The sequence below is a fragment of the Ixodes scapularis genome, unplaced genomic scaffold (genome assembly GCF_016920785.2).
Source record: "Ixodes scapularis isolate PalLabHiFi unplaced genomic scaffold, ASM1692078v2 PGA_scaffold1__304_contigs__length_218370807, whole genome shotgun sequence".
Lineage (NCBI taxonomy): Eukaryota > Metazoa > Arthropoda > Arachnida > Ixodida > Ixodidae > Ixodes > Ixodes scapularis.
Genome location: NW_024609846.1, coordinates 93024443 through 93312800, shown reverse-complemented (window position 1 = coordinate 93312800; position 288358 = coordinate 93024443). Strand labels below are relative to the sequence as shown.

The following is a 288358-nucleotide window of genomic DNA, read 5'->3' as shown; positions in this document are numbered from 1 at the left end:
GGAAGAGTGGATTTCAAGACAGTAGAGATTACCAAGCAAAGATTAAGTGAATGGTGGCAGAAAGCGAGAGAAAACTAGGTATTGTCTTATTAATTGATGGCAAGGGGGTTTTATAGCCTCACTTTCTTTTCAGTGCGGAGTGAATATAGTTTTTACATTTAAATATTCAAAGCTTAAAGTAAAACAAAATAACTAGGTAGCGTAAGCTACCGCCCGATTCAAAGGGCTCAGCCGGATTCATCCCTCCATCCATCAACGTGGCTTTGTATTTCCAAGCGGATTCTTCCCATCTACCTTCTTTATCTCCGTTCCCTTTCCCTCCTCAAAAGACTTGCTACTCTTATCAGGAGGGGAGGGCGAGCAGGCAGAGAAGGAGGCCCACTATGCTTAACCTCTCAATGTTAACTTTTTTTTTTGTTTTTGTTTTTTTTGTGGGGGAGGGCGTGGGGGGGGGGGGAGGGATGTTGTTTTTCTAGCTCATCCTCTTCGGATGTTCGTTCCCCCATTTTGCTAACGCCCTGTCTAAATGGTCTTGCTTTGTATGTTTAGAGAGCCTTGATGTTGGTACGCCTCAACGGGTGACCTGTCGCCTAGCAGTAGATGAGAAACTTAGCCAGTGCAGTACAACCGCTAACGTGGGTGTTTTAACGTGCAGCACTCAGTGGTGATTGCACGAACGCGTGCCGGTACGAAACTCATCCAGATCGAAACGGGTGGGGGCGGTAGGGATCGCCCTGTCTGCTCTGTCAACCTTGGCAGCAGCCACCGAAACTAGAATTTATATATACCGCGTACGCTTGTTGTCTCAATTACTAATTGTCTATTGCAATAATGTAATCTTAATTTAAAATTTCACGTATTGAAGTAAGTTTGTTCGAACAGGACTAGCTTCTTGATTTTCCCCCGCCGTGGATCATTTGACTAAGACAAAAAGTTTTCGTTACCTACGGACACTGGCGAAATTTGAAGAACGACAAAACATCTCAACAAAATACCTGGACTAATCTAAATTTAGTCTTTATTAAGAACTTTCGATTGGATAATCACAAGCATATTGTCCCCCACATGCGATATGGCTTCTTCACAAGTAATATAACATTTGACGGCTCGTGACGTTGGAACTGGGCATGTAAGAGGTCTGGCAGGGCTTTCTGATGTCGGCCTCTGGATAAGCCTGGTTAGAGCCCGCAAACTATTCTTCCGCCGAAATAACTCCCATGCAGCTACACGAACCCTACGTTGTTCTGATGGTTCAGAAGAGTAAGCAAGGCATGGGGAGTTGTGAATCGGCGTTCGATGAAAAGTCCGCTTATTCGATGAAACGGCGTTCGCTGAAGTGTTCGGTACCGGATTCATCGAAGGGAAGGAAACCGAAAACTACAGAGCGTCGCGGCTGTCGAAGTCGGCGTGGCAGCAGGATCGAACGCTGGGGAGAGACTGACTCCGGCCCGCCACGCGGAGGTCCTTTTGTACACGCGTGGGTTTCTGGAACAGTCGGCGTAGAAGGTTCAGCGTATGGAGCATTATAACCTCGAATCAGACAACACGGTTCTCGAATTTACCAGAACATCAAATTAGACTCAGTCAACAAAATGCGCCCCGCGCCCATAGACAACGGGGGGAGGGGGGGCATCGGGACAGGTGCCCTCTCTAATTAAATCCGAAAAAGGGGGGGGGGGGGGGCTCTGTTTCCCGGCCATTATTCTTACCGAGACGCTGTTTACGTGCCATGTAACAAGGTTCTAGTGGTGGCATGCAAACAAAATACCGCCCACGTTGCCTTTATTGACAAAATACATGGCAAATGGGATCCCAGCGTGCTTTCGTTAGCTTCGATCTCCAGTTCTGGCAAGAAGGTAACGCGGCATCAATCACTTTTACGTCCGCTTCGTCTGCTTCCACAGCATCCTGCCATTTTGCGATGTCCCACTGTTTAGTCCATTTAGTAGCAACACTAACGGAGTTACCCGAACTGGAGTCATGGAGTCACAACTTAACACGCCCAATGAAGCGATAGATGATGCAGTCGTTTGCGAAGAGCCGCATGCGTGAGAAAATATTAGTTGGCAAGTCGTTAATAAAAATTAGAAAAAGTAATGGACCAAGAGCACTGCTGTTACAATGATAGCTGAAGTGCAGCGCCCCCACATGGCGCTGATAGTTGTATTTTTGCTGCACCACGCCTAGCAGCAGCGGCAAGTGGTCGCGTGAGAAGATGTGTGCTCGCCGGCGCATGCGCCGTGGTACCGGCGATGAACACACGGCTACGCTTGCACGGTGATTGACATACGCTGTAAAATGTACCCCCTGCAATAAACTACTGGTAATTGCCGGTGTAAAAAAGAATTGCGCAGAATAATATTCCGCGCAATTTTTGATGGGACAAAAAAGTGTCAACAAAGAATGACACTTTTTTTTTCTTTTCTCGTGTTTTAGTTTTTTTTTTTCAAAATTGAACTTTTTTTTACATGGAAATTAGGTTAGGTTACATTTTAGTAAATGTATATTTTCCCACGTATCTGAAAATGGCAAACCTCAAATGTGACGCTATTAAAATGCGTTCAATTAAAAGCACAAGGCAAAATCGCATCTAATTGATTTGAGCAATGCTGACACTCCCGACCGAGTGTCAAGAACTCTGCCAGGAGTGGAAGAATTCTTTGAAAATAGCAAACATTCAGAAAACGCAATTATATATATATAAAAAAAAAAAAGCTGTGGTGTATTTTGTTCTCTATTTTTAAGTGAGGAATACGTGACTAAAACATTTCGAGGTTAGGTTCTATTTCTTTCGTGCTTCTTTAAGCATGGGACTAATTTCATTCTTCTTTGAAAGGTTTGTTGTTATTTTTGTCTGATAACAAAACAGCATGTGCGCAACATTTTTTTTCTTTATATGCACTTTGTTTACTGCGTAAGCGATCCGTACTTACCTATAACCTGGGTCCTCAGATGAAAGAGTACATTGCAACGGTTTAATGTTTGCTTCCCTCGACGTGTCTTCCTCTGGTTCGTCGCTATTTTGCGCTGTTTTCACTTTTCGATGTCAAATCAAGGCCTCCAGACCACTTCAAGGGTTTCTCAAGTGCGCGTGCTGGTGACAATGGCTACTGCTGAAGCACTTCTTTGATTACCGAGGAAGCGTTACTCATTTAAATTCTCACTTTACTCGACGGCACTCCATTTTCGCAATTCGCGATATAATATATTAAAAAATATCCTATAGCCTTAATACTTTCTTCCAGGCTTTTTCTGACTCAAGAGTTGCGCCAACAAATTTTTCTCAGAAGGGAAAGAGTGCAGGCGAGCTTGTTTCTTTTTCTGTGTGCTTGGTTTTCCTAGAAGTACTACCATGCTAGCACTCATAAAACCTCGCACACACTCACGCACGGAAATACACACACACACGCATACGCACGCACGCACGTACGCACGTACGTGCGCACGCACACACACACACAAACACACACACAAACACAAACAGGTATCCAGCTAAATCAACGCCACGCAGCGGCAACGCCGAGAAGCCCCGAGAGGAGAACGTTTTTCCAGCGTCGTCCGCTTTCGCTGATTGGCTTTCGTAGGCGAAATTGCTTCACGAGCTTTTTTATTAGGATTAACTAAACAATGACGGTTGAGCGGTGCCGCAACATAATAAGGTACGCAATGACCTTCATCCGCGAAATCGAAAACAATACCATCATGGAAAACATATTCCCGTGCGAAACTTCCAGTGGATCCCAATGACTGGAGTAGATTTATTACATGAAGATTGCCATAAAAGTTTCCTCAGCAAATAATAAACATAAATTAGCGCATAGAACCTGTTTATGTTTATTTATTTGTTAGAAAAAAAAACAGTATTAAAATCCGATGCATTTAAAATTTCATCCAATATGAAGGCCGTCGCAGATTATCGAAAGGCATTACGACGTGTCGACGCTCTTAAAAGTCCATTTTCACGCCTACCAGAGACTAATTTACGCGATGACCTAATTTTTGCGAATCTCCTACCATTCTAAAAAGAATATTGGCCGTGCTAACTAGTCAGGCGAAACGTCATTATTGCACAAACAATATCTTGGCTTGGTTCAGCCTCAGTTTAAATTCGCATTACCACACATCCGTAAAATCACGCGGAATTTTTTTTTTTTTTGTAGGTAGCATTTCTTAAAATATAAGTCGTCAGTAAGAACGCACGGCTACCTGAGCAACTCTACTCCACGCCATCGTTGACATAGCTTGTCGAAGTGTAATTGTGTCTTATTTTTCCGTCACGCTCTCGACACTTCTTAACATAACTGTGACACATTCGCTTCTCGCTAACACAAACGAACTTTCTCTGTTCACGCGTAATCCTGCGGATTCGGTACAACCGAGGCACGGCGGCGGGATCGTGACCGGCCGCAACGCCTCGATTCGCTTCATTTTTGGGCTTGTGACGGCGGTCCTATGCGCTTTGTACCCTAAAATTACTCGTACTTGGCTGGAAAAGTTTACCAACCTATCGAGGTCATTTATCGTTTTCTTCAAGCGTGAACCCGGGGACGACGCCGGAAGCGCATCGGATAAAGCCTAAAGCCAACGCGAACCCCTATCTGCCCTTTGACTGCGGGGGGCGGTGGTTAGTTGTTTCAGTTTGTCACCCTACGAAGGGGCCTGGGGACTTTCTGTATCTTCCACCCCGCGAAATTGAGTACCGCCCCAAAACAGATCCAAACTCCAGCTTCGGCCAAATACGCCAATCAAACTGACAAAAGAAAAAAAATACATTGTTTAAAGTAATTTTTATGCTGCCACCGTGTCACTGTGGCTGCGGCCTGAGTTGTTTCGCGTGCTGAACTATGAAAGCAACGTCCTTCCGTCCGCCATTTCGGCCGACCGGCGCGCCCTCTTTAGGTCGCCGCAGTCGTCAATACATGCAGGCGGGATCATCAACCGACGCAAACAACGCCACCCTCACTGCTGCGGTCAAACCTCATAGCTTTCAGACCAGAAGGCGCCCATTAAACGTGCCTCAGCAAACCACGACTGACGGGGCCTGAACCCTCGGCTATAACCCGCCGTGCTATGAGCCCTGTCTACACGTGCTGCCCGCGTAAACAGGCCCTACCTGTAAATCACACAATGTTCTCTCGAGCCGTTCGCTAGCGGTATATACGGCCTATAGATACGGGCCCTGGGCAGTCCCCAATTAGGTGCCGCCGCGGGCCATCGCCGACGAAACCATGGGAGACCGCCGTTGACAACTTCCGACAAAGCGGTCGGGAACGAAATACAAGTACAGCGCGTCTTGGTGACGCGTATGACAGCGAAGTCCGCACGCAAGCTATCTGCGCTCGGCGGGTATATCGATCGCGCACTCGACGCAACCCCAAGAAGAACTGCATGCTTGTTCCTGGTCGGAGCGCGCCCTATATGCTCCGCTGCACCTAACGATGGATCGCAGGGGACGCTACGAGCCATCGAAGCCAATCCCGTCGAAGGTCACGACTAGACGTGAATGCATCACGCCTAGTCGCGTGATGCATTCACAGCGCTGGATTGGCTGGGATGTCTCGCAGCGTCCGCTGCGGTCCATCGTGAGGCAAAACGGAGCATGGCCTTTTCCCATGGGGAACGTTCCGACGGCGTGACTCTTCGCGCCTTCGGGAATCAGACCGCTCGTCCTGACGCTCGTCCCAACTTTCGTTGGCTTTTGGATTGTGTCTGTTTGTTGTTCGTGCATTTATGTATATGGCTAACCATTCCACCTTTCCCACGTGGTTCTCTTCTTGATTTTGCCTCGCCTATTTGCGTTGTTCGCATCATGTCGATCAATCACCAACTAACCCAGCAATCCACTATTTCACGCGACCAAGCAACTTAAGGTTGGTTCACGCACTCGCGTGAGATGGACCAAGTGCGACTGCAATGGCTTTCGAAGCAGCTGTTGCTATAGCAACCCACACGTCGCAAGCCGTTGCAGTTTCACTCGGCCAGACTCAACGCAAGTGTGTGAGTCGCCCATTACGCGAAGCGTACAGTATACGTTACACATGCGGTTGGCCGCGAACGCGACATCGACGCGTTAACCTGGGTTAGCCGCCGAACACCGAACCTTACAACACAAGTTGTATACCGCGTTCACATGAGTTTCTTCCGCCGTAATGGTACAGATTTGATTGCAGCATCATAATCGTGTGAAAACGTGAGGAGAGCGATATATGAATCGCACTGTACACCCTCCCTCCTGTACAAGTTGGAGATAATAGGGACTTTTAGGAAACCGTCACCATGTTCCAGAAACTACACTGCTGGAGCATTTGAAGCATGCTTTTAAGCGTACGCTTGGATGATACTGTGACAGCGGGGCGCGCGCTTAAAGGCATGCTTCAAAGGCTCCGGTAGTGCGGTACGCGGAACACGGTAACGGTTTTCTTAAAGTCCCTAATGATGTTTTTCGATGACATCGTACGCGAAAAGATTACAAGAAACGTTCAATGCCTACATTTCAGCAACTCCGTATTTCTCGCGCATTTACATTTCGTATCATATTATCTTAAATAAAAATAATTCAGATGTCAAAGCGGTTCAGAAATTGTATCTCCTGGATGTCATGAACGCGAAAAATTACCACAAATATATTAGAATGTGGAACTCCGCGGGAGTTCCACAAATGAGGTAATCTAGTAACGTTGCACCAGACGAGCGCCATTCGTCATAATTGCTTCCCGTCAAGTAGACGGCGACAACCGCTAGGTTGCAGCAAACAATCAGGGCCTGTATTACAGAGAGTTTCAAGCTACTCGGTCGGGGTCACGTGGTGTATGGGCCGCATTCGCAATATAAGCTACAGGTGACGAACGCGTTGGTCGTCCGCGAGTGTCTCCGCCTTTCCGCCTGCTTTCCTAAGCCACTCCATAACGCAGCGCATGCGCACTTGCGACCGATCTCCGATGGAGTCGTCCGCCATTAAACTGCAGAAGCTCCCCATGATTGGACTTGGACCCTCCCCACAATCTATGTGGAGAGCAAGTTCGTCTGCTTCTTAGGCAGGAGTTGCGGTGACGTCAAAAAGACGCCGAGTTCTGATTGGCTCTTATTGAAGGATTGTGGGTAGACCTCAAAGCAAGCTGCCTTGAGGTGTACTCACTATCCTTCATTCAGAACCAATCAGAGCTTAGCGTCTTTCTGACGTCACCGCAACCCCTGCCTAAGAAGCAGACGAACTTGCGCCCCGCATAGGCTCTCTACGAACGATAGGCGACAGAGGCGACGCCCTCGGCCTGCTCCTTTCCCATTTTGTACTGCAGCGAAAACTAAGCGCGAGCTCATAGCGTTGGCAGCTACCACCTTAATGCTCGACAGCTTGTGCCACCGAGATGTACCTTAGAGCAAGGAGCTTGCGCTTGTAGCCTTTCCTGCGGTACATCATAAGGCAAAATAGAGTGTAGTACGGTAAAAGGTAAAGTGCTATTTGAGCCACCAGATGGCACTGCATTTCGAAAAGGGCCTATTGATGTTTTAACGTGCTAGTATTCGTCACGTCTTCGTCTTTTGAAGTCGTCGTCTGTCCTTCAAGCTAAGTATTGTTTATTATCCGTCGTCGTTTGTGCACCACAGCTGAAAAAGTATTGGCCTGCTAGTCGCGACTCCGGACGAGTAGTCTTCAGCGTGTGCATAAGCAGCAGTCATATGATACGAACACAGACAGGTCCAGCCCCAGTTAACACTGCAATCGGGAGAAGTGTCCAGCGAAATTGCGATCCCTATGTCTCGCTTAAGCTCGTGCAAATTATAGCACTTGACGTCACAGAACCCGATTTTCTGTCTCAAGTAATGCGCGTTATTAGACAACTCGAAGTTAGACAAAGAATGGTTACGTAAGGACGATTTTTCCAGGAATGCCTTACTGATTAAAGGCCTGTTTGAAACATGCGCCGCAATGCTGACTTTGCGCAATATCAGCGCTGTATCAGCGCTCACATGCACGTGACCCCGCCTTTTCAAGCTTACACACACAACGCATCGCTCAGAGCTCAGTCAGCGCTGACAGCAAGGAAGCTTTCGTTTTGTTTTTGCGCTCCGATAACGATACCATGTAACGATATAATCCATGCGCAGGGGCGCCGACAAAATACAGGGTATCGTTACCGGGGTTATCGGAACAATCTGCTACACCACCCTACTAAATCACTATAGGGAGTTTTAGTAGACCGTTCCGATAACAGCACTAACGATACCCGATACTCTGTTTGCGCGTGTACCATGTTAACAAGTTTTCGTAAACCGTTCCCCTCCCCCTACGCTGTCCGGAACGAAGACGCCACTACTGCACATGCGCGACCCTAGCCTTGCCAGGAGAGCCCCTGATCTCGTATCGGGTTGCTCAGAACGTTGCGTGACAGTGGAAACGATCTAACGAAAAATCGGGTTTCGTTATCGGTATCGTTATCGGAGGTATCCGAGCGATCTACTGAAACTTTCTACCAGGGACTCAAACCGAAAAATATAACGTTTCGGTTACGGTTACGGTTACCGCTTCCTGTTGATAACGGTTTCGTTTCGGTTTTTTACGGTTTTAATTTTTACGGTTTCGGTTACCGGTTACACGTTCATAAAAACCGGTTTATTTCGGTTTTTCCAATAATTTGTCTAATTAAAATGCTAGACAGCCATTTTAGAAAAAACTGTTTAAAGTAGTCTCAGATATCCAATAACGTGAAATACAAGGAACCTAGAAACGTCTTAATACTTCTAATTGGTCAGAAGTTGCACACGTTCCTAGCTCCAACTCTTGTTCACTACATCTACTTACATTATTTAGTTTGATGCCCGAGCATACATGTTACTTCTAGTACTCGGGGATCATCGCGTTCTATATAATAAAAATTAAAACAAACACCGCTACTCTGTTGTTTGGCACCATTTATAAACAATTACCCTAAGAAAGTACCCACTTGATGCTGGAAGAACCATTCGCACTTTCTTGTCGCTACAGTTGATTTCAACCTCATACATGCAGGCGAGTCTTCGCTTCACTGAAGGAAGGAACAGAACTACAGCCCTCCACTAGTAAAATACTGCTAAGTGGAATGAAGTAATAAAATTGAGAGCTGGGCTGGGCGGGCCGTGAGGCAAGAAGCCTTCGTGCAGCGTATGGAAAGTCCGCCGTGGTCGGGCGGCCCGTGAAAACTACTTGCCTCACTAAACACTGCCCAGTCGACCTCAGGTGCCTGCTGGGTCGAGTGGACTGGCGGTGTAGGTCCCGTCGCTTTTGACTTCTAGGCAGTGCTACCCAGGTCCGACTGAGAGTCTTCGACGACGCTTTGTTTGTCTGTAGTGTGTTCCTTTGTGTTGGTGTGGTTTTCCTCCTTGCCATCGTACGTGTCGAAGGAGCCGTCATCGGCGTGGGGCTCAATGACTGTCGGTCCTGCTGAGCCACTCCAGGATTCGCTCGGTGGCGGTGGTTGTCGAGTCGGGATCCATTGGGTCGTTTTCTTCGATCCAAGATCCAGCTCGGGCACGGTCTGCCGAGACGCCAGCCTCGCAAAGAGCATGGGCGAGAATGTCCTCTACAGGAGGAACGCACAGGAGCGTCGAGGAAACGACTGTGCCGTCGATGACGGCACTGGTGGGTTCCGAAGACTCAGCGTAGCTGCCGGACTCACGATTAGGGGGTCTCTTCGACTTGGTGTCTGGGCGGTAGCTGGTGTGCGCGGGAGCACGAGGCGTGTGGCGTCCGCGTCGAGGCTGGTTGGGTAGCTGGTCGGGGAGCTCTCTGAAAACCTCAGACTCGAATCCTCGACGTCTGGGATAGGACTGCCGTCCTACAGTTCCCTCTCGCGACGACGTGGAAGAGTTCCAGTCTATCGAAAATGAGGTGCTGGTGTTCGGGGAGCATGTCATCTCAGTAGAACCGATGGCGGGGGAGATGCCTGATCTCATGGACATCTCTCGTGGAGAAACTTATGGTGTCCTGGGCGAGGTCGCTCAGAATGTCGTAGGCATGACGGACCTTTGCTCCGGCATGGGTGGTGGGGGCTCTATCAGAGGTAGTTGGATTGCGCTGGTGGCTCTGGTAGAAATGATTCTCGTAGAAGCCATACCTCCGGCGGTGGCAGGGGGAGGCCTCCGGCGATGCTGGAAGCGATCCCTCGGCGCGTCTGTGGATGTTCGAGCTCACCGTGCCGACGTTCGAATAGCTCACGTTCACAGTTTTGCGAGAGAGACTGTTGAGACTGCTGGCCGTGTGGGGCGAGATTGGCCAGGCCATCGACGATTGGAAGCAGGGCAGCTCCCAAGGTTCAGGCGAAGGAGGCAGAAATTGCATCCCATGTCTGTTGGACGAGGGTGGCGGGTTGGCGCGTTTGACGAGGAGGCATCCTTCTCCTTGGCTTTTTCTTTTGTCATGTTGAGAAGCTGAGAGGCGTGGCAGTGCCGGCGACGGTAAAGCCCCTCTATCGTGGGAAAAGTGGCGCCGTTCATTGTTGTTAAATGCTCGAGGCACGTGCGACGCGCTACTTCTGGGAAATTCATGCCGTCTGAAATAGCTAAGTCTTGCGCTGTGCCGCCATGATCTTCCCAAGGGCTGCCTGCACGTTGCACGTGCCTTGTGCATCGACGAACATTGCGCTACTTTTAAAACATGAAGGGGCTTTAGGCGGAGGGTGCCACTCGGTTTGAAGAAGGGTCTCGGCGCGGGAAGGAAAAGAAAAAAACTCGGACACCCTTCTGACGTTTCCTCGCTCCTTCCACCACTCTCAGCCCGAGCATATATATATATATATATTGTATATATAATACAAAACGCCAATGTCGAACCCCTGACTTTTTTTTTCTTTCTGTGTTGTTTCAAAATCGTCACTCGCGACATGTTTCACACTAAATGAATAAAGCCCCTTCATGTTTCAAAAGTAGCGCAAAGTGCGTCGATGCACGAGGCACGTGCAACGTGCATCCCTTGGGAAGGTCATGGCGGCACAGCGCAGCACTGAGCTAGATTTCAGACGCCATGTTCTTTCCAGAAGTGGCGCGCTGAACGTGTCTCGCGCGTTTCCACAACAATGAAGGCGCCACTTTTCCCAGGATACAGGGGCTTTAGGGCCCGTTTGCTCGAAGCGCTAACCGCGGCTAAAGTTAGCCGCAGTACCTAGGAGAGGGATTCTGAGATCATGTGACAGGGATCGGTAGGGATGCGGGAAAACATGGCGGTGCCCCGCAAAGTGAGCGCCGCTCGCTTCGGAACTAATATGTCGTTGTAGCTGCAATATTGCGCGCGTTAGTCAGTAACTAATGGTGCAGGAGGCTTTCGCTTTGCCTTACCTCACTTAAATCGCAAAGCATGAGCAATGACCTCGCCGCATTTTTTAGATAGTATTTCGATTCTGGCCATTCTTAAGCCTAAATGAACACGATAATTGTCGGCATGCATGGAAACGTCTTTGGAAAGTGGATTGCCTTGACTCAATCGGCCTTGTATTGATAGCACACAAATTTCCCAAGCACCGAGGTGCATGCTACGAGTGTAGTTGCAGGCATTGCGCGTGCTGGCGTATGCAGTAGTAATATACCCGTTGCTCTGGGCAGGGGGCGCGAGCGCGTCCGGAAGACTTACGCAAGACGCGACCAAGTTTTGCTGGCTGCATCATCCGTGTGGCGCTGTAACGTTCGATTTTGCACGTGCCACGTTCGAACACAAGCCGCTGTCAGCATCTGTAGATGTGCGGTAACAAAACGTCTAAAAAAAGTTTAAAAAAAAGAACAGAATTATGCTGCTTGCGGCCGCAGCGTTCCATTAAACATTCCTTTCATATTTGCTTTCTTTCACAGCTTCCGCGAGCACGTATATTTCACTTTACGTGATAGTGAAGCCGAAGCTACTCGGAAAAGCGCGTCATCCTGAACGATGCTCGCACTGGACGAGCGCGCGTGCTTGGCAGGGACGCGGAAAGCTCGCAGCTCGCTCTTGTAGCCTCTGCTACGCTGGAACTTAGAATGGAACTGAGTAGAAAAAACTCTAGTGGGGAAGCGTATTGATGCATGTTCGAAACGCGAGCCAAATATTCTATTTTGCTCGCCTGCAGCGCTGCTCAAAACTTGTGAGCTACGGGCCTATCGTTCTAAAGGAAAAAGTCTAAAACAAATTTTGCCTTGCACGCGCGTTCGTCCAAGTCTTATAATGATTATTTACTTCGAATCTTTTATAAGAGGAAGGACAGCGAGCGCGGACCATAGAATTACACTTCCAGCGTTCTTCTCGATGCTTGGGTAATTTAGAAAAAGGTCTGTCGGGGCGGGACGCTGGTCTTCTTTTGTGTACTATTAATATCCGGTCGATTGAGTCAAGGCAATCCGCTTTCCAAAGACGTTGCCATGCCGACACTTATCGCGTTCATTTAGGCTTAGAAAGGCCAGAATCGAAAGACTATGCAACAAATGCCGCGAAGTCATTGCTCGTGCTTTGCGATTTAAGCGAGGTAAGGCAAAGCGAAAGCCTCCTGCGCCATTCGTTGCTGACTAACGCGCCCGATAGTGCAGCTACAACGACACATTAGTTACAAAGCGAGCGGCGCTCACGCACCGGGGCGCCGCCATGCTTCCCGGCATCCCAGCCCCCAGTCACGTGATTTCAAACTCCTTCTCCTAGGTACTGCTGCTAACTTTAGCCGCGGTTAGCGCTTCGAGCAAACGGGCCCAGGTTTTCTTTTCCGCCAGCTCTGCATGATGGCCAATTTACCTCGTTTCTTTATACTGGCTACTGCATGTCAGGAACATCGGTGGTTTTGATAGAACCGAGTTGGATGGACATCTGAGAATTCGAACTTATTAGTTAATACACTGAAAGCGACACGTATTGAATACATGTAGCGATGTAGGAGTGTGGCAGATTTAGAAATATAGAATTTTTTTTAATTATAAGCTCGACCAGTAATTCAATCTGAGTATTCTTAATCCTAAAGTCAGATTGAATGGAAATATGTAACCAGATGCACCACTCGCAGACAGTAACTCTGCAAATGGCCACAACAATTTAAGATCCCTCCTCCAGGTCATACTTCAGAAAAACTAATAGCTTATTTTTCGGTTAATATTGGTTAAAACCGGTTACCGGTGAATAATTTACGGTTCCGGTTACGGTTACGGTTTTTATAAATATCAAATAACGGTTTCGTTCCGGTTACGGTTATAGAAAAAATTTCGTTCCTAAACGGTTTTCGGTTTCAGTTACGGTTACGGTTTGAGTCCCTGCTTTCTACTGACGTAGCGCTGACCGTTACGCTCTCTCGGCGCTAGGATGCACGTATGAACCGGCTTTAACGTGATAGTGATAGCGACCGCGTTCCTTGCGTTCGAGACAGAAGTTTTCTTTTTCTTTTTTTACTGTCACGTTTTGCAATGTTCGGTGTGCTCGAGGAGATATACTCTTACCCCATTTCCGTCCCAACGACTTGAGCGGTTTCCATGGTAGAGTAACTCTTGTTCAATTCAGCATCGAAGAGACGAGCTGTCGGCTGGTTGGCTCGGCGGATCGTCGGACCTGTTATCTCGCGGTAGACTTGATCGGAGTTCATTAAAGCGCACTGCGACAGCTAATACCGTAAAGCGCGATCCAAACCAACGCTTCTTTTTGCGCCTGTAGGTCGTGCGGCTGCGGATGTGACGTATTTTCGTGACGTCGCGCCGCTTCTTCGCTCCTTCCGGGCGCGCACAAAAAAGTTGGATAATTTCAACTTCTTTCTCAACGCGCACAAAAACGCGCGGTGACGTATAGGGCGCTCCTGTGTCCCGGCCAATCGGTGGAGGGCAAACTAGTTCCGGCTCCGCGTTTCTCGCCGTCTGGCTGCCCTCTCCTCCCCCCCTTTTATTCTCTTCCAACATGACAACGCGATCTCTCTCTCTCTCTCTTTCTCTCGCCGTCTGGCCGGCCAGTCTGTCGCAGTTGCACTTTGCTTGTGCGCTCGTGCCTGCGTGCGCGCTCGGCCGAAGTTTCGCCCGTCCAAACCAAAGCGCACGGTTCTGACTCAGAAAGCGCGCCCGGCAACAGCAAAAACGCCACGAAATGCGTCACATCTGCAGCCGCACGACCTACAGGCGCAAAAAGAAGCGTTGGTTTGGATCGCGCTTAAAGGCAGCAGTTCACAACTGCTTTAGGCGGGAGAAGCTTATGCTAACTGCACGCAGTCCGCGCTGTCTGGACGCGCTTCAGTATAACACTTCGTATACAAACGTCGCAATTTTTGAACAACAGTGTTTCGCAGACGCAGACGAGGTTAGGCCACTCCAGCTAAAATTCCAGTGACATGGAAAGCGTTCTACAGGTGTCGAGTAACGCGGCATCGGTAGTGCTAGCAGGATTATGACGTGCACCATTCGTCCGGTGCTGTTTTCCAAACACAGCTGGAAGCAGGCCATGGTCTGGTAGAGCTGCTCGTGTATACCGGTATGTAGTCAAAACAAAACGAAACAATTTTCTGACTAACAGTTACTTTTTTTTTTTTTTCGGTGATTTTTTTCGGTTTTCGGTTTCTGGGACGTGAACGTAGACCGTGATGTGAAAACGCACTAATGGGCCCGAATTACGAGGTACGTCTCTCTCAACTATTAGCGGCGAGATGTTTTGGTGGTGCCCTCCCATGGCTCCCTCTCGTGACGTCATTACCTCGCGAACAACTTCTGTTTGCAATTAGCATGGTGGAAGCTTGAAATCAGTGCGCTCTCAAAGCGACACTGCCAACACCGTCAAAATTCAAGCTCTTAGATTCCTCTCATTTTCGTCGATGAGAAATCCGTTCCTGACTTCGTAGTCAGCATTCGGCCAATCATGGCCGACCGACCACAGCGACGCTTTCGATCGCGCACGTCGCCAATAGTATACGGCCAGCAAGTCTTTCAAAATACGTCTTTGTCGCATCGGAACGCGAGGAGGGGCACGCCAATCAAAAGGCAACATAACGAAGCCATATGGAACACGCGATGACGAAGCAGCCAAGAGCACGCCGTCAATGTTTGAGGTGGTAGGAAACAAACGCACGAGGGCACATCTTGAGGGGTAAGCAACCGCGCGAGGTGCGCGAGGAGCGGACGTATATTTGCACGCCGTATACATATATCATTAGTGAGTTTTAGTATTCAGTATACGAGCACACGGCAAGCGCTGTGCGTTTGCATTACCTTTGCGCTCTCCACGATGCGCATGCGCTAAGTCAACGCCAATTCAAGGCCGCAGTTTGGGCTTCGCGCACGCGCAGCGTGGAACACTCAACGCTAACGCACAGGGCTTGCGTTCGCTCGTATACGCAATAATCAAAATCACTGTCAGCCACGCGTGGCCGCTTACGGTTCACGCTTCTTGCTTTGTAATTCCTTCTTCGGAGTGCTTATCGGCTCACAACCTCGTTTCCTGTAGAGCGTTTCTTACAGAAGCACTAAACCTCTTTCTGCGATAGCCTATTACGGTCATAGACTTTTACGTAACGCGTTACAACTAATGGAGCGCTTGTAATCGATTACATTTTACTGCAATTTTGTAGCACTTCAATTACTTCCTTTAATGAGTAACGATCCTCGTAACTGATTTACTTTTTTTGCTGTAATCGATAACAAAATTAACCATTACAATTCTCTCCATTTTTCTTCCTCTTCTTTCTTTTTTTTTTTTTTTTTTGTTGGGGGGGGGGGGGGGGGGGAGAGTCATTGAGCTTTGGGCAACAGGCAATTTTTTTTTTTGGAACAACTGAGGGCGAGATTTTAAGGATTATGCTACCGTAATCAAAAAAGTTGAATGAAAAGTAACGTGGGAAGTAATCAATTACTTTAGAGTAATTTTTCGATTACGTTTTGAGGCTGTAATTGTAATTGTAATCGGTTACTTTTTACAGGGAAGTAATTGTAATTGTATTCCGTTACTTTTTTTCAGTAACGTGTACAAGTCTGGTCATAACCCAATCCCTATGAGCTCCAAGCATACTAAAAATAACCATACGTTATATTCATGCGTTCACGATTTCTCTATTAAAATCGGTATCAAAGATCGATTAAGCCGGAACTATCGCTCACACCAGAGGGCGCCACCGGACGAGGAGCTTTACTTGGATAGGTGGATAGATCGTGCTTTTTTTTTTTTTGTAAAATTTGCAAAGAGCGAACTTACCTGAGGAAAAAGTAAAGAAAGAAAAAGGCTTAGCTCCTATGGAAACGCAGCGAAGCCACCGGTCTTCAAACAACACGGCGCCGTTTCGCACGGGAGACAGGAGATGGCGCAAGTGTTCGCGACGCCAACTGCCGCCAACGAACGAACATACGACGCCGAGAGCCGACGTCTTTAGCAGACAAGGAACTGCAGTTGCTTGTTGTTACCGCGCCTGTCTTTGTTTCTGCAACTGTGGCCGTTTGCGGAACGCGCGCCGCTTTTGAGTCGAAAAGATCGTCTGCTAAAAACGCCGGCTCTCGGTGCCGTATGCTCGTTCGTCGGCGGCGTTCGTTGCGCCATCTCTTGCCTCCCGTGCGAAACGGCGCCGTGTTGTTTGGAGACCGGTGGCGTCGCTGCGTTTCCATAGGAGCTAAGCCTTTTTCTTTCTTTACTTTTTCCTCGGGTAAGTTCGCTCTTTGCAAATTTTACAAAAAAAAAAAAAAATGCACCATCTGTGGGCAACGCTGCACAAAGTCGTAGCGCGATAGGTTAAGAAATCGAATTTTGCGGTCAATTTAAAGAGCCTGGCGTCTCCTTGTATCACCCTGTACTTCCTGGTATCTAGCCCTGTATACCTTCCGCGACACTCCCGTCCTCCTCTAACAGCAAGGAGCTCCCCCTTAGAACTGTCGAAGATGAGCTCCTTAGTAATGCCCTTAATTAAACGATGTGTACATTTCCAATGCCGATTGAGCGTGCCGTGCCTGCTTTTCATATTTACCTCTCAGTTTCTTTAACTCACTTCTTAACCTTTATTTTCTCATCCGCCTTTCTGCCATTGCCCGTATATTTAGATCGAAGTTTTCAAGTCCACATTCTCCATTTTGTATCGACGCTTCTTATGTGTCAATAGCTAAGAATTCTTCGTGCCCATCGTTCTGTATCTAATTCTCTTAACCTAGCCTCGAATTCTTACTGCTAGCTTACATGCCCTCGAATGAGGAACATCCTATATCACCCTGTACACGTTGGTTCGGTGTTCTACCATGTGCTCCCATAGCCAATCTACCTACTCCACGTTGCTTTATTTATAGCCTTGTCTTGACCTTCCAGTTTTTTGCACAGAACTGCATTTGCAAAAACCAGGCTCTGAACCATAACTCCTTTCCAGATCTCCCTCACCACCTCATACATGTTATAGTTCCACAGTACTCTATTTTTCAGTACAGCTGCTTTTTTGTTGCCCTTACCAGTTACACATTTTGCGGGTTCGTTGAGGTATTCTATACACTCGGTAATTCATACTCCTAGATACTTGTATCTATAAACATGCTCAACCTCTAATCTTTAACTCTTTAGCTCTGCGATTCTGTTATCATTGAACACCATGACCGGATTTGTCACTACTGAATTCTAAGCCTAACGTGTGGCCCTCTGCGCCACATATATTCATTAGGGACTGAAGCTTTATGTTGCTATCGGCCATTAGCACTATGTCATCAGCATACATCAGACCTGGCAATGACTGTTTCATCTTTTGACCTCGCCTGTCGTATGAAAGGTCAAAGCCAAGATTGCTTTTTTCTAACTTTTCCTCTAATCCTCGGAGATACAACATGAACAATGGCGACAAGGGGCATCTCTGTCTAAGACCTTTATTGGCTTTGTTCTCTTTCCCTCCCGTGGCACCATGTTGTCTTTGTAAACATCCCTTAAAAATTTCAGTAGTCCGTCGTGCACAACTAAGCGCCTCATTATGTTCCACAAGTTGCATTGAGTAACATTATCATAAGCCCCATTTATACCTAAGCATGCTGACCAGAGTGGTCTACATTCTTTTTCTGCTACCTCGATACACTGTGTTAATGAAAATAAATTGTTCTCCAATCTCCTTTCTTCTCTGAACCCAATTTGTAGCTCTCTAAGTACATTTTCGTTTTCTACCCATGCCAGTAATTTCTCCTTGATAGTCTGCATTGCCAACGTGTAAACTACTGACGTTACTGTTATGGGATACAAATTACTTATGTCAACTTTGTCCCCCTTTCCCTTATATATTAAACTCATTCTGCTTAGCCTCCAATGTTCCGGGGTAGTTCCCTTCGTGATAATGCTACTTGCTGCTCTCCTTAACGCTTCCTTAGATTTGGGTCCTAACTGTTTTATCAACTTTATTGGTATAGAATCTCCCCTGTTGATGTACCCGTCGGAACTCTCCGTTCTGTTCTTTCCCATTATTTTTGTCCGATAGCCTCAACATCAGTGCTTGAACTATCCTCCCCTGGTGAGGTGTTTTCTATGCATTCTTTCTGTTTAAACTTATCTCTCATTGCTGTTCGTATATATTCCATTGCCTTATCCCCTCCAAGCTGATTACCCTCAGGCATGACAATATACTTCTGCTCTTACTTTGTTTTATGACTTAGTGGATTCAAGTGGTTCCAAACCTTCCTGGCTGCCTTTCTGTATTTTTTATTTGTGACCCCTCCCTTTGATTCTTTGCATTAATCAAGCGGTATGCCTTCCGTCTATTTATAATGAATCTATCTCTTTTTTTTTTTTTATAGCTCACTTTCTAGTTCACCATTGTACTTAGAATATCTGTGCTCTCTGGAAGCTTCTTGACATTTACGTCATCATCCCAGCAGCTCTTAGGGTTGCGCCTTCGTTTCCCCCTTCTTTTATTGAATACTTTAAACAGCTCTTGTCCGAATAGCTTAGTTAGCCTTGGGCAACTCAAATCCGCTTGAGTATCCCAAGAAATAATCTCGTGCATTTGCTTCTCTCTATAAAATGTTTGGTCTTGTTCTGTCCCTGCGTTTACTTCCCTAGAAAATCTCAGCTTAATTCGTTTGTGATCACTACCGAGGCTTTTTGAACCCTCTTCATATATTTTCATTGTCTCTACAGCCTATTATACATTCTATTGGATATCAGTGCGTAATCTATTGTAGAATGTAGACTACACGTTTCCCGTCGCACTTCTCACCGGTATTGCATTAATATAAGTCACGTCTTTCACAGATCTCCACTAGCATGTTTCCTGTTGAATCTGTGTACCCATCCAGGTCCTCTAAACGGGCATTCATGTCCCCTAGGATAATTACCTGGTAATGTTCTTCTAGTTCAATAATGTCTTTTGAAATATATTTTACCATTTATACTGTTCTCCTCTTTAGCATTTGCACCTGTCGAGAGGTACATAAATAAAAAAAATACCTGTTCCCCTGCTAAAGCCCCTTTTAGCCATAAATGTTCCGTGTATTCTTCTCTAAGCAAATTTGCATATTTTCCTAAAAAACGCTTTAATTCCACCTCCTTTTCTGCTGCCCTCCGTTCTATTGCATTGTTCCCATACGTAATCGGGATTGCAAGGGGGTTGCTTCGCGTCTCTAAGATGCGTTTCGATTTACCCATATACCATCCAATCCTCATGTCTTAGTTGCTCTTCTATATCCTCCAATTTTAACCTGTTCCTACCTCCCCGAGTGTTTATGTATCCTACATCTGCTCTACATTTGCACATAAGTCTCTTGCTCTTACAGTTTCTATGTCAGTTACTATTTGACACTTTTCCTAGTTCAACCTCATCTACACCAGAGCCCGCGGGGCTCCGGGATCCCCCCAAAAATCTACGACATGACGTCCAATCCTATCTCCTATCGTGCTGCCTGTGGCTCCACTGTAGAGAATGCCCCATGCAAAAGGGTCGGAGCGAGCCTCATACACCAGCCTCTTTACTTCCAATACGCCGTACTGAAGTCGTTGGCTTCTCCCTTTAATCACCCGGTTAGCTTCCACCCCCCCGCTGCTCTGTCTGAAGACTGTCCCCAGACCTTTAGGATAGTGCATATTTCCATAGGCACTATTTCAGAGGCCTCCCTCAGCTTACGTACCTCAAGATCCATGTGTCTGCCGAGGATCTGGCTTCTTCTCTTCAACACATCACTGAGTCCGAGAGTTGGGACGCCGCGGCGACAGCGACAGCGAAATACAACGACTCCTAATATCAGCTATTGAAGAGATTTATGACTTTAGTAGAACTGAACTTCACGGTGGATTTTGTTTACCTGAAACAAGCTCAGTATTAGATAACGGGGGCTAGTCAAAGATGAATATCCGCTTAAGTTCTTTTGTTTGCTTAAAAAAAAAAAAAAAAAAGGTTTGCTCAAAGACGGTGTTTTGAGGTCTCGATCGAGGGTTTTTTTACTACAATATGAATAACACTGCACTCTATCATCACGAGTCCTGGAATATATTTGTGAAGCTAACATAAGCTGCGTTTCAAAGGCGAAGAGGAGATGAGAGATAATATTGGATCACCTGACTCGTTATACCTCTTGACTTGTTCAACATGAGTCAAGATATCAAATGTGGGCCGAAAGATCCAATTAAGAGATTGAACGAGTTGAAAGAACCACGATGGGAGCCAAGATGTCCAACAGGTAAAAAAAAAATCACATCATCAAATTAGTGCTAAAATTAAAAAAAAAAATGGTTTAATATTTTTAAAAATTTATTACGCACTTTTTTTTCACTTAAAGTTGCTCGGTGCGTGATTGGCCTCTAAAGACGGCTTTATTAGATGTATGCAATCAATGCAAAGAGTTATCTTCCTTCACTCGAAAAAAAAAAAAAAAAAAAAAGCACGTGCGTTTACTTTTCCACACAACACCTCGGAGAGCCAATCGCCGAAACTTACGGAGGCAGCTGAACGAATGGGCGATGCCGAAACATATATGTTTAGACCAAAAAAAAAAAAACGCAGTCTGAATTGTGACATTAGGCTATGCAAAACGTCACGCTTGCATTGTTCAATGTCACAACTCAAACTGCGCTTTTTTTTTTTTCTTTTTTTTTTTTTTTTTTTTTTGTTTAAACATATATTTTGCCATTGTCATTCACTCAGCTGCCTCCGTAAATTGCCGTGATTGGCCGTCCGAGTGTTGTGCGGCAAAGTAGACGCAAGGGCCTTTTTTAAAGTGCGTTTGCCACCAGCTTGCCTGGTACGAGCATCTTCGGAATACAAAACACTGCCTTTTCCAGATTCACATCGCCTCTGCTGTGAGAGCGCTTAGGGAACACGGAGTAAAATACACTCCTTCTGCGTCGGAGAGCGTCCAATGCTTGTTACGCCGAGTGATCTAGCTCAACGCGGCGACGCTTGCGACTTCTCACCCACAGTCTACATCAGGTTTTTCCGCAGTCAACAATAATACCTTCCTTGTTAGAGTGACAGTTTCGTTCTTCTTTTTTTTTTCCCCTCGATTTTTACAAAAGGACACGTGTTTAAATGAGCAGAGATGTTCGGTAAATTTGACAGACACCGTCCAGGTTAAACTTTGGCATTCATTAACTTGTTCAGCGTTGATTCGGTGTGCAGAGCAGTCTAACTGCAAGATCAGACTCCTTCGCAATTTCGCTTCAGGTCAGGCGTTTCTTGGAATCCGCTGACGCGAAGTCGCGTTCATGCAAAGATTCAAATCCCACTGGTCCACGCAACGGGGCCCCAAACCCGAACTAGACACGAGACCGGAATGCACTGCCCAACCACACCCTCAGCGGACGCGTCGAAGACTATAGATGCAAACAACTTGGTCGCTTCTTCCGCCGCTGGTGGCGACAGCTCTCATACGCGCGCTCCGCTTCCTCTACTGCCCTTACTCCTGCACGCTGTTCCAGTAATGAACGACGTGGGACAAATCGCCAATAACGCAGAACATCGCCATTTTAAAATCTGAAAGGAAAGGAAGCATTCGAGGTAGCTACGTCGCTTCCTTCAATTTCTAAGGGAAAACTTCAGACACCTTTTCAGGTACAATCATGTTTTTACCCTCGTCGTTCGCCGAGAGAGAAAAAGAAAACTTGATTCGGCCCAGAACTCTCTCTCCTTACATTGCGGCCTTTGACTGCGTATCGAAGGACTCTGGTTTGGCCCTCCGAGGTACCTTGCGTGAAAGGATACCGCTCCAGATTTCTTAAACTGTAGAAAACCTGACGGAGATTCCGTGTACTGCTATTGCTGTTGCCTCTTGAAAAGAATCGCGTCGAGCCTCTCGCAGCATTATACGACGCAAAAGTGGAAACAGCTGCATCAAAAGGGCGACTACGAAAGTTGAACGGTCAAGTGGTTTGGGGGACAATAGGTACCGTAAAGTCGCCCGCTATTACATACTTCCGTTCACTTCCTCCAGGTGCGATCCTAGAGCAACGCCTACTATTTTTTTTCGTTAAATTTATTATTATTTTTATTTACGCGACTCTTATGATTTCTTTTTTAATCTGTTCAGTCGAGCCAATTTACTAATTTAGTAAAAAATCTTACTCACATTCCTCGAGCGTTGCCTACCATTTCTTTTTCTGTTTCTTATTTTTCAAAAATATCGTACGCTGAAGCAAAAAGCGTGAACATAATAAGCCATGATGCGCACGTTTCTTTCATAGATGAAATAATATAATCAGTTGTAATCGCTACCGTCTACTATCAGTCCCCCAGCGGGGACTATGATAGGAGTACAAAAACCAATAGACAATGTAATAGACATGCAGAATACAGTGAAGAAAATGAAGGACTGTACGACACCTATTACTCATATCAAAGAGCACAGAAGTGCAACAAAAATCATAAAATGAAGTCTATTGGTTACATGGGAGACACTTCACAAAAAACCAAAACCGTTTTGGATTTAACAACGCTTTCGGGCAGTTTATTCCACTCCCTTATCGACCGAGGGAAATGCGAATTCTTGAAACATTCTTTGGTAAATCTGTACTCTTCGATTGTCCTAGTGTGCTTATTGCGTGTGATTCTAGATAAATGGGATTTGATGAATCTGTGTTTATCAATCTGCAGTGTACCATCTAAAATCACGAAAAGCATTTTACTACACATAATATAATATAGTATCAATATTGTATGGTATAGTACAATACAGTACAAATGTTGTGGGAGATATCATCATCATTATTTAATTTCCTAAGTAATAATATAGTATATTAAATAATAGTATTGTATATTATAGTATATTATAATTATAATACAGCAGAATATCATTACTGCGTAGTGCAGTATAATATAGTAATATACAGCTGCTAATGTCATGAGCAACGCTTACGGTTCTACTTTCCCGCGGAACACGCGGATAGCTCCAATCATCGCGATCGATAGGAGATGCCAAGTAACTTACGGTGGAGAGATAACGAAGTCACGCAAAAATACAATCAGCGAGATCGCATCTTCGCGGGAAATGGTTTTCCAAACATCGTTATGGGCGTTCGTCCGTGGCCACACGAACAAACATCGTTATGTCCAATCTCGAACGTCAGCGTTCGTCCGTGGCCACACGTAACGTGCACCGATGAGGCGTTGTGTAGCTGGAACGCCCAGGTGGCTGATTCCATGGCGTTGTTCGAAAATTTGTCGACGTAATTTGGGAGGGATGTACGGTCGGTTCGTCGCCATGGATATGTCGCAGATGACTTTTGACGGATATTGTGGGAAGAGCACCTCTTTCAGGTGCAAAGACGTGGAAGTGTCTCGGAGATGTTGAAGTTCAGAGTCTTCCCTTAGCGCTGCAGCCAGTGTCTCGAGGTTGAGATCTACTCAGGGCGAGGACATAGCCCGGGCACGTGACAGGGCATCAGCCGCTCCGTTATCTTGTCCTTTCATATGACGGAGGTCGACGGTATATTCTGAGATGGAAGCTAGGTGTCGAATTTCCCGTGCAGAATAGGCGTTGTGGTTACCTTTAAGGGAGATTCAGCCGCTCGTCACTCAATGGGCAAATTTCGCTACACAAACCTGAGTTTCAGGAATGCACGAGGGTATTCATTATTTTGGATGTTAATTATGACCACGTAATGAAGGTTGTGCAACCCTTGGTTTTTTTCTTGAACGCGCTGGAGATTTTTAATAAAATCCAGAAATATGACCATTTCGACTGTATTGAGCGCGTTTTGAGGCATTTTTGAAAATACAAGTATTTAGAGGACAAACGTGGCAAAACGCTTGGCCGTACGTACTAGGGTTGCCTCTAATCTTAATTTTAAGACCAGGACGAAAAAACTAAATATTGTCGATTTTGCGTATTTGCGGAAATAAAATCACCCTATGAATTTTATTTCCAACATGTTGAACGAGATGGCGACACTATAGTACTAAATGTTTCAAACCGGATATTTTCTTGTTGTTGCAGTTTTTCTCCCGGGCTCGAATTCGACCGCGATGTCTGGTTGCTCGAGGATCGGTAGCACGTGTAGCAAATGTTCGCGCTGTAAAGCCCACTGATCGTGGATTCAATCCCCCGCCCCTGCCCGTTTCAATCTGAATGAGCATCGTACCGGCGTGCTGTCATGTATCACTATTGCGCGACGCACGTTTAAAGGGGTCATGAAACGATTTTCCTACTTTTTTCTCCTTAGCTTTAATCCTCAACTCAAATGCGAATTGTGAAATCACGTGGTCGTGACATTCCTTCGGCACCGGTGCGATGACTCCTAGCTTCCACCGTGCTTTTTATGCACACCATCGAACTTGCCATTCCCCAGTGACGATAAGTTTCGTCTGGGCACTCATTGGCCACGAACGCGAATCCAAATATTCGTCGACGGATTGATTGTTGACGAGCGCATACGTCCAAGTGACGCAGTTCTCGTGTCCAATGCGTGAGCTGGGCTCTGCTGACGTCAGTTTGGCGCCGGTGACGCACTTTTGGAACCGCGGATGTATCATAGTGAAAAGGCAGAGAGCTTTCCAAGGAAAGAAGGTACAAAATAGTCCACTATATTTTCAAATGTTCGTGCCGAAAAGCTGGCTTTTGACTTCCTAGCCTCTTTCTTTTGGCCAACTAAACGATATGCGATTAGTAAAGTCCCAATTTAAAATCATTCATCCAACCCAAAATTCGTTTCATGGGCCCTTTAAAACGTCAGACAAGCAGCGGTATACTGCACTGGCTTTCATCTCCAACGAAGACACCAGACGCCCTCGGGCTGACTAACTTCCCGCTGTCTAAACACACAAGAGAATTACAATTGATGGCTCCGTTAATCGGCACTTTTTTTAACGTTGCAAAAAAGGATACCTAACGTGCCCATTAGTGACTGACCAGAAATTCTCAACTTTGTCGCGAAGCTGCCACACACCTGCGATCAACTTGGACCCCTCCTTCATGATGCCTCACAGTACATCAGTGCCCCACATTATATCGCACTCTATTATCATTATCACCCCCTTTACGGGCCTCTGAGGCATTCGTTGTACGGGCTGCATGCCTCTTTGTGGCGCCTGTGCTTACGAGCGCCCAAATGGATACATACCTACAAACGAATAGTTTCGTTTTATGCGTTACATCAGTGAGGGTGGTCGTGTTTCTTGATGACACGGGTAAAATATCGATGCTTGCCTTGCGGAATCCATCCGCGAGACGTGGGCCGGACGGGCCGTCCGGACCAGGACGTAGGCCCTTACAGAAAATAAAGTTTTGCTTGCTTGCTTGCTTGCAACTGCTGCCAAAACCAGATTCTCACGAACAGTAAGAATTAATGCCATGCATAATAGGGTGTTTAATTGCCCATACACACAGTTGCTTTTTAGTGCGTTTGACTGCGCTACGCCAAGAAACGGAAGCGAGTAACCGGCACATCTATGCTTCGTATGAAGCGTGAAATTCAATTCAAAGAATAGCTTGGCACGCGAAATACCAAGCAGGGATGTCCAGGCTTTTCGCAGCCGCAACGCAGTCAAACACACACAAATACTCTCAAACGCAACTGGTTATGGGTCTTTAGAATAGCGTTACCGCTGCCTACCGCGGCCATAGTGTACTGCTCCTGGTACAGGTTGTGCCAACGTGTACCACTCCATCTGGGTATGCCTCAGCCCCCCGGTGAGGGTATCGCCCCCCTTTCTTTCCCCCACCTCACCATCCTAGGAGACGGCCCTATCCGGCACAGAGCTCGGTGACTAGCAGCGACTGGTTGAGCGAGCACGCCGAATCTGGGCGGAAAATGGAGCCCTGGACTAAGGGCACCGACCAGGGACCTCAAGGTTACCATTGCAAGGTCCTTTCACTTTCCGAATATTAAAGTTTACGATAATCGCTCTGGGCAGTTGCGGGATCGCTATACTCAGGCCCAAGTCCAACGAGAGTGACTAATATAAACAACCAACACCGACATTAAGCAAAATGAATCACGCACGCGAATGTATCTTTTGGCAGGCTTACGATTGCTCGTGCTTACTTCAAAAGCACCGAGAGACAGCAAGCTTGTTAAAGATACCTTTGCGTGCGCGCTTCATTTGTGTTTGTGTGTGTGTTCGTACTCCCAGAAGGCAGTCTGCTTCAACTGGCGACTTGTCTCTCAGCTGTAGACGAGCAATACAGTTAGTGCAGTACAACCGCTAGCTTGGTCTTTCACGTGCACCACGGAGTAGAAATCCACGACCGCACGCCCGTAAAGGGGTATCCACACGAAGGAGAACTCCGCGGATGGATGTCGTGACGTCAACATCCCGGGAAACTCCGTCCCCGGCTCCGCCACGTGCACTCGCGGAGCTTTCGTGCTGTCAGCACAAAGCCTCCGCGCCTCCGCCACGGAGGAGAACGCGCCGTGAGGCGTCAAAAAGGGATGACGTATGTCTCACGTGATGCACAATCCGCGGAGGAACGTGGCAGATTTCTCCTTCGTGTGGATACGCCTTAAAGGGGTATCCACACGAAGGAGAAATCCGCCACTTTCCTCCGCGGATCGCGCATCACGTGAGACATACGTCATCCCTTTTTGACGCCTCGCGGCTCACGACATCCGTCCGCGGAGTTCTCCTTCGTGTGGATACGCCTTAAGGGGTATTCACACGAAGGAGAACTCCGCGAACGGATGTCGTGACGTCAACATCCCGGGAAACTCCGTCCCCGGCTCCGCCGCGTGCACTTGCGGAGCTTTCGTGCTGTCAGCACAAAGCCTCCGCGCCTCCGCCACGGAGGAGAACGGCGCCACGAGGCGTCAAAAAGGAATGACGTATGTCTCACGTGATGCGCGCTCCGCGGAGCAAAGGGGCGGATTTCTCCTTCGTGTGGATACCCCTTTAAGGGGTATCCATACGAAGGAGAACTCCGCGGACGGATGTCGTGACGTCACAACCCGGGAAACTCCGTCCTCGGCTCCGCCACGTGCATCTGAGAGCTTTCGTGCCGACAGCACGAAGCCTCCGCGGCTCCGCCATGGAGGAGAGCGGCGACGCGAGGCGTCAAAAAGGGATGACGTATGTCTCACGTGATGCGCGCTCCGCGGAGGAAAGGGGCGGATTTCTCCTTCATGTGGATACCCCATTATGGGGTATCCACACGAAGGAGAAATCCGCCACTTTCCTCCGCGGAACGCGCATCACGTGAGACATACGTCATCCCTTTTTAACGCCTCGCGGCGCCGTTCTCCTCCGTGGCGGAGGCGCGGAGGCTTCGTATTTTAGCACGAAAGCTCCGCAAGTGCACGTGGCGGAGCCGGGGACGGAGTTTCCCGGGTTGTTGACGTCACAACATCCGTCCGCGGAGTTCTCCTTCGTGTGGATACCCCATTAGACGCTTATCCAGATCGAAACGGGCAGGGGCGGAGATCGATTGCGTGCTTTGTTTAAGGCTTATTGGTGTTGGTTGTTTCTATTTGTCACTCAATAGAACCAGGGCATGATAAGGAACAACTGTTTGTGTCTTCTTTCCCTCTTCCACTAAGAGTAATCTTTGGGCTTCTCCTTATTCGATCATGTCATCTTATTCGGTAGCGGAAGTGTACGTCCGGAGGAAATATTCCTTCTGTGTATGGGAGTGCAAAACATAAAACCGGAGTCGCATGTAACGTTCCAGCTACGAACAGTGCTTGTGGCAAGCTCAATCGACCCATTCGAACGTTTGGCCTCTGTTGCAAGCTGTGGAACCCCTGCACAATAAGGCCGGTTCTCACATGCAGCGGAGCGCTGATGTAGCGCTCCTCACGTGCCATCAGCTACCTATCGTATGCCATGAGCAACAGTTTTGACGGTGCGATACAAAGCTGGTGAACGCTGCCCTCAGCACGCGCTTAGCGCGAGGTTAGCGCTATGCTTGTAGCGCTCCGCTGCATGTGTGAACGGGCCTTTAGGGTTACAAGCGTCAGCTCTTTGTGTTTGATTGCACGTTAGCTGTAACAGTACTCGTGCAGCGGTAGCTCAAGTCAAAGGTACAAACAAGCTTGCCCGCTCGCAGCCTTTCTGATTATCACCCAAATTTTCAGGTTCCCACGTTCCGCTATGTCGGTTGTTTCGCCATGTTTCGCCATTGTGCAGTGGATCAGACGACGTCCACCTAAGTCTAACATCGTCAAAACAAATAGAACTAACGTTGTGGACGTATGTGACATCTATATAAACAAAATACACTTGGGCGAAACAAAAAGAAACTTATGTTTAATTTTTTGCTGACAACGTTTTTTCAATTAAATAAATCCTAAAGGTGTCCACAACGTAATTTCTTTTTTTGACAATATTAGGTTCAGGTGGACGTCGTTCATAGAGAAATATCTTACCTCGTTTTTATCTATCGATCCAGTGTTATCGCGCTCTATTGCAACTGCTGGCGTCACATTCTCAAAAACTCCTATTCCCACGATGCCTAATTCATTTAAATAGGCCAAAAAACAAGATTTTCTAAAAAAAATAAGAAAAAAAACATTACTAAGGGCATGCACTGCAGGTGCTCATCTCTTCACTTTAAATAAAGAAGTAAAAGTAGAAGAAGAACTTGAAGTAAATAATCAACATAAGATAATGCTTGCTGAAAGCGAAATTGATTTCTGCGTTCAAGCAGTTACATGACTGCAGACGCCAGCACGTGTTGCACGTGTAACTAGACTTCAGCAGACCCCTAGCGAAAGGCCTGATAAAGGCTCTGAAGGCGAGATTTTTGTTGATTATATTTTTGTTGTATGCTATGGTTAGCGCGCGTAAACGCTTGCACACGCTACAAGCGTGGCTCGTAAGCACCCTTACCGCTCATTCACACTGGAAGCGGATTCGCGTTCGCAAAGCGGTTGTAAACGCGGTTGAATGAACATCCAGTACAATTGCACGCGCACTCGATGACCTCAAGTGCGCGTGCAATTGTACTGGATCTTTATACAACAGCGTTCGCAACCGCTTTGCGAACGGGGATCCGCTTCCAGTGTGAATAAGCGGCAAGATCGTGAAGGGTTGAACAGAGAGGGGGGATCGGTGGCCGATTTGGCTAGCGCACACTAGTGCCACTAAATAAGCTACGCTTCAGAGTACCGAAGCTTGGCCATATTGTGGCTTAAACTCATGGTCGCCAGCTACCTGAAGCTTTATCTGAAATCACAGGAAACGCTTTTCCGTCCTCCACAAATGTATAAACAGTTCGCGACAGAGCAAAGCAATATTACACGAGCTTCTTAACACAGAATCTAATACTGAGGAAGTCGCACTTTTGAATCATGAGGATCGGCAGTTGCGTCTGCTCCGCAGAAGCACCCAAACTGCGGCGCCCACAACAATAGAGAGTTTTAGTAGACCGTTCCGATACCTCCGATACTGCCGATAATAGAGAGTTTTAGTAGATCGTTCCGATACCTCCGATAGCCCCGATAACGATACTTGGCATGCGCAAGGGAGGCGGTGGCGAAGTATCGGGATATCGTTATCGGAGTCATGAAAACGATCTACTAAAACTCTCTAATGATACCCGATAACGATAGGATGCACGAGCAAACGCTGCGGCGTAGTATCAGGTGTCATTATCGGGGTCATCGGAACGATCTGGTAAAACTCGCTAATGTCGGGGAACGGAATGCCGATACTCTAAGCGCAGCTCATTTGGTGGCTCGGATTTAGTGGCTCTAGCGTACACCAGCTCGGAGCACGTGGAGGGAAAGCTCGTGCTGCAGAATCGAAAATCCTGGGTTCAATCCCCACGCCTGCCCGTTTCGATCTGGATGAGCATCGTACCGGCGTGCGGCCCTGTATGGAAAATTGGGGTTGTGTGTATGTTTATACAGCCTAGAACTTGGTCTGCCTGAACGGGCAACGAGTCTTCAGCTGTAGATGAGAGATTTGGCCAGTGCAGTACAACCGCTAGCCTGCAGGAGTCTTTAACTTGCACCACGCAGTAGTGATACGCGACCGCACACCAGTACGATGCTCATCCAGATCGAAACGGGCAGGGGATGGGATTGAGCCCAGGACCCTGGGTTCTGCAGCGCGAGCTTTCGTTCCGCGTGCTCCGAGCTGGTGTGCGCTAGCCCACTCGGCCACCGAACCCCCTGCAGCACTGAAAGGGGGGGGGGGGGGGGGTGCCCTGGAAGCGAATAGCCGGGGAACATGCACCCGCTTCATGGCGCGTGTCTTGTGCGTTTCCACAACAATGGTTGGCGGTACTTGTAAGCGTGAATTTTATTCAACTTTTAGAATCTACGAGGATAGTAGACCTACTCGAGTGCAACATGGCTTTGTGTATCTAAGTGGTTCTTTTCCCCTTACAGGCATGCAGACGGACGTAAGGTGATCTTTCTTGCCATATGCCGTTTCCAATGCCACGGCCGCTCGAATCCCCTCGCTCGATCCCAAGGGGGGATCGAGCGGCCGTGCCAATGCTGTCAGCTGCTGGGTACTTGGCGCGCGATTGTGGATGAGTAATAGAGCCGCGCCACTTGCATGGACAGAGAAATCCTTGGTACACTTGCCAGATGAGAAACGGTTGCTTCTTGTTGCTTTTGACTCGCCACGCAGAAATGAGGACTTCGCCGACGGCCGTGTTTGACTGCGCTAGTGGTCGTAGTTTCTTCAGCTGCTGTTTCACTGTCTCTATATTGCGCGCCGTGGAGACGGCGGTTTCGAATGTCAGGTCTAGGTTGAGCTGGAGTTTTTCACTCAACATGACATTGTTGAGTCCCACAACGAGTTTATTTCTTATTAGCTGTTATTTTAAGTTCCTGTAGTCGCACGTTTCTGTCATCTTGTACTAGATCTCGACAAAGTCGTCGGCAGTTTCGTTCGCCTCTTGTATACGCCTTTGGAACTTGGCCCGTTCGTAGATAACGTTCGTACGCAGCAGGAACGTTTTTGCAAACGCTCGCGTCAGGGAATGGTTAACTTTTTCAACGTCCGTCAGTTTGAGAGAGGTCAGCACGCCTTCCGCCTCAGTGTAAGGTTAAAAAGATACAAGTGCTGTAAAATAGTTATGCAGATTTATGTCACTCTATTGATGACACAAAGGTAGAAGAGGTCCTGTCGTGTATTTTACTGTTGTGTGAAGTGTTAGTTTAGTACGTATATTGTGCAAATAGAGCGACGTCGTTCACACAAAGGGGAAAAAAATACCAGAGATACGAGTGAACAAAAAGGGTACAAACAACTCGGTCTGAAGTTTGACCCTTCTTTTCCGATTGTCTCTATGGTTTTAATGCAACCTTATGTATGTCATATTCATTGTATGCATAATTCAAAGTGCATTATTAGTCTCACGAGGGGTTGTCTCATAATGACCTTGTTTTTTCGCTGCCGATACCGGCAACTTAGAGATAGGTAGATATGACCACTTTCTCGATGTATTCCTCCTGTAGCCGAATGCACTTGCACCATCGGTGCTGCAGTTTATTAGCGGCCTGCCGGAACCACCTTTTAGTAGTGCGTCTACCCACGCCTGTGCAGCTGCTTCCAACTTATCAATGACTGCAAAATGGCGCGTCGGAAAAAAAGTCGAATTCAATCAGGCATCGGCTCATTTCGGTGTTGCGTGCGTTCACGTGAAGTCATGATTTGCCGGGGGCCGATGGGGTGATGCCATTTTTTCGACGCGTCGTGCAACCCACCAGACGTTTGGTCCTGCTTGGGTGCGACCCGACGTGCCCCCCCCCCCCCCCCCCTCTTTTCCGTATCATTGAAGAGCCGGAAGAAGCTGTTCAGGCGTGGGTGTGACGCACAACTTAAAAGTGGCACGAGCAGGACACCGGAAAGCTGCAAACCTGTAGTGCAAGCGCATTCGGCTTCGAGGGGAATATATCGAGAAGGTTTACATATCCACCCACCTCTTGATTGCAGGTATCGGCACCAAAAAAAAAAAATGAGTGGACATTATTATAGGCCCCGTGTACGTACGTAACCTTTTTAATTAAGGATGCATAGTGCAGTATAACGGATGATATCTGTGTAATGCGCATAATAAAACAACGCTTTCTCCAGCGATGGTCGATGACCAGTGTATTTTCATATAATCATTGAGATTTTTATTTGTTTTATGGAGGCATGTCACCGCCGTGTAGCATCTGTAAAATTGTTCTTTTTTTTTTATGGTCTGTCTTATTACTGAAGCGCATCGGATCTTTTATTTGTATTGTTAATAAGACAAAACAAAAAGTTCTATATGTTTTCACTTTACTCGGATATGTCTAAATAATAATAATGCTAATAATAATAACAATAATAAAGACTTGTATGACTACACCAAAGTCCCGTGGAATCAATAGCAGTAGGTGTCATAAAAAAAGGTCAGGTGTCAAAAGAGTTGAGTAGATAAGGTTTTTAGTCCAAGTTCTAGTCTAGTTGATGGACCGATAATAAAAAGGCCAGAAATAAACAAAATCACTGTTAAAAAACACAGACACAAATAAGCTGGCCAGTGACAGGCCACGACGCGTAGCAGAAAAAAAAAAAGAGTCGAGTAAACACTGCACTGTCGAGATTGGACAGAGTTGAGATGTCCAAGCCGGGTAGGAAACAATCCAAAAAGAAAACCGTAAGCACTCATGCGGGAAAAAGGACTCATGCTCATAGAGTCATGCAGCAGTTCGTACTAATTTGTGGGACTCATAGAAGTACTCATTTTGAGTACAGAATACTAAGAAGAAGGAAGAAAATCCAGATCACGAGAAAGTCATTGCTAACCTCCAAGGCAAAAAACAACAACAACAAAAACAATCACGCACAGAAAAAAAAAAATAGAGGTTTCATGTTTCACTGGAGTACGTAAAAAAATAATGATGATAATAATAATAATAATAATAATAATAATAATTATAATAAATAAGAACAATAATTCCGTTTCTAGCGAGACATTTCCTTTCAATTACAACGTCGTTTTTTGTTGTTTTGTTTTTTTGTTTTTTTTTGCCGGTTCGTGTCGTGACGATTACTGATCCAAATCGGTTCGCTAATGAGTTGGGGCTGCATGGGCTATTTTCTCGAAATCGTGGCCGGAAAGATTAATAAAACTTGTTGTTTTTACTTTATTCCTCGCGCAGGAGCGCTTGAAAAAGCGTGTCCCTGCATGAGCTCTTAGCACTGACTCTTCTACGACGGCAGCTAGTTTGTTTTTTGTTTTCGTGAGCGCGTGCTGTCAGCCGCCGCCATGCGTCTGCTCGTGCAGGCATGCCCGTGCAATAGCAAGCTTGTTAAAGCTACTACAAGTACGTGCACACGCATGCTTCACGTGTTTGCACGCATGGGGCACCAGTGGGGCTCTACGTTTGACCTTTCCATAAAAGGGCTCCGAGCCGGTTCCATTTTCGCCGTTCGTGCGTATGGAGCGTGATTTGCCCGCTTTGCGAAGCGACGGACATGCACATGCTGGGCTGAGGAGATCGCACGCTGGGCTGACGACTTGTAAATTTTGGAATTGTGTATTGGGCGGGAGATCGAAATAATAATAATACTAATAATTGGGGTATGTGCATGCTTGTACAGTCTAGAACTAATACCCGTGCCACACGGGCAACTCGAATGCCATTTACAACGAATGATATTTGAACAATCGGACAATCAGCGCGCGACACTCCGAACGTGGGGCGTTCCACGCGCGACAGATCGCGAGCCGATTCGTTGATCACACGAATGTCCTTCGTTGTAAACGGCATTCGAGTTGCCCGTGTGGCACGGGGGCGACTGCATGGTCTGCCAGCTGTAGATGAGAAATTTAGCCAGTGCAGTACAACCGCTAGCCTGGGGTCTTTAACGTGCACCACGCAGTAGCCATACACGACCGCACGCCGGTACGATTCTCATCCAGTTCGAAACGGCCAGGGGTGGGGATTGAGCCCAGGATCCTAGTTTCTGCAGCGCGAGCTTTCGCTCCACATGCTCCGAGCTATGGGTCCTAATTTGAACACTTGGCGAAAACGTCGGCCAGAAATCCGTCGGCTCTGATTGGCCGGCGCCGAGGTCAAGTGCGGCGTTGTTCAATCACGGCCGCCAGGTTTCTCGCCGACTTTCTCGCCAACTGTCCAGTTTAAGGTGTGTGCTCACCCACTCGGCCACCGATCCCCCGTGTGTTTGACTGCTTGGTCTACAGTCATTTTCCCGATTAAAATTTCAGAAATTCACTCATAACGTTTTATAGAGATAAGGGTTAGTGCTGAAACTTAGGCACCTGGTTCGAACCTCTAGCACTAGATTTGGGTGAAGAATCAGCGTTCGGCGATGCATAATTTATTTTTACATTACATTTTTTTTTTACTTCTTTTTTTGTTACACTCACGGGGGGGGGGGGGGGGGGGGGGCACTCCGTATGGCACTATTTGTATAACATTTTTAGGTCCTCCCTGCGCGTCTTCCGTGCTTAGCGGAGATACGTGAACGGAGAGCAGACGACAAAATAAAACAAACATTTGTCTGTATTATAATACTTTTTTAGCGAACCAAAAAGTTTGTTTGTTTCTAAATCGTAACTGAAACGGCATTATCGTTCATATATTTTCTTAAAATCATTATATATCCCGGTTATCCTGCTCGCCGCCAGTCTCTCTCTGAGCGTTATGCGCTCTTCACACTAAAGCCCCTTCACGTCTTAAAAGTGGCGCAAGGTGCGTCAATGCACGAGGTACGTGCGACGTGCAGCCCTTGGTAAAATCATGGCGTAACAGCGCAGCACTGAGCCACTGTAACCGCTCACACTGAACGCGGATCCGCGTTCGCAAAGCGGTTGCGAACGCGGTTGTATAAAGATCCAGTGCAATTGCACGCGCACTTGATGTCATCGAGTGCGTGTGCAATTGTACTGGATATTTATACAACGCGTTCGCAACCGCTTTGCGGACGCGGATCCGCTTCCAGAGTGAATGAGCTATAAACTGAGCTAGATTTCAGACGCCATGTTCTTCCCAGAAGTGGCGCGCGGCACGCGTCTCGAGCGTTTCCACAACAATGAATGGCGCCACTTTTCCCAGGATTGAAGGGCCTTACTCCACACCTCCTGGGAGCGGGTTTGCAAACCAGTATTCTGACGAAGAGCAGGCCGATATAGGAATTAGGAAGAGCAAAACTGCCTCTAAATTTCTTTTTCTTTTTTTTTTAATATGTTGCTTTAAAGGGCAACTCCATTCGAAAAGTTGACCTTATCGAAATGGCTAATATCGCTTTAGGGGGTCAAAATACGGTCATACCCAAAATATCACGCCAAACCGACGGGGCATTATCGATTAAAACCAATATTAAAAATGTTCTCCCGTCTCGGTTAGCGGCCCGAAAGCGGGTGAGCAATACGCTAACAACGGGTGAGCTAGTGAAGCAATACTGGGCAATGACGTAGGTCTAGTCCTATGCTCTCGTATAGACGCCGCGGACGCTTCGTTTCCCGTGGCATTCTGCGATTCTGCTGACGGCAAGAGTGCTTACCACGTTATCCTGTGTTCTCCTATTTTTATTACCGTCCAGGCAGTTCATTTAACTCCAGCATTGCTTCCGTGACAGCGCGGAAGACAGCGAAGCAGTGCTGCTCGCTCACGCGAGTGTCGTGGAGCCGGAGAGACTCGCCGGACTCGCGTTGGGCAATGTCGAGCACGACTTGTAGTGCTGTGGGTTGCACCAACAATCCGATGCGCAACCCGGAGCTGCGGTTCCACCAGTTCCCAAGAGACCGGAAGAGGCACAAGGTGCGCGTCGGTGCCTCTCGCCGGATAGACTTCGGAAGACCGTCGACTCCAAGCTTCAACGCGAAGCTCTGCTCCCAGCACTTAACGTCAGACACCTACCTACACACGGGATCTGCGGCTGCTGACTGTTGCGGGTTTCTCCACGAAACAGGCGTCTTTGAAGAACGATGCGGTGCCGTCGCGGTTCGCGTACCGTCCGCCGGCTGCTCCAGCACGATCGGCCGGACGCACCAGGTCACGGCTGATTTAACTAGCGTGCACATAAAGGCACCTTAGCTTTAACAACTTAGACCGCTTGTGGATACATCTGTCCATATATCTCCCATTATTTCTTTTTCTCTCGGTCCGCGAGCAAGAAACAAATACAGTCACGCTGCGCCGGCACTGACCGCGTCATATTTATAGCAGTCGGATTCGCTTTTCGACCGGCAAATTTATAAATACACACTAAAACGTACTACATTTGGTGCATATTAACAAAGTGAAGCGGTAAAAAAGAAAATGTGCAACTTACCTTCTTTTTTGAAACTCTACGTGCGACTGAGCCGACATTGTCGGTGCGTCGGCTCAGAAGCGCGGGAAGAGAACTAGGTCATGCCGACGACGCGCCACTAATATCAGTGTTGCCAAGCTGCTTCAGCCCGTAGTTTCGGTAAAGTGGAGATTTGGGCCAATTGGTTCATTGCAAGCAAAAAGCGCCGAAAAAAAAAAAAAATACAGGGACACAGACGAATAGAAACAGGACAAGGCGCACTCTCAACTGAAGTTTATTGAAAATTCACACGTTATATAACCACAAAAACCCTGTTTACCCTATCTACTCAGCCCACGTTTCAAAAATTCAAACTCATTTGTAGATAGGGATAGGGACATGTCACTTATACATTTCTTCTCCCTGGTCCGAATTTCAAACGCCTCGTGTAATTTCCGCGACACTTTAATTTTGTACCTAGTCAAAATCTTAGTGTCATTGAAGGCCTCTACAAGAACGGCGAAGGCACCGAATTGTTGTAGAGGCAGCGTGCCCTCGCGGGTGCGATCATTAACACGCCTACCCGTCTGGGCCACGTATGTCATCCCACACGTCATGGGGATTTCATAGACGACGCATGGGGATTTCATAGACGACGATGTGGGGATTTCATAGATGACGGGATTTACACGAGGCGTTTGAAATTAGGACCGGGGAGAAGAAATGTATAAGTGACACGTCCCTATCCTTATCTACAAATAAGTTTGAATTTTTGAAACGCGGGCTGAGTAGATAGGGTAAACAGGGTTTTTGTGGCTATATAACGTGTGAATTTTCAATAAACTTCAGTTGAGAGTGCGCCTTGTTTTGTTTTCCCTTCGTCTGTGTCCCTGTAGTTTTTTTCGGCGCTTTTCGCTTGGTAGTTTCGGTTTCGCCGTGCCGCCGGAACGATGCTTGGATTCGTGATATTTACAAAACTATACACACTACCGAAAGACAAATTATATTTTGTGATTCAGGGTCGCCGACTTCGACTAAACAGATCATAACCCAAAAATTGTAAAAATGGAGTGGAGTGGCCCTTTAAATTAAGGCCACGGTCCCACTGAATGTGGCAGTTTAGGTACTTTTTGGCAGGTCATTACTCATCTTCTTTTGAATACTGTTTTGTGGAATTGATGTCGTTCGAAAGGCAAAGTAATCCTCTTTCATTTGATATCATGTATGTATTGGTTTATATTGCTCATGCATATGTGTCGTTGCGAATATGATTGCGCGGAACCTCACTTGCTCCGCTGGTTCATGTTTCATGAAGAATCTATTAAAGATAACACGGTTCCAATAGAGCAGTTTTGTTAAGATGATGTCGGAGCAGAATGTAACGATATACTTTTTAGGTATTTGCACTACTTTGTTTTGTTAATTTCTCCAAATATTGCCCTAAAACTGTAATTTTCCAGCACAAATATGTTTTTAATGACATGCGCTAGGGCAATGAAATTCGCTACAGATGTAGTGCTTAGAATTGGTAATATGCAGAAAAAAATTTTATGTTGTGTCATTTTTTTAATTTTTTTATTTAGGTATTTTATATCAAACGTAGCATTTTTTGTGCTTCGGGTCACGGTGCTTCAAATGCCGCTGAGGAAATAATTAAACTATGATAAAATTTTGATAATTAACATTTAGAACTGCAATGGTCTTCCAAGAAATGGACGATGGCTTTTTCTTTTTTTTTCGTTTTCAAAGTTATAACGCTCCAGGAGCCTTTCAAGCTTACCTGTTTTTGACGCATATCTTTTATGGACATCAAACAGATTTATTGGCATCTAATAACATTTATTGTATGGAAACGATATACATTGCGATGTATTAGATTTTCTCAATGATCTTGCTTTGGTTTCTTGATAGGTGTAGAGCTTAGTTAATTTTAAAAACAATTAAAAACTCTTTGGCTGTTTTGTTGCACTACCTGCCGGATGGCAGACGAACTGCTGATTTTTAATGTTCAAGAAATTTTTGAGGGCGGCGTTGGCGTCTGTATCGTCATCAATGTTCGTGTCTTTTTACCTTCACATTTAGAAAATATGTTGGAAGATTTACTATCGACAAATGAATGGTTTAAGTACTCTGTCAGGTTAATAAATCTAAGATAAATAATTACACAAGCATAGTGTGATATAATGTGTTCATTATTCGATATGATTGAAATCGATAAACAATAAAGACGAAAAGGAAAAGAATACGCCCGAGTTCACTTCATGCCTAGAGCCACTAAATAAGCTGCGCTTGGTGTATCGGCACTCCGTTCCCCAACATTGTTCTGGGCGCCGCCATTTTGGGTCTTGTGCAAAGCAAACGCAACTGCCGATCGCCATGATTCAAAAGTGCGACTTTCTCAGCATTAGATCCGGTGTCAGGAACCTGATGCAATATTGATTTGCTCTGTCGCGGACTGTTTAAACATTTGTGGAGGACGGAAAAGCGTTTCGTGTGATTTTAGATAAAGCTTCAGATAACTGGCAACCATGATTTTATGCCACAATATGCCCAAGTGTCGTTACTCTGAAGCGTAGCTTATTTAATGACACTATCCATGCCCTTGTTCAAGGAGCTTGTAATACCTGAAGGGGCCATGACGTAAGCCCAGTGGGTTCCACAAGCCACTACCTTTTGACGCCTGCCTCTTCCTCATTGTTCCCGCTAGTGCCACACTAAATTAGCTACGCTTCAGAGTTGCGACACTTGGCCATATTATGGCTTAAAATCATGGTTGCCAGTTATCTGAAGCTTTATCTGAAATCACAGGAAACGCTTTTTCGTCCTCCACAAATGTTTAAACGGTTCGCGACGAAGCAAAGCAATACTACATGAGCCTCCTAACACCGAATCTAATGCTGAGGAAGTCACACTTTTGAATCGTGACGATCGGCAGTTGTGTCTGCTCTGCACAAGCACCAAACTGGCGGCGCCCACAACAATGTAAGGGAACGGAGTGCCGATACTCTAAGCGCAGCTCACTTTTTGGCTCTGGTTCCCGCGAACCTCCTTTCCCCTGACTGCAACTGAAACTAAATACGAATAATACACCAATATTATAGCTTATTTAGTTATAACCAACTACACATGATGAGAGGAGGAAGCGGCCGGGTAGGAGAAACGCGGGTTGTATGAGTGACCGTTCTAACCGTCTCAGAAGAGAGAACGCCTGCTTGCGCTGGTCTCAAAAAGACCCAAAGAAAAGAGGCAGCACGCTGTGTTCTTTGTGATTGTGCGTCTAATTCATATACACGTATATTTGAAGATCGACGATGGACGTCAATCGTCTCGAGGTAATGTAACGCAATAACATTATATAAATAATAAACATAATGAATGACCGAACGACTCAATTTTTAATTTCATGGATTGTGATAGGGCGGTAGCGTATTGTACTTACTGTTGATGAAGAGCAATATGAGGTGACGAGGTAATGATTAAATGATGAGGCACTATTAGTCGGTATCGAACCACAACGTAAAGTGCCAGACTTGTTTCAAGTGTCGTGTTCCCAAAGACTTTTCTTCACCCGCAACAGCATATGGTAGAATCAATGAGGATGTTGCTTTACAACTGTACGTGGAACAGGAAAACTGCAGTGCGCGAAAGTGTGGCTTATTCGTTATTATGAAGGACACATTTCTAGCAGCATCCCCTTATGAGCTGCTTGGAACAAATGGCCTCGTTGAGGTAAAGTGTCCCCGTTCCAAAAGATTCTTATAGCCTACCGAAACCAAAAAAAATTATGAGGAGAAAAAAAAACAAAAAAAAAAAAACACAGGAGTCTGGTGTAAAAGGTCCGAATCACGACCATAGCTTCTGCAACCAATACAAGGGCAGTTACACAATACGCCTCGCAAGTGGGCTTATTTTCGTCTTCTGCGCATGAGAAAGGAAGTAGCGGTGACGTCAGAACGCCGAGCCCTGATTGGCTGATCCCGACCCCCTATCTAAGCGTCGTCTGCTCCTTTGCAACGTCGTCTGCTCGCAACGTCGTCTGCGTCTGTCTTACCTTTCCTGCGACTTTCGGAAGTGCAGGTCTTTACGAGCGAGCTCGACTTGGCCTTTCAGAGAGGGCAGACGAAATAACTCGAGCGGTACGTTGTTTTTGTCTAACAACTAGCAGACGCGCATCAAGGAGGGAAGTCAAAGGACTCACTGGCAAGGTGTCCCGAGGCGCCGAGGTTTGTTTGCTAAAAACCGAGAGTGAGCGTAGTTCCCTCCCAAATACTTTCCCCTCCTTTCGTGTGCGGCGAGACCCCTCATTCTTTAACGGCGTCGGCGGGTTGGCGCTGTTAACGTCGTCTGCTTTACGTCTGCTAGGCAAAGCGATGGCTGCTTTACCTTTCCTGTGTCTGTCGGAGATTCACTGCTTTTTCACCGGCGAGAGTCACCGTTGCCTCGGAAAACAAGGAGATGACAAGAGGAAGAGATTGACCTCTTAATCTAAAATTGAGGTCAGCGATCAAAGTATAATACGGGAAGGGTTCACAAGGGTCGCGCGGGCATATTCCATTCAGCACGCCAGCCGGTCGTGGGCAGACGGTCGCCGAGTCGCGGAGTGCCTGCTAGGCCTAACTGCCGAGCTCGCTTGGTCGCGTTTGGTGGAATCGTGGCCGTTGGAGCTTTTCCCGGGTGTTTGTGGATCCAGCGTTCTTGTTCGTCGTGGTCTGTTTCAAGTACTTTTTACTTTTTTCTTGCTGCTTGAAGTCGGGACGCGTGAGAAGCGCACGTAGAAAAATAAACGTCCGTGGGTCGTCGCGACCGCGACGCTGTCGGCCATGCTGATTTGATCGTAAGAAGTGCGTAAGACAGCTTCGGAGCTGTCGTAGGATTTTTTCGTAACCTGCGCAAAACTTACGAAAATTCCGTTTCGTCAATACGAATTTATTTTTAAGTTTTGTCTTACGCACGTTTTTGGCGTAAGGTCGTTTTGTGAATCTGGCCTCTGCGCTTCCGAAAGTCGCGGGAAAGGTAAGACAGACGCAGACGACGTTGCGAGCAGACGACGTTGCAGAGGAGCAGACGACGCTCAGATAGGGGGTCGCGATCAGCCAATCAGGGCTCGGCGTTCTGACGTTACCGCTACCCCATGCGCAAGAAGCAGACGAACTTGCCCTCCGCATACACAGAGAGCTTTGTGATTTCGTTATATTTACACTGAAGGGCATTGATATCCAATGTATTCAGAGGGATGACACCTTCTGGTCAAACAACGTAGATCTTTTTCTACTCAAGTTTTACATGAAAGGCCGGACTTCCGCTGAAATTCCTCACGTAGATAAGTTGTCCGATCGAATAAACTGCCATTACTCCCGATTTGGGAATCTCTCGATCTTCGTTTTTAGGCCATAGTGTCTTGAGATCGAGGGGTGTGGCTCTTCCTCCGCCGAACATTGCTTCGGCGGGTGTTTTTCTCGTGGAAGATGAGACCGTCGCGTGCTGCCGGGACGAGAACCTGGCGATTCCACTGAACTGCTTCTTCCGTAAGCTTCAAGAGGGCTTTCTTCGTCTCACACACCATCTGTTATGCTTGCCTGCTAGTTGCAAGATGGTAAGGTGCACTAATATGGTGCCTCATGCCGTTTTTAATTTTCTCAAAAACTTGTTTATTTTATTTGAAAAAAGATTCGGAGCGTTATCAGAGAAAAGTATTTTCGGTAGGCCAAAAGTAGCGAAACGAGAGCGTAGAACGTCAAAGACGCATTTGGAGGTCGTGGCATGCATTGTGCAAACTTCCAATCACTTACAGTACGCATCGATCATGACTCCGCAGATGCGGATACGTTTCACCACCCACCGACTGAATAGTGGATCTTTTTTAGTTACTTCATGATGGCGCTGGAGTCGAGGAAGACTTCGAGTCTTTCCTCAAAGTTAGCCCAGGTGCCAACACTTTTGTCGAAAGCGGTAAGTGCTCGAAACGTCCACAACGTCGGTAGCGACGTGCTGTGCTTGACACCTGACGCTTACCATTCACTGAGAAAAAACTTGCTTGTTCGTCTGCCACGAGTCGTCCGATATCAGGTCATCACCGCAACTCCATCTCCCGACAAATCAGGTCATCATTGTGCGTATATTCATAGTTAGCAATCATGTGAAGTTATAAACTCCCGGACGCTCATCACTTGCCGTCGCTAAACGCCGCTCAATCATAGCGTTTTCATTGCAAACAAACGTCTTCCTATTTATACTGATAATTTTCATCATATTCCTCCCAAGCTGTGCTTACAACATAATGTGTGTATGTACTTCCGAAAATATTGCAACGGCCCCGTTTGTTTTCTGGGAATTATAATGTAACAACCTTTACAACATCTTCCGGATCCCGTGAAACACAATATTTTGTGACGTCACTTTTTAGTCGTCATTATAAATGGCCAGGTAAATACCGTAAATCGCGAAGCAGTTTACTAGACGTCCGCTTCCACTGGTGTCTTGGAAGATCGAGTCTACTGAACGTGCATTCCTGCAGAAGAATTTTTATCAACAATTGATTTTTTTCTTGATAAGATTTATTGCGAAAGCCCGTGGCAACCGCCGAGCCTGACATTCTCACATACATGAGTTTGCTGGGCCGCGCTACTAAGCCAGCTGAGCACAGCAAGGCCACGATGGGAACGTGATGGTGCTCGAGCCATCCCACCGTGAACGAATATTTCGGCCACCCACGGGTGCGTTTCGCGATCCAGTGGTTGAACTGACGCCTTGTTCAAGATGGCTGCCGTGGGACCGCAGCCTTAAGCTCTGAAATAGAATGTTTTTTTTTTGTTTTTTGTTTTTTTTGTTTTTGTTTTTGCAAAACAACGTTTGTGTGTTAGATGTGGTGGTCCAAACTGCCGCAACGCCGGACCCTGTGCTTTCGATGATTTCGAACGCGGTTGGAATTTTGAATTCATTCGGAAACCAGAGCATGTTCAACGTTATGTAAGCCACTATAATCTACGTATGTAGTGGCTCGCCCGTTGGCGGGTTCCGGCAACGATGAACGCACAGCGAAGAAGATCTCGCTCGAGATGGGCGGCGAAGAGCCCGTGGCCCGAGCCCACCTCGAGCGCTCGACCTGCATGCGCAGCTGCGAGCATGCAACCCGTTTGTTCCGGAAAAATTCTGCGCCATCTATGAGGAAAAGGGTACAAATAAATAGCGGTTGAATCCCCCTTAAAGGCAAACGTCAGCGGCTTGTGGTTAGTGAGGACATAGAACAGTCTTCCTTCGAGAGAGTATCCGTAATGCCTCCTAGTCTGGTATACAACTAACAACTCTCGCCTTTTTTTTTTTTTCGCAATTGTGTTTGGTCGGGTTAAGACTCGTTCGCACTAGGGCCGAAGGGCACATGGTACGTTCTAAGCCCTGGATGGGCTCCGACGGCTCGTAGCATCCGCTGCAGTTCATTCGAAGAGAAAAATAGAGTATATATAGACGCTTTGCAGCAGCTGTGCATGGGCGCCGCCAGAACCGACATTCAGCTCTTGTTCCCTCTTATTACATTTACTTCACTTCATCGTTACCATTGCGGGACAGGTTATTGCCATTTTAGTTTCTACAGTGCCTACAGCGCGTGTATAAAGCGTCAAACTATCCCCAGTGCCCCCCCACCGCGCGGCCCGGGCAAGATTGGGGCATAGAACAAACCGCTCTCTGACACAAAGGCGTAGTTCGGTGTTTTATTTACTGCAGCTCCCGCGACCACTTTCGGACAAGCCAACGAGCAGGTCCTGAGCATCGCTGCATGTTTCAAGGGCAGACCGGAAAGACCCGAAGACTCGAAAGAGACAGGACGTGTTCACCATTAGCCCAACCGCGGGACCGAAGCGTGTGGGCATGTGAGTCTCATGCGCGCGAGTTTCAAGTCGGGGTCACGCTGCTCATGAACAATAGAAAAGACAGTGTGCAAACACGAGTCATCGCAATATTTGCGGCTCAAATGCCGCGTGCCCAAGTGTTCTTCTTGAACTCGTTGCCATGCGGCATTCGAAGCCTCGCGGTGACTCGCGTTTGAACCTGTTTGCAGACTGCCTTTTGTACGATGTATAAGCAGTTGTGACCCCTGCTCAATAAGGGACGGGGGACGGGGAGTTGAAGATATGCGGTGAGCAAGCCACAAGCACCGACCCCTCAAAATGTCCCACTTAACTTCTTTTTTTTTTCTTGGGGGGGGGGGGGGGGGGGGGAGGGGGGGAGGGGGGGAGGGGGGAGGGGAGGAGGGGAGAACGAAACTCAAAGGATGTGACGAGAATTGGCCAAGTGCGGTGAGTCCAACCGAGAAGGACGTTCTGAGAATAGCCCTTTTCAGATGGTTAATTCATATGAAAAGGTCGGAAGGAGAACGGGCGAAAATTGTAAAAACCCCGTCAAACACTACGGCCGTTGTAAGCCGTTTACGTCGCGATGATTTTGGGTCGTTTCTGCCCGTTTGCGCGTGCTGTTCGCTGTCAAACGTAGTTTGCTTTTCTTCTTTTTTTATATAACTTTTTTTTTTTTAAACATATGAAACACGTACCTCAACACATGATAAGAAAACAAAAATAATCTTAAGTCGATTTCCAACTCCTAAAAGCGATCTGCCGAGGGCGTTGTTCCCAATCGCAGATGTGTTTTTAACTTTATTTTAGTCGTTCAGACGGCAGGTGCAATCGACATCAACCTCTCTCTCTGTACGATTTGTGCTTGTTTTTGTAAACTTTATTCCGGGTTAAAACCTTCCGTCTTTCAGTCTGTCCACCGCTATTTGCTGTATTCCTTTACTTCCGGCACATTTGCGAGACAATTAAGCAGCTCGTTTTTGGGGCATTGAGTTTCCGAAGTCAGGTTAATGGATTCCCGCTTCCCGTTTGGCATTTAGGAATAACTAAAAAAATAATAAGGAGAATTTCTCGGTGACACGGATTTCCGCATTAACCGGAGGACGTTTGCTGCTATACGTCGTGGATCCCGGCTATGATCACTGCGACCATGCTTGGCCACTAATACCGAACCGAAACTGTAGACATTAGATAGCTTGAGAATAGGGGGCGCCAACGCCTTGGATCCAACGAGGAGCTTAGAACGTGGCACTGCTCATGGGCAGTGCGACATTCCAAACTGTTTGGATGGTCCAAAGCTTCGAAACCGCCTATCCTAAAACTCTACTGACTTACTCAAACTCGCAAAAGAGAACGTGAAACGTATCACACACGGGTGAACTCAGTCCGGGGCAAGTTGCGCTGTGAGAAACAAACGCCGAGAATACTATGAACGAAACCCACCGAGAAATCTTACTAAAATGTATGGTAAACATTTCTGAAAACGTGATATTTGCGCAACTTGCAATGTTTTGTGTGTCCCTGTTCTTTTATCGAACCTCATTTCCGTTACGAGAAAAAAAATAAGGAAGGCCAGCGGAGCTGTACGCTCGATACACTGTGTGCTCCTTCTTCGTCGTCGTCTGTTTTTCGCGCTGTTTAACCCGGCGCTTGCTTCACCGGCAGACTGTGCGTAGGTGTGTTGGTGAAGGGGTGACGGAGGGGTAGGGGTTTTCGCAGGACCAATAAAGAGGTTTTCCACCACCACCACCACCTATGATGAATTCCCACCAACGCGCCCAACTATCCATTCTTCTCTAGACCCTTTCCGGAATTCAGTCTGCCCACTTTGATCACTATCATCATCTGAGAAATGGCATATGTGCTATACTGATGGCGGCCTTTTGTTTACTGATGAAGGAAGAAGTTGAAGATGCTTCTAAGCAGATTATTCGAGGCCTATACATTCTTGACGTTAGCGCGACGCGAATCAGGAATTGGATGCAAGAGCTGCGTAAGCGTTCATTTCTAACTCGGGCCCAGTCCATCTGTTAGAGCACACACTCGGCTTCCAAGCCCTTTGATGGATAGAACTTTATCAAGGCATCTATGTGGGTTGGCGCTTCGTTCTGACTGGTTGCATCTTTTTCGCCATCGAGACTGAAAGAGATTTAAAAAGAATTGCACTGTGAAGCGTACATTCTCGTTTACCGTTAACTTGCGAAAGTGACGGTGCCCGATAAAATACTGCAGACCACAGGTTTATTGTTGCCATCAGTACGGTAAAAGTTAAACTGCCATTTGAGTCACCAGATGGCACTGAATTCCGGAAAGGGTCTATTATAGCTGGAAAGGTTGCCGCCATCTACGAGCGACGGCGGAAACCATACTGGCTGTGTGCTTGCCGCCGTCGCTTATAGATGGCGGTAGGTGTCCAGGCAGGTTTGTGTCGACATACACGGACACGATTCTGGGGAACCTATCACTAAACCGCTCCGCTGTAAAAATCAATATCAATAAGGCGAAGACAGCAACAAAAACCCGTCTACAGAGTACAGACAGGTACGCACGCGAGACGTAGTTTCCGATCTGAAAGGTGTCTTTGTAGTGGCATTACAGTCGAGTGCAGGTAGGTGTATCCAAGGGTTCAAATGAGTCCTTTTAAAGTGCCCGGTCGTTTATCTGAGCGAGCATCGTACAGGCGTCCGGTCGTGTATCACTACAGCGTGATGCACGTAAAAGACCCTGGGCTGGCAGTGGTATACTGCACTGGCTAACTTTCTCACCTACAGCGGAAACCAGCGATCTTACGCTTTCTAAACACCAACGTCAAATTGCTTAGTTAGTCGGTCGAGACAAGGTTCACCGATCAAAGGCACCGATTAACGGTCTAAACGTGGGTTTAAAAAATTCTGGCGCTTCTATTTTCCCGCAAAAGCATTTAGGAGAGCCCATCGCTGCAACCTACAGAGGTTGCCGCGAATGACAAGGCCGAAAACAGACCAATGTAGCATTGAGCATGGCAAACCGCCATGCTCAATACCAGAACGTTACGCTCGTTTTTAATGTCTTGCGGACAGGTGTACGTAAGGCAGACGGGGCGGTGCGTCAGTCAGAGGTACGGAGCAAACTTCTTCGTCACGGTCATCACCATCGGGGTATCTCGCGATCAATACTGAGACAGGCGCGGGTGGACACCTCTGTTTAATTACATAAAACATTAACGTCACTGTTATAAAATGGCGAGGGAGATAAATGAAGCTTTCCTTGCCTATACGCACAAGGACCTGCGTCTCAGAACTGCATCTTTAACGATCTTAGGTGACGACGAGAGCTTTATAAGGAAGTGTGGCGTGTAAATACAAGGCCGGTCTTTTTTCTTAAGCTTTGATGAGCTGGGTGTAGAAAATAAAACAGAAGGCGATGAAAAATCGTCGACAATACATAGTGTCACGAATGACAAATGATGAGGCGAAGAATAACTAAAGAGACTAAACGTTTAATGAGGCGAACTTGTGCCCAAATAACAGAACAGAAAAAAGGATAGCGTCGCAGGCGGCGAAGGCGGCGAAAAAGCAGGATCGAACGCTAAAGCGAGACTGACTCCGGCTTGGCACGCAAAGCAGCTTTTGTACACGCGTTGGCTTCCGGAGCATTCGGCGTAGAAGGTTCGGCGCGTAAAACATTCTAACCTCGAATCAACAAGACGATTCTCGAATTTACCAGAACATCACATTCTAATGTCAACAAATATCTGTAGCCGCGGCCAGGAATCGAACCCTGGCCTTCTGCGTGAAAGGCAAGCGCGATAACCGTTAGGCCACGGGCGCGCTGCCTATTAGGTCAGCTGCGCTCGCGGCAATAGAATGTAGATAGTCACTTCAGCTACTTCTCCTTGTATTCACCACACAGATCTAGGCGGTAACTATGATGTAGTACAAGCTTTTGGGGGCCCTTCCCAACGAAGGTTTCCCCCAGGACAAAACGGCGGCTTGGGCGAGTTGGTTATCCATGTCTCAAAATAACAGCGCAAGTATCGAGTTACACACAAACACAAGTCACCACAGGCCACAAAAACAATCACACATAGTGACAATCACAGCAGACAAAACACTCAAACAGCGCTCGCTCACAACTTAATCTATATTTGCACTTCTTTTTCTTCTACGCCTTTTCGACACATTCTTCAAAATTGGCTTCTTTTTCTTTAACGTCCCGTGAAATGACGATCATGTGCGTTTATCCTGTAGTAGAAAGCTAAGTTCATTATTTTCCTGATAAAGTGAGCGATGGAGCGCTAACACATTTATCGTCATACCTGGCAATATGTTCCGTTTCCACTACCTCTCTAGTCAGATGGCTACCGCGTCTCAGTCCTTTGGATAAACTGGGTAAAAATAAACAAAAAGAGCAATACATTTTCTTTGTAATATAAATGAAATTTTTATTTATACTTCAGCTGCAATGATCACTGCACAAATTTAGGCAGTTATTATGACGTGGCGCAAGCTTTTGAATGCTTTCCCCAAAAAAGGTTGCTGCTACACTCCCAATCATTCCATCTCGAGTTCAACAAGACTTACAGTCGCCACAGACATTCTTTCCTGGCCGAATCATCAAGGACGTCTTTCCGACCTTCCCGAGGCTTCATGCGGCTTCCTTTTATGAACATTACACGTATGTGGCGAGCGATGGTCTGGCTGACGCATAATGGGATGACTGAGAACTATGGCGGCACCCTCTTCGAGAAACGCTTTCAAAAGCCTGTGCTACGTCGTTACTGACTCGTTCGATTTATCTGCACCAGCCTGCATCTATGCAGAAAAGTGTAGCGCGGTGAAAAAACGTGTGCGGCAATGTACTTCAGGTTGTGTCTTGAGATATGCTGCTGCACTCGTAGATCTAATACGGCGGTGGGCATCGAGTGCAGCTGGTGCAGGAGGTGCAGGTAAATCGAACGCAGCAACTAACCGCCTTAGTCTGTGCGGCAGTATTGATGTGAAGAAGTATAGCTAGGGTGAGTATTTACATTTCTGCGTATATTAAAATATTTTTATCACTTTTCCCGAACCCATACATTCATCGGAACCTGTAAAAAAAAAAAGAAAGAAAAAAAAAATGTTTTGTGTGACGATGTTTTTTTGTTTTTTTTTTATGCATATGGCGGGTGTGGTTTGTGTGTGTTTTAATCTATTTAATTTCCTTCTCTTTCTATTTCCATCTCCCTATCATAGGTAAAATATTCAGTCGCTAGTCAGCTCCTTGTGTGTACTACACTTAGTTCCCGCGTGTTCTTGGTTTATGTTACCGCGGTATTAATTGGCCAGGCTTAGCGTCTGGCTACACCCTCTATCGACAGGAGCTGCCAGCCGTAAACGTGATCTGCAGTCATCCCGCCAGCCAAACTCTCCAATGTCGTCGACCCCTGCCTCGGGCTACTACCACCCCTATTCGCGTTACAATGAGCGTGTCGAAATCCTCCAGCGGCTTACTGCAGCGGTCAATACGCAAACGCCGCCCTCCACCGCTCTAGGTGTCCCCGCTGCCGACACGAGCTAGGGTAAGCTTGTCTTACCCCGGGACCAAACCGAGTTGGCTCTACTGCATATGCAAGCGCCCAATTAGTCGCGTGGCAACGTCGGGGAGCGTTTACATTAGGCCCGATAATTAGAGTTGTAACTCGAGCCGCCGCGGCTTCGTCTGGGGCGCGCCCATACCAAACGAACTCGGAGAACGACGTATACACGACGCAGCGATGTTGGAAGGGACCGCCGCAACGTCCAGTCATATCCTTATCGTCGGTTGTGTCCAAATTACACGACGTAAGAGTGTTTCTGAAACGCGTCTTTGTCGCATGCCCGAACGCGAAAAGGGGCGCGCCAATCAAAGGACATCATAGAGAAGGCGCGATGACGAGGCGGCCGATTGCTCGCTCCGTCATTGGTTGAATGCACGTGGGCGCATTTAGGGGGCAAACAAACGCACGGGGCGCGCAAGGAGCAGGTGAACTTCCACGCCGTACAGTCGCTGACAGCTTCAGAAACACAGAGCGCGTGGCCAGTCCCTTAGCATATCTCATTATCGCTTTTCAGTCAATGGGATTGTAGCATTACCCAATAAGAGTGGCGAAAAATGTCTCCCGAAGCAAAACGCGCGAACGTAAACAAGGCACGGCCCGAATTTCTTCGGCTGTCAATGATGGCGAGTCTCAAATTCGCTATTCGGAGCACTTTACATTATTTGTTGCTTACGCAGCATTGCAGCGGGCGATGTTCGCCATTAGAGAGATTTAAGCCGGAGTCGCACTGCTCGTGCATCTTGCAAAAGAAAGTCTGCATACAAATTTGAACGCGAGCCCCCGCAAGATCCGTGCTTCGAATGCCGCATTTAAATGAGTCAAGGAGAAAACTTGGCACGCGGCATTCGAGCCACGGATATTGTGGTGACTCGTCCTTGCACACTGTCTTTCGTATGATGTATGAGCAGTGTGACTCCGGCTTTGGAGTATAGAAGCCCCAACGCTGTGGGTCCCCTCAAGAAGCTTGAAGCGTTCCACAGAGCATGCGCAAAACTTTCCGCGCATGCGCAGTGCGACGCACCAAGCCGCTCGGGAGACCGAAAGTGTCGGGGCCCCAATTCTAAAACGCTCTATTGTTCTTGCAGTCGGATGTTACCATCTACCTCTGAGGATACAAACAGTCCGAAATATATGACTGCCTTTGTCGAAGAAAGTTGAGCGAGGGTCGCGTCAGAAGAGGTCGGGTACACTTTTTCATCCAACACCGCCTTTGGGTGCCAATGTCATCACTCTTTAAAGTACAATATATGCTCAGCCTCCAGCGCGAGCTTTCGGTTTTTAATAACACTCTGTCGCACGCGCGGTCAGAGCCCGCGGGAAAGCACCAGACGGCGTGCTACTGATTTCTTAGCCGGTCACAGACTATGAAATAATCAAAGCCCGTGAAGAACCCCTTCAACCTCCCCTTTACGTCATCAGATTTGAGTCACGTCATCGCACATTTGTTGCTACTTCGAGACCACTTTGGATGAATGGGCGGGATAGGACGCTAAAGAACACTCCAGTCGAGGACGCATTCCTGCAGGCACCGTAATGTAGATATTGGAGACGATGCTGAGACGTTATGAAGACGAGGTGAACGGTTTGGTCTACGCGGAACGAGTCGGTGGCCTGCTCGAGCCGGCTAAAGTCTTTCTCGCGCGATACAAAACACATCAGCGCGCTGTTCGTATGTGTTTTCTTTCGTATGTTTTAGAAAAGCACACAAGCCCTTTCGTCGTTTTCTCGAAAATCGCATCTATCCCTTCATTCTCGGTTCCTTTTTTCTTTTCTTTTTTTTGTCTTTTTGTAGCGGTTATTGACTTTCCGCGTGGAAATTGAAAAGAAGACGAGACGAACGTGCATTTTCAAAATGCCAAAAAGGCTAGTGGTTGACAAAAAACAAAAAGAAACAAGATTGAATTTTATGAAACACCCATCTAGCGATAAAGAACCGCGTAAATAGAATCTCGTGCAAAAAGGTAGAAAAACGAAACTCCAACCCTGTGGGAGACGAGTTACGACACGAGGGGCAGTGACCTCGCCAAACGTCCTACGCAGCACAGTCAGCGTTTCACAAGCAACGGTGAACCTATACTCGTATTCAACCTAAACCCGAAGTAAGAAAAAAAGTCCGCCTTCTCGCGGAACGCTACTTAATTCCCATTTCGTGAGTTGAATTAAGATATACGTGGATGGGCAACTAAGTTTCGCTTTTCGCAATATTATCAAGACGCACACGTTTCAAGCGTCAAAAGCATCGTTATTTTTTTTTTTTTTCACAATAAAACATTGCAAGAAGTACGTCGCGTAGCGCACAAATATTGCGCAGATTTTTCTTTTTTCTCGATGTGACAACTAGTACAGAACCACGCAGTTTGCTATACGTTTCAAATTAAGGACACGTGAGCCATCTTATCGCTTCATATCGGGGTCGCCAGTTATCTGAATGTTTCTCCTGGGATCGCAGGATACGGTTTTCAAGTTGTTAAAAGACGCCCCGCGAGACAGAGCTAAACGATATTGCCCCGGTTCCCTGATACGCAATCTGTAGCACGAGAGGTCGCATTGTTTTTACGCATCGTGACAATCGGCAGTTGCGCCCGCTGTGCACAAAGCACCGAAATGGCGGCGGCGCCCCACACAATTTAGTGGCTCTAGGTGCACAAATGGACGAAGCACGCTCACCACTGAATTTATACAATATTTAAATGTCATCCCAAAACACGCGTTGAACTCGGTAGTTCAGTCTCAATCAGTCTTCTAAACGTTACAAGAATGTATTAAATTGCAATTAAAGTTACGCTAAAAAAAGATCCAAAAAGAAAGCAAACAACGTTATCGGTTAAGTTATTTCATCACCCAACATCAGAAGTGACTGAAATATGATTTTTTGTAGCAATCGTTAATATGATGCTTGTTTCACAATATTAGGTTTCACTACGCAGCCGACTCTACGAGCTGATAGGACCAATCAGACAGCATCAAAAGCGCATCGTCATGGCGTTCGTCATGCTTATGTACGTGTTCTATCATCGCTGAACCTATATCATAAACAGAAAAGGCCTAGTGGCATCCGGAGTTAAACTGAAACGAAATATAGTCCACGCATTTATTTCAACGCTCAGCTAGCTTTGATCTTTGTGCATATCTTTTGGCAAATGTAACGCTTGCCGCCCGGGCTTTATTTGCTCGATTTTTGGCGCCTTGCAAAATACTTTCCTCTTTAGTATTGTCTCAGTCAACGTGTGGTCAAATTAACAACCTAATTGCTTTGAGTAATCATTAACAACGCAATGGGGTCGCACGCCCAGATTACTAAAAGTATCCGATAGCACGAAACGCGTTGCCTCGAGATATGCAAACTTTTCTGTAAGCTGGCTTTTCTGGATTACATCGCTGCTCGACAGGGAAGTCATTCGCTATGAATGAAGGAAGAATGAATTGCTCATTCCGAAAAGCTCATTATTCCATGCCGCCCTCACCATTAATCATTAGCTGCTTCTCATCAACCATACCGGAAAAATGTTTTTATTTGTTTTTGGTGCGTGCGTGCGTGCGTGCGTGCGTGCGTGCGTGCACGCGTGCGTGCGTGCGTTTGTTTGGGTAAAACACATTCTCTGTTCGTAGGAGGACGCCGTTTCAAATTGCCACTGGAAACAAGCCGACTTCGCTAAATACCAGATTTCAGTGTTTACCAAGAAGTGATCACTATACTTCGTTTCAGCTTCGGTCCAGATGCAGCCGATGCTACAAGCGCGAGCATGTGGCCCAGAACAGTGCTTACACTGCACGAGCGCGCGCGCTTGGCAGGGATGCTGAAAGCTCGGAGCTCGCGCTTGTAGCTTTGGCTGCGTCTGGATCGAAGCTGAAACGAAGTATAATGAACGTTGAAAATATATCGATACAAGGAAGAAAGAACAGTACGAGCTTAAAGCAAAACTAGATCAAAGCGAAAAAAAAAAAAAAAAAAAGAAGCAGAGAGCTTGGGACCTTTGCAAAAACTGCCATGTTTAATATCTCTCTCTCTTTCTTTTTTCTCTCCCTGTTTCTCTTTCTTCTTTCTTTTTTTTCGTCTCTGTCTTTAGGAAAATAAGTCACTCTATAACTACCGTAACCGTTTGGTGGAGGTGCGGTGTGTCTATTCGTATGAATCAAACTTTTGAGACCGGAAGTTTCTTGTACTTTCTTCGAGCTTGTTTTCTCAGTTACGTAGATGAGGATGATAGGCCGCTCCGCTCCCCTCCAGGAAGCCAATTTTTGTTTTTCAGATTCGCCGACTCGGTACAACTCCAGAAGAAGAAATATAAAAAGGGAAGATGCGTTCAGTTCTTGCATTGACGTTCCTCAACACATTTCATATGAGGCAGGAAAACGATTATTGTGGCGCTTCTCTTCTGCAGCGACGGCGATAGGCAATTTAAAAAAAAAGGAGCTGGAGTTTTGCTTAAGAAATAATCTGTGTGCTTTGCGGTTGAGGTTTTGGTGAAAACATGTTTATTAATATCGAGGCCTCTGACCCCGCGTGTTAGCACTGCGATATTGCCCGATTCCTTCCGCATCTTCAAGGATGTTGCTCATGGAGGACGTTAAGCACCTTTATCCCCATCTCGTGCCGATGACGACACACGCATACCTATTTTTATTATTTCCTCCGTACGTCCGTGCCCCTCGTTACATTGCCCTGCCTTATCTTCCCAAGGCAAGGACAAGTGTCCACAACGGGCGTGGCAATGACTGCCGCTTTTGCACTATTTATAAATCGAGCATCGAGACAGCACGAAATATAGACTACTCGTACCCGGCATTGAACGTTTATAGAGGCTTTACACACGCGCCAGAATGCAGCCGCCATTGCTGACCTGCTCTTGTCTTACGTAAAGTCTTACGGAGATACCGAGCCACTGGAACGGGTGTTGACGAGCCTCCACAAAGGCCAATGCTGGGAAGAAGGGCACAATGGAATCTAAGATGGCAAAAACCGGGACTGCTATGGTAATGACGAAGTGAAGAAAATAGAATAAGCGCCGGGAAACAAAAACTGAAGGTTAGTTATGGCGGCGCCCATGCACAACTGCTGTAAAGCGTCTATAGTCATTGACAGGGCGTAACCTTCGTATGCCCGGACTCCAGCACGCGCTTCGTGCCTACCCTGATGCTTTGACTGGGCGTGCACGCTCGAGGCTAGCGAGACGCCGAAGCGTTAACGAAGGTAGGGAGCTTGCGCTGGAGGCAGGACAGCGGAAATGCCTCCCTGCCGTTCTAATCCTGTCAGTGACCAGTGTTCCTATTTTGCCCCTCGTGCACCAATCACGTGTTCCAGGCTGCCCAAAGGTCGCTTTTGCCGCTCGAATGCTCGCTGGAAGGGAAAACTCGTACGCGCATAGTTCTCCAATCACGCAACATTACGGTGCTCTCACGCGACGTATACAACGTCAAGAAGGCAGGACTAACGACACAACGCTTATACAACTTGCAGCGCAGCCGACAACGCCTCCGCGCAGAAAAACGACAACCGCGAAGCGAGACCGACAGTTCCGCGTTCCCCTGCCCTGCAGACGCTCCAATTTACAGGATAACCGCAGCTGGCAGCGCAAACACCGCGTCTGTGGGGCACGGGACGAATGTGCCGCCGACGAGATAACCACTTTCGAAGCTCCACTTGACGCCCCTAGCAACGCAAACAAGTGCATCGAGAAGGGCATGCAAAATACGGGCATCCATCTGTCGAGGCGACGGCCACTGGTTGCAGCTGTCAAGAGCGTCTCCTAAAAGCTGTCGCCTGCAAACCCCGTCCGACAAGCGCCCAACCGGTCGTCTAACCTGGAGGCCCTCCAACGCGATGTCTCTTAAATCCCCGAGCTTCTAGAGCGCAGCGAAGTACGTATTTGCAGTCAGTGTCCTCCTTAGAAGAGCCCTCATATAGAACCGCAGTCTCATCGTTAAGAGGGCCCCGTGTCGACGTTTAAAGAGTCGACAAACGGGCACCGTAGCAAAGAGCGAGGGAAAATCTTCTCCCGGAACACCACCCGTTCTCAAAAAACGGAGTTCCCACCGCCGAAAGATCCAAGCAAACCCGTATAGAAACCGGTAACGTTAATATCGGCCGCTGCACGCGGAGATTCCAGTAACAATCAATAGCTCCCGGCTGCCCGGAAGAAACACCAAACAAACAAACAGAAAGAAGCTCAGGCGGTTCCTATATTTGCTCGCCGCGTCCGAGCCCTGTCCAAGCGTTGACTCGAGCTAACCTGCATCACACGGTGACGTTCGCGCGAGCACCGTCCACCCCCGACATTTTGACGAAGATGCGACGCTCCCGCGTTCCGCGAGCTTTCCACTTCACCGGTTGGTGCCCCTCACGGCAACACACGATCAACATCGGTCGCGACGCCGCGCTGCAAGAGGCTGCTTCGCTCTCTCGACGCTTATGCATCTCAGAAACCCCACCGAGAAGTGCGTGTCTGTGCGCACGCTTCGTACGCTACTGCGCGTGTCTGGTTGGGAAGATGAACTTACGGCGTGCGGCGTAGGGAAAACAGGGTAGAGGGGTGCATAAAACCAAAAAGGAAACGCACAGGAGCTGGCTTACCTTCGTCAGACGCTACGACGCCCTTTGGTCGGTGTCGCGCTTTCGTCGCGTAGTCGTACCGCTCGGTGTTTCTGCCGTTCGTTACCTCTGAGTGTTTTGGAGGGAGGGCGAGCGAGGCGAGCGAGCCACGAGTCAGTCAGGCCCAGGGGGCGGCATCGCGAGCGGTTTGAGAGCCCGCCATGTCTGGTGGAGAAACGGGCCGCGCGCTGAACCCCGGGCTCTTTCCCCGGGCTCCGGCAGCTGGCGACATCTGGGGTTGGCTGGCGGAGGCTCCGGATCGGCGCAGGTGGCTCCGCCGATCCGGAGTCCAGGGCTCGCTGTAGATACTTTGGCGCCGGCTTCGGTTCGTAGACATCGAGATGCGCGAGTTTGGCAGGTGTAGAACATTGAGAGAAATTCCATTTATTATATGCAGACGTTTCGGGAAGGAACTACTTCCTTTTGTCAAATGTGAAAACATTACAGTTGATATTTGCAGAGCGTTTTTGTGTCCTCTGATGCCCTTACACGAAAACGTTCTGTAACTTTAATGTTTTTACATTCGAAGGTGGGAAGCCTATTCGAGAAACGTCCGTGTCTAAGAAAGTCCCTGTTTCTGTTCGAACATCTCTTAAAGTTTAAAACATTTCGATGAACTACCCTTTTTAAGTTGATTCAGGCTTAGAACCTATAAAACCGCTGATCGCGACGGTGCGGTGACGCTCTCTTTGGTGAACGTCTACGAGGCAAGCATTAATGGATATTTGCAAGCGTCTAGAACATTGAAGGACCATTGTGTCACGTTTGAAATGTAGCGGTTAGGTCTCGCAAATAATGAAGTCAATAACATTTTTAGTGACTTATTTTGTCCTAATCCGACCAAGTCTGGCTATGGTTAAGCAAACTTTTCTTGCTATTCACCTTTCCCACGATCCACAAACTTCCCCGACGAGGCCGGGTGAGTCCCTGTTGTGTTGCCATGTTGGCGTCTGTTTTGTCAATTTACAAACAAGGCCCTTGCGTCTGCTTTCCCGCAGAACACACACACAACCAATCATCGCATTGCGCATTAATAACATAGCGAATAACTAGATCGAGAACACGAGTCTCCATCCAAATGCAAGCTTCAGAGATAGTATCTTCGCGCGAAGACGTCATCCCTGTCCTGTAAACCGCTGGAATCATGCTGCCGATCGCGGTGATTGGCAAGCCGCATGCTCCGCAAAAAAGCGAACCCTCAGGTTTTCTTCATAAACAGTTGTTGTTGTTGTTGATACCTTTTATTTAAGACATAACAATACAGAGATGTCTCAGGGGACATGGCAAACGGGGCCATGCCACCCTTTTGGCAGCAACGGTATCAAAAACAAAAATATGAGGAATGATACAATTTCACTCCCAACTAAAAATCTAAACAAAACAAAACAAAAACATCACAAAACATGACGTGAAAGGACAATTGCTAGTTATCATTCAAAGCATTTTGCTTAAAACACATCCGGTTTTATTCCCCTGTGAGTAAATGTTCTTTTACAATATTTTTATATTGATAGAGTGATCGTACGCACCCCAATGAAACTAAAATATATGGGTATTTTATTTTAATAGTGCGGCTATTACTCGAGTAAATACCGTAGTTTTTCCCTTCTGCTTGCTTGGAGCAATAATTTAGTGTTATTCCACTTCTTCACTCGGGAAGAATGACAGATGGGGGAAAAAAATGATGCCGAAATCGTTGCTCTCGCCACGCTGATTCTTGACGAAGTGCGTTAGCATTTAGAGCAAGAGTTCCGACTCAGCGAAGGATGAGAATTCCAACCTAACAGCGGTCCGCATACTGTAGTGTTAGCCAGTTAGTTCTCCGGGGCGTCGGCGGTTTCGGGTTCAGCTACCCGAGCTTCCCTCGATCGCCGCCTACGGTCCGTATAGATGCTTTACAGCAGCTGTGCATGGGCGCCGCCGTAACCGCCCTTCAGTTTTTGTTTCCTCCTACTGCATTTACTTCGCTTCATCGTTACCACAGCGGGGCAGGTTATTGCCACTTTAGGTTCTACTGTGTCCTTCTCCACAGCATTAACCTTTCGGGAGGCTTGTCAACGCCCGCTTTAGTGGTTCGGCATCTGGGAAAGACAAGAGAAGGTCAGCAATGGCGGCTGTAATTTGGCGCGTGTGTAAAGCGTCTATACTGTTGTCTTCGAAGAGCCAATATTTTCTCCCGGGGATCGGCGGTTTCGAGCGAACGGCGTCGTCGCTGCACCTCGGCTTCACGTTGTCGCGTACGTTGTGCCGCCGCCACGGCCGTTCCTCCTCACCCGCTCCCGTGGCGCGTCATTGGTGGCGTGCCATAAGACTCTTTCCCTCTTTTAAGAGGGAAAACGGTCGTAACGAGCGAGCGAACGGAGCGAAAGAGCACGGCGAGAACTGCGCATAAGCCTCACGGAACCATGCAGTTCAGTCCAGTCCAAACCAAACCACGATCGTCCAAACAAAAGACGGCCGCATGCACTAGGGCAATAAATACTAACGCCTTTAAAGGTTCACCACCGCAAACGAGGGAGGCGGAGTGAGCGGCAGAGAAGAATTAGTGTGCCTAAGTTTAAGAGCGTTTCTGATTGCTCAATCTAGTTAACGTGGCTGAAGAGGTGTCGAAAACCTTTCCAAGATATGCTCAGCCCCTGCGCTCGCTATCCTTCACGTCACGCGACAACGCACGCACCCGCATGAGCAACCAATGTGCGCAAAAAGGTGTCCGCCATTAAACTGCAAACGCTAGTCATGATTTCAGTTGCTTCCACTCTTAAATGTAGGCCCTCCCACGAGAATCAGGGTATTGAAATGAACCCGAACCGTAGACCAAAAAACAACGTTATTTTCGTGCGAACCGGAGTTGACCCGGAACGAAAGAATTGTTCTCGCTCCGGAGCGGAACCGATATGTTTTCCATGCGGTTTTCGGTTCATACGGGAAGGCAGGTTGCGTGAAAAGTGCGTGGCGAAAAGCACAGTAACCTGAAAAGTTAACCGAAAAATTTAAAAAAAAAAAAATATTTTTGCGCGAACCGGAGTGGAACCGGACCGTAACAATTATTTTTTCGTTCCTGAGCAAAACTGATCAATTCTTTTTGCGGTGTTTCGTTCTTCTGGGAAGTCAAAAAGCGAAAAAAAAAAAAAAATATATATATATATATAAGTAGCGGAAACATCTGTAACGTTCCATTATCAGGTTTTTTTAGAAAACGGTCGTCTTTATATTTTGTAAAGTTTGTCTCGATAACTCAAACGAAAAAAGCACAGTAACTATAAATTCTCCGGGATTTCTGGTCTTATGTATATCTTTAACAAATGCCCACGTTCGTCCCAACCTTTTCTTGGGGACCGGAAGTGGCTCATCAAAGAAAATTTAACATTAGAACATACCCAATTCGTACGTCAGCAAAAGTGACCAATAAATCAGCCTGTTTGATGGCAAAACGGTGAGTTGGGCTAGTTGGTTTTTAATCTCGGACTAAACGCAAAAAAAAAAAAAGGACAAAGAGAGGTATAGACAACACCTTTAGTGATGTTTATACCACCTCTCTTTGTCCTTGTTTTTTTTTTTTTGCGTGTAGTTAAAGCTTTATTTGGTGTTTCTTGTCTTCAATTTTGTAGTGTTATGTGCAATTTACTTTAAACGCCTTGATTTCATTGTACAACTGATCGGATAAGAAAGCGATACAAAGGCCAATGGATATCTTAAAATCTACACTAGTTATGATTGGGAGAAGAGCTTGGTAATTTAAGTCATAAATGAAGAAAGAACAAAACAATTAAAAAAGGAACAACACAACCACATCTTTCATTGAAATATGTGGTTCGTGTTGTCCCTGTTTTAATAGCTTTATCCTTTCTTCATCCATGACTACACTCGTTGCCATACTGTGGCGCATCTAATCTGCTTTCAGAATAACTCAGCGGATTTCATATTCTGCACATGGTTGAAAAAACCCCGAGACTGCGGGTAAACGACACAACACTAAAAAGTCTCTAACACAGCTGAAATTTTTATTTGCCGAAATCTGGTTAGATAGGCACTTCGATACAAAAGAAAAAAAGGGGGAGAGGATGAGAACCCCAAAGAATGCCACTTTCCACCAATGTAACCTTTGACTAAATACAAGGACGACGGACTCTGCGTCATGCACCTCTCTTATCTTTGACCCCTCACTACCCGACCGCCCAACACACTGGAAAGCCCAAGCCCATTAACACACACACACACGCACAAAAAACCAACGACTTAACGTTTTTTCTACCCGAAAACATACATTACCCCATTAGCACAAAAAAAAACAAAAAAAAAAAAACGACAACGTTTTATTTACTCGAAAACGTACAAAGATAAACCTTGAAGGTCAGAACTTCTCACAGCCTAAGAAAACGCCGATGTTCGTTGTCCAACCCAAACGACGGCTTATTCACTGCGTTCCCGTGACCTAGTATTGTTAATGACTCTTTTATCAATCGCTTAGGGTCATCTTTTTCCTGCAACACTACTGAAGTTAAATGCCACAACGGTGCACAGTTCCTACATTCGGTAACATCAGGGATGGGCAGTATTTCAAATACAAGTATTTGAAATACGTATTTAAAATACTTTGTGTATTTTGCATTTGTATTTAATTACAAATTAGGTAATGTATTTGAAGTGTGTATTTAAATACTAAAACGTGGGTATTTCAAATACAATTGTAATTAAATACAATTTTGTGGGCGAAAATACATCCCTCAAATTTATTGTCACTGTCCAGAGCAGGAAAAAAACTACGTTCTGCACTGAATGCAGTGTCTCTCAGTCAAGCACAAGCATTGAGTAACTTTGTGATTAGGGTGCTAGTCCAAAGCAAGAATAGTGACGAAATCGACGTTCACAGGCAGACTGCCTAAATAATTAAGTGCCTGTGACAACTTGTGGTGCTTTACAGCCTGATTTCCCTCCATATTTTTGCCTGGAACACTCTAAATGCGCGGCTCGTCCAGATTTTTGTAACTGGTGCGAGTTGCAACAATAAAATATTCTCTAGCTAGTGCTGCGCGTCTTGGTCGTCTCGGTTCTCTATACCAAAATGTAATCGACAAAAAAAAAGCTGCTTGCAGCTCTGTACGTTTTTCACCTATTACGTCCAAGCTGATTACATTTTTTTGTGATTATATTTCTATTATGTTACTAGAGCCTCGCACACTAACTCGCGAGTGTGCGATGCAAAATTAAAATGAGATATCCAGAAACCCGTTGCAGGTGCCCTGAAGTCGCTGACGCAAATTTTGAGGAATGTATTTGGAAAAGTATTTGGAGGAGACCAAATACATTTGGTTGTATTTGCATCTTGTATTTAAATGCTTTTTTGGAAATGTAATTAGATTTGTAACTAAATACATTTTTGACGAAGTATTTTTTATTTGTATTTCGATACATATCTGCATGTATTTTGCCCATCCCTGGATAACATGTTTTGACACTTCGGAGTACGGGTCTTTTTTCATTATACGACGATTGTGATCCATCAAGCGCTCATTTATACAGCGTTTAGTCTGTCCAATATAACAGAGGCTTATATTGGACAGACTAAAGGTTTATCTTTGTAGGTTTTCGGGTAAATAAAACGTTAAGTCATTTTTTTTTTGTGTGTGTGGCAATGGGTTAATGTATGTTTTAGGGTAGAAAAAACGTTAAGTCGTTTGTTTTTTGTGCGTGTGTATGTGTGTTAATGGGCTTAGGCTTTCAAGTCTGTTTGGCGGTCGGGTAGTGAGGGGTCAAAGATAAGGAAGGTGCATGACGCAGAGTCCGTTGTCCCTGTATTTAGTCAAAGGTTACATTGGTGGAAAGTGGCATTCTTTGGGGTTCTCACCCTCTCCCCCTTTTTTTTCTTTTGTATCGAAGTGCCTATATAACCAGATTTCAGAAAATAAAAATTTCAGCTGTGTTAGAGACTTTTTAGTGTTGTGTCGTTTACCCGCAGTCTCGGTTTTTTTTCAACCATGTGCAATGTACACCAGCTCGTTTGCGCCCTTACTTTTTGTTCATTAATATTCTGTCCGAAATTAAAGTCTAGCACCGGGAAGGGGAGGGGGGATTCAATAAACAGTTGCAGCTAAAGAAAACGGCAAAACAGCTTCGGTCTCTGGTAGCAGAGACTGCAAGGACCAAAACGCTTTCTCCTCAGAATCACAAACATCAAGGCGCACAGCTCTTCTGAGCATTGCCAGACAAGGAGCCGCGGCTTTCAAGGGACGCTAACGTGTTGTAGTTTCGGGAGGAGAGAGGGGAACGCCTTCCAGAACTCTACCGACTGGCGCAAGTAGCCATGAGAGTGCCTGTGACCCAGGTCAGCGTGAAGCGAACCTTTTCTGCACTGAAGTTCATTCTATCGTCTCAGAGGTGCAGTCTTTCCCCGGATATGCTTGACGACGTCCTCCTTGTTCGGTCAGCTGCCTTGCATTGAACTGCGCTTTCACCCACGCCCCGAGGTGCCCCAGCACCAGCTCGTTCGTTCCACACTGTAATGTGAGCCCTTCCTTTCTGTATGTAACACTTTTATAAAATATGCATAGCTTATATTTTGTTGTCGTCAATTGTTTTTGTAGCATATGAGTACGAACCGGTTCGAACCGGTCTTAACCTTTATTTTTTCACTCCGGAGTTGAACCGGAGCTGAACCGTTTTCCCTGAACGGGAACGAAAACCGGAACGAAGAACATTTCGGTTCGACACTCTGACGAGAATCCCCGACGATAGTGCCGTGGGCGACAGCAACGGTCACTTTCAGATTCAAATGTTGAGGCTAGGAAGTGTGTTCCGGAGAATGGTCCCTGCCGGGACTAATATTTAGGATGCTCGTAAAAGGGCCTAGGTTCAAGTGATAAAGCAACTCAAATTACGGAGAGCGTTTGCAACTGAATGGCACATCCGCTGGACGTGCGCATGAGTGCGTTTTTGATTGGCAAGAATGATAGCGGACGGAGAGGACGAACAAAGGTTGGAGACGCTCGCAGACGACCAATGCTTTCGCCCCCTCCTCTTAGCTTGGATTGCAAACGCTTTCCACAAACCACGTGACCCCGACAGAGCAGTTGGAAACACCCTCCAAAGCTGTACCCGCTTTCACCTCAAGAACCGAAGTAGAAAAAGTCCACTCCTCGCGGAGCATTACTATACTTTCCCTCTTTGTGCGGAGAAATAAGATATTTGCATGTGCATTTTAGATTAGATATATGGTATCTTATTAGACAGTTTTAATGAACCGTACGCTATAGCTTTGCGTACGCAAGGAGATTGCGGGTCGTGAGTGCGCATGCGCAGAACGCAATAGAAGGGCTAGCATATTGCGTACGCACGCAACGCTGGGGATTTTGCGTTGCTGGCTAGCGGGCATTGCGGGACGCTCTCGAGAGATTTCGGACCCAACGAGAGTGCCAGTTTCAAGATGGCGGTTGCCTCGACTGGCGCAGCAAGGGCGACGTGGTGTTTTCGAAGTTCTGTGTCACGTGAAATTGCGTGGTGTTCAGCTCGGCGATTCTTTCTGGGACCTACCGCGGTCGAATGAGATCGCCCTGCAGCTGAAGGAGTGCACAGTGGAAATGTTCGGTGCTCGCAGTGTGCGTCGACGCTGCGATCTGCTCAACGCTAAGCCTATTCCCACAGTTCATCGCTGACGGACGAACGACTCTAAAAGAAGTCGTCGAAGTTCTCGTTATGCACTGGACATCAGGGTCATGAATTTCATTCCGCGATAGCATTGATAAAAGGTGCCGTTTCCACGGGACGACTGACGGAGGCTCGTGATCGAATTTGGCTACGCACTCGTACTCGTAGCCTCTGTACCCCGCAGAAAAGCGCGCTTGACGAGGCAGCTGTGGCATGGTTATCTGAAATAAAATGATTGGACACTTTTTCCTTTTCAATATTTCTTTCCAGGAGCATGGTTGCGCTATAAGGCATGCGGAATTCTACGGCTCTAGCAAATTTAACCAAGATCATGCGCGGTGTTCACTCAAAAACGTAACGCACAACTAAATTCGGTCCGAGCAGGTCATTTTTAGCGTACGCTACGCTATTGCGTATTGCGTACGTAAGATCCAGCAACGCTATACTAAAACTGTCTATTAAGACGTACACGTTCGAAACGCCAAAAGCATGGCTTCTTCCTTCGGCAAGCAAATCTTGTGAGAACTACTTCGCGCCGCGTATATATAAACAATGCGCAAGATTTGCTTTTCTCTTGAGGTGAAAACGGGTATAGGCACATTATTCTGACAGTGATGTGATTGCTGCGTCATTTGCGCCAAACTGCGCCAAAATGCTTACCCTGCTACATCCTGCTACATTTCACCAAAATGTGAGAAATTCACGGCAGCGTTGCGCCCAATTTAGTTTTGGCTCAATGTTGCACTTGAATGACACAGAAAATATTATAGCTCAGGCCTCGCTGCTCGGCCGGGCCGTTACGATATGCTTATGCGAATTCCCGGAACTTTTGGCTATCGTCTGAAATAAAGTACTATTCGATCGCATTTCGTGTGAAAGGCTGACAGTACTCGGAAATTTCGCAATACTTCTCATGTTCGTCATCTGTTCTGCTGGAGGGTTAGAGTCTGGTCGAGTGCACTTCTCTTCGCGCACTGGTGTACTGCAGAGAAGCGAAAACCGCAATGTAAGCAATGCGATTTTGAGTGTCTTGCTTCGCCGCAGCGCACCACCGTGCTAATGGGAAAGCAGTCCTCCAGAGCGAGACGCGGCACAATTCCCGAATACAACTTTGGCTCCTATGTCTGATAGACTATGATAGCCTGGGGGCATCTTTTCCATATCGAGATTTAGCGAGGGTATACTTCGGTGGTGCAAGAAAATTTATGTGCGCTCTTTTGTGTGTGTGTATTTATTTATTTATGCCAACTGATTTGTTTAGCTATCACTTTATATAAGTGTGATTAAGTTAAAAGTAAGTTGGCCGGAACAGTGGATGGAAGCTCGGGAACAACCTTAATGAGTTCGGCGGGATTTTTTTTTAAAGTTTTGTTCACAAGCCGTTTCTGTTATGAAGTTCTACGCAAGAAATGTAATTGATGGTTATAATCAAATGACAAGTGCTTTGTTTTTTATCTGTATTAAAAGTTGATGTTTTGTTACAACCTTAAAAACTCGAAGTAGCCACACACTTATGGCCTCTATATTACTGTATTATTTCAGTGAGGTTGAGTACCTAAAATAACCATTCACAGCAGTTTGTGCTGTCCTTCTTCACTCACCTTCTTACCCTGTCTGGTGCTTCTTCACGCAACTAAACGCTAGTTTTGTGATTGAGAGACTTGCTCCTGCTGTGCAATTGATGCGATCTAAAGGTTGCACGTGAGTGAGAAGGTAATGTGGACATTGCCTTTTAGTTGGACGCGCCGACACATTAATCTTCACAATGTCTCGATTGGTATGAATAAGAACGATGCTACAAATGTTATTTTTGCTGCTCCAAATTTGACTTTTGGCTGCTCCAAGAGCTGCTCCAAAATGACTCGGACATATCACATCACTGTATTCATCGTCTGGCCCATCGCTTCTTCTCTTTTTTACGGCGTCCAAGCACTCTGCTGTGTGGATCTATCTCTTATATCAATTATACTAATCTGAAAACACCGTAATTGCTCTTGATCACGAAGCAAAGCCTGCCGTAAGAATTAGTGATGGCCATCATCGGTATGTGCAATGTCGGATGTTTGGTCCGATTTATTTTTGGAGTAGCCTTCACAGCGGCCAAAAATGAATTTTTTTACCAACGAAACAACTTTGGATACAAGCCTACACTTTGTTCTCGTTGGTTTCGCTGTGAATACTGCATTGGGTGCATGTGCTCCCCTTAAAAGACAATGCCTTCTTGGCTCTCCACTTCCATGGAAGCACTGATTAGCGTTTTTTGTAGAGCAGTTTAATTGCCCCCAAACCTTTAAAAAGCTGTTTAGTAGTGGTTAAGTGTTCTAGACGTGGCACGAGAATGTAGTGACAAAGCCATTCATTGTTTAAAACTATTATATTGCATCTGCCGTAAATAATCTTCGACTGAAATGCTAGAAAATAATAACTTTGATAACTACATTCCACGTTTGTGAAATTAGAGAGCACTAAATCTGATACTCTGAATTCAGTATTACACATTTTTATTATTTAATTATGCGTACCAACAGCGTTTTAGGCGTACACCCGTGAGCGATATGAAGGTGAATGCCGTCTTCTTGCTTTTGACGCTCTTGCAAGTTTTGGAACAAACTCTGTTCCAGAAGAGGGCTAGAACGCAAAGTTTAGACTCCAAGCCACGTACCATTTGAGACGTTGAGAGTTAATATAGCTTTAGGGAGCCGTAACACAGGCAAGGAACCAGGTAAGGTGTTCACCTTCATTTTGCTGGCGTGTGTACACATAGCTTCATGGCAATACAACGTTAGTATGTGGCCAATAAATATTTCTTATATACAATCACCAGCGAAACAGGTAAAGTTATGCCCAAGCTTTTATTCGGCAACTGATAAAGTTCATTCAAACTTAAACTATGTATTTGTTGACCGTGCCGTTCAACGGTTAAAGGCATTGTCAGGGTGACAAATGGATCGAGTATTTTACATAATAATCAAACTTGCAGTAATGCACAGTTTTCATTAGTCGATACTTATAAATTCTCGATCAATGATGCAAGCAGCTCATTAGGGAATATCACAATCAATCACATAAGCCTATATAATATTAGCAGTTCCCTTTTTAAAGCATCACCTCAGATAAACTTTCACAGTACTTTCGTTTTAATACCCGACACGGCCGTGCGTCCAATCCCTGTCAGAAGGACGGCCTCCTGACACCCCCAAAATTTTATTTTTATTTTTTGGCCAGGCGACTTACTATGTATCAGAAAACTACCCAGTTTATATTTTGCTACAAAGTCACGTATATTTTTAATAGAGCCAAAAAAAACGTAACCGCTCGAAACCGAAATCGAAACACGAGGACGGAGTAATGGTGGGACATGTCGACTAGAAAGGAGAAATATACAGGAGAAAGTTGCCGGAAGTCGCCAAGCAGGCGACAGTTTTCACATTGTAAGGGTTAAGTACATTACTGCTAACTCCTCGTTTGCAGTAATGCAGCCAGTCGACTGTAGATCAGAACATTTGCTGCCAGTTCCCTGCTGCAAAGGCACACCCTAGCCTCGAAGTTGGGCAGCACCACACATTGGCCACATTCGTACCCAGTAAAGAAATCGTACGCATGCATATTCAACACTAAGTACGCACTTCACGCTTAACGTTTTTCTTATTTTTTTTTAAGCTCTTACCATTGCGTGTTCGTCAGACGAGCGATGTCTTCAGCTAGGAGAAGGGACGACGACTCGGTGACGTCTTCGTGCGAATCAGCTTGGTGGTCGGGCGTGTCGTACGGAATAAACCATAATTGCATTGATCGATAAAGATTTTCTCTTACGAAACTAGACAGATTCGCCGGTATACCGCGAACGACACTGCTCAGTAGCTGCCCCACACCCGTCGTCCGCCGCCATCGCTTTGTCCGCCTCGTCCAGCCGTCCAGCTGCTCCCGCGATCCCGCGACACGACGCCATGTTGAGAATTACGCAGTGCATGTGCTTCTGGTACTCTGCAACTTCTCTTTCTTTCAATAAACGTATTAGCAGTTTTTTTTTGTAATTTTTTAACCCCAAAAACGGGGTTTCTTTTTTTTTTTTTTTTTAATGTTGAGTGTGTCTTCGATGAGCCACGACAATGCTTACCGTATTTACTCTAGTAATAGCCGCATCGTTTATGAAGAAACCCTGAGGGTTCGCTTTTCTGCGGAGCACGCAGATTGCCAATCACAGCAATCGACAGCATGATTCCAGCTGTTGACAGGACAGAGATAACGTTTCGTGTGAAGATACCATGTGTGAAGATTGAATTTGTATGGAGAATCGTGTTCTCGATCTGGTTATTCGCTATGTTATATGTGCGCAACGCAGTGATTGGCTGTATATGTGTTATGTGCGAAAGTAGACGCAAGGGTCTTGTTCATAAATAGTGCGGCTATTACTCGAGCAAGTACGGTACATTCAGGGGTTGAGTCTGAACGGCACGTGACCACGAAGAAGTTTGTGAGCAAGACTCAAACCGGTCAGTTCTCGATCAACGATTTGAGGGAGGGAAAAAAAAAACAAATTTTGAGCTGCAAATTGTGTTTATTGTAGCTGGCTTTTCATATGTCATGTATAAATAAAAACTTCGGTGAGCATAAATACCCTGTCAGTGTCCCTTTAAGCACAAAGTTGTACTGCAGCGAAGCGAGATTCGTAAGACCGCGGTGTCCATTCCGCAGGTGTCGCTTCTACACAGTGCACCGGTGCCCGCTGAGAAGCGCACTCCACGAAGCCAACTAACCTGCTAAAAAAGACGTCGATCAAATAAGAATATTGCGAAACTTACGAGTGGTGTCAATGTTTAATACGAAGGTTGAATGAATAGAACGCTATTCGAAATAATGGTCGAAACCAGGGTGGTCGAAACTTTCCTAAATATTCACTAGATTGCCATAGCAATCTGGCGGTGAACCGAAACCCGCATTTCGGCCTTAAAAAGGAGAAAGTGACTTCCCGAGCAATTTCGGCGCCGTTTCCACATATTTTGAGAAAAAAGTACTCTAATGTAGCAGGGTCAGCACATTTTCACAGTATATGGCATTCCAATCCCAAAACTGGGAGCACTTTCTCTCGACCCCGCATGGGTGCAGTGGAAACTCATAACAATTTAAGTCATTTATTTTCACTCCATAAACTCCCGGCCTTCCAGACGTATCCTACGGTGTCATTTTTCTGACTTGTAATCTATCCTATCGTAGTCTACAGGTAGGCCGCAGGATTTTTTGGTTTTAAACGGAAAACACCATTAAACATCCGTCGGTGTCAAAAATGCAAAATCGGTTAAAACCGAAGAAACAACTGGTGCCAAAAAAAAAAAAAATTGTTAAAACCGTAAAACACGGATTTCTGGAAATCGCTGCTCCAGCTAGGACTGTTTTTTGTCGAAAACCTACCTCTAAGTTTTTCATGCTATTTTTGTACCGATAATCACAATTTTAAGCGTCCGTTCCCTACAGATCACCGAAATACGCCGATAATTGAAAAGTAAATAGACACCGAAAAACATTCGCCAATTTTCCGTTTAAGAAAACACCGGAAAGTATACGGCCTATTTATATAACGCCGAGCTCCGAAGGGCTCTGCGATGGAGGGATGGTGGGTACATAGACCTCCATTTTAACTGCCTTGGGGTCTACCCACTATCCTTCCAATCGGAGCCGATCAGAGCTCGACGTTGTGAAGTCACCGCAACCCCTGGTCAAGAAGCAGACGAGCTTGCGCTCCGCGTAGCGAGGCATCCCATGTTGATAGCGTCTCCACTGGTATGTTTACCGCTTCCTAAATACTGGCCCCTCGGATTTCGTCTGATGACGTCATAGAAGTGTCATGCTGTAGCCGGTGGCGATCCTGGCGGTATAACAGCAGAGGTGGTGGATGTGGCGGACTCCTGTTCCGCTGCAGGTTTCTATTCTTTAGCTTGACTATGGGGCCTGGAGCGCGTCTTCGACTGGTGTGTTGTTTAGCGTCCCATGCTGCCCATACATCAAAAATGGTCCTGAAGGAGCAACAAACGGCGTCACAGAAGCCGGAGTATCATATGTTGTTGCATGTCGCGATCTTTGCGGTTGGTCGTAGAAATGCTGGCGAAAAGCACGAGCGAACGTGGGTGTCGCTGTCGTCACGACGTCCCAACTTATAACTGCTGAAGTTTCCGTGGACTGTCGTATTCGAGAGCGACCTGCAGCAGAACAGGCGACTGCCACGTACACCGCAGCTACTGGGACGCCGCCAGGATCGCGACCGACGAGAGCATGACACTTCTATGACGTCATCAAGCGGAAATCGAGGGACCACTCTTTTGGACGCGGTAAACACACCAGTCGGAGACGCGTTCCAGGCACCACAGTTTGACAGTTCGCGGAGTTGGGACACCGCGACGACAGCGACACCCGTGTTCACTCAGGCCTTTTTTTTTTTTTTTTTTTTTTTCAGAACTTTTACGTTTAGCCGTTAAGATCGCAACATCTTAGAGCGTGACACTCCGGTATTTTAGATGTCATTTGTTTTAATTTCGGGGCGACTTTCTTCGTAAGGGGGAATAGGACGCTAAACACACCAGTCGGAGGCGCGTCCTAGGCAGAGTAGAGACACCCCTGAACAGCTTTTTAATTTTCTGCCTCAGCAGTTCTCAAACCTATTATGATGTACGCTAGCGGCTCAACTGGCGCAAGTATCTATGCAACTTCCGGGATGCAAATCGAAGCAGACAGCAACTAGCCTACTTTTGCGGTGCCCCTGTGCATTTCCATGGGAAAACGAGCGTCCATTTTCTTTCTTCGCCGGAAAATATCGTGAATAACTTTTTGTTATTTCGGTCCTACCGAATAGTATGTACCTTTATTATCATTCTAAAAGTGTAATTGCTTTAGTTACAGTATTTTTATTCACCAGTGAATGATGTTAAACTTGGCTATATTCCAGGCCCAAACGTCTGTTCCATACCAGGTGTGTAAAAAGGAGCGACGATTCAAATAACAATCAAAAATAATGTACAGGGTGTCACACAAAAAAATTACAGTTTTTTTTTTTATTGCAAAAATAAACTAGGTATTGCCGAACGCTCATTCTCCGCCCAAAGATAGCGCCCGAGGTCACAACCAGATGCCAAAGTTTCAGCCCGATCCGATACCTTAATCAAAAGTTATAAGTGATTTTCCGAACATTTCAATGTGAAAATGGCGGCCGATGGAGTTTTCGAATACATGGGGCACTATGGCACCAGAAACCAAAAACGGGCAAAAATGGGCTCCATTTTCACAATGAAAGTTTCAGAAAATCACTTATAACTTTTGAATAAGGTATCGGATCGGGCTGAAACTTTGGCATCTGGTTGTGACCTCGGGCGCTACCTTCGGGCGGAGAATGAGCGTTCGGCGATGCCAAGTTTATGTTTGCGGTAGAAAAAAACCTGTGATTTTTTTTTTTTTGTTACACCCTGTAGAATGTGTTTTAGGTTCGCCAGAATTCCGATGACGCTTATATATGCCTAATATTCCCGTCCTGTCGCTTTATGAAAACGACCCCGTCGTGCATTTCAACGAGCGGTTAAGAAGATTCGACACGTAAAGAATAAAGTGCGTGGGCTATGAAAGGTGTCTCTTTTTTATCATTTCCTATGCCGGGCGCTTTTATTGGGCAATTTTTCTGCAGGTGTCTCCCTATTTTGAAAGAATTCAAGCGTGCAGGTGACTCACATAGGGTACTCCCTAATTTATTTCTGTATATGTAATTCTTCTCTATACTCGTTGTTACCCGAAGAAAAAAATGTAGGTTTGTGCATCATTCCTGCGCTGCACAATGTAGTTCTTACACGATTTTATTGTCGAAGGGAGAAACGACGGTGTCTGTATTGATAAAATAACATAAAGATAATCTAGGATCCTGACAGACTTGCACCCATTACTCTAAAAAAAGTAAACAATTACAATAATTTGGCCTAAAAAGTAAAGAATTACAATTACATATTACTCCCCGTAATAACCAATTGATTAATTACTTAGTTACTTTACTCGATTACGTTTGCGTTACCCTAAAGAAACACGCAAAAGACATGCAATATCTACTGCATGTCTGAGGAAAGGCGTTTTGGGTCCATCAAATTCCAGGCTTCCTTCCCTTCAACACTTCTCTCTCTCTCTGGGTCCATCAAATATAAAACGCGAATAAAATAGATAAATTACTATCTACTCATTATTAAAATTTTCAAGGACCTAAACATATGTTCAAGATAAACGAGTCTTGCGCTGTCCAACCGGGACAGAACTCAATCCCATGAACATGCGACGAATGCAGTGGGGCGGTGGAGGCGTGCACATATTTGAAATAATCCGAGTTTAGCCGCGGCGAACTTCAAAACACGAATCCCCTGGAGGTGCGGTTTTCTAAGGTTGCTGCATGTTTCTTAATATAGGGGTGGTTTACAAACTAAAACTGACTTGCTGTGAAACCAAGATGCGGCACTTGCGTTTATGTCCATTTCAGAGACTCCTACTTGATGAAGCTTGTTATCCGACCGAATGACCCACTGGATCTTCTTTCTTGATCACCAAACCTATCAGAACCAAAACTTCGCACGAAATATAAATGCACAATCATTCAGCTGAACTAATTTTGCCGTTTAGAAATTGAAGAAAAAGAAGAAAACGTCAGTGAACCGAAGGTTTTTTATGTCTTTCAAGCATTCACAGCCGGCTTCCGCTGTCTTGTTTTGGAACTCTTTTCTAAATGTCGAACTCCTCGTTTGATGATGTTTCGGAAAAGTTTGACAAGTTCTTGCGTGTGACCTATATTTAAGATCATTTTAATGACCTCGGCATCACCAGAAAGCTCAAATGTCGCTCCTTGTACTGAATAATTCAATATTATTTGTAGAAAATAAAACCCGTTGCATGCATTTGAATGTACGAATTTTTCGAAAATCTGGCACATTCGGGAGCGATTTTCTTAAAAACCTGATTCTTTATTTGCTTCACATTTTATTAATAGCAAGGCATGATAGTGGTTTATCAGAAAATAGAAATATAATATGTATCGTAATATCCCGAGAAATGCCCCACCCACCAAAGATAACCCAACTGTACATTTGACTTAATTTTTTTTTTTTTTTTTTGACACCGATTTACCGAAAGACAGCTTACTCTTTGTAGTCGTAGCGTTCGAATCAATGATGATCTCGGCGTAAATTCGGCAAGTTACATATGGCGGGATATAAGCGAACATTGCTGACTGGGAAGTACAGTGGCCGAAGTTTTTAATATTATCACACGAGCCTCGACCTTTGGGCCGGCCAGCGCCGTGCCTAGAGGGGTGCGGTGATACGGGAGAGATTATGCGCGTGCGCACAAAGATCTTTCCGGTGCGAGCGTCGTCTGCTATGCTACTCCGTTTACCGTACACAACCCCTGCTCCTTATCCGCTGGCAAAGCTAACCGCCTTTAAAGGCCGACGACCAGACTCGGGATTCTGCAAGGCAGAAGATCCTCCTCACCATAGGGTAGGAGGAAACAGGCCACAGTGGACAGGGTACAAGGGGAGAGAGGAGGAAGCGGGGGAAAAGTGGAAAGCGCGAACTGGTCGTCGGTCTTTAAAGGGACACTGACACCCCCCCCCCCCCCCCTCCCCAATTTTTTTTTTTTTTTTCATTTTTTGCCATGCAATTTATTATGGTGTCGAAATACTACCCAATTAATATTTTGCTACAGTGTCACGTATTTTTTTTTAATAAAGCCAAAAAACGTAACTGCTTGAAACCGAAATCCCCGCACCGCACGGAGAAGTGGAGAGGAGAGAGTGAATGGCGGAAGGCGCGTAACTACACCCGACCGTGCGACTGTTTTTTGTTTTTTTTTTTCGCACGCAGCAGCAGACGAAATGCGTTGCGGGATCCGTTCGCCGCGCGATTCCTTTGCAGTTAAGTTTGTTCCGCTCGCTGTTCTATATTTCAAGATGAGTTGTTTTGTACATATAAGTGTTGGCAATTAGTAGTGAGTGCCCGAGGTGAATTCCCGTAATCGGCTCCGAAAAGAATACTCCCAAGATGTTGCGTGAAGAGCTGCCTCACATGTCCAGCATCTGAAAGTGGCATTGCGCGGTAGAGTGCACCAGTTTCCGAAAGATCAACGGGTAGGGATCAATGGCTGGCTGCAATTCCTGTAAAACAGTTACGGGAACCTCGAAAAGCGGACGTTACCCGATTCATATGTTCCTTGCATTTTGAGGAAAGTGACCACATTGAGTTCGCAGGTGTCAAAAATAGAACCCCATATCATTTAGTTCAGTGACGTATCGTCCACAACAATTGTTTTTTCAGTGATAATTGTAAAAAAAGAAGAAAAAAAGAAATGTAAACATCGCAAAATGATTGACATAAGAAAAAAAGTACGCCCACACTAGGGACCGATCCCGCGCTCGCTGCGTTTGAAGCGGACGTCTTTCCGCTGAGCTACTGAAGAAACTGAAGCCGGTCGTGGAAGGAACTCTCGTTCGTAGTAAAGGAGCCGGTCGACTCTATGTCGGAAAGTTTGCTGCCGATTTCCCTCCAATACATGCACTCCCGGCTTGAAGTCGGGCAGCACCACGCATCAGCCACGTTCGCACCTAGTAAAGAAGCCGTACGCGTGCGTATTCAACTCGAAGTACGCACTTCGTGCAAGACGTTTGAGCGAGCGATGTCTTCAGCCACGAGAAGGGCGACGGCTCGGCGACGTCTTCGTGCAAATCGGCTTGGTGGCCGGGCGTGTCGTACGGGATGAATACCAATTCTTTCGATCGGTCCAAAATTTTTCTTTCGAAGGAAGACAGAATTCGCCGGTACCGTGAATGACAGTACTGAAGTAGAGGTCCCACGCCCGGTCGTCCACTGCCATCCGCTAGTACCACGATACGCGAAACGACGCCATGTGTAGTCTTATCCAGTGAACGCACAGAATGCTATCGGTTGTCTGTGCAACCTTTTTTTTTTTTTCAATCGACATATTTGCAGCTTTTTTGGAAGCCACAAAAAATGGGTTTCATATTTTCTTTTTTTAATACTGACTGTGTGCCTTCAATGACCCACGACTTTGATTCAATTTAGTGGTCGCGTCTAAACCTTAGAAAACGGCCCGTGACCACGGAAAAGAGGGTCAGCGCGACTCAAACCGGGCAGTTCTCAATCGGCGGTTTTCGGGCGGAAAGAAACCGAATTTCGAGTCGCAAATTCTGTTCTGGGTAGTTGGGCTCTCATATGTCACGTACAACTAAAAACCTCGGCGAGCAAAAATACCCTGTCAGTGTCCCTTTAAGCAAAGATCTGAACAACGCTCGCTTATCACTCGCTTTTTTTTCGGGCACACAAAATAGCGACCCGGCGCAAATTAAAACGCAAAACTATATAACGAGACCGCAGAGAGTACAGCTATCGTCATTGCGCCACTGTTTATGCCGCGCAAGACGAGTATCACGCCAGCGCTCGCTCTTCAGACACTTGTCTCTACAAACAGATAAGAGAAGCGGAGAGAAAGAGAGAGAGAGAGACAAAGAGAGAGAGAGAGAGGAGGGGGAAGTGGGCGTTGGATAAACAATTATGCCAATCAGCACCGTGCGCTTCTTTGCAACGGAGCAGGGGCTGTGTGCGGTCAACGGAATAGCCTAGCAGACGACGCTCGCACCGGGAAGATCTTTGTAGCACCCCCACCCCGCGGCACGGTGCTGCCCGGCACGGCGGTCGACGCTCGCGTGATATTATTAAAAACTTGGGCCACTGTACAGTCATCTTTGCTTCATTGTGCCTCGACGCGATAACAAGTTTGACAAATAAACATTATCTAAAAATAGATTTTTTTTTCAACTTTTCTTGATTGTACATTAACAGTTAGCCTACTCCTTATTTTCGCCCGATTTTCTCTAGATATTAGGTGGGCTATCTCCCGGATCGATATTACAGCAGTATTTTGTTCATAGGACCGCATTTTAGAGCGCAGCTCTTAGGCGCCCGTTTCCGGGTTGAGCGGCGTCGACGTAACCGAGCGCGTTCCATTATGGGACGTCACAGTTTTCCCGCTAAATTTAGCGGGGAAACTAATTTGGTGTTGATGCCACGCGGCGTCAATTTTTAGCAGGGAAACTTAACTCGCTAAGTTTAGCGTGGAAATTTTCCCGCTAAATTTAGCGGGAAATTTCTCAGTTAAATTTAGCGGTTAAAGTTTCCCCGCTCAATTTAGCGGGAAAATTTTCGCTAAATTTAGCGAAACACTTGTCAATAAATTTTCCGCTAAATTTAGCGGGAAAGTTTTGTTAAATGTTCTGCTAAATTTAGCGAAAATTTCCCGCTAAATAGGAGGCGAACAGGAGAGGAAGAGGGGACGGTAGGAAGGTACGGAGGCAGAGGAGAGGCATACCCTCCCCTCTGTATCCTCTCCTCCTCCTCCTCCTCAAGAGCTGCGTTCTAATTTCGCATTACAGAGAACTGTAAACGTCTTTCATTTTTGCTTAATTATTCAGTTACCTACACCGCCCTTACTAGAACATTACTGTAGGGGGAAGACGATACAAACAAACATATATAAAGTGTACACCGAAAATATGTGTGATCCGGAAAAATTCAAATGACATCAGGTATGAAAATATTAACATAATAGAAAATGTTTAACAAAATTTAAAAAAAAATCGGCAAGCACACCAGCATTCAAATTCACAAATTGACACTTAGCTAAATAACAAGCTCTGCAGGACAGAAAAAGAAGACGAAGAGGAGACAATTTGATTAGACTATTCCATTCGTTTACTGTTCTCGGAGAAAATGCTTATTTAAATACATTTATTCTGGTCCTGTACTCGCGAACTTTTAGATGATGATCGGTACGGAGCGACACATAAGTTAATTATCTTATGTATTGTTCTTTATGACTGTCATTTCGGCCACTGATTATGTTGTAAACCCAAGGACAATCGCAGATACTTCCGCCGGTCAGCAAGCGATGGCCACCCTCACTTTTCACAAATAGCAGATGAGCTTTTAGAAAAATCATAGTTACCCGACACAAACCGCGCTGCTCGTTTTTGTATGTGCTCTAGCTCATCCCTACTTGACCTCGTGTGAGGCTCCCACGCGGTGCAACCATATTCTAAAATCGGGCGTACGTTTGTCATATACAACGTTTCTCTAAGTTTTACGGGTGCTTACCTAAGGCTGCATTTAAGAAAGTTTAACGTGCTGCAGCCTTAGAAGATATATAATTTACATGTGCGTTCCGAGATAACGAGCTGGAAAAGAAAACCCCTAAATATTTATATTCTGTTACAACAGACAGACGTGTACTACCTAGGAAATATTTTATGTTGAGAGGTCGCCTTTTGTCCGTAAACCTTACTAGATTGCACTTGTTGAAGTTGAGAGACATTTTTCATGTTTGACACCAAAATAAAATCCGATCAATGTGATACCGTAAAAGCTCAAAATCCGCTTCACACGAGACATCCATGTAAACACAGAAATCATCGGCACACAGTCTTACATGGCTAGAAGCATTCGAAGCGAGATCATTTATAAAGATTAATAAAAAAAAGGGGACCCAAAATGGACCCTTGCGGCACACCCGATAACACGGTAATATCTGACCGAACCGACACAATCCAGATTGACGAAAGTAATTCCTGGAGAAGGGGAACAAGAGGGACAAAGGACAACTATAAATCTCCAAACACAGCTAGGTGACTGGTGAGCGACCGAAAAAATCCGCCTGGTCCGGGTATCGATTACATTCCATTACATGTGGAGCGCTCTACCAACTGAGCTAACCAGGGGTTAGACGTCAGTAGAGCAAACAGGTTTTATCAAGAAAAGAGTCAAAGTACAGGCTAGCTGGTGGAAGTCAACCATTTCTGTTCTGCTCTTCAAATAACCCCCCAGTCTCAGGGTAAACGACGAAAAGGTTTTATCAGCTGTCACCAGTCGAACACCAACAAGGGTGAAGCTTGCAATTTGAGGTTAAAATCAAAAGCTCTAGGGAGGTAAAAAAAAATCAACCCGATGCCCACTGTTTATCGAAGTAGCATTGCCATGAGTGAATTCTATCAATTGTGTATCGCACGAAAATCCCGTCCTGAATCTATGTCGCGTTGGGTAAAAAAATGGTCTACTTGTAATGGCTGATTAGCTTAGAGTAAATAACGCGCTCTAACATTTTACAGGAAACACTTGTCAATGTGATGGGCCCATAGTTAGATGTTTTGGTTTTTTCGCCACTTGTGTATAGGGATTACATATGCATTTTTCCAGTCAAGAGGTAACTAAGCCAGTTCAAGGAAATTTCTAAACAACACGGTCAAGCATGGAGCACCGGAAGCGGCACCGTTTTTCATTATGTAGTTTAAGATACGATCTGGTGCATGCGCTGAATTTATCTTGACTTTCTGTAACAACAATGTGATGGCTTGTTCTGAAATATCTACGTTTTTCATGCGCGAAACCCCATTCTTATTTTGGAAACCACTAACTCTACTGGCCGGCTTTGTGAATACCGTTTGGAAATATAAATTGAAGCTTTTAGGTTTGCCTTCTGAGTTTGAGCAATACCTAATACTGTCTACTACGTCAAAAGTAGTGACACAAGGTTTTTTTTGCTTTTTACATATTTCCACACTTCCTTAGGGTTCTTTCAGTTTTCTCAGATAACGCTCCTTCATACATACATTGTGACTTCTTCTACGGTCTTTTCTGGCTTTTTATTTTGCCGTCGTTACATTGAAATTGAGTTTTTCGGATAAACCCGAATAGTCGAAAAATTTTCCCGCGAGTGTTTTTTTCAGATTTATCCTTATACACGGAACCCTACTTACGGGGGGGGGGGGGGCGCACTTGCGGGAGCGGCTGACGTTTTCGAAAGTGCCCACTGGGTCCCTAAAATAGACACTCGGCGAGAAAGTCGGCGATCTCGCCGACTTTCTCGCCGAGTGCCCAACTTAAGAGCTGCTGTAATTGTGATATTTATTTATTTATATATGCGATGGCGTACGAACATTTCTATAAATAAACTAATGAACAGAGTGCGATGAAACTTTTCATTAAGTGGCCTTTAGGTGGTGCACTTATCATACTAAAATTTTATGAATGTGGGTTTCAGGAAAAAAAATGAAAGACGTTTAAATCTGCAATGCGAAACTAGAACGCAGCTCTTGAGGAGGAGGAGGGGAGGGTATGCCCCTCCTCCTTCTCCGCAGACTCCTCTCCTCCTACCGCTGAATTTCTTTATGAATGACGTGACACGAAGTCATATGACGTCATTTTCCTCGCTAAATTTAGCGGGGTAACTGAATTGGTGTTGGGGTCACGTGACATCATTTTCCCCGTTAAATTTAGTGGGAAGTTTACGTCACGTGACCTCCACATCAATTCAGTTTCCGCGCTAAATTTAGCGGGAAAATGCAGTCACCTGACCTCAACACCAATTCAGTTTCCCCGCTGAATTTAGCGGGAAAAATGACGTCCTATGACTTCGTACCACGTCACCCATGAGCTGATTCAGTTTCTCCGCTATATTTAGCGGAAAAATTGACGTCACGTGACCTCAACACCAGTTCAATTTCCCGCTAAATTTAGAGGGGTGGAAACATCGACGTCGCGAAACACGGGAACGGGCGCCTAAGAGCTGCACTCTAAAATGGGCCGAAATCGCTGCTGCAGTCACACTGGTTCTCGATTCTCAAAAAAATGCATTTTGTGAAGCGGAGGAGGAAGCCAGCAGGGCATAATTCGTGTCTTTTCCATCGTCAGAGAGCCAGCCGGACAAGTGGCACCCAGTCCACCATGTCTTCGATCGACAGGGTGATCACGCTGCTCGTTTATAAGCTCGGCCGTAAGCTGGGAGACTTCAGAGTCCGCTTTCGTGAAGACTGCCTCCCGACCAACACCGGCGCCCTCCCCTGTAGCCCCACCATGGGGGTGCTGAAGTCCCTGCTTCGCCGAAATTTCGGGCGGCTCGTCTGCAAGCCGGATATACAGGGAGCCCTCGCCAGGCGCTCAAAACCGGCCTGGTAGAGGTCAGTAGCCTAAGGCGGCCCCACGAAGGCCACCGTCGGGAAAACCGCTGCAAGCCTAACGCTCTTCGCCATATTAAACCGCAACATCACCCCTCGCACTCGTCTACAAGCTCCAATTAAACCATCATCACCATTTCCTTAAAAAAATGCTATGCAATACCATATCATCAGTGTTGGATGCGACGCCGCGGGCCTTCACGGTTTGGGCGACTTGCCTTTCTGTGGCACCGCGGCTCTCCTGAGCTAAAATAAATATATCATATATTATATCATATAACAAAGCATGGTGAATGCAGCTTCTCAGCATTTTTCCGCGAGGTGAACATTCCCAAAGCCCCTCTTCTCCTTGGTGCAAGCAGATCATGTCACTCCGGGTGCATGAAAAACAGCGGCCGCACAGGATTGGCCGGTTATAGAGAGCGACGGCAAAACGTGACACCTAGCAACCGAGGTGCAGTGGGGGACAGCGGGGCTATACTCCGTCTCACTAAAACCGTGCAGTACAGCCAAAGCTAAAGGGGAGAGAGCGTATTCCAACCTGTTCAAGAGGAGGGTAAATAAGGAACGGGAGAGAAGGAATGCGATTCCTTCGTTCTTCCTTTCCCTCTTCTTGAACAGGTGGGATAACCTCTCTCCCCTGCAGCTTTGGCTGTACCGCACGGTTTTAGGGAGACGTACTTGGGTCGCCGGCGGGACGCCGCGATGCGGTGTGTACGGTTAGCCCAAAGTGGGCTAATATTTTGTAATGAGTCAGTTGCAGTAGCGAAGTATCGTGGACGGGGGTGCCAAGGTGGGTTGAACGCGCTCCAGTGATACACCCGCCGTCCCCCACGCCCCTACTGCGCGGCACCGAAATTGGCGAAGGGGGACGTCGCCGGCGACCTTCGGTTGCTAGGATTTACTCCACGGCGTCGCTCCCTATTGCCAGCCAATCCAGTGCAATCTCCGTTGCTATGCGTTCTATCGCCAAGCCTGTGAAAATATGCACACCGCCGCAATCTGTCGCTTGCAGGTGTTTCCCAGCCAGTTTCCACGGCCAACGGGGCTGTGATGCCATCCCGTGGCGACGTTGCGAACTTCATATACGTGTGCTCCAAACCAGTCCAAGGTCAGCGCATGTACCAAGGCACTAATGCTAACGCATTAAAATTAAAGCATATAAAATCCGGTCTTCTCCTTCATATGCACAGGCAGAAAAACAGATACCGTCTGCTTCACGCTCCTACTCTACATGCTCGAGTCTGCTGAAACAACTTCCGGGTGTTCATCTCAAAAAGTTTTCGCATTTTTTTTTTTTTAATGTTGTGACATCTGTTAGCAGCAGCGTAAACCAAGTGGTTTTTACTGTTTTTGTCCTTGTGCATAAGAAAAAAGTTTTTTAAGACTTAAAATTTTATTCCCGAAGCCTACGCTCGTTAAGTTTGAGTATGATAAGCACACCACCTACAGACACCTTTGTGAAATGTTTCATTGCACTCAGCTCATTGGTTTATAAATAGGAAATCTTTGCGCCCTAATAGAGCTCGAAAAAACTCTGTACACTGCTATAAACATGTCTAGGTGAAGACAATCAACTGTACCACCGCAGAGAATATGAGTTGAAACACCTGATCCGGCTTTTTCCTGTGTCTGCTGCGGATTCCACAAGCTCTAGTATCTCTCAATTTGTCAAATAGTTTTAAGTATGGGACCTCAACTTCGCATTGCATTCCTAGTTCTGACCACTGCTCTCTCAAAAACTGGCAGGTACGCCAAAGAAGAATGAAGGACTGTTTCAGCTTATATTGTTCACAATAATACCAGTAAATATGTATGTCGCTTTCCAAATTGCAATGTTCGCATATAATAATCCAATGAAAACACAAATTTCTGTAAAAAGATGTTTATTCGTCTAACAAAATATTGCTGGTTTTCTTTGCCTCTGCCGCAAAGTATTAATCATCAGATCATGCAAGGAAGATCACGCGGAGCTCAAAAAGAAGCTACGTTAAAAATCAACAATGGCAACAGATCAGGTGCAGACTCAAGAAAAACAATAATTTCAGTCTGCCCCTCCTTTAATACGATGACAGACATCGCCTATAGAAGAATGGCAGAAGTTATGTTCACAGTCTTTTTTCTAGACATTGAGCATGTAAAACTTGCAGCATACAATGTTATGAAACAAAACGCTCGTGTAAAATGATGTTGCTGCGCAATGCACAAGAGTTCCTTCTGGTTTGCAGGACTAGAGCGTTAACAGATAAAACATGGCATAAGTGCATAAGTATTGGCCAAGTATTTCCATGGTGGCAAAAAATCAATTTCCGTGGCTAAACAAAATCATTGCAAAAAGTGTAAAAGCATCTTTAAGCCAAGAAACTGGCACCATAGGTTCCAGTAAAGTAGACCTCCAACATGTAGAAAAAGTGGTATTGCATTCCTCAAACCATATGTATATTCCTCAAATTCCTCATTCTAAAAGGCACGTGTATTGTCGATACTGTATGCAAATGGCACTATGAAGCTTTCAGAAACTAGTGTACATAAAATGCAGAAATTTGGAAGTAAAACAGAATCCAACTAGAAGCATCAATGAGTTTTGCATACAGAGGCCTGAAATTCTCTACAAGAAGATAATAAGCCTAAAGCTGCCTTTGCTTTAAAAAAAGAAGGAAAACAATTGCTCCTATATTAGAAAACATATTTTGATGTTCCTATCTTAAAGAAACAAGCATAACGAAACTGCATCACCTAAGTTAAAAAAAGACCAGCAAGTTTTCAGAGACTAAAAACACAAGGCTGTATGTAGCAATGACAAAAAATAAATCTTAAGGTGTCTCCAAGAACTAGGAAAAGAACCCTGATACAATACTTTGCTTTTTACATTGAAATCTGCATGCAATAAAAACATGCATACACTGCACGGCAACCATTAACGTGATTGCGACATTCGTGCTTTTGCACATTTTACTCGGAGAAGGTATTGCCAGGCACCAAATTTTAACACCCAAGTTGGAACCCAAGGGCGGCACTTCCCACACTTGGGGTTTTGACGGCAGAATTTTGATTAAAAAGAAAAATGAGAAAAACCATTGATCACATGTTTGTGCTGTGTTGTGCAGTGTACGTACTGCAATAGGAGGTTGCAAATAACCCGTTAGCCCATTCCTGGAGATGTTTTTCAAACTAGGCCAAATGCAATGGAAGGTGAATTGGAGTACAATGATATTCAAATTAGTATAGAGTGAAGGTTTTCACAAAACACAACTGGCATTTGTATTAAAAATATTTGCATTAAAGGTTTAACATATAGTATGCTGTTACACACTTGCATGTTACTGAAGGGAAATAAGAAAAATAATCTTGGAGGACCAGAAAAATATTTTGCACACTGCCAGTTATCGGAACCTTGGCACTGTTAAAATGGCTAAAATAAATGCAGCAAAGAACATAACACGCGAAACAAAGATAATGGTGACTTGCGGCAACATCATGACATAGATTGGACGTATTAAACAGAGGATGTGTGCGTGGCGCAAGAAGCTTTCTTAGGGGTCCACAAAGGACACCATGATGTAGCGTGTACCCTTTGTGACGGGCAGACCCTCATGGTAGTGCGTTAGCCGCCCCGGATGCATTAGACTCCATCCCCGCTTGAGGTCCACTACACTGCAGTTGTACCTCAGGAAGTTGCAGCCACCACCCTTAGGAGAGCACAAACATCAATGGACAGCTGTTAGAACTAGAGAAATGGCAAATTGTCTACATTCTATGGGGAATGGTTTCATCTAGCACTGATATTTCACTATCTCAGCGGCAAGCACTGCTACAGGTTCTCGTGTTGGTTTTCAGTCTTGACTATTGAAGTTAAATACTCTGGATGGGTGTCTTCGCTTTTTTCGAGTTCAGCCACACCTTCTCAATGTGTCACATCTTGAGGTGTCGAGTTACTGCCGCATGCTGCTAGCAGGAGGCCAGTTGCATGGCAAATTTTGACTTTATTTTATGCTTTTAAAATGCACCCAAAAGAAACCACCAGCTGCATTCACTTTACTTCTTATTGAAGCTTAGATTTCAACTAATGACACTAGTATTATTCCTTTACAGTCTTCCTTCACGAGTAGTTCATGCAGCTGGTGATAGGCAGTCACCAGAAAGAGTACTCTTTCTCCAAGGCAGCAGTGCTATGTGGCAAAGCAACATCTGTGGTGGCACTTGAGGGGCGGGCATGCGTGCCCGTCCCTCGAGTGCAGCAAGGCACAAAGGGAAAGCACTACTTTTAACCAAGTTAAATTGTAGGCATTTAGAAAAAGAAGAGGCCAGGGGTTATGCATGTTGTAATTCTATTTTGTTCCCATATTAAAGATAGTACTGCAGCTAATATGAAAGTGCACCCAGAACTCAGTAATTAGAACCTGTTTTTGCAAAGTCTATGAGGTGTGGCTATTAAATAATGACACACGTAACAAAAGCGTTTTATTCTTGTTTAGTATTACAATCTTAATACTGTTCTCTTCTTTAACCTACTGTCCTCTCATCTGTACACCAGTACATAAAAATTTTCTATAGTTGAAAACCATGCTACCGGTCATCATGTTTGAACCCCTTCAGCAGCTCCGCCGTTTTCTCCTCTACCTCGTCCACAGTTCTTGCTATGCCATTTCCGTTCTCGGTGACGTGTAAGATTTTTAGAGCATCGAATTTCCCTTAGTTTTCAAACTGAACTGGAAAATCTGTCTCATTACATGTGATGACGTTTTCCCGCGTGTCAGGTTCTTTTGCAAGTCGTCCCATGAAGTCAATGCAAGTGTTTCCAGGCATCTTTCTGCTTTTAACTAAGGTTTCTGGGTGCCAGTTTGGCACAAACTTCGTGCATGTTCAACTGGTCATGCAAAATTTGCTCTACAGTCTCTTGATGAATGTGCTTTATGTCTGCTACAATCTAAATGCTTAATCGACGTGAAAAATTTAATCTCCACAACAATTTCTTTAGTCAGGAGCGGAAAGACGCCCAAAAACACATTTGTACTGACTTCATGAAACGACTCGCAGCGGAACCTGACTCACTGGAAAAGATCACCACATGCGACGAGCTGCAGATTTTGCAGTACAATCCAGAAACAAAAAAACAATAGATGCACAAAATGCCTACATCAGTGAGAATGAAAGTGACAGGGCAGAAACTGCGGAGAGGAGCTGCTGAAGGGGCTTGAAACATGATGACCTGCAGCATAGTTTCCAACGACGGAAAACGCATATGCAACGGTGTGTAGATAGACGAGGGTAGTATGTTGAAAATGGTAACAATTAAGTTGTAGGATAGTAATAAACTGTGCACACATTTGCCTCCAGACTCATTATTTAACAGCCACATCTCATAGATATAAAAAGAATAGAATGTAATGTATGCAATGATGACAACTTAATTATGTAATGTGACAACTTAATTTACTATAACGTGTGGCTCTATAAAACCAATTAGCTTTTTGATTGAACATGAGGGATGCTCTGTTTTTGATTACAATATGATTTTAATCAAAATCATGCTCTAACCCCAGGAATAACTTTCGTCGCTATGTCAGCATGGACCTTTTTTCAAGAAATATTAAAAGAATTTACCTCATATTTTATTTTACATAAAATACCGACCCAATTAGGTCATAAAAACTCAATTTTGATCCTAGTAAAGAAAATGTTCTGATTACGCTCTTTACTTCTATGTAAATTAATTATGAGATGTAAAATGAATATACAGTTAGATTTAAAGCTATTAGAATGGTATGACTATCTTGTTTGTATTCAGATCATTCTAAAAGTTACTATATTCACTAGTACCTAGATAAAAACCAATACCAGGGGCTTGTCTCTAGAATCAAGGATTATACCTCTACCAACTGCAAAAGGTGGGACCAAAATTTCCAAGAATGAGTACTGTATGATGTAAGCTTATTCATATTTTGAGCCACACTTTATCCCAAAAGTCAAAGATGGTTTTGTCAGAAGGTGAGACATACCTCATAGTCAATCTTTGGTCTGTTGAGTGCAATGTTGATGGTGTAAGTCGATGAGTCATGGTGTGGTCGCAGGAAGTACTGCTCATCAGGATGGTAGCGCACAACAAAGTTCATTATGGCCCTTGGAGGCTGGAAACGGAAACAAGATATAAAGGTACACTAAGCACTTTGCCCTCTTTTGTTAATCTATCTATAAAGCACAAGGTAGAGTTGGCAGCGATATGAAACACTTTGCCGTAGCAAGAAGTGGCAAGAACACAAGTGTCACATGGAGTGCCGTGCTCAGTCTAACACTATGGGACTCAGTGAGGCCACGAAGCCATTTAATGTACTTTGAGGGCTAAGGAATAGGGTATAAATACAAGTTTCTGTGACTTATGCGTGAGTTATAATATTAAAAGTCAAGAACAACTGAAATAGTGCCAGTAAGCTAAAGTTGCCCTCATATACACAATGCAGGGCAGTATGCACCTAGTGACATGCTGAAAGTAATGCAGGACCCATCTGTACACCATGTTTATTGGAGGCTTTTATGTCTATCCCAAGGCTGTGAAATGAACCAGGTGACATAACCTTCTCATGGGCACAGTGCCTCATGTTGCATTTCAGCTCACCTGAAGCCCATGCTATTAAAATGATTCACCCTGCCACCCACAGTACACTTGTGTATAAGGTTGGAAATATGACTGAGACAAGCAGAGCCACTGCAGACTACCGAGCAATCAAAATTTGAAGATAACATTGAAAAACTGAGGTCTGAGCGCTTGTCAGGAAAGCCTTAAAGTGCAAAAGAGGCATATAGTAGGCTGGGTTTCACCACTTTGCACCAGTGCACTAGGACAAGCGGCAGACACGGAGGATCACCACAGTTAGATAGGCGGGCTCAGAAATCGGGATGGGTGCTTGATAACTTCTTTGCTTCTTTTTCTTTTCTTTTATAAGTAGCAGACACACACTTATTGTGACCTGGGAGCACGCTCGGTATTTTACGGTACCTCCTCTCCGCACCAGTGGCTGCCGAATATAAAGTCATGCTGTTTTTGCCGGTAAATTACTGTAAGTAGGTACGCAGCAGAGCAACCAGTAGAGCTGATCAGCACCTACATGACCAGCTTTATAGCACTCCAAGTGCAGTACAGCTTTGGGCACAAAAACAGCAAACTTGTGTTCCAAAACCAAAGTCACCAACAGAGTGAGGACGGCAGGGGGTGTCTTTCGAACGCCTGGCTTTCAGCATGTGCTCTACACCTTTCGCTGTGCTTTGGCCACATATGCGCACTCAAGGTGTTTGAGACGCTAAACCCTTGTCAAAGATAGGAAGCTCGTGCTGGATGCGGGACAGCTTAAGCTCCACTCTGCCAGTTGTACTTTGTTTGTAATTATAGTAATCTGGCCAGGAAGGAAATTTTTCAGGTTGCAAAATAACTTATGCCTTCACACATTCAAAAAGATTTTAATATCATACTATTCAGCCAAGGCACAAGTTCCTGACCAAGCTTAGCAGTTTTTGCTCTAGCACTATCTTGAAGTGTAAATTAGGAACCATGGTTGGTCCCAGCTTTAGCAACATGATGGGCAGCATATAGTTAATCACTGCTTAAGTCACCCCTTCATATCATAAGCATTTTTCGTAAGGCCGACATAGCTGCAAGGGCTATATCATAGCTGAGGTTGTATTTGTTTTAATAAAACTTGATTCCACCTGATGAGTGCAGTCTACATAAAGATTGAAGAATTCAGATCAAGCTTAATTTCTTCACAAAAATTTAAGAATGCAACATTACATACACAAAACCTATAAATGTTATGTGGTCTAATCAGATAAAAGCAGCATTACTCAGCACAAGTCTAAGACAGGCGATGACCACTGAAAATTGGCACCAAATTAACAAGGAACGCTCACAACAATTTTAAAATGGTACAAAGTTGGATATAATTCTAACCATTTTCCCACAAACTTTCATTCTGGATACATCATTCTAAGTTCACTTTGATATCCTTAATTTAATCAAAACTTATGCACAGCTATAAGTGTGGTATCATTAGAAGTGGCTTTTTTCTTGCTAAGTTCCAAATGACCTTCACTAGCATCCCAACCCCCAAGTTACACAAAGTCACTACTTTTGTGTGATTAAAATCTCCAGAAATGCAAAAATGCACCAGGCTTAGTAATTTCTTTCAAACAGTTCATCACCTGCAAACTCTCCACTACCCTCATTTATTTTCTCTCTTTCTCTTTATTTCGGATCTACAGAAGGTTTCTGTTCTAACAAGCCTCGAGCCATCTCGTTGTCAAAGGAGCACAGTGAGAAAATGATGCCAGTCAACTAAACAATCAAGAATGAGGAAATTCTGGCAGCAAGCCTAGATTGAAAGAAAAATGGGACGAGAAAAAGGACTCACGTCATGGAAGTAGCCCAGGAAGACCTTCTCTTGCACGGGTTTGATGTACTCCCTCAAGAAGAAGAGCCAGTGTTGCTCAAAATTAACCTGGTTCATGTGGATGTCTCGCGTCGGGACATTCTCATAACCCCCTGCTAGTCGCTCGTCCTGAAAAGGCAATGTTCAACAAAACTAAGGTAATGAAAATACTAATGCACCTGCCCTACCTAACCTGTTTGTCCTTGTTGAATTTGCGCTATTTTATTTGTATCGAAATGCACCAACCAGCACCACCACATATTTTACTTTATAGTACAAATGATTTTCTCAAATAATCATATTCCACACCATGCACCCCCTCTCTTCTGTGATTGATGCCAACACAAAGCCATTTGAAAGCAAATTTTTTGAAGAAGAAATTGTACTGGCTATTAAAGGAAGTATAATAGCAGGTTAAAGGGGTCATGAAATGTTTTTAGAAAATTCTGCGCAATGGGATTATTTTGATTACAGGTCCTCTATTATCTAACCCAAGCGCATTTGTTTTATCGTCCGGATTCCTTTATTAACGTAAAACAAATACTTAGGTTTCCCAGAGAGTTTCCCACCCAGCTCTACGACTACGTCACATCAAGACAGCCAATCTGAAAGTTTTGCTTTCTGACGTCACGCGTACAAGTCAAAGGCGACCAGATACTTTCCTCAAATGCAAAATGTCCGATCGGTTGGTGCTTCACGAGCTTCAGTATCACTAAATCGAGCGCAGCCGACTTTACAGCTTCGTGCCCTATGCAGACACTCCCCTCCAACGAGTATGAGACCGGTCACCATTTGACAACGACACCGACAACAAAGTTGGGCGAGCTCTCTGCAGCGACATGCGAGCAGTTTTGACGAGACGTGCCCATTTCACGTCCAAGCCAAGGCTTCGCCGCTAGAAACTGATCGCCCGTTAGAAACTGATCGGAACACATGTAATCCTGGCTCCTGCCGATGTCGTTCGGGCCATTGCGGTCAATGGCTCGAGGCCAGGAAGCTCTTTGCCGTGGATCATCTGACAACTTATGAAACCGAATGTTATTCGCTCTATCGTACTGTCACGAATTCCAGTTCTCCCTGTTTATATTTTCTTTACTTTTCCGCCAATAGGTCAGTTTATCGCCTATGTGGCAGCGCCCGAAGGTCGCCGTGTTCTGGGGCGCGCCTTCTTCCCTTTCAAAGTGGACATCTGTGGAGTCCGCAGGAGAGAGGGACAGTCGCCTGTGGGACCGGGCGCTCAAGGTCGCTTGGCCGGCGAGTTTGTAGGGCACTCTGGGAACAATTATTGTTTTCCCGAATTGTCAGGATGACTGTTGGGGGAAGGAGGAGCGTGGGGAGCCCAGGAAGGCGCCGACATCCGCGCATGTGGCGAGGCAAACCGAAAGAATGTTGTTTGTGGCGGTCCATCGGCCTACCAAGCCGCAGATAAAAGACGACGATGTTACTCGTCGATACGAGCCCGGCGGCACGAGAAAATAAATAGAACGTTTTCACCTAAGCTCGGAGTCGGTTGCACCATCTATTCCGTCCTCAAGATCGAACGCACTACAAATTGGTGACCCGGACATGATGATCGACTCCGAGCACCTGCCATCCAGGGGAACGTTCTCCGCAGCACGGGACACGTCAACGGCTTGGGATTTCGGCAATTATGCGAGAACACATCTCCCTCGGCCTTAGCACCTGGAGCCTCCGACACTACCTCTGCCCTGTCGCGTCTGCCGCCAGGATCTCCCAGCAACGGGCTGCGACCACCTCGCTCACACTGCCGGCTCGGCAAGACAACATTCTTTGGGCTTTTTTTTTTCACCACTGCCACAGTCTCTCGTGTCGCCCCGGCAGTCATGCTTATCTGGGTGGTGTCGTGCTGGCCTGGCAAGGTCGTGTGCTACCACAACATGTGGGGCGTGCTGCACTGTGCCACGCTGGGGCATGGCAAGTCACGGCGGACCATACTGTTCTCGATAAGGCACTTCGCTAACCGACCAGGGCCTCATTATTGCTGGTCATGCTTTTCTCTCCTCTCGGTGCGTCACCTCCGGGGATGACGCTGTATCGGTCCCACAGCAGACCGCCATGTCCCCTAGAGCCCGAGCTGCGATGGAGCCCACTCCACATTAGATGCACAGCACGAACGCATCGTTGTGCCATTTCTCTGCTGCCGCATTGCTCCAATAAGCCTGCCTTTAGCGTCAACTCCTTGCAAGGTTTGCGCAGGCTGTCTTCTGCACCGCTCTCTGCCACGTCGTTCGGCTCGCATCAAACGCCAACGGCAACAGCCCAACTCAGTTGCTGTCGCCACAACCACTCAATCGCCCCGTCCCCTACAGGCTGCATACCTGCAGGCGACGGCTCTGGGGGGGGGGGGGGGCTTTGTGGCGGTCCATCGGCCTACCAAGCCGCAGATAAAAGACGACGACGTTACTCGTCGATACGAGCCCGGCGGCACGAGAAAATAAATAGAATGTTTTTATCTACGCTCGGAGTCGGTCGCACCATCTATTCCGTCCTCAAGATCGAACGCGCTACATTGTTGTTGTTGTATTGGACATCCTGATTTGCCAACTTATGGTCCCCAAATTGCTTATGTTCTGCATATATAGAGGGGGTTTCGGCGGGGTTGGTTGGTCGGGGTAGGGAGACCACTTTTTGGGTAGAAGTTGGAGACCCCAGAGCTGGCCGGGGCTCCGCTGGTAATCGTTTTGCTTTCCCGCGTCTGGATTTTCCGTATTTCGGAACGTTGGGTTGAGGCCTTAGTTAGCCTCCAAGAGTGTTTTTTTGCCTACAGGCGCATGTCTGCTTGCAATGCGGTGCATGTTTTTTCGCCTGTGGGCCTGGTTGTGGCACTCTGGTGCCAGTCTGTGCGTGGTGCAGTGTTTCGGGCGGATCATCTCTCTGATTGCCAGAACAGTCTTCATCTTCATCGTCCGGGAACCCAGGTCGACCTTCAGCGGCGTCTGGACTTGGATTCCGCATAGATAAGTCTTTTATGTTGTGTGTTCGCTTTCGAGTTTCTTGAGTCTTGTATTTGAGAATGTGTGGTATTGCTAACCAGGATGTTAGTCCCTGTGCCTCAAGACCTTTGCTAGACTGCTAACTGTGTTCGTTATTTTTTTTTTATCTCTCCTTCGTGGCCGTGCCCGGCCGATGCGTGTTTTGAAATATTAAATTTGTTTTTTTTCGTTTTATAACTCCGCGTGGTCGTCGCCTCTCCCCCGACCTCTACACCAGGCGTGGACCTATCGCCTGTCACCAGTCCAACCTAAATCTTCTGTTCTTTTCAAGTAATTTTTGTTAACCTCGGGGTGGATTATTATTACTCTTTTATTCCTCCCCACTTCGCGACACGCACCTTGTGCTGCACTGTCTCAAAATGCACACGGTCAGCATGGCGAGCGCTGGAGCGGGCACACAACACACACCAACGACGCCGAGCCCACACCACAACTTAAACTTTCTGCACACAAAAAATGCACAGCGACCAGCAGATGACAGGAGCCGACGCTGCTATGGTTGCCGGACGACGGAAATCTCAGATGGCTTTGAAAACAAAACTTACCAGCAATCACGTGCTATAGTGCTGCCGAATTTGTTTTAGAATGCCAGTGAATTCCTCTTTTTCTTTTTCTTATTATAACACAAAATAAAGTACAGTAGACCCTCAACCTTACGCAGATATTTTTGCAACGTTTTGTTGCTCAAGCTGGCCAACAGTGTCGCATGGTCGTTCCAGGGACCCCAGGAAACATGCTTTTCAAACATGGTTTATAAAATCTGGACACAATATTTCGCCGCAATATTTGGGATTTAGGATCTTTGAGGTCTCATCAATTTTATAAAATTAAGTCTGGGCATATCTATTTTCTTTGCACGACCCCTTTAATAAAAAAATGTATGAATTTGTTGGCTGAAGACTGTTGGTAAAGAACTGCGAATAAACATATGCTATATGTACTACAAAAATAGTACAAATAAGAAAGGATATTGCAGTAAAGTGGAGATTTGGGCCAGTTGGTTCATTGCAAGCAAAAAGCGCCTTGTCCTGTTTCCCTTCCTGTGTCCCTGTATTTTTTTCGGCGCTTTTTGCTTGAAAAGATATTGGTTGATTAATATTTGTACATGGTCCCCCAAAAAATTAACTGCCATTTATGCATTAGCAATACATTTTTATTAATTTATGGGATTTCCAACTGCTAATATCATGAAGTGCTGCCAAAACAATATTCTCTGTTGAATGCTAGAGATATAGTATGTAAATCGTGCAAATGATTTTAAATTCTTTGCTTACCCCCCATTGATGGCTAGCTATGAAAAGTTTTTGTCAATAACTTTCAATGAGGCCAGTAACCAATAAACAAGGAATTTTTCACAAACACCGACAATGAAGAACACAAAATGTTTTTTCCATAAATAGACAACACAGTAGGTATGTGCAAATATTAGATTGTTCTCTTCTCGCAAGAGGTTGCAGGCGGTCACAATGCACTCAGTCACACTCAGACCCTACCTAATGTGTAAATCAGACTTAAGCAGTCAACTGCGATCGGTTGTACTCAAAACACAAATGCTTTAAAGGGCAACTCCGCTCAATTCCGAAAAATTTAGGGTTACATGTGGTTCCATTTCAAAAAGCACTACTAAACAGCTCTACGTCCTCGGATTCGCAGAATGTGGAATATTATTTGTGTAATCTTAATTTAAACATCAGCTGATACCAAACTGTAACTTCGGCTGCGTCAGACAACATTGGTCTCGTGTCGTCAGAGTCATGGCCACGTCATGTCGAACCACGTGGCCTTGTGACGTTCGTGGGGGCGAGGGACAGGACACGTGACGCGGGCAGGTCGCTTCGCGTGACGTAGACGGTGATGGCCCGGGGGAGAGGGGGAAAAGCGCACAGGGCAGCGCAAACTAGCGCATCCGCGTTATGGTGATCACGTCGACGCCGTTCAGCCAAAACCGACAGGAGAAACTGATGACGTCATCGTTTAATTTCGCTCCGAGAAGTAAAAACAAACAAAACGTGAGAATGTCGTAGTCATGCCTCTGACGTAGTGGCTCAATGTTGGCCGCTCCAACTCCGTTGCATTGATTGCGCTGACGATTGCACCTCACGTCGCACGTTAGAGTTGGCAGATTTTGGCGACTTGGCGGATTTGAAAGTTTGCTGGCCAGTTTATTAAACATATAGACGGAATTAGATCGTAATATTTGACATGGGGTCTTCCTATATGATACTGAAGAAGGCTACATAGTTTTTTAAATACCAAAAATGAAGCAGAGTTGCCCTTTAACCAGCCTTTATTACTTTAATGCAAAGACGGGAGGAGGGGTATCGGTGGCTGAGTGTGTTTATGCACCACAGCGCATGGAACGAAAGCTCGCAATGGGTTCAATCCACCCCCCCCCCCCCCCCCCCCCCCCCCGCTTCCCGCTTCGATCTCGGCACGTTAAACACCCCGGCTAGCAGTGATACTGCACTGGCCAAATTCCTCATCTACAAAATAAACTAGCGTCGCCGTGCCTCAAAAGCAAGCCAACCTTATGCTGTCTAAATACAAACATCTTTTTTCTTTTTTTGCCAGGACAAAAAAGGAATTTTACCTCGTTCTTTCCGCTTGACCACTGGCCAAAGTTCTCCATGATCTCGATCATGTGGCGACAGAATATATCCGTCACCACGGGGAACCAGTACACGTCAGGACAGGGCTGCAAAAACACAAGGCTCGTGTTGAGGCTGCAAAACATCTGAAAATTCGTTCCTATGAGGAACAATTGACAAGTGGCTACTCACCATGTCCACTTTGAAGTCGGGTTCAAGGACCTTGCTGTAGTTTTCGTGAATGTAACGACGCTCCCAATCCTGAAAGACATATTTCATGTTCCACGGTGACTGCATGCAGAGCTTGCTTCAGGAAGAGTCAAGGTTTATGAAGTAGGAACAGTTTGGCAGTTCACCGATCTCAGAAACTCTCCCTGTGCCCCACAAGTTTGACACTTTACTGGAAGTCTGCCAAATAATAGACAGTTTTAGTATAGCATTGCTGGACCTTACGTACGCAATACGCAATAGTATAGCGTACGCTAAAAATGACCTGCTCGGACCGAATTTAGTTGTGCGTTACGTTTTCGAGTGAACACCGCGCATGATCTTGGTTAAATTTGCTAGAGCCGTAGAATTCCACGTGCTTATAGCGCAACCATGCTCCTGGAAAGAAATATTGAAAATGAAAACGTGTCCAATCATTTTATTTCAAATTAAACCAAGCCACAGCTGCCTCGTCAAGCGCGCTTTTCTGCGGGGTACAGAGGCTACGAGTACGAGTGCGTAGCCAAATTCGATCACGGAGCCTCCGCCACTCGTCCCGTGGAAACGGCACCTTTTATCAATGCTATCGCGGAATGAAATTCATGACCCTGATGCCCAGTGCATAGCGAGAACTTCGGCGATTTCTTTTAGAGTCGTTCGTGCGTCGCCGATGAACTGTGGGAATAGGCTTAGCATTGAGCAGATCGCAGCGTCAACGCACATTCCGAGCGGCGAACATTTTCAATGTGCACTCCTTCAGCTGCACGGCGATCTGATTTGACCGCGGTAGGTCCCAGAAAGAATCGCCGAGCTGAACACCACGCAATTTCACGTAACACAGAACTTCGAAAACACCACATTGCCCTTGCTGCGCCAGTCGAGGCAACCGCCATCTTGAAACTGGCGCTCTCGTTGGGTCCGAGATCTCTCGAGAGCGTCCCGCAAGGCCCGCTAGCCAGCAACGCAAAATCCTCAGCGTTGCGGGCGTACTCAATACGCTAGCGTTCTATGCATGCACACTCACGACCCGCAATTTCCTTGCATACGCAAAGCTATAGCGTACGGTCCACTAAAACTGTCTAATGAAGCTAGTAGTATTATTTATGTGTCATTATGCACATTACAACGGCAGCCAAAAATATTGAAGAAACTGTTTGCTACTATAGTCACGGACAGAATGAGAACAGCCAAGACGTGTCCTTCAAATATCCGGCCTCCAGCACGCTCTTTGTGCCTTCCACTGTGCTTTGGCTGCGTCAGCGCGCTCAAGGTGCATAAGACACTGAAGCGCTGCTAAACGTAAGGCGATCGCGCAGGAAGGAGGACAACTGAAGCTCCTTCTGCCATTTTCTCCTTGTCAGTGATCATACCAGAAAAGTAGGGAGGGAATGTGATGCAGACAATAACATGTCATAAAGCCGAGCATGTGACTTTTACCAGGTGGCATACAACTGCTCCAGAGGCCTGCGCCCTCTGGAGCAGTCGCAAGCCTGAGCTGATTTTATGATATTGATGTGCAACGACCATAACCGATGGCCTCAAATAGTTTGTAGCACGCAGGTAGCAGAGTCCACCCTGTGGGTCATGCATACTAATCGAGAAAACTTGGGCTATTTACTGAGCCTTAAGGCCCGTTCACACTCTTGCAACCGAGTACGACAGAGAAAGACCAGACCGGTTTTTAAGCCTCTTGCGACCTCTTAGAGCCGGATGCACTGCAGCGGAGCTGGTCCTAAGAGGTCGCAAGAGGCTTAAAAACCGGTCTGGTCTCTTTCGGTCGTACTCGGTTGCAAGAGTGTGAACGGACCTTTATGTCGATTTTGCTGAGCCCTCAAAAGTAGATGGATTAGAAAAAAAAATTCCGAGGACACCTAAGCACTTTTTATGAGTTCTGAATGTGAAAGCCTAAATGTACAATTGAACGCTGATAAGCACTCCTTGGAGCCCTTGGCAACGAGGGGCGGCCGGATTGCTGGCGGGAGTCTGGGGCGCGACATGGTTGAAAGCAGAGTGTAGAACATGTGATGCAGTGTTCACCCCCCCCTTCCTCCCCTTGGGCCTCCGGGGCGGCCACGCGAGCACCACCCTCCTCTTCTTACCGGCGCCAAGAGGATATCTTTGTGGGGTGAAATTCCTCGAAACTACGCGTCCCAGCCAATTTTATAAGCTTTTCCATGGAGGAAATTTCTCTGCCGTTTTTTCACGTTTATGGCGCGGAGGGAATTTCTCTGCTGTTTTCCACGGTTATGAACAAGGCCGGCTCTGCCCAATGGGACAGTTAATGCTTTTGCAACAAAAGAGTTGATGCTGCTAGGTTAGGGAGTGATCACATCCATAAATAAGACATGGGTCCACTCATGCACTGCTAAGAAATCAATGTCCTACATATCCTCAGGAAGTAGGTTTAAATCCCAGCCAAAATATCTGTAATATGACAGAGGCTTCTCGTGATGAGGGTCCCATGTGACTAAGGTTTTTGTTGCATGTTAAAGGTCCCCAGGTGGTTTAAACTACTCCTACCTATTCCTTTGCTGAGGCATGGCAAAAACCCTTTGCTGGTTTGGAATGTAAATTTCTTGAGCACAATGACACTAGGTCAAGAGAAAGCTACTAAGAAAAAAGAACACTTACCATTTGATTGCTGTATATCTCATAGAAATCAGGGTTCTTTAGCTTCAAATCAAACGTCTCGGGGTTGACAAGGTGTCCATAGGTATCCATGTTGGTGACATACATGAAGATCCCCTGCAAGGCAAAAAAAACTTTGAAACATTTCTGCATCCTTGATGCTGCATGCAAAGTAAGATGCAGAAACAGCAGTAATACCAAAGTGTCTATCAAATACACCTTCCATACTGTGATCCTTGTGGCTTGGCAATCAAGATTACTTGAACAGGCAGAGTTTCCTAGTGGGGATTTTCTCATAACACTAAGGTGTGTCATGATCACATCTTAACTAGGACAGCATACAATGAAGTTAAACATGAACTCGAACGGGTCATAAATAAGCTCCTGTCATGCCCATGTGGGTTGCACATAAACGTTAGAACCTTGAACGTTTAGACAAACGAAGATAGACTAAACATGCGCACAAGCACAATTTCGCGACACTTTATTTCTTTAATGAAATGTCAGACTAATTATAATTCCATTTCATAGCACTTCAACAGTAAAAATCTGTACAAATTGTGCTATACGTAATAAGAAGCAAACATAGAAATAAAACTATAGAATAGAAAATTTTGTAAAAATATGACAGCAGCAGTTACGAAACTATTTTGTGGGCTTATGTCATTACATTTATTTATTTTCACTGAATGCTATAAATTAGTAGAAATAAAATAAATAACTTCAGCGTTTGTCCAGAGAATGTTGAATAATATATATTAATATGCCTAGAAAGACAGTATCAAGTCAAAACAGTTACAAGATGATAAATTAATTTTGCAAAACAAAAAAGAAAAACGTAACCGTAACCCCCTCTTATGTGAATCGTCATAAGCAATATGTAAAATAAGCACAAAAAAAAACCCAGCAAAATAAGTACTTTTTTTTTTCTAGTTTCGGGTGTCTGCACAGGCTGCTATGACTTGTGATGTCCACATGTGCACGTATTTTCCAATTACTGGCTTATATAAAAAAAATTTAAAACTATTTCAGTTTTTATGAGTATACTTCTTAAAATCAACATCAAGAAAACAAGTAAATCGCGCGAAGATGTTAAAAACGAATTCCAGTTTACCTGCTAAACATCACTCCCCCTTCTTTCCCTTTTTTTCTTTACATACCCGCACAAAAAAAAAAAAAAAACGCACATTATTTTTTTTATTTTTTAAATATACATGTGTCTGCATCCTGACTTCATAGATGGCGCCAGCGTCGCGCGATAGGGCCGGGAAAAGAGAAAAGGAGAAAACTAGGGAGAAGGGAAACGCGCCATTCTTCTTTTGCGGCAGTCAAATTACTCTCTTTGCGAGGTTTCGGTTTTCCGCCGTTGCCGGCTACGTTTGCATCTGAAAGAAAACATTCTACAGCGGGCACAGCCTCGAGTATCAACCGTTCGACGAGCGCACTCCAATGGCGATTAAATGAATCGGGTTACAACAACACTCGGGACGCACCTCACTTCGCGATCTTACTGATTGGTAACCAGTTTGCAGAGCGAGGCAATGCAATTGCAATGATATGTATAGTCACTGACAGAATAAGAAAGGCAGGAGAGTACTCCTTTTTCCCGCCTCCAACGCGAGCCTTCTACTTTCGATCACGTTTCGGCGTCCCGTGAGCAGTGATATGTACAAACCCCCAACAAAGCCCCTCGGAATTTTCTACATAAGGTACAAAAACCTATGGTATACAACCCCCTTTTACCGGGAGCCCTCCCAAACATTTCTAACACCTACCCTCCCTTCCCCCCAGATTGACAGTCCCGGGAAAAACAAAACTGCTCCTGCGGTTCGAGTGTGCACGCGACGCCAAAGCACGAAAAACGGCAACGAGCGCGACTGCTGGTGGCCAGAAGTCCGGAAGAGACGCCCTGCCGTTCTCATTCTGCCAGTGAATAAAGCGGGCGGAAAACTCCGCAGTCCAGATGTGTTGCTTCCCACTTTACCCTCATATCCTCCTTCCCCCATTCTACCCGGTCTACCGTTGCCTGTTTCCTCTTCCCCCATGGCGAGGAGAATCTTCTGCCTTGCAGAATCTCGCGTCTGGTCGTCGGCCTTTAAGTGCAGCTTTGTGTGTCATTAGATTCCACGAGTTTGCGTGTAACCGAAGTAGCAGAAGGGTCGCTCCTTCTCGTTAAGTAATGTATCCACCTCTAACTAGGCCTGCGTTAAATGGCTACGTTAGATGTTCCACTTCGTTCCGCCACACCGATTTCGGAGACAGAACGTCGCTCACCTTCTCCCTCATGTTCTTGCAGAAAGCCATGTCCGGATCCAGGAGTCCGCTTATGAACGACGGAAACTTGTCCTTGGTGTGGAGCAGCGTGCCGTTGATCAGGTACACCGTATTAATGAAGGGAACGTTCCAAAGGCCCCTGGGAGCATAAGAACAAAATAAAGGCTTAGTACCACTCATCAAACACCAATAACTAAAACGGATTTTTTTTTTTTTATGGATATTGCGGATTTTACAAGGGCACAGGCAGGAGGGTTTTTCACGCGTGATAGGACAATGAAAAGCCAAAACACGAAAAATACACTAAAGTGCGTTAATAAAATTCCTGAGTGGAACACAACGCATGTCAATCGCGAGCCAACACATTATTATCTAACAGTGATCACACTTACCGTAGGGAGAAAAGCCCTAAACATCTCAGCTAAAAAGAAACAACCTTAAAAAAAAAAAAAAAGTAACAAACACCTGGATCACGCCACTAAACTTTAAAGTCCTGCAAACGTTTCTCGCGACCGGCTGCGCAGGGCGAAACCTCCAAACGACACAACTTGAAAAAAAGAGAGACAAAACTATAATAGTAGTACACAAAAAAGTGCAAAAGCCACGGTTCACGACTTCCAAGATCGGAACTATAAAATGTAAGAAACAATACCTCTACCCCTACACGGCGACATCCATATTTCAAGCTGACACTCTAATTACCTTTCTTATCCGGAGTATTCCACATCAGGCCGAGCTCTAAGAGGTCCGAAAAGGAACTCAGGGACCGTTTAAACTAGAGCCGCTCATTTGTACGAAACATCCTGCACCCGCAAGCATGGCTAAGCTTCAATTCCAGGAAATATAAAACAAAATTTGCAGTTTTTTTTTTTTTTTTTTCCAGGGAGCAATTATTTTTTGCAGCAACCTCAATCATAGTCGCGGTCCTTTGAAGTTACGTTCTTAACTAGAACATACATACGGGATTTGGGATAAAAAGAAAAAAAAAAGGAAGAAGAAATTTGAAGCCAGCGTACCGAGACGATCGCAGGATGTGCAGTTTAGCGAGCACCGCGAGCAAAGACGTAGTTTATGCTGTCGAGTTCCGAAATTGTCTCCAAACCGTTGCTAATGAACAAGATTGAAGACCAAAACAACAAACCACATACCGAAAAAGAAAAAAAAAAGAAATCTCTGAAGGAAATTAAGGCAAAGCCAAATTACGGCCTCTCAAAGCCTCGACACAATGATTAACGAGATGCCTACAGGTGTTAAGTATGCATCGAATCCTTGTTCTTCCTGCTGAAACGATCGAAGGTCCATCGTGACATTTTTCATCCGACGCTGCGTTTCTGAAGTTACTCAAAAATCGCCTTCCTATACTCGTTTTTTTTTTTTTTTTTTTTTTTTTGGGGGGGGGGGGGGGGGGGTAGACTGTCGCATAGTCCAGATACGAACCTCACTCGCTGGCATTAAGCCGCCGAGACACTGCTCGTACATCAAGCAAAAGACTCAATTATCACGCCGTCGGGCATCTTCGAAGGCTTCATACATATACTAAAGGCACGCTTGGAACATGCTTGCGGGCAACTTTTGCATGACCACCGTGTGTCATACGAGGAAGAAAGACGCCTGAGACGGTGCCTGCAGCATGTGCCGGCCGGCTCTCACACCGTGTCCAAAACTCAGGTGAGAGGCACGAACACAGTAAGGCACGCCCAGGCGTTTCTCAATCTGTTGGCGACTAGAGCATTTCTCGCCAACTCGCGTAAAGAAGGTTTACGGAAACGGTGAGCGGAACGGAAATAAACACACACACACTTTGTTTCCCTTCAGCTGGCCATTTCCATAAGCATCGTGAGCTCGGCTTCAGCCCGTTAAAAGAAGGTTCTTTCTTATTTATTTTTTTGCCAAGATAGCAGGCACGTGCACGTCTCCGCCCTCCCAAATGGGTACACCAACTGCAGATTATCAGAGCGTATTAGGGAACCGTTTCTGCACATGCCGTACGGCAGGATGGGCCCTCCGGTACGCACTGCGCATGGGCTACCGCATAAGGCTCGCGCATGCGCAGTTCACACCGGAGGGCCCACCGTACCGTACCGGATGTGCAAACCCGGTTCCCTAAAACGCTCGAGTGAGGCAGTTACGTTCGACAGTAACTAAAAACCCCGATTTTCATTTTTTTTTCTCCTAAAAGATTTTTTTTTTATTATCTGAGGTTTTTTTTTTTTCTTTTTCTTTCTCTTCCAGGTTTCTTCTTAACTTCCTTCTGTGCTTGCCTTTCGTTGACCGAAATAACTAGAACACGAGCAAAGAAACAGGCACAAAGACGAAGGAATGATGGAGCATAAATATAGGAAAAAAAAGAAAGTGCAGGTGTAAGTTGAACGTTATGGTAAACCTGAGACTGGGGGTTAGGAAAAGGAAAACGTTGCCTTTTCCTATCCCAGTCTCAGCTTTACCATCATGTTCGTCATAAATATAAAGCACGAGAAGTAAAAAAAAAAAATCATTACGCACAACTCGTCCGGCATGAAACGATACACGGCGAGAAAACCATAAACAAGATAGAAAAAAAAGGAAAAAAAAAAGAGCCGGAAAGAGGCAGATTGAAGAGGCAAATATTTGTCTAAGAACGTCACTCATGCGAAAACAAACACGAAAAACGAACAAACAAACAACAACAGTATTTCGCATCGACGAGCAAACAACAAAACAATATAAAAAAAAAAACATATAAAGAAAAAATCCCGAGTGCGTGAGCAGGCAAGAGCCATCAATCCGAGTGCGGAGAATGAAAGCCCATGGAGAAATCAAATAGATCCGGTGGCGGAATTACAAACGCGAGCAAGCATGGCGGGAGAGTGAAAGCCCCCGACACGGCGTTCGAACCTACGATGGACCCTAGCGAACGCTAGCAGGAATCGGAGCCTCCAATCCAATGACGCCTGAGTGTCACGTGACCGGAGGGAGGTGCACGGAGACGATATGTTCGCAGTGCAGGATTGGCTGGGATGGTTGGTGGCATCAACCGCACTCCATCTTAAGCTGAAACGGAGTAGACAACAACGAGAGCGAGGGAGACGCCTGCCCGTTTCTCTCGAACCGAAAAACCCGTCAATCTCGCGCGAAAACAGATCATTGTTTATTTTAAAAATACAGCAATTTATCCGATAAAAAAAAAAAAAATATATATATATATAAATAAGACGTCAGCAAATAACTGTTCATTTCCTCTATTCCAACGAAAACACTCAGAAAAAGAAAGAAAAAACACATATTTTAAGTTTTTTTTTTGTTTGTTTTTGTTTTTATTAGGGGCCGGGGGGGGGGGGGGGGTAGGTTTGCTTGTTGATATTGAGTGCGTACGTTCGTGAGCGTTGTACTACACGTGTTCAAAACACCGCGGTGCATTGTGCTTGGCGAAAGAAGAAATGCTACTTAAAAGCCCCTATCTAAAACATCATTTGTGTGTGTGTGTGTGTGTCCGTGTTGTTTTGTTTTTTTTTAAGGCGCATTTATCCAGTTTTTCTTTACGGGTCAATTTGTATAAACGTTTTACACTGCTGTCCCTCTCAACCATACAGCGTTACGATAGAAGATCCGCAGAAAAGGCTACACCCCCAAAAAAGCAAGGTTCTGCCCACACAGAAGAGGGCCGCTGGGCCAGTGGCCCCCTCCGGTAAAATACTGCTCAGTCACAGGTTGAAAACACCACCGAGCTAGGCAACACTGATTTCCAAGCACTCTTACGTGATCAAGGAAGAGCGTACGCATATTGCCAGAATTTTAAAGAAGACGTGGTCGGTCAGTAAAATGATTGAGATGGCACCACTCTATGCATGTACGAGTATACAAGATCCCTCTATAATCCCGCCCAAAAGCAGTACGCCAAAGGTAGAACAGTCGTGACGAGCCAAGAATTTCCTCGTATGAATGACCTAATCTAGAAAACTGGACGCAAGCAGAAGTCAAGAGGCAAAAGAAAAACATTCCAACTTATTTGCACACAAAAATATGTTTGCGCCGAGGCCAACCTCCCCTATCCTTCTCCCACCTCTAGGCCTTACCCACCAGAGGGCGGTTCAATAAAAGCGTATTCAGCATTAGAAAAAAAAAAAAAATCCTTCCAAACACTTTATTTTCTTTTCTTTTTTTTTTGCAGAAAGGCGTCAGTTTTAAACACAGTTTCACCGCAACGAACGCTAGGAGCCAGCGCAGTCAATCCAAAGGACAAAGGGTGTCACCTGCCCTTTAGGTTGGGCATACAGCAGGAGTTTAGTCTGCCATAGCATGGCGACATTGTTACCCCCTGTAGATGAGCAACTTAGCCAGTGCAGTACGACTGCTAGCCTGGGGTCTTTAATGTGCACCACGCAGTAGTGATACACGACCACACGCCGATACGATGCTCATCCAGATCGAAACGGGTGGGGATGGATTGAACTCAGGTTACGAGAGCTTAGCTAAGAAGTTCGTAAGTTAAGAACGTCGCAAGAAGAGGAGAGATCAGTATTCACGAACGCGTTTTGAGAGGAGGAAAGCGACGTTCTCGTGCGGAAAAACTATGACTTCCGATAAACTCCCGATTCCCGGGAGAGCGGGCTGTAGCCGTGGCGACGGCGCCTTCGGCAACACGGACAACCAATCAGAGAGCTCGGCATGGTTCGGAGCAGTTCGGGAGCACGTGGATTTTGAATAACAAACGCAGGCGGCCTTCCCGCTTACGCTTGTCTGGGATTTGTGTCCGTGCAGTGAAATGTCGACGCTACCACGATTTAAACGGGCCCGAATGCCGAGGCCGGGATAACCGCCTACGTCGACCGCTACGAACTCGATCGCTACGATGTCGACACAACTGTCATCGTTGCTAAAAGAAGACGGCCAGCGCCGTTCGTTTGCAAAGCGGCGTAGATAGAAACAAATCGCCGCGGCATTTTTCGCGGCCTCGGCAATGCAGGAGCGAGCCGACATCCAAGAAGATGTGTTTGAAATACGAGAGTCACCTAAATACCTGCTCACACTCGGAGCGGACGAGCGCGTTTGATCGAAGCGCTGAATTCAAGCTGTTGGACCGCGTCTTGGTAAGCGCTTCGGGACCAGTCTTTTACAATTGAAACCCTATGCTGACTTGACACTCGGCAAAGGAAGGTTGGACCGGCATCGCGTAGCTCCCACGAACTGTCCTATCTCGACAGCGTTGACGTTCCGTCACGTCGGAATAAAAATGGCATATTAATAACAAAGTGTACGTACCATATGTTGCGCAGGTAATTCATACGGCGTTTATTGGAGCTCCATATCGCAGAAAATAAGGAGATAGAATCGTTGAGAGTCCCTTTTCGACGACAGCGTTCGTCACCGCTGCCTCGAAAAACGAGTGGATGACAAGGAGAAAAGATTGACCACTTAATCTAAAATTGAGGTCAGCGATCAAACTATTCATACAGGAAAGGTCCAAAAGGGTCGCGCGGGCATATTCCATTCAGCAAGCCAGCAGGTCATGGGCAGGTGGTCTTGGCCAGGAACCGTCGGAGCAACCCTGCGTCGGAGCAGGTCGGAGTGCCTTGCTAGGCTTCTAATCTGCAGAGCTCGCCGAGCTAGCCTTCTATTCACCGAGCTAGCTATAGCGAGAAGAGCACGTAGAGAAGTAAATGGCCGTTGGTTGTCGCGACGAAGTAACTGAGCGACGCTGTCAGCCATGTTGATTTTATCGTAAAGAGAGTGCATAGGACAGCATCGGAGCAGTCGCAGGATTCCATTGTAAGGTACGCAAAAGTTACGATAACTTCGTTTCGTGAATACGAATTTGATCTTACGTTTTGTCCTAAGCACATTTTTGGCGTAAGGTTGTTTCGTGAACCCGGCCTCAGGTCCTTCTTGGCGTGAAAACAATTTTCTCCCCTTTTGGCACCTTTCTTCTAAAAGTAATTTTCTCCCGCAAAACATTCGGCGATGCACTACTTGCAGTTCATAGTATCACCCGCTTTTAACTCTACACACTGCGGTCGCCAGCGCTTATGGGTTGCCTTGACAAACATGTAGATTCGGACCTCCGATCCGCGTCCGCAGCCAATGGCATCCAATCCGCAATCCGCCCAATCTGATTCCTTTTTCTCCGTATCCGCCGGTTGACTGCAGATATCCGCGAGTATGCGGGGGTTTACTTGGTCTTCCACGAGGCTCTAATGGAACCCGCTCGCTCTCAGCAACTTACACCAACTCGGCCAACTTCCTATTCTTGAAAATACAATTAGTGCAAAGGCGAGCTGGTGGAAGCTTAGCATATAATGATATTAAGCCAGAAGACCGAGAAAAGTGTGCAATATGGTAGGAAAAAAACAAACAAATGGGGACAGACAACGTCTTGACCTTTTTCGCTTCGGCGTTTGCACACGTTCCTTGCTTACCTTCGCCCGATTGTTCCGACGCGGCGCTGAAAAGAAACAAGGGAAGCGCGCGCAGGGCTTTCGCAAGTTTAATCTCGCGATGCAAACCTACCCTTACGCAGACGGAGAGGAGGAAGCCTGCTCTACCCCCTTTCGAAAAAAAAAAAAAAAATAAAGGCATTCGGCAACCAAAAGCTTTACTAGGAGGGAGTAGGCAGTGCACATTTATATCATAGCTAAAAACAAAAAAATAAAGGGTAGGGTGAAGAAAGAAAAATGGGCAGTTTCTCTATAAGGCTAACCCAAACCAGCCCCGACGAAATTCCCTCTTCTGCTTAGTCTAAAAAAAAAACCATAGAGGACGGAACCGAGCATGCCCAAGGCGTAAAACAAAGGTCGAAGAGAGAACGCTCTGAGCAAAAAAGACAAATCGCTGACACATCGCGAACAAACTCTGGTCCCATTATTTTTCTTCAGAATAACATTTAAGAAGGGAAGAAAAATAGGGAAAGGAGAGGGGGGGGGGGCGGACAAGACGAGTAAACAATAAAGCCAACAGAGAGCAAAAGACAACGGCCTTATCGCCAACTTAACTAGAAAAAAAAAAAAAAAAAAAAAAAAAAAAAAAACACCACGGTAACAAGTGGGGCCTCTCAAACGCCCGAACTCTTCCGAAGTCGGAGGCGAGGAGAAGGAGGCCGAATATTAATGGCGAGAAAAGACAATTTCTTTCGCACCCAGAAAAAAAAAAATGGGAAAAAAAAATTGAACAGATCCTTCCTCAGCTTTGCACGGTTCTGTCCATTTCGCCTTTTGTTTTATTGTCTTCTTGCTCCTGTTTTTACCTTTTTTTTTCTTTTCCCTTTCGTCGGTCTCACCGGCACGTCTTCGGTGCTTAGTGAAATCGCTCGTAGCGTGATGCCCCAAAAGACAGGTATAGGAGAATACAAAGGAAAGAAAGAAAACAGCAGCTCCCCGTTCCTCACTCCTTTTAAGCCGAGAGAAGGAACTATTAGCTAGCGAGCGACTGAAAGTGAAGCGAGCGACGACACGACAGGCCTACACAGAAAGGCTTTCTAAGGGCTCCTCGCGTTCAAAAAGTCCGTTGTCCGACGGGAGAACGTGCCCCCGAATTAGCTTCGCGGAGGAGCAAGGTGGACACGTGCACCTGGCCCCGAAAAAAAAGGTTGAGAAAACTTCCCAAAGCAAGTTTTCGCGCACGGGCGGTTACCCTCGAAAAAGACTGACTCAGCGTCACGTCGGCTCAGCGACCAGTCCTGAAGAGCCCGAATGCATGCTTAGGACAGGCTGCACACGCGTCCCTCGTCGTGTATTTAGTTACGCGAAGGAACGCTGAGTTCTGACGTCGCCGCGCGTTTTGTCTTCTGCCTTTCTCTGTACTCGTTTACTGCGCGACATATTTGCCATTTGTAAGAAAGCACACACTCGCCCGCATCGCCACTTTGATTATGATCGGAGGGGTTAATGGGTAGACGCAAGGCTAGCTGATTTCGCCTCTATCTCCTGCCTCCCTTTAATCAAAGCGAACCAGTGTTTCGCGTTCCAACGCGATCAATTTGTGGGGGGACAGAGAGGCAGCTAGCCTGTACGTCTACCCACTAACCCTTCCAATCAGAGCACGGCGCTCTGACGCGCGCCCTCATGTCCTCCTCTCCCTCGGTTTCTCTCCGGAGTGCCGCTGGAACGCGCCGGGGTAAACGTATTTATTTCATCCTCAGGGCGTGAGCATTACAGAGGGGGAAGTGGTCGCATGAGATATTGAAAAAAACACAGACACACAGGAAATACAATCAGATTAGAAAAAAAAAAAACGTTCCAAGGCTTCTTTAAAAGGGTCGTGATCTATGATCGAGACTACGGGTGCAGCCAGGTGGTTCCAGTCAAAGGATGTATGAAGGAATGGTGAAAGACGTTGGTGCGAGCATATAAGATGCCAACTTTGTGTTGATGCATCAATATCATCTGTTGGGCTAGTTGGTTAGACATGATCAGATAAAATTAGCGCAAACGACAAGAGAAGAGAAAGGTAAGACAGGACAGGACAGAGCGCTCTGTCCTGTCCTGTCTTACCTTTCTCTTCTCTTGTCGTTTGCGCTAATTTTATCTGAATTTGTGTTGATGGTGAAGTCACCGGCTCAAAAAGATGGCTGCACGACAAAACGTCAGCGTGGTGTGCTCGCCACCGAACAGAGGGAACTCTATGTGCCGCCAAGTAAATCGGACCACGAACCGCCAGCCAACCTGCAATACTGCACACAGGAATAAGTACACCATGCGCCAGACCGGTGTGGTATACAAGATTCGTATGTCATGTGGGAGCTGCTACATTGGGCAGACGGGACGCTGCGTTAACGACAGAGTCAGGGAGCACGCGGCGTCGGTGCAAGGCACGGGAGCTGGGCACCTTGCTGCCCATTGCCGCACGTGCGGGTGCAGGCCACGGTTTAGTAGCGTCTCCATTATTAACAGACACAGGAATGCTTTCGCGCGCGAGATCCTCGAGGCCCTGGCCATTGAGCAAACCGGCGACGACTGCGTGAGCATGCCGTCCATCACGGTCAGCAAGAAAGAAAGGCAGTTTTTGCAGTGTGGCACGGCGCCGTGAAAGGGACTAGGAGGGATATGTTTCGGCGGTGGTCTGAGGGTTGGACCAAAATTAATAATTATTAATAATTTAATGTAAATAATTAGTTTCAATTTTAATTTAATATTATTTAATCAGTATTTTCATTTAGTAGTGTACTGTAAGGATTTAGGGTCATTCATTGGCATTACTTTAGGTGTGAATTTGTGGGTCACAGTGATGAAGAAGAAATATAAAGCCTTAGTTGATAGTCCGCGGTGTGTATGTCTCTGTTTCTCCCTGTCTGTGTTTGTCCCTCTCGTTCTAGCTGACCATTTACCTAAAGTATAATTAGCTTATTAAACAGCGTCTAATTCGTGAAATAAATTTTAGGAAACAAACTTAGACGGGCTACTTTTCTACGAGTCGATAATTCGGGGAGAGAAAGATTAGACTTCATAGTGCTTACGCTGGCTGTCCGATGGTAATTCGAAAATACAAATCTAACAGAACGATTTTGGATGGCTTCAATCTAATCAATTAGTACAGACTGACCATAGTCTTAAACAGAAGATGCATATTCAAGCTTTGATCGTACAAGGGTTTTATAAAGAATTAGCTTCAAAGACTGGGGTGCTAAAGAAAAATTACTTTTAAGAAAACATAGCATGCGATTAGCGTTGTTAATGGTGTAGTTAATGTGAGTCCTCCATGATAAATCAGATGTAATATGAACTCCTAAATACTTATAGGCCGTAACTAATTCAAGGGGATGGTTATTTAGAGTATAATGGGGCTGAGATGACGTACAACGGGACACTCACATAACCTTACATTTGCTAGAATTTAGTACCACGGACCACGAGTCGCACCAGTTGGAAACAGAGTTAATATCGTTTTGTGGTAGGTTAGAATCAGAATCATGAGTAATTTCTCGATAATTAACGCAGTCTTTAGCAAATAAAGACATTTTTGAGGATCCATGAGAGGGTAGATCGTTAATGTATATAAGGAATAATAACGGACCGAGCACAGAACCTTGAGGAACGCTTGATGTTACTGATACCATAGCAGAGCTTGTGTTATTCACGTTGACAAATTGTTTACGGTTCGTTATAAATGAATGTATCCACGTGAGTACCGCCGGATCAATATTTAGTTTACTAAGCTTGGACAAGAGTAAGGTATGGGGCAGTTTATCAAAGGCTTTTGAGAAGTCTAAAAATACGCAATCTACTTTGGAGCAAACGTCAACGATAGAATGAAGGTTATGCGTGAATGATACAAGTTGTGTTTCGCATGAGAGTGTCTTTCGAAAGCCGTGTTGAAAGGGAAGAAAAAAAAAACTTATTTGATTCTAGAAACTTGACTATGTTAGAGTAAATGATATGCTCTAAAATTTTGCTTCGGACACTGGTCAATGAAATTGGGCGAAAGTTTTGAGGGTTGAATTTATCACCTCCTTTGAGAACTGGGACCACCTTGGCTACCCTCCAGTCGTCTTGCAAAATACCTTGTTCTAAGGATTGAAAAAAATATACTCGCAAGAAAAATGAAGGAGTACATTCTGGTATTCTTCAAAAACTTGGAGTTTATACGGTCTATACCACATGATGAGGATAGTTTAAAGGGACCCTCCAACAACTTTTTGACTGGCTTTTAATTTGCACCGATCCTGAGCGCACTGAACGTAGTAACTTAAACTTTTCTTTTCTCAAATTTCCCTTTATTTTAAAAGTTATAGGCAAATTAGAATTACAAAAACAAGCAAAAAATAACGTCCTTCATGAAGTCGTAGGTCCTGGCTTGAGTGGCTGTGAACTAGAGGAAGGGTAGTGAGCTCATCGAGTGCTCACGGCTGCCGCACTCCGTGTCGACTGCTCGAGAGGGCGCCACTAAAGCACGTGTTGGATAGGCTGTATGAAGTGGGCGGCCAGGGCGGCTCGCACTGCATTTGCTGCACGATTAAGGACTAATTCAGCATAACACTTCATTAGCCATAAACGACAGCAAACACGAGGTAAATATCAGTTCAGAACGGGAGCCACTTCGCGCTGTCATACCGCCAAATTGCAAAATCGCCAGCCAAGCCCGCGCCTGAAGCCTTCGAAACGCTCGGAACCGGTCGGATCCTCGAGCCGGTATACGACCGCAGCGCCGCCGCGTACATCCGGGACCTTTCTACGCTCGCCGTTCTTTGGTGCCTCATCCCACTAGCCCTTTCTAGTATGCGCCGTTTTTTCCGCCGCTTGGTGGCGGCTATGTCGACGGGTCGTCTCTAGCTTGCTTACTTTTTAAACTGCATTTGTTTCTTTTCTGTTCTAAAATACTGAAAAAAAACTACTTTCACACATAATTGAAACGGTCCGCGATACTTATATTTTGTATCTCGACTAAAATAAAAGCTTTTAGCTGCTCTGACCAGTAGTAAGCCCAGGACCAAAGACGTCACATATTGCCGCGCGCAAGGCTGAGAAAGCAACGCTCGGTCACGGTCCTCCAGAAAGTTCTCGTTTATTCATGTACCGCACGTAACTTCTATCATTTGTCCCTGCTTTTGTTTTCTAGAAAGTGCGTGTTCATTCTCGCCCCGATCACGCGACGCTCGAACCGCTTTCGCCGAATCTTCGAGATAGCGACGCACTCTAGATAAGAGGCCGACCGCGACCTTGTCGAGTCAGTCTCGCCCTAGCGCTCGATTCTGCTGACACGCCGACTTCGACGCCCGCGACGCTCTGCTTTCTTCTGTTTCCTTCTTTATTTTCGGCACAAGTTCGCCACATTAAACGTTTATTTCTCCCTGTTTATTTCCTGTTTTCTTTTGGTCACCAACCGTGACATTTTGGTGGAGGTGCGGGGTACCGCATGCCCGTACAGCGTTCCCCTCCCGGGGCCCGCAGTGCAAGCCCGATTCCAAGCCCTGTGACAAGACCACTCAACGCGGAACCTGAAACTCGGACCAGTCGCCGAACCCAAGGTCTACACCCGGAATACGGACTTCTGCCACCCAGGACCAGGCAGCCTACGAGGCCGACGATGGACGACCAGCAATCGCAGTCCCCGACCGCCGCCGCCGTCGTCTACCTGCCTGTTGCCCAGCGAACCCCGACGACCTTCCATGGCGAGACCCACGAAGACGTAGAGGACTGGCTCCTGCACTACGAACGTGTAACACGCACTTTCTAGAAAACAAAAGCAGGGATAAATGATAGAAGTTACGTGCGGTACATGAATAAACGGGAACTTTCTGGAGGACCGTGACCGAGCGTTGCTTTCTCAGCCTTGCGCGCGGCATTACTCCTCTACCATCTGAGCTACACCCCCCCGCATCGACGACACTCTAGACCGGCTGCGCCACTCTCGATACTTTTCATCGATGGATCTGAAGAGCGGCTACTGGCAAATCGAGGTCGACGAACGGGACCGAGAGAAGACAGCCTTCGTCACGCCGGATGGACTGTACGAGTTCAAGGTGATGCCCTTCGGACTATGCACGGCGCCAGCAACTTTCCAGCGTGTCATGGACACCGTGCTGGCAGGGCTGAAGTGGCAGAGTTGTCTCGTCTACCTTGACGACGTCGTAGTATTTTCAGCTGACTTCGACGAGCACTTGAGACGACTCCGAGCTGTTCTTCAAGCCATTCAGACCGCCGGACTCACACTCAAGCCGTCAAAGTGCCGGTTCGCCTATGACGAACTGAAGTTCCTTGGCCACGTGGTTAGTAACGAAGGCGTCCGCCCAGACCCCGAGAAGACTCGCGCCGTCGCGGCATTTCCAGCGCCGACAGACAAGAAGGCCGTGCGAAGATTCCTTGGACTTTGTGCCTATTATCGACGCTTCGTTCGGGATTTCGCAAGGATTTCCGCACCACTTACGAATCTCACGAAGGACGCCGAGAAGTTCGAATGGGCCGAGGAGCAACAGCAGGCATTCGACGAACTGAAACAACGACTCCAGACTCCTCCTGTGCTTAGACATTTCGACCAGGATGCGGAAACAGAAATTCACACGGACGCAAGTACCGCGGGACTGGGCGCAGTACTAGTCCAAGTGCAAGAAGTTATCGAGCGAGTCATCGCCTACGCAAGTCGGACATTGTCCAAGGCGGAGAAAAATTACTCCACGACTGAGAAAGAATGCCTTGCGGTCGTCTGGGCAATAACGAAGTTTCGTCCGTACTTGTACGGGAGCCCGTTTCGTGTAGTCACGGACCACCACTCGCTCTGCTGGCTTGCGAACCTGAAGGACCCGTCAGGACGCCTCGCTCGATGGAGTCTTCGACTACAAGAGTTCAACATGACAGTGGTCTATAAGTCAGGCCGCAAGCACAGCGACGCCGACTGCCTGTCCAGAGCCCCCGTCGAAACCCCTTCCGGCTGCAGCGACGACAATGACGAGTGCTTCCTAGGAGCAGTGAACACCGACGATATGGCACGACGTCAACGGGACGATCCTGAGCTGCGCGCATTAATCGAGCACCTGGAAGGGGGCAGGAGTACCGTGCCACGTGTCTTCTCACGAGTACTGCCGACCTTCGCCATCCGACAAGGTGTACTCTACAAAGAGAACTTCGGGAACAACAACTCGCCGTGGCTGCTGGTAATCCCGACCGACCTTCGAGGGGAGATCTTTCAAGCATGTCACGACGACCCGACGTCCGGACACCTTGGATACAGCCGGACACTGGCCCGTATTCGTGAAAAGTATTACTGGCCCAAGCTCCCCAAGACCGTCCACCTGTACACACGATCATGCCACGAGTGCCAGCGACGCAAGAAACCTCCGACGAGGCCGGCCGGACTCCTGCAGCCTATTTCTCCTCCAACTGCACCCTTCCAGCAGATCGGAATGGATCTACTTGGTCCTTTTCCGCCTTCGACGTCGGGGAACCGCTGGATCATCGTCGCCACAGATTATCTCACGCGGTACGCCGAAACGAAAGCTCTTTCTTCGGGGACTGCTGTGGAAGTCGCCAAGTTTTTCATTGAGTCCATCGTCCTCCGGCACGGCGCTCCAGAAGTTCTGATTACAGATCGCGGATGATCGTTCATGGCACAACTGACCCAAGAAATCTTCCGACTCAGTCACACCAGCCATCGTCGTACAACTGCGTACCACCCGCAGACCAACGGGCTGACGGAGCGACTCAACAAGACAATCGCCGATATGATCTCTATGTACGTCGACGTAGAGCACAAGACATGGGACGAGGTGCTGCCCTACGTCACGTTCGCCTACAATACGGCGGTTCAAGAGACCACTGGATTCACCCCTTTCCAGCTGGTACATGGTCGGAAGGTAACGACCATGCTGGACGCCATGCTGCCCCATGAGCCATCTGACAACGAGAGCGACGACGCCCAGGCGGTTGCTCAACGCGCCGAAGAAGTTCGCCAGCTCGCCCGACTCCTGATTCAAGACCAGCAACGCGTCGACGCCGGCCGCTACAACCTTCGTCGCAGGGACGTTCACTTCCAGCCCGGAGATAGGGTGTGGGTATGGACGCCCATCCGTCGCCGCGGCCTCAGTGAGAGACTGCTGAAACGGTACTTTGGACCATACAAGGTACTTCGTCGCCTCGGCGAGCTGAACTACGAGGTGATGCCCGACGGAACACGAACATCGTCACGCCGCCCACCACGACCTCAGGTCGTCCACGTCGTGCGCCTGAAGCCGTACTACGCTCGATAGGACTGTGGACCTTTTGTGCTCCAAAAGACTCTTTAGTTTATCGTTCTTTTTTATTTTGATTTGCTTTACACTGCATCGGGGCGATGCACTTTTAAAGGGGGGAGTAATGCCGCGCGCAAGGCTGAGAAAGCAACGCTCGGTCACGGTCCTCCAGAAAGTTCCCGTTTATTCATGTACCGCACGTAACTTCTATCATTCATCCCTGCTTTTGTTTTCTAGAAAGTGCGTGTTCATTCTCGCCCCGATCACGCGACGCTCGAACCGCTTTCGCCGAATCTTCGAGATAACGACGCACTCTAGATAAGAGGCCGACCGCGACCTTGTCGAGTCAGTCTCGCCCCAGCGCTCGATTCTGCTGACACGCCGACTTCGACGCCCGCGACGCTCTGCTTTCTTCTGTTTCCTTCTTTATTTTCGGCACAAGTTCGCCACATTAAACGTTTATTTCTCCCTGTTTATTTCCTGTTTTCTTTTGGTCACCAACCGTGACACCGAAAGCCACGGTCACCAACCGTGACCGTGGCTTTCGGCAAAGCGGGTCGCCCTCGTAGGTGGCGGAGGTTTCCGCGTCGTCCGGTTAAAGGGTAACTGCAAAGAAAAAAAAGTTTTTTTTTAAATAGCCTAATTGGGACAAGCATGTCAAAAAACAATTTTTCCGCGAGAAAAAACATTTTTGACAGCAATATTTATTGCGTGAGACTCATTTTAGTTTGCGGCTATTTCGTCCGTTTTAAATCGCGCGCCACGAAGTTGTGATTATGTGACGTCAATCCCAAAAGGTTCTCATTGGCTAAGAGTTTGATTGACAGCTTAGATCTTGGTTGTTAAACCTTTGTTACATGTTGCAATTTCCTTTTGAGCAACATATTTTTACGTTTAAAGAATAACCCATGTGATGAGAGTTATTATTCTTTACAAAAGGTTTACAAGACGGGCACTTCCGTTTGGATTCATACAAACAGACGCTTCGCCATTCTTTCATGGCCGCCGAAGTCTCTGCTCCCGCCTGTCTCGCCTACCTGGACTAATCGTTTCGCCGAAGTGATCAGTGTTTCGTGCTGACCCAGGTGCTTGAGTGAGACTTCTTGAAGTGAAGTAGTGTGTGTTTAGCAGCTGTCGCAGGTGTTAGTGATAGGAAGCGACGCGGGGTTTTGGCTTTCATAACGCGGTTCTTTCGTCTTCCTCTTTGCTTGCTTAACGTGTTTTTTTTTTTTATTTTTTGCTTGTTTGCGCGTGCAAATGCTGACTTTTCGGAGATGTCAGATGCGTGATCCCGACAGTGAGCCTTCCAGCAGCCATGTCGCCCCGAAAGGAATGCTATTTGGCTGGAGGCAATCGGGCGTTCGCGTAGCGACCAACGTGTCTAGTTACGTTCTCGTCATATCGCTCTGGAGGCCGTCGAGATTCGCCCCATGTGCACCTAACGTCCGCGACTAGACAGAAAATAAAAAAGCACTATGTCCACTACGTAAAAATGGTCTCAGTTCATGCATCTGTAGGCAGGTACGAAATCGTGCCCAAATTTATTCACACCGCACGATGCAACACGTCGCTGTGCAAACGCAGTCCAACACGAAGCATAAAAACGGCAGATTTAGGACAACAATTCGGAGTCCATTATTCAATTAAAACGACGTAATTTTGTTGAAAACGGCCGCAGCTTTTTACTCACGGTATGCGTCGGGAAACTTCCACCTTTTGAAACAGAACGAGGCAGATTTACTTTTAAAAACGCTCCCAGCGTCCTCCCGGACCAGTTTGACTGGATCAGCTGACGACGACGGGACTTATCTGGTTGAACGTCAACCCCACAGCAACCAATTTGCGCTCCGTGTTAGCACCGCATTACACACACCACGAACGTTTCAGCTCTGTCGTATCGCCGTGTTGCACCAAACAGAACGAGATCGCCGAAACCAACGCAGCGCTGTCGTGAACCTTGGCTTGTGGTTGCGCACTCGTGGATTCTGTGACTCCCTTCGCTTTCAAAGCGCGCACGACGATTACGAACGATACTTTCCGTCTTCCGGGAACATCACAGGGGCACTTCTCCGGTCACGTCTTCGCTACATGTGCTCGCAAACCGCGTCAAACCAAAACAATACCGCGGCCTGGCGTAGTTGCCAGATCTTGCCGGAAGTCGAGACGCTGCGTCGCTCAACTCCGCAACGCAAGGAGAGTGAGGGGCGGGGCGTACTCCTCTTCCGCGGGGGTCGAAAGAGCGGGAGTTTCAAATGTGGAGAGGTTCTGACTCTAATAAATTACGTCCTGTGGCGTAAATATTGATTAAAAAAATCATTTTTTTCGCGGAACATTTGTTTTGTGACATGCTTGTCCCAATTAGGCTGTTTAAAAAAAAACTTTTTTTTCTTTGCAGTTACCCTTTAAAGTATGACGCACTGATATTTAGTTACTCTCTCCGTGCCCGCTGGCTTGCCCGAACGCCAAGAGACGTGGAAACCGCAAAACAGGTAGACGCTTAAATACGATTGCAGTGCCCCTTTGAGGGAATCGATATAACTTTGGGCAGTATAATATGGCGTCAAAGCGGTAGCATAGGCTAGAGCCACTATAGATAAGCAACGCTTAGAGAATTGGCACTCCGTTGTCATATTATTTCGTGGGCGTCGCCATTTTGTTTCTTAATGCAGTACGGGTGCAATTGTCGATGGCTACGATTAAAAAAATGGGACACAGTGTCGGGAAGCTCGGGTGATAGCGCTTTGCCCTGACGCCGACCGTTGGAACATTTTCAGAGGACCAGAAGTGTTTCCTGCGATTTCACACGAAGCTTCGGGCAACTGGCAACGGCGATTTCAAGCACAAGACGACCGAACGAATTGTGGTTACTCGGAAGCGTAACTGAAGTAGTGGCTCTACGTGTACGATTCCAATGTTTCCAAGTCCAGAACCCAGCACGCGCCTAACACTTGGTCGTGCGAGAGGCAGCTCGGGCGACTGAAAACGCTAGCTGCGACCAACGATTCCCCGTACACGGTACCGGTAACCGACGCTTACGGTGCCTGGAACGAGTCTCCGACTAGTCTGGTTACCGTCATCCAAAAAAGTGGCTCCTCGATTTCCGCCTGATGACGTCATAGAAGTGTCATGCTGTCGCCGGCCGCGATCCTGGCGGTGTCCCAGCATCGGTGATGTAAGTGGCAGACGCCCGTTCCGCTGCAGGTCGCCGTGCTGCTTAACAGTTCACGGAAGCTTCGGCAGCAAAAAGTTGGGACGCCGTGACGACAGCGACACTCGCGTTTGCTCCTTTCTGCCGGAACTTCCACGATTTACCACCAAAATCGCGACATCAGACAGCGTGACACGCCGGCATTTCTGACGTCGTTCGGGACCAGTTTCGACACACGGGAGGAATAGAACACTGAACACGCGAGTCGGAGAACCTGTTCCAGAGACCGTACCCCCATTGAAGTCCGCAGTGGGGCGCTGGCGCCGACGTGTTCCACTAGAAAGGCTCTAGTGCGGGTGGGCGCAACTCAAAACCTGGAGAGCGTTTGCAATTTAATGGCGGCGCCTGAGGGAGAAGATTCGAGAAAGGATATGCGCCAGTGTTGCCTGCACGAGAGCAGGCGCCCGCTCTGTTGCAACTCTGTTACTCTAGGGAGCCTTCATGTGCGCTATGCGCCCTTTCTCCTCTCGCCTCCCATTGCAAGCAACGAGCGCCTCGGCGCAGCCTCTCTCGCTTCCTTCTCGCTCCGAGAATTGCAAACGTCGAGCGGAGAAAGCAAAGTTGCCAGACAAGCAGCAACGTCCAAGATGGCGGAATTTACCATTTTTAGCGTTAAAAAAATACTTAACCTATCGCAACAAAACTGGAGGCTATGAAAAAGTAATTATCATTTATAGACGCTTTACACACGCGCCAAATTACAGCCGCCATTGCTGACCTTCTCTTGTCTTACCAAGATGCCGAGCAACTGAAACTGTAGTTGACGACCCTCTACAAAGGCCGATGCTTTAGAAAAGGACACAGTTGAATCTAATGTGGCAATAACCTAGCCTGCTCTGGTAAAGATGAAGTGAAATAAACGAAATAAGAGGAAACAAAAACTGAAGGTCAGTTATGGCGGCGTCCATGCATAACTGCTGCAAAGCGTGTATACCTTGTCTAAATTATTCAAGTATCTTAATGGGCTCTTATGACCCGAGTTAGGAAAGAAAACGACCCTTTGCCCCATAGAGTCCCAGCAAAATTTAGCAATTAAATGGCGTCCATGTCCCGTGATCGCCGATCTAGCAGTTGCACCCACCCTCACTTGAGCCTCCCTATGTTCCACTGTCAACGCTCACATGTGCGACATGCGCGCAGACAAGTGAACCGCTCCGGAACAGCGCAGAGAGGTTCGAGTCCCGGCGCTGGGCCCCAACTTCAGCGCGCGTACCCGGATTATTAGCGTCGAAAAATGATCGGCGCAATCGAAGCGGCGAGCCCGTTGCCTCTTCGAAGCCGTCATAACATTTCTGCAGGCAGTGCTTTGTATGGCCGATGTGACCGCCATACAGGGAAGAAACACGCCTCAGAGTCCGCAGACTCTTCTCTGTGCAATGCGACCGCGGCTTCATGCATCCTTATGCGGAGTGGCGTAACCTTTAAAAATCAGCCGATTCAGCGCGCGTGCCGTTGACAATGCATCTATACCTTCTGCATTTTATAAACGCGCGATCGGGATTCGCTGTTCGTCTCTTAAAGTGCCCGTGACCCCAGTATGCGACATCATCCCTAGATCCTGACGGCGTATTCAGAAAAGCTTGTCAAGTTAAGTCAATGAGCCTATTTCGGCACTCTGATTGGGGACGTCACATAGCCTGCTTTACGGCCAAGAGCACATAAACGAAAAGAGGACCAAGCCAAGCCAAAGATTGGTAAACACGCATCAGCGATTAACCAATCTTTAGTCAGCTCCCAGAATTTCTTACCCAATAAGCGTAAGCAAATTTGGAGCCGGCTTAAGGCTAGCGCGCGAATCGTTAAAGATAGGGCAGTTCTCCATTTGAAAAAAAAAAAAAAAACTTGTATTGCGTTCATTTGGCCTTTAGAATAACAGATATCCCAATTATGTTTCAATGCGACGCGCCGGAAAGCCATAAGAGAAATTTCAAAAGAGGGCTGAAGCCCCGCCTCCCTAGCCTTGGGCGGCCAAAAGATCCGTCGAAGAGGTCACGTACAGCGACTGTCTTTCGCGTTTTCTCGGGTTCAACAATACTTGCGCAGGAAATGGTTTGGGTGTTCGGGTTCACGGGGTGAAAATACACCAGAATTCACTTCTAACTCATTTTTTCCAAGAACCTCCGTAGCTTCCCTTTAAAGGGGCACTCCAGGGTATTTATGTTCGCCAATGTTTTTACTTGTACATGACATATGAGAGTCCAACTACGCAAAACACAATTTAAGGCTCGAAATTCGTCTTCTTTCCGCCCGAAGACACCCGATCGAGAACTGGCCGGTTTCAGTCGCGCTCACTCTCTTCTCCTTGGTCACGTGCCGTTTTCTATGGTTTAAACACAAACACCAAAGATAATGCAAGTCGTGGGTCATCGAAGGCAAACACTCAATACTAACGACAGACAGAAAATATGATACCCATTTTTTGTAGCCTCTTAAAAACTGCAAATACGTTAACTGAAAAAAAAGAAAAGTTGCATAGCCACGTGACTTCCGGTAACTTTCTCCTCCTTCACATTTCTTGTCCTCCTCCGTTCCTTTTCGGTTTGAATTTCGAGCAGTTTCCGTTTTTTTACTTTATTAAATATTAACGTTACGACCTAGCAAAACATTTATTGGGTAGCCTTCTGACACCATACTAAATTACCTGGCAAAAAAAGAAAAAGGAAAAAAACTCTTTGGGGGTTGTCAGTGTTTCCTTAAGGAGAGTTAAACCTAAGCCACGGACCACCGTCCTCCCCACCCATGAATAGGTGATATGACGTTCATTCAAGACGCGCCGACCAGAGGCTTTTCCGAATACGCATCCCACGCGTCCCAGCAATCGCAACCAAATCCACAAAGTAAAAAGGACGCTATAATAAATTATTTACCGCGATTCGACATCATTTACACCGCAGGATTTCTGTAATTACTCATGCCCCACACATTATGTAGAGTAAACAAAAATGCTACCGCAAAGTTTGTCTCTGAGCCTTTAAAAGTTCCAGCCGGGAAGATCAACGACGCCCCTGCGAAGAATGCTTTCCCACACGACACCTCGCAATGGTGTGGAAACCGCGCCGAAGAAAAACCAAGGTCACGTTCGTTTCAGTACCGTCGCATTATTTTCCGCCAACCACGCGCCCCACCCACCCACTCAAAAGCCTACAAAAAAAAAAAAAAAAAAGTGGGGACTAATCTTTTTTCCGATGTTCATTAATCCCCATTCTGCTAGCAAGACAGGGCATCTGCCCCGCGCCACCAGCGCAGAAACAACCGCAGGCGCATGAAGAATACGCCGTGCCGAAACGAGATTCGAATCTCATTTTTCCTCGCGAAATACCGACGTGCCAAAAAGCGGAGCTATGGAAAGCATACAAAATGAATGAAGCGAGATGCATAAATAAAATCGGCACGATTATTGCGAGCGTGAAATAAGCGCAATCTTATTTTTTTCCCCTCTCTCGCTCTCTTTCAATCTCTCCCCATAAGCTCGTAAATTTCAATAACTCTATTACACTTTAAGAAGAGTTTCCAAGTCTGTTCCAATTATTTCTCTTTTACTCCGTCGTTTTATTCGCGTCCTTTAGATATAAATGAGGCACGATTCGTTCCCCGTGTCACGTGTTACTAACTGCGCGTCGCGCTTTTTGAGAACCGGCTACACCCTGAGAAGATAAAAAATAAAATAAAGAAGAAGCTTGTAACATTAATAAGATTAATAAATGTTTCACATAAGACATCACCACAGGCAGCCTGCGCTTCAATACGTCACGGTCGTTTCAGTAATGGTTTTTCTGTTAGAAGTTCGGCTTTACCCGAACCACCATCAAATCCAAATGAAGCATTTGACAGATTTCAATAGAAGGCCTAGAAGGAACTGAGTGTCTGAAACTCGTTCTTCTCTTTTGGCATCAAGATAAATGAAGTCACGGGGGCTCTACCCGCAAAGAGAAAAAAAAAGCGCCTCTTTTTGGCAGACACCAAAATCTGTTCAGTGTTTCTTTTTAATGTGTTTAATTGTGATAATATATATATATAGAGAGGAAAAAAAGGGGGCTTTTCTACGTAAATATCCTTTACACTGTGTGTTTATCTTACTCTGCGGATATTACATGGGGGCATAACTATCCTGATGAATTATAATTAAAACATGTAAATAACTTTTTATATATATATCAGTGATGTGATTGGCGCAAGCCATTTTGGAGCACTTTTCGGAGCAGCCAAAACGGTGTTTTGGAGCAGCAAATGTGGACTTTGGAGCAACCAAAACAGTGTTTTGGAGCAGCAAATGTGGCTTTTGGAGCAGATATTCTTAGAAAAAAAAAATTGTTTCAAGTGCTGGACAAACTAAGGACACTTTGCTTGCCGGCATAAACAAATCATAGTCAAGTTAGACCACCTGGGAGTCTTTCAACACGTAATTGAAATGCCAATGACATGACACATTTTGCAATACCCGCTATAGGTAAATAAGAACCAAAGTGCACATATTGAAATTTATTTGAAAATGACACGCTCAGTATAAATAGCACAGCATTAGGTTGACTAGGGGTAAAATATATAAAAGCAGTCTCCAACCGATGAAACACGTGACGTAACTACTGCAGCGCAATGCGAAATTGTCGCACGAGCGGAGATGGCCGTTCGATGGAAACAATGCCAGTCCGCTCCGTCGCCAACTGCTTCCCAACACTGGATGCAAAACGTAACTGTTCAGCATACGACAAAAAACAGTCCAGCGGCACATGCTTGCCAGCCGGCAGGCGAAATACAAGCTAAACACAAAGAAAAAAAAAAGAGAGAAGAACCTGAGCACATCGATGCATGACACGAGCCAGGGTCAAAAAGTTCTGGGAGCACTTTGTGCAACGACTGAACTCGAGACAAACAAGCGCGCTGTGCTGGTTCAGCGTGCAGACATTGCCTTCTTTTCTTTGGCTCACTTCCCTTCACCAACTTTCCTTCGAGGCCGATTTTTCACGTATTGGGGTCCCACCCGAAAGAAAGCTCACCGAGAAAAACCTAGGTAATCAATACTTCGCCACAAAAGTCTTTGAGCTAAAGAGGGATTTTTGTAGTAGAGCATTAAACAAGAGCAGGAATGTTGATGAACATGCGGCGGTATTTAGTTTCATTTTAGAAAGCGCCATATCTGCAGCGACGTGGGGACGGCAACACCCGACGCCGCGCGACCACGATGACTGGCAGGCAGGGATCAAATATAGTTTTCCCACGGCCGTTGCTTTCAAGAGCGAGTGCTTCAGCTCACAAAGGAACTCCCGCCTCGCAAACACGTGGTTTCGTTTCATAGCATGACGACATGGCTGGTACCCCGGCACGTTCGCGTCGGAGCGCCGCACACGTCCGCGTATATCGTTAAAAAAAACGAATAAAAAATTTAAAAACGCGAGATGAGGACGCGGAACGAGACATGACGGGAAAACCATGCAAGACCGGATGAACTATTGACGCAAGGTACTTTCTGTCGGGCGGCCGCTTACGCCACCTAGCTCACCGCGTGCTCAATTATGGTACTTAGTTTAGTATCGGTTTAGAAAGGCGACCAAAATTGGTCCTTTGGCGCAGGCTTGGCGCAGATCACCCATATCTTGGCCAAATGTAGCAGGATGTAGCAGGGCCAGCCCCTTGGCGCAGTTTGGCGCAGCAATCACATCACTGATATATACGTATTGCTTTTATGAATTGTGTTGCAACCACGTGTCTTGAAGACATGCATCCACAAAGGCAATTTACAGAATTTACGAAGGGACAGTGGGCTTTGATATATGTTCGATAAAATATTCACTCTCGTTCTTGGAATTACACGTGGGAAATTAATCCCGTCGATTCTCACTCGTATGCGCTATGCTCCGTTAATAAATCCCGAATTCTCCAACTGTATCGGCCACGTCCGTTCCTAGTCGCTTCGTGCTCCCGCGGAGGTGCACTTCCATTGCCCACACACGGTCTCCGTGCGTTCTCATAATCGTCTTTCTGTTTTCCCCGACGCAAACGACAGACACCACCGAGACGACCAAGTTGTCCTCCGTCGGCGTAGCGATCCTCCGCCGGCGTAGCGATACGCCGTCGTTCATTCGTGGTAGCCCCGGCGCCCGTCCTGCTCAGAAAGGAGGGGCAGAAGGGGCGAAGAAGAGGCCTCGGGATCCGGATGATGAACGAGGCTTTCCCGCGTTTCGGAGCGGAACGCCGCCACAAAACTTGGAAGCGAACGAGATTTGGGGATGCGGAAGGGCTAATGCGATCGAACCCTCCGGGAACCACGTTCCGCTTCCAGCACGACTCGGCAAACATCGAACGCTACGAACCCCCCTCGAGCCAATCGGAGCAACGCATCGCGAGTCACGTGACAGCTCTCCGCCGGAGGAGTACACTCCGACGATGCGCCGTTCGACGCTCTGACTGGCCCGCTGGCAGTCTTAGCTTCAGCCACTCTCCGAGTCACGGTGAAATGGAGCACGTAGCGATGACTCCATACCAGCACGCCCCGCCGCGTCACGCTGCTCTTGCCGCTGGCTCGACTGATTGTGGTGCGAACAGCGGGAGGGCGGGAAGGCGCCGCAAACTTTGGTTTTGGAAACAATGGGTCGGTCCATTATGGATGGATGTGCTTTTGCTAGGGTAAGTATATGTTAGTATATGTGTGTTGCGCGCCGTCCGGGTGTGTGCGCTAGCGTTCACTCCCATCTTCTCTTTTGTTTGAGGCGTTATACAGATACCGACTCGGAGCGATGGCAAACACTCGTCCTGTGTTTGCCTTTGCTGCGTCGATGATTGGTGTCTGGGGACATCGTGACTGGAAGAAACAAAACAGGAAAGGGAAAAACGAGAACGTCCGCCGGCGGACGTGCGACCGGGGGACTTTGTTTGGATTTGGCTGTTACCACTTCCGCGTAGTGATTGGACAAATCGGAACGACTGCAGACGCGTAATGAAGTGCGGACTGCAAGCAGCGGCGAACCCGAATCGGACTATCGATTAACGTAAATTATTTTTCGGAAAATCTTCCCCCGTTTTAGTTTTTGGCGAACTATCCGGTCCCCGCGAATCCTCGCTGTCGGAAGTTGATAAATGGCGACACAAGGAACAAATAGCCTATCGTATGTCTTTGTGCAAACGACGGGGCGAAGCGGTGACGAAACAAAAAGTGACCGCTTCCACTAATGAACTGATTGATATTTATACGCGCCCTAGGAAAGAAAACAAAATAGCGACGGACGGGTAGCGGACGTGCAATCATTTTAGGCTTTGGAGGCTGAGGGGCTCCTCGTACTTGCATGAAAGACTGATAGTATAATGAAATAAAATAGATAATAATTTGAAACTTTAATATGGCGCATCTGAGTGGCCAATGTCTACTACAATATATATAAGCAATAAATAGCAAGTTTCTTTCTTTTTTTTGAACTTGTGAAGAGAGCGTGTTTATTCGACTTTTTTATGTGATGAGATGGTTCGCTTTAGCTTGTTTTGCGAAGCTGGCTGCAACAATGATGCACTCTGTAGCAAGCTTAATACGTCTTTATTTCGTGCTTAGACGTCAGCACAAGGTCATCAACCCCAACCCCACCACTTTTACAGATTATTCATAACACCTTACATCTTCAAACAAGACTTATTATTTTCTTCGGGCATTGATTTCTTCGTTGACAGGTTTATCGAAGAAGGCGCTGGACAGTTTATTGGTCTAATTGCATTATTTAATCACTTCGTTATTTTTTAAAGTTAAATTTCGCTACAACTAACCTCTAACCCCTTTGTGTATGTCCTACACCCTTCCTGTAATGTTGACTAAGGCAAACATGAAGAAAAAGTCCGTTACAACTAACCTAAATAATGTTTCAAGAGGTGTAGCTCCTGATTTATGCTTCCCCGTATGAACAGTGTACGCGTGAGGCAGCACGCTTTACAGGGGCGTACCCACAGAGGCCGGCCGCAGAGCCAACTCGATGTTCGTTTACCGTCTTTCTCGGAGAAGACATTTTAATGCGGAATTGCATTCTTATTGGAACTAACTTTCATATAACCTTGAAAAGTGAAGCTTGCCACGGCAAGCCACGGCCGAGGAGAGCTGGCCAATTGCCAAACACCTTCGCTGCGAGATGCACCAGCCCCAAAACGCAAATGTAAAAAAAAAAAAAAAAAAATTGTAGAAGAAGGGAAGACTTCGAGACGCTTCGAGAAGAATTCGCTAGCTGCGAAAACCTCAAAAACAAGATAAGCTAGAAAAGGAGAACGTGGCGGAGGCTGCGGCCCCCTCGACCCAATAAGAGCGCCGGAGGAAGGCACGTGATAACACTCCATGGTCGAGGCCACGGGGGCCTTGTTACCGCCACAGCAACTGCGCCGTCCGCGACAAAAAGTAGTTCCAGACTAACGAGAAGATATGAAGAATAAAGAATCACAAATTTATGAGTTTCAATTATATTTAAACCAAAAAAGTGACGCCACATCCGTATACGCTCCCGATTTGTTTCTCCATGTAGCGCCGCGGCCATTCGCGATCACCGGCGATCGCAGCCATGTAATCGACCGTTTCCGCTCAAAACATCGCACTGTGCCCTGGCATTAGCACCCGTCGCAGATTCGCGGCTAAATTGAGCACATGGTTGTCGCATGAACTGTTTCCGAAGTGCCCGCTATTCCAGCGGACGGAAATGTTGCTGAGGTGGACGTTCATCCGAAGTTTTTTGGATTCGGAGCATAAGACTCTTGGCTAGCAGACGACAGCCTGTTTCTCCGGGCCTTCCGCCGCGCATTTGGCGTGGTGGCATAAATGCTCCCTTGATGTCGGGTCACGTGCCTCGCTCCGACGCTCTGATTGGGTTGCGGGGCCCTAGCCTCCACAGTTCGCCAAGTTCTCGTGAAACGGAGTATACCCGGATGGCTGAGGAGACTGGAGTATAGCGTCCGCCGCGTTCCTAATAAAACGCAATTCTGTATATCTCGGTTTGATCGATAAATCAAAATACAATTACTACTTCTTTTTTCGTTACATCCAAGTGCGTGCTAAATCGAAAACGTTCGAAGATGACACGCACAAAGTTATTTGCAAAAGCTATAGAGATTCGCGTGGAGAATCTATCACGTCGTGCACATCATCACCCTAGAAAACACAAATACAAAAAAAAAAATTACCACTTTGCTAGGAGAAGGGCCAATCGATCATTTTCGAAGTACCGCAACGACCAAAACCAACTCCGGCCCGTCACGATTTATTCGAGCGAACAGTGATTGGTCCGATAGCTCGAAAACGCGACGGCACGCAACACCACCAAAGACAAGAGAAGCTTGCTCTAGAATCGTAGAAAAAGCAAAAAACTACTTTCTGTTTTTTTGCAATGCACGCACTACGTCTCCGTCAGCGAGGCATCGGGTGGACGGCTTGTCCGGAAAGAACGGGGAACGGAAAATTCAGTTGCACTCTCCGAATGATTCGGGAACTCCGGTAAACAGGCGACCAAACTAAAGCCCCTGGACGCGAAAAAGTAACGCCCTTCCCATTCTCACAGCCCCCCTCCCCTGGCTACACGACGCCATTATTGAGCGAATGGACCGGTCAATCACGACATCACGTGAGCTCTAATGACGCCGTGATTGGCCGGCGCGCTTCCCACTCCTTCTCCCAGTATCTCTTCTCTCTCTCTTTGGCTGCACGACGCCACTAAATACTATACTAGGGGATTACAGGACACTATACCCGAGAATGCATGGAAAAAGTCGACAACGAAGATGTGCGGAAACAGGCGTGACGACGGCGGCGGCACCGTCTCCGCGTCAGCGACCCCGTCAACCGCACCGCGTTCCGACGTCTGCGCTCAAAAAGGGAGAAGGCACGCCTGGCCGCACCTTTGACTACATTGCCAAGAAACGCACTCCCCGAGTATAGAAGCTAAGGCCGTAGCGCTCTTCTCGTGGCGTCGCAAACGAAGGCCATGGGGGCCGCGCGTCGAAGCGAAGGCAACGCGCGTGGATCGACCTTCGTAGCAACGCGGTTTAGTCACATAAGCCTGTCGTATTAGCTAAAATGAAAGCTGCACTTAGCAACGGGGCTAGAAAAAAATTGATTAGTTGTCACACATGTCACTCACACTATAGCAGGACTTGCTCCGCGAATCCACATAAATGCCGTATTAACAAGAGAACACAAAAGAACCGCATACGAGAACAGCGGCAAAGCGTGGGACGAAAATAACAAAAGGGTAAACATCGTCGACCCATCTCTTGCTTGTGTGAACTCCCTGCGGAGGTGACTGGATTTCTTTCGGTTCCCCTCTCTTCTTAAATGTCTCGGCACTCCCCCTGAGACAGTCAGCAGCTCACACAGAACGTAAATTTACCAGAATCGGAGCCCGTAATAGGGAAGAAAATGTCGCACCAGAGCCGGCTCATTCAAAACGTCTGGGGAGCTGCGGGACTGCACTGTGGTCCCGCGGTTACGGGATTATCATATATTTAAATTTGGTAGTTTCAACTTTGTACACGTGTTGTGTATTACATCTATATTATTTATATCTAATAAATTATACAAGACTGCGCACTTAAAGCGTATATTAACGTCGGATAAATGCGCACGAACAAACCACGTGATATAAGTGAGCAGACGACGGCCTTTTCTCGACGTGGCCTCCCTTCTCCGGCCATTGTGACGTCACGACCCGGAGCGCTACGGCTTTAGCTCCTTCACGCGCTCTGGCGGCGAGAGGTGGGGGAGAGAAGCGTCGCCAAATAAACCAGTCCACCAGGGGTGGTTTATGGCGCGGCCGTCGTTCCGCCTAATGCAAATGAGGAGAGTGACCTGTGTTCCCCTAAAGTATTTGACGCCATTTTTAAGCGCTTGCGCCGGCGAGGAGGAACGTTTTGAACGGTGTCCGATGTGCCGTCATATGCAGGTGTTCCAAACATGATAAAGTTAGCGTGGAAAACGTTGCCAATTGTACATCGGAGCTCAGCATTGAGGTCGGTTCATACATACCTTGAGCGTCAAGTTAACACTGGAAACAGGGCTGACTTGAACGTAACTTATACCCGTGCCACACGGGCAACTCGAATGCCATTTACAACGAATGACATTTAAACGATCAGCCAATCAGCGCGCGACACTCCGAGCGTGGGGCGTTGCACGCGCGACATATCGCGAGCCGATTCGTTCATCACGCGAATGTCATTCGTTGTAAATGGCATTCGAGTTGCCCGTGTGGCACGGGTATTAGTACTGATGCTGCACCGTATGATTAATCTATCACTAATAAGGAGCTGCATCAACGCTGCATCAGCAAAGTCGGCGCTATTTCCAAAGCTGAATAATAGCGTTGAGGTAGAGCTATGGTGTATATGTTGTTCAAACAGGGCTTTACACGAAAATTTAATTCCGAGAGTCAAACAGACTAACCCCCCCCCCCCCCCTCCTAACACACACACACACACACACACTCACACACAAAACACGAATGTCGATCGAAAATTACGTCAATCCGCAGGCTAACCATCGGAAGACACTTTTGTCACTCGCGTAGAGTGTAAGCTGATCTCTCCACTTCTTCCTAAAGTTTCCACACACGTCAATAAAAGCAAGCACGCCGTTACGACTTCCCTTTTTCTTCTTTCCATCATCCAAAGCGAGACATAAACGAACACAAAGGAAAAGCGATGGCGCGAGAAAAGATAATCAAACGGCAGGAGAACACAAAGGAGGAGGAGGAGGAGGAAAAGGGTTAGGGGGCGTGTCCGACAACGTCATCTATCGAAGTTTTCACTCCGCTCTTTTCAAAACATACCCTTTTCCTCGTCGGTCGTCTTCCCAAAAGGGTACCAGCAACTTTCTTTTTTTTTTTTTTCTTTTTTTAAGAAGAAAATTAACGTAGTTCTAAGTTTCTTTCATTTTTTTTCCCCGTTGTCGGCGGGGTTGGAACGATCCGAGGCCAAAAATCGAGGATAATCAAGCGCTAACATCGCTGACCCCGGGAACGTCATCATCTACCATCCCTTCCTTTGATGAGGAAAAAGAAACAAAGAAACAGAGACCGATCATACAGACACGCCGGGACAGACAGACGTACACGCAGAAACATTGATTCGGGACGCTTTTGTATAGTAGTCACGATGATCCTTTCGCGCTTAAACTACCGGCTGTCCTTCCCAATCCCGTGTTCGTATAAAAAGTCACGCGACTTTTTGTACGGTAAGTCCCTCGGTGACTTACCCGGTGACGGTAAACTGAGGTGACCGTAAGCTTAATTAGGAGCTATGAAACTAAATCAGCCTATAGGCTTCTTTTGGCCAGATTAAAAAAATACGGAAACGAAATTCTAGGGCTCCTTTTATTGCTTAGGTGTATACCACGTCGCATCAGCACCTGAGCAACGTCAGAATTTCGTTTGTAAACGCAAGAAAAGGTAATTTTAAAATGAATAAAAGGACTTCCCACTGGCCTCTAGGAATTTGGGGGGGGGGGGGGGGGGGGTGAAGCTTTGTTGGTGCATCATAACGTGTTGCTGGTCCCGCAGTGGCATTACTCTCGGCAGTACACACTACTCATTAAGACACTCTAGCCGTGAACGCAATCTTCGCACGACGCGCCATTGTTTTGGTACCGCCGAGTTGTTTCTGAGTTTATTCATCAGGTTTGCGTGCAGGATGCCGCGCTATTGCGCGGCAACAGCGTGCCGAACTGCGAGACGCCGACCCACGGGTTTCCGAACGATGAGACATTCCGAAGCATGTGGATCGTCCCGCTCGTCCGTCGTGTGTCGGGCGTCGCCGGTGAAAACCGATCGCCTGCACGGTGACCATTTTCGCGATGAGGACAATGAAAGGCGACCCACTGTCCGTGTAGGAGTCTGGCTCTTCCTCCAAGAACATTCGGTTGCTATCAGATGTTGTGCCAACTAAATTTTTCCAAGAAATGCAGAAAAGCTCAGCGAACCTCACGAAAAGCGAAGCAGACTGGTAAGTGAGCACGCCGTTAATAAAACACCTAATAGCGCCAACCTCCAAGTTGGCCAATCATTATTAAATGCGAGGCATTTCTCGGCGACCCCGACCCCCCCTTCAGATTTTGTCGAACGGACGGTCGGTCTGTCGGACGGTTCGTACGGTTCTAGCTGCAGAATCGCTTGTCCGTCACCATGTGCGAGCGTGTCAACTCGTCCTCGCTGACATCTTCCGAGTCACCTTGGTAGTCGAAATCCCCCTCCTGTCGAGTTCATAGATCATGAATGAACGCACCGAGGACTGCGAGGGCCGAAATGAATATACATTAAGACCAGTCTCGACGGTCGTCGTGCAGCTGTGCAGTTCTCCTGCGCCATTCCAGAACTCGAGATTGGAACATGCAAAAGCCACCGCCCTGGCAGAGCTCATAATCACACCACCATTTAGCTGTGATGAGGAGCCTGACGTCACAATCGCGACGGAGTTTTCATGACGCACCTCATTCCTCGATGGCTGATTTTTTCGAAGCGCTCGCTAGAATCGAACGCTTGAAACGAAAAAAAAAAATAACCATCCGCTCAAAATAAACGCGCGCGATTGTCATTTACGAGTATCATAGATAATATTTCACCCATTTCGGAAAGGTTTCCGTATATTTTGATTTTCGTTTCTGTAACACTTTGTAGGACAGCGTACGCACCACTTGCAAACCTGTCTTCAGGTAACCGTGTCGCGCGGCAATAGCACAATATTGTAGCGCTTTGAAGTCTGGTGCCGTCTCGTAGAAGTTGTGGCAAGCTTCCCAGAATATATATATATATATATATATATATATATATGAACGTTCATATATTCATATATATATATTCGTTCATATATATATATATATATATATATATATATGAACGAATATGTGCAGATGAATGAACCGTACTTAATCCAATGAATCAAAGAATCAAAGTTTCCAGGAACCCGCCGAAAGCCAAAAATTGGCGGAGCCAGGATTTGAACTCTGGGCCTCCCAATGTCCGGTCGGGTGTGCTAACCACTACACCACTCCACCTTAGCTTTCTGGCGTTTCCTACCTGTCTTATTAATGCACAAGAAACGAAATGTATCCAATCGGAGGTGTTCTGGAAACTCACGCCGCCGCGTGGAACGCGGTACGACGCTTAGTGTCACGTGGTACGGGCTCGTTTGTGCTCCAGAAATCCTCCCACTGTTTGTCTCGCCCCGTGTACATGTAGTATTCTTTGTTTATGAGCTTTTTAGAGACACGGTATCATCATCATCTGCGAGAATCAAGAGCCACGTTATTGAGTATACAACACGGGCACTTCACACCATCGTACGTGGTCTCCGAGAAGGATATGAACGAATATGTGCAGATGAATGAACCGTACTTAATCCAATGAATCAAAGAATCAAAGTTTCCAGGAACCCGCCGAAAGCCAAAAATTGGCGGAGCCAGGATTTTTGGCTTTCGGCGGGTTCCTGGAAACTTTGATTCTTTGATTCATTGGATTAAGTACGGTTCATTCATCTGCACATATTCGTTCATATCCTTCTCGGAGACCACGTACGATGGTGTGAAGTGCCCGTGTTATATATATGTATATATATATACGGTTTCGATGGGTGGTAGATTTATTGCAGGTTTTAGTTTTTGTTGCTTTTTCTGACATCCAGCCCGAACTTTTCTGCTTGGCAGGACGATTTATTTTGCCGTTCCGCAATGACATACAAGCTTCGGTTTTTACACGTTTGTGCATCCAACATTTATTGTTGGATCCACAAACGTTCATTTATGACACTGTTGAACTTGAAATATGTACCTTTTTCACGAATAAGGCCACGTTCATGAACCACATAAACGGTTAGTGGCACAAATATGTACCAATTTTTTTTTTCAATAAATATGTAACATAAAAATGAGCGAAATATGCCATTATGTTTCTTTTTTTATAACAGATACAAAGCAGCAATTAGTCTTGCCGGACAACTTTTAGTACCTCGTAGCGCCTCACAAAGGGCCGAGTTCCAAATGAATCCGAATCGGGCAAAGAGGCCCTAAATCCCCACAAGCTTAACTCACGTTCGAACACTCAAAGGACCGAGGCAGGAATCCGCGCGCGTGCTCATCGAATGGCCAATCGTATCCCGCTGCCGCCATGCGCGGTCCTTGGGCAAAGGGCGCAACAGGAACGCAGACCTCGAGCACGCACGGCCGCTGTTTGCCGGAACGACGCAGGTTTCAAAGAGAGCAGATCCGCTTCCCTTTTCTTCCTCTCCCCAACCCGAGGGCCCGCTCGTCGCGCGCAGTATAATTACGCTAATTCGGGGTCCGTATTTATCGCTCTCGGCACTCGTCTTCCAGTCGGAGGGAGATCAAACCTATCTGGCTCCCCCCCCCCCCCCCCCCCCCCCCCCTCTACGTGTGCTCCCTCATCTGCCGTTCGTTTTCAAAAAGGGCTTTTTTTTTGGGGGGGGGGGGGGGGGGAGGGGGGGCCGGGGGGGGGGGGGGGGGGAGGGGGGGCCGGGGGGGGGGGGGGGGGGTTGTCAAAGAACGAAATGAATCAGCTATAAAGGCGCTCGCTGACAGGTTGTGTACCCTGAGGATGCGTGCTCGAGGACCTTCGATGCTCTCCCGCACGAGGTGCCTCCCCCGTTCCGCGGTTCGGCGCTCAGACACAAAAGGGTGGGCCAAACGAGCGCTCCCTGTGCTTCGTCTCGTACTCAACGTACAACGCCGTCAAAGCGGCTGGCTCGAGCCCGGATCTGGATTTAGCGCCTGTTTTGCACGCGCTCTCGTGGAAATAAAACTGCGTACAGTCGTTCCCCCTCCAGCGCATGCGCACAGAAAAAGCACGGTGGAAGCCATGCATACAGAACGTGCCGGCGACCGGGCGTTCGAAAGACACGCCTCGCCGTTTTCACTTAGAGTGTAGATGAAGTCACGCGGTCAAAGTTAAATGGCCTTATTGTATCTATAGAGAGTATTCGTTGGCGGCCATAGCTGTGTGCGCGAATTCTGAGCGCGTGCTGGTGGCGAGCTTCCACAGTTCTTCTGCAACGTGCATTCCGCACCATGAAGAGTGCCGGTCTTAGCAGCCTATTGATGCGAGCTCGTTCCGAGCACGCGCTCTAAACAGCAACCACGAATATGGCGTCCAGAGAATACTCCCTATAGGGAGTATTCACTGGACGTCATATATGTGGGTGCTGTTTAGAATACTCCCTATAGGGAGTATTCACTGGACGTCATATTTGTGGGTGCTGTTTAGAGCGCATGCTCAGAACGAGCTTACATTAATAGCCTGTTAAGATCGGCAATCTTGATGGTGTAAAATGCACGTTGCAAAAGAACTGTGGAAGCTGGCCGCCAGCACGCGCTCAGCATTCGCGCACACAGCTATGGCCGCCAGTGAATACTCCCTATACTCCTACTCACCTAAAAAACCGTAAAAAAAAAAAAAAAGTCTTTTTTTTTTGTGGAAAGTCATTTATTTTTTATTTTTTTAGTTGAATTAAGTTATATGTAGGTGCGTCTTAGATAAGCTTATTGCTATCTTACCGAGACGTACACATTTCAGAAGCCAAAATCATCGCTTCTATCTCTGACAACCAAATACTGTGAAAATTATGCAAAAAAACGTCTTTTCCTTTCTTTTTTGTTTATGTGACAACGAGTACAGAATCACTAAATAAGTTACGCTTAGAGTATCGGCACTCCGATCCCCGATTATCTCGTGGGCGCCGCCATTTTGGTGCATAGTGCAGAGCGGGTTCAATAGACCATTTTCAAAGGTCTAGCGAGAAACACTGGCGGTCGCCGTTGCTTCGACAGGTAGTCGCAACACTCGTGTCTAATACATGCTATAAAAGCACGTGATCAAGCAATTCGGCGGACAGGCGATGGCGCGGACTTTTAAAAGCGGTCTATATGGCGATCCTTTCGATTCGGAAATGCACCTTTAGGTATACCGTGTTAGGAAGCTCTGGCAATAACAGTTTCCTCAATCGTGGACCGCTATAACACTTCTGGAGGACGAAACACCGTTTCCTGCGATTTCAGATACAGCTTCGGGTAACCGGTAACAATGAGTTTAAGCGCCAAGATGGCTGACTTGGGTGCCGTTTTTCGGATACCTAGCTTGCTTTGTGACCCTAATTGAATCGAGTCACCTGTGTAGCGAGCCTTTGTCGAAACCGAGGTTCGACCAAGTCGGCGAACCTTCGACCTTTTTGCAAAGTTCGACGAAGGTTGTGGGAGCCACTGGTTTCGCTCCCCCCAGAAGGCGTAAGCCGCGGACGTTCCGGGCGGAGTCGTCTGACTTCGAGCTTGGTCGCTCCGTGTCGCGTCGGAGAAAGTACACCACCATGCTGGTTTACTCTCCCAAACTCGTCCACGCGTCTCCCGTTTTCGAGGGACCAGCGAGATCGCGAGGCGGAGTCGGGCCTGCCTTCCTCCGAGTGGACGGCCGTCTGTCTGGTCGAGGGGTGCTGGACTGGACTCCGGGCGACGGGTCGAGTCGCGGCGTAGCAGCTCGTCCGACCGGCGATGACTCAACGCTAGCGTTTCCCCTGGCTCTGACGGTCGGCGTCCCCTCCTAGCGGACGCCCGTCTGCCGAGAGCCCTGGCCCGAACTCCAGCGACGACGGGTGGCGGCGTGAGATCGGCCCACCGGCGATGACTCCGCTCCCAAAACCCCTACGACTCCCAGGTCGGCGGGCGCTGCGGGCACTCTGTGTCCACGGCTCGATGGACCGCAGTACCTTGCTGGGGACCCCTGTTTCCCAATAAACGCTGTTGGATACCGGGATCATCGTTGTGGGCATGGCGTTGGCGGACCCGGCGCGGCGACCGCTCTCGCTGGTAGCCGTCGGCCGCGCTCCGGGACAAGCACCTGGTTCCCCTTGGAGCACCGGTTCCGGACGTAAAGGTACGTAATCCATCCCCAGAAGTTCGACTTATGGACAGTGATTCCCGGCTTCTACACAAATCGCATTTTCGGAAAACAAAGCAGTTTATTTCATATTTTATGAAACGATTACCAATATTCACGCGATAGAAAAGCAGAAATAGGTGCTTTTAATGCTTTCGTTAAGAATGCGAACTAGTGAAGCAATAGATCCAGCAAATAACGCACTTTTGCTCCGCCAGGTGGTGTCATCTCGGTTTCTCATTTTCGCGCATGAGCACGAAGGTCTAACCTCAGCGGAATGCTTGCCGCACTTGGCGTTGAAAGTTCGAGAAAGTCGAACTCGAACCTTGACAGGTTTGCGACATCCTTAATCCTGTGCCACTTCCGGCGGAAACCATAGTCCATCGACAAGAGATCGATCATGCTGCTCCTGTAGGTTTGGAAAGGATAGATAAATGGACACCCCTAGAACTTGAAAAGTCGGGCGGCGGTTAGCGCCACCTAGCAAGAAAATAAGGAAAAGAAGGCTCTTGCACCGCCACCTCGCGACCGGCGATCGCTGTAAAAAGAAGCCGTCGAGGACGCAAGAACCGTTTTCGTTTTATCCAATTCCCTTGTCCCGTAAAAGGCAAGGCTCGCTCCATTATTTAAAGACGTGGTTAAGCTATTCTGACCAACACTTAAGCAGAGCCGAAACAAATATATTTTTGTGGTCTTTTTAACAATGAGGGGGCCAAACCTGTGTAGCGACGAACATTGTAACACACCTAGAGCAAGAAAACCGTCACTTTCCCTCGGCCAAGTTTTCTTTCTCAAAGTCTCCCTCTCTTTTTCCGCATCTCCTCCTCTCCCCACTTGTTCCCCTCTCCTCGGTTCTTCGCTCCATCTCTGTCCCGAAAAGAAGGCACGCTCGGTGGGGACGACAAAGAAACGGCGTGTCCCAAAGGAAGTCGGGACCAAATTCGCCAGGGAATGATTAAGAAAGGGACGCGGCCGCGCCTCCCCCGCCTTCCCCCAAGAAGCCGGGAGAAGTTGGAAGACGAAAGAATGGCGAGTTACACAAGCGACGGCCCTGCAAATCTGAATTGCAGATTCCCCGCTGGCACAACGCGAGGCGCCTTTGTGCTGCGGACGCTCCAGTGCGGTGGCGCTGCTGTCGTCTCCGCGCATGCGCAGTCGACTGACCTCGCGCCAATTTGGGTTCTGCGCACGCACCGTGCCCATACCAGGTGTCGGGAACAAAATTGTTGCGTGTACCTTTATACAGCCGAAAGCTAGAAAGCTAGTCTGCCTCAGTGGGCGTCTGGTGTCTCAGCATGTATATAGATGAGCAATTTAGCCGGTGAGGTACAACCGTTAGCCCGGGTGCCTTTAACGTGCACCACGCACTATAGTGCTACACGACCGCACGCCGGTACGACGCTCGTCCAAATCGAAACGGGCAGGAGTGGGAATTGAATTGAATTAAGTTACGCAAGTTACGAACAAGAGACCGAGAGTCTTCCATACCTTCATCAAATATCCCGCAATCTAAAAAAGTGGCGCAGAGATACGACGTGCCTATGGTGCTTTCTGCACCTAGCAAACTCGCTCAGTTGCGCTCAAGAGTTGCCAACAAAAGTGGATCCAACCGCATATGCTGAGTCAAACATGGGAACAAATATGTGGAATGTACGATGGGGGTAGTGTATAAGATTCCGCTGGCGTGCGGCAAGGTATACGTTGGCCAAACGGGCCGATGTATAGACGAAGGATTGCGTGAGCATGCCTGGTGTCTGCGGTGGACAACGGAGGGGGAGGCATTTGCCACTTTATTGAGCAGGTTGTGGATGGCAGCCCGACTTCCACATTGCTGGAAGGGAGATCAGATGACTAAGGAAATTTTTTATGCCTACACGATCAAAAAAGAAGGGTCTGGGCAATGTGTAAGCTAAACATTGGTCATTCCACATAGCAAAGAGATATGTTATCTCGACACGTGCTGAATTGGGCATGATAGTGTGGAATGGTTTTGTTTACTTCGGTGTTTCTTTTTTTCAATAAAAAAAAACTTGAGAGTAAGCGCTTGTCCTGTGAACACCCGTCTAGGGTGCCTTCATGTGCGCTTTGCTTAGGGTGGTGGCATCTCGCCATTTTGTCACACACGTTTATTTTTATTTTTTGTTGAGAAGCGCGTGAAAGAGCGTGTCCCTGCACGCGCTTGTGGCGCTGACTGTGCTAAGGCGACATTTTGTTTTCGTCGATTTCTTTGTATTTTGACCGTGAGCGCGTGCTGTCGGCATCTGGTACTACAAAGGGTGGCATCACCCTAAACAGAAGGACATTGAGGCACCCTACACCCGTCTACTTACCTCGTTGCTTGTGCGCTGTGTCGAACCCACAAAGTTACCTATTCGCTCTTTCTCGCGTGAGTTGAAACGTGGTGGTGCCAGTGTGCAAATAGCCCTCAATCACTTCCGGTTCCCAACTAAACGGCGGGTTTCGCAGTAGTTACGAGATTAAATCTACGAGCTATTTCGGAACATTTTCGCCTATGCCACTCTTACACATAATTTACTGCCATGATGAAAGAATAATTCGTAAAAATTGCTAAAAATACACCGGGACCGTAAGTGTGCCAGGGCTACCGGATAGATGGCGCCACTGAGTTTGTTGCCAAACAAAAAAAGGGGCGAATAAGTGAACGAAACATTCGTGTCTCGAGTGTCGCGAGCCAGGCTACCTCCTCGAACTGCTAGGCACGCTTAACATGAAGCGCAAACGTCCCGATGACTGGCGGCGTAACCTTTCGTAACGTATGACATAACGTTCGAAAATCTGTGAGAGCCAGCACTGACGGCAGCCAACGCTACGATCCAGCGCAGCTAGGGAGTTTACGCAGATGATTTCCGCCGTCCCGCAACGCTCTTTGCAGCCCGCCATGACATCCGGGTTTCTTCAGTCAAGGCTGGCGGTGCGCAGGCGCACTAGCGGCCCCTTCGTTGCGGACAGCTTAGCGGAAGTGGGAAAACGGTCCACGAATCAAAAGGGGGGCGTCGTCCCAGCGCTCGCCGTCTTTGTTTTCCAAGCACCGGCGGCTAGACCAATTACGCGCAAAAGAAAAACCGTAGGATCACGCGCCATATTCTCTGCGTGATAGGTTCTGTCGGCGATAGCGAAAGACAACCAAGCGCAATGACGATGCACTTTTGGCGCTGTTTATTGATTGGCTCCATCGGATCACTGCGCTAACTATACGGTCGCACTTAACGAGAAACCGAGCACAAAACAATGGAGCGCCGCGAAGGTGAATATTACAATTTCTAACTGCTCGATCGGGGTCACGTGGTTCCTGGGCCGCGTTGGTCGTCTGCGGGCGCCTCCGCCTTCCCGCCTGCTTTCCTCTTTACAACGCGAAAATGCGGCACATGCACACTTGCGACCAATCTCCGCCGAAGGCGTCCGCCATTGAATTGCAAACACTCCCCGTGTTTTGAGATGGACCCTATCTCTACGATCTGTGGGCTCTCTAAATGTACCGCGTGACAGTGCGCCACCCCGCGGATCGCTCCTCCCGAAGGTCACGTGACACTCAAGCGGACACTGATTGGCTCCGATGACTCGCTGCGTCGGCTGCGGTCCGTCGAATACGCCGAAACGGAGTGTAGCCAAGGCACAAACATTAAGGGGGAAAAGGAAAAGGAGGCGGCTTGTTTGCATACCCTGAAAACTCTTCTCGAAAGCCGAGTGAAAAAAACAAAAACATTCTAGGCCCGGCGCGCATCCGTCTGTCGTCGAGACGTCCAACCGCGCGCGTATATAATTATCTCCCCGAAAACGAGAAAAGTCGAGACGCCGGAAAACAGCATTCTCTCTGCCTTTCAATATGTTTTTATTCCTCTTTTATCTCTTGTAGTTTACGTTTCGGAGAAAGGGGAGCACGAAAAAGAGAGAGAGAGGGGGAGTGAAGATAAGAAAACCGAGAAACCGAGAGACGTTCGCGAGGAGTGTAACGCCCCTTGAAGGAGAAAGAGAACATGTTCAACGAAGCTGGCTGAAAAAAGAAAAACAGGAAATTAATTTTTTTTTTCTTTGACTGCAATTCTTTAATCTCGATGACTAAAAAAAAAGGGATAAAGAAGCTGTACGTTTCTTTTTTTTTTTTTTCTTTTAGAACGCAGCCCGTACGACGGTGAAAAACCATATTGAACCCGGCTCGCACGCAGCGTATGCAAGTCATTTACCTTTACCTATACTTCAACTTAAACGGGCACACCAAGTGCGCCTATCATTTATTCACAAACTCTACCATAGCTCTTCAGCTTATACCTATGTTTTCTTACGGCCAGCTCACCATGCATCGCCTCGTTTAAATCTTTTTTTTTAATTACCCTTTTGTATGCACGAACTAACATGTTCAAAAATTCGCCTCTTCTCCTTGCCATTTCGGATTGGAATAGCCTTCCAAGGGAAATTGCCTCCATCAGTGATCATGAGTCTTTTGTTTCCGCCGTAAACATGATGTTGCTTGAGTAGACTAAGTTGAACTGAAATTTTCATCCTCTGTTTTATGCACCTATTCTTATAGTACCCCGTCTCACTCTCTCTCTCTAACCAGCATCATGTTTACGGCGGCAACAAATGATTTTGACCTGTCTGGGCCCCTTACAGATAAGATCATGCACGCGAGTCCGGACATATATATATATATATATATATATATATATATATATTACAAGATTATTTTTTATTACCTTAAACGATTAAAAACGATGTCTGGACATCACCCTGAAAAAATTCGAAACTTGGGAACTCAGTATTTGTGAAGTAAAAAAAAAAAAAATCGAATTCCAAAATTCGAATTTGAAGTACCCGCTTCATCCGCGCCAGCGCAGTGACGTCGGAGATTGAGTCGTCCTGCAACTCGAGTCTCTTTCATGCCTCCGTCCCGACCCGAAGTATCGTGTTCGCCCGCGTCCCGCGGTCAACTGCTCTCCTCCGTGTGCCGCCTATGGCTGTGAGCGGACGACGCTTCATTTTCGAGTTTGAAGTTATTTTCCCTGAATTCAAATTCTTTGAAACGGTGTGACGTCAAAGAGAACGTGCAGTGGACTTTTGTGAGCGACGTGACGGGCCACGTCGCGCCTGTTCTGCGTAAAAGGCTGCCCCGGCGGAGTCACAACCGAAACTACGATACACAGACACCAGACCCCAGACCCAGTTGTTTTGACCGTTTGACGATTTCCTTTTCGAAGTCTGAGAGGTTGTCGGGCACCTAAAAGAAAGACCCTCGTACGATTCCCCGACTCACCGATCACCCTCAGTGATACATGTGCGAGCGCCGCGGCGGAGCCATGTTTTCCGATGGAGGATAAAAAGCCAGGAGGCGACATCACTCCGGACTCCGATTTTCGGTATTTAAAAAAAAAGAAAAAGAGGGGGGGGGGGGGGGGGGGGGGGCGTAGTGCGTTCGCCATTGCGCTTAAAAATTATGAATGCTGTTATTAAATATTACAAAAATGACGCTTACAAAGCTTCTAGCTTTCATGATTTTTGACGTCACAAATAAAAAAAAGCGGGGAGGTGAGAAGTGGGAGAAAAACGCCAAAGATAAAAAAAAAAAAAAAACGCGCGCGCGAGTGGGTAATTTTTCTTTTTCTTGTGTTTCTTTGCGTGTTTACGACTATACTTCGTTTCACCTTATGTTGTACCGCAGCGAAGGCTAGAAGCGCCAGCTCATAGCGTTGGCAGCCGCTCTTAAGTCGCGAGAGCTTGTGCCGCCGAGATGTGCCCCAGAGCAAGGAGCTCGCGCTTGTAGCCTTTCCTGCGGTACATCACAAGGTGAAATGGAGTATACAATTTGCATGGTTTTAGACAACAAAGAATACGACCTTTGGGGTGTAAGTGCCCCTTGAACAAACTCAATAATAGTAACGTTCGGAACCTGCATGCAATAGGCCCTTGCCGAAATTCAGCCTGACCACTTTGATCGCTATCATCATCGGAGGAATGGCATATGTGCCGTACCACGTGTGCCGTACCACGTGTGCCGTACCACGGTGTTTTTTTCCATCGTGGCCGTACTAACAGCGGCTTTGTGGTTACTGATTATGGAAGAAGTTGAAGATGTTCCGAAGCGGATGATGCGAGGCCTATACATTCTAGACGTTAGCACGACCCGACGCAGGAACTGAATACAAGAGATGTGTCAGCGTTCACTCCTAACTAGGGTCCAGTCAGTCTGTTGGCGGCACACAATCGGCTCTAAAGCCCCTTGATAAATAAAATTTTATCACTGCGTCAATGTGGGTTTGTGTCCCGTTCTTTGTCACCACTAAAACATAGAGATCCAAAAGTAATTGTAAGGTAAAAAGAAAATTCTCGTATGCCGTTGACTAGAGAAATTAATGGTGCCCGGCAAAATACCAGACTGCAGGATTGGGTGTTTCAATTTATAGAAATAAAAATGACCCGACGCATGAATAAAGAGGACCCGACACATGCACTGTTAGCAAGTCCCGTGTATTTGGTGAATATTTGGGGTGAAAAACACGCTATTTACACAAATTACCATAAATTTACACGTTGAGTAACGGATAATTCGTTCAAAAATCATGCGAGGTTGTAAAAAACGTGTTTTCGTTCGGTCATACACGCATAACCGTGTAGCCGACCTCGAAAACACGCACCATCGCCGGCGACGACCGCAGCATTGCCGGCTACCGAAGCACCGGAACGCTTGGGGACACATCTAGAAAGGACCGTGGAGTCAAATTCCGCAGAAAGGAACATGTCTCGGAGACAGATAAGCACCAAAAGCAATTACGCCATGTCGCGAGACGGGGCGAACCCCGCGCTTACCGTGCGTGCTGGCTGCCATTGTTTGTGGTCGACAATGGCAATGCGGCTTCCCTTATGTCGCCCTTGTTTGTATTTATATTAGGGGTCTTGATAATTGTTTCTCACACACCAAAAATAAAGTTAGGCGTATAATTACTCGTTCTAAAGAGTTACAATGGCTATAAAAAGCGTGCCCTTGATCTGAACACGCGACATTGCAGTTGGTTTCGTTTTGGCTTCAACCCTTCCAACTGCAAGCGAAGGTGCCGCCGCTTCCCATGCATCCTCCTCAGAATTTACGGCGCTCCGTGGTGTCCAGTGTTGCTGCATCTGTAGGTCATCTTTAAGTTAGAGCTGACAGAGAAAATTTGGCCACGGCGTAACGCCGATGTAAGCTGGAAGCTAGAACCGGTTTGCTTTCGTTGTTTTTTATTTGGTCGGAGAAAATCTGGCAACAACGCACGTTTAACATGGCGCCGGTATTCTTTTGGTTGGGCAAGAAGGTTGGAAGGTGCTCGGTTTGCGAGCACATGTAGCGAAGACGTGACCGGAGACGTGCCCCTGTGATGTTCCCGGACGACGGAAAGCATCATTCGCAATCGTCGTGTGTGCTTGGAAAGCGAAGGGTGTCACCGGGTCCACGAGTGCGCAACCACAAGTCAAGGGTCACGACAGCGCTGCATTTACTTCGGCGATCTCGTTCTGTTTGGTGCAACGCGGCGATGCGACAAAGAGCTGAAGTGTCCGTGGTGTGTGGTGCGGTGCTTGGAGGTAGAAAGCCACACTAACACGGAGCGCGAATTGGTTGCTGTGGGTTTAGTCCGTCGTATAATCAGCTGATCCGGTCCAGCTGGTCCGGGAGGACACAGCGAGCGTTTTTAAAAGTAAATCTTCCCTCGTTCTGTTTCAAAATGTGGAAGTATACCGACGCATACCGTGAGTAAAAAGCTGTGGACGTTTTCAACAAAATTACGTCGTTTAAACTGAACAATGGACTCCGGATTGTTGTCCTAGATCTGCCGTTTTTATGCTTCGTGTTGGACTGCGTTTGCACAGCGACGCACACAGCTCGAGTAGATGACTCGGTCCTGCAAACGACCGGTAACAGAATTTCGTGGAAACTTAAGTCACCACTGATATTTTCCTTTAAATCTCGTGCGAGTTTGTTGCGCTCATCATGCGGTGTGAATAAATTGGGGCAAGATTTCCTACCTGCCCACAGATGCATGAACTGAGACCATTTTTTGCGTGGTGAACATAGTGCTTTTTCTTTGTTTTGGAAAGGCGCTGGTGCATTTACTATGGTACAATCACTTGAGAGTTGAGAAATTGGAGAGAGCGAGCAAGCTTTCCCAACTTTGTCTGTTTTCTATGGCACTGCCCTGTTTCAGTTTCAGTAGGCATATCTAAAAGCGGGTACAAACTGCTCTAAAGCAGGAAAAAACAGAAGAAGCTTAGGACGGTGCGGACTCCGTGTTTCGCGCTTTTCGTAAGGTGACTTGGTAAATGCTTTTGCGAGGTATGCGGAGTATGCAAGCGATTTTGTTATGCCTGTCGTTTGCGTCTCTCCAGTAAAACGAATAAGATGATCTACAAAGGCGCAATCACAAGCCAAGATTTACAATAGCAGTGCGTTTGCTTCGGTGGTCCGTGTAGTTGTATTTTACTCTGCTCTCTGCAACACCGTGCCATGACGTAGAGCTGGAATGGTCACGGTTTATGCTGGCCTCCCCGTTGACAGAAACCCGCATCGCCCGCGTCGGCACCGAGTGCGCTTGGGCTGTTGATGCTCACAAGCCACGAATGCTTTCATCCGTGGCTTGTCGCCAGCTGATCCTGCTGCTAAACGGTGAGGAAGCGGCGAGAGTGACCTCTGAAGTGAATGTAAATCCTCGTTCATTCAGTTATCCGGTGTCAAAGTGTGGAAGATGTTCAACGTGTACTGAGGGCGGGAACTACGAGCGTTTTGCCTTGCTTTTATAACCGAAACCAGAACAACGAGATAACTGCCTTGCGTACTCTGAAATGACGGAAGCAAAACGTTTCAACAGGTCGAATACGTCACCGGGGATGTAGGCGAGACGGTGTACACTGTTTAAACGCTTGCAGTATCACGAGTGGTACCAGGAAAGCGACGTCAGCAGAGAAGGATCGCCGTTCAGCATAATGCAGAGCTACGGGCCCGCGTATATTCAAAGTTCGGAATGGTAACAGCGTGGCAGTGTAAAAAAAAAAAAAAAAAAAAAAAAAAAAAAGACGCATTAGCCCCCTACACCAGTGATCACGAATAACACCGGTTACGAACTCCCGAGCCCCACCGCGCTCCACTCAACACCGACACGACAGACGACAACAAACTGCATCAACACGACCCAAAAGTGAAGGCGTCTGCTCCTGTACTGCAACTAGCGGAAGTGAAGTGTTGAGCACATGTCCTTCACAAGAATATATAAAAAAATGCTTTGCGCAAGCATCATTTCCGTTTATTATTAATTATATAATGATAAAATCTTAATAATTAAAAAAAAAATCTGATTCAAGCTAGTCGGACTGCTCATAACACTGGTCTAGCATAAAAATAACAAAAATTTGAATTTCTTCATGACCGGTTTAGGATTTATTGTCAATACATCGTTATCTTTCGCAACGGACTAACATTATAGATTTTGCCTCCATACTTTTTAAATGCAAAGAGTTCTTACATACGGCTGTCCATTGCGCCGTGTTTTGTGTCTTCTTCTATAAATCTGTAACGGTCAGCGACTAAATAGCTCACCCGCACATGCCAAGCTTATATACGCCGCGGAGAGAAAAGCATGTTAAGTAGGAAGTGTCGGGCGCAGTGTCGGGTGTTGTGTTTGTGTATATGTCGGTGATGTGTAATGCGTGGTATTGGTGCTGTGCGTGATGTATGTAGGGGTTGTGTCTACTTGTGATCGGTCGTAGGCTCGTAGCATATTAACAAACTTTTTTTATAGACTGCTAGAAATCCCGCTAGGTGGCGGAAGTTACCGCCCGATTTCAAATAGTTTGCTCGAGTTATTTGTCCATTTAAGTTCGCTTTTCTGTCTAGCGGCTCGATCGTAGCTACCGTAGCTACTGACGCCGCCGACCGCCGACGACGCACGTACGTATTTTTGCGCGTAGCTACGTCCGCCGCTTGGAGACTGTTTAGTGTGTATAAAAGACATCGAAGGAGAACAAACGCCGTCCTGTGTGCTTTCAATTCTGCCGAAAGGCGCGCGGCTTGCTGGGCTCGTCCCTCGCCTGTTCTCGGATGCTGGCCGCCATGTTTTATGAGCACGCTCAGCCAACACGCTGAACCGTGCTTAGCGCAAGAAAAACACGGTGTATCGTGTTAAGTTTACACAGCACCCCATGTGTAGACGAAAAACACAGATGGCTGCGTGTAAAACGAACACGTTTCGACGTGTCCGCTATGGGACAACGGTTTACACGTCTGGGCGTGTTATTTTTGCTAACAGTGTGGGGTGTTCATGGTGTTCTGCGTGTTCAGAACGTTTCCACAAACCTCCGGCAAAAGGCTGGAGGTAGGCCTAAGCGCTTCTTATGAACTGTGAATGCGAAAGCATGAATGCCGTTCTTGCGCGCGTCCTCGTACAGTTGCCGCGCCTCGCTGACATCGGTCGTGCCACCGCCCGAGCGCGCCAGCCGATTCTTTTTGCCTGCGCGCGGCTCTGTTGCGCGCGGGCACGCAGCGCCATGGGGTGTGAAAATGACGCGCGGCAGCCTCCTTCGGCTTCATTTACTTGCCGTTTTGCGTGGTTTTTTGCGCGGCTTCAACGCTGGGATGCCTCAGATTGTGGCTTCACGAATTTATCTGCCGTCTGGCGCGCCTGATGACGTCGGCTCGCTCCATGGGGCAGTCAATGGCTTCGCATTAAAAATAGGATCATTCGCTAAACTGCCATTTGATGAAGCAACCCTAGGTTTCGACGAAACGACTGCAGTCACGCCGTTCGAAGGAACACTGTAACCACTTCGTTAATATAGTATGAACGATTGTATGTTGTATACTGAAGAATTACACAATGAAATTGTCTTGCTTGCTTATACATCTGTTGTTGCTTTTTTTTTCTTTTTCTTTTTTTAGCAGTGTCCGGTGTGATATTACAGGCGCTTGAGTACTTTGAAATGGAATGAAGATGCTCCGTGAGTAGCAGGCAACATGAAATATCGTAGTTCGTTTTCCCCGCTGAATAAACATGTTGGTGCAGCGGAAGCACAATGTAAAGCGAAATCTTTGCCACATCATACGCCGCAAAGACAAAGCGCTGCATCTAGAATGACAGTCACATTCCGCAAGCAAATGCACGAACGAATAAACGCACCAACATTTCAATAAATGCGACAGTGACACTTTTTATACGCCATTTCGCCTCTCTAATCCACACTGCAAGCTACTGTAATGTCCTCAAATGATCGATGTCATCAACGTCATATAAAAAAAATTATTGCGGATTGACATTGCTTTTTTTGCAGTAACGTTGGTTCTTCGACTGCTTCAACGATGGAAAGCTGTTATTTTGGTCGTCTGCTGTTTACTGTCAGCTACTGTCAGCCGCAGACCGAGACGAAGTCAATCCAGAGAGAATCCAGACAATGATCCAGGCCATTTCAAAGTGAAGTCACGGATGCTTTATACGCATTGTCACATGGTATTACCCGCTGGCGTAGGGGACAGGTTACTCGGGTAAGTTTTGGAATGTAGCCTTTCTCTCGTTCCCCGGGAAAGAGATTGATTTTCCGGAGAAAAATAAATAATGCAGTCAGTCCTCTGCGAAATACTACGAGGAAGTTACCGCACCATTTTGCGCCAAGCGCCGGTTGCTCGTGTGCGCAGCGCGTGCAGTTACGAGCTTGCCAGGTATACACCTTTCCAAAAGAGGGCTCCTGGCCAGTTTCATTTTCAGTGCTCGTGCGTATGGCGCGTGATTTGCTCGCTTCGCGAAGCGACAAACATGCGCGTGCTGGGCTGAGCAGATCGCACGCTGGGCTCAGGACTTTTATAGACGCTTTGCAACAGCCGTGCATGGACGCCGCCATAACTGACCTTCAGTTTTTGTTTCCTCTTATCCCGTTTATTTCACTTCATCATTACCATAGCAGGCCACGTTATTGCCATATTAGATTCAACTGTGTCCCTTTCTAAAGCATCGGCCTTTGTAGAGGATCGTCAACTACCGTTTCAGTTGCTCGGCATCTCGATGAGACAAGAGAAGGTCAGCAATGGCGGCTGTAATTTGGCGCGTGTGTAAAGCGTCTATATATTGGAATAACGTATATCAGAGCCACTAAATGAGCTCCTTGCTCTAGCACTAAATAATAGGGATGCCGCGAACCACCCTAGGTTCGAATATGAAAGGTTTCAATATTTTCGAACCGAACTGATGTTCAAATTCGAAAGGTTTCGATATTTTCGACCGTACGGAGGTTCGAATTCGAAAAAAAAATCGTGGGGTTTCAAAATCGAAAAGGTCGAAGCTTTCACGGTTTCTAAAAGTTCGGGTTCGATTATTTCAAATATTTGTTTACTTGAAGTGCGATAAATTCGAAGATTTCGAAATTCCCTAATTTTAAATTCGAGAGATTCGAATGTTTCGAATTTATTTGAATCTAAAATTCGAACGTTTCGAATTCTTAAAGACACAAAGGTCGATAAATTCGAAGATTTCGAATTTTTTTCTACATAAAGTTCGAAGGTTTCGATTTTCTTTTAGGGCTAAATTCGAAAAAAAGAAAAAAAAAAACTTCGAAGGTTTCCAATTTCTTTGAAGTCCAAGTGCGCAAAGTTCGAAGTACGGTTTTCATGTTCCGCAACAGTTTCAGTTTCAAATAACGTTTTCACGCCTCACTGGTTTTCACGAAATCAGGTTTAGAAAAGTTCGGGTGTGATATTTAGACTGCGCTAAGTTGGTCGGGACATTAAATGAGACGACGAGTGTCCAGGATGTGCTGGAATATTTGCCAGTGCAGAGTGACGTGTGACAATAGATCAGTAATTGTGACCGCCAGCCCGGGGTGGTCATTAACGTGCATCACGAACATCCAGTTCGAAACGGCCAGGGCAGGCAGGTTGTTGAGGCTCAGAAAAACCTTGAAGTGATCTGGCAAACTGCCCCCCTACTCCCTTGCACGCTCGTAGTAATCCGATCGAACGCCGCCCGAGTGACGCTGGCATATAGTAAGTTTAGTTTGTACATGATGCAGAACCCTGAGACTGGTAATGAAATTTGAAAGAAAAAGTGTAAAACAGAAAAAAGGGGACAGGACAACGCCTCAAACTCAGCTCTGGGAATTAAATTAGAAAAAAAAAAAAAGTGTAAGAAGCCGGAAAAAGGGGACAGGACAACGTCTCAAACTCAACTCAGCTGAGTTTGAGCCTTTGTCCTGTCCCCTTTTTTCTTTCTTCTTACACTATTTCTTGCGAATATCATTTCCAGTCTCGGGATTTTGCATCATGATCAACATACACCAGCTCGCCTGCACCTAGACAATATTTTTGTTCGTAATTGCTTTGGAGGTTCATTTTCTGGGGCGGAAGAAACGCCGAGCAAAAAGCACAGAAGCTGACGCAACTTGAGGTCGAGGAGCGTTCTACCATACCAGTGGCGTCGGAAAAGGAAAAACGCGGGCTCGAGTATTTCTCCCCCCCCCCCCCCCCCCCCCCCCCCCCCCCAGATATTTCGGACTGTTAAAGAAAACAATACGGGGAAAGAGGGCATGGTCGAGCTTATTTTAATCTGAAATTATTTATGCATATGTATAGCTACTGTCGCTCTTCGTGCATAAAAGGTCGCGTAGATGGTCATTGTTAGAAACTCGTTGTCAGAAAGCACTACCCGTCACATGCTCGGTGGCTCGGAAGTTCAAAGCTACGTCTTTTCGACCTAAATAACCGTACCATTGGTAAAAAATAATCAATAAATAAACATAACAATAAATGCAAAAATAAAAATCTGGAGAAAAAAAAACTATCAAGAACCCGCCGGAAGTGTTGTATTCTTGTATATTCAGAGGCCCAGAACTATGAAACAAGTTTCTCCTACCATTATGTGTACATGCCAAAAGAAACACGTCCCAAAAACGTAAAATGAGAGAAAAAAAAAAGTTTTTTTATGACGTGCTAAATTTGAACAATTTTAGCAAACTTCCCCCATGAGCTAATTTATTCCTCACATGAAAAAAACGAATCCAATATTTTGTTTTCTGCAGATGATAATGGTAATTTAATTAAATGCGATACCTCAAACAATATAGGCAAAAAAAATTACCAAGTTTAGGGCATAATTGCCCGTAGGTACATGTTTGGATATTTCTTCGAAACTCTTCTTCTTCTTCGAAACAACAATAACATCTTAAGACGACATCTACCTAGGCTATACACAGATCATTCTTAAAAAGTTTAACATCTCTACCATAAATAGCTTCAGATATATCGCACTTCAAATATGGCACGAACGACAATTGTCAAAAACCCGTCGTTCTTCCTTGCTTGCTCCTTCGGGAATCTATTTCTTTAAAACCAAGCATGCCGGATGATTGAAATAAACGGTATTGTCTTTCGCAAGGAATGCGGCACCGCATGTAAAATTGCGAAAGAAAAAATTACGAATGTACCTCACTGCTTGAATTTAAATGAAACCGCCCGCCGGTCTTTCGAAGTTCGACGAACTTCGACCTTTTGCCCTAAAAGTTCGAAATTCGTCGAACTTTTGACTTTTCAGGAATCAAAAGTCGACAATTTTCGAATTCTTTAGATTAATAAGTTCGAAAGTTCGAAGATTATAGAATTTCTTAGCGTAGGAAGTTCGGAAGTTCGAAAAGCTTTGAACTTTTTAGTTCGAAAGTTCGAAAATCATCGATTTTTTAGTCTATCAAGGTCGAAAGTTCGACAAGCATCGAATTTTGCAGCGTAATAAGTTCGAAATTTCGAAAAGCGGCGAACTTCTTAGTTTAATAAGTTCGAAAATTCGACTTCCGTCGAATTTCTCGATATGGAAAGTTCGAAATCTTTCGAACCTTTCGAATCGCTTGCATCGATCATCAAAACTTTGGTGCGAAAAGAGTTCGCAGAATCCCCCCAAAATTAGCGTAGCTTATTTAGTGACATCGTCTCACCTTAGCATGGACTATTGTTAGCCGCGCGTGCCATAAGCACGAGCTAGTTGCTTGGGATGAAGCCTCGGCGACTGCACGAACGCTCGTGCAGCGAGTGCTCCAGTGAAGGATGTCGAAGCTAACCGCTCGCGCTTGCACAGCCTTCGCAGTTAGTCCGTGCTAAGGTGAGATGAAGTATATACTCCGTTTCACCTTATGTTGTACCGTAGACCAGGCTAGAAGCGCGAGCTCATAGCGTTGGGAGCTACTCTTAACGCACGAAAGCTTGTGCCGCCGAGATGTGCCCTAGAGCAAGGAGCTCGCGCTTTTAGCCTTTCCTGCGGTACATCATAAGGTGAAACAGAGTATAGTGTATACCCCCCCCCTCCCCCCCTCCCCCCCCCCCCCCCCCGCACTAACACCAGTCGTGACGTCTTTTTCTGACCTAACCGAAAACAGAAAGAGTGCGCGTGCATAACTTTGATGTACCACTATTTCAGCTTATGATGTACCGCAGGGAGGGCTACAAGCGCGAGCTCCTTGCTCTAGGGCACACCTCGGCGGCACAAGCTGTCGCGCATTAAGGGCAGCTGCCAATGATTTAAGCTCGCGCTTCTAACCATGCGGTATACAACGTAAGGTGAAACGGAGTACAGGCGCTGAAGATGCGCGAGAGCGGAGATTCCGAAAAGGCGGTACTTTGACAATCATTTTCTGGAGCCTGCGCGCACCACGTTGAAAAATAATCTCGATATTCGTGATCCAGGCCAAATGAAGACGATTTCAATGTTTGTACTCAAATCGAGAACCGCTTCAGCTTTAATTTAAGTTAGTGCTTAAAACGACGGTAAAGATGTGAGCAAGGGAGGCCGGCAGCATTGAATGACCAACATCTAAACAGAAGACCTTGTTCATATTACGAAAGTCGCGTCCTTCGATTTCAGTGGAAATGGATGTATGGTCTGCTTCTTTGTGCCACGAACGCCCGGACGATCAAACCAAGACGTCGAAAAGACTCGTGGGACGTCGCCATGTCAACGCTTACCGCATCCCTTTAGGCTTAGGAACGGCCACACACAGAAAGTGATATTAAAAAAAAATGGGCCGAGATCGTCGCGTACACTTTTTGATTTAAGCGAATCGAGACAAAGCAAGCCTGTTGCACCACTCATTGCAGGTGAATGGTCCTAACAATGCGGCGATAATGACGAATTCGTTCTATAAGCAAGTTACGCTCTAGGTGGGAAGGGCGCCGCGCCGCCACGTTAGCCGACGCTATTTCCTGCAACGGTGATTTCTTAAGATCTAGAGGTGAGCGCCCGTTTCTTAAAACGCAGTTTGGGTTCGGCGCATGCAAAATGGTGAGTCCCTATTTGTTAGGGGCCCCCTAACGTTCGACCCCTCTTCTAAAACTCCCTAATGTGTGGAACTCTGCGGGTGACCTGCGCTACGCCGACCATAGCGCGTGACTAGAAATAAACAATGGAGGCATATAATCGGCTCCTGATCACGCGGCCGCTTGTCCTCGCTGCGAGTTGAGGTAATAGACGCTGCTCAATTCTACTTTTTTTTTTTTCTGCGGCTGCTATTTGTTTGTAGCTTTTAAGTTTGGGTAGCGCCCCTGGCGAGCAAAATTAAATATCTTTCGGTCACGTTTTCCTCCTGTTCGCGCTAACAGTGCCGCGATATGAACCAAATCACGATCCGAAAATCTAAAGCAAAACTGATCCTGCAAAAAGTGTTCCTTTTTGCTTTTTTAACAATGAACTACACGTGGATATTTTAATTAAGGAAATCTCAAATATCCTTTTACAGAGATCATATCTGCGATTTCCGTGCGCTACATTCCCTGGTGCAGCTCGTTTTTTCTCAAAAATAACGTAAAACAAACGATGTCCGACTAGTCCTAGTTTTCAGGCGAGTGTTCGAGCTTTGATTGCGAAAAGTGCACCAGAAAACCGCACACTGAAACTATGTTTCACTTCCACTACCCTTCACGGCGGCGTCCTTAAGCCAGGCCGCCACGTTGCCAAAACAAAAAACAGAAAAAGATATTGTATATTGGCAGACACAAATTAACTAGCATCCTCGCGGAGGCCGATAAGGCGATAAGGCCGAACCCAGCCGGCGCTAATGAACGACTATTTCGAGCCGATCGATTAACGGTGTACTTACCGGAGAACGCTTTAAGATTAAAATGAAACTCAAAAGTCAAAATATACGCACGCGCGCACGTAGCCTGCTCTCAACTTCCAGAATTTAATGTTTCTTCTCTTTTCTTTTTTTTCTATCTTGAGACGCAACGTAACACGATAAAGACCTTCAAGGATGGAAAGCGCACGCACGCGGGAAAGCAAAACTGCGAATGCTCGCTTCAGTCGTCGGATACACGTTTTTGTCTATGTTGTAAGCGTACACGTAAAACAATCCGGCTAGCTTGTTTTTTTTTTTTTTTTTGTTAGTTACAACTTTAACACTCATTTTGATACACGGTTCGCGATATGCAGAATACCCTCCTACCGCCTCTTGTTTTTTCTTTCTCTCTCTCTCTCTCTCTCTCTATCGTGTGTGTGTGTGTGTGTGTGTGTGTGTGTGTGTGTGTGTGTGTGTGTGTGTGTGTGTGTGTGTGTGTGTGTGTGTGTGTGTGTGTGTGTGTGTGTGTGCGTGCGTGCGTGCGTGCGTGCGTGCGTGCGTGCGTGCGTGCGTTTTAGGTGCAGAGATTTTGTATTTGAGGGAAAGAACTTCACTGTTGTTCGCTTTGGGCAAAGAACCCGAACATTCTTATTTTGCGCGCAGCACAAATTGCGCCAGATAGTAAAATATTACTATGTGAGGGCGGCCAATGGGTTATTTCCTTGAGGCGAACCCTAAAAGTTATGATCCTGTCACCCTTTCCTGCGCGCCATTTTGAACTAACATATCGCTCTAGGTGGCCGGTATTGTCACACCAACTCATGTTTACAAACAAACCGGAGCGCCCCTAGCGAACGCCACCGGCGTCGCGCATGCGCGATGGGGGTGTGGGCAAGAAGCTCGCCGTCGCCCATAAACAAACCATTGAAATGCGATGTTGTCGGCGTCGGTGTCAGTCCCCCTGCCCTTTTTCGCGTTCGAATTGTTGGTTCTACGTCTTCCTGGCGATGTCCGACTATCTTGAGCGGCGTCAGCGAAATTACCGATGCTCGTTACACCGCAAAACTTTGCGTGAATAATGTGACATTCGGCGATTCATTCCGCGTGGACGCCGCAGATTGTACTGTACGCTAAAGCCTGATTCGCATGATGAGATTTCGCTCGGAATTTTCAGTCGCGACGCCGCTCGGGCTGCAAAAGCGTGAACCGTAGCTGAGATGGTCGACGACGATACTGAAAATCGCAAGCAGAATCGGACCAAGTGAATTAAGCATAACAAGTCGGTGTTGGTCACTGGTAACAATGACCAACATCTCCTTGTATCTACTGTATCTACCTCGAGCCTGCTTACTAACTTTCAAATGTAGGTCTTTTGAGGCCTGCACTGACTTCTTATCGCAAGTCTGCGGACCGGCGTCGTCCAGACGACAAGCAGAAACGTTTGAAAGAGCAGACGACAATTCGAACAATCAGGACGCCGTTTGAACTTGACGCACTGAACGTAGTCCACAGGTGGTCCGCACAACTTGACAGTTTTCTGGCGTTCATGTTGGAACACAACAAATAAATCTGATGACAAGTATCCGTGAATTCAACCCAAAGTGCTTCCCGCCCAAGCAATCGTTGTCCGATGGCGTCTGCTTTTCCCTTTTCACGGCACATATCCAGATTCTCGGACGAACCGAGCACGTGAAAATTGACGTTCAAACCTTTCTCGACACTTTTGGTATGGCCCCAGTCGCGGCGTTTTGACGAGAAGGCAGGTTTTTGTCTGGTTCCTTTCAAAACAACGCAGGAATACACGTCTGGCATGGGGACTTCTGCCAACAGCCCCAGACCGTAAGTGCGACCGACGCGCCACCACCGCGCCGTGACGTCACAGAGATGAGTTCGTGTATACCAAGAAAGCATACCCTTTGCATTGCAACTGGCCGCCAGTACCGCGTGTCCTTGCTATCAAGCAAGCGGCGTACAAGTACAACATTTGGTGATGCGAACGAGACTCAGCGTGAGTGCAAAAGCTCACTTATTAAAACGGGAATTTCAGTGCGAGAAGTATAATATATATTCGTCCCTAAAGAGAATCTATAGCAATGCAGAAGTCGCAGGAAAACTACGTGAAAGGACACCAACGAGGTATCATCAATTCCCGAGATTTTTACTCAACTTCAGTCTGCGAAAGCCCGAATAGCCTCCCCCCTCCCCCGCCCCCCCCCCCCCCCCCCAAAAAAAAAAAATATAATAAAAAAAAAAAAAAAATTGCGGCTCGATAATTTGATTGAATTTTGCACTTTCACTCTCCTGGTGTACTGTTCCAGCGCTGAACTGTAAGGGGATGAAAGTAATCATAAACTTTTACATAAAAAAAAAAGCCTAGCTTTCTTTTTTTTTTGCACGAAGGTCTCCGCTCTAGAAGGAGAAATGAAAAAAGGGGGTGTACATAAGATTTAGTAAGCACGGCGTTTTTCCCGCGCGGCTTTTATACGCCGACGAATGTTTTTCGTTGCCTCCGTCAATTGCTGCGACGGGAGCAGTTTATGAAAGCGCACGACTTAGGCACGGGAGCATGCGGGACCCCCTTTGCCTCGATCGTGCACCTCGGTACGAAAAAAACTTGTCAAAATGGATGACCCTAATAAGACCCGTTAGTCAGGCCACCAAAGACAGAAAAACACGGGCGAGAACAACTTTCCTTTTGTAGTGTCGCACTAGGCAAAATGGACCGCATCTTGTACGGTTTTTTTTACATTTTTTTTATTTTTTTGTTTATTGAAAAACGAAGCCAAACGGAGATTAGTCGTGTGGGTTCTTTTATGGAAGAAAAGAACACACAATAGTGTGTAGATGTCCGTATGTGTCTGTGCGTGTTCCTCTGCTTTGTAACTTGGGCGAACCATCGTCAATCCTGTGCGTGTGTGAGTTCCCTTTGTTTCTGTTCTTCGTGTATGGCTTCGGTTCTGCTCCGGCCGAACTTAGGGCGGCAGTCCCTAGTCACTAAAGAGACTCCACGCACGGTCCCGACTAACTCCGACTAAGAAGTCCTCGGTGGTTCCTACGCTCCTTCTTCTCGCTGGACGCCATATCACCTCATACGATGAACCGTATAGCGAACGCCACGAGCCGTCTCAGCCAATCCAGCGCTTCGAGCCTATCACGTGATCCCGCGGAACCGCACTTGGCTGCGATATTCCGGGAAATCACCACACGACACCCACAGACAGGCTCTGATGGCTCGTAGCTTCCGAGGCGGTCCATCGCGAGGTTGAAACGGAGCACAGATTGTTTCCTTCCGGACAAATCAGCGGTGAAACCCCGGGCCATTCATTGGCGCAGACAAAAAGCGGGAGGCCGCTAATGACGACGACCCACCTCGTACGTCTGCTTTCCTTTTGTGTGTCTGCGTTCGAAGTTTCCCGGTAGCGAAAGGCGAGCTCTTCTGCCCGGCTCAGCGCGAGACAGATCGGACAGCGCAAACTGTCAGCCATAAACTCGGCCGTAAATCCCTTCGCTGGCGACGTCCAAAGAGCCTGTCCCATCCGAGCTGGGTGGGACCGGCGCGAACGAGGCTGACAGAGAATATAGCACGTCGGGGACAGCCAGGCGCGGGAATCCTCGCTGTTATGCGCTTCGGATACATGTAAACAAAAGATATGCGCGAGCGCATGCAAGCTAACACGAACGGGGGAGGTCCCCTTCAAACCTTCACGCACAAACCTTTCCGCGCCCGTGTACAGGCAGACAGAAAACCATAACGAGAAAAAAAAAATGGACAGGAATGGATGCACGCACGCACACACACATACATGCATCCCGGCACCGCCAAGGATTTTGTCTTTCGGCGGCTTGGTAACAATTATTTCGTTTGATCAGTAAGCTTCATTCGCATATTTTCCATTATTTCCTCTTTAGAGACCACGTAAGATAATGAAAATGCCCCGTGTGATCCATACCTGTCAATATGCGTACAAGATACAAACACATACATGAACCTACATACATACATGCACGCGCACACAGATGCAAACACGAAGGACCCAAAGTCACTTTCACAAACGCACCAACTAGCTTCCTCGCCAGTAGAGACAAACATAAATTCAGACACACGCTCCAACTCGCGGTGCTCTTCTAAACAAAAATAAAGATAAAAAGCGCGGCGCAGTCACAGTTACCTGCTCGGATTCCCCACCGTCTGCGGAAACGACAACAACGGAGGCGCCGTCGGGAACCCAGAGCGCGCTTTCACGACGCCAGAGAAAACAGCGCAGAGGGAAACCCGAGGGCTCGGGAGGTCTAAAGAGAGAAAGGCGCCACCGGACACCCAAGGCGCCAATCCTTCCTGGCAGGTCTTGCCGCAAATCCAGATCAATGTCTCCCTCCGCCAACGTGGCCGACATGGATGGAACCGCTCGCTCTTCTGCCCAAGGCAAAGCGCACGGCACAGCAGACGAGTTCACGCACCGCGCGTTAACTCTCGAGGCATACGTTTGCGCTTGAGCATGATCGAATGCCTTCCAACCGCCCGTGACACTTAATGTGACACACTTACGACGAGGGAGCAGCCTGGCGCCATCTATCGGGTACACTTGCAATCTGCGTACATGCTACCTTGGGTTCGAAAGGGTTCTGACCATTGGAGGTAGGAAGCTTGGGGAGGCGACAGCAGGCCACCACTCCTTCCTTTTCGTCCGACAGCGTGTCTCGGTTTTGGTCATCGTGGAAGGCGTGCCCCTCCGCACTGCTGCCGTCACCTCTGGTGGAATCATGTCGCCTCCAGGAGCCTCCTGCCTCCATGATTCTGTCAGTGTCCACTTTTTCTCGTGCATAGCGTTTAGATTTGATCTCGCACGCAGTTGCAACGCAGTCGATTACACTCAAACGCAAATGCGAGAACCAGCCTTCACGTCGTATAGGTCACCGCTTCGTGTAGAGTCCTATATAACTGTCGGGTCCGGCACAGAAAACGAAACCCTGTTCTCCGACCGGATAAATGAACCGCGCTTCGCAGAAAGCTGTAATTCCGCGTGACTGTGACGAGCGGTGGTGAGAGAATGCGAAAGCTTGAAAACGCGGCGCGCCCGGATGAAAAGATTAAACAGAGAAACGAAATTCGTCTACAAGCCCATGTGCCCCAAGCCTTATATTCGACGAGCCAAGAAAGGACATTGTTGATATCTATGGGATTTATCTGCGTTATGATAACTTGTCGACCAGAAAAAAAACAAGATTGTGTTACTTTTACTAACTTTTTTTTATTGATTGAAATAAATCCCCAGACGCACACAATGAAATTTTTTTTTGTTGGTTTAACTAATATGAAACCTAAATGAACGTCTGCCCGAAAAAAAAGTTCGTTTTTATTTTTTTTAAATATTGTTTTATTGGCGTGACGTCATGCTCTCCAACTCTCGCATTTTATCACCACCGCTATCACGCCACATTCACGCGAAGATTTAATTCTCCGTGATGCATATTTTATATATGCGGGACAACTAACACTTTCTCGATCGGACCACGTACTACTGCGGAAAAAACAAAGCACGTCGGCTTCGTTGCGTACAGCCGGTAGCAAATTTGGGAGTAAAGCAAGGAAACAGGTGCAATATTCCAATCCATCTAGAGTTTGCTCAACAAGTATTCAAATTCTAGATTTCTTTGCTTCTTATTTACCATTCTCTTTTTTTTTCTTTTTTTTTTTTTTTACTATTGAAGTTTTATTGAATTACCCTAAAAAAAGAACTGAAGAGAAAAAAAAAATTTAAACAATCTAAAAGCACCCGCGTAAAAAAAAAAAAAAAATACGCGAAAAATTGTTTAGCAATATTGTCGGCGCGAGGTTCGAATATAGTCGGTAGTCATCTCCTTTCCGTTTGTTTTCTCTCTCGGTATTCCGGGCCCGTGGAAGAGAGGTGGATCGGCTTGGCCATCTCGTTGAGGTGGAGAGACTGTATGACCATTCCGTGATGTCATGAACTTCGCGCGCAAAATTAGAAATAAATCTCGCGCCGTCAATATTGCTCTAAAAAATTACTTTTGGCGTAAAATTCATTTCTCGACCCGCGTGTCCCAACCAAACTGTTAAAAAAAATATTTTCAGTGGCTTTTTAATTAAGCCACATTTGCTTTCTCACAGTTCCCTCCATTTTTCGTCGGAATCAGTACTGGTCCGCTTTGGTGGCAATTGGGTAAACGTAGTACCATTCGTGCAGTCGTTGCTGCTGTTGCCGGTTTTGTTTGTGTTGCTTGCGGTTCTCAACAACGCGGCTCCCGAAAAGCAGTTCGCAATGCCCCTTCCCCCCGTCGCACATACGATTTTTCCGGCCGCGTAAAAGATAGCGCCACATATAAAACCAAAAACAAAGCGTTCAAGAGTAAAACTAAACCCCCCAAAAAGGAAGTCAGAGAGGGCCTAAGGGAGGGAAGGGGGGAGTGAATACTTAGTAAAACCAACATAAACGAATCAGGAACGCGCGCTAGCACGAATCACAACAAAGAGCTTCGTCCTTCGATTCTTTTTCTTCTTTACATTTTTAGTTTTTATATATTGTCTTTCCCATACAACAGAGTTGTTGCAGACCAGCAGAGACAACAAAACGGCAAACTCTAAAGGAGCCCCGACAAAGACGATCGAAGAACCGGGATGGTTACAAAAGAAATCAACGATAAAAAAAATTTAAAAAAAGCGTAAGCCGCTGAAAAAGTCGTGCCGAACGAGGACCGAACAACACACACATTCTCCCAAACCCCGATCTCCTTTCATTTTCACTCTCTCTCTCTACATACATACACATACTCTCTCACGTGCGTTGCGTCCGTTGCATAGCTTTCGCTTCGCCAAGGGCAGCGGCGATCTCCAGAGATAACACCGAAGATATATATTCTTCCGTTCGTTTTCTAACCCTTTTTCTTTTGTGTGTGTGTGTGTGTCTGTGTGTGCGTGTGTCTTAGGCACGCGTGTGCCCGCACGTGTGCTCGCCTGCGCATCCCAGGCTTTTTCGCCTGCTGCGCTTCGGGACCGTCGGTGGTACTTTATTTACAACAACCGCAATTTTTCGCTCCCCGAACACTATATGAAAGACATGATCCTATCATTAAAAAAAAAACGCACAAAAAAAAAAAAAAAAAACAGAGACAGCGAGCTCATTATCAACAAAAAGAGATAAAGAGGAACAGAAGAACAATGCTGCAATGGATAGACTGAAAAGAACAGAAGCGCGGTAGTATAGTCAAAGACAAAGAGAAATATACTTCACGCGTTTCATGCTCTATTTGTAACAATAACTGCTCTAAAAAAATAGTTTTTTAGTAATTTTTTTTTTTTAATTTATTATTACCACTTTTTTCTTCGTTCCCCCTTTTTCCCTTCGCAATTGCATGACGTTCCGCGTAGTACAGGCTTCGTTCGCTTTCACACATTCTTTGGTTTGATAATAGAGAGTTCTACAATACTCGTTTTCACCTCACGAACCGTAGTACAAAAAGTCCGGCTCCTCGCGGAGCTTTAAAAATTTCCCCCTTTGCGTTAATAGTTAAGATATAAGTGGGTGAATTGGAGATTGGATATATGTTATCTTATTAAGACGTACATGTTCCAAAAGACAAACGCGACGCTTTTTCCTCCGACAACCAAATCTTGTAAGACCTACTTCGCTCCGCGCATGAACAATGTACAAAACTTGTCTTTTTCTTGAGGTATGGTGCCTGGATCGCGTCTTCGACTGGTGTGTTTAGCGTCCTATCCCGCCCATACATCAAAAGTGGTCCCCAAGCGGCAGCAAGTGACGTCACAGAAGCCAGAGTGTCATGCTGTTGCCTGTCGCGATCCTAGCGGTTGGCCGTAGAAATGCTGGCGAAAAGCACGAGTGAACGCAAGTGTCGCTGTCGTCATGGCATCCCACGCGTCCCAACTTCCGGCTGCACTAGCTTCCGTTACCTGTCACAGTAGAGAGCGACCTGCAGCAGATCAGGCGTCTGTCATTTATACCACAACTGTTGGGACGCCGCCAGGGTCGCGACCGGCGACAGCATGACACTTCTATGACGTCATCAGGCGGAAATCGAGGGACCACTTTTTTGGCCGCGGTAAACACACCAGTCGGAGACGCGTTCCAGGCACCATACTTGATATGAAAAGGGCTATAGATCGTTCAGATACCTCTGGTACTCCCGACAACAATAAGATGCATGCGCAAAGGAGGTGACGGATTATCGGGTGTCGTTATCGGCGTCAATGGAATGACCTAATAAAACTCTCTAACAGAGGGAGGTTAAGTGGACCGCTCCGATAACAATACCCGATAAGGGGGAGTTTTGGTAGATCGTGTCTTGTTTCCCGTCGACACTCTCCTTCACTGAGACACCGCTACTGCACATGCGCGCCACTAGCCCTGTCTGCTGAGCTCTATTCTCGTAGCCGGTTGCTGAGAGCATTGCGGGACGGCGGACACGATCTACGAAAAATCCCTAACGATACGATGCACGCGCTATGGCATCGGCGGAGTACAGGGCAGCGTTATCGGAGACTAAGGATTAATTTAGAGATAACTCCATGCGTAACCGAAAACTCAGATACCACCGATCTGGCCATCCTCCATGTCGTCGGTCTACGATTTTGACGAGCGAGACTTGAAATTGTTACGAACAATTGGCTGTTGCCTTAGTTGTCTGGGATTGTCCTTGCTGCTGTCCGCCTCAGAGTTTGCACAACTCTCTCGTTCAACAACACGTAGTCATTTCTTCAATGTTCACGCCGCGCGCTCCGACTCAAAAAGCCCCGCACATCTTCAGCGCCGTCCTATTATCAGCGACGGAACGCCGCTCGCGTGGCGTGGCCTGTGGCTCTGCTTGCAGAGCCAATGTATCGCGTTCCTTTTCCTTTCGCCGTTGGCGGCGACTGCAACTTTCCGTAACTGAATGGGAAACGTCTGTGATTGAATACTGAACTTCAAGTGGAATCTACCGATATGCAGTTTCTGGGAAATGTAATATCAAAAGATGAGTCGTACTTCAAATGTCTCGTTATTTTCGTTGGTTGACGTGATTCCGATTTTAGAGCTCGAGGAAATACCGCTATTTTAAACTTTATTTGTTTATTGAAAATTGTACATTCTCCGCACAGTTCACTGCCTACTTTTTTTAATTCATTATATCAACTGACCAGTCACGTAAATTATCGTGGACATTTAGGAATCGAGAAAAAATAGTTAAATATCGGAAACTGTGGTCTATTAAAAGTTCAACAATAAACTAACAACTAAGAATAAACGGAATATGGATACATTAACGTAAAGACCTTTTTTTCGTGTACTCTCGTCCCCAGCCACCTAATAGGCGTATCCGCTATGGGCGACGAAAAAATCTTAAAATCATTCAACCTTCAACAAAGTGAAAAAATAGAGGGGATGCAAAACGAGAATGTGTGACGGTTACGCTTTTATCCTAAGTGTCTTCTATTGGCATGGCGACGAAAAACAATGTTTTCGCCTATACTGGAAGTGACGACAATTCAAGATGGCCGCACCCTTGTGGAAAAGGTCTATAATTAAATAACAGTTATTTAATTCAACATTAGCTTTATGATTGTAGCATACATTAAAAGAAAGTTATAAACCGTAAAAATGAAGGAAAACGGCAGGCTGGTGGGGTTGTACCTAAAGGCCGACGTACCATGACGACCAATATGAGTGCGAACACTGCTCCGCGTGGCCCGCGGTACTTTCAGTGCCCCCTGGCGATTGCTCTTTGAAGCACCAGTGCACCTTGCGGTCGAGACATATCGTCTCTAGCGCTCGCCGCACCACTCTGCACTTCTGAATCGTCTGCTAGCGAAAAACGGTCGGCGAAACTGCGAAACTGTTCATTAGTGACGAAGCGCATTTGTCACTAGCAACGTGCGCCAGGAGAAATTACTTGTATAAATATTTTAAGCGTCATTTTTTTCTTTTTTATTAGGGAGTTTTAGTAGATTACTCTCGTGGCTCCGATAACAGTACCCGATACTTCGCAACGCCTTTAAGCATGAATCATATTGGTATCGGAGGTATCAAAAGAATCAACTAAGACTGCGTATTCTTTACTTCGCGTGAGTTTTGAGAGAGCAAAGAACCACCAATGCGCAAAGGCCAGAAGTTAGGGTGGTGCGAGTGTGGGTGATACCCTTCGTCATAGAAAACAGCGCGATAAAAACGACGAGGACGAAGACACACACGGGACGACCTCGTCGTTTTTTGTTTTTTTTTCGCGCTACTTTTTTCGCTAGCAGACGACCCGGAAGTGCAGAGTGGTGCGGCGATCGCTATAGTCGGTTACAAGTCACGAAGGTAGGAGAAGCTCCACCCACAAGCGTGATGCGCCCGTTTCAAATCTCTCCGCAGTCGAAAGAAGAGTTCACTGGAAACGCCCCTTGTTCCGCTTCAATGGATTCCCACTTGTCTCCGATCCCACTTTATAAGAAAGCGACCTTTGTATTCATCGGAGAGGAAACCGAGCCCCTGAAGGCAGCCTTTGTATCCATCGGGGGGGAAGCTAATCCCCGAAAGTCGTATCTGTTTCCGTCGGTGGGGGAGAACTCTAATCTCCCTCTCGTGGCTTCCACAATGCTAAGTCAAGGTCGAAAGATAAAGCAAATATGTACAGAAAGGCAAGACCCTCCTCGCGCGTTGGCCGCGACGTCACGGAAACGGTGGGACGCTATTGGATGCGGAGGTGGCGGAGGGATATCTGATTCCCTTTGAGGGGCATTTGCCGCTACCTTCTTAACCTGTAACTGACTATAGAGACGATATGTCTCGACCGCAAGGTGCAGTGATGCTTCAAAAGAGCAATCGCCAGGGGGCACTGATAGTACCACGGGTCACGCGGAGCGGTGTTCGCACTCATATTGATCGTGATAGTACATTTCGCGCTTTGCACTTTTGCCCGCTCCTTCCTTTCCTTTCCACAGAAGTTGGCTGGGTTGTGCGCCCGCATCTCTGATGAGGAGGCAAAAGCACCGTGTGACAAAAAACACGTCACCCCTTACGTGGACTGCACAGTGGGTGTGGTCTACGAAATCCCCCTGAGTTGTGGAAAGGTATTGGGGAGGAGGACAGACCGTTACGCCCCAAGCGGTTAACCTAACAACTACACGGATGGGGGCAACAAATACAATGACGCAGCGCTCGGCCGACATAACCGAACGCGGCGTCAGCGTTCGACTGGAGTTCGTGTTCTCCGGCGAGGGGGAGGAGGGGCTCTTTTGTTTCCACGACGGCCTGCATGAACAATGCAGCATGCACGATCCCAGCTTAGCACAAAAGCCGAAGTGGGTCAAGCTCGCATTCTCTGAGGATAGATCCGGCACTTAACGTCGCTTCGTCGATTGTTACTATTTTTTAGATTAAACTGTGCCCCGCGCTCTATTGTAGAAGATGACATGGCCATGCCCATAAGGCCTGTTGGCATGTGTACAGGCCTTGTGTTGAGTAAACACCGAGCGTGGGGAAAACAAACGGGTCAGAGCGCCCCCTATAGTTCGATCTCCTGCCCAATACATTGGCCAGACGGGGCGGTGCATCAATGACCGAGCACGGGAGCACGCATTATCAGTAAAAAATAAATATGGCTCTCATTTGCCTATACATTGCAACACGTGTGGCTGTGTTCCGCGACTTCAGCAGATCTCCGTTTCACCTTCCGTCCGAGCACAGCGGACGCTAGGAGCCATCGCAGCCAATGCGGCGTTGAGGGAGTGTCATGCGACCTTGAGCTCCCTGTGTCGCCCCGCCCCACCGACAGGTCACGCGACTTTCTCCCGGCGCTGGATCGGCTGGGATGGCTCGTGGCGTCCACTGCGCTCGGACTGAAGGTGAAACGGAGACTAGGAAGAAGCCGAGAGACGGTCGCTCGAGAGCTATTGGAAGCTTTCTTTATCAAGAAAAGTGGGACGGCATGTGTCAGCGACACTTCTATTGTTCTTCATTGTAATAAATTTCAGTTTTTGAATGATCGGGTGAAAAATTAATCAACTTTTACGTGGAGCTGCTTTGCCTGTCGTGTGTATATATGTGTTCGATTTTCCAGAATAAAACTAGTTGAAAGTTAGCGCCTGTCCTGTTTACTTCTAGTCCTTGTTTCTGTTGCGCAATTTTATATGTTTTACTTTCCTATTAGCGGCGAGATGTTTTGGTGGCGCCCTCCTATGGTTCCCCCCAGAGCCGTTTATACTGAGAGAGTTTGGCCGATGGGCGGAGCTTGTTGGCCGCTAGAACCAGCGGATTTCGCGATAACACAATATGGCGTTACTTCTTTGTCTTGTTCATTCCTGTGAAATCGCGTAGAGTTCCTATGAGGCAGATCCACAATATGGCGGACGGAAGTAGTCATCCCCCGGTTGTCAGACTACGCTGCTGTGGTTGTCAGACTGCCAAAATCTCCTTAAGAAGGCCAAACTCTCTCAGTATAAACGGCTCTGGTTCCCCCTTGTGGCGTCATTACCTTGCAAAGAACAAGTTCGATGGTGTTTGTAAATAGCATGGTGGAAGCTTGAAATCATTGAGCTCTTAGAGCAACACTGCCAACACCGTCAAAATTAAAGCTCTTTTATTCCTCTTATTTCCGTCAATGATAAATCCCCTTTCCGACGTCATAGTCAGCGTTCGGCCAATCGTAGAAGGCCGACCACAGCGACACTTTCGGTCGCGCACGGGGCTAATACACCCCACTAAAAAACACTCGACCCCAGGAGCAACAAACTGTTTTCGAGCCCAGTCACTGAATTTGAGGCTAGACTCTCACCGGCGTCCCTCCTAACCCTAACCGAGTGGACTGTGATTTCAATAGGCGCAGCCTGCGTAGGCGCAGTTTCAAACGCTGCTGGCGGCTAAATTCTCTTCTTTTCCCGCTATATTTTGTGTTTCATGGCATATGTATTTTCCCGAGGACATTGAGAAAGCATTGTGCCACATTTAAGAAAAAGAAAAAAAAAAAGCAAAAAACAAAAAAAAAAACTGTAAACTATTTTTGTTGAGTATGCGCGCGACAGAACGAATGAGACTGGAATGTATAGTTCTAGTTATTTGTTTTTTCTTTACGATAACTTTTGACGGCGCCGCGAGATTTGCCGCATGTGAAACGACAAAGCGCTTTGCTGACAAAAATAAATTGCCACAGAAAAGGGCCGAAAGGCATGCATTTTTCACGCTCCCAAATAACGTGTTTACCGATGAACAGGACACGGACATACAATTGAGGAAGTGTTAACATTCGAACAATATATCTTACGTACCACACGTTGCAGCGTTATCCGAAAATATTTAATTTGAGAAAGATCTCAAATAACACAGTGACAGTCGACGACAGTCACATCTTGACAATCGGACGGAATCCGAGATGACTTCATTTTGGGGCACGTTTGGGGAGAGCTTCCTTTTTTCACAACCGCACCAAGGCAAAGAAACAAACGCGACTGACCCGTTTTTCACCCCGACCCGGGCAACTATTTTTGGAGATGACTGAGGATTCTACGCGGATTATCTCCGGGAGGGGGCAGAACAATGTTCGCAAAATCGCGTCGAGGGTCGTTCGACGTCCGTCACCTCCTTCGTTTCCCGTGAACGTCGAGTCGAGCAGAACAGCTTGAATGGCAGGCAATTACCAGCCTTATTTCTCACAATGGAAGATAACACAAAAAGGGTACGCAGCACGCATAAAAAAAAATTAAGTGGAAACTTTCAAGACGGGCGAGAAAACATCGAATGCCAAACCGCTAAAATGTAGGTAGAGAACCGCGCTGAGCGGGTCTTCACAGTCCCAGAGAGCGGCAGAAAATTTCTAGCTGATAGAGGGCGCGAGAGTCGCGCCAGCCGCATCAGCATCAGCAACATGGCGGCGGCCTAGGAGCGTTTTTTGTAAAGGTGTATATCCTCTCCATCTTTTTAGAGCGCAGCTCTTAGGCGCCCGTTTCCAGCTTGAACGGCGTCGCCGTCGCCGTCGGCGTAACCGCGCGGTGCATTATGGGTAAATTTTCCCGCTAAATCTAGCGGAATAAATTTCCCCCCTAAATCTAGCGGAACAATTTCCCCGCTAAATCTAGCGGTAAAATTTCCCCGCTAAATCTAGCGGAAAAATTTACCCGCTAGATCTAGCGGGAAAATTCTTCCGCTAGATCTAGCCGGGAAATTGTTCCGCTAGATTTAGCGGGGAAATTTATTCCGCTAGATTTAGCGGTAAAATTTTTCAGCTAGATCTAGCCGGGAAATGTTTTCCGCTAAATTTAGCGGGGAAATTTTTCCGCTAGATTTAGCGGGGAAATTTACCCGTTAGGCGCCCGTTTCCGGCTTGAGCGGCGACGCCGCTCAAGCCGGAAACGGGCGCCTAAGAGCTGCGCTCTAAATTTTACCTTGGCCCAACTGTGCTCCCCTCGCAGGTTAAAGGGACCATGAAGGCAATTAATTTTTTTTTTTTTTAAAGAAGGTGTTTTCGGAAGCATTGAGGTCCTGGCATGCCACACAATTTTTTCTAGAACGTTGCGACTCTTATTTCTGTACCTGCAAATAAATTTACGAAACCGAAACAAACATTCAGATTTCTTCCCTTTTTCGCCTCTGGAAAGAGAAGTGACGTCAGGGAGCACTGTCGGTATCGGTAGGATTTAGTGCACACTCAGTGTGGTTCCCGTGGTTCGCTCTAGTGCACGGCGGTCTATGAAGAAAACCTGGAAGAAATGGACGACAACGCCGCGCTCGCAAACGAGTTTGAGCTAGCGTTCAGCGACCTCACGCCGACTGAACGGGAGATGCTGCTAAGGACGCAGAACTCTGGATTGGCGACCGATGCAACAATGCTGCGCATTGCTGCATCGGTCGGCAGTTTATGCAAACTAACGTCGCCCGATCGACCGCACGTCTTTAGCCGACCTTTCGCGCAACCTACTACTGCACATAAACGCGGCATGATTGGTGAGACACCAGTTCGCAAAGCGAACACGAGACGACGCACGAAACCGAAACCAAAAGTCCGCCGCCCCCGGCGCTCGTACCTCTTTTTCTTTTTTTGGTCCATGGCTGCTCGATGCTTGTTACGCGCCCGAGGTAGCAGTGCGGGATGCGTTCAACCAGTGACAAACTGAGGGATCGCTTCAGATTATGCTTTTATACACGGTATGAAGCCTATTAATTCCCAACTACAACTTCAAAAGATTATCCAACGTTCAAATAAGCTTTTTTCATCACATCTCACCACCGAAATCGAAACCAAGAGCGCGTCTATCGTTTGAACCAATCGCCAGACGAGGAGCCCGTTGTCGTCACGCTTCGACGGCGCACTTTAGTTCAGCTTTCTGCCGCCGCCTCGGTGGGGTCTCAGGCATCGTTCCCGGCACTATTATTACCGCGCCTGTTTGCTCGATTGGTGCGGCACCCAAACTTCTGTTCGGGCTAGAACTTGGTCAACAGTATCTGGGACTTGCCCTGACATCCATTTCAATCGTCGAATAAAACTTCGAAACTGCCTTCATGGTCCCTTTAAGAGGATTATCTTCCCTGCAGAAAACCGAGGTTGGTACGTCGGCCTTAAGGGCGATTCACTCACTTGAGTGAGTTTGGCCGAGGGCGGCTGCAACGGCTTGCGACGTTGGTCCTTTTACAAGATGCTATGGCGACGGTGTTTTAAGCCGCTTACAACCGCCCCCTTGCCATAGCAATCCGTAAAAAGATTAGCGTCGCATGCCGTTGCACTCGGTCGGACTCACGCAAGTGTGCTCCTCAAAGGCCGACTACCAGACTCGAGATTCTGCAAGGCAGAAGATTCTTCTCACCTTGAGGGAGGAGGAAACAGGCAACGGTGGACAGGGTAGAAGGGGGGAAAGGAGGAAGCGAGGGAAAAGTGGAAAGCGCGAACTGGTCGGTCGGCCTTTAAGGCGCACACCCACACCTACTACAATGAATAGCGAGATTGCCCGGGTGTATCTTAAAACGTCCCATTCGCATTTGAACCTTGGACATTTCGACCCATTCTCATTTGGTCCTTCTTGTTTGAATCTTCTGATAAGATCCGAATCGTTTTATTCGCAACTGGGCCCATTCTCATTTTGTCCGTTATCTGAAAACGTCCCATTCGCATTTTGACCGTGTGCATTTCGTCCCATTCTCATTTGGTCCGCCTTGTTTGAACCTCTCATAAGATCCAAATTGTATTTTTCGCAACTGGACCCATTCTCATTTCGCCCGTTCGCGCTACGACCGAATGGCACTAGTTCGGCATGCCTCTAACGTTGTTCTGCCTTCGCGGTTTTGTTGACGAGCCTTACCTTGCTTGGGCCCCCAACATATCATCAGATATACGTTATGTGTAGAGGTACGCACTGAGAATCGTACAATGGCACCTGCCTCCCTTCCTCTAAGCAAACGAGAAAAAGAAAGCGATGAACATTTAATCTGGAAACTTTGCTTAAACAGAAATAGCATACATTATAGAAGTGGTGGCATTGTCCCAAGTCGAGACACCTCAAACAACGTGACATTTCGGAATATGATCTGACTGCGACAAATAGTTGGTCCGTTTTATTGTCAGCTAGTAGCTTTTCATGACGACCTCGACGCACTGCTAAAATCCTTAGCAGAGAGAGTATGCCGATAGCGTGGCACACGCACGCACGCACAAAATATATCAATATATTTATTAATATTACCCGAAAAGAAAACGATTTTGGTATGGAAAGGGTCAAGTGCGACGGGTCAAAACGAGATATTTTTGAGAATGGCTGTTTTGAAAAGGGCCAGGTGAGAAGGGCGAAACGAGAACGGGCCCAGATGAGGAGGGTTGAAATGCGAAGGACAAAACGGGAAAGGGCCAAATGCGACGGGTCAAAGCGAGAAGATCTTATTGAGAGTGGCTGTTTTGAGAAGGGCCAAGTGAGAGGGACGAAACGCGAACGGACTCAAATGAGGAGGGTTGAAATGCAAAGGACGAAACGGGAAAGGACCAAATGCGACAGGTTCAAGAGAGAAGATCTTTTTGAGAATTGTTGTTTTTGAGAAGGGCCAAGTGAGAAGGGCGAAACGAAAACGGGCTCAAATGATAACCACCCAGATTGCCCAAGGGCGATGATCCAACTGACAACGCGTGTTCCCTCGGCATGCCATTCACGCACCTTCCGGTTTAGCCAACGCCTCCTAGATAATAAACAAAGCCCAAGTGTTTTCCTGCGTCACTAAAGAAGGCCAACGCAGTCCAAAGATTGGACCCGAGTGCTTCGTCAGCGTTCGGTTGGAGCTCGCGTCGAATTAGTGAGAGCACGACTCCTAGCCCAACGCTGAGGCCCAAGTCGCGTCCAATCTGTGGCCTACGGTGACCTTCTTTAGTGACGCAGGAAAGCACTTAGGCTTTTTGATATACACTCCGTGCGACGCGACTGGCGAGCCGCCGCGCGGCCGTTACCGAAGGTAGGCAGTGAGAACGCCAGAGAAAACGAAACCGAAACCACGCCGCGTACGTTGGTATGCATAAAAGTCGGAGCGGTGCGGTTGCGCTGGGTTCACAGCATGAAGTTCTGCCGGTGCTGCGTCGTTAAGTACTTCAATAGTTATGCGTCGTAGTTCGTGGGGCCAAAGATTCACAGTTTTTCACCTCGCCGATGTTTTGTGGAAAAGCGACAACGATGGGCCCGTGCCGTACAACTCGAGATATTTGGTCTCTCGATCATGTCTGCCACTGAGTCGACACGGCTGACATATTCTACACTGCCGCTTTGGGCTCTGCGTTTGTTTTCGTACCAGTAGCGCCTACATGTGTTAGCGCCGATGGGACGAACTGAAATGCTATCCCACACTCGCGGGTATGCAGTGCCAATTTCGTTGGAGGAATGGCCTCCAAAGACGTTTCGTCCCCATCGTACGTGATGATGATATTTCCGGACCAGTATTGCACGCTGACAGTACTTGATAAAGAAAGATTCGGACGGTAAAAAAATTACAAATATGAATCTAAGGAAAACTACAATGAAACTTGGAATTACTGAACAATCGACGTTTCAGTATGGAAGTTTATGTGGTGCGCTTTCTTTTTTTATCAGCATCCTTTTGGATGTGGAAACGTTGACACCCCGAGTCTTGTAGGCAACAATTTTTATACTTGGCTTTACAGCCACCTATCGCAAAGTTGTTCGATTTGGGAGTACCGTCCACTGGTCCCTTTCTACCTGTAAAGTGTGCACCTCCCGCGATGAGTGATATTCTCTTGACAGCCTTTGGCGTTCAAAACCGCTTCTCATTTAGTTACGCCGCCCAAACTAAATTTCCACCTGGTTTCGCTGTGCCACCTCTAGTTGGTATAACAAGTGTTATGTCAAGTTACGGTCATGTCAAAGTACCTGTGTTCCGAAAATCAGCACCTCACACAACAGGTTACTACACAACAGCTGACTGCAAAAGCCTTTGACGGCCGAACCATGTGTTGGCCGTCAACTTTGTTTTCTCGGCTTTGGAACCACCTTTCGTAAAGTTGCTTCAATGGTAAGTACAGTGCACTAGTCCCTTCCTACCGGTAAAGTCTCCGCCTCCCACGACGAGTGGTATTCTCTTGAAAGTCCTTTCATGGTCAAAACCGGCTCCCATTGAGTTACGCCGCCCAAACCAAATTTCCACCTGGTTTCCCCTGCCACCTATTTTTGGTATGATAAATGCCGTATCATGTTACTGTCAAGTCCAAGCACCTGTGTGCCCAAATCTGCACTTCGCACAGCCCGGTTACAACACAAATTTTGGGTCCAATATTGGATATCTCGTACAGCTTTATTCCTTTAAAACATAACTTTCACACCTGTTGTCTTAATGAAACTTAGCGCACTAAGTGCACAAGCTTAGTGAACATCTCACTCGCCTCCAAATATCATCATCCCAGCAGTCCTACGTTTACAGCGACGAGCGAAAGAAATTTCCCACTCAGAGCAAAATATGGTGGCGGCCGTCTTGCCTTTCGGAAAATTGCTCCAACTCCTTTTTTGGCCGCTACTAGAGAAATTACCCCTAACAACGACCCAAACTCAATATATAAGAAGCGGAGAACAGGTAGATGCCCTTCTTAGGTCAGCCCCAGCACTCATGGAACGTCACCCTCAACGTATCGGCTCAAAAAGCAAAAGTTCCGTCCGTGCGCGCTTCCGCCGCCACAGCTTGTCATGCGAAAAGGCGCCGCAGGCTGCCGAACGCGCCTCACTGTCGGACGCCAGCTCCTCCGCTAGCGGCGCTACGCGCGTTTTTAAAGCGCCCCCTATAGTTCCCGCACGGAGCGTATAGGAGGTGTTTGTATGGCAACTATACACGCTTTCGGAAGTAAGAAGCTCGCGCTGGAGGCGGAACGACTGAAGGACCTCCCAGCCGTTCTAATCCTGTCATTGATTATATGAGAACCTGTTTTGAACGTGAATGTCCGCAGAGGTCTCAGGCTTTAAACGAATCGCGCGTTTGAAAATAGTATAGCAGAGGAGGGTATATTTGACAGACGATGATTTATGAAACGTTCGATCGAGAAAACGCCGTTATACGAGTAATCAATAACAACGGCACTGCCATCACATAAAAAAAAAAAAAAAAAAAACGTCACCTTGTACGTGTCTTCGTTCATTGCCGATGCCACTTGTTTTTTGCTTCGTTTTTTTTTGTTTTTTTTCTGTTTATGTGAGAGTCGTTTTTCTTTTTTTGTTTTTCTTTTTTCACGTACCACGGACGTCGACAACGACGACGCTTTCCCTATTCACCTCCGCGTTCCAGGCTTTAAAGTTAATACTGCTCAGCGTGTGTACCAGTAATCACGACCAACTCGGGCAGACACAGCAGGCCATATTCACACGCTTTGAGAACCAGCGGAATAATCCGTCGAGCGACAAAAATTCGAAGTACCACACGAAACAAAGTTCAATCATCGAGCCTGGAGCTCATCCAGATAAGCACCCGAATTTATCCCGCACACCCGCCAAGTAAACCCATGCGATCATGCCGTCGCCCCGGCAGTGTCAATACAAACAGTTCTTGTTTGCTTGCAGAACATCGGTATTTTTTTAAATTTATTTATTTATTTATTTTTTTTTTTTTTTTTATACGAAGCTATAGCGAACACGACGGAATATCCACCGGTGCAGTACAATCTTCCTTCCTGAACTCTCGCCCTCATACTTGCTCCTACAGGGTGCCTGGAGCGCGTCTCCAACAGGTGTGTTTACCGCGTCCAAAAAAGTTATCCTCCGATTTCCGCCTGATGACGTCATAAAAGTGCTACGCTGCCGCCGGCCGCGATCCTGGCGGCTTCACAGCAGCGGTGGTGAATCTGGCAGTCGCCCGTTCCACTGAAGGTCGCTCTCCAGCTTGACAGTCCAGGAAAGCTTCGACAGCAAGGGGTTGGGACGCCTCCACGACAGCGGCACTCGCATTCGCTAGTACTTTTTTTGCCGGAGGTTCTGCGACCAACCACCAGGATGACGACATCCGACAGCAGAACAGTCCGCCTTTTTGCGACATCATTTGTTGCCGCTTCGGCCCACCATGTTTGATGCATGGACGGACGCTAAACACGCCAATCAGAGACGCGTTCCATGGCACCGTAATGGCTACGTCGTTCGATCTGAAAGGGGTATTCACTGGGGCTAGTTGGTGGTACATTTCAGGATTAAAAGCGCTAAAAAACGAGGACCAGTAAAGGAAGAAGCACACACAGTAGAGCGCACTTGCAACTGAGGTTTAATCTGACTTTAACCAAAGGAGAAACATATATACGTTATCAACAACCATCCACGTCATGTAAACACATTCTCTAATAATTTACATATTCTAGCTTGAGCTAACAAAGGACTGGAGATACGCTACCTCCGAATCGTACAATGCTATCGACCGGCGCTAATGCAAGTGTCGCTGTCGTACTTCCTTATGAAAAACGCCTCCGAAATTTTCCTAGTCATTCTGTTACGGTTTCTGCTCAGGAAAACAGTTTCCTGAAGCTTTGGGTCACAATCGCATCGGTTGCAGTGTACCGCTAGTTTACCCGAGGGCGAAGATCTTATTGCCAGTGCGTGTTCCCTTAGTCTGTCATTGACGCACTTTCCGGTTTGTCTTATGTAAACGCTCCCACACGTTAAAGGTATTCTATACACCGCCCCTTCCTCACTCTACATATTTAGTTCCATGCTTGTTCTTACATACACCCACCCTTAAAGCTCCCCTTTCTATTCTTGCACACAGTTTACCCAATTTCTGAGGCGCTGAGAGTAGTACCGATACTCCATGTTTTTCGCCCACTTTCTTGAGACTATGGCTAAATTTGTGCACATATGGCCTCACGATCGTTCTAACATTCCGCCTGACCTTCCCACCACCCTTTCCCCCTCCCCGAAGTTTTCGTAACAATCCTTCTGCCACATGTTTAATAAGCGTAAATGGGTACCCTCCATCCTCCAGTTTCTTCACCTGTATACCAAAGCCGTCGTCTATTCTGTGTGGGCACGACTTAGTCGGCGAGGCTTCCTAGCACGTAGTGGCAATTCCTCTCTTCATAATTTTAGGGTGTTTTTAGTCGTAGGGTAACACCGCTTTCCTTGCTCTTGGGGAGTACATCTTGCACTCATGGGACGGCAGACATATCAGTTTTAGGTCCGGAAATTGTAAAACCCACTGTACAGGATCTACCGTAGTGAAGCTTGTGGGGACCCTCTCCCTGGCTCCCCCGCGCTCCGTGACCTTGCCGGTCCCCGCCGCCTTTCTGTCGGGCGCTCCTTCGTTCCCCGTGACCTTCCCGTTTACCGTCGCCGTCCTGTCGCGGAACGTCCGAGCTCTCCGGGAGGAACGGGGCAAGCGCCCCCTCACCCAGCGCTGACGTCGGAGGATCGGCTCGCAGCAAGGTTCCCGATTGGACGGTCGGCGGGACAAGGACTTGGGAAGGTCTCAAAAGGGGGAACGGAGACAAAGGAAGAAGGCTTGGGCGGCCGACGACACAAGGGACCGGACATGGAGGCGAGCTCGGACGGCGCTGGACGCTGGCGCAGGGAGTGCGGGCACTACGTCGAGTGGCGGACTCGACAAGCGGACCGGACAGCGACCCTGGACGACGATGTTCCCATGACGCGGTGTGGATGACCACCGCTGGGACTTGGAGCAGCTGCAGTGACAGCGGGCTCTCCCCCGGCCTCGCTGATGACCGTCCCCCGATCCCGAAACACCCAAAGGCAATGAGTGAGTGAATAAACCCTTTTGCCGAGAGCGAAGTATTGCAGTGTCATATTCATCCGGAGACAGGGTCTGAGGGAATCGGAGTAGAAGATGCCCGCAAGCTCAGACCGGCAACACTTTTTAAAATAAATTCTGCTCTTCTACTTCCTCCCCCCGAGTGGAACAGTACCAGGTAGTCGTCTATATACCTCAATATCCGGATGATATTACTTTCTAGTTTAGCAATTCTATATCTCTGTCGCATTTTGCCACAAATAAATCACTCAGCACTGGAGCCACGTTCGTCCCAATACATGTACCTTTTTTCTGTATGAATGGCGAACCTCCAAACGCAATATAGGTAACTACATATGTCATCGTATCTTCAAGGACGCCTTTCACGTCTTCAGTGCCAGGACCCCTTCAGGTTGAGTAACTCAGACGGCATGGTTCAATTTTCTGAGACTCTAACCGAGGATCCCGTCACGCGGTTTCCTTTGATGTGGAAAACCTATTTTACTCGATACCTCATAGAAAACTCTTCGAAAGTGTAAGGGAAGCAGTCGATACGTATGGGGAAGTTAAGTTCCAAAAATGAATGTGGTATTCATGGGGGGAGTTTCTTGGAGATGTCGAGCTTCTACCTGGAATCTACCTATATTGCGTTTGAAGGTTCGCGATTCATACAGAAGGAAGGCACATGTATTTGGACGAACGTGGCTCCAGTGCTGAGTGATTTATGTTTGGCGGAATGCGACAGAGATATAGATGCTAAACTAGATAGTAATATCATCCGGATATTTAGGTTTGTAGATGACTACCTCGTACTGTTCCACTCGGAGCGAGGAAGTAAAAGAGCAGAAATTATTTTAAAGAATGCTGCCGGCCTGAGTTTCACTACGAAAGATCCTGTACAGTGCATTTTGCAATTTCTGGACCTAAAACTGATATTTCTGCCGTCCCATGTGTGTTGGGTGTACTCCCCCAGAGCAAGGTAAGCGGTGTTACCCTGCGACTCAAACCATTCTAAGATTATTAACAGTGGCAATTCCACTACGTGCTTGGGAGCTTCGCTGACTAAGTCGTGCTCACACGGAATAGAGGACGGCCCTGGTATACAGGTGAAGAAACTAGAAGATGGAGGGTCCCCATGCACTTACGCTTATTCAACATGTGGCAGAAGAATTGTTACGAAAACCTCGGGGAGGGGGAAAGGGTGGTGGGAAGGTCAGGCGGAATGTTAGAACGATCGTGATGTCCAGTAGCTCGCTTCCGCCAAGTACTCCGCGCATGCGTCCATGCCCAGGACCAGGTGACTCCTCGCCACTTTTCGCAAAGGGGACGGGAGTTGGAAAGGTTGACACCCCTCCACCTTTCACAAGTACGTGTCAATGCATTAGGTCCTAACCTTTCGGTTTCCACAATCCTTTAAGAGCTTGATCTCGTCTGTACACCCGATTAAAGGACTTGTTGGAACGATATTGGGTAGGAATGTGTCTCCATTTCAAATAAGTGGGACCTCGTAACTTCATCGCAGTTCGGTTTCAGGAAGAACTTTTCAACTGAAACTGCACTTCTTAATCAAAAAGAGTATATTTTGGAAAATTTTGAGAACAAAAAGTATGTTTTGGGGGTCTTTCTAGACTTTACAAAGGCGTTTGACTGCCTTAGTCATGTGGTTTTACTTAAAAAGCTTGAAGCGTATGGCATCCGCGGACAAGCTTTGCTACTTCTACAGTCCTACCTAGAATATCGCCAACAGTATGTAAATGTAAACGGTTATTCATCCACTGTAAGGTTCATCACGTCAGGGGTCCCGCAGGGGAGCATATTCGGACCTTTTCTATTTAATTTATACATTAATGATATCGTTAACGTAAATAAGCCCGCAAAATTCGTGATCTACGCGGATGATACGAGCGTATTTTTTTCTTCCGATACTTGCGACGATTTAATCGATACGGCAAATCTGACCTTATCAAAGATGAAAAGTTGGGAAGACAGCAACTCCTTGAAAATCAATATTCATAAAACAAAAGCTGTGATTTTTCGTCCAAAAAACAAGCCTGTGGTGCTGTCTAAAGTGCTCACTTTTAGCTCTACTCCAATCGAAATTGTTAGTTGTTTTAAAACTCTTGGAGTCATTTTTAGTGAGGGTATGTCTTGGGATAACCATATAAATTATCTTATCCCAAAGGTAGCTCGAGTAGTGGGTATTATAAATCGATACAGATCTGTGTTACCAACAAATGTTAAATTATTGCTTTATAAATCATTATTTTTCTCAAACTTAACGTATTGCCACCTTGTTTGAGGAACGTCAACATTTACCAATATTGATAAACTTTTTATGTTGCAAAAGAAAATATTGAGATGTATATATAACGTGCCACGCGACTTTCATACCGCTGATTTATTTAAGATCTTTCAAATAATCAATATTCACAAGTTATATCAGTATCGGCTTTCTATTAGTTATAAAAGTGAAAAAATAAGACGTACATGTGTTATGGAAAACCTTGCGTCGCTGAGGAAAACTTCTCCATATCCTACCCGTAACCCAGAGAAATGGAAGATGGTCACGCAGCGAACAAATTATGGCTCTCAAATGTTAAGCTCCACACTTCCGCATTTGTTAAACAACCTTAACAGCAATAACATTGATCTAGGAAATCTAACCTTTAGAGACTTGCGCTTATTATATGCTTGTACATGATCCCTTTCTCTCTTAACATTTGCAAAAGGTGCTTTTAGTTTTGTGTACTGATTTCTAACATCATTGCCTCTAGCACGCTATTATGTTGCTTTTTGTTTGTTTTCCCGCATGCTTCCTGCTGTCCATTGTAGGGGCCCAGGGACTCGTCAAGCTGCTTACTGAAGCTTTTTTTCTTGGGCCCCACCACCATAAAGGATGGAAATAAAGCATTATTATTATTATTATTATTATTTACGCAAGCTTCCCGACACTAGAGGGACCCGGGGGGGGGGGGGGGGGGGGGGTATGTTTCGATCTGGATGAGCATCGTAACGGCGTGTATCGCTGCGTGTTGCACGTTAGACCCCAGGCTAGCGGTTTGTGCTGCACTGGCTAAATTTCTCATTTACAGCTGGGAGACAAGTCGCCCGTGGAGGCAGACTAAGTTCTAGGCTGTATAAACATACGCACACTCCAATTCTTTTTTTTCTCGCAACGCCCCTCACCAGAAGTTTTTCACGCAACGCCCCTCACCAGAAGTTTTCTTTGTCGCCGCGTAACTTTAATTATAAAAGCGCATAAAAGTGGTTCCGCGATTTTGTCTGTCTCACCTGCGCAAAACTTGACGACAAAGTTGCGGGGATCGTATTGTTGGCGCTGTCAACAATGCGACCCCAGGATTGTCATCGAGTTTTGCGATCCGCGCGATGACGATATCAGTGATGTGATTGACCTAAGCCGTTTTGGAGCACATTTTGGAGCAGCCAAAACAGTGTTTTGGAGCAGCAAAAGTGGCCTTTGGAGCAGCCAAAACAGTGTTTTGGAGCAGTAAACGTGGCTTTTGGAGCAGTCAAAACAGTGTTTCAGAGCAGCAGAAGTGGCTTTTGAAGCAGTTATTCTTATAAAAATAAAAATATTCGTTTGAAGTGCTGGACAAATAAAGGGCACTTTGCTCGCCGCAACATACAAATTATAGTCAAGTTAGATCACGTGGGAGTCTTTCAACATGTAACTGAAATGCCAATGACATGACACATTTTGCAATGCTGTAGTGCAATCATGCTCGCATGTACGTGAGGGCAACTTCAGCAGCTTGCTTCGGCAGCGGCAGCTTGTAGCAGGGCGGAGACGGCTGTTTCATCGAAACCGAAACCGAAACCGAAACCATACCACTCCGCTCCGTCATTAACTGCTTCCCAAAATTATATAAAAAATGTAACTGTCCAGCATCCGACAAAAAAAAGTTCAGCAGAAACAACAACAAAAAAAAAAACAGAAAAAAAGCATCTGAGTGCACCGATGCAAGGCATCGCGAGCCAGGGTCAAAATGTTCTTGGAGCGCTTTGTGCAATGACTGAACACAAGATAAAGAAGCGCGCTGTGCGGCTTCAGTGTGCAGACATTCCCTTTTTTGCTTTCGCTCACTTCTCTTCACCAACTTTCTTTCGCGGCAGATTTTTTACAGGACTAGTCCACTTTGACAGATTCGACGAGACGACTGCGCCACCGCGCTCCTATAGCCCACCCGGTAACCAGAGTCTCGATCTCCTAAATACTACCGATACCGACTATTCACACTTGACGTCACTCCCTACGTCACCTCCGTTTTCGGAGGCCCAGAAATGAGAACGGAGATAGTTCAGTTTCGGTTTCTTCAATTCTTTTGTAGGCACAAAAATACGCGTCACAAATGTTTACAAAAAATTGGGCAGCATGCTATGTTCACAAGAAGCCTAAAAACACCGTTTAAAAAATTTAATAAAATCGTCTTCATTGTTCCTTTAATTTATATGTCATATAAAGTGGTTACCAATGTTTACACCATATAAAAACGAAAATATACGCTTCTAACGCTTTCATTAGTTATTAATGTGAACCAGTGATGCCAATAAACGCAACAAATATATAGCACTTTTCCTCTGCCAGACGGAGCGAACTATTTTTTTTTTTTTCACATGCGCACAAAAGTCGAACTTCAGTCGAACCTTTGTCGAACATCACTTTGAAAGGCCGAAAAAGTCGAACTTGGTCGAACTCGAACCTGGGCAGGTTCGCGACATCCCTAGTTTTAACTAGGGGTGTCGCGAACCGGCCGCGGTTCGAGTTCGACCAGGTTCGACTTTTTCGAACTTTTAGTGAAAAATTCGACGAACCTTGTATTGAGGTTCGACTCGTGTGCGCATGCGCGACAGGCTGGCCACTTGGCTTCGGAGTGGATGGTAATGGCTAAGAGATGAATTAAGTGCAGCGCTGATTGGTTATTTCAGTTAATACAGTACTAAAAATTAAGTTATTAACTTCTTCAGTGATTAGAATTAGTTTATTTTAATTGCAGCTATTGACAAAATAATATACCCCTTTGCATCAAAAAAAAAAATTCTCCAAACCTAGACATGCTTGTATCAAGGGCTGGCCACACTGTCCAGAAAGTTGAACCGGTCGAATCTGGTGAAAAGTTCGAAGGTTCCTCGAACCGGTTCGACCCAGTCGAACCCCGAAAGTTCGACCAAAAAATCTGGTTCGACAAAAGTTCGCGACACCCCTAGTCGCGACAGTGCCAGGAGTTGTTGTCAATGGCGATGCAATGTTCTGCTTGCACCTAGCTTCTTATTTTTTATTTTTTATTTTTTTTTTTTACTTTTCAAACATGTATATTAGGTAACACTCTCGAGATTTATTTTATATCTATATTTCACTCTCGAGGTTCATTTTATTATATCAATTTATAGAACGCGCAATTACATCACATACTGCTATGAAAGTGCCACACAACAAAGGGCTTGGTGAAAAAGAAATCGACACTGATCCTGTCTTGCTGCCATCGGACACATAGAAACAGAGCAGACCGATAACGCATGCATCATACGACTTTCTCAGTGAATAAACATATACAAAGCGGAATGCATGGCAGGCAGATTATTCGTTACTTGCTAGAATATTCGCAGTTTGTGCGATTGTTCGCCGTTGTTCCCGAATATTCGGTTTTGGTCGAATATTCGGGAACTTCCGAATATGCAATTTTCGAATCGAATACGTTTCGAACAAGGAAAATATTCGATTCGTATTCGAAGTTTCGAATATTCGCACACCCCTATAAATTAGCCAAGCATCGAGGAGAACGCTGAAAGTGTAAGTGTATGGTCCGCGCGCGGCTGGCCTTCCCCTTATAAGAGATACTAAGTAAATAATCATAATAAGGCTTTGACAAACGCGCGTGCAAGGCAAAATTTGTTTTAGGCTTTTTGCTTTAGAGCAGTTACTACTGCAGACGCCAGCAAGTGCAGCGCGTTAACTATACACTCGTAGCATGCACCGAATTCAGCAAAAGGTCTATGGGACGCTGTCTGCTTTTGTGTGCTATCAATATCCGGCCAATTGAGTCAAGGCAATTCACTTTCCAAAGACGTTGCCATGCCGACAATCATCACGTTCACACCGGGGCATCGCCATGTTTCCCCGCCGTCCTTACTCTCCCGGTCACGTGACCTAAAATTCCCCCTGGTAGGAAAATAATTTTAACTTCTAACCGCGGTTAGAGCTAACCAGCTTCGAGCAAACGGGCCCAGCCCAATCGCTGCGATTACGGGAATAACCGAACCTTGACAATGTGTGAAACTCAGCGCGTGCTCTAAGCTTTGCCCAACGCAGCGCGGGGTTAAGATAAACGTGCTGCGAGTTGAGGGGGCGAATTCTGCTCATTTTTCTTTTTCTGCGACTGACATTGCGTGCAGAAAAACAACTAACGAGTGTTTGATATGTTATAAAGATAGGGAATAGCTCTAACCGGTATTTACTGAAATAAAATAAAAAAACAAGTGCTGCATCGATTTCTTAATCTAGCGGCACGTTACCGAAGGTTCATTTCGTCGCAATACACTCGTGCTGTGAGGCGAAAACCAGCAAATGGCGGAGGCTAGAAGTTCATCTCTCGTAAATGGAAAGAGCAACACGTAACTGCACTACTCGAGGTTTTACGTGTTAAAAAGGAAGGTACGATTTGCTAAGGGATATCAGATATTGTAGCGCTTGTGAGATCCAGTTTTCGAAACCTATTAATCAGTTTTCTTTCTCTTGCTCTAACATCAATATTAAATCCACGTCTCCTCAAATGCATTACATTTTTTGTTTTACATTCTGAGCGACGTGTTGTTGTTTCTTTTTTTTTAATTCATTGAATAACGTTTTGTTGTTTTTAATTGTTTGTGGTCATTGCCGAAATCCCGGGAAAATAAGCAAATACATATCATCTTCCCTCGATACAAATTTAAAGGGATTGTCCCGTGATATCAGTAAGCTACTAAGTTTTTGCGCTGGTCACGTAGGGAGGGTGTAAATATAGTGATATGCAGTCAAGCAGTCAAGCGCTGAGGTGGCTTTTTCGCCTGATGTTACGTCAAAGCTTCCGCTGTTGCCAACGAAAACGATGTATGTTTTGCGGGTGCAATCTGAACAGTTGGGCTCTGTTTAAAATTGAATTACTAGTGCGGCGGAGGATTAAAAATTCAGATATTGTGCGGATGATACTCCTAAAATCAACGACATTATAATTTAATTGTTTTCTCAAAGAAAACATTTTGACGGACAATCCCTTTAAGCTAGCACTAGCCCAAGCAAAGTGAGACCAAACCATCAAAGGCTTCGTTGGGGTAACCGAGGCAACCGATACTAACAAGTCAATTAAATCGAAATGACGCTGAGCAAATAGAAAAACCTCCAAACAACTACGACCGCCGCAGGCAAGACTTCATCCGATATGTCGAGTAGGCATCATAACTCCCTCTTCCTTCCTTCTTCCCCCCATGTTTGGCAAAAACAAACGAATTTCGCCGACGCACTCGCAAACACGGCCCAAAAAGAATATTTCCATTCCCGAACTCACGCATAAAGAAAGAAAGAGAGAGAGATCAACTGTATGCTGTTTTTTGTGGGTTCCCCCGTATCGATAGCATGAGCCCCGAAGACTGGAGAGGCACTCGTTATATGCTTATGTATACGCGAGGAATCCCGGAACCACTCGTCTCAGGCTCCAATACACACGCACAGACACGCGCGCGCACACACAAACACACACGTGCGAGCACACAAACGCACGCACACTTTGATCTCCGATCCTTGGCGGCACCGGCCGCCACCGAGGGAGTGATCCCCTTCTTTTACTCTCTTCTCCCAGTTTTCCCTTTAGGTGAGATCCCTACGGGTGAACGAACCAGAAAAGAAAAATGGTTGGTGAGGGAAAGAAAGGCGACGAAAAGAAAATAGCAGGTGAGGGTTACAGTGGCTACGACGGAAGCGAAAAGAGGCCGAGAGCAAGGCGAGCGAAAAGTAATCGAACGAACGAAGGATACGAGGAAGGGAAAGAGAGTATAAGAGAAACCTGGGTAAATAGGGAAGAAATGAAATGAAAGCTAGGGGAAAAAAAAAGAAGGGCACGTGGTGGTGCGGGAAACAGAAAGTAAACGTCGGAACCAAACAGATCAGACAGCCCGAAGAAATAAAAGGAAAGAGGGAAATAGTGTGACAGTAGGTAAAAAAAATATGAAATACGTACACATCAGCTAGAAACAAAAGGTTATATATAGCGAAACGAAGGAAATATATATAAAAAAAAAAAGAAACGAAAAGAAGTCACGGGTTAGAAAAAAGGAAAGTAGGGAAACCGGTACCTAGAAGCAACAGAAGAGGAAGCGGTAAAAAGAGGGAAAGAGGAGGGAGGGAAGCCTGAGAAATAAATAAAAGATGGCGGCCAAGGAAGAATGAACAAACGAGAGATCGGGATGCAGGGAGCGACAAAGGAAAAAAAAAAAAAAAGACCACCACGCACATGCGCAGAGAGGAGAGGAGAGGACAGAGTGCGAGGAGGTTAGCGAAAGAGACGGGGGGAGGGGGGAGAGAGAGAGACGCGGCGTACGCTTGACGCTCCACTAGCCTCACCTCAAAGCGGCATCGGATCCGCGCCCGGCGTCAGAGAGTTATTCCTCGGCGTTTTAGTATCGCGGCTACGCAGTTGGCGGGACGTCGAGAAGAAGCGGTGTGCCGTCTCAGATCGAGAAATTCGGTTCTCGCGGTCAGCATTCTTGCACATTTATTGTATCCCACTCGCCGTTTCGAGCCCGTCGTCTCTTTTTCATCGAACGCTTTGCGGTTAGTGTGGAAAGCTATCGGCGCATGTGTGACCGCCCACCAATTCACATTTTCTCAGCGCTCTTCTTCAGCACCAGTAAGGGGCAGCGAAGACAGATAAAAGTTTCAGTTCTGTAAACTGCGTGTCTTAAACATAAGCTCAGTCCGTATAAAGAAAAAAAAAAGGAAAGGCTAGGGCCTGCTCGGGGAAAAGAATCCAAGAACTGTGGAGCACCACAAGAGACAGCTGGTGAGAAACGTAAAAGGCTAGAACGCTCCTCTCCCCAAGAGACATATCGCGTTCAACTTCGAAGGACCTGAGCAACGAGGAAGCGTCGAAAGTAGTAAGTATCCCTTTTGTTTCTTATTACCCGGTCAGCTAAACAAAAAAATCGTTTTTAAAATTTAAAAAAAAAAAAGTAAGAAAAAAAGGTCGCGCAAAAGATTTGTGCGAGGTCACTCGGACCCTTAATATTTCCTTCAACCCCTACCTCAAACGTGTGTGCGCTCATCTTGTAGAGAGATAACGGTTGTTCATTCACAGACACGAAGCAAAGGCCGCTCACTCAGGACACGACTCCCTCCTCGTTGTAGCGGGCACCACTTTGCGCCCCAGGATGCGCTTTGCCGCTAATACGCTTCGCGTGCGCGCCTGTGGGGAGTGGGTACGACTAGGGTGCCTACATGTTTTTGCTCCGCAGCGGAAACATGTAGGCACCCTAGGTACGACTTTTGTCGTGCCCGATCAAAGTCCTGTTTGAACTTTGGTGTAGGCAGCCCTGAAGTCAACTTTCAAAAGTGCAGCTGCATCGATGCGAATTTGCAAAGTCGCAAAGGAAAAAAAAAAATAAGAAGGAAAGGGGGAGTATAAATTCGAAGCCTGTCAAAGTCATTAAAAAAAAAAAAAGAACGACTCCCGCGTTTGTTTGTTTTTTTACCATTTTTTGTAGCAAATTATTTAAAAACCGTCGTATTCGCACAGCGTGCGAAACATTCCATCCTCGCTGAGCGCACATAAATCGTCCTATTCGCGATATTCTCACGAAAAACCCAACAGGTACAGTGATGTGATTGGTCCAAGTCGGTTTGGGGCACCTTTTGAAGCAGCCTAAAGTCCATTTTGGAGCGGGAAAAAGTACTTTGGAGGATAAACCCACACTTAATTGTCATTAATACAGTGCGAATACTACAAGATTTATGTTGTCTGCTTGGCCTTCCTGCTTCTGCGCAACCTTTTGATGGCATCAACAGCACGGCAGGTTTATTCCCTAGATAGCAGATAAATTGCGCGTAGAAGCACAAGGCACGGTACCAAGACGCTGATCGATAAAGGGCAGTACGTGGTCATTTTAGACAGGAAATCCAACGTAAACCAAATAGTATATTTCACTGAAATTGAATATACTAATTTCAAGTACCCGAATTCATGTTTAAGTTCCAAAGTTGTAACAAAATTGCAGTTCTTTTTGTTTGGACGGAAAACAAAGCTTTTGTCATTTGATTATGAACATCAATTACATTTTATAAGCAGAACTTTATGGTAACAAATATCTGCTTAAAAAACTATCCCGCCCAACTCGTTCAGACTAATCCCAGGCTTGCATTTACTGTTCCAGCTAATTTACTTCTAATTTAGTTTATTCACTGTGCCAACGAACGGATAGAACCTATATAAAGGTCATAACTAAATGAGAGTTGACATTAAAGTTAACATAAAGAGCAGTCTATAAAAAGTTTTTTTCGCAATACTCAACTATCCTTGACGAATCTTGGACGTGGAAAGGATATCGACACAATATCGGTCTAATATACGGGGGGGGGGGGGGGGGGGGGGTAGATTAGAGGCCAGGTCAATTTAAAGAATTGGCACGGAAGGCAATGGTTTTCGAGTTATTATTCGATTAAATTTCGCGTCTTCTCGCTCGCTTTAAAAATTGCGCAAAAAAAAAAAAAAAAAAACGTTTCAAGCTTTGTTTACAAAGACGGTGTGAAAAGAGAGGTCATCCTTTCATGTTGTCACTATATCTCGGCAGCGTGTTCTTGGTGAGTGCGCCAATGACACAACTGACGGCGTGACCTAAGAGACTACGTCACTATTCCCGCCGTCATTGTGAGCAGGGCTTGATGAGCTTTTTTTGCGCGCAATTTTCATATCGAGCGAAAAAGCGCGAGAATTGAATAATGAATATCTGAAAAACCATTACCGTCGCGAAAATTCTTTAGATTGGTCTGGCCTTCAGTAAGTGCCGTCTATACTGCAATTTTAAAGTCACCCTAAAACTAATCACTAAAAAGTTTATTAACACATTTTAGTTTTATTGGTCAACTTAGCATGCAGGTCATCCCTTCGTCTAATGTCCGCCGAGCCTGGTGCGTACATGGTTAGGACGCCACTCGTCTGACTCTTACCCTGTTCGTTAAAGGGATGCTGAACGGAAATTTGGATTTCGCAAAATAAAGCCGCAGAAACGTTGAACGGGACGCTACGAACTCCGAAACATCGCTCGGACATCGATATCTCAGACGGATGGCCGTATTTTGGAAAAAGTACGCGATCAAGCGAGGATTGTGACGTCACGATTGTCCTGGAACAGTTCAGAATGAGGGGAAGCGGCCCCGCTTTCACCTGCCGGGGACGAAGCGAAGAGGAGGCAGAATGAGAATCGTGACGGTCACATGTCTCGTTGGCCGTGTTCAATCGCGCACTTCTTTTCCAAAAAATACTGCCATCCGCTAGAGATATCGCTGTACGAGTGATGTTTTGGAGTTTTGCAACATCCCGCCTATCGCTCCAGTCTTGTTTTGTGAGCTCCAAATTTCAATTCAACATCCCTCTAAAAAAAAAGTGTTCGAATTATAATTTAACAGTTTCATTCAAAAACCGTGAATAACGTCCCGCTCTCGAGGGCCGCTTTCCACTTAGCACGCGGGTGCCTTGCGACGAAGCAAGGTATGCAAATATGCGACGCCTACTACGCGGTTGTCACTTCACTGCAGCACCCCAGTGTGCGGGGAAAAGCGCACTCAACGAAGCTACCTCATCCACCAGAACAGAAAACGACCATGAGGAATATTGCGGCGAGACTTCCGAGTACTGTTAAGGTTTGAGGGAGATGAAATCGAATATGACGTTGTTTGAGGCGATAATCGAAAGTTTTGGAAATCCGCACAAGCCTACCGTAACGATCCGGCCGTGCAGCCGGGCCTGATTTATTATATAATCAGTATTAATAAAAGTGAAAATAAGTTTTGGCGCAGTGTTATCGCAAATTCCTCACATTTCGGCAACATGTAGCAGGATCTAGCGGGTTAAGCGGATTGACGCAAATGGCGCGGTTATCACATCATTATTTATGGGTATTAAGCGGTATTACGCATAATTATTCCGGATCCGGGAGAGTTCAGCCAGACGTATCGACTGCCCCGATCGGAGCCGTGTCACGTGACAGGCGTCTATCGATCGATGTATCACGATACGCTTCCAAAGTGAAGTCCCGACGGACATCGTGCAGTAACGCAACATCGGCGCCGGTTGTGTTTATTGCGTGCTACGCAGTCTTTCAAATCACGCGCGGCAGAACTAACGTTACCGAGTCGCCACGCGAGACAAACATATAGCCAACACTGTTCACCAGCAAAACCCCCAAAAATGAGCCCTCGTTCGGTAAGTGGAGCGATCACCGGCGGTATCGCTCCCCCCAATGTGCCCTTTCCCTACATCTCTCTAGAGTCTACATACTGTTCTTTGTCTGACGTAGTAGCAGTGCGACCTCGGCTTGCAAGAAGCCGCAATTGCGCGCTGAGCTGTAATAGTGTTTGCCCCCCATTCTTGTTGTAATGTTTATTCAGACAGTATACTACAGGCCCAACAACAAAACCTAGAAAAATCGAGGAGCTCGCGTTGACCCACATTCGCCGTATCCGTAAGGCAAGCAATCAATGAGGATGTGCGCGAGGCTTCCAGGGGCTGCAGTTACAAGGCGCGATGGTGGACAGCGCCGACATTGGCGCGCGCTCTAGTTCTTCTGTATATAGCCGTCGAGGCTCCGGCGCCGTGACACACTTCACTTCGACGAAACTCAATCGGTGTCAATGTCTCGTTCCCGCGAACGGCTCGTGTGGGCGCACCCAATTGCAGCGATCAGACGAGCGGAAGATCGCCCAGCGACCACCGACAATTGGTGGCCGATATTTCAGGCAGTGCCGCAATCGTGGACAGTGCGTGCGATATGACTCTCGAGCAGACGTTATATCTTGTAGGTTGTAACTTACAAGGCGCAGTGGAAGCTTTCGTGCGAGCTCCGCAACAAGATTGCTATAACCAGCGGGCTCAGGTCCCAAGAAGAGACTTGTAAGAGTTCGTGCAGTGAGATGAGGGAGTTGCCAACGTCACCTTTTATTGCTCTTTACTTTTTAAAGTTAAACCGTGTACCAGTAGTTTAGAAGTTATTAACGTGGTGTACAACATATTTATGTTAGTGCAGGGACCCGTCGAGAAATCAGTGATATAGTCGATTTAGGCGCCTTTCCATAACTACCGCTGGTTGCGGACTGTCGCAAATTTTAAGTGATATTCGGCGGTAGATCTCGAAGACGATTCCACGCAATGATGTACCCGTATCGATTCCGGGAATGCTATTACATAGAAACATGCAAATGCACGTCTGTCCCAGCGTTCTAAAAAAAAAAAAAAGAAATGTACACCCCAGAGTTTGACATTTCGAACACAACGTTGCTTCAACGTTTGGACAACTATCAAATGACTAAAGAGTAAGTCGCATGTAAGCGATTCGGCGAGCGACGAGACAAGCGACGCAGCGACTTGCTTTGCTGTCGCTCTGTCGGTCGCGCGACGGGGCAAACCGCATGAAAGCGACGGGAGCAAGCGACCAAGCCGATGAACGACGTTCTCTAAAATCCGAAAACCGAGCGACGCGACGAGCGACAGTGGGAAGCTTCTGCCACTCGTCGCCGACTGTCGTTGCCGTCGCCGTCGCTCGTATCGTCGCTCGCTGAATCACTTACATGCGGTTCAGCTTTTAGACAAACCCATCCTGGCGCCTAGCGACAGCATTTTTATGACGCATTATAGTACGTTTCATACGATAAAAGTTCAAGACTTATCTCCGTTCCTAACAAGAACCAAAACCCTAGAGAAGTTCACTGCTTGGCTCAGACGTAGAGGCGGCTGACATTCGAAGAGTTTTTAAAGATACGGCCTTATTTTCTGCGAAATATTACGAAGCTACATTGACGTCGGCTATAAAATTCTTTGTGGTTACTGTCGTGCACGCTGCGATAACCCCACCTTTTCCGATATCCGCACTTTTTCGAACATTGCTCCAAGAGGCTTCCCAAATTCCAAATTTCACCACCCAAGCAATCGCTGCCAGGACAAAGAAATCCCCCCCCCCCCCCCCCCCTTTTTTTACTGGTTCTAACTGGAGCCTTACGGTTGCAAAATTTAAAAAAAAACAGTTGATTGCTTGTTTGTGGAGCGTCATATTCTATATTTCCAATCTAGACAGACATATTCAATCGAGATTAAATTTTAATCAAGAACCAGCTGGTATCTCGACTGGTCCCAGCGGTTGCAAAGGGCGATCCGTTGAAATCCCAACTAGACAAGACTTTCCTCACCTTGGGAACAAAACTGCTTCGAGCGGGGAGATGGATTTAAGCCTCGTCAAACAATTCGGCGATTACAACGTCCGCGCATCGTCTGCTCCCCGTTCGCCTGCGCACTCCAACAGCTGGAAATTGTAATATGGCAGAGAAACACCTCTGTGGACAGGCTACCTGAGCCCTCTGCAACCTTAACTTACAGCGTCCTTTTTTTTTTTTACACTTTTAATTGCGCGATTTAAAAGCGACGTTTCAACTGAGTACAACGCGTAAGCGCCAACTCAGTCGTCCTTTGCCGCGAGGAGTCGCCAGAAGAAGGAACCCGAATAAAGTCACTGAGGGGACAAGAAGCGCAAGGCGTCTCTCGGGGACGCCTGGCCTCCACTACGCGCTGGTTGCCTTCCGTCGTGCTCTGACTGCGCCTGCTCACTCCAAGCTCGCGAGACGCCAAAGCGCTATCGAAAGTAGGAAGCTCTAGGCGGAACAAGTGAAAGACCTCCTGGCCGTTCTCAGTTCGAAGAGAGGCGCACCCCGCCACTCTTCAAATGCACCACAGAAAAATACCCTATTGGGATTAACCCGAGACTGGAGCAGAAGGAAGAAAGAAATTTTACAGTGGTGGAAAGACAAAATAGCGACGGACAACGTCTCGATCTCAGCTCTAAGTTGCCAGAAGCTCAGTTTAAAACGACAGTCACTATTTTTTTTTTTTCAGCGTAAATTTTTCTCTTCTGCCCCATCCCGAGTTAATATCACCGTGGCAAACTTTCACCAGCTCGCTTATACTATTTTTATGTATTCTTTAGCTCAACTGGCGTAGACGCGCGGGAATTCTTTTGGGTCACGATATGTCGGCACGTAGACGTCAGGGAAGCTCTCCTCTGCCTCCCACGCGCGCAAACGTATAGGCACGCCGCACAGCACCAACTACAAAACTCCGTAGGAAAAGGTCCTTTGAAGAGAGGAGCGGCAGCAAACGAAGCGCGAAGTTCAAGGCGTCGCACGACCCACTGGCGACGCGGACAAAGACCGAATTCGACGCACGGAGGAACCTCCGAAACGAAATTCGAACGCCGGGAGAGGAGCGGGCTCTCGCGTCTTTGTGCGCGTCGTCTGCTTCTCAACCCGCGAAGGCCACGGGAAACGCAATTTCGTAGCAGACGACGCCGTCGACCCCGAACCGGAAATCAGACTCCGGGCTATAGCCTCGCATTCCCCGTCCCTCGGTCACAAAAAGAAGCCCGAACACTATTCCGCCGACTCCTGCCGCTGGGAAAACAGCTTATATTAGTGATGGGATTGCCTCGAATCAGTTTGGAGCACCTTTAGGAACAGCCACAACACATTTCAAAAAAGAAACGCTATGAGCACGTTTATTTCACTGCAAATAGTATACGTTAAAGGGGCAGTGCGACGATTTTAACGTTGAAAGAATTTGCAGCTTGTATTTGCCGCATGTTTATCTTGGGACAAATGAGAGGAAACGCGCCACCTTTCCCCAAAGTACTCCGATTCTGCTCCGTAATCGCAAAGGAGCTACGGCGTGTGGCGGTCATGGGAACCACGGTGTCACGTCAAGTGGTTACAAAAGCTTTCGTACTGCCATCTAACGGAAGTCAATAAAACGGTGAAACCCATCCGCAACCCCAGAACACCACTGGAAAACGAAGATATGTATATGGGACGACCTTCTCCGACCTCCCCATCTTCCAGCGACGTTTTGCCATTCTTGAAGTGAGAGCGCCACTGAAAACACCTCGCACGACTCGCTGCTTTTCACGCAATAAGCCTTCCGAACAATTTCAAAGGTCCCTGTTCCAGATGGGTCCAGTTTGAAGCAAAATTGATGTTCGCTTTCTACCTGGTTTGCAGTCCACGCTCGAATCGCCATTGTACGCGTGCACGTCGCCACAAAAACTCGTATAGAGCAGCTCCAAATGTACAAAGAACGGCACCTTTTGGCATAAAGACTACCGAAGACGCACAAGTTACGTGAAACGAGAACTCTGCGACTTCGAAGTTTGCTGTTATTTTCACCGCCACAATCTCAGGTATTAAACATCATAATTAACTACCACCGGCTCGCCTGCACACACACTGACTTTTCATTAATGATACCGATACCACAGATCGCAGACACGGCGAATTCGCGTTCCATGGTGCGATAAGTGTCAGCACAACTCGGACGCTGCGCATTCGCGCTCAACAGTGCGATATATACGCGAGAGCCCGCTACAAACTCGAGCGTCATTGAAATCAATATCGCAAACGCAAATCGCAAAAAAAAAAAAAATTGCGGGCACGAGTAAGGATTGATGTCGCAGACTGTGGACGTTGCAGATTCACATGCCACGGTGTGATAATATCCAGGGAACCCGCGGCGAACACGCTTGTCACACGCACAGATACCGCAGATCGCGCGGTTGATGGGATTCCCGTCGGCCATCGCGTGATCGATATCCGGCGGAAGGCTCTGTCTGGTACGGGGAACGGAAATAAGCTCGGGGCTTTTCTTGCGCGTTGTCATTCGTCCAAATACGCTATATTTCTGAACAACGACAAAAGCATTTACTTTTCCTCGCGTTCGAATCGGACAACTTGAACAACGAACTCCCGCGATGTTGTCCCTCGTGTTGCTGGTGCTTGACGGCTTTGACGGACTGGGTCTATTTAGCGCGTCCTGAATAAATCACGCTCATTCTCGTTAGATGAAAATAGGCACTTGGCACCTGTTTTCATCAAACGAGAATAACCCAATATTACTTTGACACGACCACGTTAATATGTAGCATAAAAAGAAATCATTTTTGGCTAGTTTTGGCGAAACATTTGTGCTTGGGAGAAGGGCGGCACAGCGAAAGTGGATTGGCGCACACTAGCGCAGCGCTTTCACCCCTACACTATGTTCCTTCTTGTTTGTTCCAACACCAGACACCAACCTCCCCGAGGGTGTCACATCTCACCAGCGCATGGTGAGAAGAGCACTCACCGCAGCTAACTACAACTTCCCTCAACAGACCACCAAAACGTACAAAATATTGCGGAACTTCCGTCGTTGTCAGAGTTCGACGAAAAAGGTTAAATAAAATAGTGCCCCATTCGAAGCGATAATCAAACATTGCGAAACTTCGCCCAAATCCTGCCGTAACAAGCCGGCGGCGTAGCGAAGTCTTTAAGCCGCGGTCAGATTGCTAACGTTCGAGTTCCGACTAGAGCGACAAACAGGAACAACCGACACCGACCGACCTCAAGTACCTATAACAGGCTCGCAGTCCCTCGGCGCTTGAGAAGCGAGCACGAGTGATTGCGAGCCCGCCAAAGATCCCTTATTCGCGGGCATATTGCACGTGCTCGAGGTCAGTCGGTGTCGGTTGCTCCTGTTTGTCGCTCAAGTGGGACTCGGACATAACGCATCGCACAAAAGATAAACTGCAGACCATTGTCTGGGGCGTGTTCCATCCTCGTACGACGGTCACATTGATCATTCAAAAACTGCCTGCCCACGTGTTCAAAGTATGCACGCGTATGGATCAAACGTAGTTCGAAGATGCTGGAGGCGCCTATAATTTATTCATCATGCCTGCAGCCAACACCGTCTATTTTGCACGATGTAACGAGCAGTGTGACTAGGGCTTTCATTTCAGTATTCACTAAGTGACATATTGGTCAAATGCAACGGAGTGTACCTGAGTTAACCCCTTTGCAGCCGTCTGGCGCAAATGGCGCGGCAATCGCGTCACTCTTCTACTTGTGAATGTAATCGGAGCGCGTACAAAGTATGGGAAAGAAAGAACACGGCCGTCAAAAAGGAAGACGACGACGAAAGGGGACACCACACCCGAACCAAAAACAGGCGCCGTTTCGCACCTGTCCTGTTATTTCTCGTACGCCTGTTCTAAAATATTCAGTCGCGAGTCAGCGCCCGTCCCATTTGGCGTCTTCTTTCCATTTTTCTCTTAATCCTCCGAGCTCCGCTTTGTTTCGCTTTGAAACATACTTCCGAATATCGATGCTTTTTTTGTGTGTTTTGTTTTTTCGTACGGTTATGTCTTACTTTTTCTTGCACTACAAACTGGCTATCTTCACTAATCCTTCGGTGAAGGATTCTGGAAAACCACGAGTGTGCCGTGTGTGCAACGCGTCCCAAAACCACCCAAAGTTGTCCGGAACGTGCGTCTTGGTAAGGCCATTGTTTGTCCTCTTCCTCCTGGCCTGTCTTTGTGCGTCAGCGATTGTGTGTCCTCTTTCTTCAGTCCTGTCTTTGTGCGTCAGCTATTGTGTGTCCTCTTTCTTCTGTCCTGTCTTTGTGCGTCAGCTATTGTGTGTCCTCTTTCTTCTGTCCTGTCTTTGTGCGTCAGCGATTGTGTCTTCTTTCTTCTGTCCCGTCTTTGTGCGCTGCATGTCTTAATCATAGCAAATCATACCGCGCGCGTAATGCACGCACGACACATGCAGTGCTCCCTTGGTTTATCAGAATGATAGAGACAAGTTCTCTTTTTACTTGCCCGTCTTTTTTTTTTAAGAATTTCGAGCATTGTTTGCTGGACATTAATTTTGTCTGGCGTATTTGAAATGTATGGGGACGTCCAACTTGCAGCCGAGAGAGTCATTGGCTGAAAACACTTTCAAAGAAAAAAAAAAGGTTGTGACATATTTGATACTAATCCACTCGGATACGATCCTCTTCTTTTTGAAATAAACCGAGGACATAAATAAATATACCTTTTCCTATCTGACTTCTACTTCTATCCAATCCATTCACTTGGCAGGGGATGGATCTTTGATAGCGCTGTTTAAAAAAACTCGGGACAAGCTGCTTCCATTCTTTTTTTTATTCATTCGTGAAGTATTGGATGACAAAACTGTGCCAAACACATTGATTCATAGCAGGAAAACTAAAATGCCACGTCCTATATGTTTTCAATTGGGTTTTTTTTTTTTTTTTTTGCTTCTTTTTTTCGCGCGATAAGTTAGTAGAAACGACGTTCTGACATTTATAATCTACGCCCTAAATCTTGACGGACCCCTGGCACTGCTTCTAATTAACATAACTTGTTCAAAGGCGAGATGGAGACTTTGTACACCTTTCTTAACTTGTAAACGTCAAATATTTCTGCAACACAGCTAACGTCTTTTTTCTTCCGTTTTAAACATGTTGCATTTATTGATCCGTGTATCTATATGTCTTTTTAACTCTACCGCAATACCATAAGGACATACGGGTGAAGCGCTGTAATACGAATAAATAAATAAATATAAAAAGTAAAACCCTAAAAAGACGAAGAAAAGAATTTGGATCTACAAATGAAGTTAAATTCAGGCTCCTAATAAATATACCCAAAATATATATATATATTCTTTTCTGTAACTGAAGAACTGTTATACGTTAAGGTCATTCTCACCAGTCTGCACCGAGTTTGGTTAATCAAACGAATCGGCCGAATTACCTTAAAGCTATCATCCTCGAAAAAGATGTCGTAATTATGACCAATTCCGGCCGTCTCTTCCATCGGGCTGGCAGCGGCTCAGAACGCCACACTTGGCGCCCGACGTGAAATGAAATGTAAGCCTCGCTTCTTGTCAAACTGAAAATCGACATCTCGCGCCAAATGTGACAAAAATTACCCCCTTCGTGGGAAAACACGGTTTCTTATTGAGCTCTTCCCTCGCGTAATCACCAGCCAACCAGAACGCGGCTGATTCCGAAATGTGATTGGCTGGGGGAGCGACAACGAGAAGCTCGGCATTCGCCACGCCCCCCCCCCCCCCCCCCCCCCCCGGGTTTCTTAGCAGGCTGTATGTTGTTATAACTGCATCTCTGTGGAGCAAATTATCACTCGCCCAGTAAAATAGCCAACTTAAGTGGTAGAAAAAAGAAAATCAACGCAACAATGTTTTGAATTGCCCGGTGAACGACGACACGTCGCAACACTCGAAAGCGCGAAACCGGCGCCCTGTTCACGCAGTCGTCGGTGTGTACGTCAAGTTGCGCGACAACGCCCAACTTTAGTCGGAGGAGACCAGCAGAGAAACGTCAACTTGACACCCGCGAACGAAATCTCGAAATAAGGGACGAGGGATGCGGCGCTTCCCTAGACGACGACCGACGATCATCCGAGTGCCATCGCTTTTAGATCGGGTCGACAGAGGGAATACCCAAATGTCCTGGCCGCATCGCACGCGCCTGCGTGTGTGTGCGCGCATGTCTCTGCGAATGTGTGCGTGTACAAGCGCGCGCGCACACACGCACACTCACACACACGCGCGTGCGCGCGTCAGTTTTATGCGCATGTACGTACACCGCGCGAAAGTGCAAATACAACATCGCCGCTTTATCACATTCTACTTCAAAAGGTGTTAACGAATAACAAACTTTTCTCCCTCAGGTTAGTGCCTCAAGTTAACACTTGCAATCGTACTAGTAGTTTTGATTACAGCCTTTTGATTGTAAGCGAGAAAAAGAAAACCGACGATTGGTCGTTCGCGCTAGCAGCGTCACGCAGTGTACGTATGTACGTAAGCAAGCACGCACGCACAACACACGCGCGCACACGTACGCACGCAGACACACGTACACGCACGGACGGCGTTACGGGAAGACGAGGCAGCGTCCCCGATCTCCACTTCCATCGGCAGCAGTAATCTCAAGTGGCAGCAGCCAGGGGCTTGAACGCCCTAACGAGCGCTTTCGCGCCCGCGGACTCAGTTTCGGTTTCTCCAAACAACCAAACAGACGGAGGGTGCAAAGCAAAAAAAAAAAAAGTTAGCGGACGAGACCGAAACCGGATCCGGAAATGAGCGATGATTCGCGCTCAACACCGCAGCTCGCTGTGGTGGAAGACGAAACTACATAAAACATAAATTAAACGTAAAAATAAAATATATATAAAAAAATGAAATTTAGAAGGAAAAATAAAAACACCATCGATTCTCTCGATACGGAAATAAATAAATATAAGGCAGCACGCCGGGAAAAGTGAGGCGAACGTCAGCGTAATCTCGTCGAAAACGATGGAAAAGACGTCGTCGAGAACAGCCACGAAAAGAAACAACAAAGTCCGCGTATAACGAGATAAATAAAAAAGCTAAGAGGATGTAGCAACTACAGCTCGGTCCGTGCACACACCGAGTATAGCGTAGGTAGTATAGCAAACCTCAAAGTGAAGAAATATAACTACAGGAACTAGAAAGCGGTGGGAGGACAGACGTGTTTTGTGGATGGACGTTTTTCTTCCACCGCGGCGGCAGGGAAAAATGGCTTTATAAAACTTTTAACAGCACTTTTCGCCCAAGGCACGGCGTACAGCCTCGGCGCTGAGGTAATAATATTGCCGAGGGAGCATAAAGCTATTACTCTCTTTTACCCCTTCTTTCCTTCTCCCCTCGCCAGAAATAAACACGCGTAGGTCATCGCTTTTACTTCATTTTTTAGTTGGGTAACACACGAACTCAAATGCTTCCGTTCGTAGATTCCCCTGCCTCGTGGGCGCATTTGTGCGCATGTCTTTTTTTCTTTTTTTTCTCTCCTAATCTTGAGAAAAACGATAGACGACAAATACTATCGCGGAGACGTGGGATAAAAGCAAACGCATTTTACCCCCCCCCCCCCCCTCCCCTCCCCCTTTGGGCGAAACACACAAGGATTACTTTAAAGAGCGTCTCATCGAGACGACTTGAGACACGTTCTCCGGCATTGGCTCAGCGTGCAGCGTTCCAGCTCACCAAGACGCCAGGCAATGACGTTCTACATTGCGTGACACGGAGAAGGGGACGAGTTTCACGAAGCATTTTCTTCGTCCGTCAACGTAAAGGTTGTTGGATCTCCGAAAACATCCGTGCGGCTGCACTACATGAAGATGGGGTAAAAACCTAACGAATGTTATACAAGGGCCACTGACCACGCACATTGATGCTTTTCTTACTCCAAGGGGGCATATATGTTTATATTATCTTTTTAACTCAAAACGATAAACAATTCTACCATGCTAAAAAGCCCCCTCCCTCCAAAATAAATAAATAAATAAGTAACAATAATTACCCGGGCTCCTGTGCCTGATCTCACCGTATACGATAAACTAAAGACCAAAGCAACGGGCTGCCAGGTCCAATCACAAGTCAGTTAGGAACCACGAGTTACTCCGGCGTGCGTATACCTCCGTGACTCGCGCACTGATACGCACGTCGGGGCAACACACCGCCTGGTTTCTAACTGGCTCGTGATTGGACCTGGCAGCCTGTAGCTGGAACTGTGCATCGTAAGGTAAAAGAAAATATAACTGTTCGCTTTTTTTTTCTTTTTTTGCGATGACGCAGATGGCAGCGGCGTTTTTCAAATATTATGAACTGCCAGAAGTTGCGTGTTCATAATAAGTGTTAATTTCATTCATAATTTTTTTTATGGTGATTCAAAAAAGCATTACACCGCTGGCTCGGAAATATAAAAGCTCAGGGCACGGGATTCTTATCGACAAAACATCAAATGACTCCCTTTTTCTTTCGTTTTTCTTTTTTTGCCTTTAATACGGCGGTTTTTAGCGGCTGCACAAAGGGCGCTGTGACAGATAGCGACAACTGGACAGTTGGCAACGACTCAAATAAATTGTTGATTTTTCTGCTGGACATTTTTTTGGACATCGAGAGAGCTATAAAGTAAATAATAATGTTGTGTGTATGTTTATACCGCCGGAAGTCAGCCCCAATAGGCGTCTGGTGCTTTAGCTGTACAAAGAAATTTAGCCAGTGCAGTACAACCGCTAGCCTGGGGTCTTTAACCTGCACCACGCAGTAGTGATACACGACCGCACGCCGGTACGATGCATGCTCATCCAAATCTAAACGGGCAGGGATGCTGAACGCAGGATCCCTGGGTTCCGCAGCGCGAGCTTTCGCTCCACGTGCTCCGAGATGGTGTGCACCAGAGCCGTATATGTAGAGAGTTTGGTCAATGGGAGGCGCGGGCAGAGCCAGGGCGTGCACCAGACTCGGAAAGAGGACTTGGCATGCTCTCTTGACCAACCAGAAGCCGAAAAGTATCCCCTAGCGGTGGTAGCGAGAAACAGTTCTGATCAAAGGTCTATGTTCGTAAATGGTTTTAATAAGCGCGTAAGAGTGAATCATAGTACCTCCTTGTAGTTGAAAATAGGGTACACGTGTTGTTTTGATCATGATCATGCAGAAAGATGTAAGAAACGAATGCATCATTCAACGTTTTGCTCGGACAGAGTGTGACCGCTCGGACGGCAGATTCCTGGCCCTCGGCGCACGGATTATGTCGATCGTTCCGCTAGTCGCACTCGTCCACCATCATTTTGGATGAGCGCAATTGAAACATCACGTGTACCATATTTTCAGTCATCGAGAGTTACTCTAATGCAGTTATCAGGTTTGTTTCTCGCGACCACCGCCAGGGTATTATTTCAGCTTCTGGTTGGTCACATTCGAATTTCTGAAGACGCCCTGGAACACGCCTAGCCCGCTTTCAGCCAATGGCGCCTCCTCATTTGTCTCCTATACTTCCCAACGAATGGCCAAACTCTCTACATATACGGCTCTGGTGTGCACTAGCCGACTGGGCCGCCGATCCCCCCGAGAGAGATATCAACTGTGGAGCGATCCACAAGTTTTCGCTATTCCTCGCATCGTTCAGTAAAATCTGCAACACGCCGTTTTCCTCTTTAGCTCTTGTGAAAGGCATTTTACTAAACCACGAAATAGAACACTGATAAAAAAAATTATAAGCGAAAAGTAGCATTTTATTTACACGAAGAAACGACCCATAGCAAACGCGGAGCGATATAGGCTCAATCGGCAGGTTGGCAGGGGTGGGCGCCCGTGATTGCCGTGATAAAATGAGAGGGAAAGGGAATTAAAGGGACAAGTATTTGGCGACACTTCAAGTATGAATCATTCAAAAAGGCAAGGAGTGCACCATTTCGCCATCTACGTCACTAATTCGGGCGAAGGTGTCAAATCTGACTTTTAGGATTTTTTTTTTTTTGCTCTAGAAATACGTTGCTTTATTTATTTATTTTTTTTTACGATATTGCTGAGGAATTATTATTAATAGTTTGCCACAATTAAAAAAAAATAAATGCTGTGGTTGTCAGTGGCCCTTTTAACGTACGCTTATACAATTAGATAAGTAATGCGCAGTAGATTACACGTAACTTAAGCTCAAAACGCAACTTCTGTTGTTGTTTTTTTTTTGTTTTTTTTTTTTTGGGGGGGGGGGGGTCAAACGTTGCAATAATAGTTATTTGTACTTGTCAAGTGACATCGGTATACGCGTGCGCGGCAACAATTTGTTTCTCAGAGCAGCACGTACCAAGTTGGCAACAACGATAATTGTGAAGCGGGACTTTTCTTTTAGGCACAATGTTCGAAGACTTTCGAGATATGGTTTTGCCCAGTCGCGAATTGTGTTAGCAAGCGGGAGGATGGAGAGCTCTTCTTGCGTCTTCCTTTACACGCGTCGATGAAAGCTGAACGAAAGTAGCAACACTGATTCTGCCCAACACTGATCCCACGCGACATTAGGGCTAAAGTGGCTTTTCTCCGAAGCGCAGCTCAACTAAAGGCTCTATCTAGTCAACCACGCACGCGGACACACACGACGAGCTGGTGGTAACAGCCTTTCGCCGCCAACGTAAATGCTTTCCTTTCTCTTGTTTTCCGTCCGCGAAAATTGGTCCTTCGAGAGCCAGCCGTGGATTAGCCGCCCCAGAGGTAGAAAACACGCGAAGTGCAACGACGTGCAGAAAAGTATCTTCCACGTCTAAACAGGATTAGCAAAAACCATACGAGCTCCACACTCCCACCGAAACTAAGTACGAAACAATGTGCTGCAGGATTACGTAAATGCGTAAACAAGCCCCCCCGACAGGAGTGCACGCAGGCTGACGAGGAGTAGACTAGGGAAGCTCATCCGGACCTTATTAGCGTCCGTTCGCAACATACGGCTGGCCCGAAGACCCGGCTGCATCGCGGGGTATAAGGCCCCGTCCTAATACACCCGCTTAATCAAGATTACCGAGGAGCCACTCGACCATAAATACGGTGGGGAGCGCAAATTCCGTATTCCACGTATACCCCGTTTCACCTTGCGTTGGACCGCCGCAGGATGCCGCGAGGCCATCCTCGTATCACGTGACGACGCGTCCCGTGCCCTTTCCGAAGATCACGTGACGCTCACGCGGTGTGGGGATTGATTTCCCGTAGCGTCCTACGCGGTCCATCAGAAGGTCGGATGCGCAAGAAAGGAACGGGGGGAAAGACTCTTCCTAACGACCGTTTTGCCTTCGGAAAGGGGGCGCTTTGGGGCGGATAATCGCCCCGGGGGTTGACTAATTATCCGCGCGGAAGATGTAGTTTCCGCGTGTTCCGGCAACCTTGAGAGGGACGGAGGAGGACCGTTTTGAGGAGGACGCACACGCGTCCATTGAGGGTGCGTTGGCATTCGTCGCGGGAAAGTATAATTCTCCGGAAGCATCGCAACGCGGCGCACTTCTCTAGCGGGCACCGACGCGTGCGTGCCGGCGTAGTTTTTGGGCGTCCGAAACGCCCGTAGTTGGCGCGCAACTATGTACGAGGGAACACCGCTATCCGCGAGCAAAAGCGGCAACCAACGGGACTTGCTGAAAGTTAGTTTGCGGACAGCGCAACAAATCGGCTATAGTACTCTGGATATCGTACCATAAACTGGAATGGTACGCACTGGCGCTGCAGACACCAGAATCTCCCGTTGGTTCATTTATTTGGACCATAGCGAATTACACGAGTGATGGGATTCTGAAAATTTTGACAGTAAAAAAGTAACTAATAAACTGAACGTTACACTCGGCGTTTGTTTTTCTTTTCTTTTCTGGACTTTTCAGATCTGTTCTAAAAAATGTCGGGAAAGCTACACTAAAGCAGTCTGTGCAAGTGATGATCGAGTTTCACGGCCATTGGGACATAATAAGGAGGGCTAATCGTCCCGAAAAGGCGGATAATGAACTTAAAAGTGTGTATTAACTTTTGAATTAGTGAAAATGAACGTATGGTTCCCATTAAAAGCCTCTTGAGCGTCATCGAAAACTACTAGACCAGTAAATTTGAGACCGGAGAACACGGACGAAGAAGAGATATACATACAAGTCCGTGTTGTGTGTCTCTCTCTTCGTCTGTTTTTTTTTTTTTTTTTTTTTTTTTAAAGAGGCATTGACGTTCTAAAGGTGGTAATTTTTGTTGTCAAAAACGATGAAAGTTGTTGTCACAGACACGCAAAAAAACAAAACAAAAAAACAGCGCGGAAAAAAAATCATTTCCCACACGCGCGCGCGCCTTTTAATTTTTGCCGTTTTTCTCTCCCGCTCTTCACCTCCTCGATTTTTTTTTTAATTTATGGCGAAATCGATTATGAAATTTAGAAGCTTTGTGAGCGACATTTTTTATAATATTTGATAACGGCATTCGTAAAACATGTCTTAACGAAACTGCGAACGCACTACGGCCCTTCTCTTCGAAATACCGAAAATCGGAGTCCCGAGTGATGTCGCCTCCTGGCGTTCTATCCTCCCTCGGAAAACATGTCGGCGTTCGACGCGTGTAGCACTGAGGATGATCGGTGAGTCGAAGAATCGGACGAAGTTGCCCCTTTTAAGTGCCCGACGACCTCTGCAGGCTTCGAAAAAGAAATCGTCAAACGGTCAGAACAACTGGGTTTGGTGTCTGTGTACCGTAGTTTCGGTTGCGACTCCGCCGGGGCCACCTTTTCTCTTTGACGTCACGCACTAGCGCGGATCGCGCGAAAATTTCAAAATCTGCCTTTAATAGTTTTTTTTTTTTTTTTTACAAGTATTGAGTTTTTAAATTCTGATTTTTTAGGGTAATGTCCAGGCATCGTTTTCAAACATTTCGGATAATAAAAAAATATATATATATTTTGGCCTGTTAGTGCCCCTTTAAGTCCTCCAGATCACAATGAACCAACTGGCCCAATCCCAAGTTTTAATTTAAGATGAAACTTGAAGATTAAGATTTAAGACTAATTTAAGATTAAGAGAAAACTGGATTATCATCCAGTTTTTCGCACTGCCAGCCTTGCTTCCGTTGCAGAAGTAGTAACCTTGCATTCCGTCCCGCTTTGGCCGCGCGTGTTCCCGAGACGTTGAAGAGTTATCGGAGGTAAGCAGCTCGCGACGGAGGCGGAGCTTTAACTGCATGCATGCATGGTCAACGCACAAAGCGCGGTTCTCCCGGTTACGCTGTCGCATCGAACGCTACCGAAGCAGATGTAAACCAGTCTCCGTGAACACAAACGCAATCGAATTCCGTACCAACCGTGCTTTCAATTCAATCCATCAATAGAAGCATCGTTGTTTCCTCGACGCATCGACCGTTGCATTTGCAACGCAGAAACGCACTGCGGGAGAGAAAGCAAAACGCACGCGACACTGGCCACATTCCGGCTGGACAAACCAGTCGAAACGTAAGCGCTACTGTCCTTCGACAGAAAGAACGCATTCGGTTGTCGACTGCTACCACGTTGTTTCCCTAAAACGAGATGCCATCTCATAGAGATACAGCGACGTGCGTAAAATATAAAAACAACGTGTCAAAAAAAAAAAAAAAAAAACGAACGAAGCCGGCAGGGGTTACTGCCCGCAACTCGGAAAGAAATGAAAATGTCGAGCCACATTTAATTAAACAAAAATACCTATATATCGAGATCCGTTTGACCCCCCCCCCCCCCCCCCCCCCCCCCCCCAAACACACACACGAAACTTTGGGAAAGTTGCGGACCGACCGCGACTGTTCGCGACACGCGCCAAGTGAATGGCCCTCATTGTAAATGGCGCACGACGCCCGCGGGGCACCCGCCGCGCTCTTAAATAAAAGCTGCATTCGTCAGCTGGAGGTGTATAGCGGAATGCCCGTGGAAGCATTTGTCACCCCGTTAATTTTTTTTTCGCGAGACCTCCCTTACAAACCTGGTTACGAAGGACGGAACCCTGAGTAAAAAAAAGAACACACTCAAAGTACGTTAATTGTGTACTCTTATTAAACACTTTGCATCCTTAAAAGTGTATACATATTAGCTCTTTACTCCGCTTTACTCTATGTCCGACCGTAGCAGACGACCCGAACCAGCCAATCAAGCAGCGCTAAAAGTGCACCGTCAGTGGATCGGGTTGGCTCGGCTCGCCAAGGAATCACGCTTTGTTAGCTTCCTTCGTAAACGCGAGCGATGAACGCTTTTAAACTGAGCCTATAAATAGTGAACGCATCTTCAGACGAGTTTTTTGATAGAACTCCTTTCCGCCGTGAAGATTCCAGGCTAGAGATGGCAACGTTATGACGTCACGAAATATCCCTCCTCTCATTGTTTAAAAACCTACAAACTAAAAAAGAAAAAAAAACATAAACTCGCTAAAAAACAAGAAGAAAAACTGCGAACGACCACACTACACGCGATTGACAGGCGTAGCTGGATTCCGAATCAGAACATCCAAAGCGTCAAAACATCCATCGAGTCGAAACATCCATTCGTGGATGTTTTGTCTCGATGGATGTTCTGACTCGATGGGTGTTTTGACTCGGATGGATGTTCTGACTCGATGGATGCTTTGACTTCATGGATGTTTAGACTCGGATGGATGTTCTGACTCGAGGGATGTGTTTACCCCATCGATGTCTAGACTCTGATGAATGTTCTGACTCGATGGATGTTTTGACTCAATGGATGTTATGACTCTGATGGCTGTCATGGATATTTTGACGAGTTGAATGTTCTATCGTTTTTTGCCTGAAAGGAGAAAGCTTTCTGTGCAAACGACTTTTGACGATATGGTAAGCAAGGACCGTATGCATACGCTCATAGATAAAATTTAATCGTGTATGAAGAACGAAATTGGGTTCGTTATTTGATGGAAGTAGATAGGAAATGTTGTTATTTCTTTACTATTATTCGAGCTGTGAACTGCCTTTACGATTTTATTATCTCATTGAGACCTTGTCAGTTATTTAGGCTATTCAGTAAACATGTGTTTTTATATGTATTCTGTGATTCCGATTTCTTCAATTTTCCTCTACCAGCTTTATTACTTTTTTTGTTCATTTTCTGTTTTGTAAGATCATTGCTGTTGTTTTCCTTGATCCCTGCTTGAACCGCTCGTGGTCTGTAGGTTGTATTAATATATAAACAAACATAATATTAAAGTTAATATCGGCAAACGCATGTAAACGGAGCGAAATATATTTTTTTCTTTTCTTTTACCACTGTATTATTGGGTGTACGCTCGTCAGTGTTCCTGTGTCTTAATTTCTTGCAGCTTAACGGAGCTTAAAATAAAAGTATTTTGGTGGTCCGCTCCGTATTAAAATCAGGTAGGACACGACGGCGCAGTGGCAATGGCTCTCGAAACCGGCGAGCGCTAATGTCACGTGATCACGCGACGTGGTTTTAAGATTAAAATTTACTTGCATTGCCGGTAAAATACGCTGCTTTGCCGTCTCGGAAGGCGTGTTTTTGGTAGTTGTACGTTTGACTCGCGCAGGTCGAGAGCACGCTACTCTGCGATTCGTGGAAGCTACGTGACCCGTAGACAATGGACAAGGCCATTCGAATCCATATAAAAGTGCTAGGTATTTAGGTCGCCTTTGGAAGAAACCAGTGTGACAGACTTTTTTTTTCTAATTTTAGCTTTGAGTTTGCGCGATTGCTCGAGGGACCAAAATACTGTTGTCGGTGAATTAGGCAACGTAAGCCGTTCAGAAAAAATTAATTTCACCTCGCCAGTCAATTACTTTAAATTTCGTGTTAAGCCTCTGAATTGTTTCAATTCACTCTTGTCCCAGACGTTCGTCGTGATCAATAACGTTATTCCGAGAGAATCGTACCTTTATCTCGTTTTTTTTTTTTTTTTTTTTTTTTTTTTAATTAGTGTCACTTTTCTACAAAGCACTCTACATAAATTTGCTCAGTTGTATATAAATAGCAGTTCTTAAATTACGGAAGCACTATTGGAACAAATCTTACAGTTTTGTTTTTCATGTATTATAACTTCATATGTATTTGTGCCCTGTCGTAGTGTCTATACACTCATTTTTGTACCGAATACTACTACCAGACGCAACGTAGTGCATATCGTTCCCATAAAGTCATTTGGTTGAATAAGACACCGAGACATCGTGAGGCATTCAAACAGTTTTAGTCGAGGAAACCGGCCCATGCGTGCTGTTCAGTTCATTTTACGGAAGAACTCCCAAGGAATGTAATTCTGTCCAGATAGTTAAGGACATCCTGAAATGTCGGAACTGCAGATGACAAATAGCCAAATATACTCAGAGACAAAAATAAAACACGAACACGGGGACCCTGCATCCAGGACACTGATTAAGGTGCTTCATCAAATGCATCCCCGAAACTGGCACTTGGCGAAATTCGCAGTCTCGAGCCGGCAAAAATTCATATAGTATATTGTTTTTGTTTTTATATTCAATTCAAATAATAATGTTTTGAATCAGATGGATGTTTTGACTCAGATGAATGTTTCGACTCTGATGGACGTTCTGGCTCGATGGATATTTTGACTCAATGGATGTTTAGACACGGATGGATGTTCTGACTCCATAAATGTTTTGACTAGGATGGATGTCTTGACTCGTTGGATGTTCTGACTCTGGTGTCACGTGACCTCTTCGATGTTTGGACTCGATGGATATGTTCTGACCCAATGGATATTCTGGCCATAAGCAGGGTAGCTGCTGCGCTGTGGAAAGGCGTGTTAAAGGAGATGTGACTTAAACCAGTGTGCTGCACAATGTTTGCGATCGGTTCCTTGTTTCCAGTGGAATTCGAGTAGGAGAGATGTGTGACGAGATGTGTTGTTTGGTGAAACGACTGTGCAAGATGTTACATGTGCTAGTTCAGTGGTTCTCAAATGGGGGTCCGCGAAGGCATTCTAATGGTTTGCGAAGCCCTGCTTCATCGGTCAAGCCCGCCAATAAAAGTTGTCTTCTTTCACACTGAGAATAAATGTTCCAATTTTCGGGTGTTTTCTCGAGTGTATGTCAATGAGAGAAGTCTACTTCACACTAGCCTTTAGTTATATCCAGTTATTAAATCATATCATACTTAACTATTTCCCTTCCCCTAACCACAAACGGGAGCAAACCCCTGGCCCTTCAAAACCTACGCCCCATCTCGCTCACGTCATGTATCGGCAAACCCCTCGAACGCATCGTACTCAACCGACTTCAACCCCACCTAGAATCGACCGGTTTCTTTTCGGAAACCATGTTTGGCTTCCGACAGAACCTTTCCACCCAAGACGTTCTCCACCAACTCAAAGACGACGTCATCAACCACGTTGGCAAGGCCCAAACTCGAGCCGTACTTACCCCAGAGTTGAAAGGAGACTTTGACGTGTCACACGACGCCGTTCTGGAAGGACTCGCCAATCCCACTGTGGTCAGAAGATATACCACTACGTACGGGCGTTTCTCTCGGATCGCACCACCACCCTGGACATACGAGACGTACCCTCCCGTCCGAATTCAACTCACGGGTCGGGGCACCCCACAGGTCTCGGTGCTGTCCCCCACGATCTTTAACGTGGCGATCGCCGACCTCCCCCCACTCCTAGCCGAGATACCCGACATTCACCAGGCGCTATACGCCGATAAAGTTGATTTGGACGACGAAAGGTTCGGACGGGACGGCCACATCTAGGACAACCTACAGGAAGCCATCGAGACGACTCAAAGCCACGCGATCGCAGCAGGCCTCACGTGCGCAGCGGAGAAATCTGATCTCCTCGTCATTCGAGAAACGCGCACAAGGGCCAAACAACAAGACGACACATCCGAAACAAGGCTACACCTCGAGGGCTCATCCATCCCTAACGTGGACCGCCTGCGCGTGCTGAGCCCTCAGCTCCAGTCCAACGGACGTGCGACCCACACGACACAACTCCTCAAAAAAACAATGCGCACATATTGTCCGCCTTATCCGCCGCGTTGCCAAGAGACGATGAGAATTTAAGAAACAGGACACTATGAGCACTGTACAGATTCTCCTGGTGACCCGTATCGTCTACCGCGTACCCTACAATCAATCGAACTGCACCGAACTAGACCGCTTAAACATCCTCCTACGCTCGGCAGTCAAAACGGCCCTGGAATTACCCCCGCACACGGCGACCCAACGTCTACTCCAACTAGGCCTACACAACACGCTGAAGGAGCTCATAGAAGCCCACACAGCAGGGCAACACACCCGTCTCGGTAACGTCTGAGGCTGAGCTACATAGAACACCAAGACCAACAACCACCAGTGTGACCGCGCCCTATTCCTCCAGGACTCGCACCAAGATTCAAACGCCTCCTGAACTACACGCCGGTCGAAGAGGAGCCAGAGTCCGTGCACTCATTCGCCACTACAAGAACGGCCCACACGTGCTGTTCGCCGACGCCGCCTGCTACCCACCCTACATCGACGCTATGTTCTTGGAAATCAGAGACTCGAAAGGATCGATTACGAAGACGGGTTCCATCCGAGTCACGAGATCGAGCGGGACCGCAGAAGATACCGCCATCGCGTTAGCACTGACACAGATATACCACACATGCAACGACGTCCAACAGCAATACACGATAATCACCGATTCGCAAGCCGCCTGCCGCGCATTCGCGAGAAATGCGCTGTCTCCACAGGTACTGGGCCTGTTAACCCCATTAGACTGCAACACCCCGCTGTCCTCATCGTATATGGACACCCGGTCATGCCTCCCTCCCAGGTAACGAGAGCGCACACTCACTTGCCCGAGCAATAACCTACAAGGCGTTACCTATGGGAAAGGAAGTCAAAAATATCACCCCCCCCCCCCCCTACTCAAGACAGATGGGGTAACATCACAAAATACTACCGTTCACAAAGGAAACTGTTACCACAACAGCACCGTTCACTCAGCAAACACGAAGCTGCCGCGCGGCGCCTTATACATACGCCCACATACCCCAACCTTTATCACCAAACACTTATTCTTCCCCACCCAATACCCGGACAAATGCCCAGATTCTGTTCTCGTAAGGGTTAAGATCGCTCGGCCGAAAAGTGAGGGATAATATTCTTTTCGAAATGCGGGTTTTAGGATGGGCTGTTTCTGCCGGCCACCCCCGCTTTGCAACATCATAGAGCGTGCCTGGCACTCTCGCTATCGGCGAGTTCGGGAACGATTGCGCCGCGTGTTGCGATTTTGCCGATCCGGTCATCACTGACTTGAGCCAATCTTTTTTTTTTCTTTTTTTTTTTTTTTCGTTGCAGTACGTCAGGGCACTTATAAAGCTATTTGAAATGCGATTCCACACTAGATATTCTTGTTAACTTTCGCGAATGCGTCAAGAAATTGACTAAATCGATGGGATGTTCCGGCTAAGCACTAATCGTAATAGAGCGTGCTCTTTAGAGATTACACGGAAGGCTCGCAAAATCCAAATACGACCAAGTTCGCTTGTCCGACATTCAATAAACGTAACCTATTAAAAAAAAAAAAAAAAAAAAAAAAAAAAAAAAACGAGTTTAGCGGGGTTTTTTTTTTTTTTTTTTTTTAATAACGAGAAATGTATTTCATTGCCCCAACCCGCTTGGCAAAACAAATATTCTTTCGATATACCGGACACAAAACCCCACAGAGTATTCACAGCAAAAAAAAAAGTAAAACTTCATTTTTATACATATTTCTTTTGTCCCAAAATAACTTTCGTGGGGCTTAAAAACCACGAGGACCCGTTTGGCGTGCCCCAATGACAAAACCTCGTTATTTTGCCTTTGTCGAAGAGAGATCGAAGCGAAATAATGAGATATCATTTCTTTATCATTGCTTTCGTTACGTTTTCGTAATAAAATAAAGCAACCGACCGGGGTTCTTTCTTTTTTTTTTTTTTTTTTTTTTGCTTTGAGCGCGAATAGAACAAAGGCGAAATTCCCGTTTATTCCAATTAGATTGCGGGATTTCCTTAGGCCCCCATCTGTCACGACTTTAATTGGATTGTCCCTTATCGCTACGGCCTATCCCGCTCCCTTGTTTTCTTTTTTTTGTCTCTCTCTCCCTGGACAACGTCTGCCCAAACATAAAGCAGCTATTCGAAAACGAAATTCAAACATACGCTCCCACTACATCAAGATGACAAAAAAGAACACGCTACTACATAGCCTGCAAGGGGAAACAAAAAAGCACACGCAGCAAACCAGATTATTATTTTCAACAGAGGCCTCTCGCGATGGACACTTTTCACACAGTTCTGATTTCTTTTCTTCGTTTACATAATTTTTTTTTTCTTCGTTACTTGTTCGCTTGCACGAAAACTGTACTGGGAGAGAATGCATCTCGCCGAGCTCATTTACATTAGACAGCACGCACGAATCGCCAAATCCTCCCCGAGTGGTACGGATATCTCGGCGTAGTGAGGTTACGTGCGCGCGGCGTTGCCTTCGGGCCTGCCAAGACACGATTCCGACGCTGCAGAAATCAAGCAAAACAACCCGACCTTCATTTCTTTTTTGTCACGCAGTTTTAGACGATAGCGCTAGCCGCTTCTCTTTATTCAATGGGAAAGCCTGGAAAACTTCAGTTGCGATGCATCCATTCATTCCAACTACGTCGAGGCCTTTGCATTCTCATGGAGCGAGTTACACTCGCACTAGTATAGTATTTCGCATGTTTTCTTTTTTTTTTATCATTTCCTTTACATTGACTCCCTTATTTCCCTATCCCGAGCTCCTTCTCTTTCCACTTATTAAAGTTTATTCCGCCTTAACGTACAACGCAACATAACAAAAATGACAGACATTTCGCCACGTATATTGTTGGTCACTACTCCTCGCGTATGTCATAATCAATAAGTAGGGACTGATACGGTTTCTCGCCTCATTTCTGTCAGTGCATACTCACGATGCTACCAGTACAAATAGCAAAATTTCCGTCTTTTTGTTTAGTTTAAGTGTTATGTTAAGTCGGAGTAATCTTTTTTTTTAATCATGAGTTCTCCCGGATTTTTGGACAAACTTCAGCCTCTCTCAGCCTACCCCCGTGTTCCTCTCGCCCAACAAACTTGCCTCGCTTACCTCTTGCAAGATACAATCTATGGCAGGCAATGTCGCTTATACTCGAGCAGTCCTATGATACTCAGTCATAATAATAATCGACTGATTTATTAGGATAGTCCGTTTTGTACCGAACCTATACTCCGTTCACTCCCGAGATGACAGTGCGGTGTAAGCTACGTGCTCACCCAACCTATCCACCGCCTCCTTTTCATCACCTGACCCCGCCCTCCGCGTGTGAGTGCGGGCCGGAGCGTGGTCACGTAGCGAAAGATAAGGTACGACTGATCCAACGAGCACATAGCCTCCACCCCACTGTCAGCTTCGGGATAAACAAAGTATAGAGTGCGGGTGATTGTTTTCTTTTTCTTCCTGCCCCGCTGGGAAGAGAAAAAAAAAAACATTAAATTTAAATTTGGACTACGGATTTTACATTTTTTTAATCAATTAAAAAAAACTGAGAACGATCACACAAAGTGTGCTGCTACTGAGAGCGGTAGCCGCTGCGTTGTGGAAAGGCATGTTGAAGGAGGTTTGCCTTCAGCCAGTGGCCGTACAAGGTTTGCAATTGATGTATTTCTTTCATTGGAATTGATATAGGAGACGTGTGTGACATGTGCACTTTGGTAGAACGGTTATGCGAGATGTTGCATCTGTTGGAGGACACAAAAACGTGTCTCTCCTCATTTTTCTTTTTTCTTTTAGAACGGGGGCGCCCGTGATCGCGTTTGCGATGGAAGATGCGAAAGTACGCACTCCAGTTGCTCTGTAGAGGCGCGGAGAGTACACGAGAACGGAACCTGGGTGGCGGCGGTCGGGAGGCGAGGGAGCGTGCCCGCATAGCGCGACCACATGGGTATCTCGAAACGGCGGCTCCCGGAGGGGTGGGAGAAGGGAGAGCGTCGCCGGAGCAACAACAGCGACGCCCTACAGCCCTACAGGGGAAGGGGGAAGCGAGAGCCTAGCCGTGTGTGAGGAACGACAAGGAGAGGGAGAGCAGTGCCTCTGCTGTACAGTGAAGCTTTGCACAATCTTTTTGTTTTCCTTTTTTTTTTTTTTTGCCTGGAAGGGGCATTAACAGTTACCGCTGTAAAAATTGTTCAGGTGTTGCTTCGTCAGCTTCATACAAGGTTTATTGTTTAGGCGAACATACCTAGGTATATTCTATGAGACCACCAGCTTCGACACCCCTCACAGAGCCGCGCAAAGAAAAGATGTAACGTCCAATGTAGCCAACCACCCTCTCCGAACGATCCCGCGGAGAATGAAAACCTTTATCGTGTTATTACTACTCCGCCGACGAAAAGTATACGCGGAGGCGGCGGCACCGGACCATCGACTTTCGATGGAGCAACGGGGCATCGGTGGCGGGGAAAGCCTCCATCATTCGCAACGCGTCGGTGTCGGCCTTCTTTGGCCCCCCAACCGGCCGCCTACCCTCAAATTGAATTTCAAGGCCCTGCGCGGTATCGATCAGCGAACCGCCAAAAAATAACCCAAAAAAAAAAAAACCCACAAGCGTTCGCAAAAGTTTAGGACGGCACGCGCGCTTGCATCGAAGCCGTGTGCTCGGCGCGGCGAGAAACGAAATCGACAGACGCGCTAGCGTAACAGGCCTTTTGCTATTAGGCACTGAGAGGGCGAAAACAGCGGAGAGTCTTGAGACTTTACTAGGTATTTGGGATTGTCTGACGAACATGTTACCGACGACGTCGGTAGCATGTTCAACCAACTTGCTCAAGCTGCAGTTTTGACGACACAATTGTCCCGACCTCTCCTTTCCCACCAATATTGCTTCCTCTCTCTCTCTCTCTCTCTCTCTAGTACGAGCTTGTTGCCTTTCGCCGTGCAGATTCGTGAGACGCCGAAGAGTTATATACAACAGAGGGCGGCCGTAAGAACCAGCACATTTGGCACGCCTTGCAAAATTCGAATTCCAAATGTACATACCTGAAACTGGGTACGCGAACGTAGTTGCACAAAGTTCTGCGTGTATTTTTTAAGCTTAACTCGGAGCAAGTGAAATAAAAAAAAAATAAAAAAATAGAGCAAAAACGGTGGCCGTACATTTCCTATGTCGTATACCGGCCTGCTCTTCGTCTGTATACTGGTTTGCAAGCTCGCTCCCAGGTGGCGTCACGAACGAAAAAACGCCAGTCATTTCGGGTAGCGCTCCCAAGCCATTAGGTTTTAGAGACAGCGAAAGAAAAGTGTATTTCAAGACAGTAGAGATTACGAAGCAAAGATTAAGTGAATGGTGGCAGAAAGCGAGAGAAAACTAGGTATTTTCTTATTAACTGATGGCAAGGAGGTTTTATAGCCTCACTTTCTTTTCAGTGCGGAGTGAATATAGTTTTTACATTTAAATATTCTAAGCTTAAATGGTAAAACAAAATGGCTATGTGGCATAAGCTACCGCCCGATCCAAACGGCTCAGCCGGAATCATCCATCCATCGCCGAGAACGTCATAGGAGAAGCTGGCGACGAGCAGGATAACCGCGATAAATACTGTTTTTGGCGAAATATATGACATGACGATGCAGTGTGAGTTACCCACTAGTCATTCGAATGATCAGTTACCACTAATCATTCGAACCAGAGATCGGCGTTCGGACGTCACCAAGCCCTCTCGTCTCCTCCTCGCCCTCAAGGCGGTAATGCAAGAGACGGCTCCCTCCGTCGAGACGGCAGGACGCGACCATATGATTGCAATCTTGGGCATAAAGCGGCGCTGTAATCACGCAACGAGTCACGGTCGCGAACAGGCGCCTGCCAAAGTCTGTCCACGAGCGCGAACAAGGCTTTTAAACAAACATAAAAAAACAAAACGAAAATACTATATAAAAATATTGCTTGTTACTTGCACCGAGCTGTCAAAGCTGTCAAAGCCACGCGCTCGCGTAAGTAGCTTTGAGAGCGCTGTGCTCTAGGCACGAAACAAACTTAAAGGTTTAAACTTCGTTGCTCTTAAGAGTTTTTTTTTTTTTTTTTTCGATATTTATTCTTTTAACTCTGAGCGATCTGGAGCAACGTGAACAAGCGGCATGACCCACAACTGTGAAGCGACCAAATAAGGCCCAAAGCGTTTCGCTTGCCAGTGGCAGTGTTCAAGACGTGAGAACTTCACGCCTATGAGCGCGAACAGTGCCTGTTAATTCGGATCGGTGACAATGGTAATCAGGAACAAGCCGCTTAGATTAAAACGATCTACGAAAGACAACAAAATATAACTAATCTTGAATTACGAATCACAACTGAGAAAAGCAAAAAAAAAAAAAAATGGTGGCTCCGGCTCATGCTTTATCTTTCAGAAAAAAAAACTCCAGCAATCCAGGTTATGAATTCTTCGTTGTTGTCTTTCTAAAACTTGTTTGCGTCGAGAGGAATCAGACCGATTAATTAATAAATTAAAGCGTGGCGATTAATAGGGTTAAATTTTTTAATCGACGCCCAGCCTTATACTTTATAGGTCTACCCGCTAATTATTCCAACCAGATTTCGGCGTTCTGGCCGCTAAACGCGCTCTCGTCTCTCTCCTTAGTTCCTCGGCTCAATGTACCGCGGATCCCGTGTGTGTTCATGTACAGTTGGCAGCCGAAGTTTGCGGGGCACGGGAGCGGCAGCCGAAACGACTGCCCGCGCCTTCTGAAGGCGCGAGCGGCCGCTCCCGAGACTCACGCTTCGAGAATGCGCTTCCTTTTGTTGTCGCACTCGTGTCTTCTTCACCCACTTCTGTCCGACGCGCACGAAATAACCGGAACCGGCGCATGGGTGCCCCTTTGTGAGTCGTCACCCATCACGGCGTCTGCCAAAACCACCGTGATGGGTGACGGAGCTCGCATGCTTCAGATAACATTTCACAGCATCTTGCGCCAGTCTCTTATCTCGTGCTTGTCAAAAGGAAACAAACAACAAAAAAATACAAAAATAAAATAACGCATGTCTGCGAACACGAAAAAAAGAAAAGCGCCTGCGGAAAGCGCGAGTCTTGAAAGCGGCAACGCGCCATGAGAAGGTGCAGCCAGTCATTTTGGGTGGCGCTCCAGTGCCCCGCAAACTTTTGTCGCCGATGTACGTGGTGGCCCGCTAAATTTGACGGGAAATTTTCTCCCCTAGATTTAGCGGGGAATCGCAGCAACGACGAATTTTATGCGTCAGGTGAGAGAAGGTGACGCGGGGCATAGACGGGGCACGAGCGCTGCGTCAGTTTTTGTCCGGGATTAAAGAAGGCCAACCCGCCGCGTTGGCCTTCTTCCAGAAACGCCGAACATTCGGCACTACGGCTTTCGTATCTAGGAAACGTAGCGACATACATGCAGCCTCTCTTGGGCAGGAGAGAGGGCTGTGGTTTCGCCGCTTCTGGTTCTACAGTGCCAGCTTCCGTTTCCCGCTCTCTATTCTAACCCCACCCCGCAACAAATTTATCCTCTTCAAGTCGTGAACCAGGGATCTTCGATCCCCACTCCTACCCGTTCCGATCTGGATGAGCATCGGTGCAGGCGTGCGATCGTGTAACATCGCGTAACACTCGCGACCGACTCCGACGCAATCTTTCCTTACTCGTCACTGTCTGATTTCAGGGCCCCCGCGGACCGACGCCGCCTCCGAGCCCCGGGCTGCCTCTCGGCGACGAGGTCCGAGCCCCGGGCTGCGGCGCACGTGCGAGGCGTCAGGCGGCGGCCCGTCCATGTCCTCGCGGCTCCTGGCGCTCTGGCTAGCCCTGGCCCTGGTGCTGGTGCTGCTGCTGGACGACGCGCAGGGCGCCAAAGGCCGCGGGGGCAAGAGGGGCCGGGGCCGCATGCGCTCTTCGGGCTCCGCCCGCTACATCTTCTACACGCACCCCAAGAGGAAGGAGTACTACGACAACCCCAACGTGAGCGGACACCACGGGGGCACAAGGGCCCCTAGAATAGCCATCCAGAGACAGGCTTAAGAGTGCCATGGCACTCGGTGCCCAGATGAATGCTCAGGTAGCGATTCGAAAACGAGGCTAATTTCGTGGTTTTCCGATGACGCTCGGAAAGTTTCAAACTAAAAACATAACGAAAAAAAAAATGGGCCATCAAATATGCGAGGGAAAGTGTGACAGCCGACATTATTCGGTATAACACGCGACGGTGCGCCCAGAAAACTAAAGATGAAAGACACGGCTCCACCGCATCCAGGCTTGAAAAACGGCCCACGTCAACTATCTCCACCTCCACGGGCACGAATGGCTCGACTCCAAATAAGACATCTTTTGATCGTAATGGGAATCTTTCGCCTCAGCGACCCTCGAGGAAATAGCAACAGCGTGCAAACAAAACAAAAAATAATGAAACCTCCCCCTGCCCCCTCTTCCCCGAGATTTGAGAAAAAGAATGTTAATCTAAAAAGAAGAAAAAAAGAAGAAACTCATCTGTTCCCCTTAACCGTGTTCGACCTCTCCTGGCCCGAATTATACGCAAAATCAAACTTTGAAAGAAGGAATCTGGGATAAGAAAAAGTAAATATTAAGTAAAAAAAAAAGCATGCAAAGGAAAAAAACAAGAAAACGCGAAGAACAGAAAGCGTAATGAAAACAAAGGACCTCCCCAGATGTCGCACCTAGGAGCCATCTTTCACGAGACACTCCCGTACCAATCGTGCGCAACCTCTCTCTCCCCCCCTCCCCCCACCCACCCACCGCCATCACTTCCTAATGAACTCCACGGCGAAATTACCCTAGCACCTCTATCCCGGTCCCCCCGCACCATTTCCCGTTATCGAGGGAGAAGCAGCAGCCCACGCGGCAAAGCAAAGGCAGCAGCAGCTCTAGCAAACGCTCAGCCGCAATCGCTTTTAAAAACAGCAAATAGAAGAAGAAAACGGATCAAATGAGGCCCAGCTGCCGAATGCTTCCCTTCCGAGTGTTCGCCGTTCCTTTTCCGCCATCTTCTAAAACCACTCGACTTCCCTCCGTTGCACTTTAGAAAAACGTTTACTCCGACGCTTCTTGTTTTTTCTAATCCGAGCACGTGCACATCTGCGCCCGTCCGAATCTAGTTGCGAGGTCGTAACAAACCTTACAAAGTTTCCTTTTTTTTTTTCTTTAATGTTTTGTAAACAGCATAGATGTTTTGCTCCAAGTTTAATTTTTAATCGGTCAGATCTTCCTTTAAACACGATTCGGGTTGCGGTGCTTTATTTCTTAAACTCAAAATAACTTGGTCCAAAACGTCAGACGGCGCACGATGTAGTTCTATGGTATCCATATAAACGAGGTTCATTTAAGAGTCATTATATATGTATAAAAACCCGACAGCGCAACGCTGTCCACGATCAAAACACGTCACAAAAACGTTAGTAAAAAGAAAAAAAAAAAAACGGCTGACACACATTCCCAGAAACGCGAGGAATTTAACGTTCGTCTCGTAACCATGGAGAGCGTTTGCAATTTAATGGCAGACGCCTCCCGCGTCGATTGATTGCAAGTACCCTTGCGTTGCGTTGTCGCGAGGCGAGGAGGAAGGCGGGCGTCGAGGCGGACAGCCCACAAACGATCAACGCGTGCAGTTGGAACCACTCCGTGATCAAGGCACACTAGACGCGTCCATCCATGTTAGCGGCACCTGTCCATAGCGAGCCTATTAGGCTACGGCCCTTGCATACTATAGTACGCAACTCGGCCTGAGATTAGGCTTCCGGATAGCCAACGCGAGCCCGGCAAATGGCCCCGCTCATTAGGCGAGAGGAGAGCGAACGGCGTTCGTGACACGCACATCACGAGCACCCTCATGTGGGAACATTCGAATTGACAGCCTGCCCCTTAGGGTCGGAAGGACGGGTAGGGTCACACATATTATTCCCTCTGCAGAGTACAGGCAACCGACGCACCGGCTCCGCTTACTTTTGGGTGAAATTTTCAGCGATGCGTATTTTATTTTTGCAGCGAGAAACACGTGGCTCTCTTATCTTCAAAACACCCGATAGTTCAGCTCAACCGATTCGCACGCTGCCATGTTGAGCCAACCGGCACGATTGATACCTCACGGTTATCAAGCAGTTGGAAATCGCCCTACGGTGTTTGACCTCGGGGTGTATCTCCTCGTCACGTGCAGGGCGCGCAGATTGAAAAGGCCTCGCACTTCGACTACGAGTTCTTCCTGGGCCACAAGATCGTGTTCATCTGCGTCGCCAGAGGGGTTCCGAGGCCACGCATCACCTGGTACAAAGACGGCATCGAAATCTTCGCCCACCCCTACATGCAGGTGAGGGTTCGAAATGGACGCTGGAGAGGAGGCCGCCTCCCACGCAGAAAAGACAGAACAACATGGATATCCAATAATTGCAGATTCGCGTTGTCTTTTCGGTCCCAACTTTCCACGTTCAAAATCAGCATCGTAGGATGCGGGCGTGTCTTCTCCACAGTGCGCCACTGCCTGGCGAGAAGCGCACTCAACGGAGCTAACCTGCCCTAACAGACCTACAGTGCTATGTTCGACAAATGTTTCGTTTTTCCTGAAAAGAAACGGAAGTGACGATATCGTGTCAGGCTGGTTAGAGGCTGAAATGACGAAAGTTCCCTCTTTCGTCATTTGAGCCTCTAGCCAATCAGACGCGATATCGTCACTTCCGTTCCTTTTTAGGAGAAACGAAACATTTGTCGAACCATAGCACCCCTGGAACAAAAAGAAATATTGCGAAACCCGAGTACTGTCGAAGTCCGACGAGAAGCTGCAGCCGCCCTGCTACATTGCCGCATTGTCGGTGCAACTTGCTCAGATTTTGGATAAATATACCAGAAAGTAGCAGGGTGAGCACTTTGGCGCAAATGGCGTCTCAATCTCATCTCTCGACACGCGTTATACTGTTTCACCTTACGATGGACCGCAGCAGACGCTACGAGTCAAACGAGCCAATCCAGCGCTGCGAATTCCGAAGGTCACGTGACACAGATCGTTGGGTTAGTGCATGCTCAGTGAGCATGTCCTAACTGAACCCGCAGTGCTAGCTAAATGTCTGAGTTCGGATGTTCCACTAGGGTGCCTGGAGCGCCTCTCCGACTGCTGTGTTCACCCATTCAAAAGCTGACCTTCGATTTCCGCCTGATGACGTCATAAAAGCGTCACGCTGTCGCCGGTCGCGATCCTGGCGGTGTCACAGCAGTGGAGATGGACGTGGCAGATGCCTGTTCCGCTGTAGGTCGTTTTGCAACCAGACAGATCGACGGAAATCAAAGCGAAATGGGACGCCGCGACGACCGCGACCCTTCGCGCGTCCGCTCGCCTTTGTCGCCGGCATTTCTATGCTCAATGGCCAGGATCGCGACGTCCGGCAGCATGACGACACTCCACCCCCCGTGACGCAATGCGTTGCCTCCTTGGGAGGCAACGGATTGCGTACGAGGGCCGGAGTGCGCAACGCACGAGGGCCGGAGTGCGTGGGCGGGAGAGAGTGGTAAACACACCAGCCGGAGGCGCGTTCGGCGCGCCGCAGTTTCACTTTGTGAACATTGCAATTCAACATCAACTTTCGCCCTATATTATATCGTCCTCTTTGCCCGTCCCGTCTTCCCCAACAGTCCATCCTCCAGATCTCCGAGTGGCAGCTCGAGGGCGACCGGATCAAGAGCAAGCTGGAGATCGACCCGGCCAGACAGATGGACTCCGGGAACTACGAATGTCAGGCGGACAACAAGTACGCCATAGACAGCCGTACTTTCAAGGCAGACTTCAGCTCCCTCGGCAGCTAGAACGAGAGCCACCCACCCATGTCCTCGCAAACACACCAGGCGATGTCACCGTCCGAAGAATTTCCTACCCTCTCGTATGGCTCATGTCTTCCAGTCTTAAAACCACTCCCACCAAAGTGAAAAAAAAAAAAAGAGAAAAAAAAACTTTCGCGATTTGACCGCAATTTGCAAGACCGCGCGACCTTTCATCGAGAGTTGTAATAGAACCTTTTCAAAAGTCTTTCAATTCACTCTGTCCAGAGCCAAACTTGACGCTCTAATGGCGGCACTACACAACTTGTCCACACCGGAAAAAAAAAAAAGACAAGGAATTGATTTTATTCGGTTCACCGATTCGAGGAAGCTTGATTGCGGGCGATCTTGTTCTTCTATTACCACCATTAGAGCAAGAAATATTTAAGCTTTTGAGATTACAGTCGGTTACAGGTTAAGAAAAGTTTTCGAGAAAAATGAAGGATGGGGGGGAGGAAGCAGACTAACCGCTGAAGAGAGGAGGATGTTTCCTCCTTATTTCTACATCATTCCGTTTGTTTCCTCCTCACCAAACTCCCTTTCCCTCGAAAACTTTTCTTAACCTGTAACTGACTCTACCACTAAATGGCTCTTTTAACTTTTGTGAATGATTTTGTTGCAAAATGGCCGTGATAAGTTCAGAATTCCGACAAGCATATTTCTGCGTCCTCATCAAACGGAAGCCTTGATGGCTTCCGTTTGATGAGGACACAGAAATGTGCGTCCGCGCACGAGATGGATCCCGTATGACGTCACGTCACACGTGATCCATTTCGTCCGCGGACGAATGAAAAAAAGAGGCAGTTTGCTAGAAGAAACGCAAGAACTGTTGTTGATTTCTTTTGGAGAAGGGCAAGGGGGGTTGTGTTGACAAACGTGAAAATTGAAAATTTCAATTCCCATCGACAATTTCGATGCCTCCTGAGCACAATGGCAAACTTTAAAATTCCTCTTCTACAACTCTCGAAGAATGGATGCGTTTCTTTTCAAGGGCTATCCAGGGGAAAGAGACTGGATTTTGTCTTCTGTTTTCTTAGGTATAGTTCGAAAAACAGCCCTTTGTTTTCTGTAATCTTGGGTCTGGTTTGAAAAAGAGCCCTTTGTCTTCTGTTTTCTTGAGTCTGGTTCGAAAAAGAGCCCTTTGTCTTCTGTTTTCTTAGGTCTGGTTTGAAAAAGAGCCCTTTGTCTTCTGTTTTCTTAGGTCTGGTTCGAAAAAGAGCCCAACTACCCAGGACACAATTTGCTGCTCGAAATTCGTTTTCTTTCAGCCCAAAAACCGCCGAATCGAGAACTGGCCGGTTTGAGTCGCGCTCGCTATCTTCTCCGTCGTCACGTGCGTTCCCTATGGTTTAGACACAACCACCAAATATAATCAGTCGTGGGTCAACAATATTAAAGAAAGAAAAGTTATATGATCCCAATTTTAGTGGCTTTTAAAAGCTTCAAATACGTTGACTGAAAGGGGGAAAAAAAAGTTGCACAGCCACGTGATTTTTGGCGACCCTCTCCTACTCTATATTCCTTCTTCCTCCCAGTTCAGTTTCGATTTCGATTTCGAGCAGTTGCGTTTTTTTTTTTTTTGTTTACTTCATTAAAAACATATGTGACGCTGCGGCAAAACATTGATTGGGTAGGCTTCTAATACCATTTTAAACTGCCCGAAAAAAAAAATTTGGGGTGTGTTACTGTTTTTCTTAAAGGGAATATCTTTTTCCTTTTTTATTGCGACCTTTTATTATGTGCTATTATGATGACAAAACTCTTCTTATGTCGCATTGCTATTATTCTTCAGATATCGACCTATGAACAAATATCAATTTGAGCAATTCGATTTTTTAAGGAATATCCATTTCCATTATGAGGCAGCTCAGCCTGTGTGAATTTTGTTGACAATCATGGGCCCGATACTTTCACGTTGCACCTTTATTTATTTTCTTCATACATGCTGCGAGAGTTTATCTGGTGTCAGTTAATTGACACATTTCAAGCGTTAAATAATTTGCTTGCCATTCAGATGTTCATGGAATTTTACTGAGGCAAAGCAAGATCAAAGATAGAAATTGCAATTGATCTGTATCAAGTCAATGTGCATCAGAAAAAAAAAGGGTTATTGTTGCTAATAGCTTTACAGAAATGTTACGGCTCGAGTGTTTATGATCGACATCCTCATCGACTGGAAGTTTATCAGTTTTATGAAAATTAAGTAAAGAATTCGTAACTGTAGAGGTGAAGTATCTTAACGTAACCATGCGCGTTGGTTCTGTATCAAAATCACTGACGGCATTTAAAATGTTTAATATATCTTGACTGCACCTTGCTGATAGGCATTACGCGACTCCCAGCTCAACAGCTCCATACCAGCCAACCAGCAGAAATAGCACAGCACTCACCGTCCAAAAGTCAATCGTACCATTTTTAGACAAACAAGTGAAGCAAGGCACGGAAAGTGCACCGCGATAAATCAAAGGCCATCTTTTACCCATCCATAAAAATGTGTACAAAGTTCCCACCACCAATGCGCAAACACTCGATCCCCCGAATTTCTATGTCATCTAGTTTGTGCCAAGGATTAGCAGCACTGACCCAACACCACATTGTCAATGTTGCCATAACAAGTGCAGTAGGCGTAATGAGAATCATAGAGCAATACACTATAAACCCACGAGAGAATGTGTCGACCGTACCTGTTTGTTGGTGCAAAAATAAATTGTCAAAGGATGCAATGCTTCAGCTGTCATCTGATACAAGCTTCGGACGTTTCACCCGGTATGATGCGAGGATATTTGTCTTACCGACCTCACCTTTTAAGGCTATTTTTCCAAAGGCCATTCTCCATGTTATGTGGCAGTCTGTTGAATTGCTGCTACTAAGGTATCCTCCATCGGCAAGCAAGCCGATATCCTTTTTAAAACATCTTTTAAATTACATTTCCTTCCACACTCGGGTTTGCTTTGGCACTACCAGAAGAAATTATTATACTATACTTTGATTACATGAATGTGCAAGGACATTGACCCTTAATCTGCACCTTGCATTTCTTTGCAAAACTGCCACATAGAGATCTCTTCCACATGGCCATCTAACTTGCATGTTCCTGCACTGTTATCCAACATGTTCCCTTTTAGCATTGGCTAAAATGCAGCTCTCATACAAACACCGTCACCTTATGCCACATTGTTCTGTTTTCCACGGCAGCTGAAATTCAGCCACTCAGATTTTTGATTAACTTGGCAGCAGAAGACCATTTCCTGTGCTACAGGAAAGACCATTCCACACAGACCTGCCCTCTACTTTTAGTCTTTGGCACTGCCCTCGCCGATGAGAAGGCGCTGCCCACGGCAAGAGCAAAGTGCCCGCGCTTTGCCTGATGTCTTGGGGTGGTACACGTGCAGGCGTATGTGAAATAAAACAGATCCCTTTCACCTCGATACGGAGTTGGCTGCAAAATTCTATTGGTCCAGTGCGACACGAGCTTGGAACGTGACTATGGGTCAATCTGAGACAAGAATAAAAAAAAGGGTTTGCTTCTGAAGTCTCCATTAAGACGAACATTCTATATTTCAATATAAAAATTTGACCATTTATCCCACGTAAGTTTATGGAAAATATTCTGAGATAAAAAGTGATTAAACAATTAGGGAAATGGGCAGCCTAACTTAGAGAGAACAGAGCAATGTTAATAATGAAAAGCACCCACACTGATTTGTAACAGGAAGTATAAAAAGCAGAGAAAAAAAGAGTGATAAAGTGACCATATGGGTGTTGCAAAACAAAGTTAAAAATGGTTGCAATACTAGTACATAGTACAGGAATTTAAAGAACTGATACAGTAGTGAAGATATGAATATAACGGAAGATTTCTTCCTAAAAGATTGTCATCACTACACAGGAGTTCCACTGCTTGATTCAAATTTAAACTGCATTGTATTTCCGAATTTTCGGCAGTACGGCCTCCACCACTCCAGTGATGTGACTGGCCTAAGCCATTTTGGATCACCTTTTGGAGCAGCCAAAAAAGTGTTTCGGAGCAGCAAAAGTGGTTTTTGGAGTAACCGAAACAGTGTTTTGGAGCAGCAAAAGTGGCTTTTGGAGCAGCCCAAACAGTCTTTCGGAGCAGCAAAAGTGGCTTTTGGAGCAGATATTCTTAAAAAAATGTATTTGCTTTAATTGCTGGACAAAACGAAGGGCACTTTGTGGTGTGTTGCAACAGAACCCGCTGTTTGTGTTTTGCTGATGAGACATCCAGACATCCCACAAGTGTAGTGTTATAGGCGTTGCCGAGCAATTCCGAAAAGAATGCTTGCCACCATTTTACTGGTTCCCGACGTGCCAGATTTTCGTCTAAAGTAAACAAACGCAAAACAATGAATTGCAAGCATCCCGGCTGGCGCCTCTGTCATGCAGTCATGTTCACATGCACGTGAGGGCAACTTCAGCAGGCTTGCAGTGGCACGTGCTTCGTTGCGCGAGCGGAGACAACGGCTGTTCAATCAAAACCCTAACAATGCCAGTCCCCTCCGTCACCAACTGGTTCCCAAAATAGTGTGCAAAACGTAACTGTCCAGCATACAAAAAAGTGAAAGCCGTTTACCACTCCCTGTAACGCCGAATTGGAGCGCAGCTCTTGAGGAGGAGGGAAGTGTACTGAGGGCCACGGTTTTTCGGGGGTCACGTGACATAGGGGAAAGGGTCACACATGACCCCCCTTGAGGGCACGTGACCTTGTTGGGGTCACGTGACCTCAGGGGAGGGGGTCCACGTGGAAGGGGAGCCACGTGCCCCCCGAGGTCACGTGACCTCGGAAGGGGGTCACGTGACCTTTGGGGAGGGGTCACGTGACCCCCCAGGTCACGTGACCAATATTTCCCCGCTAGATTTAGCGGGGCAATTTTTCCATTTGGTTTAGCGGGGAAATTTTTTCCGCTAGATTTAGCGGGGAAATTTTTTCCGCTAGATTTAGCGGGGAAATTTTTCCGCTAGATCTAGCAGGGAAATTTTTCCGCTAGATTTAGCGGGGAAGTTTTTCCGCTAGATTTAGCGGGGAAATTTTTCCGCTAGATTTAGAAGGAAATTTTTCCGCTAGATTTAGCGGGGAAATTTTTCCGCCAGATTTAACGGGGAATTTTTTCCGCTAGATTTAGCGAGGAAGTTTTTCCGCTAAATTTAGCGGGGAAATTTTTTCCGCTAAATTTAGCGGGGGAAAGTTTTCCGCTAGATTTAGCGGGGAAAATTTTCCGCTAGATTTAGCGGGGATATTTTTCCGCTAGATTTAGCGGAGACATTTTTTCCGCCAGATTTAGCGGGGAAAATTTTCCGCTAGATCTAGTGGGGAAGTTTTTCCGCTAGAATTAGCGGGGAAATTTTTCCGCTAGATATAGCGGGGAAATTTTTCCGCCAGATTTAGCGGGGAAATTTTTCTGCCAGATTTAGCGGGGAAATTTTTTCCGCTAGATTTAGCGGGGAAATGTCCGCTAGATCTAGCGGGGAAGTTTTTCCCTTAGATTTAGCGGGGAGATTTTTCCGCTAGATTTAGCGGGGAAATTTACCCATAATGCACCGCACGGTTACGCCGACGCCGACGGCGACGCCGACGCCGCTCAAGCCGGGAACGGGCGCCTAAGAGCTGCGCTCTAAAAAAAGCAGTTGAGCGGCCTGTGCTTGCCAGGCCGGCAGGCGATGTACAAGCTAAACACACAGAAAAAAAAAGAACCTGAGTGCATCGATGCATGACATCACGAGCCAGGGTCAAAAAGTTCTTAGAGCGCTTTGTGCAACGACCAAACTCAAGACAAACAAGCGCAATGTGCGGGTTCAACGTGCACACATTGCCTTCTTTGCTTTAGTTCATTTCTCTTTACCAACTTTCGTTCGCAGCAGAGTTTTCACGTACCGGGCTCCCTCTCAAAAGAAAGTCCACCGAGAGAAACCTAGGTAATCAATATTTCGACAAGCAGTCTTAGAGTTAAAGGGACACTGACAGGGTATTTATGCTCGACAAGGTTTTTAGTTGTACGTGACATACGAGAGCTCAACTACCCAGAACAGAATTTGCGGCTCGAAATTCTGTTTCTTTCCGCCCAAAAACCGCCGATCAAGAACTGGCCGGTTCGAGTCTCGCTCACTCTCTTTTTTGCGGTCACGGGCCGTTTTCTAAGGTATCGATGTGACCACCAAATTTAATCAAAGTCGTGGGTCACTGAAGGCACACACTCCATATTAAAAATAGAATAAAATATGAAATCCATTTTTTGTGTCTTCTAAAAACTGTAAATACGTTGATTGAAAAAAAAAGTTCCACAGACAACCGGAAGCATTCTGTGCGTTCGTCGTTTCGCGTATCATGGGACCCGCGGGGACGGCGATGGTATACTTCGTTTCAGCTTCGGTCCAGACGCAGCCAAAGCTACAAGCGCGAGCTCCGGGCTTTCAGCATCCCTGCCAAGCACGCGCTCTCGTGCAGTGCAAGCACTGGTCTGGGCCACATGCTCGCGCTTGTAGCATCGGCTGCGTCTGGACCGAAGCTGAAACTAAGTATAGGTTGTATTCGTGAAGCGGTGCATGCTGGGACCAGCGCCATCTTGCCGTCCTCGGGAGCAGACAGTCGCACAGTCGCGTACGGACAACCGCATCCTACCTTTTCAAACTTCAGGCGAAGCCGCAGCCGCGCTTTCTGCCTCGGGTATGGTGTCGTGTGTGGTGGTAGGTTGCCACAACAAGACGCAATCGTCAAAGAAGAAGAAAGAGTGCAAGGTCGCAGACGCTCGGTTCTTTAAAATACCGAAGGTACGGACTCGTGAATGCGACACGACGCGAACACTGTCCGCGAGGAGACAGCGAGAATGGTTGAAACGCATCAACAGAAAAGACCTGGACGCTGACCTCGACAAGTACAAGGTGTGCTCACGCCACTTCGTCTCGGGTGAGTGTCGGCATAGTTTGTTTTTCTCTGACATTAACTTCCTGGAGCTTTTCGAATCAGTGGGCTAGGCCTACTTGCAGCGCAAGTTCGATCGAAGTTAGTTGGTTCAGTCATTCTAAAGGATCTTAAAAACACTCGAATGCGAGCTTTCTGTCGCAGGAGCGGGAGAAACAGGATTTAGATAACTATTTTACATTCATGAGCACGATTTTCTGTTTTTATTTTTGCCTTGCAGCAATCTTTAAGGGGTGCCACTGCTCCGGCGGAAAATCGGACAGCTGTTCCGTGTTCTCCCCTTTAGACGTCTTTTGATCGATTCTTTACATTGTGCAGGGGCAGCGGCCGATCTTTTTGACGACTGCAACCCTGACTGGGCACCTAGCCAACATTTGGGTTATGCATCCACGCTCGACGGCCCGCACTCGGTCGCAAAAACATGAAAAGTTAGGCTCACCTTCGAGACGATGATCACGCTGTCCGCGTTCGCTGCTTTCATTGCCGGCTCCTGGACCCATCCGCTCGTAAGGTAATTATGGGCGTCTAATGATTTGTACGCTTTTAGCTGCTTGCGCGTCACGAAACTTGTCTTGAGGATCAGGTAGTTGTGTATGTCGCCCATTTCTACCTGCGGCCATAGGTTGCTGTTCCGGACTAGGTCCATCGGCGGCAGCGCGAACGGATCCGCGCCGCACATTTTAACCTTTTCCTCGTAACGTGTGCGTTCCCGTCCGCTTAAACTTAGGCCGTATAAACCCAGCGGTGGACAACCACTTGAAGAAGACATCTTCACGTTAGCGGGCGAGCAAACACCATAAATACGTCGCACTGCAACGGTGCGTGCGTAACGCGTCCGTCACCTGTCGCTGGGCGCTACGGGAGTGCGCGCGCGGCTGTCTGCTCTCGAGGACGGCAAGATGGCGCTGGTCCCAGCATGCACCGCTTCACGAATACAACCTATAGCGGACAACGGGCGTGGGATTTCTATTTCAGAACTGTCGTTCGCGGTACCGGCGAATTCTGTCTACCGTTAAAAGAGAAATTGGGGCTGTTCAAAAGAATTGGTATTTATCCCGTACGACACGCCCGGCCACCAAGCCGATTTGCACGAAGACATCGCCGAGCCGTCGCTCCCTTCTCGTGGCTGAAGACATCGCTCGCGCAAACGTCAAGCACGACGTGTCTACTTCGAGTTGAATATGCGTGCGTACGATTTCTTTACTAGGTGCGAATGTCCCCAAAGCGTGGTGCTTCCCGAGTTCCACCCGGGAGTGCTTTTGCTAGAGAAAAATCCACAGCAAACTTTCCAACTTACAGTTTACCGGCTGAATTATTACTAAGGAAAGAGATGCCCCAGTAGCTCAGTGGGAAAGACGGCCAGTTCGCACGCGGTAGGACCGGGCTCGATCCCCCGTGAAACCTTTTTTTTTTTTTTTTTTCAAACATTTTCCGATATTTACATATTTTTTTCTTTTTTTACAATCATCACTGAAGAAACAAACAAAAAAAATAACAAACAAATGCTGTGGACGATACTTCGCTGAATTGAATGGTATGGGATTTCCGTTTTGACACCTGCGAACTCAATGTAATCACTTTCCACAAAATGCAAGGAGCATATGAATCAGGTAGCGTCCGCTTTCCGAGGTGCCCGTATATGTTCTACAGGAATTGCAGCCAGCCATTGGTCCCGATCCCGTTGATCTTTCGGAAACTGTGTCGCACAATGCCACTTTTTTTCGGATGCAGGACATGTGAGCCAGCTCTTCACGCAACATCTTGGGTGTATTCTTTTCGGAGCCGATCATGGAAATTCACCACGGGCACTCACTACTCATCTCAAACTCCTCAATGTACAAAACAACTCATCTTGGAGTACAGAACAAAGAGCGGAACAAACATAACTGCAAAAGAATCGCACGGCGAGCAGTTCCCGCACGCCGCATGTCGTGTCAACTGCTACCGGAGAGGAGAAAAAAAAAAAACGCACGGTCGGGTGTAGCCACGTGACTTCCGCCACTCACTCTCTTCTCTCCACTACTCCGACCTCCGTCGGGTTTCAGTTTCGTTTTCGAGCAGTTGCGTCTTTTGGCTTTATTCAAAAAATACGCTACTCTGTTGCAAAATATTAATTGGGTAGTCCTCCGACACCATAATGAAGCGCCTGGCAAAAAATAAAAAAAAATTTTGGGGGGGTGTCAGTGTTTCTTTAAAGAGGGATTTTTGTAGTAGTGTATGATTTAAAGAAGGCCAGGAATGTCGATGAACAAGTTTAGAAAGCGCCATATCTGCAGCGACGTGGGGACAGCAACACCTGACGTCGCGCAACCACGGTGACTGTGGTCGCGCGAGCGTTTCAGCTCACAAAGTAACTCTCGCCGCCCAAAAACGCGGTTTTGTTTTACAGCATGACGGCATGGCTGGAGCGTCGGGGCGTCCGCACCATACCTCGGCAAACCTCACTCATGAGGGCCCTCACTCACCCTCACTCACCCTCATCCTCACAGGTGATGTGAGGGTGAGTGAGTTTCTGAACCAGGAAAATTCATGAGTGTGAGGGTGAGTGAGGGTGAGTGAGGGCCGTGAGGGCCGCGAGGGTGAGTGAGGGCCGTGAGGGCCGTGAGGGCGGTGAGGGCCGTGAGGGCCGTGAGGGTCGTGAGGGCGGTGAGGGCTGTGAGGGCCGTGAGGGCCATGAGGGCGGTGAGGGGTATGAGGGCCATGAGTTCGTGAGGGGCGTGAGGGCGGTGAGTGGCGTGAGGGCCATGAGCGCGTGAGTGGTGTGAGGGTGGTGAGTGCGTGAGGGGTGTGAGGGCCATGAGTGCGTGAGAGCAGTGAGTGGCATGAGAGCCGTGAGGGCCGTGAGGGCGGCGAGTGCTTGAGGTGGTGTGAGGGCCATGAGTGTGAGAGGGCGGTGAGTGTGTGAGGCCCCCTTCAGATCGAGCATCTTTCTCAGCAATTTTGGTGTTAATGACGGGTTGTTCTCTAGCTTTCCCTAGATCGACACAATTGCTGAGATCGGGTACGGCTCGAAATAAGCAAGCAACTCGGAGCAATTCGAATACGTTTGAAGCGGCTGCATCCAATCAGGGACGCAAAATTTTCACGTGATACCTCGTGCCGGTGATGATGACACCGAAAGACTTGGTTCTGGTTTGAAATCGATCGGTTTTTGGAAATAAACTGTTTCAGAAAGGTGCATTAGTATTGTTAATGGGCGGTGAGTGGCGTGAGGGCGGTGACGCCGGTGAGTGGCGTGAGGGCGGTGAGTGGCGTGAGGGCCGTGAGGGCGGTGAGGGCCGTGAGGGCGGTGAGGGCCGTGAGGGCCGTGAGGGCCGTGAGGGCCGTGAGGGCTATGAGTGCGTGAGGGCCGTGAGGGCGGTGAGTGGCGTGAGGGCGGTGAGTTTCGTGAGGGCCATGAGTGAGTGAGGGGCGTGAGGGCGGTGAGGGCCGTGAGGGCCGTGAGGTTCAGTGAGGGTGAGTGAAGGGCTGAAGGTGAGTGTGACTGTGAGGGTGAGGGTGAGTGAGGGGCTCAAGGTGAGTGTAGCTGTGAGGGTGAGTGAGGGGCTTAGGTGAGTGTGGCTGTGAGGGTGAGGGTGAGTGAGGGCGACCTAAAATGCCGACCTCTGGTCCGCACACGCCCGCGTCTGTCGTTGAAAAAATTTTAAAAAAGACGCGAGACGAGATTTTTGAGACGACGAGGGACGAGGGCACGAGCAACGTTGGGCACGAAGGCGCGAAACGCGAGAGGGCGGCAAAGGGGTTAGGACGGCCGCAAAAAACATGCAAGACCAAATGGACGATTGATGCAGGGTACTTTGTGTTGGGCGGCCGCTTGCGCCACCTAGCTGACGCATGCACAATGACGGTTCTCAGCTTAGTTTTGGTTTCGAAAGGCAACCGAGATTGCTTCTTTGGCACAGGCTTGGCGCAGATTACCTTCATTTTTGAAAAATGTAGAAGGATGTAGCAGGGTTAGCCCCTTGGTGCAGTTTGGCGCAATTGGTGCAGCAATCACATCACTGACCACTGTCTGTCATGTGCAGTGGGGGATATTTTGCACCCGTCGATGAACCATCTTCATACACTAGCGCAGCGTGAACAAAAACTAGACTCACTTTCGCTCGCCCTTGACCAGCTGGACGTAGTCGTGGGACCGTGCGTAGTAGCCGTCAGTGGAGAGGGCTCCCCAGAAGTTGGACCAGAGGTTCTTGTGCCTCGACAGCAGTGGAGCCACCACGGTTCTAGGAGAGGACAGCGGTCATCGAGAAGAATTGATAATTTAGCCCTTTCGGCATCGTAAAGGCTGGTTCCCACACTTGCATCCGACAGCCCAACTGCGTCACGGCCGCTTGTTACTACTCACGACGAGATTCCACAGTGTGGTTGTCTGTCGGGTGACCCTGCAACACTTTCCATCCGCGTATCGGATCGGCTGCTGGGAGCCAAGACCTCAGGACGATGTCGCAGACCAGGAAGCGTAACTACGGCAGTGCTCACACGGGCCCACAAAATTGCAGCACAATACTTGGGCACTTCGTGTCACGGAATAAAAGCGGGCAAGAAAAGCTTCCACCACGTCATTTCTTTTCTGGCCTACCTGACCGCTGCCACAGTCGCACTCCCCAGTCTGCAATGCGGCCCGAGAACCTGGATCCCAGGAATCGAAACCAAAACCACTCCACTAAGTAAAAATAAACTGGTATTTTACGTTGCAATTCGTAGTTGGTGATGTCATATGCAATATACAATGTAAAACAAAAATGCAACCCAAAAATGTGATCCCTCTGCTCATTTTAAAAAGACACTAAAATCTCTAAAAAAAAAAATTTTCTTAAAGGGGCACTAAAGTGCTTTCTGAAATCCTCGTTCTATAATTTAAACTCCGAGCTACGGGCTCCAAGCGTCCTAAAAAAAACAGAAATTACATTCATGAGCGGCCGATTTACATATTAAAAAAGTGATAGAAGACTGCGACACTTACCATTGTTACAGAGCGACAGATGGTACTACCGAACCTTAATGAATATGGTGGAACCGCAGACTGCGCCTGTCAGCCACTTGCGAGTGATCGGTTCCCGCAAAGACGAGCAGCCGACCAGTCCCGCTTGTTCACGCGAGAACCCATCGCCCACGAGTAGCTGACAAGCGCCGTCCGTCGTTCAATCATATTCAGCAAGGTTCGGTAGCGCCACCTATCGTTCTGTGCCAACGTTAGATATCTGGATCCTTGATAAGCTTTTTAATATGCAAATTAGCCATGCATGAACACAATTTCGGGTTTTTTATGATGCTTAGAGCTCGTAGACAGAGTTATGATAATAAAACGAGAATCTCAAAAGGCACTTTAGCGTCCTTTTAAGTGCCTGGATACGGCACGTACATGACAAAATTGTGGAGGCTTGCAGTGACGGCACCACCTTCCCTGCAGGGGTAGACGAGGATGAGGAGTTAGAAGAAGCACTTTCTTCTTCTAGGTTCGTCGCAGCGTTAGGGGTCGGCTTTTTTTGTTTTTCCGGGTCACCAATGTATAGATGTGAATAATGTGATCAAAACTGTGAGCAATGTTTGTGTATCTCAACCCAGCGCTGCTCATGAGGTGTCTACCTTCTTCTCTTGTCTCCCTCCTTGCGGTGGGGGCGACTTGAGTTGTTTAGTCTACCCTCATAAAGGTCTGGCCATCTAACCCGCATCCAAGCCGCCACCCGCCCCCCTTCCCCGCGTGCCAATGTCGGGTATCGTGCCAGCCTCCTACCAACACCTCCTAGAAATAAGGCCGTAGCGCTCTTCTCGTGATGTCGCAAAGGAAGGCCATCGGAGGCGCGCGTCGAAGCGAAGGTAACGTGCGTGGATTGACCGTCGTAATGCGCTTTTAGTCACATACCCGTGTCTTTTTAGCTAAAATGAAAGCTGCACATTGCAACGGGTCTAGAAAATACTTTATTACACGGGCAAAACATTACATCGCTAAATAATCAATGCGAAATGGCACGAGGTATTGTAGAAGACGTCTATAGAAAAATGTGATTGTTTTAAGTAGAAAATATTGAGTCACGCAATTATTGCTGTAGGAATGCATATTTTATACAGAAATATTTTGACAAAATGGCGAGACATGCAGTGATTCGACACAGCAATACAGATCAGTTAAAAATCAGGTAGATGTAGCCAACGCGGACACGGCTCGACAAGTGTCACTTACGATCATGTAAGCGATGTTATCACGTGCAGTCACTGAATTAAAATTAATGTAATTTCGATCGAATGACAATATGAAGCCGACAAATCAGCTTGCGACGCCCATATAATACCTCAAAACAGCGAGCTGATTAATCCCGTATTTAATCAAAATATATTAATATTTCCGTGTGGCAGGGGTACTAAACTTCCTATTTACAGTCAACTAATTTACTTCTCCCTATGGGCTTGAGCTGCCTAAGAACAAAATATAACATATTTTGTATACAATAATACTATTACCTTAATACAAATAAGATTCTAGTATAAACGCAGTAAAGGCAACAAAATAATATTAGTATAAATCAGGGCGTCGAACCGGAACCGAACCGAACCGAAAACCGGAACTGAACCGGTATTTTTCCGGAACTGAACCCGAACCCGAACCGTTATATTGTTATCGCGATGAACCCGAACTGGAACTGAACCGGAAAAAAATAACGGTTACCGGCTCATGTCAAAACGGTTCGGCCACGCGCTGTTGACAATGGATGTGCTATCAATGCCATTTGTTTTTTAAGTGCCGTCAACTGACACACACCTCGCTTACATATTTTTCTTCTCCACTCAGTCTTAGGAATATAAACGCTGCGTCCATGAATCTCGACAAACGCTGCATCCATGAATCTTGGCATAAGAACCAGTATTGCGCTGGTCGCGGCTTGCACGGAAAAAAAAGAATTAAAAGGCTGTGCAAAAAAAAAAAATCTCGTCACGGGATTTCATTTTCTTACAATCTGGTAAATCCTATATGCTGCTGTGTGCTCATTTCATAACACGTTTCTAGAACGCGCGAGTTCTTGAAGCTTGCTTCCATCGGAATGAGAAAAGAAAAGGCTGTGGAGTTTGATAATAATGCATCCGGTTTCGTATAGGCACTTAGAAGCTAACATATTTGTGAGACAGCGAACTCTTCTATTTTAATATTTATTCTATTACGTCCTTCTGGCGTTGCGTTCGGTGAAGTGTTTTTCATATTCCGTATCTTGTTTAATGAAAACTTCTTTAAGGGTCTAATTTGAGTTACCGAAGGCTAGTTCAAATAAAGAAAGCTGTATTTTCTCCCCACTGTTTCTTCAATTGCTTACACGCCGAGGTGGCGGGATAGTTAGCGAGTTCTACTTGTAAGTGGGTTTGTAAGTAGGTCGCGGATTTTACAGCTACTGTGTCGGACCCAATTAGATGAAGTCCGAATGCGTAAACGTCGGTGAGGTAATCTTTGTGTGCACATAAAGAAACCATTCCTGGTAGAAATCCCTGAGCCTTACACTACGATGTATCCCGTTTCGTATGTGCTGATTTCAGATGTTTTATTTGTAATTTATTTTGATGTTGCAATTTGTCATTTATAATTTCCGAACCGGTTCGCGAACCGGTTCAGCGCCCCGAACTGGTTCGCGAACCGGTTCGCGGATCGAATTAATCGAACCGGAACTGAACCGGAACAAAATTAATTTACCTGAACCTGAACCGTAACCGAACCCGTATTTTTTTCGGTTCGACACACTGGTATAAATAAACACATAAGCACAAACAACGCACTTTCAATAATCACACAAACTTGTTATCTACCTTCCAGTAAAAACTAGAATATTACCAAGCATATTTAAAAATGTCGACGCAATAGCAAACGAATAACGACGAAGAATAAAATTCCATTCTATCACGAGATTTAAAAAAAAAAAAAAAGATTGACTGCAGCACTTTACTTGCGTCTTACACGACCAAGAAAGCCCGTAAATAAGTTGTTCCTCACCTGTCGATCGTATCCATACGTCCTACACGATCCATCACGAAAACATTGAACTCAAACTTCTAGAAGTCTCTCTCTTTCGAAAGAGAGGTCATCGGCCAGTGCCATCGTTGACTAGTTGCCACACACGTCACTCAAACCGTAGCAGGACTTGTTTCGCAAATCCACGTAAATGCCATAGTATCAAGTGAACACAAAAGAGGAAAAAAAAAACCACCCGAGACTGCGGTGATGACAAAAAAACGACGGGTAGGAGGATCAAAAGAACCACACAAAACACATGAGAGCAGCACCAGCAGTGTGGGACGAGAGGCTTAACACTGTCGACCCATCTCTTGCTCGTGTGCGCTCCCTCCCTGCTGCGATGACTGGATTTTTTTTTTTCCGGTTTCTTACCCTTCTGAAATGTCTCAGCATTCCTTTGCAGACAGTAAGCAGCTAACAAACAACGTAAATTTACCAGAATTGGAGCTCGTACGAGGGAAGAAGATGTCGCATCAGAAATTCAGAGCCGGTTCATTAGAAAAGTTTGGGGAGCAGCGGGACTGCATGTAGTCCCGCGGTTACGGGGATAATTATAAATATAAATTTGGTACTTTCAACCTTGGTAAAGCGTTGTATATTACGTTTATATTATATATATAATAAATTGTACAAGACTGCACTTTTAGAACTTGTATTAATGTCAGATAAACGCGCACAAACATTACCGCGCCGCTCGAGAAAAAACATTTTTTTCACGTCGACATCTGTCGACAGCAGAAATTTTCTCACGTAGTTGCGCCATGGCCTTCCTTCCTCCGCCATTGTGACGTGCCCACTCGGAGCGCTACGGCCTTATTTCTTGGAGGTGTTGGTCCTACCCTCTGTCCAGTGGCATGCTTCTACATTGAGTTAAGGAGCCTAGAGACCACATAAATACTGCACTGAAAATTTTGTTTTTCGAGAGGTTTGTTTTGTGACACAATTGTGCAATCAGGGCACTTTTTTTGGGGGCAGAAGGGGGGGCGGGGGGTACTTTCTTTTGTGGATTTTTGCTCATATCCCCTAAAGGGTTTTTCCAGCCTAAAACGAGGTTGTCAGTTTTATATAAATACCTTGTGGTAGGCACAGGGAATTCCTTGTGAAAGTGTCCACAAGATTTTAGCTCGCGATTTGAAAAATAAAGCGTATAAAATGCCTCTGGAAATTCCCGTATCAACTCACTCGATAAATCAGCCAAGACATAACAAGATTGACATGCTGTCTCCTTAGGGCTCCCCTTTCTCCGCCCTCCAGGTCCTGCCCGTTGTCACTGCATCGGTCGCATCGCTCGATGGATCTCGAGTTAATATTAGCACCAACAGTGCATTACAAACAAGGACAAAAAGAGGACACATAGAAGGACAAACACAGTGGTGACTTAGAACTTTCGTCTCTTCTTCAACTAATTTATAAGAAGCAGGACCATGGCTCCAAATAAAACGAAAAAACACCTTGGAAATCTGCACTCATCAGATTGACTACTTCGACAGATAGTATAATTCTTTGGCGGATAAAGAAACGGAAGGGGTTCCGGTACACTTGTCATGAAGTCACGCTATCTGCTCTGCCTCAATAATTTCTCTAATTAGAGGGTCACCACTCCACGCCAACACTGTGCATTTGTGAACTGGGGATCACGACCACAGTCTCAGCAGTGAATTCCTAGACGGCCTGAGACAGTCTCATTCGTGTTGAGGCGGTTCTCTCGCAGCCGACCGTTGAGACATTCGCCAGTTTGTCCGACATACATTTCAGGTATCTCACGAGAGCGGCTCAATGTCGATAAGGGGGGGAACCGAAAAAGGTGTGACGTCACAGTCACTGGCTGCAGTATCTTGTTACGTCACAGGTTTCATCGAGCGATAATATGAAAATATGTGTATCAAAATCTGAGCTCCTCGAATAAATTTCTCTATAAAATCTTAGCTATATTGTTCTGATAATTTAGCGGCGTAATTGAAGGTATCTGAACTTGCCCGAGGCATTTAGACCTACAATAATGTTTTTTAGGCATGGGGAGGCCCTTTAAGGGTATGAGGGGTTGGCCACAATGACTGCTTGGCTAACATGCAAACAGACAGGATGGTTTGAAGCCGTGCTCCACTTACCTGTTCATCTCAATGAGCGCCCTCAGCGTGTCCTCGTTGTCCAGGTGCGCATCGGAATCAACAGAGAAGTAGTAGTCGCACTTTATCTTCATGCATTCCTCCCTTGTAGAGATAAAAGAAAACAACTCTCGATTATACGTCAGAAAGTCAGAGTCAAATTTTTTGTACAAAGGTTTAGGCAGCGAAAGGTTAGTTTTCCCCAAAATGACAGAATCGTGAAGTCATTTCTTGCCGGCACTTTCGTCTACAATTCCAAAGGTATTCGCAGACAATGTGAGCCGAGACACCCAACCTGGCCTTTTGCTTCATCTATGGTTCCCACAAGCTCCTTTATCTCTCAGTTCGTCGAATTGTCCGAAGTAGAGGACCTTGACTTCGCACTCCATTCCTAGTTTGGACCATGGCTCGCTCAAAAACGGGCAGGCACGCCAAACAAGCACTAAGGACTGTTTCAGCTCATACTATCCGCAATAGTACGGAGTGGCAGAATGTATAGGTCTAATTGCCCAAGCATGCAAGTCTGTGATCCCAAAAGCACGATCCGCATTAAAGGCCCCAAGTACCGGTCCTTCCGCACCATTCAAATTTTCTCCTCTACGACAGCGACCAAAGGCCAATTCACACGTTTGTGTTTGACTGCAACCGCTTACGACAAGAAAGCACGCCGGCACCAAATATTGTGCAACCATGAAACACTTCCAATCGCCGTATACTTGCCAATTTTTTTATCCCTAGTAATCCTTTCAGCGTGGTACAGGAAAACTCCCGACAATGTCACAAGCGACCTTTTTCTCATAGACTGTGCACTGCAGACTTGGCCTCGCAGACACTGCAAAACCTTCTGTCTGGTTAGGCAAAGATCAGAAGTGCCTCAAAGCTACCCGATGGTAGATGGCGCTGGTGCACGAGCGTGTTTTCTCGTCGTAAGCTGTTACAAGCAGTACATATTAAGGCACTCGATCACAATCAAAACAAAAGTGTAAACTGGCCTTTAAAGTGCCATATTTTGAGGTAGCAATTAAGACCTTTGGTTGGACTATAAACAATGATAGAATAGATGCACCTTTTTGTGATGCGACAATACATACAACGAAAATCTAATTCAATAAGACCGTAGTTTACCAAAAAGGATATGGTGGGACAAATTAGTTTGGACGAAGTGTCCCGTAAGTAGTTTGTACTTTGAATAGGCTTCTCACCAGGTTACATCATTTGATGTACAGTTCAGAACGGTGATTTAGTGTGCATAAAATTTAGGACTTCAATAGCCGCTACAGAGACAGCTCCTCGAACTGAAAAACAGCGAGTGTGCAGGCGAGCTGGCAATAATTAATCATAATGTAACACCCGAAACTGTGGTGCAGAAAAATTAAGAAACAACCAAGTCGAAAGAAAAGACAACAGAGGAGAATGTCTCAAACGAGCTGCGTTTGAGATGTTCTTCTCTGTTGTCTTTTACTTCGACTTGAAAGTTCCTTATCTTTTCCGCACCACAGTCTTGGGTGCTACATTATGATTCCTTAAACTTGTTTTTCACTTCACTCAGCTATCTGTGCAGTGGAGGTACTTCAATTGTGTCTGTATTCATGCAAAAAAGGAAGGAAAGTATAATAAGCAAAATTAAAGCAGAATTAATGCCTCAATTTGCACGCCACTAAACTCCATTAGCAATGGTGTTACTGTGACAGGTTATCCTTTATAACAGTAACAAATTTAACACTCATGCAAAAAGAGTAGAACAACTGTAAAGTATATGTATTTACTCGCAAAATGAACCCGCTCGCATAATGAACCCACCCCCCAATTTTGTCCTTGAGGAAATACTTTTTTTTTTGTGTGTGTGTGTGGGGGGAGCACCCCAATTCAAAAGTTGGTGTGCAATATCTGTTCACTTCATTTTGGTACGATCGCCGGTGCCATAGACGATCACAATAACGTAAAATCACACCGTTATACTATATCAAGAAACGATGCCAAAAAGTCTAAGAACCATGCTAAACAGTCTCCTGCAACGCAAGCGCTAACAACTCAAGTCACAGTTTAAAAATCGCGCTTTTTTGTGGTGGAGCCCATCTATCGATTGCAACGGAAAGCTCCTTGCTTATAGACCATTCCATTTAGCGCTCTCTGGGCGGCACCATTTTGTTCGATCGCAGCGCCCTCTCCACACATCCGGGAAGTTCAGCGGGTTCGGAGGGGTAAAACGAGAGAGAGGGCACGCACCCGACTCCGCTAGCAGACGACAAACCGGGAGGTTGCTGTTCTACATCTTTGGGCTGTATCGGCGGGCAGTATGGAACATCAAACTCTCGCTCGTGGCTGCCGTTGTGAAGTGGTTCACATTCTTAGAATAGTTATGGCTACTCCAAAACCAGCCTATAGCTCTCAGTTTTTCTATTTCGCTAAATGATCCACTAGCATATCCTTATTCCGTTAATTAAATAGCAGTTGAGTCAGCCGGCAGTACTACCCTCAACTACTGCGTGTATTGCGGCAGGAGAGCACGTTTTATTTATTATTTCTGACTTCCACTCATGGTCGCTAAAGGCCTATACCAGTACGAACTTTGTATAGTAAAAAAGGTACAGAAACTGGATTTACTTTTCGCCAAAGAAACCGGCCAATCTGACACAGTTTACCCTATTTTTTTTTTATTTGCACGCACGTAACAGCGCAATTGGACCCTGTGAGTCTTTTTATCTAGCATAGTTACACAACAACTGGCATACCAAAGTCTGCGCATCTGGGCTTGAAAGTTCCAAAATGACGCGATTTTAAACAGAGTTTGCACGCCCGCCGGACGCTAGCTACAGCTCACTCGGCGGAGCAGACGACGTGCGGGGTGAGAGGGGAAGTGCATTTTTTTCTCTTTTACACTCTCTGCTATGACCCTAATGGAACGGACTATAGCGCCATGCAAGCGCGGCGGTATTTAAAGAAAGTAACAAACAACGTCAAATTGCCGCCATTTCATCGCTGCTTCTGTTTTTGTGTGGCTTGTGTTTTGCGGAGAACTTGGACACCTGCTGCGAAAGCTACAATGGGCCGGTACGCTAGCTATATGGCCGGTTTTAAGCTCGAAGTCGTTGAGCATGCATTGGAGCATGGGAACCACACGACTGGATGGCATTTCAGCGCCGATCTGGTGCGTGTACGCTACTACTGGCGAAAACAAGACGAAGAGCTTCGCGCTACAAAAAAGGATCGCCGCGCATTTCGAGGGCCAAAACAAGGCAAGTTTCCTCTTGTGGAGAACAAAGTTCTGGATTAATGTGAAAAGGCTTTACAGTGAAGGCTGTGCAGTGTCCCACGAGCTGATTCAAAACCACGCGGCAAGCGACGTCAGTGAAGAGAGTGACAGTAGTTGCGAGTAGGAGCACCAACAAATGGCCGGCTAGCGACATGAATAAAAAAAATGGTTACATATATGTTGTGTGTGCGCTATTACTTTTTTTAAAAGGTAAGGTTTTATTTAATAGCGAGTTTCCTATCTACATCGTGATATGAAATTTCAATTCTTATAAATCTGTCGCAACTTTTTTTTTTTTCCCCTCATCCCGCGTAATGAACCCTCCCCCCAAATTGACGTTAACTTTTCTGAAAAAAAAAAAGGTGGGTTCATTACGCGAGTAAATACGGTAATACCACTTACAGTGCCAAATTGCGGGCATGCCATTCCTTCCTGCCGTCTTCATTTCGCATGTGCTTCACGCTTCTGTATGACTGGCCGTACTGTTCCACAAACTTGTCCACTTCCTCTTCGTGGAACTCCACCTATAAAAGATATCATTTAACTCTTAAATGAATGTTGAAGCATAAACAAGCTGCTGTGTGAACTTGAATTAACTGCGATTAAACATGCTAACTTGTCAAGGCACACAGAGAGCATTGGTGCACAGACTGAAACAAATTTTCATCTGTCAGACATTTCCCAAGGAAATAAATGTGTACACTAAGTGAAGACCAATTGATTCAACTTCTGATGTTCCAAAAAACAGCATATAATAAAATAATTATTCTGAGTGTAGTAATGAAGATGCTGTCCACTAAGAGTAAAACATTATGAGTGCCACAAATAATTGTGTGTGTAGAAATGAAAATAGCTGTCCCGTTTGATTAAATCTATATGTTTCAAGTGGCACGTGCTACAAAAGTCCCCCATCAGGAGCACCAGTTCTCAAAACGGTTTCCATTTCAATAGTTAGCACTTCTTTCTACTGACTCTCGTAAAAAAAAGGCTTGAGGTAAAACTTAAGCACTTTTTATGAGTTGTGAATGCGAAAGCACGCACGCCGCTCTTCGCTCCCTCTTTAATCTGCGACATACAACGCGCTGACCTTGGGCGTGGAATGGTGGAGCCGCTGCCTCATGGACACGCAGCGCCATCGGGTGAGCGATCATTCAAACTGTTGTGTGCCTTGCGGCGCGAGGAAGGAACAGACAGCAACGTAGTTCCCAGCAGAACGAACCCCTTAGTTTATTCCATGCGCCGTATATATTGCCACGCACCATACAACCGATAAGTGGCGAGCGAACGTGGTGATCACTGATAACACAACAGTGTGATAACACAGTCAGGATGACACCACACAAACGGACGCGCAGCGGCCAATAGGAGCCTCGTCGACGCACGCCAGCCAATGGGATCAAAGTGCAAAATGTGCCGTTGGCTAGCTTTGCACGTGGTTTCATTAAGGTGCCGTTTTGCATGGTTTCAAAGCTGATGACGTCGGCTCGCTCCATGAGACAGTTAATGCTTCCGCATTAATATGCTTTTCAACGTACACTTGCTGACCAATTTTTCATACGCCGATATTTCGGACTTGTTTGATTTTTCGGACCTAAAGGAGGAACCGTGACCTACCCAATAGAAATAGTGCATATTCTTGACCGATGTTTCGGACAGCTTAAGTCCATAAGTTATATTTTTCGGACAGAACTGTCGCGAGGGATCAGAGGGAAGCACCACCGAGGAGCCACCATTTTAGATTGTATGTTGGCTGCACATGGATTGGCTTGGCTTGGCAGTGCTACTTGAGTACGGCTGAGTCCTACCACTAGGTGTGGCTATACGGCTTTTTTTTTTCTCCATCATTGTTACCATTTTGCTTTGTTCATTCATCATTTCAGTCATGGACTTGCGCCACTTGCGCCTCTCATCTCGTTTCAGTGAATCATGTTTTCGGACTATGCCGCTATGCTGGCTTGGACGTCATGGCCCCATGTGTTCTTCTGCCGCTGCAAAGTGTCGCTAAGAAGCGCAGAAAGCACTCAACCATAATGCTAGAAAAAAAAGGCAGCGATTCTCGAGCTAATAGAAAGTGGCCAAATGCAAACAGAGGCGTAACCTGAAGCAAGGCACTATTTACAGCAAATTTGGATTTCACAAAATAAGGTAGCAGGAGTGTTCAACGAGGTGCCGCAAACCCTAAAACACCACTCATAAAGTGATATCTCGAACAAATGGCCCTATTTTTGTAAAATAAGGATGCGATTGAGTTAGAATCGCAACGTCGCATTTCCTGCAGAATTGTTGAGGAGGAGGCGAAACGGCCTTTCATCCATCTCTTCGCGTTCTTGCGGAGTCAAAGCGAATATAGGACGAAAGAAGAATCACAATGTCACGGGCTTTTCTGGCCTTGTTCAAGCGCGTACTTCTTTCACAAAAATACGACCGTCCGTCGGAAATATCGCTTTATGAGTGATGCTATCGGGTTTGTAGTCCTCGCCTAGAGCTTCCACGTTGTTTTCTGAAATCAAAATTTTGGTTCAGCATCCCTTTAAGCCCGCTCGTAATAAAGGCAAGTTTTTAATCTGCTGATTTTTTCGACTGCTTTATTATTCGGACATTTTTTAGGCCCCTGTGAAGTCCGAAAAATCAGTCGGCGATTGTAATTCTAGAAATAAACTTGCAACACAGTATAGCATGGTGTGAGGAACACTCCTGCTCCAGCAACCGTGTACGCAGACTGCCCCTCTTTAAAACGAGACACAGCTTCGTCAGTGAAAATGTCACATGCTTGTGCTGTCGCTCACGTAATAGGTCAAACCACTTCTGCAACCAAATCTCATAGCCTGCCACAGAAAGACTGAGATAAACTAGCATGGCTTTGCTAGTCACTGGCAGAATGAGAACAACAGTGTGTGTTTTTCAAATGTCCGGCCTCCAGCAGGTGCTGTGCGCTTTCCACAGTGCTTTGGCCGCACGTGCGCACTCAACTTGCACAAGACATTGAAGCGGTGTCGAAGGTAGAAAGCTTGCGCTGGAGGCAAGACAACTGAAGCTCCTCCCTGCCGTTCTCCCTTTGATTACCATGAACTAAAGTCAATGACAAAGTCAAGCTAGAATAAAGTTTAATAATTTGGAGAGCAAGTCGTCTGCTTCTTGCGAAGGGCTGGGGTTGCGGCGACGTCAAAAAGACGCCGAGTTCTGATTGGCGTTGATTGGAAGGATAGTGGGTAGACCTCAATGCCAGGTGACTCGAGGTCTACCCACTATTTTTTTTCAATCAGCCAATAAGAGCTCGGCATTCAGACCTTATCGCAACCCCTGTGCAAGAAGCAGACGACTTGCTCTCCGCATACATGGGGCATGTGTTTATTATCCGGCTGGGTAGTCACCTGGCAGCTGGTGCAATTTGTCATTACCTTGCTCTCTGATGTGCCCGTTTGCAATGCTCAAGGAATAAGTCACTTTCTGAGGTATGATTGGGCTCAGTCATCCATAAAGTATGGACAATTTATTACCCAGTCACAACACCTCAGTGTAATGCCAGACCTCAAGTGGAGGGAGTTGAGATCTTTTAAGTTCACAGAGCCGCCATGCGATTAAGAGGAGGAAAGTTCCTGCCACGGACCACGGAATGCACAGCGTGGACTTATACTGCGAGCAGTTGTGCACAATACTTGTGGGACGAAACAAACTTGCAATCTAAATAAATAAGGGAAATGATAATCATGAAGCTTATGATAGAGTTGATAGCATGGTGCACTTTTCAATATGTTTACCGCCGTGTATTACCCTTGCTTATCTAATCTGACTGGTCGACCGTTAAATTGCAGGGTCCCCTCAATAAGTAAGCTTTAAAACATAGCATTTTATGGCTGTGTCAAAAAACTTCAATGACCCCATTCAAAATTTAATAAGGCAATAAGGGACACACAAATGATGCAGCTCTTAGAATGAACCTGAACTGTCACTAACCTGTCAAACCCGAGGTGACCCAAATTGACCTTGTGCTTGTTCTATGGCACGACTATGCTTTGCTTTAGACCTGATTGTTATTTATTTTTTCAGCACCGTCTATGGTGCTTTCTACAGTCATGTAAGGAATGCCAGTTGTAAGTCCTTGACATTTTTTTTTTTTGTTTTTCTTGACTGATTAACCGAACAGTCTTACCTGAATCACTTAAATGGGTAACAAGAATGCTTAAACGAAGAGAATATGTCTGCATCTTTTTAGCATTGATGCATTTAGTTTGCTAAGGTGAACCTTAATTAAAATGAGCCTCCACAAAACATCCATAGACATGTAGAAAAATAAAAACTCATTTCTTACAGCCAACAGAGACACGGTATAGCTGCCGTGGCTGACTAGAACACTCTCCCAAAATGGAGATATAGAAGTTCTACAAGTTGGATAAAAATCAGAATTCAGCTTACAGCGTTATGCACAAACAAGTCAATCCTCTCTCTTGGATAGTTGAGATTGTAGACCTTAGACAAAGCTTCCCACAAAAATGGAGTGGGGTGCTCTATGAAAATCCCAATCAGAACCCTTGGAAGCTCTGATGGCTGAAACGAAAACAAGAGGTAAGGATGCAGATGATGCGTAAAGAGTGATGGGAAGAAGGTTGTCTGCACTGTATACATAGAGGACAGTAAATGTCCTTTGAAACATGCCGTATTGCAAAACATTATGTACATCTAACCTCATACCGCTTCCTTCCTATGAAGGATTAGGGGAAGACAGAAAGTCAGAAACAGTGGATGTTGATGTCACTCAGGGCCACACCCTATTCTAACAGTAGTTCTCAGACATGTAATGAAATAAGGTGCCCAAGAATAATATCAGAACTTCATTTAGAAATATAAGCTCTGGTTCTTTCTAGAACTTGGTAAAGATTATTTAAGTTTGCATTATCAATCCCATCTGTAAAGTTGTCATGCATGCACCTGACCAGAGACTAAACGGCAAATATCAAAATCATTCCTACCTCCTTGTCGGCAAGGCTAAAGGCATCGTAGCACACACGGCAGCCTGCTAGGCTGTTCCACGACTTAGCAAGATAATTTCCAAAGCTGTTCAGCACAACCTGCCAAGAGAAAAAATTTACAACAAATGCAATGAGCCATAAGAAAAAAAGCGTCCACTTTCTGTACAATTTGCTCTGAATGAACACACTAAAGTAGTTTAGTTCAAAGGTATTTTGAACGAAACATGCTTTATGAAAGAAAGCCTTAATTACAGGGCATTTAGTATATAGAAAAAAGCCAATAAACTAACCCAAAACTTAAAAAGCTAACAAAATAGGCCCACTTTACAAGAACTATGCTTTCCAAATTGTGCAAAATGCTGAAATTATCATTTTCATAGCTGACACGCTCAGGCAGGAAGTTCCACCAAGAAATGACAGGAGAAAGCACTGAATTTTTAAATATTTTAACTCTGGAGAAGAGAAGCTTCAGGGAGATGATCAAGGTCAGGGTCGGGCAAACACAAGCCCGCTGGCTGAACCTGGGCCCACAAGGCATCTGCTGTGGCCCACTGCCTCTTTAAAACAAAAAGCTCGATGTACACCTAAGCACTTCTTAGGAGTTGTTGATGCAAAAGCATGCATGCTGTTCCTCCGCTCCCTCATTTCGTCTGCGGCATACTTGAGTCAACAATCGAGCGTACTCACTTTCCTCGCTGCGCTGACCTTGGGCGTGGAGCGGTGGAGCCGCTGCCTCGCGGACATGCAGCGCTATTGGTGGCACCAATTGAAACTGATGCGCGGCAGCTTCCTATCACCGCCGTTTTGCGTGGCTTTCAGCGTGGTTTTAAAGCTGGAATGCCTCAGATCACGGCTTCGGGAATTTATCTGCCGTTTGGTGCGGCTGATGAGGTCTGCTCGCTCCATGGGACAGTTAAATGCTTTCGCATTAAAAGTATACAGGGTATTCGCGCAACTTCCAGCTTCCATGGGAAGGAGAGAGAAAAACTTCTGGGTCTCCTCTGTTTACCTTCTGTTTGAATGGGTGTGCGACAAATCTTGGTACACTAGCGAGCAATTGTGTGAAAGCTACACCTAGGAATGCCCCAGTGTTGTCTTTATGAGTGGCCGATGTGCACAGGCACGAACGAAATGTCACGAATGAAGTTCTTTCAATTTTCTCGAGACGAGGGATGCCACCGACGCAGCCGGGCTTGGGTGATCGCAGGGCGATGGCATTAGCAGATGGTGCCCACCTGATTCGGTGTGCTGCCCACAGATGGCACAACGTGAGAAACGTGAGAAATGTAGGTTCTCTACGCAAGGATGCGGTGCCTTGACTGGCCATCTCCATACAACGATAGGTGCCAACCGCGTCATTATGGCGCATTGAAATGCAAGGTGACACAGAGCTCTAGGAAAGAAACCTTGAATACTAAAGGAAGCAAGTCAAAGCATTGGGAAACTGCGCATTACAGAGACTCACATCGTGTTGAAGGAAGTGTAATTAAAACTTTCGGAAGATTGTCTGCTAGAACCAAGACCCGGCATGGCGACCCCTGCGGGGAAGCTCGGCGGGTGTCTTAGGTGCTTGGGGGAGGTAGGTGCCCATCGCCCATGCCTAGCTGCTCACGAAGTAGTTGAAAGCATTTAAGGATTTGTAGGTTTCAAATCATTCTCAAGTACTATATGGGCCACAGCCATATATGGGGAGAGTTTGGCCAGTCTATGGTCTTGCCGCCGTAACGCCCCACTCCCGAGTGAGCCAATCAGCCCGCGGCACAGAGCGAGAGGCGTGAGCGCACGTGTGTAAACTCCTGGCTGCTCCCAGCTGAGCGGAGAGGGGCACCATTTTCATTCATTCGCCCGGCGAAATGCATGGAATCTACATCTAAATTTCGATTCTTTCCTTTTATTTGGCAGGCTCTGGCAAGAAAATGATATAGTGTTATTTCTCGATGGCTTAAAAAGCTAACAAATAAAGTTTCTCCATGTTTAAACGTAAACTTTGATTCAGGCGAAAAAGAAATAAGCCAGTAGCAGACGACGCATAGCCTTAAAGGGCAACTCCATTCCATTTTTACAATTTTTGGGTTACGATCTCTTTAGTCGAAGCCGGCGACCCTGAATCACGAGATACAATTTGTTTTTCGGTAGTGTGTATAGTTTTGTAGATATCGTGAATTCAAGTATCGTTCCGGCGGCACGGCGAAACCGAAACTACCGGCTGAAGCAGCTTGACAACACTGATACTTCTCGTCCCACGCTTCGCGCCGGCGCACCGACAATGTCGCCTCAGTCAGTCGCACGTGGAGTTTCAAAACAGAAGGTTAGATGCCCATTTTCTTTTTTTACCGCTTCACTTTGTTAATATGCACCAAATAAAGTAAGTTTTAGCGTGTATTTATAAATTTGCCGGCCGAAAAGCGAATCCGACTGCTATAAATATGACGCTGTCGGTGCCGGCGCAGCATGACTGTATTTGTTTCTTGCTCGCAAACCGAAAGAAAACGAAATAATGGGAGATAGATGGATAGCTGTATCCACAAGTGGTCTAAGTTGTTAAAGCCAAGGTGCCTTTACGTGTACGCTAGTTAGATCAGCCGCGACCTGCTGCATCCGGCCGATCGTGCTCGAGCAGCCGGCGGGCGGTACGCGAACAGCGACGGCACCGCATCGTTCTTCAAAGACGCATGTTTCGTGGAAAAACCCACAACAGTTAGCAGCCGCAGATCCTGTGTGTAGGTGTCTGATGTAAAGTGCTGGGAGCAGAGCTTCGCATTGGAGCTAGGAGTAGACTGTCTACCGAAGTCTATCTGGCGAACGGCACCAACCCACACCTTGTGCCTCCTCCGGTCTCTTGGGAAGTGGTGGAACCGCAGCTCCGGGTTGCGCACCGGGTTGTTGGTGCAACCCACAGCACTACAAGTCGTGCTTGACATTGCCCAACGCGAGTCCGGCAAGTCTCTCCGGCTCCACGACGCGGGCGTGAGCGAGCAGCACCGCTTCGCTCTCTTCCGCGCTGTCGCGGAAGCAATGCTGGAGTTAAAGGAACTGCCTGGACGCTAATAAAAATAGGAGAACACAGGATAATGTGGTAAACACATCGTGCCGTCAGCAGAATCGCAGAATGCCACGGGAAACGAAGCGTTCGCGGCGTCCGTACGAGAGCATAGGACTAGACCTACGTCATTGCCCCGCGTTGCTTCACTAGCTCACCCAGTGCCAGCGATGCTTACCCGCTTTCGGGCCGGTAACCGAGCCGGGAGAACATTTTTAATATTGGTTTTAATCGGTAATGCGGTGTCGGTTTGACGTGATATTTTGGGTATGACCGTATTTTGACCTCCTAAAGCAATATCAGTCATATCAATAGGGTCGACTTTTTGAGTGGAGTTGCCCAGTGCTCTGTGCCGACAGCGTTGCGTCAAAATGGCAGCCGTCTCTTCTTTGCTCCCTTCTTTCTCTCTCTCTCGCTCCTTCGGCACTCTCCTCCTTTTCCTTCCCTTTTCTCCTCTCCAGCGCCTTAGTCGCCACATCCACAAGCCAAACTCTCCCAATATACGGCTCTAATATAGGCCAGGCGGCTTGAACACGTAGTTGTGAAGATGAGCCCATGATACCTTTGGCAGCTTTGTCATTTCTTTGAGGAACAGGTGCTCTTTCTTCTTATCCAAGAAATCAGAAAGGCATGCCAACCCAGTATAAATCAATTTCTGAAAATACCGCAATCGGTCCTCTACAGTGAGACTTTTAATGTATGCGCTACTCACTGAAAGTCTGCAAAAACAAGCAAAAACAATGGCCAACCGGAAGCAACATGCTTTCCTCGGAAGTTCGCCCATGTTTGTTTTTGTTTATCGTTATTAAATACCCTAAATACTGCAACCCACTAGCGCATCTACATAGAATAGAACCTCAATAAATCAATCACGGTTTGTTCGGAACCCTGGATAATTCGCAAAAATTTCTATGGTGCCGTAATTTCTCATGAAAATATGACCGGTTAATACGAGCAATCTGCACATGCTGAACCAGTTAATTTGTCGGTTTGGTCTTCCAAGTTAAGTTTTTAGTTGCTAGCTGGCACTAGTTGGCAGCTCAAGTCAGCAGAAAAAACCAACATGGCACAAGTCTTCATTGTTCCGTAGTATTGTTTCCAGTTTGTTGGTCACTTAGCAATCCACTTGGCTGTGTTCCGAATCTTACCCAAATAGATCCGAGTTACTTTGGCGGGCCATGTCATGTGACAACACAGATAGAGCAATGCTGGATGTGATAAGGTTTTCGAACGCCAAGGTACAAGAACCTCACCATGAAGTATGATTAAGTAAATTTTGGAACACGGCTTTTGTTGCCTTGAGCTTGGGCTGGATCACAGGGCTGGCTCGCGTGTGGTCCTCCATCTAGGGGCGTCCAAAGCGTTTGAAGCAGTGCAGACGGAAGATGCCGAAATATAAATATTTACCATTACAACAAAAAGTTTAACTTGTCGAGGAAGAGGAGAAATCAACATGTACTAAAACCGAGTTTACAGAGAGGCACCAGGTGCCCATCTCCATGTTCTGCATTTTCTCAAGAACAAGGCAAAGATCCTCGAGGCATACAGCAAGACACACTCATCAAAGCAACTGCAGATTCGGTTCCCGACATTATTTGGACGTCGAAGCCGTCCCGATTACCCGCCCCGATTACCCAACTCCAGAATGCCCCTGCAGCTTGCAACATCAACAACACGACGTTGCGAGAGAAGGTCAACGATTTAGCATCGCAACTTGGTCACGAATCAACAGATGGTTGTCACGTTTCAAGGAACAGAGTGACGACATTCCCAACGGCGTGTGGTAAGAGCGGCAGCGCAAAGAAGACTGTTGTTGAAGATTTGATAGAGCAAACCTTGGCTCCATTTCTTAACACAAACAGAGTAGATGATACCTATCTGGACGGAGCAACTGTTTTACGAGATGCTTCCGTCAAAAATGCTCGTGATAAAGGACACCGATGTAATGGAAGCAGCCAAAGATGGAAGCAGTCAAAAGACAGAATCACAGTTTTCTTCAGCACAAATATGATGAGCAAACACAAGCTGACGCTCCTTGTTGTAGAAAAAGTGAAAAACACCGCGATGCTTCAAACGTGATCGGCTTCCACCAGCCAATGAACTCATCTACTGACACAACGAGAAGGCCTGGGTCACAGCAGCATCTGTCCGAAGAGTAGTATGTGCGACTCCACGATCATAAGTTTGCGGCAGCAGGACGAAAAGTTGCTTTCATCGCCGATAACTGTCCTGGCCATGGTGACATCCAGAACCTCAAAGCAATCAAGATGGTCTTCCTTCCACCGAACACGACGTCCATCTCGCAGTCAATGGATTGAGGCATTATTTTGCACACACGAAAGATCTAACGTCACCACTTTTTAAAGCAAATGTCGCACCATTACGACAAGGGCACAGGCTATTCCATCGACCTTCTCGGTGCTATGTGCTTGATCGTGTATGCCTGGATACAAGTGAAGGCAGACGCCATCAAATGGTGCTTTAAGCGTGCGGGGTTTTCAAAGGAACAAACATCCGAGGAGCTGGACAGTGTCGCTAGTGCCAATGTTAGTGCCGTCGTCCCTGGAGTTGACAATGAGGGGAGGAGCTTTGCTCCCGCGTCAAGGACAGCGACAATAAGTAGGTAGGTATGAGTTTCGCCGACTACTTACACATTGAAGAGAACAAGCCAACCTGCTACATGAACAGCGAAATCACTAACAGTGCGACGGCCAAGAATGATGACGACGACAAGTCGCCTCAAGCGCCCGCTCCAGGGGAAGTGATAAAGTCGCTGGATGTCGTCCGCAGCTTCGTGGAATATAATGGCGGGGATTAACGAGATGTTTCCGCTAGTTAGCCTTCTTGAAGATATGACATTCGGCGCCAATAATTACCAAACACGGCAGTCTGATTTCGACAACTCCTTCATGTGATCGTCCCTCGGTTTCAACTATCCATTTTGAATAAATGTTTAATTCGAGATTCAGTGCTTTGCTGATAATTTTTGTCACTTTCTTTCTTTTTCAGACAGTTCACAAGTCCGTTTAATTCACATACTTTCCGCCGTCTGACTGACTTTGAGTTAAAGAGGTTCTACTGTAGCTTTACCTTAAATTGTTTCTCATAAACTGATCCCCCGTTATCAGTCCCCAGCTTTTAAATACCAGAACTCCTCACCTTGGAAGGCCCATTACCGTGAATTACCAACGGCACAGTACCAAAGGCTGAATTATGCAAATATGGTTCAGAATCCAACCCAAGCAGCTCAACATCACCTGCAGAAAAAAAGGCCATGAATAGGAAGCGCTGCATTTTCTGCTTATATTTAATGATGAATACATGAAAGGGCATTATAATTGGCTTTTGAATGTCTCTGAGAGTAAATAATCCAGAGGCCCAGATAGATGACCGTTTCAATCTAATTAAGTTAGGAAACTGCAGTAAAACAAACATTATGTGGCTCTGCAATATTATGTTGTTTTTTGTTTTTCATTTTTCTAATTTAATTTTAATAAAATAAATACCTATCTGCACATAATGAACAAACACACTGATAAACAAACATGTTGCACCAAGACCAAAAAATTAAGATAAAAAGGGGTTATCTTTCTTGTTTATGTTCAATATTTTGTTTTCTTCTGTCAGCCACCACCAAACACCAGCACATTATTGGGATGTTATCATCACGAATAAACAATGAAAGCCTTTCTACATATTATTTTTGTATATATATTTTGAATAACAAACCGCACCTAAATCATTAAAAAAAATATAAACACAAGGAAACTAGCAAAAAGACAGCAAGCTTATTACTTTTAGTTTATGGTAGGCAGTTACAAACCGTAAAATACAGGACAAGCACCCACCCAAAAGTTAGAGATAATGAAGAGAAGATGGGAATGAGTGCTCGTTAGGTTTGAGAGCAAAAAAGCAAAAGGGGCAAATGGAGGGTTAGGTCCTTGCTTGGCCCTTCTTTGATCCAACAAAGTCGAACAGGAGCAGTATGGGGTCTGCCAGAACTCCTGGTTTTTAATCAGCCGTGTCACTTTCATCAAGCATGCTTCGTACTGGCGCTCTCGCATCAAGCTTTGCACCAACCCACCAGCACAAAGGTTCACCGCTTTGCACTGGCTTTTAATATGAAGGAACATCTTGATAAATAAGGGGGGGGGGGGCTTAGAAGTTTGCTGGCGTGGGTGGTGGATATAGCTGTTACTTATACTTCAAATGTTTAAAACGTAGGGGGTGAGCACTTGTGGCAACATGAGCACATGCTCAATATTGTACGGCAATTATCCGTATAAGTCACTCTCGGCAGAGATTTTTATATAGCTGTGGCAAATTATCTTCTCCAATCTGTGGTAATCAATGGTGCAGTTGACAAATTCTTGGTCAACAATGCCCTTATGTTGTCAGAGTAATTTAGCTACATGTGAATTTAGCTACTTTTAGCTACAGTGGTTTACAGTGGTGCTATTTTGAATGGTGTAAATAAATGTTTTATATAAACCTTGTGGTAACATGGATGTAGTATAAATACAGGGTGTTAGATTTTAATTTAAACAGATTTATTTCTACAATTTGTGAAAGGTATGCAATGTAGTCTCTGCAGGCGAGTTATACGGCCAGGGGAACATAATGTAAGTGGCTAATCCTCACAATAAGTCAGATAATGAACTAAAATATGTTAATTAACTATTTAATTGGTAAGATAAACATATTGTTCCAATTAAAAATTAGCTGGGCGTTATCGAAAATCAGTCAATTTTAGGAATACTTGATGCACGTGGGAAGTGCAGGGGTGCGTCAAAGTTACCAGGTGTGCAATAGGCACAATGCTAGCGGTGCCGAAAAGCAGATGCTACGATTATCATCTGCGTTTTGTGCCTGCTGCATGAGTAGTAACTTGGGTGCACCCCCGTGCATCAAGTCTTTCTAAAATTGACTGCTTTAGTAGTTTTCGATGACACTCAGAAAAATTCTAATTTGAACCATATGTTTCTTTTGACTACTTAAAAAGTTAATAAACACATTGTAGTTTTTGTCTTATTGTGAGGATTAGCCACCTATATTATGTCTCCCTGTCAGTATAAGTCACCAGCAGAGACCGCATTTCATGAATTTTTTTAAATAAATCTGTTTGAATTAGAATCCCTGTACATTAGATGCATAATTTATTGCTACCTTACATTCAGCGACATCTCAATGGAACATCAGTATTGTCATTGTGGAATGCTGACAAGTATTTATGCTCTGCCGCAAATTATTATTTTTTTCTTTTTACATTACCCTACATAAAGGTTACATCTTCACCCATGTACATGAGCTCTTCTGGCAGTTCTGCCAGAAGCAAACAGTGCTTTCCCCCAAATGTTTCTACCAGAAGCTTGAGATTCTTGTAACAAGATTGCCACTCAGCACATACGTTCTGAATAACAGGTGAAGTTAGTTCAGAAACTCGTACAACACCTGTGCCTTCAAATACTTTTTGGTGTGGCACTCTGCCTAATGCAACCGTAAATCATCCTTACCCACAGCTCCATTAAGGTTCTGGAATATTTCAGCGCGATGGTCAAGTTTGATGCCCCACTTTTTCTGCAAAAGAGTAGAAAAACAAACACTTATTGGCTCCTGAAATGACTACTGGTGACCCACTAGAACTCTAATTGGATGAACCAAGCTGTTAATAAGACTACCTTTGTATTTTAAAGGAGAGAAGGTGCTGTGCACAAAGGAGGTGCTTTCTGCTTAATATCACCACAAAAAACACTGATCAAAAAATATGAGGGTCTGTTGTTTGCTTTTTATATACCTTATGCTTTGGAGCAGGGCCGGCGTTAGGCATGGGCGAGCGGGGCGGGCGCTCCGGGACCCGCGCTTACGACAGGGCCCCGCAAGTGACAGAGGGGCCCCGCGGTCACTCGCCGGTTGAACTTTTTGTAAAATTTCAACATCGCCACTACAGATAACTTTCATTGCTGAATTTTCCAAAGGAAAAAAAAAATAGTTAGCTGACCGACGGGCGCGGGGCCCTTCGCCAATTTGCGGATTGCTCCACCCGGACAGAAAAATTCCTGTGTTACAAAACTAACCTCTCCTCGTGGAGTTTTCCAAAGGAAAAAATAGCTGGCCGACGGGCGCGGGGCCCTTCGCCAATTTGCAGACTGTTCCACCCGGACAGAAAAATGCCTGTGTTGCCACAATGCCACCCGGACTGTTCCACCCGGACAGAAAAATGCCACAGCTATCCCACCGCTGCCACCATGTCGCGGTTGGGCAGTGAACAGACAAGAGACCAGCCTGTGTGAGTGTCAGAACCCATCTGTCGGGCGAGCCCGCGTTTATTCATCTCTCAAACACGCCCCGTCTCCCGTGCGGTGGCGCCCTCTCTCGGCCGCTCGCCTAACCCTCCAACAGTCTTCGTGCCGAACGCAGCCCCGCCAGCCGCAGAACTCGTCCGGTTGTGACTTTTCCTTGTTGTGACTTTATGGCTGGCGTGCGTCGATAGCACCTTTGTAATTGCTCAGTTCTCTGTTCTGTTCATTTATTGCATATATAAAAAACCAAGCCAATCTGCACATAGCACTACTGAATAAATACACACCCGAGATATCCAGCATGATAACGTGCCCGTCTCGTTTTTCTTCATGTTTAGTATAAGCGAAGTTATTTTTAAATTTCAGATTTTGCTTTTTAAACTTTTGTTGACATTTTTTTTTTTTACTTTCTTGCCCTGGGCCTTGCGTTATGTAGCACCGGCCCTGCTTTGGAGGAACCAATTTAGCTGGCAATAAAACTTACATTATCACAACAAATCATTACCATTGAATATGACTGTGAATCAGGTTTAAAATGTTAAAATAACTGTGGGTCATAAAAGAATATCAGAGTTGATATAATAAAGGCCCATGATGACTTGATACATTTGCCTTGAGTATCTAAGAAACATGTCTTTTGAACAAATATGCATTGTAACACTTTAACCAAAATATCTAATGGACCCATAAAACTTTCCACGCAATGGTTCAACAAACATTTCTACAGGACCAACAGAAATTTCTGTAGGTCCAATACAAATGTCCTATAAGACCTATATAACTTTTAATTTGTCCACCAGATATTTATGTTGAACCAATTGTTACTATAGTAAAAATGTGCATTAAACCAATGCCCATTACTGCAGACCAATAGAAATTCCTATTGATTCAATTGAAATCTCTCCCGGAATTTCTGCAAGGAAGACATAATAGGCGTTAAAGGGGTACTCCGGCGATTTCTTCATGGTCCCCGATTTGCTTGAAATTTTGCTAAACTCGCAAAACAACATCACTAAAATAGTATCCCAAATATTATGTTAAAATCATCTTTTTTTCACGAAGTTATTGAATTTACAATCTTGGTCCATCACCGTGTTTTTCAAAATGAAAGTCTCTACTGGCAACAACAAAAAGTGACGTCAGTGGAAGTGCAGCAATTCACTCTGGACTATAGATGGTGTTCCCAACTGATTCGAAGCAGTTTCATGGTGTCAAATGAATGCTTTGGAAGCTCGCTCAGGACCCGCGCTCGAGCGCAGAACAAATGATTGGCATATTCTATTTTTTAGACTGCTCGCTCGACTGGCAAGCCTGCCCCGTCACTGACATCACGGCACTGAAAAGTGTGGGTATATTTGAATGTTGGTTTTTGCATCATTTTCATTTGCCGATTTCGCAATTACTATTATGAATTTCGTGATACTAAATAGCATACCGGAAAGGGTAAAGGGTAAAGTCAGAAAATATAGTTAGTTGAGGTAGCTCAAGAAATCGCCAGAGTACCACTTTAAGTCAACTTGCGCCATAATAAATAAATGTGTTCTTATATATATATCTTTCTAATTGGTTATAGTTTGAACTAGAAATGTATGAACTGGCGGTTTTCTAAAGGGAATTTCAGACCAATTGAAGAAATACCAATTGGTGTGGTTCCGATTGGAACCATTCTAATCAGAACCACAGCAATTGGTATTTTTCCAATTGGGCATTCCAAAACACAGTCGGTTATGATTCCAATTGGAAAAAAACCAATTGGTATATTTCCAATTGTGTGTTCTAGAACACAGTTGGTCATGGTGCCAATTGGAAAAAAGCCAATTGGTAATATTGAACCAATTGGCATTTTTTCCAAGGAGGCGTTCCAAAACACAACCGGTTTTGGCAATTGGTACCAATTGGAAAATCCAATGGGACCCAATGGGTATTTTTAACGGGGATGCATATACATCCGATCCGCATCTGCAGCCCCTGGCATCCGCGTCCGATCCGCAATCCACAAAATCTGATTCATTTTTATTAGAATCTGCCAGTTTAGTGCGAATATCCATGGACAATCCGCAGATATGCAGGGCTCTACTTATCAGCTATCATCTTTCTGTACTCTACCTACTTGTCTGTGTCGACTACTTCCCTTCAAAAACAACTTACAACCCCGCTATTTCATTCAGTCAAGCCAGCACAATATACCGGTAGATATCAAAAACAGCCTACCTATATAAATATAAGAATAGTCGTAATCGTCTAAAAACCAAAAACCAAGAGCCATATTTAAAGGGGCGGTGCAACGATTTTATGATTAAAAAAATTTGCATCTCATCATTTTTACCTTGTTTATCGTGTCCCGGAGGATAAAGAAAACACCTCCTTCATTAAAAATGTCCAGATTCCGCTGCATAATTGCAAAGCGAAAGTCGAGCTTTTCCCCCCACCTGCAGCCCCAAGTGGCAGCCGAAGGAACTACAGCGAAAAGATTACGTGACCTCGCTCGGCTCTAAGCTGCAGCATGACGCCTGCTAATGTCAGCAGAGAGAGGGAGAGGAAGCGTCATCCGAGAGAGCACACGGGAACGGCACTCCGAATGACGTCACTAGGAGGGGGACCAGGTGTGACCCTGAAGGCTGGGAGGGAGTTGAGGGGTGCCCGAAATGCCAATATTTATCTTTTTTACGCAACAACTAGGACACGTAGGCGAAATCGGTTTTCTGTTCTTTACTTCAGAAGTGTCAGAGGGCAACTTCCAGAAATATTTGACCGAAGTCCGGAAATCGTGGCACCCCCCCTTTAAAGTTATTGCTTCCACTATCTACCAAGAAATATTGATAAATGTGTGCTGAACATTACTGTGATGAATTGGTGGATATACATAAGCATAAAAAATCAGACATTAAAGTTTTGCTCTCTTTTGCATCATTCCTAATCCAGTACCAGAGAGCACAAAATGAATGTAAACTATAGCCATGGCTATGGTATCTTTCTGGGGTTAGTCAATCAGAATTTCTCCAGCAAACATATCGAAATGGGTACATTTCTTGTGCAGTGCTTTAGCTTACTTTTACACACTACTGCTGTTCGCTTCTTGGTGCCAATTTTGCAGCAGCTGTACGTGTTGAAGTCAAGCTGATTCATTCAATCTGCAGTATTTCTGTCAGAAGTTTCATTTACAAGGTGACCTTTCCTTTCCAAGTTGTATGAAACCGCACTGAAAAGGTTTTCACAACACAGTCGCAAGTAGCAGAACACTCACCCGAAGATCTTCGTTGAGGTAGATCTTGGTGTAGAACAACTGGTCATCGGCTTCGTCCTCAAGCTCAGAGCTTGAGACAATTTCGTAAATTTGGGGGGCGTATCCTATGATTCCTAAGAAGGCAAAAACAAATTCATGCAGCTTTCAAAACAACATATCTTCTCTTCAGTCTCTCTTGAGCAACACTTCAGATTAAAGTTACAGTATTTAAATGCCAAGGACCTCTGGCTGAAGGAGCAACGTGCAAAAAAAAAAAAAACCAGACGCTGATTGGTTAGCTTTGTCATTCCTAAGAAAGCATTAGTCCTACTTCATGCATGCAGGAAGCGAAATGGCAAGTGCTAGCAAGCTGCGCATTTTTACAAACTTTTACAAAGTTTACAGCAGTGTCGAAAACACTGTGCCTAAAGGAATGTATCAGGCACACAATAAGCTACTTCACTGAATAAGAATGATTTAAAAAATAGATACAACATGCCCTCTCATTTGGCAACCCTTCACTTAACACAACCATTTTACTTTGATTACAGATGATGATTTTTTCTTGAAAATAATTAATTTTTACCAAGGTATTGATGAAAAATTGCTTTGTACATGACCGTTTCTCCAATTTCCTAAGTAGAAATGTGTCACCATGCTTAGGAATGAGATTCACACTAATAACCTTCTGGTTAGGGTACTTCCAGAATAGAAAACATCTTTTAGTGATGTAGAGGTGAAATTTGAGCTTTCCGATTGACTTGAGGGCTCAAAACTTATCTGTATTTGGCCCAAATGAAGTATTGAATGTTATGGTTTTTGACAGGTTCAAGGAGCAGAAATATAATGTTTATTTGAAGAGGAGCAGTTCTTTGGACAGGAAGTGGAATGGTCATGTCCACATAAAATGTTTTAAATGTGAAATTTTTTAACTTCACCCCTTTGAAATACCTCCCAATTCAGATAAATAATTTAATGAATAGCCCTACAAAGCACAAGTCAAATAAAACATTGAGTTCCCTTTTTTTTTTTAATTAAGGCAAAAAGCATGCTCTTAAGAACAATAGTTCTAACAGATGTTATAAGTGCTCTAAACATTTGCTATGGGTAGCTCTTTTACATTGCAAATGGTTTGTTGTTCATGCCGAATTCATGCCACTAGGTGTAAGTGTCAGCTTATACCTAACTTGAGACTGTAACTCATGCCACTGTTTATGAGGAGTGCTTAGAGCCTGCGCAAGAAAAACTTGAAATTATATTTAGCTAGATTTCTTCAACATGATGTTAGGAGCATGCTTGCATGCAAGTCCAAGCAACTCACCTGCATACGAGAAATCGGGGCAAGCTAGGAGATTAGGCCATTCATAGCAAAGAACAGCACAAAACAGAGATAAGCATCGTGAGAACTGCAGTTACAGGTATGAACAAGAGCAATCACACTACTCTTTTATCATGTCTAACCCCAGTTCATGCTTTATTTAAGTTAAAGGGGCAGTGCAACGGCTTTAACATTGAAAGAATTTGCAGCTCGTAGTAAATGCGCCACCTTCCCCCAAAATATTGCTATCCCGCTGTGTATTTGCAAAGGAAAAAACGAATTTTTTGCCGATCTGCAGCCGCGTGTAGTGGTTACGGGAACTATGGTGTTGCGCCACTGGAGTACACATGGAAGTCAACAAAGTCAGTCCCCCTCCAGTGCCACCTTTGCCATCAGGCCCGTGGCAAACGGTCTTTTGTCTCTATCGCTCGCAGTGACCTTCATCGATGCTAATCCTTCAAAAGTCACCAAACACGGAGGGAGTGGCTGAAGGCTCTGAAGACAGAACCGAATGGAAAAGCCAGGTGGTCCCCCAGTGATGTCACTCTAAAGACGGCGTCAGCGTTGAGTGGAACATTGACCTTTGGCTTGTTTCATTTTTCAAAATAAAAAAGCGAAAAAAAATGGTTTTTTGCTCTTAGTTCTATAGGTGACACAGATTAATCCCCGCAGTTAATTGGTTAAAGTCTGAAAATCGCTGCACCGCCCCTTTAAAGCCTAATGAATGGTTACTAAGCCAAGTGAAGATTTGCCAATCTTAAGATAGAGTCAGAGGGCACATGTGAGCGCAGTGCAGATCAATGAAATCGAAAGGTAAGTTTGAAAGGTTGATGAAAGACAACAATCACAAAGCACAAGAAACCACTTCGTGAACAGTTTCTGTCCTATGGGTATATTGCTTCAAAGAAGTTCAAACAAGCCGATTTTATATTTTGCACAAAGCAAAAACTTAAAAAACTCAATGTTCTGGTTAGGGAGCAGTGAATTATAGTCAATTGTGCTCTTTCCTAGGATAGTGAAGGCTTCAAGGCAGCAAAAGTGCCTAAAGGGGAAATTTCATTTAAATTTGTTCGTGTGTGCATGTGTTTGGGAGAAAACAGAACTGTGTTTTTCTCACCTCAAAAATGAACTATGGATAGCTAAATACTCAGCTTCCATACAAATGTAGCTCTAGTTAATGGGACTAGATGCAAAAGCTACAGTAAAAATTTACAAACAATTTTCGAAAATTTTCAATGGAAAAACTGGGCTGTTCTTTTCATTAAAAGCTTTTGAAAATCTCTTATAAATTTTTAAGCAGATAATCGTAAGTTCTAAAACTTTGGCACATAGTACCAACCGCTAGAACTCCATGTGGGCGGAAACAGAAAGTTCAGCAAAGCATAGCTTATTTCTGAGGTTAGAAAAACATGTCTTTTTTTTCTTGCAAACAGCCAGTATTTCAAGTTTAGAATACATGTGCACACATCATATACTGATCCTCACTGCAAGAACCATGGTAAAATGGGTATTGCTCTTTGCAGAACATTGCTAATTCTCCCCTTTAATAGATGGTAAATTAAGATTCTTGAGGGTGCACTTAACATCATTTACATGTTATTTCATCAAAAAGCGCACATATCAAATGCAAAAAGCATCACTTTTTTCTCTGGCATCCCTTATTAAAACTACTTCAAGCAAAACACGAACTACGCGCACAACTTCCTTTGCTTCTTGAGATGATGACTACTGTGCGGGTACCCACCGAGTGTTTTTGACCTAAACTTGAAAGATGGATAAACTAGATAAACTGTAAGTATAAATTTGACTGCAGCATGCGCCCACTACCGAATTCTGTCCCCATTATCTAGTTATTCTTCGAGCACAGTTACTAACTCTTTATGAAAAGAATATACCATAAAATACAGCACACATATGTGTGCTATGGTATGTATATATACCCTGAAACATGGAACATGAGCCTGCAGCATGTAAGTGTCCCCCTTCTGTTATCCCTAAATCTGGGGATTGGCCAGAGCACATTAAGTCAGGTGCACTTAAATGAAACCATGGATTGATAGAAACTCCTTCTTGATTTCAACAGAATTAGCATCCAAACTCAGCACAGTGGCAGCAAGTGAAAACAAAGAGAGATATAGTAACTGGAACATTTTCACTTGTGATTGGGAACAGAACCGTAATGTATACAGAATATCCTTGAAACAAAAAGCACAGTGTTCTTTTTCACTGCAAAAATAAACTATGCATCGCTGGACACTAAGTCTCTGCCCAAATATACTAGTGCTAGCGGTTCGGACTATATGCCGAAGTTTCAGAGCTAACTGTTTTGTTATTCAAAAGTTATAAGCGGTTTTATTAAACCTTCAATGGAGAAATGAGACCCGTTGCTGGTAATTTGTGCCATTCAGTCATATGTACTATTCATGGGCTTCGTCGGGCACCATTTTCCCATTGAAAATTTCTGAAAATCGCTATTACTTTGGAGTAAGAGATCAGTTTATTCCGAGACTTCAATATCAGGTAAGGACTGCTAGTGCTAGATCTGGACGCAGAACGTTCAGTCGTGCATAGTTTATTTCTGTGATAAGAAAAAAACGCTGCACGTATTTTGAGGGAACACGACGCTATATGTGTTCAGAACCCTAGTGCAAGCTGCCTTTTTGAGCTGAAGGGTATTGGTGCTTCATATTCACTCCTCTCCCTTTATTAAAGGGGTGACCGGCTATCAAATGTTCTTGTGGAAAAAGCAGCCACGCAGGCTTTGTTCGCAGAATGCTCGAAGTATTCTCTGTAAATTCACATTATTTCCAGGATCAATATGAAAATAAAAAGGGACCAGTTTTTACTTCGTAAAGGGCAGGAATTCCTTTTCCAAGTGTACCCACATAAATATCATGACAAAAGTATAGTGAAAGCAAAACTTTGCTAAAACACCGTGCCATTACTCTTAAACCGAACCAGGGCAGAAACAAATCTCACCTCCGGAATTGAGAAAACGATTTCCTTTTGCGGTTGGGTAAGAAGACTGTAAAAAAAATGGAAGAGAAGCATGTAAAGACAAGCTAAATATAATTGACACTTTTCCAATTTATCTCGAAACAAAAGGTTAGCCCGAGTACGGCCCCTGGATTCGTGCTCCTTTTCTGGCAAAAGCTGCGAGATCAACAAATATTCTGCAAAATGCGAGCTTCTAAAAGACACTGGTATGCTTTGTTCACCCCTAAGCTGACAGTGCAGTGGAAGCTATCCGCTCACTGGACCAGTAATATGTCCGTCTTTCACCAAGTGATCACTCACCCTCCCGTAACCATCCGCAGAGAGCGAGGTCAGGCGATGAAACGGAGGCGACTGATTGGTTTAGTGAGTGCATAGGTCCCACTGCACTGTCAGCTTAAGAGTGATTAGAGTATAAGTGCACGTTTAGTCCAGAAAGAAAATGGTAAGCTGCAGTATGGTTGAACGCTCACGTCTATGTCTCTCTGCACTTCCATTCGTTTGTGTCTCAAAACAGGTAGGTAACAACTGTAATGTCAATGTGAGTGAAAAGAATAGCCCACTATTGAATTTCACGAGTCGCATTCTAATCTTGAGCATTACGGAAAATATGTATCAAGCAAACTTCCCGCGATGGAAATGAGAGGGGCTTTGCTTGCGTGTTCACAAGCTTACGCTGTCAATAGACGGCTTTGCTTGCGTGTTCACAAGCTTACGCTGTCAATAGACACTCTTTTCAGAAACACATGAAAGAAACGGAAATTGCTTGGATTATAACAATGCGCATGGCCGGGTAGTATGGGGAATGAAACACTTAGCCCAAGTGTGCCATGGCCGCTTTCTCTTACCCATTTGAAAGACTACCATCAAAGCTGCAGGTACCGTAACATGAACATGTGAGCAAAGGGCTAAACGTCACCTACGTCTTATTTGGGCTAACCGTGACAAACTAAAGAGTGATTCTGTTATCTAGGTTTATCTTATGGGTGATCTGAAAGGTAACCCAAATACCGTCATCGACATCTGTTTTTGTAGTTGGCTTTTGGTTCCCGATTTTAGCCAAGTGACACTGTTTGGGATGTCTTGCCAAAACAAAACACTGCAACGGGGAGCAAATTGTCCAAGAACCTTATGCATTCATTATTCTATATGCTACATTAGCAAGAGAAATCTTGCTAGCTTCATTATAAATCATTAATATAAAGTCCCCACTAAACATAGGTTGTTTAAAAGATGTGATGTGGGATTAGTGGATGCAGGAAGACTTGGTTTTTATGAAAATTTGCAAATAATTAAACAAAACGTAAGTGCAATTTCAGTGCCTATTCTACTCAGTGTAGCTCTGTCTAGAAAAATTTCATAAAGATTTAGAATGTGTTGTTTTAGGTCAGATGAAGGTCCATAAGAGAGCTAAAATGCAGTGGTGTTATTGATGACATGAAGTAGCCATTTCACATGCACAGTGAAATAATTATGAAGCTACACTCTGAAATGGTGGCTATGGGGATGACGGACAATAGCAATTGGAAGCTCTCCTTGTTCCTGTCTAACACCATTTCTGGTTTTAACTTCCGAGTGGTTCTTGGGTCTGTGAGGAAGCTGTCAAGCCGGGGGGGGGGGGGGCAAGTTTTTTTTGGGGTTGTGCCGGGGGCGGCATAAAACTGCCCCATGGGTTGCCAACCCCTCGCCTAAACTAATTAGGTAAATCGGCATTGGTGAAAACCATGTCGAGCTACACGGCAATTTTATTTTTATCCCTGCATCAATATTCTTTATCATGATAGGGTATGAACCCCCAACTTGGGTACTCATAGTGAGGAACATTGCATCATCTGCCTGCATGCAGAAAGCAAGCGGACCTGATATAACTGTTTGAATGCACCCGTAGTGATATAACAATTCTGACTGAGGTTAAAATTAAATAATTTCATTGATGTCCTCTTCAGGCTGGCTCTAGGTAAAAAAAATATGTTCTTTTGATGGGAATTGTGAATGAAGTTCACAATTTGCGTCAAGGAAATGTTTTTGCTTTGAGCCCCTTTTTACAACACCACACAACAGTGCCATTTCACCTCGGGTATTCTGTGATGTAACAGCAACTTCACGAGCAGCACACACATTACACCAGGCCAGATGAGGAACGTCAGTTCACTGATCTGGCAGCCATACCCTGGGGCTGGAGATCACAAAAAGGTAAAAATTGTCCCTTTCTTTGTTTTCCTCAGGATGAACAATTTGCGTCCTCCCTGGTTACGCAAATATTGATTCACCAATTTAGCTCGAATGGTGGTAATGGCGCAGTTGTCTTGGCAACCTACCCACCCATCCCAAGCTTGAGTCCGAAACAGAGAAATCTGGAAATATCCAAGCAAAATTATACATACCGCAAGGCTTTGATCGGGCCAACAAAACCCTTCTGCCGAAAATAGGACATTGGTGTTGAATTTATAAAACTTCTTCAGTATTTCCTTGGCTCCAGCAGCGAATATCACGTCATAGCTGGAAGGCAATGTTCCACAAATTAGCCTTGCACAGGTCACCCTAAGTTGAAATATTATAAACTCATTCAGAGAAAAACATAAGGTGCCAGATCAAAGATGGCTTTAAACACATTTATAGGATTTGGCCAAATAATCACATATGTGACCTTTCCCATAGTACTTAGAAGTGATTGCATGTTTAATGAATCAGGGGTGGAACTCATGAAATATATTTGGGAGCAGCCACGGGAGCAGCTGAAACCGCTGTTTTGGAGCAGGTTGGGAGCAGCTAAAACTACATTCTGGAGCAGGCTAGGAGCAGCTCAGATCCGTTTTCATTGCACTTCAGCTCGTGTCTTAGACGAGCACGGGAGCAATTTCAATTGTGCTTAGCAGCACAGATGAACATGAGTGGTTAGGGACCTAGGTAATGGGATAACAGTGTAACAGATGCCAAAACTTGAAACTTTGTGAGCCTTAATGAGAATCAAAAAGCAAGTACCATATGTTTCTGCAGATGGTGTCCTTGATATTTTCTGAGTGGCTTTCAGCTGCTCAAAATGCAAACCAGCACTGCTTATCGCACAACCCCCACGTGCTCGACATAGTAATTATATGTGCGAACCACGTGACGTGCGTAAGCAACGGACGTGCAGTTGCGTGGGGGAACAGGGCAACAAATTTCGAGTTTATCCTATTGTGCAACTCAATATCGAAGCAGCAGACTACAATTAACGGAGTTATCGTATTCAAAGCGATTAGCGCGGGAGCAAGGTTAAAGTACGCCGAGCAGATCTACCGCTCGCGTGACAGCAGCTGGCAGGCAAGGTTTCGGATCGGACCGCGTTTCAGTTCTATCAAATCGCAATTATCTTGCGGGAATGCTGTTTCAACTTCTAACGATGAAGTACTAAAAGGAGTATTTTGCTCATTTGGTTTCAATTGGCTGACGTCCGGATCCCGGGCTGCAGAGCCTCAGGCAATCTGACGCTTAACGACTCGACCTCACCTCGGCCGACTTGCTTAACAGCTTATGGTTGAAGAATAGCAGTCCAGTCGCAGGTGTAGCGATTCGAATCCGATCCCCGAGTTTTTTCGCGCGCTTCCGACTCGGGATACACAGGGAGAATAAACAGAACAAAGGATTGCAAGGCCGACCAAGCTAAACGGGCTAATTGTTGCCAATCGAGTCGATAGGAACCGAAACCAAGACAAAATACTTTTTTGTTTTTGGCGCACGTTGTGCGATTTGGTGCATAATGGCGCAAGGTATTGGCTGTGGCGCAGTTTCCGTGAAATGGCGCAGGATGGCGCAGACAAATGCGTCTGGCGCAAAATGGCGCAAATGGCGCAAAATGGCGCAAATTGCGCAGCCGTTCCACCCCTGTGAATTCACTTGGGTACATATCTCACACATTCTTCAGGTTATTTTTTACTTAGATGCTTAAAGGGGCCCTCCGGAGCGTTCTGCGATGGTCTATTTAGGGCAGTAACTCAATCTACAGGCCCTAAGGATCCTAAAAATCATAATACTACCGTCTTGCGCGGCGGATTTCCCCATTAAAATTGCTATCAAAGTCCCCGGCAAGCCTCCCTTCCTGAGATGACCCTGGAAAACGGGAGGGGCATCCCTTTACGCGTCAGCCAATAGCAAGCGAAGGATTCCGGCGTCACTGCACGTCACCAACGCGGCCAACCGCCGACCCGCGGAGGAATCTCTCGAACACGCGCGGACCGTCGTCAAGGAGCCCGGACTTTGTGCTCGGCAGTCGCCGTTCGTTGCACCACACCGTCGCGCTGCTACTGCAATACGCAGTCGCATTCCACAGATGACAAGGAAAAGTTTGACTTGTTGACGTGTAAGGATCGCAAAGCTGGCTTCGGAGTCGGGATCCACGGGAAGAAGGAACACGTGTCCCGCAAACGCACGCCTGCAGACGCCCCGGGAAACAGACGAGCCGACGCGCCGACGCATCACCCCCTAGCAACAATCTTGCGGGGAGAAAACATAGTTCGCTGGTTTTGGAGCAATAATTGTGGACTATGTTTCCCGCACCACAATCAGTTTACGTTTTTCTCAAACTCTAATTTACAACAAGCTTAAAAAGTGTTGCAATAATAACGTTCACATTCACCGCGAGATGCAGCATTTCCATTGGACAAGTTATAGCGATGAACAGGGAATGGGGATTGTCTTCCAAGAGAAAATAGTCCCGATATATTTCTACTGCCATCTGCTTAATAAACGGTTTTGTAATCTAAAACTTTGTATACATATTAACTTGCACCTACTACGCAATATAACAACATAAACAGACGATCGCAGAAAACTCCGGAGGGCCCCTTTAAATTCAATTAGAAGAAAATGCATGCTCGAAAATTCATACAGGCAATGCAGTTTGAAATACAGTATTTTCTTAAAAAGATACTTCAACGAAATTTGAAATATACCCTTTGTGTTCCGAAATAGGCTCAGTATGATCCACAATATCCGTAAATGATAATCGCACGTTTGTATTTTGAGCCTGATGGCTACATGCAGGGCTGTAACCAGGGGGGGGGGTTAGGGGGTTCTGACCCCCCCCGAAATTTTTTTCTGGGTACGGCCCTGGTCGGTGCACTGGCAGCCAGCCGATTTTAATCTCCACCTCTGCGCACGCGCAGTGGTGCCGGTCGGCTACCGGGGACCAAACCGGGACCGGTTCTCCGGTTCGCTGTAACTCTCCATTATATGCCACCGATGCACATGATTCATAAGCGAAAATAAGACAATAGACACTTTCAAAATGGCCGCCGTTGTCCCCGAAATTTTTTTCATGGTACGGCCCTGGCTACATGTATTTTTCGTTATAAACTGCCCACCCTGGCAAGCGCTCGGAGAGCAGCCAGTGGAGAGCACTTGACATCCGCCGCAATCGTGAAATATGTTGTCTCAAGACGAGCAAAGCTGCGGCGAGGCTGACGTCGAGAGTATGTCCTAACCGTTCTAGCCACAGAAGCGGCCGAAGCATTCCAGCAATCGATCGGGCCACTGCAACCAACCCCAAACCTGCCTTTGTACGAATTTTGGGTGATGGGTTAATCTTCTATAATTTTGTAGAGGGACAATAGCGATGTCTGAGAACCACAAAAGAGAGTCTCGGCGAGAGGGGAGTTTTTCCTTCCCCTCTTCTCTCGTGGTGGCCGGAGGTAAGACAGTTATTGTCACTGCCTGTCAAGGTTCGTAGATGGGCATTACAAACAAGGCGTTAGCAGCATCCACCAGTTGCTCTTTGCTAATTGTTTAATTTGTTTTAAAATTCCTTTTAGTGTCTTTTTCAACAAGAGATTGGTTTGCCTGACGTGATACTGTTCCTTTGAACATGAATAGACCAAGAAATAAGCAATAGTTGTAGTATCCTTTTAAGGCATTGGTAGGTTAATAAATATAAATATATTGCTACTATATTTCTCTAGTCATTTCTTTTTTTTTAGATCTGTCGTAGCTCATGCAGTCCTAAATCACATTTCGATCAGAATAAGATACACACAGCAATTTTCAAATGAACTGAAAACATGAACCTCGGTACAAAACACACATCTTTGTCAATGCGAAAGACTGCTTGTAAGACTCATTCATAACTAATAAAATATGCCAAAAACCTCAATTATTACCTTCCAATTTCTACCATGTGAAGCACAGATAGTAGTACCTTAGCAATCACAAGGCAAAGCTATAGAGCAGTTTCATAAAACACTTCTTCACCGCCCCGTGCTCCAACAGCTCATGAACTGCATCTGCCACTTCCCCCTTTCGTTTGCACGCAGATGATTATTGGCATTTTTGGCGCCCATGAAACACAGATCCATGGCGAGTGGCTTCGTCGATGACAGAACTCGACAAGTATGAATGGGGACGTGTTTGTTATGCATACAACCACGCTAATTTGTCTTTTTTTCCAATCAGAGTCGCCCTGGCTGCATCTACCGGAGACATCCTGGCCCCCGACGGGTCAACCTCTCGATCACCACCGCCTCTAACTCCGAATAAAACCGGTGTGTATAAAAATCAAGTACCAGGCAATGCTCCATTAGGTTCTCAACTACTCTGGCTGGTGCAGTCAATCCTGACATGAAAAAACTCGAGTGAGCTGGAAAACACCACCTCTGTGCATAGAAAGACCAGAGGCATCAAAAATATTCTGGAAATGGGGTGGGGGGTGCAACGGTGGTGGTAGGGTGGGGAGGGGCAAGCAATATTTTCTGCCTCCTTCCCCGTATCACTTTCATGAAAGTTTTTAAATGTTTGAGAGGGGGAAGCAGCGCAAATCCTGCCTTCCTGTTCGGATGCCACTGAGGAAGACATAGGGCGAAAGTTCGTCGACATGGCATCTGGCGTGATTTTGAGTGGGAAGCATATCATGTGAAACCTCGCCACATGTCAACGGATTACAAAATGGAGCATATTAAGAACATGAGAGGGCACCATACCTGTCCACAAACATGAGGATCACGGACGTGTCATCTTTGTAGTCGACGGCAGCCTTCCTGAGGAGCCTCACCTTGTAGCCTCCCCCCATGCCCCGTGCCATGTCACCCCCGAGCCATTCCTGGTTCATGCCCAGGACCTGAAGGGAGGTCGGAAGAAATGCTGCAGGCTCCCAGGACCCGCCCACACCAAGAGCTACAGTCGAATCTCGTCACTCAAACTCTCTTAATTCAAACTTGCGGATAATTCAAACTAACATGCAGGTCCCTTCCTATGCGTCTCTGTGGGGAAAAACTCCAGATAATTCCAACTTTGCTTTGTTCAAACAAATTTTCGGTCCCCCTCAAGTTCGAATTATTGAGATTCGACTGTATAAAGCTAGGAACGTCGCCCGGGGCTAATCGTACAACCCTCATACCCGTTTTTAAACTCCTACATGGTGCTCCACATCGAGAAACTGGAGTGGATTTTGAGGCCTGCAAGGAGAACCCTTACAAAACTGAGCAATATGTGAAAACCGACCTGAGGTGCATAAATCGATGCGAATATTCCACTCCTTTTTAGTTTTTAGGCAGCAGTACCACAGTAATGTTGCATGATTGTGCTCCTTTTCTGCATCGAAGTCTACTAGTAATGACACTTGGTATACAAAGTAAAATTTAAAAAAGATGAGCATGCTTTTTTTCTTGTCAAAATGACAATATAGTAAACTAAAAAATGCTTGAAGTATGCGCGAGCTGGTGTGTGTCACGCGTGATGAGAAATCTCAGGACTTGGGTGAAACACAAAATTGAGAGGCAGAAAGAAAAGGAGACAGACAGTACAAAAATTTAAACTACGGAGACTGAGAAGAGAGGCACGACCATAGTTTCTTATTTATGAAGAATGCCAATCAAATGGGGAAGAAATTGCTTGTATGCCAATGCAACTGAGTGACCGCCTTTTTTAACCACAATGCTGGACTACAGTAAAACCTCGTTATAACAAAGTTGAAGGAGCGGTCGTAATTATTTCGTTATAACCATTAGTTTGTTATAGCCAATGTCCATTTCTTCCCACTATTAGCAAGCGAGGGGAATTATGATTGCTTTGTTATATCCATTAGTTTGTTATATCTCGTTTTGTTATAACGAGGTTTTACTGTATTTCTATTTTAATTTTTCTATTTCCACCTATACTTACCCTTCCTGAACCCACTGATACAAAAAAGCAGCACAAAAGCTGTGCAAGAACTCCCGACCTTGACGCCTTCATGTGCATGTGTCTGTTTTAAGGTAGTGACATCAAACCATTTTGCATTGTGACTTTTTTTTTTGAGCACAAGAGCCTTTCCCAGCACAAGCTCTTGGCTTTGACTGTGCAACAATGCTCATGTGCCATGCATAAAAAAAAAGATTAGTAGCCATATTATTTAAAGAGGAGCTCTGGCATCAATTTGAACATTTTCAACTACACATTTTCTGAAAGAGTACAAAAAACTGAGCCTGGAGCAGAAAGTAAATTTCCCAAAAACTTTCCAAATAATTTTTAATTTTAGAAATACGATATAACCGAAACCAAGACTAACCTGCAACTTTACTGGTCTGCCCTCTAGTTGCGACATCAGATGTTGTACAAACATCAGCACATGAGCAGCTTTGAGCCTGTTTCGCCCAGCGTCCCAACCACTCAAAAGGTCATTGCAACCGTTCGTGGGAAATAATGGACTGCGATTCTTCGATCTCGCCTTAGTCAAGCAATGGCCGGCAAATACTAAAGATTTTCAGCACGAGATTTCAGACAATTTGTTGTTCGCACTCTAACTGCTGGCATCCCCTTGAGAGAACCGCCCGCGGCGGCAGCACTCGCAATCTACCAACGTGCGGACCCAGATGCTGCTTCAGAAGCAGAATGGTACAGAAAGCAGTGGTGTAGCTACCGGGCAGGCCAAGGGCCCCTGGGCCCCGGGTACCAGGCGTCCCAGTCACATAGGGGGTGCCACCTCTGGAAGCATCTGGCAGCACCCGGTGGCAGATGTTTTTCTATTTCTTTCTATTTTTAATATTGTGTATGTGCCTTCAATGACCCACGACTTAGATTATCTTTGGTAAAAAACAGCCACGAAGAAGAGACCAAGCACGACTTAAACCGGCCAGTTCTCGATCGGCAATTTTCGGGTGAAAATAAAACGAATTTCGAGCATCAAATTGTGTTCTGAGTAGTTGGGCATTTAATGTATCATGTACAAATGAAAACCTTGGCAAGCATAAATACCCTGTCAGTGTCCCTTTAAGAAGTGCACTGCAATTGGGACCTACCTTTGGCTTCAAGCCGTACACTTCTGCAGATCGTGCAAAACGTTTGTACCCATCCGTTTCCTCAGAGGCAACCGTAAATATGACGAGGCGATGGTTACCTGAAATGTGGAAATAAAAATTAAATGCCTATCTAGCCAGTAGAGGAAAGGCATTCATTAGTTTCACCACATTGTGAAAATGCCAATGGGGTCAGTGCGGAATTCAGTATATGAGATTGAGGATTCCTACACAGTACTCATTTTCATTTCATCACTAAAAAGAGAAGCCATGATGCCCCATGGTTCTTTTCACTTCTCCAATATTAATGGTCCCTTCCCATGAGAAAACCTTGAGTGAGGAAGACATCACACAACCGTGCTACGACAAATCAGTCAGACTAAACACTTTTGACACCCTCCGATTTTGCCTCAAATAGTTGAGGGAGCCTTTAGCACGTTAACAGAACCCCGTTTGTGATTTAACACACTTCATCAAAGACTCACGGGGACAAGACTGTTGCAAACGCCCGTGCTACGCAGATTCATAAACAGTGAATGTTGTGCAAGAAAGATCCCCTTCTCTCACAAAGAACATATGAAGTACTGTGTTTCCTGCCTGAAAACTCACTCGAATTTGCTACAAGCTGAAATGTTTTTCATATTTCACTTAATTAGTATGATTTATTCTTCTGCATATTTTCATTATGTTACAATGTAGTAAGCAAGCTGCGATCTGGGGAAAAGTGTTGCGACAGCCCATGCAGCTTTTGCGCACTATTCTACTTCATAAAGAGAAATGTGTCATGTAACAACTTATTTCATACCTTTAAATAAGAAAGTTTTTTTTTTTTTAACTCATAAGTTTTTTACAACTTTTTTTATGTAAAGCTAACACTTTCTGTATATATTTATGAGATTCTAATTCTGTTGGTGAAAACCCAAACTAAACAGCATTAAAAAAAAATGTGGGCTCCCACTGAAGGTAGAATGTTCAAAAGAAATACCCAGTCATTTGTGGAGAGGAATTAGATTGTAGCTATGGAATGGTCTTGAAGGAATTTTTTTCCCAGATGTGTCCTTGCCCCCCCCCCCCCCCCCCCGCCCACAGGAAACATTTCTTTTACTTCATTTTCTAAAAAGCCAATACAGATTGTTGCACAGAATTCCTGCACATCAGGCAAGAAACCTTTGTCGTTAAAATGGCAATTTTGAAGGGTATGTTCTGCGTACAACAAAGTATTATCCACTGGTACTTACACTATGTCATACATTTTATGACCACACTAAACTTGAAGGTTCTCTACAAAGTTTCAGAGTAGGTTCACAGCTTACCATGCGCAGCAGATTCGGTGTCATTTCCCGAAGTAATAGAGTTGTACTGCTCGGTGTTGTCGACAGGTGCTTGACATGCAATGTTGCCTTCTGTAGCCACATCACAAAACTCTGCAATGTCGACAGAAAAACAAAAGATATTCTAGTTGCACCCAATTTCACGCGAAATTCCTTAAATTCAGCAAGTGGTTAGAATACTGATAGATGAAATGTGACAATTCCTAGCCCTTTCGATTCAACACAGATTATGTTTTGTTATGTTCAGCTATCTAGCACCGACCAAAATTGAGCATGCACGGAATATGGTTGCACAGCATTATACTGCAGTGATGGTCATCCAGTAGCATCTAATGCGGAGAGCAAGACGTCTGCTTCTTGTGCAGGAGTTGCAGAGACATCAGAGCAACGCCAAACTCCGATTGGCTTTGATTGAAAGAATAGTGGGTAGACTTCAATGCTTGAGGTCTATTCACTATTTTTTTTCAATCAACCAATAAGAGTTCACCATTCTGACATCATCGCAACCCCTGTGCAAGAAACAGACGAACTTGCGCTCCGAATAGCAAGAGATTATGAGCTGAAATACACAAGAGTTTCATAACTAGCATATTCAGGCATGCTGGTAAAGCACATGCAAACTTAAAACAACAAAAAAAACACTGTACGGGGCAAATAATTTTAATGAGCCATTAACTTACAGGGTGAGTCAAGCAGGTTGTTGGCCCTTCGAAGGGACCACATAAATTGGTTACTTAATGCGTTGCACTAAGCTCTTTTACAGAGCTGGCTAAAGACAATGCATTTTGTGCATCGAAGCTTGGAACAACAAGCATAACCCAGTGAAGAATAAAAAATTAAAAGGGTGAATTCGCTAACTTCAGCATCCGTCTGATCAGCGCGACAATCGACAGATGGCGACAGCTGCCAGCACATAGCCGGAACAGCCTGTCAAAGAATCTTTCCTGCTACGTTTTTGTGAGCATTTAGTGTGTTTCATAAGTAAAAGTAAAAAAATGCACTACACCAAAACAGCCCGCACCACATTTAGCTTCAAAACATTGTTTGCTATTGCTGAGGCCGAAAGAAGTGCGCAGCTGCTGTGGCCACCTGCAGCCCCACCTGTAGTGTGCCTAGAAGTGAGATTGTATCCAATTGCTCGATTGGGATGACGCGGTTTACAAGCCACATTTGCATTACAAGGTGCAAGGAGGAGACGAAAGCGTCGATTGTCTGCAAGCGTCTCTCCGCAACCCGCTATCCTCCTCGCAACGTGACAACAGACGCATACACACGTGCAAGCAGTCTGTGCAGAATGTGTTCACCATTGAACTGCTAACTCTCTGTGTGGTTTGATTGTTTTCCTTTTTTTAAATCTAGGCTCTCGAGCCAGCTGCACTCTTACGTGCCACCATATGTCAGCTGCTGTGCCAATCAGATGCCTTTTGCCACCACTTCTGCACTGTAGGTGGCAAATTCACACTCTTAACTTTTGAGTTAGCACAAATAAGCTCATTGTTTGAAATTTTGATTGGATACACAAAATGCAACATTTTTTCACCCTCCCCATACGAAAACTTAGCGTGATGCATTAAGGAAGCGATCTACGCGGCCCCTTCAAAGAAACGATTATCCATTTGACCCATCCTGTTCAGGGCAGCAGACATAACTGTTTTTTGCTGCAGTAGAATTTTTTTACAAAGCTGTAAATGGCAAATATTTGCTTTCATTTCTTTTTGCAAAAAATAAAAATGAGATTTTTTTTATGTCTCAAGATTTTTGAAAATCTATTTCTTTCGAAAACTAAAAACTATGTTTAGTCATCGAGATGTTCAATGCTAGACACTGATCACCCTAGTTTTCCGCCGTTAATCCACCTTCATCAAGATATATGTCCCGACATCCTGCAGAGCTATACAGGGTGTTTGCACCACTTCAGGCAGCCATGTCAGAGGTAATACTTCCGGTTCTCCCATGTTTACCTTGTGTTTGGGTGGGTGTGCGAAGACTCTTGGTTTACTAGTGAGCAATTGCATGAGAGATATATGCTCTAGAAATGCCCGTGTCATGCTTCTGAGCGGCCGAAGTGCACCAGCACAAACAAAATGTCATAAGTGGAGTTCTTTCAACCGGGCCAATTACAGCACATAAAAATGCAAGGTGACATGGTGTTCAAAGAAAGAAACATTGAATACCAAAGCAAGCAAGTCAGAGCACTAGAGAGACTGATGTCGCACTGAAGTAAGCGTAATTAAAGTCGGAAGACTGTATGCTAAAGCCAAGACCCGGCTCAGCGAACCCTGCGGGGAAGCTTGGCACGTATCTTCGGTGCCTGGGGAAGGTAGGTGCCCACCGCCGATGCCTCGCTGTTTACGAACTAGCTGAACGCATATAATGACTCGTAGATTTTAAGTCGTTCTTAGGTGTATGGACCAGGCAGCTTGAATAAGTAGCCACGATACCTTCGGCAGATTTGTCATGTCTTTGAGGAACAAGTGCTCTTTCTTTTTATCCAAGCGATCAGGAAGGCATGTCGATACCGTATAAGTAAATTTCAAGAAGTACCACAGTTGGTCCTCGTTGGGGAGACTTCTGAACTATGTGCTAATCACTGCAGGTTCTCAAAAGCAAGCCAAAACATTAGTCAACCGGAAGTAACATACTTCTCCTGGAAGTTTGGTCATGTTTGTTTTTGTGTGCCTCTGAACAGCCACCACTCAAAGAGTGAGAGAGAGAGATAATGTACTTTTCCTAAAATAAAATGGTCGAAGTGGGCATTTTAGTAGCTCCTGGATCTACTCAGGATTCCACATTGTAATAGGAAAATCACTACTTTTATTTCTTATTCTTATTTCTTTGTCGAGGTAATCGCTCGAGTCCATTAAAATTGTAAGACATCTCTCGGCCACAAAATTGCATGTTCGAGAAAAAGTGCGATGTGCAGTAAAGAAACTAACTCGTAATGCCCAATAAATCAATGGCACATCAAAAACTAGAGTCATGGCAACTTAAACACCGGATATTTATTACTTCCTGAAGTTGCGAGGGACCTTGAGAGAAATTAGTCTGCCTGCTAGAAGTTTGAATTTCTGTTCCACTTTCGACAGACCCTATTGCAAACGTACACTTGTACGAGAACATTAAAAAAATTTCTAAAATCAGCAATATTGTGAAATTTATACGTGGTACCGCCAGACAGTTACCGTTTGAGGTGCACGCCGCTACGTTGCCTTACGTCTCTTTTAAAATCCAGATCGTACAAGCACATCATCACAAAAGCGCTACTAAACGCGCAAAAGCTGCCGGAAAAACGACGGGTCAATCGGTTACTTGATCCGTCCATGACGTGAAGCACTCCGGAAAGAGAAACTAAGAGCGAAAGTTGGCCGGGCATCACCTCGCCTCCTTCGGAAACACGACACACTACCAAATCCCGGCTCCGAACGTTAAAATTTGTTCCAAAGCGCCTCATGAAGACGATAGTTTAATAAAACACCAGAACATTAGATTCCGACATCCGTCCGAGTTCAAGTGCCCGTAGGAGGCAAGTCAGGCAAGTCGCTCAGGTTGGGGCTACGCACGCTGTTAAACCCTTAATGATCCCGTCGATGGTGACGTGAGAGCTAAAATGGATCACCGCTCTGATCGAAGGGAATATACGCACCGGTTCCGCTGTGCGAATCCTCTCCGGGTACAGGATAAACGATCAGGAACACGGAGATCAGAGCGAGCAGCAGTCGAGCGTCGGCCATGTTGATCCCATGCAGTCTCTTTCACTTTCCCCTTTCGTAGGCGCTCTCTCTCTTCCTTTTCTTGGAGGGCGCGGTTGTGCGGAGAAATTTTTTCGCAGATGGTTTCGATTGGTCACTCCTGCCGAAAAGACGAGGAAGATATTTCTGGATGAGCCTGGTTCAGCGCAACAACTTAACTAACCGTAGAAATAAGCGCGCTCTCCCCTCTGACGCGCCCTTGATGCGTTACGACACAGAGATAGCTACACCGTACACGTTTCCTTGAGCGTCTTTACAAGGAAATCTGGCACTAACCATAAAGGTTTCGTTTTGTTTAATAGATATGGCCTTGTTTTTAACGGTTCTGATGAAACGCTGTAGTGGTTCGCGCAACAAGGATATTTTCAGCGGCAATAAGAAAGATTCCGAGTGCCTCGATGCAGAAGAAAGTGTGTTCGATAAAGTCGGCAAAGCTTTAAAAATTCACAGACAATGTACGCTCGTCGTGCAAAGTATCCTAATTGGAAGCAAAATCGCGCAACCGAAGTCTGCGAAGCAATAAAAAAAAAATTAGGCATTTCTTTTATGTTTTCGTGCTCAGTGAGAACCGATGCGAGGATGTGATACGTGACCCATTGCACGACTTTGAAACAAAAACCACAAGCGAGGTCATACGGCGTTCTGGCGTAACGGCATAGCGGCGGCTTGAGTAAAATAAAAGATAAGTTTCCGGAGACGAGAAAGAAAGTCTGTCGTCTCAAGTTGCAGGCGTTGCAGGCCTCGACCATAGAGGCCTCGACGGCTCCGCTTCCGTGTCTTCCCGCAGATAAGCCGCACGCGGATTCGAAGTTTTTTGTAATAAAATTTTCTTGTAAAATATATATATATATATATATATATATATATATATATATATATATATATATATATATATATATATATATATATATATATATATATATATATATATATATATATTGTGTGTGTTTATGGTGGGCACTTACGCTACTTTTTGTTAATTCTAGAGGCGCATGTAGCACAGAAAGTCTTCGAAAGTATCGATAATCTAAAATAATTATGCGAAATTGCTATAATAAAGAATACATGTTTGTTTGTTTGTTTTTGTTTGTATGTTTGCTTGTTTTTATACCTAAGAAGCTAGGGCGAGGGTAAGACTGACCGTGGAGGAGGAAGCAGACGGAACGTTGGAGAAGAGAGGAGGAAACCTCCTTCTCTCTTTAGCGTTCCGGCTGCTTCCTCCTTCCCGGGCCCCGGTCATTCTTACCGTCGCCCTGCCTTCTTAAATTACAATTATTTATTTTTCAAAAAAAAAAAAAAATGAGCAATAAAAAAAAAAAAAAAAAAAAAAAAAAAGGATCGGTGGCCGAGTGAGCTAGCGTACACCATCTCGGAGCACGTGGAGCGAAAGCTCGCGCTGCAGAACCCAGAGATCCTGGGTTCAATCCTAAGCCCTGCCCGTTTCGATTTGGATGAGCATGCATCGTACCGGCGTGCAGTCGTATATAACAACTGCGTGATGCACGTTAAAGACCCCAGGGTAGCGGTTGTACTGCACTGGCTAAATTTTTCATCTACAGCTGGGAGACAAGTCACCCGTTGAGGCAGACTAAGTTATAGGCTGCCTCAACGGCACCCTAGTGCATGCATAGTTACAGACAATAACGCGGTCTGAGTACTATAAGTTGGTTAATTAACTGAAATCTGTTCATGAACTTTATTTCATTTCGTGAAAATAAACATATCGTTACAATCAGAAACTTGTGGGCGTCGTCGAAAACCACTACATCAGTAAATTAAAGAAAAAAACGTGGAGCGCATGGGAAACAGTGTGGTGCCCCAAGGTCACCGCTCGTGCAACAAGCACGAGACTTTCGGAGCTAAAACGCACCCGCGCGGTTTTTCATTTCTTATGCATCTGTTTGTTCGCTTGATTTTTACTTTTTTATTGTGTGTACCAAAGTGAAGACTACTGTGTTTTTTACACATTAAATAAAGATTTATTATTATTATTATTATTATTTTTATTATTATACTTTCGTCGCTCTTATTCAACATCTATGTTAATGATATGGCTAGCGCAGTTACCAACTGTATGATATACCAATACGCTGACGATACCCTTGTATTGACTCATCATCTTTCATACCCAAAAGCAATGGAGATGCTTCAACGATCTTGTAATGAGCTCATTGATTGGTTTAATCAAAATCTGATTGCTATAAATGTATCTAAAACAAAGCTCGTATGCTTCCACAGTCCTTTGAAAGTTGTTTCGCTAAATATTCCACTTTTTTTACACAAATCTAATTGTTTCCCGTGCCATTGTGATAAAGTTCCATATTCTGACACAGTGAAATATCTTGGCATTCTCTTCGACTCTCATCTATCATGGAATTCGCATCTCACTAAAATCTGTGCTAAACTTAGGAGTGTCTCCTGTTTGCTTTATAACATCAAAACATTCGTGCCCTTCGGTTTGCGCAAGCGCATAGCTTATTCATTAGCCTACACACATTTGCGCTATGGCATAACTGTATTTGGCCAATGCTCGAGACTATGGCACAAAAAAGTGAACGGTATCTTAAGAGGAATTTTGAGAAATGTGTGCTATGGCATGAGTGTTTCCAATTTAGATTTATTTCAAACTTTATCGATGCAGAACTGTCAATATTTGTTCCTAGAGACGGTAGTGCTCAATTACAACTGGAAGGACAACTTTAAATCTCCTCACCCCGCCACGCGGCAATTGCGGAAAGTTCCACTCTACGCCGTTCCAACATGTTATACACGGTATGGGAAAAACATGCGTTCATTTTATGTCCCTCACATTTTCAACGAGGTACCACCAAGTCTCTCGAACTTTACTTAAAAAAAAAAAAAAAAACTTAAAAAAGAACTACGCAATATATTTATCAACGAAGAAACAAAGTGATCTTTTTTTTTTTGTAAATTATTTATTGTTTCGCGCAGAAACTATCTTGTCTATCATTTATTGTTCTCATTTATTTGTATGTGAGTGGCACACTCTAACGTGTTGCTATACGAGTAACTACTTTAGCTTCCCTGCAATACACGTTCGTGTTCATTTTCTAATACTCTATTAATCTGCTTGGCATGAACTTGATCCTTTGAAATTTGACTTTTGATGAAGTGTGACTCTGAACTGGTGCTTTCTTATTGCCTTGTGTTTTTGTCTTTTTTTCTATTACTTTCTGAAACTCTCCTGTGAATCATGGTAACCTTTAGGTTCAGTCCCACAAGCCCCTGTTGGCTTAGACGAACCTGCCTTCTGCTGTTTTGAACTAACACAGCGTAAATAAATTTACTATTACTATTATTACTATTATTATTATTATTATTATTATTATTATTATTATTATTATTCATATCACCCCCCTCTGGAGATTTCATTTCATTTCATTTCATTTATTTACCTCAAGGGCGTCTTTTGAGGACGCATTACATGAGGGGGTGGCAATAAATGGGAATACAATATAAAACATAACGTAAGAACACTAACACAACCACATCTCGTCTAACCACAAAATAAAACAAGATATATATATATACACAAACATATGTTCCCTACTCATTGAACAAAAGCACGCACATTTCTTCAAACGCTGTAATATCTAAGTTGGTTACAAGATGATCTGGCAAGTTATTCCATTCTGTTATACATAATATTAAGGGAGAAAACATGAATGAGTTATTATGGGAGCGGTATTGAAAGAGTTTACATGTGTTGTCGTTTCGAGGAGATCGTGGTAGCTCTTGGAGAGGGCATGAGGCGTTGTTTACAGAGTCATTCTAATGTGTCTAGTCACAATTTTTCCGCTGGAGACTACGTTGGTTTATACAACCATTTTGCCGAATACGATTGGTCATCGATCATTCGATGCACTGACGTCGATGAACAGGTTCGTGAGTTCACACGCATCGTTCGAGAAGGGATGCACCAGTTTATCCCGTTACGGAGAACCGCAGGTTCTAGGTTTCCCTTTTGGTTCTCACGTGAATTACGCAGATTAATGAATAAGAAATTGCACGCTCACAGAAAATTTAAAAAGAACGGTCTCCCTGGATGGAAATCAGAATTTAGGCGTCTAAGGTCTTCATGCAGGGAAGTTATGAGGCGTGATCGTCAGAGGTACGTTAATTCTGTTGAGCTGCATTTAACTCAGAATCCCATGGAATTTTGGAAATACGTTCGGTCTCGATCAAAGACAAAATGTGGGAGGGAGATCACATTGCTGAACTCACAGGGAAACTCGACCACAGATGTTTGCGAAATTTTTGCCCACCACTTCCAGTCCGTATTTAGGCATCAACCGAACTCTCCCATTAACGCCGCGCCAGCTGCCTCTAGTAATTCAACCTGTATTGCGTTTTTTGATGAGGAGCTATTACATGAGTGTGTAAAGAAGATGAAGCCGTCTTTGTCTTCTGGCCATGACGGCATTCCGTCGGTCCTATTGAAGGCCTATAGTGCAATATTTATCCCTATTTTGGTACACATCTTTAACAACTGCGTAAAAACCGAAGTGTTTCCCGTCTTGTGGAAAACTGAGTACTTGTTGTACCCGTACATAAGTCCGGTTCAAGAACAAGCGTCTCAAATTACAGGCCTATATCTCTTCTTTGTACATTTTCAAAACTCTTCGAAACAGCTTTACACAAAACATTGTCGTTTAAGCTCAAACATTCTCTCATCCCTAGCCAACATGGTTTTATGGCGGGTCGCTCAACCACGACTAACCTCACTTGTTTCATGTCAACTGCTGCTCAGGTCGTCTCTAATAGAGGCCAACTTGATGTAATCTACTTTGATCTAAGCAAAGCGTTTGCTCTTGTAAATCACGACATGTTGCTGGCAAAGCTGTCAAGGCTTGATGTCCACAGGTCGTTACTTTTATTGCTCAAAAGTTACTTGCGTGATAGACTGTGTTTCGTCAGCTCGAATGGTAATTCGTCTGCTGCTTATCAGGCTACGACGGGTGTACCTCAAGGTTCCGTTCTTGGCCCCCTTCTGTTTTCAGTTTTTGTGAATGATGTTTCGGCTGTGATCCGTCACTCCTCCTTTCTACAATATGCAGATGACATTAGGATGTTTATAGAGGTACGAGACGAACGCGACTGTGTTCTGCTACAAAATGATGTACATGCATTTGAAAACTGGTGCAATCAGAATGCCCTAAAACTAAATAGTTCGAAAACTAAAGCCATGTCCTACACTCGAAAGACACATAATATTATATTCTCCTATGACATTCACTCAGTTCTTTTGACACGTGTGAATGAAATCAAAGACCTTGGAGTTGTATTTGATAGTACATTACGCTTTTCGAGTCATGTTGACCATATTGTGAGCTCAGCTTTACGTACGCTTGGTATCACGTGCCGCATTACTAAAAAATTTAATAACCCTAGTACTTTTGTCACACTGTGCAGTGCTTTATGTCGACCACACGTCGAGTATGCCTCTGTTGTATGGAATGGAATCTGCGCGACAACCTCGGCTAGAATCGAACATGTTCAGAACAAGTTCTTATGTATCTACAGACATCGTTTCACCCACCTTCGGATATTTCCATATTATAATAAAAGTTTGCATCATCATCGTCGCGCAATGCGTCTACCTCAAACGATGATCCAGCAGTCCCAGTCCAACATAGCTTGGCATTGCCCACCCTGCGGCGTAGGAGAGAACATGCCGACATCCTATTTCTGTACAAACTTATTCATGGCATCACTGACTGCACATCATTGATATCAAATGTGCGTTTGAAAATTCCCGTAAAAACTACACGGCAAAATGCATCCTTCTACAATGCTCCCGTAACTAATCTTCACGACCCCATGTCGAGAATTGGGCACACCTACAATTCTTCTTTTAGAGACTCTATTGATATATTTAACAATAAAACACCGGAGTTCATCAGAGCGCTAAAGTTCCTCACCTAAATTTGGCTTCCCATTTTTTGCACCTGATTAAGTTGCTCAGAACCAATTTTTATACTCTCGCTTTCCTTTCCTTTCGCTATCGTGGTGGTATAGCCTAGCGAGTTTATGTGACATATGTGATCTTTTTTAAGTGTTTATTGTTTACTGCTTGTTTGTTGTGTGTAGTGTTGTTTTTCATGTTTCCTGAGTGCACCTGTACTAAGACCGCAAGGTTGTTCCTGGGCACTTCAATAAAAACATTGATTGATTGATTGGTTGGTTGACTGATTATTATTATTATTATCTTCCGCGTTTTCACAAGGACCGCGCTTCCACGCGCTCAAAGTCCTAAAATTCACTGGTTTATACTGTATCTCATGAGTTGCGTGCAGCAGAGGCAAAAGCGCAGGCGCGAAGGCCTGGCTTTCATATTTGCTTTCCTTTCACGAGCACTCGCGAAAACAAAGCACATCTGAAAGCCACGTGCCCGCGCCAATGCCTTTGCGTTTGCTGCACACAACTCCTGATATAAAGTGTAGTTTTTTTTCGTGAATCTCAGCGATTTAATAATTGAAACCGCATGCTTATTTTCACCAATTAAAAAGTTAATTAACACATTTTAGTTAATCATCGCACTTATCATGACTCCCCATTCCACCTGGCCGTATAAAACTCACCTGCACAGATCGCATTACTGTAACTTTCACTAAAAGATTTTTTTTTGTTTTTTTTTTTTATTTTGTTAGAATGTAGGTGTGTAAACATTGGGCTAATCTGCATGAAACTTTGTTTGGGCTTCGATTTTGTCTATACGGCTTAAATCGAGCCCATTTCAACCAAGTTCTGAGAGTCACGTTTTCTTAATCAGGGTTGAGAATACAAATGAATATTATGTAAATCGTGATTTAGAACATGATTTAAGTTATGATTTAGGTCATGATTTAAATCAGGCCAGTTTTACTAAGATGATTTCAATCAAACCTTTCCCGCAAAAATATTCCCGAAAATAGTTTTAATTTGCCGTTTATCTATCATTTGGTGCTTTCGACGTGCATTTGTTTTGCATTTAAATCAAAGGATCGTCAAGCAAGACATATATCGTGTGCGAGCTACAGGGGGTGCCTTCTCTAGCTATCATCATCGTCGTTTGTGACGTCACGGGTAGGACAGACTGCGAGAGAACGCGCAGATCTTGGATCCCTCGGCTCCTCAGCTCGCTTCATGCGCTGTTCGGGTAACGCGCGGCGAAACCTGTTTCACGCGCTGTGCTTATTTGGTGAAGTGATATTTGTAGTAGGTCATTTGACCAAAGTTTGAAACCGCACGTGGCACGCGCAGTCGTGCCAACTATACTTCGTCTCACCTTAGTATGGACTATTGTTATCCGCGCCTGCAAAAGCGCGAGTTAGCCGCTTTGAATGAAGCCGCGGCGGCTGCACGAGCGCTCGTGCAGCAAGGGCTCTAGTCAAGGCAGTCAAGGCTGGCCGCTCGCGCTAGCACAGCCTTCGCGGTAAGTCGATGCTAGGGTGAGACGAAGTATAAGTCTAGGGCTGGGCGTCGATTAAAAGTTTTAACCCGATTAATCGCCACCCTTTAATCGATTAATTAATCGATTAATCGGTCTCGTTTATTTCATTGCAAAATATTAAAAAAGAAGTCTTTTTTTTTTTTTTTTGCTGAATCTGTGATAAACGGTGCAATGTACAACTTAGATTATGAATTAATCTCGATATGTAGTTAAGAAGAGTATCATAGAACTTTCGCTAAATATTACTTTTGCCGCGTGAGGCAAAGATGTTCGTTGATATTCTCTAGAAAGAGCGGCTTCCTTTCATTGTTCACAATAATCTCTACTGCGCTAAACAGACACTCGAACTACGTTGAAATGGCCGGGGACATGCGTAACCTCTGTACTTAATCGGATGCTATAATAATATCGCCCCTGTACAGTTTACCTTGTTCTAAAATTTGACCTAAAGGTCACCCTTCGTACAGGCGTATTCGTCCACGTCTGCGTTATGGAAGTGTTTAATTTTGAGTTTTTTTTTTGGTTCGTCTAAATTTTACCGATTAACCAGTTAAAAAATTAATCGCGATTAAAGCATTAATCGATTAATCGGTAGGTTAATCGATCATTTGCCCAGCCCTAAGTATAACACTTTTGGCGCTGAGGTGCCGAAACGCGCGGATGGTGGTGCTGTACTCATACCCCAGGGCAAAGGGCTGAAATATTAAAATAGAATACCCAATGCTTTATCCCACTACGACATCTACCACGGCGAATAGGGTGCATCTTTTATTATGATTCGGACAAAATAAAACTAAGAAAGAAATGACCTATCAAATTGAAAATAGTAAAGCGAAATTCGAGAACCTCTCGCGTCTGTAGTAAACGCATCAGTGAAAGCGACTCCGTTCATGCTGTTGGTTCAAATGTGTTCTGTGAGTACTAGTCTCGTATTAGTTCCGAATTGAATCCTTTAAGAATTTTGCAAACCGATAAACAAACATTTCCTCAAAATAACTGGCAGAAAGAAGTGGTGGCTGGCTTTTTTAATCGTTTCAACTAAATCCCTGGTTATTCACCCGATCGAAGCAAAACGTGCGAGCGTCCAAAAAATTACTATCGTTTGTATGTTTAAGTTTTGCGGACCCAAATGCGCATAACGAGTTATGCGTTTCTTAGAGAGCTATTTTAAGTTTGTAAACAATTCTTAGTAAAAATAGGATAGAACAAATTAATCAATCGCCTGAATCTGCCGGGCCATGGCTGATAATTTAAGAATTTATGAAAATGTTTGGGCTTTTTTTTTCGAGCAGAAGTCGCGATGTGAGAAACTCCTCTGCTACGTATCCGATTCGGGAGGTTCTAAACATCAGTTTCTGAAGAGCCTTTGCTCGTCAGCAACTGCCGAGTCACACTTGGATAGAAGCGTCGGCATCGGCAAGCTCAACGTAGCTGAAACAAGTGTGCGGCGCTTTGCAACACAACTGTGCGCGGCACAGCTGAAAAGACAGCACGTATTGTACTCTGGTGAATGCAAAACTTTATTTACAGCAGCCTCCACTGATCCGGAAGAATAAGAATCAGAGAGGCTGTGTAAGCCCTAACTCACGCCGCGCAAGCTGTAATGTAAAACTCTAGGCTTGTTTATAAACATTTTAAAGTTGTCTTGTTTGTCTTTTCTAAAATAAAAAGCAACCTTGAGGCGCTGTTACTCATTAGAAAGATCGCTCACAAAAACGTTATACGTGTTTCATTACTAAATAAGACGTTTTTAGGCGGTAAAGGTGCGAACTAGCATAGAGTGATGCCGCGAACCACCCTAGGTTTGAATTCGAAAGGTTTCGATATTTTCGAACCGAATTGATGTTCGATTTCAAAAGGATTCGATATTTTCGACCGTACGGAGGTTCGAAATCGAAAAATTCGCAACTTTCCAAAATCGAGGGGTTTCGATTTCGAAAAGTTCGAAGCTCTCACGGTTTCTAAAAGTTCGGGTTCGATTATTTCGAATATTTGTTTACTTGAGGTTCGATAAATCGAAGATTTCGAACTTGCCTAATATAAAATTCGAGAGATTCTAATGTTTCGAATTTCTCTAAATCTAAAATTCGAATGTTTTGATTTCTTAAAGACAGAAAGTTCGATAAATTAGAAGATTTCGAATTTCTTTCTACAAAAAGTCGAAAAGTTCGAAGGTTTCAATTATCTTTTAGGGCGAAATAAAAAAAAAAATCTACGTAGGTTTTAAATTTTTTTGAAGTCCAAGTGCATAAAGTTCGAAGTCCGGTTTTCATGTTCCGCCACAGTTTCGATCAGCTTCAAATAACGTTTTCACGCCTCACTGGTTTTCACGAAATCAGGTTTAGAAAGGTTCGGGTGTGATATTTAGACTGCGCGAAGTTGGTCAGGCAATTAAATGAGACGACGAGTGTCCCGGATGTGCTGGAATATTTGCCAGTGCACAGTGACGTGTGACAATGGATCAGTAATTGTGACCGCCAGCCGGGCGTACGTGCATCACGAAGTAGTGAACCTACAAACGCACCGTTTAACGATACTCATCCAGTTCGAAACGGCCAAAGGCAGGCAGGTGGTTGAGGCTCAGAAAAACCTTGAAGCGATCTGGCAAACTGCCCCCCTACCCCCTTACACGCTGGTAGTAATCCGATCGAACGCCGCCCGGGTGACGCTGGCATATAGTAGGTTTAGTTTTTACATGATGCAAAATCCTGAGACTGGGAATGAAATTTGAAAGAAAAAGTGTAAGAAGACAGAAAAAAGGGGACAGGACAACGCCTCAAACTCAGTTCTGGGAATGAAATTTGAAAGAAAAAGTGTAAGAAGACAGAAAATAGGGGACAGGACAACGTCTCAAACTCAACTCAGCTAAAAACTCAGCTCAGGACAACGTCTCAAACTCCAGCTGAGTTTAAGACGTTGTCATCATGTCCCCTTTTTTCTTTCTTCTTACACTATTTCTTGCGAATTTCATTCCCGATCTCCAAGCTGACACAACTTGAGGTCGAAGAGCGTTCTACCATACCAGTGGCGTTAGAAGATGAAAAACGGGGGGGGGGAGGAGGGGGGGGGGGGCTCCACTCTCCTTCCCCCCTCCCCCTCACATATATTTCGGACTGTTAAAGAAAGAAATACGGGGAAAGAGGGCACAGTCGAGCTTATTTTAATCTGAAATTATTTATGCATATATGTATAGCTACTGTCGCTCTTCACTGCATAAAAGATCGCGTAGATGGTCATTGTTAGAAACTCGTTGTCAGAAGGCACTATTCGTCACATGCTCGGTGGCTCGGAAGTTCAAAGCTATGTCTTTTCGACCTAAATAACTGTGCCATTGGTAAAAATTAATCAATAAATAAGCATGACAATAAATGCAAAAAGTAAAAGCTGGAGAAAAAAAAAACTATCAAGAACCCACCGGAAGTGTTGAATTCTTGCATATTCAGAGGTTCAGAACTATGAAACAAGTTTCTCCTACCAAAATGTGTACAGGCCAAAAGAAACACGTCACAAAAACGTAAAATGAGAAAAAGAATATTTTTTTATGACGTGTTGAACTTGAACAACTTCAGAAATATACCCACATGAGTTAATTTATTCCTCAACGTGAAAAAAAACAATAAATACATTATTTTGCATTCTGCAGATGGTAATGATATGTACTGTCTCTGGTGTTAATTTAAATGCGATACCTTAAACAATGTAGGCGAAAAAAATTACCAAGTTTAGGGCATAATTGCCCGTAGGTACATGTCTGAATATTGTTTCGAAACTCGTCTTGAACAACAATAATCATATCTTAAGACGACACTTACCTAGGCTATACATAGATCATTCTTAAAAAGTTTAACATCTCTACCATAAATAGCTTCGACTATAGCGTGCTTGAAATATGGCACAAACGACAATTGTCAAAAACCCGCCGTCCTTCCTCGCTCCTTCGAGAACCTATTTCTTTAAAACCAAGCATCCTAAACGATTGAAATAAACGGCATTGTCTTTCGGAAGGAATGCGGCACCGCATGTAAAATTGCGGAGAAAAAAAGTACGAATGTACCTCACTGCTTGAATCCAAATGAAACCGCCCGCCGGCCTTTTGAAGTTCGACGAACTTCGAACTTTTACCCTAAAATTCGAAGTTCGTCGAACATTTGACTTTTCAGGAATCGAAAGTTCGACAATTTTCGAATTCTTTAGTGATTAATAAGGTCGAAAGTTCGAAATTATCGAATTTCTTACCGTAGGAAGTTCGAAATTTTGAAAAGATTCTAACTTTTTAGTGCAAAATGTTCCAAAGGTCGAAAATCATCGAATTTTTTTGTCTATCAAGTTCGGAAGTTCGACAAGCATCGAATTTTGCAGCATAAAAAGTTCGAAATTTTAAAAAGCGTCGAACTTCTTAGTTTAATAAGGTCGAAAATTCGACTTCCGTCGAATTTCTCGATATGGAAAGTTCAAAAATTTGAAATCTTTCGAAGCTTACGAAACGCTTGAATCGATCATCGAAACTTCAGTTCGAAAAAAGTTCGCAACATCCCTAGCACAGCCACTCCGCGCATTGACATAGCGCGTCGTCTGCTCGCATCCTACAAGCTGCGTCACAGGAGGGCGGTCGCGAAGTGGCGCCACCAAAACATCTCGTCGCCAACATGAGCACAAAGAAGCGCGGTTCTCAGCAAATCGAATCGTTGGGCTTGATTTCTACTTTCCATTGCGTTCGTCAGCTAATCAAAACGCAAAAAAAAAAAAAACGAGAAAGAAATCAGAAAGAAGAATCAAAGTTTTAACTAACTAAAAATCAGGCTGTTTTTGTTCTAGTATGGCGGGGATTATAGCATTGAAAATGTTTTAAGTAAAGTGTACTTTACGTGAACAGAATCGTTTTTTCTTCTGCACTGTTATACAGTAATTCGTCTTTATTGTTATCAGTGATCGGACGAATCTATCAAACCAATCTGCCATGTTCAAAAATACATGAGTGGTAAAGAATCATTAGTTTCTAGCCACAATGATTTAAATCAAATTGCCTTGATTCAAGATAAACCTGATTTATTTTTGTTTATAAAAAAATCAATTAGCTCACAGAACTGACGTAACCTAGTGCCCCTCCTTTCTTCTACTTCTTCTTCTTAAAAAAAAAAAATAATAATATATATATATATATATATATATATATATATATATATATATATATATATATATACCGAGCAAATAACTGTGTGAATTAAATGAAGCTGGCTTACTTCTTAGGATCAGTTGGCTGTGTTGATCACAAAAAAAAAAAAAAAAGTTCTAAGAGTGTACATTTCTTAGTTTTCCGGCTGTGCCATGTGCAATATATTGCACAATGGGATTTATTTCACACGGAATCTGGTAGAATTTAAGATATCGAGAATATTACCTTTATTGCGATATACATACGTTTCCTAGCTGTAGAAAGACTTAAAACTATTGCGTTGAGATGTGATGCACGAAAACACGTTACAGTGTGTGCAACGGAACTTCGTGCGTTGAGAGCGCCCAGGGTTTCGGCATCTGGAAGCTGACCTTTGGTCTGACAGTTCTGGCATATGTCTTGCTCCCCTCGGTCGTGACCACAGCAGGAGGCAGGGGTGTCGTCGTTTAAATCTCCGGCCGAAACGTCGAAGATTAGATCGTCCGTTGTCGCTGTTTTCACTAAGGTTTTTTTTTTTTTTTTTTTTCTCAGTTATATACTTACGCCTTCATATATATATATATAGATATAAAAATGCCATAAGACTGAGACATCACCATCCAGACATGCCAGTGCTTCTCTGTCTTGTTCCAGAGTGAACAAGTTTCGAGCACGAAGACCGAGAGACTTTTGGCACTAGAAAAAAATTTCCAGAACATCTTGATATTTTTTACTCGTGACATGAAACAGACATTTTGTTGAAAACATGTTTTTATTATTCTGGTGCCCTCGCTTAACACTTCAGATCGTGACCTTTTACTCTGACAACAAAAA

General features: G+C 46.0%; 2 protein-coding genes across 2 annotated transcripts; one reads left to right on the top strand and one right to left on the bottom strand.

Moving 5' to 3' along the window:
* Positions 1 to 82024: 82024 nt before the first annotated feature.
* Positions 82025 to 275603, bottom strand: LOC8032113 (procollagen-lysine,2-oxoglutarate 5-dioxygenase). The gene is made up of 21 exons (XM_042290845.1): positions 274814 to 275603; positions 271153 to 271263; positions 269843 to 269940; positions 267548 to 267684; positions 262982 to 263096; positions 260583 to 260628; positions 256307 to 256419; positions 252277 to 252340; positions 249923 to 250020; positions 243724 to 243822; positions 243170 to 243301; positions 239159 to 239280; positions 235507 to 235608; positions 229503 to 229628; positions 99287 to 99425; positions 97016 to 97129; positions 94370 to 94438; positions 94180 to 94284; positions 88558 to 88704; positions 86155 to 86283; positions 82025 to 83844 (listed from the first exon to the last, which is right to left on the bottom strand). Exons 1-21 carry the CDS (start codon positions 274899 to 274901, stop codon positions 83689 to 83691), a joined length of 2310 nt encoding a protein of 769 aa, XP_042146779.1. The 5' UTR covers positions 274902 to 275603; the 3' UTR covers positions 82025 to 83688.
* Positions 214434 to 218563, top strand: LOC8032114 (immunoglobulin domain-containing protein oig-4). The gene is made up of 3 exons (XM_042290846.1): positions 214434 to 214619; positions 216826 to 216975; positions 218289 to 218563. The coding sequence occupies exons 1-3, from the start codon at positions 214434 to 214436 to the stop codon at positions 218457 to 218459; spliced, it is 507 nt and encodes a 168-aa protein (XP_042146780.1). The 3' UTR covers positions 218460 to 218563.
* Positions 275604 to 288358: the final 12755 nt, after the last annotated feature.

Excerpts from the sequence above, each read along its gene's own strand:
- LOC8032114 (XM_042290846.1), top strand. The coding sequence starts at position 214,434 with ATGTCCTCGCGGCTCCTGGCGCTCTGGCTAGCCCTGGCCCTGGTGCTG. Across the intron at positions 214,620-216,825 it reads AGTACTACGACAACCCCAAC|GGCGCGCAGATTGAAAAGGC; the intron begins GTGAGCGGACAC and ends CGTCACGTGCAG. Across the intron at positions 216,976-218,288 it reads TCGCCCACCCCTACATGCAG|TCCATCCTCCAGATCTCCGA; the intron begins GTGAGGGTTCGA and ends CTTCCCCAACAG.
- LOC8032113 (XM_042290845.1), bottom strand. The coding sequence starts at position 274,901 with ATGGCCGACGCTCGACTGCTGCTCGCTCTGATCTCCGTGTTCCTGATC. Across the intron at positions 252,341-256,306 it reads ACCTCAACGAAGATCTTCGG|AAAAAGTGGGGCATCAAACT; the intron begins GTGAGTGTTCTG and ends ACTCTTTTGCAG. Across the intron at positions 99,426-229,502 it reads CTGGTCAAGGGCGAGCGAAA|GGGCCTTTGGAACGTTCCCT; the intron begins GTGAGTCTAGTT and ends TTATGCTCCCAG.